The sequence below is a fragment of the Saccoglossus kowalevskii genome, chromosome 17, assembly GCF_978046115.1.
Source record: "Saccoglossus kowalevskii chromosome 17, keSacKowa6.1, whole genome shotgun sequence".
Taxonomy (NCBI): Eukaryota; Metazoa; Hemichordata; class Enteropneusta; family Harrimaniidae; genus Saccoglossus; species Saccoglossus kowalevskii.
This window is the reverse complement of record NC_140657.1, coordinates 7,951,246-8,239,603: the sequence shown is the minus strand read 5'-3', so window position 1 is coordinate 8,239,603 and position 288,358 is coordinate 7,951,246. Positions and strand designations below refer to the sequence as shown.

General features: G+C 35.2%; 10 protein-coding genes across 12 annotated transcripts; 7 read left to right on the top strand and 3 right to left on the bottom strand.

Moving 5' to 3' along the window:
- Nucleotides 1-17,287: 17,287 nt before the first annotated feature.
- On the top strand, nt 17,288-18,220 carry LOC146732615 (uncharacterized). The gene has a single exon (XM_085492389.1). It carries the CDS (start codon nt 17,288-17,290, stop codon nt 18,218-18,220), a length of 933 nt encoding a protein of 310 aa, XP_085348515.1.
- A 1,808-nt stretch (nt 18,221-20,028) lies between these two features.
- Nucleotides 20,029-35,589, bottom strand: LOC100372867 (uncharacterized). Of its 2 annotated transcripts, none has more exons than XM_002732704.4 (8): nt 35,375-35,589; nt 33,291-33,347; nt 31,346-31,508; nt 30,251-30,523; nt 29,912-30,087; nt 26,870-27,029; nt 22,218-22,310; nt 20,029-21,816 (listed from the first exon to the last, which is right to left on the bottom strand). In XM_002732704.4, exons 1-8 carry the CDS (start codon nt 35,492-35,494, stop codon nt 21,617-21,619), a joined length of 1,242 nt encoding a protein of 413 aa, XP_002732750.1. In that variant the 5' UTR covers nt 35,495-35,589; the 3' UTR covers nt 20,029-21,616. The 2 variants fall into 2 exon arrangements, with proteins under 2 accessions (XP_002732750.1, XP_085348289.1); XM_085492163.1 differs by having other exon boundaries at nt 29,912-30,084.
- Nucleotides 35,590-47,767: 12,178 nt separating this feature from the next.
- LOC144348064 (guanine nucleotide-binding protein G(i) subunit alpha-like) lies at nt 47,768-62,426 on the top strand. The gene is made up of 8 exons (XM_078007568.2): nt 47,768-47,888; nt 50,255-50,297; nt 50,786-50,927; nt 55,092-55,255; nt 59,740-59,868; nt 61,401-61,530; nt 61,733-61,886; nt 62,236-62,426. The coding sequence occupies exons 1-8, from the start codon at nt 47,768-47,770 to the stop codon at nt 62,424-62,426; spliced, it is 1,074 nt and encodes a 357-aa protein (XP_077863694.2).
- Nucleotides 62,427-104,352: 41,926 nt separating this feature from the next.
- LOC100370169 (ankyrin repeat domain-containing protein 45-like) lies at nt 104,353-110,239 on the bottom strand. Its single transcript, XM_002738078.4, has 5 exons — nt 109,687-110,239; nt 109,061-109,228; nt 108,497-108,591; nt 107,852-107,990; nt 104,353-104,969 (listed from the first exon to the last, which is right to left on the bottom strand). The coding sequence occupies exons 1-5, from the start codon at nt 110,087-110,089 to the stop codon at nt 104,944-104,946; spliced, it is 831 nt and encodes a 276-aa protein (XP_002738124.2). The 5' UTR covers nt 110,090-110,239; the 3' UTR covers nt 104,353-104,943.
- Nucleotides 110,240-110,399: 160 nt separating this feature from the next.
- On the top strand, nt 110,400-141,098 carry LOC100370024 (kelch-like protein 20). The gene is made up of 9 exons (XM_085492060.1): nt 110,400-110,504; nt 112,487-113,036; nt 123,258-123,416; nt 123,968-124,178; nt 125,611-125,794; nt 126,962-127,105; nt 127,360-127,493; nt 137,920-138,128; nt 139,123-141,098. Exons 2-9 carry the CDS (start codon nt 112,518-112,520, stop codon nt 139,312-139,314), a joined length of 1,752 nt encoding a protein of 583 aa, XP_085348186.1. The 5' UTR covers nt 110,400-110,504; nt 112,487-112,517; the 3' UTR covers nt 139,315-141,098.
- Nucleotides 141,099-149,009: 7,911 nt separating this feature from the next.
- LOC102809318 (tubulin polyglutamylase TTLL11-like) lies at nt 149,010-174,301 on the top strand. Its single transcript, XM_085492534.1, has 6 exons — nt 149,010-149,364; nt 155,609-155,714; nt 163,670-164,373; nt 165,138-165,346; nt 166,472-166,735; nt 168,547-174,301. Exons 1-6 carry the CDS (start codon nt 149,122-149,124, stop codon nt 168,881-168,883), a joined length of 1,863 nt encoding a protein of 620 aa, XP_085348660.1. The 5' UTR covers nt 149,010-149,121; the 3' UTR covers nt 168,884-174,301.
- An 818-nt stretch (nt 174,302-175,119) lies between these two features.
- On the bottom strand, nt 175,120-204,820 carry LOC102809192 (integrator complex subunit 5-like). Of its 2 annotated transcripts, XM_085492533.1 has the most exons (20): nt 204,755-204,820; nt 200,911-201,109; nt 199,588-199,691; nt 193,407-193,515; nt 191,032-191,170; nt 189,662-189,860; nt 188,637-188,751; nt 187,383-187,618; nt 186,589-186,731; nt 185,505-185,613; nt 184,975-185,094; nt 183,404-183,674; nt 181,978-182,090; nt 179,447-179,647; nt 179,027-179,226; nt 178,478-178,548; nt 177,537-177,685; nt 177,072-177,176; nt 175,902-175,974; nt 175,120-175,772 (listed from the first exon to the last, which is right to left on the bottom strand). In XM_085492533.1, the coding sequence occupies exons 1-20, from the start codon at nt 204,806-204,808 to the stop codon at nt 175,672-175,674; spliced, it is 2,811 nt and encodes a 936-aa protein (XP_085348659.1). In that variant the 5' UTR covers nt 204,809-204,820; the 3' UTR covers nt 175,120-175,671. The 2 variants fall into 2 exon arrangements, with proteins under 2 accessions (XP_085348659.1, XP_085348658.1); XM_085492532.1 differs by lacking the exons at nt 191,032-191,170; nt 193,407-193,515; nt 199,588-199,691; nt 200,911-201,109; nt 204,755-204,820 and adding an exon at nt 190,064-190,144.
- A 145-nt stretch (nt 204,821-204,965) lies between these two features.
- Nucleotides 204,966-243,011, top strand: LOC144363231 (mitoguardin 2-like). The gene is made up of 12 exons (XM_085492089.1): nt 204,966-205,189; nt 207,973-208,203; nt 210,036-210,179; nt 225,782-225,867; nt 226,060-226,266; nt 226,732-226,841; nt 227,453-227,612; nt 235,267-235,365; nt 235,957-236,091; nt 237,360-237,413; nt 237,832-237,948; nt 240,815-243,011. Exons 2-12 carry the CDS (start codon nt 207,996-207,998, stop codon nt 240,968-240,970), a joined length of 1,476 nt encoding a protein of 491 aa, XP_085348215.1. The 5' UTR covers nt 204,966-205,189; nt 207,973-207,995; the 3' UTR covers nt 240,971-243,011.
- Nucleotides 243,012-248,788: 5,777 nt separating this feature from the next.
- On the top strand, nt 248,789-259,726 carry LOC100371892 (uncharacterized). The gene is made up of 6 exons (XM_002739536.2): nt 248,789-249,264; nt 251,161-251,306; nt 252,766-252,883; nt 255,119-255,369; nt 256,085-256,252; nt 259,155-259,726. Exons 1-6 carry the CDS (start codon nt 248,789-248,791, stop codon nt 259,724-259,726), a joined length of 1,731 nt encoding a protein of 576 aa, XP_002739582.2.
- Nucleotides 259,727-262,603: 2,877 nt separating this feature from the next.
- LOC100371742 (BMP-binding endothelial regulator protein-like) lies at nt 262,604-277,880 on the top strand. Its single transcript, XM_006822493.3, has 11 exons — nt 262,604-262,721; nt 266,277-266,355; nt 267,240-267,303; nt 271,218-271,337; nt 271,604-271,744; nt 272,075-272,092; nt 272,512-272,634; nt 274,179-274,268; nt 274,984-275,243; nt 275,932-276,269; nt 277,601-277,880. Exons 2-11 carry the CDS (start codon nt 266,284-266,286, stop codon nt 277,626-277,628), a joined length of 1,254 nt encoding a protein of 417 aa, XP_006822556.2. The 5' UTR covers nt 262,604-262,721; nt 266,277-266,283; the 3' UTR covers nt 277,629-277,880.
- The last annotated feature ends 10,478 nt before the right edge of the window (nt 277,881-288,358 follow it).

The following is a 288,358-nucleotide window of genomic DNA, read 5'->3' as shown; positions in this document are numbered from 1 at the left end:
AATGTTCCCGCACACGTTTATATGATGGGTGTATTTATTGGGTAAATGTCATTATATTGTAAATGTCTTGGTTGTTACGCTGAAGTGACAGTTCCCACAAATCAGTGTGTTATAAGCACTACTATTTAGGTGATTAAGGTTTTAATGAGGATTGTTCCTATAGCAACTATGCTAAACTCCTGTCTAACACTTAACACTCACTAGCATAACTACCTTAAATCTAAACTAAATTCTATCCAACTGTATGAAATCGATGCAAGAAAGGCATATTGCTATTATTGTTATTATTATTGGTTTTCTTCTGTTACCAGTCATTTGTGTAGCCAAAAGTAAAAGAACATATCCAATTATTTGTCGCATTCGAGCTATCAATGTAAATTTGTGTTTGTCACATTGCGCGTTAAAATAAACATCTGCATACTCTCTAAACACATTTTGTGGCACATCAGTCTGATATGTTATATATATAAATGTAACTACACCTCTAAAATTCCTCTGATATTAAGCGTAGTGAGTTGAAATTGTACTTACACACCAGAACTACCATGTTGTGACCTGAACGTTTTCCTCATGTGTGACGTAAATAATTAATAGGAAAATTTGACATAAATACCAAGGTGGCGCCCTTCATGGACTAACCAAACTTATAATGAGTTAATGAGAATTGGACTGTATGGCTTATAAACGATTTTGTTTGAAGTTCGCGAATATTGCGGGCAAATAATCACATGTAGTTTCGATGTTCATGTTCATTTATTTCACCGGTTTTTACCTGTGACCCAGCGAATGGTTTATGTTTTATTTTGCAGTACGTGGATATCGTGAAACGTTTCCATTTTGCAGTTCTGACGATTTTGTGTATTTTGTAGACGTTCGCTTTGTTTGAAGTTCTCGAATATTTCGGGCAAATAAACACATGTAGTTTCCATGTTCATGTTGATTTAATTTAATTTTACCTGTGACCCAGGAAATTGGTTATGTTTTTGCAGTACGTGGACATTGTGAAACGTTTTAATTTTGCAGTTCTGACGACTTTGTGTTTCTGAAACACCATATCAAAAGTCTTACTCCTACTAGAAATATGGTACTGTAGGGTACGTTGCTAAAGAACGTCATATTGTGACGAATATGATAAAAGTCGGTCTATTCTTAGCCACTGCTGTCGACTGTTACACAGTCATCACATGCGGGGCAGACAACGTTTTCTTATGGAGTCAACTCCATCCCGTAATCACGTCACAAATTTAACATTTTTTTAAAATGAATGCGTGCTGCACGGATCTAGCAATTTAGCGTACAGTATAGAGCATAATACACCTTCCCTGTTAATTACGCCCGATTGTGACACTCTCACCACGCAGATCGTTGATATCGTTTTGATCTGTTAGTTGTGAAAACATTTTGAGAAATTTCACTGTTTTCCAGGTGACGCACGACGACGACGCAGTGAACAATTTCATACGCCGTTTTGACTTCATAGTAACGCTCCGTCACGACAAGGTGCGTTCTATAAGGATGGGATATGGGTGACCATATTTGGACATTTAGTGAGGTTATTGATGTTCATTATTATTAGACGATAAAATATTACTCTATTAAGTTTCATCTGCCCTGAATCAGCATTTTAATGTCAAATTTGGTAATGAAAAATATTGCTACAAAATAATTATAAACTCTCCATCTTCAAATATTGAATACGGAGTTGAGTCTACGTTGATATTACATGTACACTCAAAAGTGCACTTACACATACCTCGCATTGTAATATATACATGTTTATAATATCCGGACCTTCTTGAAAACAAAAATAGTATGTATGCGAGGAGGTTTCTCAAATGCACTAGAAAGTTCAATTGCATGTTAAACAACTATTTTGCAGTTATTCTAAGCAGTTATTCCACGGATTCAAGGATTTGGATTTGGATTTGTACGCGTTATGTTATTTTATGTTTATCTCACAATTCTCCACAAAAGCTTCATCGGATACACCGAGTGCTTTGCAAATTTATGTCTTCATGTACATCTTCAAATCACAAAACTTTCTAGCATCGGAAATTAATAAACGGTTTGTAGTATCCCACCCCATGTTAATTTGCATAAACAATAATTAAGATAAATCGGCCCTCGATTAATTTGTTGTAGAGATACTAACAAAACTGTATATGGAAAATCGAAAAGCTCTGTGAAACTTTGTGATAAAAAATGAATGTCCCCTTTGAAAACGGTAAAAACAAATTGCAGATTGGTATTCTCAGTTATTAAAAATAGACCTTGGAGTTGGTTATTAAAATAGGATTTTGTCTTTTTTACTTTTGATTCAAACATGGAGCTTCAAACTTTTAAGAAAATCGGTCAATGACCGTAAATTGGGAATCACTATATACTAGAGATTTCCTTAGTTATCCAAAATTAGATAGTATGATTTTAAAATATTTTTTTTTGTTTATTGGCGACAAATAACACTGACTACTACTCGAGCAAAAAATAAACTTGTCACGGGTTTGGAGAACAAACAAAATAAAAACATTGTTCAATGAAAACATGTGCGTTTTTCAGAATACATGAGACATATTCCGAGATGTTTGTGTACTTGTGATAATGTTTGGACTGTTTTATTCGATATATTGGTCTGAATTCTGGAACATTTGAAGACAATAGCCATATAGTAAGCGAGTTATTGGATATTATGTAAAACTTCATTAATTCTGTGAACCTACTGTAATGCTATGCATTCGTTTTACGTAGGTCCCATACTACGAATAGCAACACACACTCATGTGAGTCGAATGCTTCTTTTTTATTTTCACAGAATTAGAATACATTAATAACTTCTTTAACGAAAAATCCACCAACCGAAAATCGTGATTTTAAAAATTCTCAATAACGAAAATAAAGTAGATGTAGATAAAATCTATAATTCATAATGGCAAATCATATTATTAAGAGTGAAAAATCATTTCAGCTTGCACTATTACTCAAACAGATGTACTTGCATGCACTGTCATCACTGCTTTCTCATCAATGTCATCCGCCATTATTGATTACTATTACAACAACATGTGTATAAGTCAGGGTATAGTGCAGTCAATGAGGAAGACGGCAACTATTACACTATTAATCAAACAAGGAAACAAATCACATTTAAATCAATCTTATTAAATGTAATAGTCCGCAAACTACTACTTAAGATTCTTCATCTCACCTTCTCTGGATTCAGAGCAAAGCACTTTACAACTACACTCTCAAAAACATGTAAATAACAAACTGTCTATTGAACCGCAATGGCGGGATTCGAATTCACAACATCAGCAACAACCACAACCAGTAGAGAATCTAATGAATGAGCTATTTCGGATGCTGGCAGGTGTTTTGGGGGAAATATATAATAGATGCCTGAGATAATTGTCACTGTCATAAAGGCAGTTCACCAGTTAATGTCAACAAAGAATTGCACCACCATATGGCATTATGACTAATATATATATATATATATATATAGAGAGAGAGAGAGAGAGAGAGAATCTAATGAATATATATATATATATATAATAGCTGTAACTATCGACCTTTTTTATTTTCAATAAAACATTCTCTGTTTCATTAGTATTAATTTGTTATGACCATAAATAAAATGTGTACACTAAAGGCATAGTACATACGCCATCTACCGATGTTGTATATTAAGTCAATTGCAAGTAAATACAGATGGCAGATTTTAACAATGGTGACTACATTTTATGTGATATAGTCTATGTGTATGGTCATTTCTGTCCATGCAATTGTGTCTGAAACAATATTTAATAAAAATGTTCCAAATCACAGCTATTACGGCTTTAACACAAGTTTTAATGATATTATAATCTTACTCATATTGCCCTTGGTTTATGAAGTTACTGTATGGAATTTGACAATTAACTTGGGTTTTTTGCTTGTAACGTATTTATTTCAGTATTTACTTATTAAATTAAAACTCAGTAAGTATACAAAGTGAACCTTAGAATGTTAATCCTCTGTTTGTACGAAGACCGTAATTTGCACACTAGTTAATAATTGATATATTTTTTTATGTAACACAGAATATCACACACAGTTTTGCCTTTGATTTAAGATATGTGAAATTCCTTCCTAAACACACTATATAACCTCTAGCATCTGTAATACACATATATACTTGTATTACTTTACTTTCTATATTAGCTACAGTGAGCAGAAAATGGTCTATTAACCTCCTAAATGTATTCAAATGGAATTGTCAATAATGTACACTCACCTGAACAAATGTTGGTAACCACTCACATTACTACCCTTGTAGGATATTTTCGGATCTAATGCTCTTCTCTTTCTAATATATTTCAGGTCATTCCTGCGTTCTTCTGTCACCTTTCATATTGTGCATATTGATCTTCAATGTGAAATACATAACAAGCCGCCAAGCAATATTGCAGTGTTTGCTAGCTAAACTACTCAACACATTGCTATATTGATATACGTAGTTCATAAATGCCAAATCATAGTATTTGTTATAACAAAGTTAGTTCCTCAAGATACTGTGGCACCTTTATCTCGCTGAAATGTCATATCGTAGCACGAGTTCAGTCATCTCGAAACTAGCTTTGGAAATTTTGTCCAAAATGGAGTCGAGCATCGTGTGACATTTCTATTTATCATATTCGGATGTAAAACAGTAAATTTAACAGAAAACCCCTTTGTAAGAAACGATTGAACAAATTAAACATTTGTAAACAATACAAGAGAATTGCTGATATCTGGTTAAATAGGACTGAACACTCATTTATTCATGTCAACTGCAATACATATTATCATGCTGGATAAACAATTAATTCGATAATGTTAACATGAGTGTTTTGTGGTATCCTTGAAAACGGACATTTGATTACACAACATATCCACAGTGTTTTAAGCGGGATCTTCTCTTACAGCCATCTTAGTAGAAGGTATGACATAATGAGTTGAAGAGAGTTGAAATCTGATGAGTACGGTTGCTGCTAGCCTAATGATTTCTACATGCGTCCAACCTGTTTAATTATGAAAGTTGCAGTGGAAATCTGAGTTTTGGGAAGAAAAAGTGCAGATTTAGCAAGAATTAAAACATTCATTGAAACTTTTGACATTTTTTCAAAACTATAAGATTAACGTTTACATATCTAAACTGTAAAACTAGGGACTCAATTCATCATCATGTGTTTGTGAATTTTGTTTCCACCCTTTAGATATTTCTACTGTACCTTGACCATGCATAAATTTAATGTTGCATTATATTACTACAAGGCAATTATTGCTTTGACACTAAATAGAATATCATATAAATATAAATTTACCAGTTTTAATATGTCAATAATACTGTCTTCATTGAAATGAAAGTATCATTAAACAATTGTACCACTGTTCAATTAAACCACTGCATATCTCCATTAAGTAATTAGTAAACATGGTATATAATGTATACATAGCTTGGCCAGATTAAGTTCCCCTCCCTTCTTGTGGGTCTAGTTGCATTTTATAAATGAACTAAATGAAATATTTGTTTTCCTCAAAAATTACAGATTTGAGACTTAAGCTCTTATCACACAAATTTACTGATTTATATTTCCAAATTGTGATAAGCTATCATGTGCTAATGCTTGTGTATGGTCCATATTTCTGTCCATACATAGCATATTACAGGCAAGCTCACAGAGTTTTCTACTCCTTTGTAATTATGACCAAATTTAATATTTACATGAACTTTTTTGTGTTAGCAGGTAAATTGTTCTTTCACACATTAATTATTTTCATGTTCTAAGTTTTATTGGGATAAATTCCAAAATGTTTTTGACAGTGTGTGATGTTGTCAGAGGCTAGCCGTGGTTTCGCGGCGTTTTGGGTCCGGGAAGGTATTTTGCTTCGTCTGTCAGTTATATATACATCGTCGGTATACAGTGGGTCCGATTGTATACCGACGATGTATATATAACTGACAGACGAAGCTAAATACCTTCCCGGACCCAAAACGCCGCGAAACCACGGCTAGTCAGAGGCATGACTATCTACCTATAATCATTTGCTACATTTCAAGGTAACACGCATGGCTGTGGTAAGGGATGTTTCTTTTTTATTCCATTTAGAACTGTCTGTTGCCTATAGTTAAATTGATGAAATCAGTGTTAGATAGCCTGTTATCTTGTTGCCATGGGAACAAAACATTTATTATCTATTTTGGCAAATCGTATGCGAATATATTTTATGAGAATATATCGTATGAGAATATGAGTATGAGAATAATATATAACACCCATATATTTTGTTGCGAATGTGTGTCGGGGGGCGCTGAATTGTTTCAAAACATGTTAGGAAAATTAGCAATAAAATCCATCTCTTCAGACGCCCTAAACATTTTAATGTAAGCAGCCAAAAGACAGTATGCAGTATGCTCACGACAGTAAACATTTATTCAACGTCGGGTGTAGATTTCAATTGAGTCGATGGACGTTGTTTACGTGTAAATATCATCACCTCGAAACCAAAGGAAACTAATACATCGGCAACGTAACGATGAAATGAGCTTTGAGCATATGTATCAATTTCCGTGTTGCTTTTCACGCCAGTACTATTTTCGAATCGAGTGATGGCACTGAACCACTTGTTGAAACATTCCACCGTTGCAAATGCGGCATTCTCATTCATAGACACCCCATTGCGGTCGGCGGGTTTAACCCTGGATTCCACAAATGATGGCAATTTTAGATTATCACAATATTCAAATTCACAAATAAATACAAGCATATTAATATGATTGTTGTATTTCAACATTTCTGTTATGATGTCAGTATGAATGTGATGGAACTTGATAACAAAGATACGTACAGATGTGTTGAGTTTCATGGAGTTGATAATTGATGCATCGATATATTCGTTGGTGCCGGGGACTATAAAATACCATAAATATGAAGTTTGCTCAAGAGCTTTACACAATTGTTTACCAGCTCTCAAATCAAAATAAATTGGAATGCAGAGGAATAATTTGTTTATATAAGTGTTATGTGCAAGTATATTTGCCATCATATAACAAACACAATCGGATGGTCCCTCGTCTACCATTACACCAAGTGAGGTCAAGTGTGGACAATCAGTTCCACCTTGTATTTGTGTTAACAGCTTGTGTGGCAAACCAGGACACACCCATAAAAATAAGGAATGTAGGGAAGTTCTCAACCTAATATTATCTGGTATTCCATTCATGCTCTCGGTCATTACAAATAATAATAAAGATGGCGTGTTCACATCAGGGTTACTCAGTAAATCACAAATAGAATGTAAATCACCTTCAGATACAATATCTTCAGATATAACTCCTGCGTGTATCACAGAGTTATCTTTTAAAAATAAAACTACGTTAGGCATATCATATGCATAAACAAATAAGTCAATGGATTGCAATTGTTTGTATCCAGACAATACTTTAAGCAATTCTGAAACGTTAGTATCCGGAAATATTAGTTCAACTGACTCCAAGTTCATTGAACTCTTAATACAATATTTGATGACAGATGTTAAGCAAGATGAAAACGCCACATTGTAGCTTTTCTCAGCTGAGAAACATCTTAGACATGTACAACTGCATGTGCGACCTCAGCAACAAATTGATTTTCTCGTAATTCGTGGTACGAAATTAATACTAAGCACAACAATCTTGTATACAAGTCACTATATACATTGGTCACTGGTTTTATATTGTGGATTATTCTATGGAAAAATAATTCACCATCTATTCCTAGTAAGCCTACTAAAAATTCAAAAAGCTGTGTTCGTTAAAATAGAATCAATACATTCATTAGTACTCATTAGTACTCTAAATGTTTTATGTTGGAAAACATAAATTTGTTGACACTGAATCCTTGCAGTGCTGTATTCCTGATTCAATAACCCAACTGATAAATCAGAGTCAGATATATTGTGATGTTTCAAAATGTCTTTCTCAACACGAAATTTACCTTCTTTTATACCGTTGTATGCCATCTGTCCAAGTCTTGAAATTAAGTTTTTAAATTGTGAACAGTTTTCGGCGCTGATATCAGATGGATTACAGATGTTGTTTTTCAGACAATATCGTTTATATGCACACACAGTTAATAGGTAATACAACTCAGATATATTTGTTGGAAGTGTTTTGTTACAATCCTCGTATAGTACACAAATAAGACCTAGGTTTAAAGGATTTGATGCAAAAGATTCTATGTCTCGTTTTGTATGTTTTTCCATAGTTTATTTGCTTGTTTATCATCCTTTAAGAACTTCTTAATGTATAAATTTATGTTGTCAACATTGAACCCTTTGATAATATAGTGTTTGTGAACATGACGATCAAGTTTTCCTCTACCTATTGCCCGAGATGTAATTATCATAGTACATTCTCGGAGAACCTTTCCTTCGACTATTTTCATAATTTCAGGCTTAAATGTGATTTGTTTAATTCATCAGCTCCATCTAAAAGTATTATACACTGTTCTGATGTTTTTTAATGTAATTATGCAAATTTTGTTTACCAATGTTTGAATCCTCAGGTAGTAACTGATCAAATATCAAATCAATAATAGTGCTATGTTTTGTGATTTGTCTCAATTCAAGTAACACAACCAAATCGTATCTTAGCATTGGTTTTGTCCCATTAGTCCAATCTAAAGCTAATTTTATAAGAAGTGTACTCTTACCACCTCTTGGTTCCACTAAGATACGATGTGTTGGATTGTCTTGAGACAAACACTGCTGGAAATCAACACCTTCGAATTCAACGCCATGTTTATTTCTCTCAGTGAATTCTTACTGTGTATATACATCCTCCAATTGTAGCTGGTATACATCTTCACACCATGGTACTGGTTCCAACCAGTTCATTTTGTCCTTATATTGAATTCTCAACTCTTTTGCACATTTTTCACGTGCATCAATCTCATTTCGTTCATCTAGAATGAAAACATTTAAGAATTTTTGTAGTTTTTATTTCATTTATGGAGTAAAATACAGTAATATCAGTAACAGTTGCTTGCAGTCATAATTCAAGATCAATGAAATGAAAACATATTGAGAATACATATAACAAATTATGTTGTGTCTTTAATATTCACGTGTTATCGGCTATTCTAAACATATTCTTAATACATTTATGAATACTTTTCAAAATCAGTTTTCAGAGCCCCCCCCCCCCAATATTGCTGGAAAATGTTATAGATGAACAAATGGATTTAACAATTCTTTGCTGTTTTCTTTCTAAATTTAAATATAATAAGACAATATTTAACAATGCACAGAGACAAAATATATGCACACGTGTTTATTCTAGGTGTGTATTATACTATAGTTTACAGCTGAATGCATAATGACTGACCTTGGATCGTTGTGTTCTGATTGTGACTTGGTTCAGTTAGTTTAGCTTGTTGCAACCCTGTGAAATGATTAAATCAGTAGTGAATGTATTGTGTATCAATAAAGTACGAATATGATATACATGTGCGACACAAGGCAATCTCCTGTCAAATACACAGTTTGTATACTATCTTGATTATCTAATATTGAACATATGACAATACATTAATATTTATTAATTTACCTTCTGTTTGTTTTATTAAGATATTAGATGCACCAGTCTGCAGCACTCCTGGATCACCATGGACGACAGTTGTATAATTATACTGTACAGTTTTCGAAGGACGCAGGTGGCGCATTTCTAGAATTATAGCACAGATTGCCGTGAATGATCATTTGTGTGTGTGTATTTTACTGAAATATGGAAAGTCGGACGGCTGTCACGCTAACAATACCTGGACAATATAAACTAATATTGTATTGTAATTCGTGTCCCATATTATAACAAAACGTACTTGTTTATAAAATATAAAATAGAGCGCAATTAAACTAACTTTGAAAATATTTGCACTCGATGGCAACACGCTGCTTACCTTCTATTTTTGCAATTACTTTTTTTTCCATCTCTTCATATTTTTGAATAATTACGTCTTCGTAGAAATAACGGTCTTCTCTGCTGAGTTTTATGAGTTCAATCAACACTTCAACTCTGGCCATAGGATCTAGTGACTGTGTTTTGTATTTCTCAATATCGGATTGTTTACTACCAAGTCTAATCAATACGTCTGAAATATCACTCCAGTATTGGGTAAACTGCGTATCTGATATTTCAGTGGTAACAATATGACCATATAACTCATTGCGAAATTGTTTTAATCGAATCAAATCATCTACGAGTGATTTGTCTTTGGGTTGAGGGGGTTGATTCCACCCTGACCAATTAGGTGGCTTTAATCCAAAGAGGTTTCTAATTAGTACCATCAACAATGTAATGTCAAACCTTTCTGAAGATGGAATCTGACCAGTTTGTGGGTACAAAAGATCATATTGGCGTCAGTGATTAAGAACTTTGTTTTTATTTAGTAAATCGTTAATCGTTTTTTTTTGTTTGTTTTTTGTATTATTCAGTTCGTTCTGTAATGAACTTGGCGGAATTTCTCTGTCGAATTTACTCTTGAACACGTGTGTTCCTTTATTTATAAGAAGTGCACTAAGTCTTGCACCATTAAGTGTCTCATCACTGTAGATCCAGTCACTAGAAATTGGAGCTGTAGCCATCTTGTAAGGTAATATTCTGTTTGAAAAAAAACAAGCAAAGTAACATTAATTATTTTTACCCTGTCTTTATAATAATATATAATGTTCAAGGTATACGAGGAGGGCAATGTCTGTCTTTGAACGTTGGATAATTATAACATTGTTCAATTTTGGTTGGAATTTTCCCAGAAGAATTTTAGCGAGTATTTTCCTTGTAAAATAATGAGGTATATTGCATTGTTACAATATGTTCTATACAAATCGTGCATCGTTATTTTCTATCCATTCATTCATGTGTTATTTAATTTAGGGTTCAATTGGCAAGGTAGCAGTAACTGGTTTATCTATTTGTATGATCAATGGACTTTATGTTTAGTAATTTTAAAAGAATACTACTTTTACGATAAACTTACAAAATGAAAAAAAGTCACGTTAATACGCAAATTGTTTTTACCCTGTCTTTATAATAATAGATAATGTTCAAGGCATACGAGGAGGGCAATGTCTGTCTTTGAAACTTGCTTATTTTTTGTGCAATTATAACATTGTTCAATTTTGGTTAGAATTTTTCCCATGTTAATTTTAGCGAGTATTTACCTTGCAAAATTATGAGATATATTGCATTGTTACAAGAGTTTTTCCATACAGATCATGCATCGTTACTTGTATCCATTCATCCATGTGTTATTTGATTTAGGGTTTCAATCAGCAAGGTATTAATAATTGGTTTATCTATTTGTGTGATAAATGGACTTTATGTTTTGAAATTTTAAAATAATACTACATTTAAGATAAATTGAAGAACGTGTTAATAAAAGAAGTTTTTTTTAGTTCTGATTACATTCAGTGGATGGTCAGATTGGTTACAATCTTCTGTTCTAGCAAGTGTTTTGTTTATTTAATTATAACTAAAGTCGCCCATCTTTGGACAGGTAGAGTAACGCGTCTCTAATATGTAGACATTTACTTCTACCACGAGATTATAATTTGAAATCCCTGATATAAGTGGATTCTCTGACGAGTAAAGTGTAAACTAAAAGTCAAATTAACTAAATTGAATTCATATAAAATAATGTTTTAATTAGAGCCTTACCATTCCGCTAAATTATATTATAAATTATAGAGTCGGGCGCCCTCTAGAACAACAGTTCTCAGATCATTCGCTTTACTTTCATCCTACTCCCTGTCTGCCTTGATTGAATTGACATGACTGGATCTCATTTTCCAACTTTTATAGACTTACATAGATATTTATTATGCATTAGCATATCGTGGATGATTGTCATGTAGGGGTAAGGTCTTAACACTTGGGGTATATACAGGCGGCAAGTTTCTCTTGCCTCGGAGAAATTACATGCACAAACTCTAACCATACCCCGGGGTAGTTAATCATATATAACCTATGATTCTACATCACCCTTAAAATATTATGAAGTATGCACTCAAATAACTTAAGGTAGAGATGCAGTTTACCTGACAGGTATTTTAATTAGTTAATTAGGAAACCAAGTAGACCTCCCTTGTCCACAAAACTATATATTTTCGGAATGCTTATTGTATGAATTTTAAAATGTTGTTTGTATTTTTTTTTCATGGTTTGAAATATGCACAAAAATGTGTTTTTTTGGTCAAAAGTGAAAAAAAATAGCTTCCAAACCATGCTTCTGTTTCCTGTCAAAATTGGTTTATGGGTACATCTGTTTACTATGAACACGGTTACTAAAAAAGACGGTTAGGAAACGCTATTGTTAAAAGGTGTGAATCTGTCTAATTCCTCAAGGATGCGTGTCGCGCTGTGTACGCCCTCTATTGCTTGAGATTTCAAGGCCCACCATTTTGTTTCATTTTTGTGTCGATCACTTGATGTTCCGCGAATTTGAAATTTTAAGCTCGTTTTCGATAGAATATCCACGTTTAGTGCACAAGCTCTACGAAGAACTACACGTACATTTCGGATGAGTACTCTTTGTGACTGTGATAACATTCAGAATCGAGAATCGTCATTTATCGTTTTCACTGTTGTCATGAAAGTAAGCTTGGGTCCCGGAAGAAAAAGTGACGAAAATTCTAACCCCTAAGTCACTACTAGTATTTTAAAATACATTATATTATAAAAAATACTAACAAATGAATTTTTAGTATACTACTGTGCGTACTTATGAAGGTTGTGTGCGATTTGGGGGCTTATTAGAGTAAATTTTATCGTTTTGCTTTCGCGTCACTGTATCAGCCATTTTGTTTAAAGTCGTAACACTTTTTTTGTAGACGCCGTAGAAATCGTTGAAAATGTATTCAACATTTTCCGCCAGTTTTATAAAATGCCTGTTTAATTGTTCTTGTCTGTCCTTGTTTCAGTTTTTTGGAAAATTTTTCATGTTGCAACATTCAGCGTGCCGTTAAATGCGGTTTTAGTCCACGCTACAATTTTTGAACACATTGAACTGTCCAGCAGTCTCTTCGCCAAATCAATTTTTCGAACCCTTTTTAACCGTTCTTAATTTCATTGGAACTGCCTGTTGTTGCACATTTGGTCTGCTTACATACATTTTGTAGAGCATGGGTGGGTCATTTCAGTTATCTTATCGCATGTTTTGTTTATTTCCAATGAACTCTGGGAAAAATTACGTCATATTTGCGTGATTTCCTGTCTACATTTTATGTTAATGATTTATCACAGATTAGTACGTCTTTTGTTTCAAATGTTTGCCCGCGACACGCACCCAATGAAAAGAACATGGTTCGTTTCCTAACCGTCTTTTTTTAGTAACCGTGCTATGAAGAAAGTGCCGTCTTAAAAAATGTCTACCAGTTGTCACTTTTGCACGACAGCAGCTCAAATTTCACTACTTCAAGTTTATGCATAAATTAACACCTAGGCTAGGTGTCTGTACGATTGTTGTAACACTATTCAACCAAAAACAATGCCCCAACGACGTTTTGAGGATAAACACATTGTCAATCATTTGTGAAAATTTCAAAACTAAAGGTCAAAGCGTCTAGGAGCTTTTTTTAAAGTTCTGGGATGTGCACTAAAAAGAAGCTGAGGTAATTGCTAATTTACATAGCAATTCACTTAGTAAGAAGTTTGTTAATGCTCACAATTAATATGGCTGTAACATTTCCAAATTTAAATGTATTAGCATTTTGTTAAAAGTTAAATATAGTGCATAATATGGAAATCCCGTCATGTCTTTTTTCTCCATGTTTCTTTTTTATTATTTATGTACAGCCTTGCTAAGTCTTCCTAAACATTCAAAAGAGAGAATGTTTGCACCTGTTATCTATATTTTAAAATCGTTTTTTGAGTATGTTCCACTATTCACAATTCTACAAAATTTTAATAGTCTATAGCCAAGACTCTTTGGATAATAAAAAGCCCCCCAAAAAAATTCACTCCCAAGTGCCCACGAACTTGCATCTCTACCGTAACCAGTATTTTGAGCACCATAGTACCTACGACCCAATATATCCAAATGAAGACGTCTATATCAATTACAGGCTCGTCGCGAGCTCTCATCTTAACACATTTGATCGTAGGGCCGTGTGGGTGTGTATATTAATTCTAACAAAAAGGTAAACAAGAAAAATATGGAAATCCATCCAAGTACTAGCATATGAATGGTAACGCCAAAGGGAGTCCCTCCCCAACAGGTCTCTGCATATTGCATGTTGCCGAACCTTAAGACTTAGTTAAAATCCCTCCCACCCAGAGTACAACCCTATGGACAAATTTAACGTGTATTGACTTTGAGAATGTTGAAATGTTTGCATTAAAATGAAGTGTAAATCACTGACAGAAGAGCCGCGACCCTAAAGCTACAATTGATACCATCCGATATCATTATCACAGCTCACAATTTCGAATATTCATTAAATATTCAACAAGGCTAATCACGTTATTACTTACCACAAATTTGAACAAAAAAACTGTGCGTTTTCAGTTGTGATTACTTTCTGAGTTTTTGCAATATACCTTGCGCCCTCTATCGACATGTGGATGTTACGTTGCTGCACGTACCATTGTTATTGTTGCATTGTATGACAGAACCCCACACCCGCCCGTGGCTTTCGTTGCGTATGGAAGTTATTTTCATGAGTGATGCGGCGTATCCTGCGGCCGTACTTTTACGAGCAAATAACAATGAATTGCGCATGCGCCAGTCATAGGCGACAACTTTAAAAGCGTTAATTGAATATGTAAAATTGAGCATAGAACAAAATATCTAAATTATAAAAGGTTGAATTCAAAACTCACTGAAATTGCATTTCGTAAATGGTAAATCAGTCTGAGTGAAATTTAAACCCAGTGAAAATTTATCAGTATACAGTGGTTTGCAGTCGTGATGTGTGCCGGTGTCCACGTTCGGAATGTAGAATGATCGCCACAAAATCGATCGGTGTGCGCCTGGCCAAACACGTCACAGAAATACCTAAAGCTGAATTGTGATTTCGATGAACATGAGGTCACATCAAATATACAATTGAGTATTATTTACACAGTTAAGGTAGCAGGATAGTTTTTTTGCATGAAAAATGTAAACACCTATAATCGGAATAAATTTTACAAGAAACCATATAATCTATATATGTTTGGAAAGCTCTTGACTTGTATTTTCCTATTATTAATATTTTGTGAACATTGTGTTTGTTTTAGCGTCACGTGATTCTGAAAATCAGCGGGGCTGATAATTTAACTAACGTGAATACAATTTTAATTGTCATCTCTACAGTCATTCATGCGATCAAAAACTTTACACTGTTTTGAAGCAAAAGTCATGAAGTTTAAATGAGTATTTCTATTTTTTGCATTAAGTATATTTTTCCTTTCCGAAAATCACAAATTTCAAGCACGTTTTTTGGTGTTAAAGTTTGTGTATATCGATGGTTTGCGCGAGGTTTGTGAAAAAACGCAATAGAATTTCGCTAAAATGTAAATACGGATATGAAGCCAACATATCCAAGAGTAAGAAAAACCAAACGGCGACATCGTAGCGCTACTCACTGAAACGCTATTTAAAATTAGGTCAACGGTAATTGTCAGAAACCGAACACCGAGAAATCGGCACTTTTATGATTTCAAACTTCAATCAACGTTAACTCCCGTTTTAGCAGCAAAATTTACATGGGCTAATTGTAAATGAAATACTTTGAAAGTTGTTTTTGAGAAAAATCATGAACCGACATTTATATCTGTGAAAAACTTTGTTTTTTGGCCGTTTTCTTTCACGCTATGGAGTTTTGTGACGGTCTGTGCTGATAACGAACGGTGACGTCATTCATTAAAGCTTGGATTATGCAAAGTGGGCGGTTCTGTGTGCGAGTAACAAACAATACAGACACTACACTTGGCAGTTGAAGTGTTTGCAAATACAGTGTATTTATTTTTGGGCCGTTGTGTTTGTAAACTTATTAGTTAAAGCATGCCACGAGTTTCGAAGTCTCATGGAGGCAGAAGAACACCTTCCGACACCAACTTGCGCGGCATACGATAGCAAATGAAATGGCGGCTGTGAGGTAATCGCTCGCATTCCAATGGCAGCCTTTCTATTTATTTCGAAAACTGCTCCCTTCTTTCGGGATGATGGGAAGCTAGGCGGGCTCAGTTTCGATCGAATACAATCTCCTTGCGTGCAAAGGATTTCAAGCTGACTGCCCAGACCGTGACGCCTGCGCTCCACTATTGAGATATTGCCTACTTTGCAAAATTGACAAATCGCTTTTTCTAGGGCGCCATTCAACAGTGCCATGTCAACGAGTCGAATCTCTCCGTCTTCAAACGATCGGTCGTGACATTCACTCTCGTTTTCTTCTTCTACGTCGGAAGATAATATTTTCCTGCGAGATACAGACATCTCTCGAACGTTTTGAACAGGAGTATCACCCACCATATCGAAGTCTGATTCATGGTAAAACTTTCTTCGCCCACTGGTGACTGTGGGATAGTTAGCATGATGTGGTTGATTGACAGGTCAATTAGTTAGCATGATTTGGTTGATTGACAGGTCCTTAAGTAACATGCTGCCTTTGTTTTATTTTACACGCTGCTTTGAATCATTCTAGTTACGATTTAGGTTTAAAAATAAAGATCAGAGATAGGATATTTTACAGGCTGCAAATATCCTTAAATAAAGGATATTTTTTGGATGTTTTTCAAGACCAACGACGATTGCTGATTTTTTTTTATTTGGGGAAAAAATAACCGAAGTCTAAGGAAAGCAGTAGTGGCACACAAACACGTACATGTATCTGAAAAAAAAGTCAAGTTCCCAGGTTGACAGTAGTTGACGCAGACTTACAAAAAGTCCACCATTTTATGTTAATTACCAACGGCAAAGGATCACTTGCAGGTCACGAGACGCGGTCACTGACCTCTACCGGATGTCATCAATATGCAACACACAACCACAGTCCCTATAGGGACTGTGACACAACATAAGAAATGTCTTTTGACCACAGATAATGTAACAAAATATATTATTTAGTGTCAAATAAAATATACTATACTAAGAAATCATAACACGTATCAATCATAACACTTACCAAAGTACCTGAAATTCACTCATTCACATGTGCATTTTTAATTCGATTCCACTCGGCTTCAGATTTGCTGTTTAATCCAACTTTAAATTTTCCATTCCATTTGACTTATTTCCATTTCGTTTAGTTCAATATGGCCTTTTATCGACAGGCTAGCGCAATCCGTGGTATTGACGAAACCATATTATTCCTCAAGGAACATAGGCTTTTGGCAACGGAACAAAATTGTCTTTCTTGTGTTTTGGCAACCGCTAAAAAATGTACTGACGGATTTAATTGGCGATGTTTAAATAGGGATTGCGCAAAATTTCGAACCCGATTTTCAATTAGACATGGATCCTTTTTTTCCAAGTCACGTTTACGTTTAGACATTCTTTTAAAAATTATTCTAAAATGGGCTATGGACTACCCGACAAGGAAAATTAGTACTGAGACTGGAGTGTCTCGCCAGTCGCTAGTAGACTATTGCAACTTTTTGCGCGAAGTGTGCAGTACAAAGCTGATGGGCGAAGACATCGAGTTGGGCGGTCCAGGCACTGGGGTTGAAATTGACGAAAGTATATTTTGCCATAAGTGTAAGCATCATCGCGGAAGGGCCCCAGCTGAAGAAAGATGGGTGTTTGGTATGGTTGATAGGTTTTTAAAACCATCCATTGGATATATGCAGATAGTCGAACGCCGTGATGCCGCCACCCTTCTTCCAATAATTCAAGACAAGGTTGTTCCTGGGACCACCATTCATTCGGACCAGTGGGCAGCCTACCAACAACTAGCGAACGACGACCGTTACTTATATGCCGCCGTTAATCATAGCCGCCACTTCGTCGACCCAGTCACCGGAGTCCATACCCAGGCAATTGAGAGCTACTGGAATAGAGCCAAGGCAAAGCTGAAAAGAATGAACGGAGTATCGAAAAGCATGTTGCCTGGGTATTTGGATGAGTTTATGTGGAGGGAACGGTATGGAAGAACTGACGACGAGGCAGTCACTAACATTCTACGCCATATTTCGGAACATGGAACTATATTTATAGTTCCATGTTCGGAACAACACCCCCTAAATTGAACCAAACCATTTCGGTGCGGCAATCAAAACAAAAAAACGAAACCATTTCGACACTGCATTCTAAATTAAAACCAAAGCACATTATGGTGCGGCATACTAAATTAAAACCATTTCGGTACGGCAATCCAAAAAAAAAACTAAACCATTTCGACGCGGCACTCTAAATTAAAACCAAACCACAGTACGGCATACCATGGAACTATAAACCCCAGGAAGAACAACCACTTCGTTTCCTTTGAACTATGATAGTTGCCGCGATGTCGAATGTTTATTTTGACTGTTTATTTTGTCGCATTAAAAAATAAGCCGATTTACGTTTATAGTTCCATGGGCATACTAAATTAAAACCATTTTCGATACTAAATACACCATTTTGTTGCGGCGTTCTAAATTAAAACCAAACCACTTTCCGGTGCAGCATATTAAATTAAAACCAAATCATTTCGATACGGCATACTAAATTAAAACCAAACCATTTCGGTACGGCATTAAAAAAAAACCAAATCAAACAAAACGGCCCTTTTCAGGGCCAAAACATCCTCCAAGAAGGGATATACCGTAAAAAATACACAGAAAACATAATCACACACATTATTTGTCTCAATAAACATATTTTTGTTAGCAAATGCTTGACCTGAAAGAGAGATAAAAGTAAATGATTAGTACTTGAGTAAGTGTGAACAACAGTGATCAACGCACGCTAGCTCCTCCCTCTTTTTTGAACCACCCATACCCATAACCACCACCCCCACACCTAAATGGTATAGTCCGGCACGCAAGTTGTTGGCGCTTAAATTGACAACATCCACTTCATGGCTGACACTGGTTTCGACGGGGAAATCCGTTCTGTACGAACCCAGCATCGTCTCTTTCAACATTTTTTTGACGGGAGTGATCATTCTTTTGACGGTTTTCTTCTTTCTTCCTCGCTTTCTTTTTTTTTTTTTTTTTTTTTTGGAAATTTTCAAGTGCTTACTATCTCGTCCATAATTAGTGAACTAAACTAAAGAATACTGATGACCCTCTCCTTATTTGCATATTTTGCACATTAATGAAGGAAGCTGCCCTGCTTTTTAGTTGGTGTGAATGAAATAATTGTAAAATGTGACCCAGTGGTGTATGTCGGCATGTAGCATTTCCTGTTCTATTAACAATTAAATCCCGCAAAACAGAGTTTTACCGTCGCAGTAACCTCGGGTCTTATACTTGTAGATGAATCTCTTCAAAATTTAATTGTAACCGGACTCATTGTTATCATCTATAAAAACTACCTAGATTTTAGATGATACTTTTATTTTTTACCAAAGTCGTACGAAAAAGTCAAAACTTGCCTTGCGTGAAACACTGGCCCATATCCGATGTCAAGACGTCGGCCTGGGGGGGGGGGGGGACGCTACTATTTCGTTGCCGTGCATTTTGTTCGCCTGAGTCACAGTCTCTCTATGATAGAGGGACTGTGCCTGAGTACATTAGATAAAACAACCAAGTATTTATCAGACAGATCACAGTCCGGGACTGTGGACAGATTTATTACATGTAACATAATTTAGGAATTTAGAAAAACCAAAACATGCAAGTATGCTTACCTGGTGAAGGTCCTCTGACATGGGGATCATATAAACCAAGTCCAAGCATATTCTTATCATTGATCAACCTTTACATATAGCTTGTGGCTTGTTATCAGAATTTTCATGCAATGCAAAGGGAGCCCCCCCCCCAATGTAACTGCATTACTTCTGGACTGTAAGAAAGTAACCCCGTGGTCAGACACCTTTCAATGACAAAGCCAAGAAAAAATATTACAGAAATTTATTGTAAGTTTTTATTCTGTTAACACATAATTACATTGAAGTGGTACATTCATGTACTTTTTTGTTTATTCAAAATTTGTTGTGTTTCAAAAGCGATTGTTTTGTCTTTGCTGTACTTCCTCATCTAGAAAAGCAGCAGTGCACACATCTTATCAGCTGTGTGTAAACTACAAACAGATATCTTATCAGTTGTTTGTAAATAGCAAATAAAGAAAGTGGCCCAACTTAAAACTATTTACCCTCATGTTTGTAAACCATGCATATTAATGAGATAAACAAAACACTGGATAAACACTGGATAAACAAAAACTTGGCAACTTGTTTGCAAACAAGAAAAAAACCAGTTTACTTGTACAAGATATTTTTTTTCAATAAAATAAATACACCATTTTAAATGACCTATGAACAGCTGTAAACTTGGATACCATTTTTTCTTGAATCATGGTTCGACGCGAAATTACCACAACTGGTCTATTCCGGGGAGTATTCATTGTTATTAATTATTCATGACCTGCGGTGATGTTTTGAAAGCATGCATTTATAACTTAGTAGTACCTGCTAAGCAGTACTAAATGAGGCGAATATTGGTATGCATTTACTGCACAAGAAGGTCCACATGCTCCACAATGAATGATAATGTCAAAGATTGCAACAAACATCAGGCATCCATTCTGTCTAAAATATGCTTCAACTAAACCACAATTATATAAGCAATAATATGGAAACAAAAGCTTACTGAATTAGTACAAATGCAATTATTGAATTGGTCAATATTGTTTATTATTTCAGTTCATTCAGTCATGACAAAAAAATTAGTATTCAGATTATTATTAAAAACTGTAAAAAGAAATCTATTAATATCATTCCAATTTATTTTAAAATGTCATCTTAAAGATGCAATATGAATGAAAAAATAAATTTTGTTTTTTTGGTGGCATGTCGAGAACAAAATATAATTATAATTTTTGTATACTAACATTATCTAATATTTGGCAGAAGAATTTAGATTCAAATTGACGACAATGTAATCAATGGTTAGATGCTTTCATAGTCAATTAGTGTTCAATTTAGATACTTGATACTTGAAATGCCACAATTGTTCCTGCCAAAAAAGGTTATGCAAATCTTTATGCAAATTATTTAATATATTCGTCCACATGAAAAATCTATTAATATCATTCCAATTTATTTTAAAATGTCATCTTAAAGATGCAATATGAATGAAAAAATAAATTTTGTTTTTTTGGTGGCATGTCGAGAACAAAATATAATTATAATTTTTGTATACTAACATTATCTAATATTTGGCAGAAGAATTTAGATTCAAATTGACGACAATGTAATCAATGGTTAGATGCTTTCATAGTCAATTAGTGTTCAATTCAGATACTTGATACTTGAAATGCCACAATTGTTCCTGCCAAAAAAGGTTATGCAAATCTTTATGCAAATTATTTAATATATTCGTCCACATGAATGGGTACAGGTATTGATCACAATGTCAACAATATAAATTTTAAAATACAATTATGCAGGTTATTTTGCGAAAGTTGATTTTGGCATTTAAAGGATTAAGATGTGTTCTTCAGTCAGTTTCCAGTATAGAAGCCTCATCTGACATTCCATTGTCCACTAACAGGTCATAAAGAAAACCAACTGTTGCATTGGTGTCTGGCGCCCAGGTTTGTAGCACATTTTCCATTGGTGTTTTTTCATTTTGTTTCCACAAGGAAATTAGATTCTGTGGAATACCCAACTTTGATGCAACCAATCGCCAGTCACGACCTGTTTAGAGAAAGAGAAGCAACACTTAAACTTTTAATCTTGGGTGATGAGAGTCTGTCTAATGCTATATTTAACATAACTATAGCTGCCTTTAAATTGTGAAACGAAAGACTTTCAGATTGATCTGCACATTAATCAGTCTGTCTCTTTGTGTTGATGTATCCATCATGCACACAGGTTGATAAGATCCATATATACACACCATTTTGGTGGGAGATAGATGAAATAAGAATACAAATAAAAACAAAGCAGAAAAATATGATTGGTTTCATTAATGAAAGCAATGTTGTCTCTGAACTGAGTCTTCTCAGATCCCATTTATTTCTTGTATCAGGTTTCTCAGTTTTCAATTCCATATTATTCCTTTGATTATTTTTTGTTCTATTCTATTCTATTCTCACCGTTTTCTTTTTGGACGCTTAATTCTAAGACCAGTTTTTGCCACAAATCATATCCAATATCTTTAATTCTTGTTGATCTTTCCAATTTGGGCCCTGCAATGCAAATATGTAATATGTACAGTCAATACCTAACCATAATGTAATCAAGGTCAAGATGTGTCAGTATAGCAAATAGCAAACAGAGATGCAATCAGAACACTGTAAAGATGATTCAGTACAGTCAATAGCAAACAGAGATGCAATCAGAACACTGTAAAGATGATTCAGTATAGTCAATAGCAAACAGAGATGCAATCAGAACACTGTAAAGATGATTCAGTACAGTCAATAACAAACAGGGATGCAATCAGAACACTGTAAAGATGATTCAGTATAGTCAATAGCAAACAGGGATGCAATCAGAACACTGTAAAGATGATTCAGTACAGTCAATAGCAAACAGGGATGCAATCAGAACACTGTAAAGATGATTCAGTACAGTCAATAGCAAACAGGGATGCAATCAGAACACTGTAAAGATGATTCAGTACAGTCAATAGCAAACAGGGATGCAATCAGAACACTGTAAAGATGATTCAGTACAGTCAATAACAAACAGAGATGCAATCAGAACACTGTAAAGATGATTCAGTACAGTCAATAGCAAACAGGGATGCAATCATAACACTGTAAAGATGATTCAGTATAGTCAATAGCAAACAGGGATGCAATCAGAACACTGTAAAGATGATTCAGTACAGTCAATAGCAAACAGAGATGCAATCAGAACACTGTAAAGATGATTCAGTACAGTCAATAGCAAACAGAGATGCAATCAGAACACTGTAAAGATGATTCAGTACAGTCAATAGCAAACAGGGATGCAATCAGAACACTGTAAAGATGATTCAGTACAGTCAATTGCAAACAGGGATGCAATCAGAACACTGTAAAAATGATTCAGTATAGTCAATAGCAAACAGAGATGCAATCAGAACACTGTAAAGATGATTCAGTACAGTCAATAGCAAACAGAGATGCAATCAGAACACTGTAAAGATGATTCAGTACAGTCAATAGCAAACAGAGATGCAATCAGAACACTGTAAAGATGGTTCATTACAGTCAATAGCAAACAGAGATGCAATCAGAACATTGTAAAGATGATTCAGTACAGTCTATAGCAAACAGGGATGCAATCAGAACACTGTAAAGATGATTCAGTACAGTGAATAGCAAACAAGGATGCAATCAGAACACTGTAAAGATGATTCAGTACAGTCAATAACAAACAGGGATGCAATCAGAACACTGTAAAGATGATTCAGTACAGTCTATAGCAAACAGAGATGCAATCAGAACACTGTAAAGATGATTCAGTACAGTCAATAGCAAACAGGGATGCAATCAGAACACTGTAAAGATGATTCAGTATAGTCAATAGCAAACAGAGATGCAATCAGATCACTGTAAAGATGATTCAGTACAGTCAATAGCAAACAGGGATGCAATCAGAACACTGTAAAGATGATTCAGTACAGTGAATAGCAAACAGAGATGCAATCAGAACACTGTAAAGATGATTCAGTACAGTCAATAGCAAACAGGGATGCAATCAGAACACTGTAAAGATGATTCAGTACAGTCAATAGCAAACAGAGATGCAATCAGAACACTGTAAAGATGATTCAGTATAGTCAATAGCAAACAGGGATGCAATCAGAACACTGTAAAGATGATTGAGTACAGTCAATAGCAAACAGGGATGCAATCAGAACACTGTAAAGATGATTGAGTACAGTCAATAGCAAACAGAGATGCAATCAGAACACTGTAAAGATGATCCGTACAGTCAATAGCAAACAGGGATGCAATCAGAACACTGTAAAGATGATTCAGTACAGTCAATAGCAAACAGGGATGCAATCAGAACACTGTAAAGATGATTCAGTACAGTCAATAGCAAACAGGGATGCAATCAGAACACTGTAAAGATGATTCAGTACAGTCAATAACAAACAGAGATGCAATCAGAACACTGTAAAGATGATTCAGTACAGTCAATAGCAAACAGGGATGCAATCAGAACACTGTAAAGATGATTCAGTATAGTCAATAGCAAACAGGGATGCAATCAGAACACTGTAAAGATGATTCAGTACAGTCAATAGCAAACAGGGATGCAATCAGAACACTGTAAAGATGATTCAGTACAGTCAATAGCAAACAGGGATGCAATCAGAACACTGTAAAGATGATTCAGTACAGTCAATAGCAAACAGAGATGCAATCAGAACACTGTAAAGATGATTCAGTACAGTCAATAGCAAACAGAGATGCAATCAGAACACTGTAAAGATGATTCAGTACAGTCAATAGCAAACAGGGATGCAATCAGAACACTGTAAAGATGATTCAGTACAGTCAATAGCAAACAGAGATGCAATCAGAACACTGTAAAGATGATTCAGTATAGTCAATAGCAAACAGGGATGCAATCAGAACACTGTAAAGATGATTCAGAACAGTCTATAGCAAACAGGGATGCAATCAGAACACTGTAAAGATGATTCAGTACAGTGAATAGCAAACAGGGATGCAATCAGAACACTGTAAAGATGATTCAGTACAGTCAATAGCAAACAGAGATGCAATCAGAACACTGTAAAGATGATTCAGTACAGTCAATAGCAAACAGAGATGCAATCAGAACACTGTAAAGATGATTCAGTACAGTCAATAGCAAACAGAGATGCAATCAGAACACTGTAAAGATGGTTCATTACAGTCAATAGCAAACAGAGATGCAATCAGAACATTGTAAAGATGATTCAGTACAGTCTATAGCAAACAGGGATGCAATCAGAACACTGTAAAGATGATTCAGTACAGTGAATAGCAAACAGGGATGCAATCAGAACACTGTAAAGATGATTCAGTACAGTCAATAACAAACAGGGATGCAATCAGAACACTGTAAAGATGATTCAGTACAGTCAATAGCAAACAGAGATGCAATCAGAACACTGTAAAGATGATTCAGTACAGTCAATAGCAAACAGAGATGCAATCAGAACACTGTAAAGATGATTCAGTACAGTCAATAGCAAACAGGGATGCAATCAGAACACTGTAAAGATGATTCAGTACAGTGAATAGCAAACAGAGATGCAATCAGAACACTGTAAAGATGATTCAGTACAGTCAATAGCAAACAGGGATGCAATCAGAACACTGTAAAGATGATTCAGTACAGTCAATAGCAAACAGAGATGCAATCAGAACACTGTAAAGATGATTCAGTATAGTCAATAGCAAACAGGGATGCAATCAGAACACTGTAAAGATGATTGAGTACAGTCAATAGCAAACAGGGATGCAATCAGAACACTGTAAAGATGATTGAGTACAGTCAATAGCAAACAGAGATGCAATCAGAACACTGTAAAGATGATTGAGTACAGTCAATAGCAAACAGGGATGCAATCAGAACACTGTAAAGATGATTGAGTACAGTCAATAGCAAACAGAGATGCAATCAGAACACTGTAAAGATGATTCAGTACAGTCAATAGCAAACAGGGATGCAATCAGAACACTGTAAAGATGATTCAGTATAGTCAATAGCAAACAGGGATGCAATCAGAACACTGTAAAGATGATTCAGTACAGTCAATAGCAAACAGGGCTGCAATCAGAACACTGTAAAGATGATTCAGTATAGTCAATAGCAAACAGGGATGCAATCAGAACACTGTAAAGATGATTCAGTACAGTCAATAGCAAACAGGGATGCAATCAGAACACTGTAAAGATGATTCAGTACAGTCAATAGCAAACAGAGATGCAATCAGAACACTGTAAAGATGATTCAGTATAGTCAATAGCAAACAGGGATGCAATCAGAACACTGTAAAGATGATTCAGAACAGTCTATAGCAAACAGGGATGCAATCAGAACACTGTAAAGATGATTCAGTATAGTCAATAGCAAACAGAGATGCAATCAGAACAATGTAAAGATGATTCAGTACAGTCAATAGCAAACAGAGATGCAATCAGAACACTGTAAAGATGATTCAGTACAGTCAATAGCAAACAGGGATGCAATCAGAACACTGTAAAGATGATTCAGTACAGTGAATAGCAAACAGAGATGCAATCAGAACACTGTAAAGATGATTCAGTACAGTCAATAGCAAACAGGGATGCAATCAGAACACTGTAAAGATGATTCAGTACAGTCAATAGCAAACAGGGATGCAATCAGAACACTGTAAAGATGATTCAGTACAGTCAATAGCAAACAGAGATGCAATCAAAACACTGTAAAGATGATTCAGTACAGTCAATAGCAAACAGAGATGCAATCAGAACACTGTAAAGATGGTTCATTACAGTCAATAGCAAACAGAGATGCAATCAGAACACTGTAAAGATGATTCAGTACAGGCAATAACAAGCAGAGATACAATCAGAACACTGTAAAGATGGTTCATTACAGTCAATAGCAAACATAGATACAGTCAGAACACTTTAAAGATGGTTCAGTACAGTCAATAGCAAACATGGATGTCAATAGTCAATAGAAAACAACCTAATCATAAAATATATGGCAACTAGATTAGCTAAAATGAAATTTTTTTTCTGTTTTGAAGATATGGTTGTAATACCTGCAGTACGTATACCAGGAGGCAGATATCTTTGCAATAAATCACTGACATCTCTTCTATTCACACCATATTTTTCTCTCTCTAATACCTCCACCAAGTGGCACCATTGGCTTAGTGAATGTGGACACCATGATTGCAAGAAGTGTTGGAGTGATAAATTCTATATTGTACAAGAAAAAAGTTTACTTTATTAGACTCGTATTCACCAATAAAACAGGTATCTATATTAATATAAAAATTAAGTGCATCCTTTCATATACATTTTTAATGTTGCCTGCAGAAAAATGTACTGAACAAAAACAGTCATAATTGCTTAGCGCATGCTACTATAACAACACCTACATCATCTAAAAGCTTGAATATCGGCAAATACCGACATTCATGTGACATACACATGTTTGTTTAAAGAGATTACCTGATGGCCAGTATCATTACTTTTTTCACCATTAAAAATCCTGTTTTTTAACACTTTTGTCATGTTAATTGCCTGTGAATTACACAGAGCGTTGGTAATACTCGTATGCTAGAAAATTGCATCTGGGTTTTCCTTTATCTGCCTGTGTTTTCGAGTTATGTTACAAATAACTACAGACATGCTATTACAAATCTGTTGTCAGTAACATGTGCATTGTAGTTATTTTGTCATATCTAGAACACAAAGGCAGATAACCAGGAAGCAAGCCATGATTTCCTAGTTTACAGTATTGCCATCATTCTGTACAATTCATAGGTAATTAGCATAATGAAAAAAGTTAAATCAAAGGAAGCTTAGAAAGAAATTCTGTGTGCTGAGTGTATTGAGGCATGGAATACAAATAAGGAATACTGTATTTATTGTTAGAAACACTATTTTAGTGCACAAAGCAAACATTGCATTTATTGCATGCAAAATTATTGAAATATGTCAACATGGTCTTGCCTTTGTCAATTACATTTAAGCATATGTGCTTTTAATAGAGAAAATTAGCATTAAATAATGTAATGCACTGGTTAAGATGTTTATGGTATAAAAATCACTACCATATATCATCATCATAGTTTATTGGCTAAATATATTAAAATTAAACATAGAAATTAGATTGGCCTTGCGCACTAAAATACAATCTAAAATACAATCCTTGGCAAGATGTAACAATGACTACTAGGGGCCTTACATAAATTTGACGTCATGCGTCGGACGGCTATGGGGTAGAGGCCTTTGGCTGACCGGGACGATGTGGATGCCAGGGATCGATAGCGCCTGCCAGATCGTAGGAGTTCGAGCAAATCATGCGGAGGATGAGACGTGTCACCGATGATTTATTCAGCTCGCTTGTCCAGACGTTCCCAGTACACATCACATAGAGGAGGAAGTTATGATGAATTGATATGTTGGTTACATATTTTCCTGACAACAAAATTAATATAACTAGTTGCATGTCCTTATCTGCAACAGTACTTCATCTCCTAACACTACGTATTACAATTATGCATATCAGTAATGTCACATGACCATATATAGTCATCTGATATATTAGTCATATTTCTTGTATGATGCCTTCATTATAACACTAGTTGCATATCACTATCCACAGCAGTGCTTAGTAAATTACATTTATGCAAATTAATCAGGTCACATGATCATATATGTCATATGATGTGTTATAGTCATATTTCTTGTATGATGCCTTCATTATAACACTAGTTGTATGTCACTATCCACAGCAGTGCTTAGTAAATTATATTTATGCAATTAATCAGGTCACATGATCATATGTCATATGATGTGTTATAGTCATATTTCTTGTATGATGCCTTCATTATAACACTAGTTGTATGTCACTATCCACAGCAGTGCTTAGTAAATTATATTTATGCAATTAATCAGGTCACATGATCATATGTCATATGATGTGTTATAGTCATATTTCTTGTATGATGCCTTCATTATAACACTAGTTGTATGTCACTATCCACAGCAGTGCTTAGTAAATTATATTTATGCAATTAATCAGGTCACATGATCATATGTCATATGATGTGTTATAGTCATATTTCTTGTATGATGCCTTCATTATAACACTAGTTGTATGTCACTATCCACAGCAGTGCTTAGTAAATTATATTTATGCAATTAATCAGGTCACATGATCATATGTCATATGATGTGTTATAGTCATATTTCTTGTATGATGCCTTCATTATAACACTAGTTGTATGTCACTATCCACAGCAGTGCTTAGTAAATTATATTTATGCAATTAATCAGGTCACATGATCATATGTCATATGATGTGTTATAGTCATATTTCTTGTATGATGCCTACAATATAGCAGGTTATTGCCTTAGTTATTTCATTCATGCATATTAATGAGGTAACATGACTATATATGGTCATCTGATGTGTTAGTCATATGCCTTGTCAAGTGCCTCCATTATTGCACTGGTGGCACTCCATATCTGCAAGTGTTTGAGATATTACAATTATGCATATTAATTAGATCACATAACCTGAGTTATCCAAAGCAGGTAATTAATATGCATGAATTTCCACTATAAAGTAATCAGATCTGTGGACTATATCAAGTTTCATTGACCTTTGAAGAGTGGTACATCTATGAGTTGGTTAATTTATGCAAATTAGGTAATTAATAAGCAAATAATTTTACCCCAAACGAAACTGCATATGGCTTAGCCAAGATCACCTATGTACTAAGTGTAATTGAAATATGATGAGTGGTTTTTTCAGATATTGGTGGATTATTGAGTAATTATTATGCAAATTAAGTAATTAATAAGCATGGTTTAGGCCAAAACCTAATCAGGTCTGGGTGTTTTCCCAGGGTATCTATGTCCCTAGTAAACTAGTAGTTTTATTGAACTAAAAAAAAGAATAACATACTAGGACAAGGCGTGGTGGAAATAATTATGAACTCAAACAAAATACAATTGTCACACTCCATTCCAAATTTTGAATTTTACTGGAAAATAAAAATGCCTAAATTACAGACAAACAAACTGACAAAATGGAAAACATATTTGAGGATGTGAATTAAATGTACCTGTTCGAGTAGTTCTGTTTGTTCTGGTGTACACTGTAGATGGTTAACTATAACATTAAAATGTTCCATTGACAAATCAGGTACATTTGCTATGCATTGCATAAAATTAGTATCTCTAAGCAAACACTGATGAGAGTTCATTGGCTCTTCCACCTGCACCTCCATCTGCACCTCTGCTGTAAATAAAGTTGTACAATGGTTATTAAAACCCTTGTAATGAATTTACTGAGACTGGGTCCAGTGTCCATATCATTTATTGGGTAATTCGAAAAAGCATTTAAAAAAATAAATTGTAAAATTACTGGATACTAGTAAAACATTCACCCTCAATAGTCTTACCATTTTGGCTCATGTAAACTTGACAGCCTTCAGCCACTGCTTTTTGTCCATTATTCTCAAGTTTATGGTACAAAATATCCAAAGTGGCAGAACTTCCACAACGTGTATGCCATTTTTTCAACATCAAGTATTTCTGAGTTTCAGTATCGGCTGGATTGTCATGATAGATTGTGTCCATATCTACATGAGATACACCCAAGTCACGTGCTAAAATTTTACAGTCTGGCAATGTTAAGTTTTTTGAACAATAATCAAGTACCCGAAGTGTTACATCTGGAACAAAACAAGAAAAATATTTTAGTGTTACACAAGGTATTTTGCAGGGTGTTGCCATGACAATCATAAGATTTCATGATATTCGTTATTTCATGTTCTAATGCTATTATCATTGCAGGGTTAAAAAAGCATTCACAATACATAATTTGTCAAATTTGAAAAATACAGATTTTCTTAAAATATTCCAATACGCTAAACCTATTTTATGAACTTTGAAAAATGGCAATTCAACTCAACGCCAGTTCAATTCACATGACTCCCATTAATTATTAATTTACTGGCTATATTATTTGTCAATATAAAATTATAATGATAATTTATTTATTTGTTAAAGTTGTAGAGACTCTGCTGAACAATGTATTAAAAATAACCCTGCATGTTCAACATATATAAATTTGGTTAATCAGAATTACTTCAAAGTTAAGTTTGTGTCATCTTCTTGACTTTAGCAGTATTCGATCACTGGCTCTTCGACCAGTGTTTCGCAGCAGCTTGTGCAGACCCCATTGAAATACATGTTTGTTTGTTTTTTGTGTTAATAGCATGTACTTTTTATTTCGCAATAATGAAATACATGTTACAGTGGTACACATCTGAGCAACGTAGAATGTTCTGTGACGTAGCTATGCCCCTGACAATATGCAATCAACATCTCCAATTCTACTGTATATTGAATTGCATGGATATTTTCCAACAAAAAAAAAAGCGAAAAACAAAAACCTTATTGACTTAATATATGCTAAATCACTCTCTCTTCAAATTTTAACGTTTTTGAACCATGCATCAATATACACACACAGTAGCTTATAGAATACTAACCATGATGAGTCTGCCTGTTATCATGTGCTACTGTTGGTAGTTGAATGCCACTTTCTTTTATAAGATTCTGGGCAATGTTGGGATGGTGGATTAGACATGCTTTAACAAATGATTCAAAAGCATTTGGACCTTTTCTTATCAGTTGATCAATCAGTTCTCTTGCCTACACGAAAATATTACAGAAAGAAAGAAAGAAAGAAAAAAAAGAAAGAATAAATAAAAGAATGAATGAATGAACGAATGACTGCATGAATGAATGAATGAATGACCAAATGAATGAATGAATGAAAGAATAAATGCATGAATGAATGAAAAAACAACATGTAGACTTGAGATATGAAAAATCTCAAAACTTTGTAGCTGTGAAAATTCAACATGTTGTTGGTCATTGACTCCTGCAAAAATCAGATGTTTTTACACCAGCAAATTATATAAACAGTTTGCAGTATCTTAAGTTCAATGGTGATATTTACTATATTTGTTTTTTAGCTATCTGCAGAGAAAAACCCTGCTTCTGAACTTAGCATTGTATTGATAATAATGAGAACAAATATTAATATTAAGGTTGACAGTTTTAAACAAATTTTATCTAATACTTTGTGTAATGATTTTTATAAAAGAGAATATTCCGGTTAATGTAGTGTAAATTTTAATACAATATTTAACCTAACCAAGATTAACAACTCAATGGCCAAAATTTGACAAATTTGATTGAATAACAAAATAATAATTATAGTACTTGGATGCAAAATTTCAACTGATCAGACAATATATTAATTAGTCAATTAGACAATATATTAATTAGTCAATTAGGCAATATATTAATTAGTCAATTAGACAATACTATTAATTAGTCAATTAGACAATATATTAATTATTCAATTAGGCAATATATATCAATTAGTCAATTAGACAATAATATTAATTAGTCAATTAGACAATATATTAATTAGTCAATTAGACAATATATTAATTAGTCAATTAGACAATAAATTAATTAGTCAATTAGACAATATATTAATTAGTCAATCAGACAATATATTAATTAGTCAATTAGACAATATATTAATTAGTCAATTAGACAATATATTAGGAATCAGCATGGACATGAAAAAAAACAAAATGCCAGTAAGCCATTTTTGTTTAAATTTTGAAAAAAATATGACGTGCACTTGTAATCCAATATGCATAATCAGCTAAAAAAGTTTGAATGAAATCGCCCTGTTGATCACCGAAGAACGGCCCCAGAAATGTTCAAGTATCAGAATGTATCAATTTTGAGGATATAAATGGCCACCAGTCAGCCATACTGAAAATTGATGTGCATATGCAAGTCATCATACATGGTCTTTGTTTTCAGTTTAAATGTGATCAAAGAATGTCTGAGAAATGACTTTTGATGCACAAAGAGCAGAGAGAACCCAAATAAATAGACTTTGTTTGAAACAGAGACTAAAATGATATTAATAAACCCAAATAATGATTCAGGCACAATGAGCATGGTTAAGCTGATATGAATGATGCACAGAAATATTTTGAGATGCAATAATACAGTTATGTTCATTCCCTGGCACAATAAAACAGTAAATCATACATTGATATATTATTCTTGAAACACATCTTACTTATAGTTATAAAAATTTGTATGTAAAATAAAATTCACATTTTGATAAACAAAATGAAAGAAATCAGGTGTCAAAGCAGTTTAGGTTAGTGTCTTTAGAAGCTCTCTACAGCGGCATGAATCTATAATCTATACTTCTCTTCTGCAATCAACAAATTTACCCAACTTGATTAATGGCATGCTGTTTTGTCTCAGAATTTCTACAAAATCACTTCACTATGTATCATTTGCACATAAGCAGACGCTCATTTTCAGACGTGACACCTGAATATTTTATTTTATTAAAAAAATGGTACATCATATATTAAACATGTTTCTTACCTTATCCACCATTGTACTTTTACATTTGATATTTTGCACATCTTCTATATCGAAAATCTATAATCAAATGAAATTTGTTATAATTACAATAATAATAATACTGACATTGTACCATCAAGGTAGAATGTAATGTACAACACTTACACATGCAGTTGTTATTTATGTGATTGTTGATTGGATACATGGTCACATGGAATGACGTACTTTTACATCAACACACAAATGATAAAAAAAACAAAAAAAACAGTTTCAAACATTTCCTATAATGGCTTCACTAAAACAACACAATAATGTTTTCAAATCTGATAGCATAAGAGTCTTTAGTAGGATTTTGGCATCCAGTTCGGGTGACATCAACAATAAATAAATCCCACAAACCATTGCATCTTTACGGTAGAAATTAATTTGCCAAATACTGTAGAATTCTTTATTTTCGCTTGGAATTTATTTTTGCTATTTTCGCTGAAGAGATGATTCCGTGAAAATAAAATCCAGCGAATATACTTTTTTTCATATATTTCACATTAAACTCATCAAAAATCAGTGAAAATAGGTTGTAAGTAAAATGCCCAAAAAGCCTTTTCAGCGAAAATTTATTCCAGCGAAAATAAAGTATTCCACAGTAGTTTTATTTTATGATGTTGTTCACAAACCCAGATAAAAATATATAGTTTTTGCACATGATGGTTCGATTCAAACATCAATGAAAATGGTGATTTTTGATTTACCATTAGTTCATATTGTAAAAACCTATCTCAAAACTTTGAATAGTGACAAATGATAACAAATCTATGTGTTTATATGGTTGTCAAGAATTCTCATAAAAATTGTTTTAAAAAATTACTTTTTTAATGCAATTTTTAGGTAGTTTTTCACAAAACACATATTTCGTTCTGGAAAAATATGACTATTTGATTATGTGGCAAAATAAATAATTTTGATTAATTTTTAGTTTATATTTTATAGGCTAAATTGCCCTAATCTACCATAATTGTCCAACATTATTTCCAGTAATGTTTTCATAGCAAACCTTGCTTGAAGTCAAAGGTGTTATTTAATATGTAGAATATTACAATCATTTATGTACATGTCAAATAATTCCAAAATCATTAAATGGGCAGTGGTCATTGTCCAAATTTCATATAATCAAGTGAAGTATTTCACACATGTTGTGTACATGAGTCCCATATCAAATAGGATGTGAAGTGACGACAACGACCCTTTAATTAACATCCATTACATACTGCTCCAAGTCACACTCTGGGATCACTCATAAAGCTTTGACTATTTCGTATCAAATGCTTTATGGTATTAGTTTGTGTGAATACATAATAAATGCTGTAATTTGGAAGTTGAATATTTCAGCCTCTCTTTCACGTGTCCTTTACTGTCTCACAAAAATTACACATACACACATTCAGATCATCAAATAAAATCAATCAAATTGATTTCAGTGTGTGAGTGTAAAATAAATATGAAGGTTATGTATTAAACTCAGATGAATCCATGCATATTAATAAACAATTAATTTCTAATTAGACATAAAAATGTAATGAAGTTATACTGATTAACTAATCAATTATTTATTTATTTGTTTTTTGTTTATTTATTAGAATAGAATAGAATAGAATAGAATAGAATAGAATAAAATAGAATATTTGTTTATTAACTACAGACCAATGGCATGTAATGGCATCCGAGGTCAATGACCTACATTTATAAATAAGGCTCACCATATTAATTGTATTGAACTCTGTAACAGAGTCGCACAACTATTTCACGTTCATATTAATGTTACGACAGGTCCATTAAGCATGCGTATACATGTACATCACGTGTAATGAATCAGCCAATCGCAACACATAGTACATAGCCTAGTAAATTGTTCAGTTGGTGCCTTAGTCGTGGTGGCAAATAAACTTGTTAAAACTCATTCAGGTGGAGTTAGTGGTTATATATGCACGAACTACTTCACTGTGTTGGGGTAAGGGTCATAGCATAGGTGTCATACGGAAAGAGGATCTTCCAACACAGGGATCGCCGTATTTGTCTAAGTGGAGATAGCGGGGATTACAAACACTTACTTCATCAGCGACCATGATATCCAGTATTTTATCAACATGTAGAACACGAACTATGTCGGCCCGTAACCTTCTTAATAACTGTATGTGTTCCTCACGCATGCCAATGTTAGATGACATCATCGCAACTCACACAAATTTGCCTGATTTTGAAACATGATATAATTATAAAATTTATAAGTTTGTGCAAAGCCCTGCAGGCGAGCGAAATTTCGATGGGTTTTCCAAGAATCATAAATAACGATGTTTACATTAGCAGCTACTTGTTCGTTCAGCACAATACAAACAAGAATGTTTAAAAACTTAAATTAGAGTATCCTAAAACTCTTCAATTGTATTATAGTTGACTAACAATTAATATTAATATTTATGGACACATGCATTGTTTAAATAAATGTTTAATTTTCGAAAGACAGTCTATAAATATTTGTTATATTTGATAATTAAAAACAACAGTATTTGTTGTGTTCCCTCAGGTGGCGCTAGTTATCCACAACCTTGAGTGTTTTTACCTAAAATCACAGTGACCAACACTTCAAAGCCGGTAAATAAACAATAAATTAAAATTAAATGAAACATACTGAAGTCAGCAAATGCATTTTTATTTTTATAGATATGCTTATAAAAATTATAAACTGAACTTTTTTCAATTGAAATCAGTCTCATTCAAATCGAAACGAGAATTAAGTTAGAATTGACTGTGCTCTATTGTGGTCCTATTTAACTTGAAAGGGAGGGTCGTCACCTGCGCAGGTGACGAATCCCCTGCTTTAACGCCCCGTAAGCAGTGACTGTGCCAGTGAATTCTTGGGCCGGCTTTGTTCTAAATTTTAACGCCTTTTATTTTACAATCGGTAAGGTGCGTTTATTTAATTATTCCGATGATAATACTTTGCCGGCTATATGTAATAAGAAACAAGAGATAATTAATAGTCTTACCCTTGAATCAATCACAGCTATTAAGTGGTTTCGTGAAAACGACATGAAAGCAATTCCTATTAAATTTCAACTATCGTTTTGAAAGATTCAGATAATGGATTAAGTTTTGACATCGGTGGTAATATTATTGATACCGAAAATTGTATCAGATCACTAGGGGTGAATATAGGCAATAACCCAGATTAATGGAATCTGGTAATATGGTAATGACTGACCATATCAACGTATTCTGCAAACAAGCTAGTGCCTAGTTGAAGGAATTACAGAGAATGGTAGATATCTCGGTCAATTATCTGAAATTTTGTTTTCCATTGTTTCATTTTTTTTCACATTTTAATTATCGCTCCCTTGTTTGCAATTTCTATTGAATTGGTAATATAAAAAAGATGGAGCGTATCCAATATAGAGCTTTGAAATTTGAATAAAACGTCTTTAATTCCACTTATAGATTACTTAATGTCTGGAAAACGTTCTATTGTGATCAAGGTTTTCAAGTCTATACCACAATTGTTGAGGGAATGTGTCTATACATGAACTATCATCATCACCACAAGTAGGAGGCAGTTCTATCAACTCATAAGATCAATAAGGCACTAGACAGAGCTTTCTCTGCTACGCGGGGGACACTCGAGAAATGGACTCGTGTGGGTGGTCAAAAAAAATATGACTTAGATGCTGGTGGAGAATACCCTCACAGTATCAAACTCAGAACAGTTTTACATTTAACCTCAGTGAGCTATGGAATTTGGACAAATTCACGCAGAACAATGGCGAATTTACCAACAATCTAGCAAAACTGAATAAATTAGATGACACAATTAGCGCAGACTAAACTCAATAACACTGGAGATGAGGAATCCAGTTGCAAAATTGAAGGGAGTTTACTAAACTTCAAAGATGAGTGAGCCGCCCACCTTGGGGCAGCCTCGACAATAAGTGAAGCTCACAGGTTCCAAATAAGCCATGTCAGAGTGACAATTAGTTGGATCCTGGTTGAGTGTACACTCTTCTGAGAGCAAAGTATCAGAAATACAAGCATCCCCACGGGGGTTGGCCTCATGAGCGGACTTAGAGGGGGGCCGAGGGGGCTGTGGCCCCCTTACTTTTTAACAACCAACAGGGCTTCGCGCCATCGGCGCTCACGAACTTGGCCTTCGGCCAACTTATCCCCCCCCCTCCATTCTAGAATCGTAGATCCGCTCCTGGGCCTAGCCATCTCGATCTTGGTGTTTGCTACCACAGGTGAGACGGGTCTCCAGCCTCATCACCACCATTTCTGTCAGACAAAGAGTGGAGCAAAAATCACCTACACAGCCACGGAACCTCACAAGTTGCTAAGGCGACCAAGGCCCTACCTGGGATCATTGGTTCTATTTTCTCTTAACCTTTAAAAAACAGCAGGCTGGCTCACTGAAGACACATGGGCGTTGGTATGGCTAATGTATGAGGCGTGCTTCTAGGTGCTTTGTCGACAAGGCGGGTTAACCAACTATTATTATACAAAGCCTGTCTATGACCTTATGCACAATGATTGTTTTTTATGAATCTTGATGATCAACACTGACTGCTCCAAATCCTCGTCGCCTAATATAAGTGGAGTGGTGTTTATGGTTGACCCTATCACGTGTGACAGTGGCTTGATCAGTCCCCCCTTACCATGTGGGGTGGCATTGCTGTGGTGTTTATGGTTGTATTAACACCCAAGGTTAGATCTGTTGTAGCCGGTCACCAGGATCCATATATGAGGCAAGGCCGAACCCACTTTGAAGTCGGAATACTGTAGGACATCTTGGTATTGTTTGGTAGCTTTTGAAAGATCTACAGGACGTCCATGGCGTCTTCTACATTGACAAGGAACTTTTGATCATCAAAAGCGGTGTCAGGATAGATAGTACACATAAAAGATAAATAAAGATTGTGTTAAGTGATCTGTTGCCGAGATGGTGTCCTGGAAAGACACACCATAACCTGTTGTTGCACACAAAACAACAAAGTTCAGCTGGTTTTTGCCAGGAATGCATGAGACTATTGTTCCATGCCTTTTCCCACTTTGTTGAGTGGACTTTTGATATTTCTGACAAAATGTCCTGTGTTTTAGCTTGGAATGCAAGCTACACCGGGTTGATAGTTTGTTTCCTAATTTAAACTGTATGCCATTATTTAAAGCATACAATCGCTTTCCCGGTATGTTTAACACCAACACTCAAACATTGTTGTGAAAGCACATAGGCTTGTTTGGATTCACAATTGAAATTGTGTAAAAGAATCAACATGTCCTGAAAGCTAACCCGGGTAGTATGCTCAACTCTGAGGCTCAACATCCCCACCATCTGTTTAAAGGCATGAGTCAATTTCTTCTTTGAACAAGTTGAATTTGTTAAGGTATTCCTTTCAGCTGACCCCGAGACCAAACGATATTCTCTCAACGAGTATTGGGTCTACTTGCTGATGAGTAACATAAAAAAATAATGTGTTTGAAGTCTACCATGGCCCTTCACTCAGCCTTATTGTAAGTTTGTTTGGATGAGGCCACCTATAATAACTCCATAGAAAATGACACTCTAAAGTCATTGAAGTCTACTGGCTTATTCGCCTGGGCAGTTACCTATAATCTGTGTCAACCATTCAGTCTGTCTTAGAGGAATTGCAAGTGGGTTGATGATATTGTAGGTGACCCTTTCACTAATGTCCATAGTGCTTACGCAGGTAGGACGTACAACTAATATTTTGGCTGTCTATTAACATTTATCACATATATCAGATCACTATATAGTGACTGGGATGAAGACCACTTCTTTAGGGCTGGCCTTACCCTGGGTTACTTTGACACTATCAACACCGTTAAAGCTAGATGGTATATACTATCAGAGGTACATTACTTGGGGTTTGTAACTACGGTGACATCATACCAAGATCCCGTCACAATCTCGCTCTCGCATAAGCGTTCCAACTCAGAAAAATGCGAATGCGCATGCCCGAGGTAACTAGGATACTGGGATGTCCAGGTGGATCAAAATAGCTGCCCACGATATGACGGATTACGAGAACTATATTTTCTGTACATTTTCGATGTATTACATTTTTCACTATGATAGTGACAAGAAAAGTTTTATTTTTTCATTACAAACCTTGAACATTGATATGTGTCATGTCAGAAGGTCGTAGCCTCAGTCTCGCTATCTACGAGAAGAGACTTGAATGGGATCTTGACATGATGTCACCATACAGTACTATGCGAGTTGCAAACCCCAAGTAATGTACCTCTGATACTATATAATATACACTAAACAGTTAATCGGTCTTTTTGAAGTGTTATAGTGTCAATATTATAGGTTTCATGTTTTGGGTGATTTGACCGCTAAGCGGGACATATGGTTGGCCGCAGTAACTTTATACCATGAGTTGTACATGAAACTAATTGAATATCTGTACAAGATAATTTATCGATACTGTAATGAAATTCAACGACCTCTGAATCGAAAGCCCAGAGCGTCATTCTTATACAAATGGTAAGTATTTATGGGCTTGGGACAGTGTCACTCGGCTATGAATTGAACGACATACAAGACATCGTTGCCTCTCAGGATGTAAGAAAATATGGGGTACCCAGAAGACATATAGGACGTCTGTCTCTCCAGAAATACTGATATTACAGAGCATGACCAGAATGTATTTGTGCAAAAATACAGACAAGATGATGAGACAATCTAGATTATCATACCGAGGCTCCCATACTGGGGTAGTAGCCCCGAATGCACTCATCATCATCATCACTCACCATCATCTCTTCTTTCATAAATTTAATGGCTCGAAAGCAGAAAGCAACCCCTTTTGGACATGCTCGGGTAAATATACTATATAATATGTACTAAACTCTAAGTGTACCTTAACAGTTAGTCCTTTTTTAAAAGGTGACCGCCGAAGGGTCTAAGGCGGCAGTTAAAGTGTCAATATAATAGTTTCCATGTTTTGGGTGATTTGACCGCCAAGACTTGTTATCATAATAGCGGAACATATTGTTGGCCTCAGTAACTTTATACCATGGCTTGTACAAGTAACTAATTGAATATTTGAGTTAGATAATATATGGTACTGTGATGAGAATTATATGCTACTACCAGACATACCAATTCATAACACTGCCAGCAGGGATTGTATTCAGATTTTCAGACAGCTCACCTCTAATGAAACTGTTGTTCGCTGTAAGGGGCTTGATGAATTTAAATACAATGCTATAGATTTACCGTGTCCAATACAATCATTTACATAGACATAATTACTCTCAAACGTCTCATTCTAAATGTAAGTTTGTTGAACATTACAGACATCGAACAGATTGACAAGGCTAACATGATCAGATCCCTATTGCAGACTGAATATGTGAGCGGCAAGCATACCATGTTAAACATTATCAGCAGTTACATTTACTTGCATGGGAGATCATCTGAGCGACACAATTTTTAAAAGTTTTGTTACACACATAAAAATTACATATTTCAATTTAATAAGTGTTATTCGTAACTGTGATGATAACAGTTTAATAATAATAATAATAAGTACTTGCGTCACGTAGATACCACCTTTTACATTTCTAGCAATTTTTTTTTTGTAGGCTTTATATTCTTTCCGCAATATATCTATAATTTCACCCTTATCAACTACATTCTCGTACGAAGTGAGTTTGCGGGTTGATCCATATAGTATAATATGAGGTTATTGCGAGGATATCTCAAGGTATGCACGAAGACAGTACAGCGAGAGGATTGACCGACCTGCAGTGTATGTGTACAATTTTAAAAGGCTAGTGTTCCATGAATGGGACTGCGACTAAGAGTCCGGATGTATGTATCAAATGAAGGCGGAGTAAATAAGTGTAACATTGTGCGCATTTTTCTTTAGATCAAATGCAGATACATGCACGAGGTTGTGCTTCTACTCGTCAATCCGTTGTCAGCTGTACAACAGATACATTACACGCTCATGTAGAAATGTTCACGTTTAAGTTGGGGAGTCGTCACCTGCGCATGCGCCAGATGGCCACAGTGTGTCATAGTTTACATACAAGCGTCTACCCATATGCCTTTGCATTTTTAGCATGTGTTGTTATCGTCGCCTGGGACCCAATTCCCACGCGTGCGCAGGTGATGACGCTCCCACTTAAAATAATGTGCTATACTATTATATATTCGTCAGATTTAATGAAGTACGGGTGTCGAAGCGCCATAATTTCCCCCACTGAAAGATCGGCCTTTTGATATTGAGCTTCTGGATTGAACTATAACAAAATAGATTCAAGTTCAAAATCAGATAATTCGAGTTTGCCATAGACATTCGGTCCGCGCTGTTCACGCAATACGCGAGATATCACAGTGACCGGAAAACAATCAGTTTTACAATTGGGTTTACAATTCAAAAGCCGCACGTTTTAATATTTTACTGTAGGATGCTTCCATCCAATTAATGACAAAGTACAAATAAAAATAAGGCACCCGACTTGTTTTCCACAGAAACAATGAATTAATGATCTTATTTATCATTAAATAATATGTATCTATTGGTGAATATCATCAAGAGGCTAGACTTGAAATGAGGAAGAGAAAACGAAGGCATATTCGTGCTCGATACTGAGGAAACGATTTTGCCCACTAGCAATAAGTGCCATGCGAGCAAAATATAGCACACTCATACTTAACATAAAAATATATGAAACACACACTCATCAATGTAACCATTGATACATGCGAAAAAAATCCTGACTTTTATATGATGAAAAACTAAATTGCAAACTAAGATTTTTCCAATTGCGTTACTTATTAGCACTGCACAAAGCAGCTTTGCATAAAACTCATTTGCATATTAAACTACAAGTCCATGTCGGTTAACACAGCTATGCTTAATCACCAGGTTACTTTATTCAATTTAACAAAACGCTTTACGTCTTAAATATGGAAAAAAATGCTCGATTAAATAAAATAAAACATGCATGATTTAAGCTAGGAAAGTGCAGTCCTTTCAATATTATCAGGATAATAAATGACTTACTCTATTAACTTACTAGTCCCTTTGAGGGTGAACTGAATCCGTTCAAGTCAGAAACTGTATTGAAATATTCACCAGAAAGCAGAACAAACGAGAGAAATCTTTTTGAGTGAAATCATTGTATAATCTTTCTTCCCTAACTAATACAGAATGCTGCTTTAGTGTATCACCTGAGGCATCTCACAACAGTAACATTATTTTGCTCAACGTAATCAGTTTTAAAATTGTTCGTATTTACGTTTCCACCATCTTTGCCAGCCAAGGAACCGTTACATTTGTTTCGGGTCACCCCTCCAAGCTAAACCTTGGGCGATTAACGACAAGGAGAGGGAGATGCGTTTTGTAGTACGTTTTCAAGTGAAACAACTGCGGGGAAAAGGCCGTGCGTAGTAAGGTGATTGGCCACAAAATTGAAGGCTGCCTGTGGCAGAGGTACTATTTCGTAAAGCGCAAGGAGGCTGGTCGCACTGACCAGGAGTGTGGACGCGTCGTCGCCTTGAACCTGCTCAGTCCTAGTTCGGCTGCTATGTGCTATGTTACAACTGGTGCGGCTCTGGTAAATTTTTACCACCATAGCTCGCAGTGCGGGGAAGTTTGTGAAAAGATATCGAACGACAAAATCGATAGGTAAAAGGTGTTTAGGTGATTTTCTCAAACATAAAATGCAACTGGCTGTGTTTTCGGGGAACCCTGTCGTTGCCACGGGTTACTACTACCATGCTGCTTAGCTGTTCGGGCACCGAGGCAGCGACGCGAACGCGCTCCGGCGCTCACTGGCTACACGGTAAAAAAGAACACCGTCGTTAAATTTACGGTGGTGCTAGAATAATAAAATGAGTGCGATTATCGTGGCATTGAAAAATGCAAGATTACACATACAGCGCGAATAAGCAAGGATAATACCAATCAATGTTAAACTGTACATAGCTTCAATGTAAGCACAGAATATAAGCATTCAATGGTGTTTTATACAAAATATTCAAAAAATCAAACTCCATAGCAGTGTCATGAATTTGTTTTTGCATATGTGTTGATCGACTTAATTACTTGATTACGAGTGAATTGCTGTGTTATGTCTGTCATCGTTTAGGCCTATTTGAAGTTTTGGATGGAACTCGACTCAGTGATTTGGAACTAATTACGAGATAACCGTCACTATTCGGACTATTAATTCTGACAGTTAGTATTCGTAGTTATTAATGTAGTGAACGATTAATCAAAAGATATGACGTATTCAGTACTAAGTGTGATTGGCTTTATGATTGAAGGTTACGCCCTAGAGTCTTTTTACTGTTTTGTAATTGCTTAGAGTTTTGAAAATGAATAAAGAAAGTTTGAGTTGGTCTTGGGGAGTACAGCACGACAGACGCAGTCTAAGAGTCCAGTCCTGGAGAGTCTTGGGGCGAGTATTGACGCAGTCTTGGGCGAGTCTTGGGTCAGCCTTGCGATAGGCTTGGGGACTTTTCCCCAGGGCGCTGTGTCTTATAGAGTGCTCCACAGACCGACTAAGGCGAGAGTTGAAACATATTTCGTTGTGTGTGACTTATTTGACTGTAAAGCTTAAGTGACTTTCCTGATCCCGTACCTCAAGGGGACGAGATATAGAGACGAGACAAGATTCCCCCCCCCCCCTGGCACGTGTGGAGAACCCCGGAGAGAAGAATTCCCCCCTGATACATGGTGGAGAATCCGGGCATTGCTTCTTACACACATTGACATCCTGTGAAGAAAAGTGAAATGGCGAAGGTGTGTCTTTCTTGTGAACCGAACTAACTGGCTCCATGGCAGAGACGACTCAGAAACCGCGCTTGACGACTAACAGCTTTACCAGTATGGCACCGATGAACGACGCTGAAGACATGAAGACTTCGAAGCCCCTTCGGAAGGACGAGTATCGTATAGGACTGAATAATCAAGAATTGAGCGACATTAAAGACAAGTTGATGATAAAGAACGACCCGGACTAACACGACGACAAGAGAAGAGACGCTATATAGACTTTGATTAGAACTTTAGCTATCTGTGTATTGCTTAGAGAATCGCTCGTTGGACACTGTAACTGACACTGTGTAACTCAAGACGTTGAACTCTTTTTTTCAGAATCCTAACCCTATTGCTCAGTAATGTAATGTATTGCTTGCTTTTCCTATCGTTTTTTCTTAACGTTTTTTTTGTGATGTTGAATTGTATGTATGTAAGCACCCAGATCTTTGTTTTGAAGTGATATTTAGTGACGTGCGAGGTCCTTTATAACGATTTAAGCGCGCCTCAATGAACAAGTATTTTCAACACAGTGTTTTGAGTTTTGTGAAGTTTTATGGAGTTTTAAAGAGTTTATGAGTAAGGATTATTATGGGAGGAATGATGCCCCCAAGAGTTTTTAAGAGTTTTGAGATTTGTCGATGTACAGAGATATCGACGTTTTAAGAGTTGTTTTTGTTTACGTGTTGTTTTCCGGAATACTTCTGACGCTTTTTGAATTGATAGCACCTTTGTAACGTTTTTTAATGTTTTTTTGGAATAAGAGCGTGGTGCGCTTATATACGTATTGTTGATAACGTAAGCTTTTGTTCATGATTGACAGGATTATATGTAGCTTAGTGGTGTCTATCGTTTTAGCCTTTTTCCGTCTTTTTGCCAGAGGAGTAATGTGTTATGATAGCTTTGTCTTTGCATTCCGTTTCCACGCCCTATGACTTGTGTTTAGATTAACGACTTGTGAGGTCAGTTGAAGTTTATAAGCGTATGTGACAGTTACAGGAGTTTGATTAATAGGTTTTTATTCATTGTTTATTAGTTACCGCTTGCAATGCTTTAACCGAGAGATGCATTCCTGGTAATCACGTGATCATGCTGTCGACCGCAGCGATTGGCTGATCGCTTGGTTACACCACCACGCCTTAGTTTTTTTGACCTTTTGATATAGAGTTTGTAACCTTAGTAACGGAGACAGTGCAGCGAAGAGTTACCTCAGCGAACTGTTTGAGTAAAGCAAGTCGATTGGTAGCTTTTCCCTTGTTTTTTGATTTATAACCGTTGATATTTGTGACTTTATAATCATTGTATTTAGACTTATAATCAGTTAATTAATCAGTGTGTTTTACTCTTTTTGATTTATACCTTTTATTAGTATTGTATTTAACCCGTATGACGACGAGTAGAGGACGGAATCTTTGATTTATGAACGTGTTATGCCGGGAGGCATAATCTCAGTTTGGGTGAAGGGATGTGTCATGAATTTGTTTTTGCGTATCTGTTGATCGACTTAATTACTTGATTATGAGTGAATTGCTGTGTTATGTCTGTCATCGTTTAGGCCTATTTGAAGTTTTGGACGGAACTCAACTCAGTGATTTGGAACTAATTACGAGATAACCGTCGCTATCCAGACTATTAATTATGACAGTTAGTATTCGTAGTTATTAATGTAGTGAACGATTAATCAAAAGATATGACGTATTCAGTACTTAGTGTGATTGGCTTTATGATTGAAGGTTACGCCCTAGAGTCTTTTTACTGTTTTGTAATTGCTTAAGAGTTTTGAAAATGAATAAAGAGAGTTTGAGTTGGTCTTGGGGAGTACAGCACGACAGACGCAGTCTAAGAGTCCAGTCCTGGAGAGTCTTGGGCGAGTCTTGGGTCAGCCTTGCGATAGTCTTGGGGATTTTCCCCCAGGGTGCTGTGTCTTATAGAGTGCTCCACAGACCGACTAAGGCGAGAGTTGAAACGTATTTCGTTGTGTGTGTCTTATTTGACTGTAAAGCTTAAGTGACTTTCCTGATCCCGTACCTCAAGGGGACGAGATATAGAGACGAGACGAGATTTCCCCCCTGGCACGTGTGGAGAACCCCGGAGAGAAGAATTCCCCCCTGATAGCAGTCTGATAAGGTGACATTGATATTGGCCTACAACTACAATTTTCTGCAACATTATCTCGAGCTACCTAAGACCCAAATTTGATCAAAGTCCGCTCTAAATGTTTTGAGATTTTGCTCTCTGTTTCAGTATATTTCTTTTACTGTCTCAGCATGTTTCGCACACGCTATTCTCAATATGTTTCTCACGCACCACTTCGGAATATTTCTCACACATCACTGTTTCAGCATTTCTATTCATTTTGTACGAGAATGTACTTTTTTAAATAAGTAAATAAATTGACCACATGAGATGGAAATTCATCTTTATCACCTAGGCTCACCTAAGAAAGACTTTTTGTAGATATGAGTCGTGTTTCTTTTTTTTTCATGATTTTATTCCGGGGACATGCGGAAAAAAATGCAGACCACGTGAGTCACAAATGTTGTAAAAAAAATGATCTCGGAGTCACAATCTGAACAATGAAAATCCCATGATCATAATCTTCCACGACCTTCAGGTTATAAAATGATCCATCTCTGATATTGTTGGAACAATTGGGTATTTGAACATCCGTCCAAGACACATAACCTTACCCGGGCAAATGTAGCATGATAACCTATTACTAAGAAGGCCACCATGTAATATACATATATTACAACTGGAACCGATTGATATACACATTGGGCATTTGAACATCTGTCCAAGACACTTAACCTTACCCGGGCAAATGTAGCATGATAACCTCTCACAGTTGTTCTTATATATGTGGATTTTTCCGACTATACGTAACTCACAATTAGATTTCGACTAGTACTACGCGCGACTTTCATTCATGTAAGTGTTCTTGTAATATTGCGTTAATTTCGAAACAACAAAAGCTGCCGGTTTTGCCAATCTGTTTTTCAGAAAACAATATATTTGTGAAAAGAAATAGATACATATAGGATACTTGTAACGATGTGTGTGTACACACCACCTAGACAGATCGATAACTAATAACAACTTCAAATCATTGCAAGACATTTTACTAAAGTCTGAACCGCACTAATAATACATATAATTTATTCGAAAAATTGCCATTTATTATTTTATTCCTTCTTTTTAATTGTAAGAGGGTGTTCAACAGAGGGTGGAGTGCCGATTATACGTCATGGTATTGTTATTATGAGTATCGCAAAAAAATACAATTACACCAAACACCGATGTAAGGCTTTATTAGTCGCTTCAATTACAGCGAAATTTATTAATGGACGTACGAACGGGTGGAGAAGGATATAATGCATTTTGAAGTTGAGGTTTTAACAATGCCCGATGGTTACCATGGTAACGTTTTTGATTTCCTTTCCCGGCAGCACGAACGTAATCACCGCTGTCTTTTCTGCATAATACACGGCGATTACGCGTGTACACAAGTCATTCAGTTGTTATGTTTCCAATCCAGACAGTAGATCGGTGTACGGATAAATAACGCCATGTCAACAGGTTTGCAGTAGCGTGTGACATGCACGGGGTCTCGATGTGACGACGATAATTTTCGCTTTGCTGACACGAATGTCGAACATGGGGAGCGTGGCATCGACCATGACTAACAACGCAATGAAACAAAGGAACCGACGTATTGATACGATGATAAAAGAAGACCATCGGAAGACGATGCGAACAGCCAAATTATTATTGTTAGGTGCGGTAATAATTGATCATTTGGTACAGTACTGTGTTAGCAACATAAGATACTAGTAATGGGTTATTCGTGTCTACGGTTAAAGCGCCGCGGTCGTCACGCAACGCGCCCTTTGAATTTATGCATTTTGCGCGCGTATGTATGTCGTATGTGACCCTTATCGAACACGGCGCGATGCGACGACTGTGGCTCTTTAAGTGTATATTGTACAGCATTTTGTTACCTCGTGCTTGTCATCCTTTTCTGTATGTGTGCTCAGATCGTGTTGCTATGATATCTCAAGATGCATGACACACCCAGCGTTGGCACAAGTTCATGTGTATTAAATAATTAATTAGCACACTGGTTAATTATTCTTGATGTGGTTGAAATCGGTGATAAATGCTACATGATCGTGATTGATTGTCCGTTAATGCCACAACGCAACTTGAAAATGACCCTCTAAATTTGAAATTGAAAGTTGTGTGCCATCATATATTTTAGTCACTGATTTTGTATTGACATTGATTGATATGTGTTTTATGTACATTTCTACGACACGTAATACCTTGATCATTTTGATCATAGTAAATTCAAAGAACGATTCGTATATATGTATGGTTACCATAACCCGTCTCAATCATTCTGTTTGCCAAATATATTGACCTTTTAAACTATATTAACGCAAATATGACAATTTTACAAACATTTCAGTCAAACGTTTCACGTTTTCACATATATTAGCCAAATTGCCGTTTTATTATTATGGTTCCAATACTGAGTATATGTATAAATTAATTATTTACATAATTATGCCAACATACAGATTTTTTCCAATCTTTTCCAACGATTATTTCCATAATTATAAAAAATTACTCTTATTTATCTTACGCTAGCTAAAATACCAAGTTATTATGTAAGCCGTAATCGTTTAAGTGATTCTGTTTCCAGTCACGTGTCGCGCAATGCATTATGCTCATAATCGCCTTCTAAAGTTACAACATATTAGTGAATAATAAAGACTTGTGTGGGTTTCCAGTGTCATGTGTGTGATATTCAAGTCGATTGATACTTTAACTTCCGATTCATTAAAATGATATTTAACCTCACAATAAACAAAAAACACAGAAAAAAAGATAAAACTGCCATAGCGTTTAGATGTTTACAAACTAGCGTCTACCCATGAGCCTTTGCGTTTTAGCGTCTGTTGTTATCGTCGCTTGGGACTCAATTCCCGCGCGTGCGCACGTGCCGACCCGCCCGCTTTAAGCCTAAGCTTGTTATTAGGACCATTACAGGCACTATACCGGTCGTCTCGTGTATCATTTTTTAAGTATTCTTGATGCATATCTATCACACCCCAACTGTCACTTTGATAATATGTTTCATTAGGGAATCGAGGCACCATATAATTAACGTGAAACTAAATATGAATATACTATTGATTGATTATATAAATATGTTTTATACAGTATAGAACTAAAACAATAATATCACAGTTGCATTCGTACTGTGTAAATATGTGAGGTACCATCCTCCAACCAGCATACACCATAACATCTTGAGATTGTGTGCATGGGTAATGAGAAATTACCTGCACGATGTGAATTTGAGCATGAATCCTAAAAAGGGATAAGAAATTATGTCATTTCTGTTGATGCTATCGACAATAATGAGATCTCATTTGAATTGTAACTTGTGAACATTGTTGTTCAGTAAAACATACCATGGATCAACTAATCACATGGCATAAAGGATGACAAAAAAAAGGACATACATTGTGCGATTTTGCTACCAATTACAAATAATGAACCGCTCCAAGTACTCACACTCACAGAGTTAGGGGGTGTTGTTTTTCCTTGAAGCTCAATTACACTGTATGTATATTTGCCTAAAGGATAAGAACCCCTAATACACTCAAAATGAAATGTCTTGAAAGGTCATAGCATTATATCTACTTTTAAATTTCATCTTTTGTTCCAGCAAAATCAACATAATATTTACACATTCTATGTCTTTAGATAGTTCTGGAAGTGGTTTTTCACATATTTACAAAATGTGAATACAAGTATGGATCGGTTTAAGTGTTTGTATGATCGTATATGTGTCCCATATGTTATGTGTCTCTTCGTGAGTATGGGGGTCGGCTTAATAGTGTAATATTAGTATCATGAATGTGGGATCGTATCTGACTGACATATCGTGGCTACGGGGGTCGGCTAAACGCGGTAAGTGTAATGATATTATCATTAGTGTGGGTGGATTAATAAGGTTAATGGAATATCATTACAACTGGAATCGGGCTAATACGGTTAGTGGGAAACAAATGTAGGCACTGGTAAAAACATCGTTTAGTTCAAATCATTACATTTTGTTATTTCTATTAGGGGCAAGTGAATCTGGTAAAAGCACCTTCGTCAAGCAAATGAGGTACGTAATACATACGTTGTCATCATGATGTTGTTTTATTGTTTGTTTTTGTTGTAGTTTATATTTTGTTAATGTTATTCTGTGAACTTTCTCTGAAAACAAAAACTGTGAAAAAAATAATAGATTTTAAGTACACCAAAAATACATTGATTGTAGATTCATTGCTCTTGTTGTAATCACATAAGTAGAAGCTCTGGCTGTTTTCATTGAAGTACTTGCCTTGGCTAGTTACCGATTGTGTTTATATTTAAACTGGGAGAATTGTAGCAATCACAATCACCAATGTGCTCCAGGGTAACCTTGCCAATCGTTGCTTAGCAACGCCTATTATTAGTTATTCTAGAACATCTCGCTCGCAGCTAAAGCGTTACATTTTCGTGTATAACAAATAATATATTCACACTGCCTCGCATATGGCCCATATCGAACATGGCGCATCAACAATGCTTTGTAAATATAATTCGTGTCTATTTCGTTTATTTGCCTAGAATTGTTCACCAGGATGGTTTCTCCACGCTTGATCGGGAACGATTCAAGCACATCATACACTGCAATGTCGTGGAGAGCATAGAATCAATTTTGGCTGCCATGAAAAAACTTGATATTGTATATGAAGACAAAGACCGATCGGTAAGTCAAGAAAATTAAATTTATCCTGTCACAATTTGTCCGTATTGACGCCAGTGTGTCAATATCGGCAGAGTGTGGACCCGGGAGTGTGGATATCGCAGTGTGTCAATATCGGCAGAGTGTGGATATCGCAGTGTGTCAATATCGGCAGAGTGGATATCGCAGTGTGTCAATATCGGCAGTGTAGATATCGCAGTGTCTCAATATCGGCAGTGTGGATATCGCAGTGTGTCAATATCGGCAGTGTGGATATCGCAGTGTGTCAATATCGGCAGAGTGTGGATATCGCAGTGTGTCAATATCGGCAGAGTGTGGATATCGCAGTGTGTCAATATCGGCAGAGTGGATATCGCAGTGTGTCAATATCGGCAGAGTGTGGATATCGCAGTGTGTCAATATCGGCAGTGTGGATATCGCAGTGTCTCAATATCGGCAAAGTGTGGATATCGCAGTGTGTCAATATCGGCAGTGTAGATATCGCAGTGTGTCAATATCGGCAGTGTGGATATCGCAGTGTGTCAATATCGGCAGTGTGGATATCGCAGTGCGTGGAAATCACAACGTGTGGGTATCGACAGAATGTGGATATCGCAGTGTGTCAATTTCGGCAGTGTGTGAATATCGCAGTGCGTGGAAATTACAGCCTGTTGATATTGACAGAATGTGAATATCGCAGTGTGGAAAAATCACAGCGTGTGGTTATCGACAGAATGTGGTTATCGCATTGTGTGGGTATCGACAGTGTGTGGATTTCGCAGTGTGGGAAAATCACAGCGTGTGGTTATCGACATAATGTGGTTATCGCATTGTGTGTGTATCGACAGTGTGTGGATTTCGCAGTGTGGGAAATAACGGCGTGTGTATATCGACAGAATGTGGATATCGCATTGTGTGGGTATCGACAGTGTGTGGATATCGGCAAAATGTGGATAAAATTTAATAGCTCATTCAAGGGAAGAATAGGATAAATGAAACTTCGAAAGTTGAACGATACACATACATGAATTACCTTTTTCTTACTTGAAAATACAAAAGAAGAATACAATCTCGGGGACAATAAGAACTAGATATCGATGCTAGTGTCAAGGGGACTTACACAGGAATTTGGTTCACTAGGAACTAGTACACTATTACTCCAAGGTAAAACATTTCCAGTTTTCTGTGCGCATACACATAAACAGGAAGTATTTATACGTGAATTAGATGAAATCGTTGAGAAATCAACGAAATGAGGGTAATTAATTCGGAGAATAAAGACACGCTGCCTATTGCTTCGTGAAATATCTGATAACTGGTCAGCACGTGGGACCGATCGACCAATGAAAACGCGTCGTTAAAGCGCTATTATACAAACAATACTCAACCTGGTAATGACTAAGTAATACTGGCCTAAGGCGATAATTTCTCTCTGAATGTGTTTTTATTTTGCTCAAACGCGCGTAGTTGTTCTGTTCGTGTTTTAGTTACCTGTCATGAATTTGTTTTCGCGTATCTGTTGGTCGACTTAATTAACTGATTATTAGCGAATTGCTGTGTTATGTCTGTCATCGTTTAGGTCTATTTGAAGTTTTGGACGGAACTTGGCTCAGTGATTTGGAACTAATTACGAGATATCCGTCGCGATTCTGACAGTTGGTATTCCATAGTTATTAATGTAGTGAACGATTAATCAAAAGATATGACGTATTCAGTACTTAGTTTGATTGGCTTTATGATTGAAGTTTACGCCTTAGAGTCTTTTTACTGCTTTGTAATTGGTTAGAGTTTTGAAAATGAATAAAGAGAGTTTGAGTTGGTCTTGGCGAATACTCCACGACAGACGCAGCCCGAGAGAGTCCAGGGGCAAGCCTTGACGCAGTCCAGTCTTGGGCTAGTCTTGGGTCAGCCTTGCGAGAGTCTTGGGGATTTTTTCCCCAGGGCGCTGTGTCTTATAGAGTGCTCGATTGACCGACTAAGACGAGAGCTGAAACGTATTTCGTTGTGTGTGTCTTATTTGACTGTAAAGTATAAGTGACTTTCCCGATCCCGTACCTCAAGGGGACGAGATATAGAGACGAGACGAGTTCTCCCCCCGACAGTGTGGAGAACCCTGTGGAGAAGAATTTACCCCTGATATACCAATGCACAGCTCTATGATTATATTTGTGCATATTCATATTTTGGCTACAATATATTAACATTTGGGAGCTATACCAGTGGAACACATATAAGAAACGATTTAAAAAAACCAAAATATAAATGTACAGAAGTATTTCTGTTTTAAAATTATTACAATGTATCTCTATTTCGGTTCTCGGGTTGAGAGTGATTCAAATTTAAATAGCTCCTTGAGTTTAAATTATTTGATTTTATATTATCAAATTATCAAAGTAGTGAGTTTATCTAAAAAACGTCGTATAGTAGTAATTTTCCGTCGTTCTCAGGTAATAATGACAGAACTGTCACGTGACACACAATAATTGCCATGTGTTACAACAGCTACAGGAGAACGGAACACACTACCACACATACAAGTCGTGTTTGTGTAGGTATACAACCCGTCAACATTGTCTGAATGTTTCACATAAATCAAAGTAAAAGAACATGTGTGGTTTAACTTTGAACCTTCCTGAACTACAAAACATAAGTCGCGAGAATGACTAATTTGCATAATTCTCCGTCAAGTGCAAACGTGACATGCGCAATTAAATGAATATTATTTTCACATAAACAGGTCGGCTATTATTTTGTAAAATGATAATTGCAGTAATTAAAATGAAAATTTCTTTTTTTCAAGGCCAAATCATACGCTTAGTAGTTTTTGTACAGCCTTGAAAATTAGGCAGGGCGTTCTAAAATAAGCTTGTTTGCAGTGTCTGTTCCTTCTTGTGACAGAGCTTCAAAATGTTAGCAGTGTGAATATTAATGATATAAAAAAATGTAAAATTAAGTTTTAGGGCTTCGTTTTAAAAAATCGTTGAACATAACCAAACCATTAAACCATTGGCACATCCCAAATCCCCCGACAGGATGCCCTATTCCTGATGGTCTTCCGGGCAAATGGGAGAACCCAGCCCTTTCGGTCATTATATTATCAGGGGTAAATTCTCCTCTATGGGGTTCTCCACACGTGTCGGGGGGGTCTCGTCTCGTCTCTCTATCGCGTCCCCTCGATGTACGGGATCGGGAAAGTCACTTAAGCTTTACAGTCAAATAAGACACACACAACGAAATACGTTTCAACTCTCGTCTTAGCCGATCAGTCGAGAACTCTATAAGACACAGCTAGCGCCCTAGGGAAAAATCCCCAAGACTATCGCAAGGCTGACCCAAGACTCGCCCAAGACTCTCCAGGACTGGACTTAGACTCTCCAGGACTGCGTCTGTTCTGGTGTACTCGCCAAGACCATTTTCAAAACTCTAACCAATTACAAAACAGTAAAAAGACGCTAGGGCGTAACTTTCGTTCACTGCATTAATAACTACGGATACCAACTGTCAGAAATCGTAGTCAGAATAGCGACGGTTATCTCGTAATTAGTTCCAAATCACTGAGCCAAGTTCCGTCCAAAACTTCAAATAGGCCTAAACGATAACAGACATAACACAGCAATTCAGCTAATAATCAACTAATTAAGTCGATCAACAGATACGGGTAAACAAATTCATGACAATATACTGTTTTTGTAACGGGAAATGCACTAAAATCTGAAGTCATGTTACCGTTTGATAAAGTACCGAATTTGTAAATGATACTCTGCACAGTTGCGTGGCTTAAAACGTCACTGCGTTATTGTGATACCCGTACACTCCTTTAAATGTGTTTTGGTTTCTGTCGTCCTTATATTCCCTCGCCTGTTTTGGCACAGAAAATGGGTCTTCACTCGAATTGCATATTCCCTTTTTGATTCTATTTTTATTTTGTTCATTGTACCTTCCATGCTTAGTTGGCTTGCTACCTTGTGTTTATTTGTCCTCGACACATCGTATAGTCACTTTTGATTGGCAGTTGTTTTTATAATTATTCGGGTTGTCTCTCGGGATTATGACTGTGAAAGTTTAATTGAAACTATGTGTAACCATGGCAGATTTCCGTTTAGTTGAATGAAGAAACACGTGAAGATCTCATCACACACGTATTTAAACTCTGGATATTTTAATTTTTGTTTTCTATATCACATTTAGGCGGACGAGGACTTGGTTTTCAAGTACAGCAAAGCGATACAACTAGGGCAAATAGAATTGTCGTATGAGGTAGCACAGTCGATCAGCAGGTTATGGAGAGACGACGGTGTGCGACAATGTACGCTACGATCGTCGCAGTACAAACTATTGGATTCTGCGCAGTAGTAAGTATTCTGATAAACTTTTTGCGCATGTGGAATTTTGTCGTCACGTGTCGTGTGCGCAGGTGACGTCATTCAAGTTCGGCGCAGTCTTTGACTCATTCGAATGTTCTTGCGAGAATCGCTATGCAATATTTAATGTTGGTGGTCACTCGTCGACAATGAGTAGTATTTTATTGATTATAACAGAACAATTGTTTCAGCAACGTACCAAATATATTGAAGGGCGTAGTCGTCGCGCCACGCATGCGCGAGATATATGGGTCTCATATAAACAAAGATGGCGACTATTAATGTTGCGCAGATCAACGAGTACAAACTGAAACGTTACCAAGCTTACTTAGGTATTTTTAGGTGATTGGAAGGTATCTTGCAAGTCTCACCCACTCTACTTTAGATTGTGGGAAAATCTATGTTATCAACACAAATGTCGCACATGCGCAGCACGACGACTGTCTCCCTTTACCAATTAACTATTTGGAGGATAAATCATCATTTTGTCTTTGAAAGTCAGATTTTAAATTATTTCAAACAAGAAAAAGTTCCCTGTTAGTCACGATATATATTGCAACAATTTGACATATGGCGTCGTTTTGTTAGAAACCAAATTGACCGCCAACAGACCGCCATTACAGAAAATTCCATAACGATAAACTTTTTTTTTTTTCACATTGCAAATATGTAAAATATCACTCTTGGAACAAAGTTAAAAACAAAAAATGTGTTCAAATGATTCTGTAATAGCTAAAACAAATATGATATATTAACCTGACCAACACCAGACTTTACCGTCCATTTTTTTCTGCATTTTTTATATTTTTCAATATTTCTGGAAATGAACCCTAATTTTGGAGCTAACAGACACAATTTAAGTCAATTTGGCTATTTTTTGTCCAAATCTTCTGAAAAAAAGGGGCTATTTTGTAAATTTGTCATGAAAAGAGGGAACTGGTGATAAAAGATTAACAGTAAATATCCTGCCCTCATGTTACCAACCACTTCAGTATGAACGTACTGGGGCGTCTTATTTTGTTATACAACCATATCTACAATGTTACTGGCGTTAAAGCACAAACAAAGTCTCCTAACTCTCAGAATATATATTATTGACAAATCCATCCTAATTCAGAAGGCCAACTTAATTTGTTTTATTCTGCAGATAATTTCTCATGCTCATTCACAATTTTTAATTGAGAGATGTAAATCATGTTTTATATGAATGCTGCCTAATGTTTAATATGAGCGATACATCGTATTTGACGTGAGTGATACGACATGCTTAATGGTGGTACACCATGTGTCATACGAGTGATACTTCGTGTTTCATTACTAGTACGTCATGTTTCATACGAGTGGTACGTCATGTTTCATACGAATGGTACGTCATGTTTCATACGAGTGGTACGCCATGTTTCATACGAATGGTACGTCATGTTTCATACGAATGGTACGTCATGTTTCATACGAGTGGCACGTCATGTTTCATACGAATGGTACGTCATGTTTCATACGAGTGGTACGTCATGTTTCATACGAGTGGTGCGTCATGTTTCATACGAGTGGTACGCCATGTTTCATACGAATGGTACGTCATGTTTCATACGAGTGGTACGTCATGTTTTATACGAGTGGTACGTTATGTTTCATACGAGTGGTACGTCATGTTTCATACGAGTGGCACGTCATGTTCCATACGAGTAGTATGTCATGTTCCATACGAGTGGTACGTCATGTTTCATACGAATGGTACGTCATGTTTCATACGAGTGGTACGCCATGTTTCATACGAATGGTACGTCATGTTTCATACGAATGGTACGTCATGTTTCATACGAGTGGCACGTCATGTTTCATACGAATGGTACGTCATGTTTCATACGAGTGGTACGTCATGTTCCATACGAATGGTACGTCATGTTTCATACGAGTGGTACGCCATGTTTCATACGAGTGGTGCGTCATGTTTCATACCAATGGTACGTCATGTTTCATACGAGGTGTACGCCATGTCGTACGAATGGTACGTCATTTTCCATACGAGTGGTACGTCATGTTCCATACGAGTGGCACGTCATGTTCATGTGAGTGGTACGCCATGTTCCATACGAGTGGTACGCCATGTTCCATACGAGTGGTACGTCTTGTTCATACGAGTGGTACGTCATGTTCCATACGAGTGGTACGTCATGTTCCATACGAGTGATACGTCATGTTCCATACGAGTGGTACGTCATGTTTCATACGAGTGGTACGTCATGTTTTATACGAGTGGTACGTTATGTTTCATACGAGTGGTACGTCATGTTTCATACGAGTGGCACGCATGTTTCATACGAGTGGCACGCCATGTTTCATACGAATGGTACGTCATGTTTCATACGAGTGGTACGTCATGTTTCATACGAGTGGTACGCCATGTTTCATACGAATGGTACGTCATGTTTCATACGAGTGGTACGTCATGTTTTATACGAGTGGTACGTTATGTTTCATACGAGTGGTACGTCATGTTTCATACGAGTGGCACGTCATGTTCCATACGAGTAGTATGTCATGTTCCATACGAGTGGTACGTCATGTTTCATACGAGTGGTACGTTATGTTTCATACGGTGGTACGTTATGTTTCATACGAGTGGTACGTCATGTTTCATACGAGTGGTACGTCATCCACGAGTGGTACGTCATGTTTCATACGAGTGGTACGCCATGTTTTATACGTACCTTATGTTTCATACGAATGGTACGTCATGTTTCATACCGCCGTAAATTTAACGACTGTGCTCCTTTTACCGTGTGACCATGTTTCATACGAATGGTACGTCATGTTTCATACGAGTGGTACGCCATGTTTCATACGAATGGTACGTCATGTTTCATACAAATGGTACGTCATGTTTCATACGAGTGGCACGTCATGTTTCATACGAATGGTGCGTCATGTTTCATACGAGTGGTACGTCATGTTCCATACGAATGGTACGTCATGTTTCATACGAGTGGTACGCCATGTTTCATACGAATGGTACGTCATGTTTCATACGAATGGTACGTCATATTTCATACGAGTGGTACGCCATGTTTCGTACGAATGGTACGCCATGTTTCATGTTTCATACGAGTGGTACGTTATGTTCCATACGAATGGTACGTCATGTTTCATACGAGTGGTACGCCATGTTTCATACGAATGGTACGTCATGTTTCATACGAGTGGTACGTTATGTTCCATACGAATGGTACGTCATGTTTCATACGAGTGGTACGCCATGTTTCATACGAATGGTACGTCATGTTTCATACGAATGGTACGTCATGTTTCATGCGAGTGGCACGTCATGTTCCATACGAGTGGTACGTCATGTTTCATACGAATGGAACGTCATGTTTCATACGAATGGTACGTTATGTTTCATACGAGTGGTACGTTATGTTTCATATGAGTGGTACGTCATGTTTCATACGAGTGGTACGTCATGTTTCATACGAGTGGTACGTCATGTTTTATACGAGTGGTACCTTATGTTTCATACGAATGGTACGTCATGTTTCATACCGTCGTAAATTTAACGACTGTGCTCCTTTTACCGTGTGACCAGTTTACCTCGGTGTAAAAATGGCGGATTTTACACTGACGTAAACTGTTTTACCAAAATCCGCCCTCGGATCTAAATTCTAAACAAAAGTTCGTATGAACACACACAGTAACATAAACAGTGGCACAAACACCCTCTATCGGGAATCCGTGCCCACGTCCATAGCAACGACACGGCGTCGAGTTATACACGTACCACTCTGGTCAGTGGAACGAGTAGTCTCGGAAATAATTGGATAGAAATGAAGTCCTGCTACTGATTTCTATTTGGCAAGATGAAACTATTTTTAGATTGATACACGGAACCTCCCGTGACAGCTAGTCTTACAGGTTTGTTGCAGAAAATACAAGGAATCGGGGTGAGATAAACTCGCAGAACAGTGCCATCGAAAAGTAAAATCTTTGAAGTCGAAATTCAAGAAAGTAATTGACAATAATAACCGTAGTGGTAGGAGATATATTCAAACACAGTCATTACTGCGTAGGCGTGCTACACAGGCCTGATATAGATTTCACCGGCGTTTTTAATGCCGTGTGATCGCAAACGAAATACATCGTTGTAGAGCCAATGCGAACGCTGGTGTTCTCACTGGCCCCACAACGGCGTATTCTAAATCTGTGTGAACCAAGTAAACGTCTCTTATAAACGGAACGTCATGTTTTTTTTATATGATTGATACTCCGGGTTGGAACTTGATGATTCCTGTGAGTAGTACGTCAGGTTCTATATGAGTGGTACGTCATGCTTTATATGAGTTGTACGTCATGTTTTATATGCGTGAAACGTCACGATTCACAAATGTTTCTGGGTACTATGTCAGATCTGGAATTTCTAATTTCTGACACATGCAGTAAATCATGCCCCTGGTTTTAGCCGATGTCTTTCTTTGTAGTTTTCTAGATAAAGTTGAACAATTGGCGTATGACGACTATCGTCCCACAGACCAAGACATCCTTCATTCTAGGACGGCTACAACAGGAATTGTGGAAACATTCTTTGAAGTTCAGAAAATAATTCTCAAGTGAGTAGAACGATATTTATTTGAGTACCAATTAAACTGTACCCTTGCGACAATGACAAATTTGTGTTGGTCATTTATTCATTAAAGAAGATTAAAATGTGTAATATTTACCCTGGCCAAGGTCGATATTCAGATTTACCTAAATATAACCTAAATAAAACGCAATATAACAACATATTTTTGGTTAAATGAACAATTTAATGAAACCCACGTTTATGAACGATACGCAACGAGTAATGAAATTGTCTTAATGAAATAAATAGAAGTACTACACGTCGCTATACGACGTCAACAAATCCTGGAATGCCAGGCGAAATTTAAGTGATGGGCGCTAGCTTGTACGTACATGGACGACCGACCGATAATATCACGTTGTTCGATGATTATCTCCCGGTTACAAGCATTCGAATCGAACATAGCCTGGCTCTGGCATCATCAATATTATAGTCATGACAACGTTCCCTTGGGCAAGCAACAAATCGCGATATTACCCTCACAAACATGTGTTATTATTTTGTCATGAATTTGTTTTTGCGTATCTGTTAACCGACTTAATTAGCTGATTATTAGCTGAATTGCTGTGTTATGTCTGTCATCGTTTAGGCCTATTTGAAGTTTTGGACGGAACTTAGCTCAGTGATTTGAAACTAATTACCAGATAACCGTCGCCATTCTGACAGTTGGTATCCGTAGTTATTAATGTAGTGAACGATTAATCAAAAGATATGACGTATTCAGTACTTAGTGTGATTGGCTTTATGATTGAAGGTTACGCCCTAGAGTCTTTTACTGTTTTGTAATTGGTTAGAGTTTTGAAAATGAATAAAGAGAGTTTGAGTTGGTCTTGGGGAGCACAGCACGATAGACGCAGCAGAGAGAGTGCAGTCCTGGGCAGTCGAGAGTCCAGTCCAGGGGCGAGCCTTGAGGCAGTCCAGTCTTGGGCGAGTCTTGGTTCAGCCTTGTGAGAGTCTTGGGGACTTTTCCCCAGGGCGCTGTGTCTTATAGAGTGCTCCAAAAGATTCCTGACAAGTGTGGAGAACACCCGGAGAGAAGAATTTCCCCCTGATAATTTAATTATGCACAATATACGTAGTAATACGACAACTTCTATAAAATACCAATGTAAATGAGTGGTTGCTGGTAACTTTATGGCATGCATGTTACAGAATGGATTTGATGTTAAAAGGCGGCAGTCGTCGCGCTGCGCATATGCGACATTTGTGTTGATAAACATTGATTTACTGACAATCCAACGCACTTTTCTAATGGAAATCACAAGTATGAGGTTTGACCTGAGCGCGACTTGTAATAATTACCGCCGTTGATTCTCTCGATATCTTCCAATCACCTAAAAAATGCTTGATTAAAGCATGGTAACGTCTCAGTTTGTACTCGTTGATGTGCGCAATAGTCAAAGTCGCCATCTTTGTTCATATGAGACCCATATATCACGCGCATGCGTAACGCGACGACTACCGCCCTTTAAACAAATTATCTTAAGATGATACGTATTTCATTTGTTTTGTTTTTAGCCTGGTGGATGTTGGAGGCCAGAAGACAGAACGGCGAAAATGGATTCATTGTTTTGAAGATTGTACTTCGTTGATATTTTTAGTTGCACTGAGTTGTTATGACATGAACGTATGGGGAGACGAAAAACGGGTATTTAGTTGTTTTCGAATTTGTTAATATCATATGCGTTGGTAGCGGGTTAGTAGGTCTGAGTATCTCGCATCAAAGAGGATCTTTCCACATGTCTAGTGTTAGGTTCGCAAAACATCCCTGAGATGTAATGAATAACAATTCGTGTCTTTGTTTAACCAGACTCATGCAAACAATAACACATATTTCTTATTTCTCCTAGAATCAAATGTGCGATAATTTAGAATTATTTCACAGTACGTGCAATAATAAATGGTTACAAAATATCAGTGTCATTTTGTTTCTTAATAAATTGGACATATTTAAGAAGAAAGTTAAATATTCGCCTCTGAGTGTCTGTTTTCCAGCGTATAAAGGTAATAATAACTCTATATATCAGATTTCCAGTGTGTAAAAATAATATTTACCCCGAATATCTGCTTTTCATAGGATAAAAGTATTATTTCCGCCTGAGTATCTGCTTTCCGGTTATTCAGAGGGTCATTAAAGTAATCGAGGTCACTGGGTTTTCATAGTCAATCATGAATTTTTATCCTCCGGCACATGACTGCGTTCTGACTAATCGACGTGACGATCTTGAATGTGACGTGCAATGACGTGCATTATAATAGCGTGCGCTGCCCACAATTTGCCTACATCGATTCAATGAAAGTTAAACACTTTTTTGTTACGTAACGTTGCTTACGTTTTTTTTCACCCACACAGGAGCCAACACTTGCCGAGACGCTGGGCTGTACATAAAAGGAAGGTTTGAATCATTGAATGAATTCCCCACGGAGAGGACAGTCTACACTCATTTCACGGTGGCAACGAACACGGAGAACATACAAGCTGTTTTCAATGACGTCATTTATGACATACTTATGCGAAATCTTCAATCAAGTCGCTTGGTATGACAGAATATTCTAATACAGTTCCGTGCAAAACAGTATTCGTGTCTGTGCAGAACGTTTTGGTTCACGGAGCGATCAATATCCTAACAAGCAGGAGGTTCTCTTATGCAGTAACGCTACAACGAATGACTCACAGTAATTATTTTCTTAACATTGATAAATTGTCACGCCGGTGTCTCCAGCCGCAAACATTTGTAGTTCTGAATTAATGGTGCTATTAATGGAAAAATGTGCAATTTAACTTATTTTCATAAAGCAATGTGTACTGATTGCAGCTCATGTGAGTAAGTTGGTTGAATCTATTGAATACATAAATAATTCAACATGAAGTAGTATTCAGAACATAAACACTTCATTTGTTAAAACTTACGTCTTAAGTAAATATAGCCACATATGTAGGCGGGGGTTTTCCAAATAAATAATAATATGATTTTTTATCTGTAACTTACTGAACAGGCACCGATGGCTGAGTAAATATATTCAGGAAGCTGTAATACGGGGAAATCATAGTTGAGCTGATGGCATTTCAAGTCACAAATCCATTAAAAGATAGTAGTTACCCCTTGACCGTCTGTGTTATCCGAATTGTTCTATTGCAATACTTGTAAATGTAAACAACTGTCCCTTGTCAATTTCAACTGCGCATTGAAAGGAAACTCACGTTGTTTTTTGTAGAAAATAATCTATTTCTATGTTTCTATATATTTATTTTGATAGTTCATACGGTGTGGTTTGTGTGACACGTATATTAAAAACCCCCGTTGGACAGCTGCGGCGAACCTTTGACGAGCTTCATCAGTCTTTGTATCCTTTGGGCAAATAGGGGGTCTTAACATGGCTTCCGGCACACCATAAAAATCACTATCTTGTCAAGCCCATACAATTTGTGAACGTGAAAATACTCAATGTAAGCCTAAGTCGGGAGTAAATGTACCAGGCTGGCGTTCCAAACACGACAAAAAGCTTCCCCACTGGGCGTCCAAACTAAAATCTGCAACAAACACGCGGAACGTGAATCAAACCATGTATTTCCAAATGCCAAACCTGCAATACCTTTGGCACAGATTCAGTAATTCCGACGAAACAATGCGAAACGTGTATGTCTCAGACGCATTAAATGTCAAAGATGCATAACAACTAATTATCAAGGGGCATGATGTTAACATCTGAAAAAATACATTATAAAACGGCCTTGCTATCATTGTAATTTGCAATTTATAATTTGCATATTAAGGCACACATGTGCAATGTATTATGGGAGAAAAGGTCATATTGTATTGTTTTCTTTTTTGATAACCTAATAGCATTAACGCATAACAATAAAAGAAGATGAAATATAATATTCAATTCGAACCGATCATCTTTAAAATTTATATTCATAAGAAGTAACCGATATTCATCAGTAAAGTCAAGACAATATTTTGTTATTCTGTTGCGACTTAAATATAGATCACACTGTATGCCTTTAAAGTATTGTTTTGTTATTTAATGTGGCCTGATGGCATTAATTTCCATGCAAATTATTCAGATGATTTATTTTTAATATCCACGATTTTATATAATAAGAATTATTGTGACAGAATCAATGAATGAAACATATATTAAATTATAATCGATTTCATAGTTTTAATGTGAATTTATGGTTTCTCAATCGTCGTAGAACGTGTATTTGTGTGACTAGTTTCTATTAGAAAAGATCAACGGACTGTATTGATTTGTATAGCGTTTTATTTTATGTGGATGTTCATAAAATATAAAAAATTTTCAGTAAATAATGTTATTAACCTTTTTACCATCAGACTGTTTCACTCAAATTTTTCTGCACTTTTTTCTTTTATTTATTCGATATAAACCCTAATTTTGGAGTCAACAGACACAATGTGAATCAATTTTCAGTTTTTACTAGTTTTGTCCCAATCTTCTGAAGGGATTTGTTATGAAAAGGACACTGGTGGTGAAAAGACTAAAATAAAATAATATCACAACATTGTGTATGTAAAAAATATGTAGTTATGGCTATAACGAATTACTAGGAAATTCCTCCGAATAAGATTTATTTTATATAGAATAATGCTTTGACATTATGAATTTTGTTCCAAATTATCTAGACTGATTTCCTCTAACAGTATTTCGCAATGTGTGAATCAAACGAATATCTATTACTTTTTGAAAGAAATCATGAAAACCATTAGCACTGGGTTGGTCGAATGTCGGTGAACGAAGTTAAATTATCACCAATGTCGTTTATTGGCAAAGATATGGCCCAGCAGTGTTGTAGTATGGCCACTGTACTATTACAAAATAAATCTTGACAAAAAGGAAATACTGAATCTAGTATTATTACCAACGAATTATGGTTTGTAGGTTTTTTTTATTTGTTATTAACCTTTCAATTGTTTGTTAGAAGATTTCTCCTTTGTCAAATGTAGTCAGTATTTTGGAGATTCTACCATTTCTAGTACATTGTAGTTGATCAGTATTGTAGCGTTATTACACGAATTGTGTTTTGTTATTGTCAACCAAATCCATTTATTGTTTCGTACGAAGTTATTAACTCATCTAATAGTATATCGAATTTGACTTCTCTACGTTTTAATTTTGTATAAAGCGCTACAGTGGTCGCGCAGCGCGTGTTCGAATTTCATGTAAACAAACAGTGCACTTTCCACGCGTTGTGTACGTCGTTATGAGTCCCATATCGAACAGAACGCAGCACGACGACTATAGCGCTATAAGTTTATAGTACATTTTCTTCATTTATAAACATATTGTAAGTTGTCAATATTCATTTCTTTTTCGTTTCTTTTTTTTCAAGTTAAATGTATAACCAATCTTTGTTTTTATTTGCTATTGTGTAATAAAACAATTTGGTATTAATTATAATTATTGATTTGTCTTTTTGTAGACACATTTAAATGTTGTTTATTTCAGCCGTGTTATTCGTGATTTGTGTTCATCCTAGTATCATATTGTTACAGTAGCAGTATATAATTAAAAAGCCTGATTATGTTCAACGTGTTTGTTTTAGCATAAATCTTACGTCCAAATCACAGTACCGTACTTTCCCGAGTATAAGCCCCTCCCCGAGTATAAGCCAACCTCTCTGTTTTTGGACATTTAATGAGTTGAGGGCATCCCCGAGTATAGGCCCAGGGTGTTTTTTTTTTACCTGGCGTCGATGACATTTATTAAAATATGCATGTAAAAAGTGTATTTCATTGCATAATAATCATGATTGGTACGGTAGTTTGGTTCCAGCTTTTACGAAACTCGCATTAATTTCAGAGTGCATGGCGGGCGAACGTACATAGTTCGCAAGTTTTCTATTCTGTTATTTACTCGGGATGAACCCCGATGTTGCAATACTGAAATAATCCATACTCCTTTTGAGTAGTAGTTTTCCAAATAGCAAAACTATGAACGTCAAATCGTGAAACCTGATCACTATCATCGTTTTACTTTTCCGAATAACCTTGTCCATTGAGACTATCGTGAATAGGGTGTGAACGAGCAAACTATTTTTCGACGTGACTTGTTAGCGACCGTGAAAGGTTTAAATACTTCCCTCACCCTCAGTTTATCTTTCGAAAATTGCGAATCAACAGCTTTAAGGGGAAAAAGTCACCGTTTTTTTTGTCGAAATCAGTGTCAACAGAGCGCATTTTAACATTGCGGTAACACACTTCCGCATTGCGTTGATAAAAAATACTTCGTCGATAATCGGTAAACTTCGACTGTATGACAGAGCATTTTCATTGGTTAACGAAAGACGTAACCTGTTAGATCAAAGGAAGTTGTTCAGTTCAAATTATGATGAAACCATTGCGGGAATAGCTTTGTATCAAGAGTTTGCGTACGATATTGCCTTTGACCGTTTTCCCACAGACCCTACCCATTGTTGCACTGTAAATTCAGACGGTATGTGAACAGTATTGTAATAAAAGTTGTTTTTGTTCATATTTGTTTCTTCATTGTAAAAAGCGTCGTTATAATCAATGACGGGTCGTTTCGCATTGTTTTCTTAAAAAGACGTAATATTCCTCCAAGACCTGACCGGCACTGTGAACGAAAAATGTAATTTGAATAATGTTTCGAGGCTGGGAAGATGGTTACAGTTTTAAAGGCACCAACAAATTAAGCCCACCCCTTATTTTTTTCCGATTTTACATGTTCAGACCCCTAGGCTTATACTCGGGGAAGTACGGTACATGTACTCTCTTTTTACCATATCAAAGTGGGATGATAACAACAACAACAACAACATGTGTTTGCTTCATATATCCTCCTAGTTTTCAAAAAAGAAAAAAAATGTAAAAATATTATATACAAGCAAAATGTGTTAGGGGAATCCTGGTCAAAATTGGTCGACCAGCAAATTTTCAGTACACATTCGAAATATATCTAAACGTTACTGCACCACGTGTAGTGTGAATATCTAGTTTGTTAATACACAGACATGTGATCTTATGTTGGACCATTAAGGAATGTAAAATAATATACAATCCGTATCTGTATCCGTATGCACAATTCGCACCGAAATATGCATGAATAACAAAATGTTATTTACGTTTGAAGAAGGACGATGTGCACATTTTTTTTGAATTATTGGAAATCATAAATCATACTTATGAGCGGGATGAAATCAATACATTGTTGACTCATGTTCCGGGTATTTTCATCGCCTGGTAACCACAACCGTGAGAACAACTGTCGGGAAAAAAAGTGCAATAGGATAGTTGCTAGAATAGTGTAACAAGATTTTCCCTACATGTGCAACATATATAAATTTGGTTGTTCAGGAATGACTCATAGTTGAGTTTTCGCTGTTTTCTCGAAATTAGATGTTTTTTCACGTTTTGATAACATTTAACAGGTCCGTGAGTGTATAAATTTGAACAATATTGAACTATTTTGAGTGAATCGTGTGCATCTAGGCACGGAATTGTAAGAACGACGGTTTGTATAACGAATAAGGATTTTCTTTACCAGAGGTTATTTACTATCATGACGAAATCATAAAATGCATTCATGGTAAACACGGATTGCACCTCTACTCGGGGGTTATTCACACGCTCTAAAAACGGCGCATAAACTAAACACAACAATGTATATTTTTGATGTATTATTATTTGACGCGTTATTATAAAAGTAATTATGCATATAGACAGTGTAGACTCATCTTAAAACGCTAGTGATATTAATGGTTTCCTTGAAATGCTTCCGGATGCTTTTTCGCCGGATAATGGGACCCAATAATTGTAAAAGTCAGCGTTGTTTTCATCTCCATTAGTGGAGCTCATCATATACTTCTGATGCTGGTATGTCGATACGTCCATCCTATTACATTCACTTCCGTGTTTGGTTCCCTGTGATGTTATTAACGAGCGGTGGTCATCGCGCAACGCATGCGTGAGGTGAACAAAGATGGCGTCTTTGACTGGGCAGACGAACGGGTGGAAACTGATACATTTCTAACTACGTTTTTAACTACGTATTTTCTTTTGTGACCAGGTACCGAACAAGTCGCCGGTGGCAATTACTGCATATCATGCCCAGGTCAAAACTCGTACTCGTGATTTCCATTGGATTAGATTTTGGTAAAATCAGCGTTTATCAACTAAAATTTCGCACATGTGCGGCGCGACGACCACCGCCCTTTAAATTTATTTATATGATTTATTTTGCTTCTACTTGATTTGCAGTTGAAATTTGAGTCCAGTATTGTATTTATAGATTATCGATGGGGGTGGTGGATTGACGAACATCGTGCCAATTGAGGGCAGTATTGTATTAGCTAACTAACTAACATCTTGAATTTTCAAGGTGGAGGTTCCGGCGAAGCACTCCACTATGTTCGAACGGAACAACATCGTGCAGGCGGAAGATGACTAACTACGTAACATATGCATTATTCCATGTTCAAATATTTTAAGTGTGATCCCGATAGACACTCGTACAATAACCTGAGTTTAAAGAAAGACTAAATCATAACTGCATCAGGGTTATAGCCAGCACATTGGAAGCGCCTTTCTAAAAACTTTATCGAAATGATTAATAACGGACGCCAGCCTGGATTCAAGGTTTATAGTATATTTGTATTGATTATTTGTGGTTCTTTTGTAATTTACAGGTAATTTTCAAAGAAAATTGGACAGGTTGTAGAAATGTTTCCTTTAAAATGAAATTGTGTACAGGTAACAGGTACAAAAGCAAGCTGCCTGTCTGCCTAAACGTATGGTCTGCTTGTGATCGCTTTTTCAATTACATGTAATATTATACTCGATACACCGTGACTTACTTACATGCTGTAACGACTTGAAATACATGTCTAATTAAAGCAGGGGGAGTCGTCACCTGCGCATGCGCCAGATGGCCATAGCGTTTCATTGTTTACAAACAAGCGTCTACCCGTGAGCTTTTGCGTTTCAGCGTGTGTTGTTATCATCACTTGGAACTCAATTCTCGTGCGTGCCCAGGTGACGACCATCCCACTTTGAAAAAACAAAAAACAAAAACATATTTGGTATGACTCAAAATTGCTCGAATTACACCGTATTTCAGTGTGAAAGTGCAGAACAGTGAAATAGTGATGCAAAGTACAAAGTGTTTGAACAATGGTGTGAAGCGTGAAACTGCGATGTAAAATAATGGAATAGTGGTGCAAAGTGTGAAACTAGAAAGCAAACTGGTGCAATAGTGGTGTAAAGGGTCAAACTTGTGTGCAAAGCAGTGGAATAGTGCTGCAAAGTGCATAAATAGAGTGTAAAGTTTTGGAATAGTGATGTAAAATGTGAAACTAGAGTACAATGTAGTGGAAATGTAGGGCGAAATGCGAAACTACAGCGCAAAGTGGTTGAATAGTGCTACAAAGTGTGAACACAAAGGGCAAGTAGCGGGATGGTGGTGCAAAGTGTGAAACTCGGGTGCTAAGCAGTGGAATAGTGGTGCGAAGTGCAAAAATAGAGTGTAAAGTTTTAAAATAGTTATGTAAAGTGTGAAACTAGAGTACAATGTAGTGGAAATGCGAAACTACAGCGCAAAGTGGTTGAAAAATTATACAAAGTGTGAAACATGATTGCAAAGTAGTGGAATAGTGGTGCAAAGTGTGCAACTAGAGAGTAGTGTAGTGAAGAAGTTGTGCAAAATGCAAAACTAGAATACAGAGTAGTGGAAAGGTTGGGCAAAATGCGAAACTACAGTGCAAAGTGGTTGACTATTGTTCCAAAGTGAGAACACAGAGGGCAAGTAGCAGAATGGTGGCGCAAAGTGTGAAACTGGGGTGTTAAGCAGTGGAATGATGGTGCGAAGTGTGCAACTAGAGAGTAATGTAGTGAAGAAGTTGGGCAAAATGCAAAACTACAGTGCAAAATGGTTGAATAGTGGTACAAAGTGTGAAACCTTAAAGCAAAGTAGTGGAATAGTAGTGCAAAGTGCAAAAACAGAGTGTAAAGTTTTGGAATAGTGGTGTGAAGTGTGAAACTAGAGTGCAAGATCATGGAATAGTGGTGCAAAGTGTGAAACTGGGGTGCAAAGCAGTGGAATAGTGGTGCAAAATGTACAACTAGAGAGTGATGTAGTGAAGAAGTTGTAAGTGATGGAGTGAAGAAGTGGTGCGAAGTGTCAAACTTGATTGAAAAGTAGTGGAATAGTGGTGCAAAGTGTACAACTAGAGAGTAATTTGTGAAGAAGTTGGCAAAATGCAAAACTAGAGTTCAAAATTAAAGTAGTGGAATAGTGGTGCAAAATGTAAAACTGCATTGCAGAGCAGTGAAATAGTGGTGCAAATTGAATAACTAAAGTACAAAGTGCTTGAACAGTGGTGTGAAGCGTGAAACTAGAATTCAAAGTAAAAGAAGAGTGGCACAAAGTGTGAAACTAGAGTGCAAATCAGTAAACCGGTGGTGCAAAGTGTGAAACTCAAGCGCAAAGTAGTGGACATAGTGTAAAAACAATAGAGCAAAATAGTGGAATAGTGGTGCAAAATGTGAAACTAAGGCGTAAAATTTTGGAATAGTGTAAAGTGTGAAACTACAGTGCAAAGTAGTATAATATTGGAGCAAAGTTTGAAAGTGGAGTGCATAGCACTGTAATAGTGGTGCAAAGTGTGAAACTGGAGTGCAAGGGTTGGAACAGTAGCAAAGTGTGAAACTAGAATGCAAAGTAGTGTAATAGTGGTGCAAAGTTTGAAACTAGAATGCAAGTAAAGAAATAGTGGCGCAAAGTGTGAAACTAGAGTGCAAAGCAATGGAAAGGTGGTGCAACGTGGAAAAATAGAGTGCAAAGTATTGGAATAGTGGTGCAATGTGTACAACTAGAGTGCGAAGTACTTGAACAGTTGTGCAAAGTGTAAAACTAGAGAGCAAAATAGTTGAATAGTGAAATAGTGATAGTGAAAAACTTAGGTGTAAAACAGTGGAATTGTGGTGCAAGTGTGAAACTTCATTGCAAAGTAGAGGAATAGTGGAGCAAAGTGTGCAACTACAGAGTAACACAGTGGAAAAGTGGGGCAAAATGCGAAACTACAGTGCATAGTGGTTGAATATTGGTGCAAAGTGTGAATATAGAGTACAATCAGTGTAATAGAGGTGCAAAGTGTGAAACTAAAGTACAAATTCTTTGAAAAGTGGTGTGAAGCGTGAAACTAGAATGCAAAGTAATGGAATAGTGGTGCAAAGTGTGAAACTAGAAAGCAAAGTAGTGCAGTAGTGGCGTAAAGTTTGAAACTAGAGTGCAAGTAGTGGAATAGTGGTGCACAGTATGGAACTAGAAAGCAAAGTGGTAGAATAACGGTGTAAAGTGTGAAACTTGAATGCAAAGTAGTGGAATAGTGGTGTAAAATGTAAAACAAAAGTGTAAATTAGTGAAATAATGGTGCAAAGTGAGCAACAAAAGTGCAAAGCAGTGTAATAGTGGTGCAAAGTCGGTAATTAAAGTACCAAGGTTTGAATAGTGGAGTGAAGCGTGAAACTAGAATGCAAAGTGATGGAATACTGGTGCAAAGTGTGAAACTAGAGTGCGGAACAGTGGAGAAAAGTATGCAACTACAGAGTAACGTAGTGAAAAAGTTTGGGCAAAATGCAAAACTAGAGTAAAAAGTAGCGGTAAAGTGGGTCAAAATGCGAAACTACAGTGCAAAGTGGTTGAATAGTGGTGCAAAGTGCTAAAATAGAGTATAAAGTTTTTGGAATAGTGCTGTAAAGTGTAAAACATGATTGCAAAGTAGTGGAATAGTGGTGTAAAGTGTGAAACTAGAATGCAAAGCAGTGGAATGGTGGTGTAAAGTGTGAAACTAGAGTGTAAATTAGTGAAATAATGGTGCAAAGTGCGCAACAAGAGTGCAAAGTAGTGTAATAGTGGTGAAAAATGTGATACTGCAGTGCAGAGCAGTGAAATAGTGGAGCAAAGTGAGTAACTCAAGTACAAAATTGTTGTGCAAAGCAATGGAATAGTGGTGAAAGTGCAAAAACAGTGTAAAGTTTTAGAACAGTGCTCTAAAGTGTGAAAATAGAAAGCAAATGGTGGAATAGTTGGGACAGAGTGTGCAACTAGAGTGTAATGTAGTGAAGAAGTTGGGTAAAATGCAAAACTAGAGTACAAAGTAGTAGAAAAGTGGGGCAAAATGCGGAACTACAGTGCAAAGTGGTTGATGGTGGTGCAAAGTGTGAAACTAGGAAGCCAAGTAGTGCAATAGTGGTGTAAAGTGTGAAACTTGTGTGCAATTACTGGAATAGTGGTGCAAAGTGTGAAACTAGAAAGCAAAGTACTGGAATAGTGGTGCAAAGTGTGAAAATAGAGTGCAAGTAGTGTAATAGTGGTGTAAAGTTTGAAACTAGAGTACATAGTAGTGGAAAAGTGGGGCAAAATGCGAAACTACAGTGCAAAGTGGTTGACTAGTGGTGCAAATTGTGAACATACAGTGCAAGTAATGGAATAGTGGTGCAAAATGTGGAACTAGAAAGCAAAGTAGTACAACAGTGGGGAAACGTGTGAAACTTGTGTGCTAAGCAGTGGAATAGTGGTGCAAAGTGCAAACATAGAGTTTATAGTTTTGGAATAGTGCTGTAAAGTGTGAAAATACTGTGCAAAGTAATGGAATAGTGATGCAAAGTGTGAAACTGCAGTGCAAAGTAATAGAATAGGGATGCAAAGGTGCAAAGCAGTGGAATAATGGTGCACAGTGTGAAACTTGATTGCAAAGCAGTGGAATAATGGTGCACAGTTTGAAACGTGATTGCAAAGCAGCGTAATAGTCGTGCACAGAGTGGAACTAGAAAGTAATATGGTGAAAAAGTTGGGCAAAATGCAAACCTAATGTACAAAGAAGTGGAAAAGTGAGGGGAAATGCGAAATTACAGTGCAAAGTGGTTGAATATTGGTGCAAAGTGTGAAAATAGAGTACAAGCATGAAGTAGTGTAATAGTGGTGGGAAGTGTGAAACTAGATTGCAAAGTATTGGAATAGTGGTGCAAAGTGCAAAAAATAGAGTATAAAGTTTTGGAAAAGTTCTGCAAAGTACGAAAATAGAGTGCAAAGTATTGAATATTGGTGCAAAGTGTGAAAATAGAAAGCAAAGTAGTGGAATATTGGTGCAAAGTGTTAAACTATAGTGACAATTAGTGAAATATGGCGCAAAGTAATAGAATAGTGATGCAAAATGTGAAAAATCAGTGCAATGTAGTGGAATAGTGGTGCACAGTGTAAAGCCATAGTGCAAAATAGTGGAATCGTGGTGCAAAATGTGAAACTAAGGTGTAAAGTTTTGGAATAGTGCTGCAAAGTGTGAAACTAGAGTGCAAAGTAGTGGAATAGTGGTGCAAAATGTGAAACTAAGGTGTAAATTTTGGAATAGTGGTTTAAAGTGTGAAACTAACATGCAAAGTAGTGGAATAGTGATGCAAAATGTGAAACTAAGGTGTAAATTTTGGAATAGTGCTGTAAAGTGTGAAACTAACATGCAAAGTAGTGGAATAGTGATGCAAAATGTGAAACTAAGGTGTAAATTTTGGAATAGTGGTTTAAAGTGTAAAACTAACATGCAAAGTAGTGGAATAGTGATGCAAAATGTGAAACTAAGGTGTAAATTTTGGAATAGTGCTGTAAAGTGTGAAAGTACAGTGCAAAGAAGTGGAATAGTGATGCAAAATGTGAAACTAATGTGTAAATTTTGGAATAGTGTAAAGTGTGAAACTAAAGTGCAAAGTAGTGGAATAGTGATGCAATATGTGAAACTAATGTGTAAATTTTGAAATAGTGGTGGTGTGAAGTGTGGAACTAATGTGCAAAGTAGTGGAATAGTGATGCAAAATGTGAAACTAATGTGTACATTTTGGAATAGTGGTGTAAAGTGTGAAACTAACATGCAAAGTAGTGGAATAGTGATGCAATATGTGAAACTAATGTGTAAATTTTAAAATAGTGGTGGTGTGAAGTGTGGAACTAATGTGCAAATTAGTAGAATAGTGATGCAAAATGTGAAACTAATGTGTAAATTTTGGAATAGTGGTGTAAAGTGTGAAACTAACATGCAAAGTAGTAGAATAGTGATGCAAAATGTGAAATTAATGTGTAAATTTTGGAATAGTGTAAAGTGTGAAACTAAAGTGCAAAGTAGTGGAATAGTGATGCAAAATGTGAAACTAATGTGTACATTTTGGAATAGTGGTGTAAAGTGTGAAACGAACGTGCAAAGTACATGTAGTAGAATAGTGATGCAAAATGTGAAACTAATGTGTAAATTTTAGAATAGTGGTGTAAAGTGTGAAACTAACGTGCAAAGTAGTGGAATAGTGATGCAATATGTGAAACTAATGTGTAAATTTTGAAATAGTGGTGGTGTGAAGTGTGGAACTAATGTGCAAATTAGTAGAATAGCGATGCAAAATGTGAAACTAATGTGTAAATTTTGGAATAGTGGTGTAAATTGTGAAACTAACATGCAAAGTAGTAGAATAGTGATGCAATATGTGAAACTAATGTGTAAATTTTGGAATAGTGGTGTAAAGTGTGAAACTAATGTGCAAAGTAGTAGAATAGTGATGTAATATGTGAAACTAATGTGTAAATTTTAGAATAGTGGTGTAAAGTGTGAAACTAACATGCAAAGTAGTGGAATACTGATGCAAAATGTGAAACTAATGTGTAAATTTCAGAATAGTGGTGTAAAGTGTGAAACTAACATGCAAAGTAGTAGAAGAGTGATGCAATATGTGAAACTAATGTGTAAATTTTGGAATAGTGGTGGTGTGAAGTGTGGAACTAATGTGCAAAGTAGTGGAATAGTGATGCAAAATGTGAAACTAATGTGTACATTTTGGAATAGTGGTGTAAAGTTTGAAACTAACATGCAAAGTAGTGGAATAGTGATGCAAAGTGTGAAACTAATGTGTAAATTTTGGAATAGTGGTGGTGTGAAGTGTGGAACTAATGTGCAAAGTAGTGGAATAGTGATGCAAAATGTGAAATTAATGTGTACATTTTGGAATAGTGGTGTAAAGTGTGAAACTAACATGCAAAGTAGTGGAATAGTGATGCAAAATGTGAAACTAATGTGTACATTTTGGAATAGTGGTGTAAAGTGTGAAACGAACGTGCAAAGTACATGTAGTAGAATAGTGATGCAATACGTGAAACTAATGTGTAAATTTTGAAATAGTGGTGGTGTGAAGTGTGGAACTAATGTGCAAATTAGTAGAATAGCGATGCAAAATGTGAAACTAATGTGTAAATTTTGGAATAGTGGTGTAAATTGTGAAACTAACATGCAAAGTAGTAGAATAGTGATGCAATATGTGAAACTAATGTGTAAATTTTGGAATAGTGGTGTAAAGTGTGAAACTAATGTGCAAAGTAGTAGAATAGTGATGCAATATGTGAAACTAATGTGTAAATTTTAGAATAGTGGTGTAAAGTGTGAAACTAACATGCAAAGTAGTGGAATACTGATGCAAAATGTGAAACTAATGTGTAAATTTCAGAATAGTGGTGTAAAGTGTGAAACTAACATGCAAAGTAGTAGAATAGTGATGCAAAATGTGAAATTAATGTGTAAATTTTGGAATAGTGTAAAGTGTGAAACTAAAGTGCAAAGTAGTGGAATAGTGATGCAAAATGTGAAACTAATGTGTACATTTTGGAATAGTGGTGTAAAGTGTGAAACGAACGTGCAAAGTACATGTAGTAGAATAGTGATGCAAAATGTGAAACTAATGTGTAAATTTTAGAATAGTGGTGTAAAGTGTGAAACTAACGTGCAAAGTAGTGGAATAGTGATGCAATATGTGAAACTAATGTGTAAATTTTGAAATAGTAGTGGTGTGAAGTGTGGAACTAATGTGCAAATTAGTAGAATAGCGATGCAAAATGTGAAACTAATGTGTAAATTTTGGAATAGTGGTGTAAATTGTGAAACTAACATGCAAAGTAGTAGAATAGTGATGCAATATGTGAAACTAATGTGTAAATTTTGGAATAGTGGTGTAAAGTGTGAAACTAATGTGCAAAGTAGTAGAATAGTGATGTAATATGTGAAACTAATGTGTAAATTTCAGAATAGTGGTGTAAAGTGTGAAACTAACATGCAAAGTAGTAGAAGAGTGATGCAATATGTGAAACTAATGTGTAAATTTTGGAATAGTGGTGGTGTGAAGTGTGGAACTAATGTGCAAAGTAGTGGAATAGTGATGCAAAATGTGAAACTAATGTGTACATTTTGGAATAGTGGTGTAAAGTTTGAAACTAACATGCAAAGTAGTGGAATAGTGATGCAAAGTGTGAAACTAATGTGTAAATTTTGGAATAGTGGTGGTGTGAAGTGTGGGACTAATGTGCAAAGTAGTGGAATAGTGATGCAAAATGTGGAACTAATGTGTACATTTTGGAATAGTGGTATAAAGTTTGAAACTAACATGCAAAGTAGTGGAATAGTGATGCAAAGTGTGAAACTAATGTGTAAATTTTGGAATAATGGTGGTGTGAAGTGTGGAACTAATGTGCAAAGTAGTGGAATAGTGATGCAAAATGTGAAATTAATGTGTACATTTTGGAATAGTGGTGTAAAGTGTGAAACTAACATGCAAAGTAGTGGAATAGTGATGCAAAATGTGAAACTAATGTGTACATTTTGGAATAGTGGTGTAAAGTGTGAAACGAACGTGCAAAGTACATGTAGTAGAATAGTGATGCAATACGTGAAACTAATGTGTAAATTTTGAAATAGTGGTGGTGTGAAGTGTGGAACTAATGTGCAAATTAGTAGAATAGCGATGCAAAATGTGAAACTAATGTGTAAATTTTGGAATAGTGGTGTAAATTGTGAAACTAACATGCAAAGTAGTAGAATAGTGATGCAATATGTGAAACTAATGTGTAAATTTTGGAATAGTGGTGTAAAGTGTGAAACTAATGTGCAAATTAGTAGAATAGTGATGCAATATGTGAAACTAATGTGTAAATTTTAGAATAGTGGTGTAAAGTGTGAAACTAACATGCAAAGTAGTGGAATACTGATGCAAAATGTGAAACTAATGTGTAAATTTCAGAATAGAGGTGTAAAGTGTGAAACTAACATGCAAAGTAGTAGAAGAGTGATGCAATATGTGAAACTAATGTGTAAATTTTGGAATAGTGGTGGTGTGAAGTGTGGAACTAATGTGCAAAGTAGTGGAATAGTGATGCAAAATGTGAAACTAATGTGTACATTTTGGAATAGTGGTGTAAAGTTTGAAACTAACATGCAAAGTAGTGGAATAGTGATGCAAAGTGTGAAACTAATGTGTAAATTTTGGAATAGTGGTGGTGTGAAGTGTGGAACTAATGTGCAAAGTAGTGGAATAGTGATGCAAAATGTGAAACTAATGTGTACATTTTGGAATAGTGGTGTAAAGTTTGAAACTAACATGCAAAGTAGTGGAATAGTGATGCAAAGTGTGAGACTAATGTGTAAATTTTGGAATAGTGGTGTAAAGTGTGAAACTAACATGCAAAGTAGTAGAGTAGTGATGCAAAATGTGAAATTAATGTGTAAATTTTGGAATAGTGTAAAGTGTGAAACTAACATGCAAAGTAGTGGAATAGTGATGCAAAATGTGAAACTAATGTGTACATTTTGGAATAGTGGTGTAAAGTGTGACACGAACGTGCAAAGTACATGTAGTAGAATAGTGATGCAATACGTGAAACTAATGTGTAAATTTTGAAATAGTGGTGGTGTGAAGTGTGGAACTAATGTGCAAAGTAGTGGAATAGTGATGCAAAATGTGAAACTAATGTGTACATTTTGGAATAGTGGTGTAAAGTGTGAAACTAACATGCAAAGTAGTGGAATAGTGATGCAATATGTGAAACTAATGTGTAAATTTTGAAATAGTGGTGGTGTGAAGTGTGGAACTAATGTGAAAATTAGTAGAATAGTGATGCAAAATGTGAAACTAATGTGTAAATTTTGGAATAGTGGTGTAAAGTGTGAAACTAAAGTGCAAAGTAGTGGAATAGTGATGCAAAATGTGAAACTAATGTGTACATTTTGGAATGGTGGTGTAAAGTGTGAAACGAACGTGCAAAGTACATGTAGTAGAATAGTGATGCAAAATGTGAAACTAATGTGTAAATTTTAGAATAGTGGTGTAACGTGTGAAACTAACGTGCAAAGTAGTGGAATAGTGATGCAATATGTGAAACTACTAGTAATGTGTAAATTTTAGAATAGTGGTGTAAAGTGTGAAACTAACATGCAAAGTAGTGGAATAGTGATGCAATATGTGAAACTAATGTGTAAATTTTAGAATAGTGGTGTAAAGTGTGAAACTAACATGCAAATTAGTAGAATAGTGATGCAAAATGTGAAACTAATGTGTAAATTTTGGAATAGTGGTGGTGTGAAGTGTGGAACTAATGTGCAAATTAGTAGAATAGCGATGCAAAATGTGAAACTAATGTGTAAATTTTGGAATAGTGGTGTAAATTGTGAAACTAACATGCAAAGTAGTAGAATAGTGATGCAAAATGTGAAATTAATGTGTAAATTTTGGAATAGTGTAAAGTGTGAAACTAAAGTGCAAAGTAGTGGAATAGTGATGCAAAATGTGAAACTAATGTGTACATTTTGGAATGGTGGTGTAAAGTGTGAAACGAACGTGCAAAGTACATGTAGTAGAATAGTGATGCAAAATGTGAAACTAATGTGTAAATTTTAGAATAGTGGTGTAACGTGTGAAACTAACGTGCAAAGTAGTGGAATAGTGATGCAATATGTGAAACTACTAGTAATGTGTAAATTTTAGAATAGTGGTGTAAAGTGTGACACGAACGTGCAAAGTACATGTAGTAGAATAGTGATGCAATACGTGAAACTAATGTGTAAATTTTGAAATAGTGGTGGTGTGAAGTGTGGAACTAATGTGCAAAGTAGTGGAATAGTGATGCAAAATGTGAAACTAATGTGTACATTTTGGAATAGTGGTGTAAAGTGTGAAACTAACATGCAAAGTAGTGGAATAGTGATGCAATATGTGAAACTAATGTGTAAATTTTGAAATAGTGGTGGTGTGAAGTGTGGAACTAATGTGAAAATTAGTAGAATAGTGATGCAAAATGTGAAACTAATGTGTAAATTTTGGAATAGTGGTGTAAAGTGTGAAACTAAAGTGCAAAGTAGTGGAATAGTGATGCAAAATGTGAAACTAATGTGTACATTTTGGAATGGTGGTGTAAAGTGTGAAACGAAAGTGCAAAGTACATGTAGTAGAATAGTGATGCAAAATGTGAAACTAATGTGTAAATTTTAGAATAGTGGTGTAACGTGTGAAACTAACGTGCAAAGTAGTGGAATAGTGATGCAATATGTGAAACTACTAGTAATGTGTAAATTTTAGAATAGTGGTGTAAAGTGTGAAACTAACATGCAAAGTAGTGGAATAGTGATGCAATATGTGAAACTAATGTGTAAATTTTAGAATAGTGGTGTAAAGTGTGAAACTAACATGCAAATTAGTAGAATAGTGATGCAAAATGTGAAACTAATGTGTAAATTTTGGAATAGTGGTGGTGTGAAGTGTGGAACTAATGTGCAAATTAGTAGAATAGCGATGCAAAATGTGAAACTAATGTGTAAATTTTGGAATAGTGGTGTAAATTGTGAAACTAACATGCAAAGTAGTGGAATAGTGATGCAAAATGTGAAACTAATGTGTACATTTTGGAATGGTGGTGTAAAGTGTGAAACGAACGTGCAAAGTACATGCAGTAGAATAGTGATGCAAAATGTGAAACTAATGTGTAAATTTTAGAATAGTGGTGTAACGTGTGAAACTAACGTGCAAAGTAGTGGAATAGTGATGCAATATGTGAAACTACTAGTAATGTGTAAATTTTAGAATAGTGGTGTAAAGTGTGAAACTAACATGCAAAGTAGTGGAATAGTGATGCAATATGTGAAACTAATGTGTAAATTTTGAAATAGTGGTGGTGTGAAGTGTGGAACTAATGTGCAAATTAGTAGAATAGTGATGCAAAATGTGAAACTAATGTGTAAATTTTGGAATAGTGGTGTAAAGTGTGAAACTAACATGCAAAGTAATAGAATAGTGATGCAAAATGTGAAATTAATGTGTAAATTTTGGAATAGTGTAAAGTGTGAAACTAAAGTGCAAAGTAGTGGAATAGTGATGCAAAATGTGAAACTAATGTGTAAATTTTGAAATAGTGGTGGTGTGAAGTGTGGAACTAATGTGCAAATTAGTAGAATAGCGATGCAAAATGTGAAACTAATGTGTAAATTTTGGAATAGTGGTGTAAATTGTGAAACTAACATGCAAAGTAGTAGAATAGTGATGCAATATGTGAAACTAATGTGTAAATTTTGGAATAGTGCTGTAAAGTGTGAAACTAATGTGCAAAGTAGTAGAATAGTGATGCAATATGTGAAACTAATGTGTAAATTTTAGAATAGTGGTGTAAAGTGTGAAACTAACATGCAAAGTAGTGGAATAGTGATGCAAAATGTGAAACTAATGTGTAAATTTCAGAATAGTGGTGTAAAGTGTGAAACTAACATGCAAAGTAGTAGAAGAGTGATGCAATATGTGAAACTAATGTGTAAATTTTGGAATAGTGGTGGTGTGAAGTGTGGAACTAATGTGCAAAGTAGTGGAATAGTGATGCAAAATGTGAAACTAATGTGTACATTTTGGAATAGTGGTGTAAAGTGTGACACGAACGTGCAAAGTACATGTAGTAGAATAGTGATGCAATACGTGAAACTAATGTGTAAATTTTGAAATAGTGGTGGTGTGAAGTGTGGAACTAATGTGCAAAGTAGTGGAATAGTGATGCAAAATGTGAAACTAATGTGTACATTTTGGAATAGTGGTGTAAAGTGTGAAACTAACATGCAAAGTAGTGGAATAGTGATGCAATATGTGAAACTAATGTGTAAATTTTGAAATAGTGGTGGTGTGAAGTGTGGAACTAATGTGAAAATTAGTAGAATAGTGATGCAAAATGTGAAACTAATGTGTAAATTTTGGAATAGTGGTGTAAAGTGTGAAACTAAAGTGCAAAGTAGTGGAATAGTGATGCAAAATGTGAAACTAATGTGTACATTTTGGAATGGTGGTGTAAAGTGTGAAACGAACGTGCAAAGTACATGTAGTAGAATAGTGATGCAAAATGTGAAACTAATGTGTAAATTTTAGAATAGTGGTGTAACGTGTGAAACTAACGTGCAAAGTAGTGGAATAGTGATGCAATATGTGAAACTACTAGTAATGTGTACATTTTAGAATAGTGGTGTAAAGTGTGAAACTAACATGCAAAGTAGTGGAATAGTGATGCAATATGTGAAACTAATGTGTAAATTTTAGAATAGTGGTGTAAAGTGTGAAACTAACATGCAAATTAGTAGAATAGTGATGCAAAATGTGAAACTAATGTGTAAATTTTGGAATAGTGGTGGTGTGAAGTGTGGAACTAATGTGCAAATTAGTAGAATAGCGATGCAAAATGTGAAACTAATGTGTAAATTTTGGAATAGTGGTGTAAATTGTGAAACTAACATGCAAAGTAGTAGAATAGTGATGCAAAATGTGAAATTAATGTGTAAATTTTGGAATAGTGTAAAGTGTGAAACTAAAGTGCAAAGTAGTGGAATAGTGATGCAAAATGTGAAACTAATGTGTACATTTTGGAATGGTGGTGTAAAGTGTGAAACGAACGTGCAAAGTACATGTAGTAGAATAGTGATGCAAAATGTGAAACTAATGTGTAAATTTTAGAATAGTGGTGTAACGTGTGAAACTAACGTGCAAAGTAGTGGAATAGTGATGCAATATGTGAAACTACTAGTAATGTGTAAATTTTAGAATAGTGGTGTAAAGTGTGAAACTAACATGCAAAGTAGTGGAATAGTGATGCAATATGTGAAACTAATGTGTAAATTTTGAAATAGTGGTGGTGTGAAGTGTGGAACTAATGTGCAAATTAGTAGAATAGTGATGCAAAATGTGAAACTAATGTGTAAATTTTGGAATAGTGGTGTAAAGTGTGAAACTAACATGCAAAGTAATAGAATAGTGATGCAAAATGTGAAATTAATGTGTAAATTTTGGAATAGTGTAAAGTGTGAAACTAAAGTGCAAAGTAGTGGAATAGTGATGCAAAATGTGAAACTAATGTGTAAATTTTGAAATAGTGGTGGTGTGAAGTGTGGAACTAATGTGCAAATTAGTAGAATAGCGATGCAAAATGTGAAACTAATGTGTAAATTTTGGAATAGTGGTGTAAATTGTGAAACTAACATGCAAAGTAGTAGAATAGTGATGCAATATGTGAAACTAATGTGTAAATTTTGGAATAGTGCTGTAAAGTGTGAAACTAATGTGCAAAGTAGTAGAATAGTGATGCAATATGTGAAACTAATGTGTAAATTTTAGAATAGTGGTGTAAAGTGTGAAACTAACATGCAAAGTAGTGGAATAGTGATGCAAAATGTGAAACTAATGTGTAAATTTCAGAATAGTGGTGTAAAGTGTGAAACTAACATGCAAAGTAGTAGAAGAGTGATGCAATATGTGAAACTAATGTGTAAATTTTGGAATAGTGGTGGTGTGAAGTGTGGAACTAATGTGCAAAGTAGTGGAATAGTGATGCAAAATGTGAAACTAATGTGTACATTTTGGAATAGTGGTGTAAAGTTTGAAACTAACATGCAAAGTAGTGGAATAGTGATGCAAAGTGTGAAGCTAATGTGTAAATTTTGGAATAGTGGTGGTGTGAAGTGTGGAACTAATGTGCAAAGTAGTGGAATAGTGATGCAAAATGTGAAACTAATGTGTACATTTTGGAATAGTGGTGTAAAGTTTGAAACTAACATGCAAAGTAGTGGAATAGTGATGCAAAGTGTGAAACTAATGTGTAAATTTTGGAATAGTGGTGGTGTAAAATGTGAAAATAGCATGCAAAGTAGTGGAATAGTGATGCAAAATGTGAAATTAATGTGTAAATTTTAGAATAGTGGTGTAAAGTGTGAAACTAACATGCAAAGTAGTGGAATAGTGATGCAAAATGTGAAACTAATGTGTAAATTTTGGAATAATAGTGTAAAGTGTGAAACTAACATGCAAAGTAGTAGAATAGTGATGCAAAATGTGAAACTAATGTGTAAATTTCAGAATAGTGGTGTAAAGTGTGAAACTAACATGCAAAGTAGTAGAATAGTGATGCAATATGTGAAACTAATGTGTAAATTTTTGAATAGTGGTGGTGTGAAGTGTGGAACTAATGTGCAAAGTAGTGGAATAGTGATGCAAAATGTGAAACTAATGTGTACATTTTGGAATAGTGGTGTAAAGTTTGAAACTAACATGTAAAGTAGTGGAATAGTGATGCAAAGTGTGAAGCTAATGTGTAAATTTTGGAATAGTGGTGGTGTGAAGTGTGGAACTAATGTGCAAAGTAGTGGAATAGTGATGCAAAATGTGAAACTAATGTGTACATTTTGGAATAGTGGTGTAAAGTTTGAAACTAACATGCAAAGTAGTGGAATAGTGATGCAAAGTGTGAAACTAATGTGTAAATTTTGGAATAGTGGTGGTGTAAAGTGTGAAAATAGCATGCAAAGTAGTGGAATAGTGATGCAAAATGTGAAATTAATGTGTACATTTTGGAATAGTGGTGTAAAGTGTGAAACTAACATGCAAAGTAGTGGAATAGTGATGCAAAATGTGAAACTAATGTGTACATTTTGGAATAGTGGTGTAAAGTGTGAAACTAACATGCAAAGTAGTGGAATAGTGATGCAATATGTGAAACTAATGTGTAAATTTTGAAATAGTGGTGGTGTGAAGTGTGGAACTAATGTGCAAATTAGTAGAATAGCGATGCAAAATGTGAAACTAATGTGTAAATTTTGGAATAGTGGTATAAAGTTTGAAACTAACATGCAAAGTAGTGGAATAGTGATGCAAAGTGTGAAACTAATGTGTAAATTTTGGAATAGTGGTGGTGTGAAGTGTGGAACTAATGTGCAAAGTAGTGGAATAGTGATGCAAAATGTGAAACTAATGTGTACATTTTGGAATAGTGTTGTAAAGTGTGAAACTAACATGCAAAGTAGTAGAATAGTGATGCAAAATGTGAAATTAATGTGTAAATTTTGGAATAGTGTAAAGTGTGAAACTAAAGTGCAAAGTAGTGGAATAGTGATGCAAAATGTGAAATTAATGTGTACATTTTGGAATAGTGGTGTAAAGTGTGAAACTAACATGCAAAGTAGTAGAATAGTGATGCAATATGTGAAACTAATGTGTAAATTTTGAAATAGTGGTGGTGTGAAGTGTGGAACTAATGTGAAAATTAGTAGAATAGTGATGCAAAATGTGAAACTAATGTGTAAATTTTGGAATAGTGGTGTAAAGTGTGAAACTAACATGCAAAGTAGTAGAATAGTGATGCAAAATGTGAAATTAATGTGTAAATTTTGGAATAGTGTAAAGTGTGAAACTAAAGTGCAAAGTAGTGGAATAGTGATGCAAAATGTGAAACTAATGTGTAAATTTTGAAATAGTGATGGTGTGAAGTGTGGAACTAATGTGCAAAGTAGTAGAATAGTGATGCAAAATGTGAAACTAATGTGTACATTTTGGAATAATGGTGTAAAGTGTGAAACTAACATGCAAAGTAGTGGAATAGTGATGCAATATGTGAAACTAATGTGTAAATTTTGAAATAGTGGTGGTGTTAAGTGTGGAACTAATGTGAAAATTAGTATAATAGTGATGCAAAATGTGAAACTAATGTGTAAATTTTGGAATAGTGGTGTAAAGTGTGAAACTAACATGCAAAGTAGTAGAATAGTGATGCAAAATGTGAAATTAATGTGTAAATTTTGGAATAGTGTAAAGTGTGAAACTAAAGTGCAAAGTAGTGGAATAGTGATGCAAAATGTGAAACTAATGTATACATTTTGGAATGGTGGTGTAAAGTGTGAAACGAACGTGCAAAGTACATGTAGTAGAATAGTGATGCAAAATGTGAAACTAATGTGTAAATTTTAGAATAGTGGTGTAACGTGTGAAACTAACGTGCAAAGTAGTGGAATAGTGATGCAATATGTGAAACTACTAGTAATGTGTAAATTTTAGAATAGTGGTGTAAAGTGTGAAACTAACATGCAAAGTAGTGGAATAGTGATGCAATATGTGAAACTAATGTGTAAATTTTGAAATAGTGGTGGTGTGAAGTGTGGAACTAATGTGTAAATTTTGGAATAGTGTAAAGTGTGAAACTAAAGTGCAAAGTAGTGGAATAGTGATGCAAAATGTGAAATTAATGTGTAAATTTTGGAAAAATGTAAAGTGTGAAACTAAAGTGCAAAGTAGTGGAATAGTGATGCAAAATGTGAAACTAATGTGTAAATTTTGAAATAGTGGTGGTGTGAAGTGTGGAACTAATGTGCAAATTAGTAGAATAGCGATGCAAAATGTGAAACTAATGTGTAAATTTTGGAATAGTGGTGTAAATTGTGAAACTAACATGCAAAGTAGTAGAACAGTGATGCAATATGTGAAACTAATGTGTAAATTTTGGAATAGTGCTGTAAAGTGTGAAACTAATGTGCAAAGTAGTAGAATAGTGATGCAATATGTGAAACTAATGTGTAAATTTTAGAATAGTGGTGTAAAGTGTGAAACTAACATGCAAAGTAGTGGAATAGTGATGCAAAATGTGAAACTAATGTGTAAATTTCAGAATAGTGGTGTAAAGTGTGAAACTAACATGCAAAGTAGTAGAAGAGTGATGCAATATGTGAAACTAATGTGTAAATTTTGGAATAGTGGTGGTGTGAAGTGTGGAACTAATGTGCAAAGTAGTGGAATAGTGATGCAAAATGTGAAACTAATGTGTACATTTTGGAATAGTGGTGTAAAGTTTGAAACTAACATGCAAAGTAGTGGAATAGTGATGCAAAGTGTGAAGCTAATGTGTAAATTTTGGAATAGTGGTGGTGTGAAGTGTGGAACTAATGTGCAAAGTAGTGGAATAGTGATGCAAAATGTGAAACTAATGTGTACATTTTGGAATAGTGGTGTAAAGTTTGAAACTAACATGCAAAGTAGTGGAATAGTGATGCAAAGTGTGAAACTAATGTGTAAATTTTGGAATAGTGGTGGTGTAAAGTGTCAAAATAGCATGCAAAGTAGTGGAATAGTGATGCAAAATGTGAAATTAATGTGTAAATTTTAGAATAGTGGTGTAAAGTGTGAAACTAACATGCAAAGTAGTGGAATAGTGATGCAAAATGTGAAACTAATGTGTAAATTTTGGAATAGTAGTGTAAAGTGTGAAACTAACATGCAAAGTAGTAGAATAGTGATGCAATATGTGAAACTAATGTGTAAATTTTAAAATAGTGGTGTAAAGTGTGAAACTAACATGCAAAGTAGTAGAATAGTGATGCAATATGTGAAACTAATGTGTAAATTTTAGAATAGTGGTGTAAATTGTGAAACTAACATGCAAAGTAGTGGAATAGTGATGCAAAGTGTGAAACTAATGTGTAAATTTTGGAATAGTAGTGTAAAGTGTGAAACTAACATGCAAAGTAGTGGAATAGTGATGCAATATGTGAAACTAATGTGTAAATTTTAGAATAGTGGTGTAAAGTGTGAAACTAACATGCAAAGTAGTAGAATAGTGATGCAATATGTGAAACTAATGTGTAAATTTTAGAATAGTGGTGTAAAGTGTGAAACTAACATGCAAAGTAGTGGAATAGTGATGCAAAATGTGAAACTAATGTGTAAATTTCAGAATAGTGGTGTAAAGTGTGAAACTAACATGCAAAGTAGTAGAATAGTGATGCAATATGTGAAACTAATGTGTAATTTTTTGAATAGTGGTGGTGTGAAGTGTGGAACTAATGTGCAAAGTAGTGGAATAGTGATGCAAAATGTGAAACTAATGTGTACATTTTGGAATAGTGGTGTAAAGTTTGAAACTAACATGTAAAGTAGTGGAATAGTGATGCAAAGTGTGAAGCTAATGTGTAAATTTTGGAATAGTGGTGGTGTGAAGTGTGGAACTAATGTGCAAAGTAGTGGAATAGTGATGCAAAATGTGAAACTAATGTGTACATTTTGGAATAGTGGTGTAAAGTTTGAAACTAACATGCAAAGTAGTGGAATAGTGATGCAAAGTGTGAAACTAATGTGTAAATTTTGGAATAGTGGTGGTGTAAAGTGTGAAAATAGCATGCAAAGTAGTGGAATAGTGATGCAAAATGTGAAATTAATGTGTAAATTTTAGAATAGTGGTGTAAAGTGTGAAACTAACATGCAAAGTAGTGGAATAGTGATGCAAAATGTGAAACTAATGTGTAAATTTTGGAATAGTAGTGTAAAGTGTGAAACTAACATGCAAAGTAGTAGAATAGTGATGCAATATGTGAAACTAATGTGTAAATTTTGGAATAGTAGTGTAAAGTGTGAAACTAACATGCAAAGTAGTAGAATAGTGATGCAATATGTGAAACTAATGTGTAAAGTTTAGAATAGTGGTGTAAAGTGTGAAACTAACATGCAAAGTAGTAGAATAGTGATGCAATATGTGAAACTAATGTGTAAATTTTAGAATAGTGGTGTAAATTGTGAAACTAACATGCAAAGTAGTGGAATAGTGATGCAAAGTGTGAAACTAATGTGTAAATTTTGGAATAGTGGTGGTGTGAAGTGTGGAACTAATGTGCAAATTAGTAGAATAGTGATGCAAAATGTGAAACTAATGTGTAAATTTTGGAATAGTGGTGTAAAGTGTGAAACTAACATGCAAAGTAGTAGAATAGTGATGCAAAATGTGAAATTAATGTGTAAATTTTGGAATAGTGTAAAGTGTGAAACTAAAGTGCAAAGTAGTGGAATAGTGATGCAAAATGTGAAACTAATGTGTACATTTTGGAATAGTGGTGTAAAGTGTGAAACGAACGTGCAAAGTACATGTAGTAGAATAGTGATGCAAAATGTGAAACTAATGTGTAAATTTTAGAATAGTGGTGTAAAGTGTGAAACTAACGTGCAAAGTAGTGGAATAGTGATGCAATATGTGAAACTAATGTGTAAATTTTGAAATAGTGGTGGTGTGAAGTGTGGAACTAATGTGCAAATTAGTAGAATAGCGATGCAAAATGTGAAACTAATGTGTAAATTTTGGAATAGTGGTGTAAATTGTGAAACTAACATGCAAAGTAGTAGAATAGTGATGCAATATGTGAAACTAATGTGTAAATTTTGGAATAGTGGTGTAAAGTGTGAAACTAATGTGCAAAGTAGTAGAATAGTGATGTAATATGTGAAACTAATGTGTAAATTTTAGAATAGTGGTGTAAAGTGTGAAACTAACATGCAAAGTAGTGGAATAGTGATGCAATATGTGAAACTAATGTGTAAATTTTGAAATAGTGGTGGTGTGAAGTGTGGAACTAATGTGCACATTAGTAGAATAGTGATGCAATATGTGAAACTAATGTGTACATTTTGGAATAATGGTGTAAAGTGTGAAACTAACATGCAAAGTAGTGGAATAGTGATGCAATATGTGAAACTAATGTGTAAATTTTGAAATAGTGGTGGTGTGAAGTGTGGAACTAATGTGAAAATTAGTAGAATAGTGATGCAAAATGTGAAACTAATGTGTAAATTTTGGAATAGTGTAAAGTGTGAAACTAAAGTGCAAAGTAGTGGAATAGTGATGCAAAATGTGAAACTAATGTGTACATTTTGGAATAGTGGTGGTGTGAAGTGTGGAACTAATGTGTAAATTTTGGAATAGTGTAAAGTGTGAAACTAAAGTGCAAAGTAGTGGAATAGTGATGCAAAATGTGAAATTAATGTGTAAATTTTGGAAAAATGTAAAGTGTGAAACTAAAGTGCAAAGTAGTGGAATAGTGATGCAAAATGTGAAACTAATGTGTAAATTTTGAAATAGTGGTGGTGTGAAGTGTGGAACTAATGTGCAAATTAGTAGAATAGCGATGCAAAATGTGAAACTAATGTGTAAATTTTGGAATAGTGGTGTAAATTGTGAAACTAACATGCAAAGTAGTAGAATAGTGATGCAATATGTGAAACTAATGTGTAAATTTTGGAATAGTGCTGTAAAGTGTGAAACTAATGTGCAAAGTAGTAGAATAGTGATGCAATATGTGAAACTAATGTGTAAATTTTAGAATAGTGGTGTAAAGTGTGAAACTAACATGCAAAGTAGTGGAATAGTGATGCAAAATGTGAAACTAATGTGTAAATTTCAGAATAGTGGTGTAAAGTGTGAAACTAACATGCAAAGTAGTAGAAGAGTGATGCAATATGTGAAACTAATGTGTAAATTTTGGAATAGTGGTGGTGTGAAGTGTGGAACTAATGTGCAAAGTAGTGGAATAGTGATGCAAAATGTGAAACTAATGTGTACATTTTGGAATAGTGGTGTAAAGTTTGAAACTAACATGCAAAGTAGTGGAATAGTGATGCAAAGTGTGAAACTAATGTGTAAATTTTGGAATAGTGGTGGTGTAAAGTGTCAAAATAGCATGCAAAGTAGTGGAATAGTGATGCAAAATGTGAAATTAATGTGTAAATTTTAGAATAGTGGTGTAAAGTGTGAAACTAACATGCAAAGTAGTGGAATAGTGATGCAAAATGTGAAACTAATGTGTAAATTTTGGAATAGTAGTGTAAAGTGTGAAACTAACATGCAAAGTAGTAGAATAGTGATGCAATATGTGAAACTAATGTGTAAATTTTAAAATAGTGGTGTAAAGTGTGAAACTAACATGCAAAGTAGTAGAATAGTGATGCAATATGTGAAACTAATGTGTAAATTTTAGAATAGTGGTGTAAATTGTGAAACTAACATGCAAAGTAGTGGAATAGTGATGCAAAGTGTGAAACTAATGTGTAAATTTTGGAATAGTAGTGTAAAGTGTGAAACTAACATGCAAAGTAGTGGAATAGTGATGCAATATGTGAAACTAATGTGTAAATTTTAGAATAGTGGTGTAAAGTGTGAAACTAACATGCAAAGTAGTAGAATAGTGATGCAATATGTGAAACTAATGTGTAAATTTTAGAATAGTGGTGTAAAGTGTGAAACTAACATGCAAAGTAGTGGAATAGTGATGCAAAATGTGAAACTAATGTGTAAATTTCAGAATAGTGGTGTAAAGTGTGAAACTAACATGCAAAGTAGTAGAATAGTGATGCAATATGTGAAACTAATGTGTAATTTTTTGAATAGTGGTGGTGTGAAGTGTGGAACTAATGTGCAAAGTAGTGGAATAGTGATGCAAAATGTGAAACTAATGTGTACATTTTGGAATAGTGGTGTAAAGTTTGAAACTAACATGTAAAGTAGTGGAATAGTGATGCAAAGTGTGAAGCTAATGTGTAAATTTTGGAATAGTGGTGGTGTGAAGTGTGGAACTAATGTGCAAAGTAGTGGAATAGTGATGCAAAATGTGAAACTAATGTGTACATTTTGGAATAGTGGTGTAAAGTTTGAAACTAACATGCAAAGTAGTGGAATAGTGATGCAAAGTGTGAAACTAATGTGTAAATTTTGGAATAGTGGTGGTGTAAAGTGTGAAAATAGCATGCAAAGTAGTGGAATAGTGATGCAAAATGTGAAATTAATGTGTAAATTTTAGAATAGTGGTGTAAAGTGTGAAACTAACATGCAAAGTAGTGGAATAGTGATGCAAAATGTGAAACTAATGTGTAAATTTTGGAATAGTAGTGTAAAGTGTGAAACTAACATGCAAAGTAGTAGAATAGTGATGCAATATGTGAAACTAATGTGTAAATTTTGGAATAGTAGTGTAAACTGTGAAACTAACATGCAAAGTAGTAGAATAGTGATGCAATATGTGAAACTAATGTGTAAAGTTTAGAATAGTGGTGTAAAGTGTGAAACTAACATGCAAAGTAGTAGAATAGTGATGCAATATGTGAAACTAATGTGTAAATTTTAGAATAGTGGTGTAAATTGTGAAACTAACATGCAAAGTAGTGGAATAGTGATGCAAAGTGTGAAACTAATGTGTAAATTTTGGAATAGTGGTGGTGTGAAGTGTGGAACTAATGTGCAAATTAGTAGAATAGTGATGCAAAATGTGAAACTAATGTGTAAATTTTGGAATAGTGGTGTAAAGTGTGAAACTAACATGCAAAGTAGTAGAATAGTGATGCAAAATGTGAAATTAATGTGTAAATTTTGGAATAGTGTAAAGTGTGAAACTAAAGTGCAAAGTAGTGGAATAGTGATGCAAAATGTGAAACTAATGTGTACATTTTGGAATAGTGGTGTAAAGTGTGAAACGAACGTGCAAAGTACATGTAGTAGAATAGTGATGCAAAATGTGAAACTAATGTGTAAATTTTAGAATAGTGGTGTAAAGTGTGAAACTAACGTGCAAAGTAGTGGAATAGTGATGCAATATGTGAAACTAATGTGTAAATTTTGAAATAGTGGTGGTGTGAAGTGTGGAACTAATGTGCAAATTAGTAGAATAGCGATGCAAAATGTGAAACTAATGTGTAAATTTTGGAATAGTGGTGTAAATTGTGAAACTAACATGCAAAGTAGTAGAATAGTGATGCAATATGTGAAACTAATGTGTAAATTTTGGAATAGTGGTGTAAAGTGTGAAACTAATGTGCAAAGTAGTAGAATAGTGATGTAATATGTGAAACTAATGTGTAAATTTTAGAATAGTGGTGTAAAGTGTGAAACTAACATGCAAAGTAGTGGAATAGTGATGCAATATGTGAAACTAATGTGTAAATTTTGAAATAGTGGTGGTGTGAAGTGTGGAACTAATGTGCACATTAGTAGAATAGTGATGCAATATGTGAAACTAATGTGTACATTTTGGAATAATGGTGTAAAGTGTGAAACTAACATGCAAAGTAGTGGAATAGTGATGCAATATGTGAAACTAATGTGTAAATTTTGAAATAGTGGTGGTGTGAAGTGTGGAACTAATGTGAAAATTAGTAGAATAGTGATGCAAAATGTGAAACTAATGTGTAAATTTTGGAATAGTGTAAAGTGTGAAACTAAAGTGCAAAGTAGTGGAATAGTGATGCAAAATGTGAAACTAATGTGTACATTTTGGAATGGTGGTGTAAAGTGTGAAACGAACGTGCAAAGTACATGTAGTAGAATAGTGATGCAAAATGTGAAACTAATGTGTAAATTTTAGAATAGTGGTGTAAAGTGTGAAACTAACATGCAAAGTAGTAGAATAGTGATGCAAAATGTGAAATTAATGTGTAAATTTTGGAATAGTGTAAAGTGTGAAACTAAAGTGCAAAGTAGTGGAATAGTGATGCAAAATGTGAAACTAATGTGTACATTTTGGAATGGTGGTGTAAAGTGTGAAACGAACGTGCAAAGTACATGTAGTAGAATAGTGATGCAAAATGTGAAACTAATGTGTAAATTTTAGAATAGTGGTGTAACGTGTGAAACTAACGTGCAAAGTAGTGGAATAGTGATGCAATATGTGAAACTACTAGTAATGTGTAAATTTTAGAATAGTGGTGTAAAGTGTGAAACTAACATGCAAAGTAGTGGAATAGTGATGCAATATGTGAAACTAATGTGTAAATTTTGAAATAGTGGTGGTGTGAAGTGTGGAACTAATGTGCACATTAGTAGAATAGTGATGCAATATGTGAAACTAATGTGTAAATTTTGGAATAGTGGTGTAAAGTGTGAAACTAACATGCAAAGTAATAGAATAGTGATGCAAAATGTGAAATTAATGTGTAAATTTTGGAATAGTGGTGTAAAGTGTGAAACTAATGTGTAAATTTTGGAATAGTGTAAAGTGTGAAACTAAAGTGCAAAGTAGTGGAATAGTGATGCAAAATGTGAAATTAATGTGTAAATTTTGGAAAAATGTAAAGTGTGAAACTAAAGTGCAAAGTAGTGGAATAGTGATGCAAAATGTGAAACTAATGTGTAAATTTTGAAATAGTGGTGGTGTGAAGTGTGGAACTAATGTGCAAATTAGTAGAATAGCGATGCAAAATGTGAAACTAATGTGTAAATTTTGGAATAGTGGTGTAAATTGTGAAACTAACATGCAAAGTAGTAGAATAGTGATGCAATATGTGAAACTAATGTGTAAATTTTGGAATAGTGCTGTAAAGTGTGAAACTAATGTGCAAAGTAGTAGAATAGTGATGCAATATGTGAAACTAATGTGTAAATTTTAGAATAGTGGTGTAAAGTGTGAAACTAACATGCAAAGTAGTGGAATAGTGATGCAAAATGTGAAACTAATGTGTAAATTTCAGAATAGTGGTGTAAAGTGTGAAACTAACATGCAAAGTAGTAGAAGAGTGATGCAATATGTGAAACTAATGTGTAAATTTTGGAATAGTGGTGGTGTGAAGTGTGGAACTAATGTGCAAAGTAGTGGAATAGTGATGCAAAATGTGAAACTAATGTGTACATTTTGGAATAGTGGTGTAAAGTTTGAAACTAACATGCAAAGTAGTGGAATAGTGATGCAAAGTGTGAAGCTAATGTGTAAATTTTGGAATAGTGGTGGTGTGAAGTGTGGAACTAATGTGCAAAGTAGTGGAATAATGATGCAAAATGTGAAACTAATGTGTACATTTTGGAATAGTGGTGTAAAGTTTCAAACTAACATGCAAAGTAGTGGAATAGTGATGCAAAGTGTGAAACTAATGTGTAAATTTTGGAATAGTGGTGGTGTAAAGTGTGAAAATAGCATGCAAAGTAGTGGAATAGTGATGCAAAATGTGAAATTAATGTGTAAATTTTAGAATAGTGGTGTAAAGTGTGAAACTAACATGCAAAGTAGTGGAATAGTGATGCAAAATGTGAAACTAATGTGTAAATTTTGGAATAGTAGTGTAAAGTGTGAAACTAACATGCAAAGTAGTAGAATAGTGATGCAATATGTGAAACTAATGTGTAAATTTTAGAATAGTGGTGTAAAGTGTGAAACTAACATGCAAAGTAGTAGAATAGTGATGCAATATGTGAAACTAATGTGTAAATTTTAGAATAGTGGTGTAAATTGTGAAACTAACATGCAAAGTAGTGGAATAGTGATGCAAAGTGTGAAACTAATGTGTAAATTTTGGAATAGTAGTGTAAAGTGTGAAACTAACATGCAAAGTAGTAGAATAGTGATGCAATATGTGAAACTAATGTGTAAATTTTAGAATAGTGGTGTAAAGTGTGAAACTAACATGCAAAGTAGTAGAATAGTGATGCAATATGTGAAACTAATGTGTAAATTTTAGAATAGTGGTGTAAAGTGTGAAACTAACATGCAAAGTAGTGGAATAGTGATGCAAAATGTGAAACTAATGTGTAAATTTCAGAATAGTGGTGTAAAGTGTGAAACTAACATGCAAAGTAGTAGAATAGTGATGCAATATGTGAAACTAATGTGTAAATTTTTGAATAGTGGTGGTGTGAAGTGTGGAACTAATGTGCAAAGTAGTGGAATAGTGATGCAAAATGTGAAACTAATGTGTACATTTTGGAATAGTGGTGTAAAGTTTGAAACTAACATGTAAAGTAGTGGAATAGTGATGCAAAGTGTGAAGCTAATGTGTAAATTTTGGAATAGTGGTGGTGTGAAGTGTGGAACTAATGTGCAAAGTAGTGGAATAGTGATGCAAAATGTGAAACTAATGTGTACATTTTGGAATAGTGGTGTAAAGTTTGAAACTAACATGCAAAGTAGTGGAATAGTGATGCAAAATGTGAAACTAATGTGTAAATTTTGGAATAGTGGTGTAAAGTGTGAAACTAACATGCAAAGTAGTGGAATAGTGATGCAAAATGTGAAACTAATGTGTAAATTTTGGAATAGTAGTGTAAAGTGTGAAACTAACATGCAAAGTAGTAGAATAGTGATGCAATATGTGAAACTAATGTGTAAATTTTGGAATAGTAGTGTAAAGTGTGAAACTAACATGCAAAGTAGTAGAATAGTGATGCAATATGTGAAACTAATGTGTAAAGTTTAGAATAGTGGTGTAAAGTGTGAAACTAACATGCAAAGTAGTAGAATAGTGATGCAATATGTGAAACTAATGTGTAAATTTTAGAATAGTGGTGTAAATTGTGAAACTAACATGCAAAGTAGTGGAATAGTGATGCAAAGTGTGAAACTAATGTGTAAATTTTGGAATAGTGGTGTAAAGTGTGAAACTAACATGCAAAGTAGTAGAATAGTGATGCAAAATGTGAAATTAATGTGTAAATTTTGGAATAGTGTAAAGTGTGAAACTAAAGTGCAAAGTAGTGGAATAGTGATGCAAAATGTGAAACTAATGTGTAAATTTCAGAATAGTGGTGTAAAGTGTGAAACTAACATGCAAAGTAGTAGAAGAGTGATGCAATATGTGAAACTAATGTGTAAATTTTGGAATAGTGGTGGTGTGAAGTGTGGAACTAATGTGCAAAGTAGTGGAATAGTGATGCAAAATGTGAAACTAATGTGTACATTTTGGAATAGTGGTGTAAAGTTTGAAACTAACATGCAAAGTAGTGGAATAGTGATGCAAAGTGTGAAACTAATGTGTAAATTTTGGAATAGTGGTGGTGTGAAGTGTGGAACTAATGTGCAAAGTAGTGGAATAGTGATGCAAAATGTGGAACTAATGTGTACATTTTGGAATAGTGGTATAAAGTTTGAAACTAACATGCAAAGTAGTGGAATAGTGATGCAAAGTGTGAAACTAATGTGTAAATTTTGGAATAATGGTGGTGTGAAGTGTGGAACTAATGTGCAAAGTAGTGGAATAGTGATGCAAAATGTGAAATTAATGTGTACATTTTGGAATAGTGGTGTAAAGTGTGAAACTAACATGCAAAGTAGTGGAATAGTGATGCAATATGTGAAACTAATGTGTAAATTTTGGAATAGTGGTGGTGTGAAGTGTGGAACTAATGTGCAAAGTAGTGGAATAGTGATGCAAAATGTGGAACTAATGTGTACATTTTGGAATAGTGGTATAAAGTTTGAAACTAACATGCAAAGTAGTGGAATAGTGATGCAAAGTGTGAAACTAATGTGTAAATTTTGGAATAATGGTGGTGTGAAGTGTGGAACTAATGTGCAAAGTAGTGGAATAGTGATGCAAAATGTGAAATTAATGTGTACATTTTGGAATAGTGGTGTAAAGTGTGAAACTAACATGCAAAGTAGTGGAATAGTGATGCAAAATGTGAAACTAATGTGTACATTTTGGAATAGTGGTGTAAAGTGTGAAACTAACATGCAAAGTAGTGGAGTAGTGATGCAATATGTGAAACTAATGTGTAAATTTTGAAATAGTGGTGGTGTGAAGTGTGGAACTAATGTGCAAATTAGTAGAATAGCGATGCAAAATGTGAAACTAATGTGTAAATTTTGGAATAGTGGTGTAAAGTTTGAAACTAACATGCAAAGTAGTGGAATAGTGATGCAAAGTGTGAAACTAATGTGTAAATTTTGGAATAGTGGTGGTGTGAAGTGTGGAACTAATGTGCAAAGTAGTGGAATAGTGATGCAAAATGTGAAACTAATGTGTACATTTTGGAATAGTGGTGTAAAGTGTGAAACTAACATGCAAAGTAGTAGAATAGTGATGCAAAATGTGAAATTAATGTGTAAATTTTGGAATAGTGTAAAGTGTGAAACTAAAGTGCAAAGTAGTGGAATAGTGAGGCAAAATGTGAAACTAATGTGTACATTTTGGAATAGTGGTGTAAAGTGTGAAACTAACATGCAAAGTAGTAGAATAGTGATGCAATATGTGAAACTAATGTGTAAATTTAGAAATAGTGGTGGTGTGAAGTGTGGAACTAATGTGAAAATTAGTAGAATAGTGATGCAAAATGTGAAACTAATGTGTAAATTTTGGAATAGTGGTGTAAAGTGTGTAACTAACATGCAAAGTAGTAGAATAGTGATGCAAAATGTGAAATTAATGTGTAAATTTTGGAATAGTGTAAAGTGTGAAACTAAAGTGCAAAGTAGTGGAATAGTGATGCAAAATGTGAAACTAATGTGTAAATTTTGAAATAGTGGTGGTGTGAAGTGTGGAACTAATGTGCAAAGTAGTAGAATAGTGATGCAAAATGTGAAACTAATGTGTACATTTTGGAATAATGGTGTAAAGTGTGAAACTAGCATGCAAAGTAGTGGAATAGTGATGCAATATGTGAAACTAATGTGTAAATTTTGAAATAGTGGTGGTGTGAAGTGTGGAACTAATGTGAAAATTAGTAGAATAGTGATGCAAAATGTGAAACTAATGTGTAAATTTTGGAATAGTGGTGTAAAGTGTGAAACTAACATGCAAAGTAGTAGAATAGTGATGCAAAATGTGAAATTAATGTGTAAATTTTGGAATAGTGTAAAGTGTGAAACTAAAGTGCAAAGTAGTGGAATAGTGATGCAAAATGTGAAACTAATGTGTACATTTTGGAATGGTGGTGTAAAGTGTGAAACGAACGTGCAAAGTACATGTAGTAGAATAGTGATGCAAAATGTGAAACTAATGTGTAAATTTTAGAATAGTGGTGTAACGTGTGAAACTAACGTGCAAAGTAGTGGAATAGTGATGCAATATGTGAAACTACTAGTAATGTGTAAATTTTAGAATAGTGGTGTAAAGTGTGAAACTAACATGCAAAGTAGTGGAATAGTGATGCAATATGTGAAACTAATGTGTAAATTTTGAAATAGTGGTGGTGTGAAGTGTGGAACTAATGTGCACATTAGTAGAATAGTGATGCAAAATGTGAAACTAATGTGTAAATTTTGGAATAGTGGTGTAAAGTGTGAAACTAATGTGTAAATTTTGGAATAGTGTAAAGTGTGAAACTAAAGTGCAAAGTAGTGGAATAGTGATGCAAAATGTGAAATTAATGTGTAAATTTTGGAATAGTGTAAAGTGTGAAACTAAAGTGCAAAGTAGTGGAATAGTGATGCAAAATGTGAAACTAATGTGTAAATTTTGAAATAGTGGTGGTGTGAAGTGTGGAACTAATGTGCAAATTAGTAGAATAGCGATGCAAAATGTGAAACTAATGTGTAAATTTTGGAATAGTGGTGTAAATTGTGAAACTAACATGCAAAGTAGTAGAATAGTGATGCAATATGTGAAACTAATGTGTAAATTTTGGAATAGTGCTGTAAAGTGTGAAACTAATGTGCAAAGTAGTAGAATAGTGATGCAATATGTGAAACTAATGTGTAAATTTTAGAATAGTGGTGTAAAGTGTGAAACTAACATGCAAAGTAGTGGAATAGTGATGCAAAATGTGAAACTAATGTGTAAATTTCAGAATAGTGGTGTAAAGTGTGAAACTAACATGCAAAGTAGTAGAAGAGTGATGCAATATGTGAAACTAATGTGTAAATTTTGGAATAGTGGTGGTGTGAAGTGTGGAACTAATGTGCAAAGTAGTGGAATAGTGATGCAAAATGTGAAACTAATGTGTACATTTTGGAATAGTGGTGTAAAGTTTGAAACTAACATGCAAAGTAGTGGAATAGTGATGCAAAGTGTGAAGCTAATGTGTAAATTTTGGAATAGTGGTGGTGTGAAGTGTGGAACTAATGTGCAAAGTAGTGGAATAGTGATGCAAAATGTGAAACTAATGTGTACATTTTGGAATAGTGGTGTAAAGTTTCAAACTAACATGCAAAGTAGTGGAATAGTGATGCAAAGTGTGAAACTAAAGTGTAAATTTTGGAATAGTGGTGGTGTAAAGTGTGAAAATAGCATGCAAAGTAGTGGAATAGTGATGCAAAATGTGAAATTAATGTGCAAATTTTAGAATAGTGGTGTAAAGTGTGAAACTAACATGCAAAGTAGTGGAATAGTGATGCAAAATGTGAAACTAATGTGTAAATTTTGGAATAGTAGTGTAAAGTGTGAAACTAACATGCAAAGTAGTAGAATAGTGATGCAATATGTGAAACTAATGTGTAAATTTTAGAATAGTGGTGTAAAGTGTGAAACTAACATGCAAAGTAGTAGAATAGTGATGCAATATGTGAAACTAATGTGTAAATTTTAGAATAGTGGTGTAAATTGTGAAACTAACATGCAAAGTAGTGGAATAGTGATGCAAAGTGTGAAACTAATGTGTAAATTTTGGAATAGTAGTGTAAAGTGTGAAACTAACATGCAAAGTAGTAGAATAGTGATGCAATATGTGAAACTAATGTGTAAATTTTAGAATAGTGGTGTAAAGTTTGAAACTAACATGCAAAGTAGTGGAATAGTGATGCAAAATGTGAAACTAATGTGTAAATTTTGGAATAGTAGTGTAAAGTGTGAAACTAACATGCAAAGTAGTAGAATAGTGATGCAATATGTGAAACTAATGTGTAAATTTTAGAATAGTGGTGTAAAGTTTGAAACTAACGTGCAAAGTAGTGGAATAGTGATGCAAAATGTGAAACTAATGTGTAAATTTTGGAATAGTAGTGTAAAGTGTGAAACTAACATGCAAAGTAGTAGAATAGTGATGCAATATGTGAAACTAATGTGTAAATTTTAGAATAGTGGTGTAAAGTTTGAAACTAACATGCATAGTAGTGGAATAGTGATGCAAAGTGTGAAACTAATGTGTAAATTTTAGAATAGTAGTGTAAAGTGTGAAACTAACATGCAAAGTAGTAGAATAGTGATGCAATATATGAAACTAATGTGTAAATTTTGAAATAGTGGTGTAAAGTGTGAAACTAACATGCAAAGTAGTAGAATAGTGATGCAAAATGTGAAACTAATGTGTAAATTTTAGAATAGTGGTGTAAAGTGTGAAGCTAATGTGTAAATTTTAGAATAGTGATGCAAAATGTGAAACTAATGTGTACATTTTAGAATAGTGGTGTAAAGTGTGAAACTAGCATGCAAAGTAGTAGAATAGTGATGCAATATGTGGAACTAATGTGTAAATTTTAGAATAGTGGTGTAAAGTGTGAAACTAATGTGTAAATTTTAGAATAGTGGTGTAAAGTGTGAAACTAATGTGTAAATTTTAGAATAGTGGTGTAAAGTGTGAAACTAACATGCAAAGTAGTAGAATAGTGATGCAATATGTGAAACTAATGTGTAAATTTTAGAATAGTGGTGTAAAATGTGAAACTAATGTGTAAATTTTAGAATAGTGGTGTAAAATGTGAAACTAACATGCAAAGTAGTAGAATAGTGGTGTAAAATGTGAAACTAATGTGCAAATTAGTAGAATAGCGATGCAAAATGTGAAACTAATGTGTAAATTTTGGAATAGTGGTGTAAATTGTGAAACTAACATGCAAAGTAGTAGAATAGTGATGCAATATGTGAAACTAATGTGTAAATTTTGGAATAGTGCTGTAAAGTGTGAAACTAATGTGCAAAGTAGTAGAATAGTGATGCAATATGTGAAACTAATGTGTAAATTTTAGAATAGTGGTGTAAAGTGTGAAACTAACATGCAAAGTAGTGGAATAGTGATGCAAAATGTGAAACTAATGTGTAAATTTCAGAATAGTGGTGTAAAGTGTGAAACTAACATGCAAAGTAGTAGAAGAGTGATGCAATATGTGAAACTAATGTGTAAATTTTGGAATAGTGGTGGTGTGAAGTGTGGAACTAATGTGCAAAGTAGTGGAATAGTGATGCAAAATGTGAAACTAATGTGTACATTTTGGAATAGTGGTGTAAAGTTTGAAACTAACATGCAAAGTAGTGGAATAGTGATGCAAAGTGTGAAGCTAATGTGTAAATTTTGGAATAGTGGTGGTGTGAAGTGTGGAACTAATGTGCAAAGTAGTGGAATAGTGATGCAAAATGTGAAACTAATGTGTACATTTTGGAATAGTGGTGTAAAGTTTCAAACTAACATGCAAAGTAGTGGAATAGTGATGCAAAGTGTGAAACTAATGTGTAAATTTTGGAATAGTGGTGGTGTAAAGTGTGAAAATAGCATGCAAAGTAGTGGAATAGTGATGCAAAATGTGAAATTAATGTGCAAATTTTAGAATAGTGGTGTAAAGTGTGAAACTAACATGCAAAGTAGTGGAATAGTGATGCAAAATGTGAAACTAATGTGTAAATTTTGGAATAGTAGTGTAAAGTGTGAAACTAACATGCAAAGTAGTAGAATAGTGATGCAATATGTGAAACTAATGTGTAAATTTTAGAATAGTGGTGTAAAGTGTGAAACTAACATGCAAAATAGTAGAATAGTGATGCAATATGTGAAACTAATGTGTAAATTTTAGAATAGTGGTGTAAATTGTGAAACTAACATGCAAAGTAGTGGAATAGTGATGCAAAGTGTGAAACTAATGTGTAAATTTTGGAATAGTAGTGTAAAGTGTGAAACTAACATGCAAAGTAGTAGAATAGTGATGCAATATGTGAAACTAATGTGTAAATTTTAGAATAGTGGTGTAAAGTTTGAAACTAACATGCAAAGTAGTGGAATAGTGATGCAAAATGTGAAACTAATGTGTAAATTTTGGAATAGTAGTGTAAAGTGTGAAACTAACATGCAAAGTAGTGGAATAGTGGTGCAATATGTGAAACTAATGTGTAAATTTTAGAATAGTGGTGTAAAGTTTGAAACTAACATGCAAAGTAGTGGAATAGTGATGCAAAGTGTGAAACTAATGTGTAAATTTTAGAATAGTAGTGTAAAGTGTGAAACTAACATGCAAAGTAGTAGAATAGTGATGCAATATATGAAACTAATGTGTAAATTTTGAAATAGTGGTGTAAAGTGTGAAACTAACATGCAAAGTAGTAGAATAGTGATGCAAAATGTGAAACTAATGTGTAAATTTTAGAATAGTGGTGTAAAGTGTGAAGCTAATGTGTAAATTTTAGAATAGTGATGCAAAATGTGAAACTAATGTGTACATTTTAGAATAGTGGTGTAAAGTGTGAAACTAGCATGCAAAGTAGTAGAATAGTGATGCAATATGTGGAACTAATGTGTAAATTTTAGAATAGTGGTGTAAAGTGTGAAACTAATGTGTAAATTTTAGAATAGTGGTGTAAAGTGTGAAACTAATGTGTAAATTTTAGAATAGTGGTGTAAAGTGTGAAACTAACATGCAAAGTAGTAGAATAGTGATGCAATATGTGAAACTAATGTGTAAATTTTAGAATAGTGGTGTAAAATGTGAAACTAATGTGTAAATTTTAGAATAGTGGTGTAAAATGTGAAACTAACATGCAAAGTAGTAGAATAGTGGTGTAAAATGTGAAACTAATGTGTAAATTTTAGAATAGTGGTGTAAAGTGTGAAACTAACATGCAAAGTAGTAGAATAGTGGTGTAAAGTGTGAAACTACTGTAAAATCTGTATTAGAAACCGCGGCTTCTATTAAAATGGTACAATGCAATAGAGGGGATGAGGCTTATATTAGAGCATCTACACATATGAGAAATGATGAATTTTTGGTTCTCAATTATTCAAAAAGAATGGGTGCGACTTCTATTAGGGATGCGGCTTCTAATACAGATTTTACGGTACTAGTAATGTGTAAATTTTAGAATAGTGGTGTAAAGTGTGAAACTAACATGCAAAGTAGTTGAATAGTGATGCAATATGTGAAACTAATGTGTACATTTTAGAATAGTGGTGTAAAGTTTGAAACTAACATGCAAAGTAGAGAAATAGTGATGCAAAGTGTGAAACTAATGTGTAAATTTTGGAATAGTAGTGTAAAGTGTGAAACTAACATGCAAAGTAGTAGAATAGTGATGCAATATGTGAAACTAATGTGTAAATTTTGAAATAGTGGTGTAAAGTGTGAAACTAACATGCAAAGTAGTAGAATAGTGATGCAAAATGTGAAACTAATGTGTAAATTTTAGAATAGTGGTGTAAAGTGTGAAACTAATGTGTAAATTTTAGAATAGTGATGCAAAATGTGAAACTAATGTGTACATTTTAGAATAGTGGTGTAAAGTGTGAAACTAACATGCAAAGTAGTAGAATAGTGATGCAATATGTGGAACTAATGTGTAAATTTTAGAATAGTGGTGTAAAGTGTGAAACTGGAGTACAAAGTAGTGGAATAGTGTGAAACTAGAGTACAGAAGCACAGTAGAGGTGTACAGAAAATTCAGTTGGAAAACTGCTGACTGACCGACTGTTTTGCTACGATGCACACTCAGTGCAGAGAAAACAAAGAGTTAACATAAGGCAAGATAGTGCTGACCTCTTGACCTTGGTCAGTGTTGAAGTCATGGGGCTTCCCCTGACCTAGATTTCTCTCTCTGTCATTGGCTGAATTGCAGATTAATGCCTAGGGTACAGTTCAAAATAGTAATTTTGACTGACTGGAGTCTATGGTAGGTAATTTAACGTGGTGAATTGAACCGTATGAATTTGACGCAATGATAACTGTATGCATTTTCACATGTTTCTATAAAATGACTAAAGCACACATTTTTTTTGTAATAAAACTGATTATATTCTGTAATAACCAATATACAATACAAATACACAAAGGTAATTCATGTGATGCAATTAATCCAGTCAATACTGAATAGCCATGTCAACAAAACTATTTTACACAAACTTATTCACATGATTTTTCAGTTTCCTGCAAGCCCCTCCAAACCATCTTTAGAGTGGGAAACATAATTTAAAATTATGATATTAATTTAGCTTATTATGAAATGAATATTTCAAAGGATTTTAGCCTTAACCCTTTGATGAACTTCACTTTTTAACCTTTGAAACACCCAAGTTTAGTTTTGCCATTTACAAATTAAGTCTGCATATTAAATATAATTTTTTCAAAAATACCTATCACAACCTGTAGCCAATGAAAATTGCATCCATCAGGTCCAAAAATTAACAATGATCAAAATAAATAAAATTGTGAAAAACGTTGCAGCAAATTTTCAAAGGAAAACACTATAGTTATTAACCCTCATTAGAATAAATGTCCAAAATTCATTGCATATCATTCATTAAAACTTGTGATGTTCTGTGATAGAGTGTCGCCCAATTTGCATTATACTGTGACAAAATAAAATTCACATTTATCTATTTGGAAGATATGGATTCAAAATATAATCTTTTCAGTACATATTAATCAAAGTATGGTACATGACATCAGATTGGTGTGAATAAGATAAAACTGATAATCCAACTTTTGAATTAATTTGGTATCACATTTTGTGCATAATTCTATATTTTAGAACAAAAACAATTTCCCATTGGCCACAGTTGTTCATCAAATTTTCTGAAAACAAATATTAAAAAATTATTGGAGTTTATCATCTGAAAGGCAAATTCAACATTAAAAAGGATAAATAAGAGGCTAGAATTATTCACATTGCAGGGCCAAAGGTCAGAAGTATGAATAATAATTACAACTGATACCTTTTATCAGCTTTTATGAAGGATGACTTGAATACATTAGTTTACTTTTAAGAAGACATTAACATATTCATCAAAATTTACAAACAGTGTTTAATTTGGTCCAAACAAAATATTGAATATATGATCTGACATATTAGGAGTTATAAATCAATAAAAAGGCAGGTTCATTAAATATATCTAATACACAAATCTCAATTTTTGATAAAAAATCTCAAGATAAACAATATCAAAAAGTTCAATAACATATTTTGAACAATATATATATACATAAAAAATCAGGTCAGTTTATTTGAATCGCACATTTGATAAAAACTAGTGAAAATAGTTTTATATCTAACATATCACAATTCAGTAAAAAAACAATTTCTTCATTATTGAGAACAATCAATTCCACCGGGAATAAAGTGATGAGCGGTAGAGGTAGAATGAATGGAATGGAACCCCCAGACTTATCCAAAGAGCCTTCTATTAACAGGTTCAGTGGTTGGAACCAAGTGGTACTGATAAGAGATATCCTTAGTAGTTGAAGCAACAACAGCAACAGCAGCAGAGAAGAAAATTCAGTATATACACAACATGCGGAAACTCAAGTTTATCGTCGATGTGGTTTTTCAGGAGCTGTGAAAATCAGAATAACAGAAAAATTAAAAATGTTTCTCATTTCCCAAATTTACAAATCAATGATCATGCACAAAAACGTTTATCAATTTGATATGACCTATTTCTACAGCTAAATATTTGTGTCACACTGTGTAATTTTGAAAATACTGCAAAAGCATTAATTTCTACTGGGATATAAATTCTTTATTTTGAGCATACCCACTGTTTTTTAAAAATTCAATAATTTGCTAGTTTAAACAAGTTCTACAGTAATTTAACAGGTTCACATGATTCTAATTTAGCAGATTTCACTTATCAGTGAAAACAGCAAAATTTCAACCCAGTAATAAATTAATGCACTTACATTATATATATTTATTTGTTGTTCAGAATTTTGTAAAATGGAAACAAATTAAGAGGTTTATTTTGTCATGAAAATTCACTTCAGAATATAAAAATTGAGAGTTTTAGCAGTTTTATGTTCAGTCTACACCATTTTTATAGTTTTGTGAGTGGAGATGATTGGACTTTGTGTGTGGTTGAAAGCAACATAAAATATATTTGAATCTTGGGTAACATTTCAGCAGTTAAGAAAAGAGAAATAAAGAAAAAAAATGACAATTATGCTGAATGAACAATAAAACCATTCTTTTTCAACACTATAATTTTGTCCACCAAAATTTTTCCAACATTAAGGTAGAAGCCTATTCATAAATTTAAAAACCCAGAATTTATTCATTTTCCAATAAAATGTACTCCAAGGCAATATAAGGATATGTATTGACCTAAAAAAAAAGTTTGTGGTCACCAGCCTTTTTTTTTCAAGAAATTGATGGTTGTATTTTAGTGGAAAGTCACCATTTTGACACTATTATAACACTTTTACCATAGGTTCCTATGCCAGAGATATTATGCAATATCTCAAAATCTAGCCTGGTTACATAGGATGAAAAAAAACATAAATTGTTAATGATGGAGTACTTTTTGTTATTCTGAATTATTTAAAAAATCTGGGTTTTAAAAAGTGTCAAAAAATGCAATTTTTCTTTAACATCGTGTTCTAGAATTGTTCTAAAAATAGCAATTTTCAAAAAATATTACGGCACATTTCCCAAAAAGCTTAACTGTAACACAAAAAATAATGATATTTCATTGTACCGTAGGACATTAGCTTCATCATTGTACGTAATAAACTAATGAACATTGCCATGCGATTTATTACCAATTTTGTCAAAAATTATGACTAGGCTTCTTCTTTTTTTTTCAATAAATTGTTTGTGTTGGACCAAATTCACACATTGTGAGATATTTTTGACCAATTAGCTAATTAGCTTATCTGTGATTTCACTAATTACCGGTAAAGATGTTGTTGATTTAAAATATATGTAAATTCATGCATTGAGTCAAATTTGCTGAATTTCTTGTAGCTATACAGGGTTTGATCTTCAAAAATGAATTTGTATTTTTACATTTTTAGGGCCTTAAAAATGACTTTGCAGAGGTCTTAAAATGTCTCAAATGTGCGAGGAATTTCAAAATAGTGCAAAAGTTACATGCTATCTATCGACTATAGCATGGGGGCTCTACTTATCTGAACATGAGCGTCTTTTACTAAATGCATGAATTTTTATGAAAAGTTAGTCTTAAATTTCATATGCTAAAACCTCCACATTGCAAACGCTGAGCAAATCAGTGTTTAATTTGAAGTAAATAGAGGCTCTGGATAATTTTAATGAATGCCAGAGTACATTGTTCAGACACCTCTCCTCTGACAGGATTTGTCAATTAATAAGAAAGTGGCCACAAGAGAAAAGCCTGAAACATGAAAAGAAAATAATTTGGAACAAAAGGTCTGATTAACTGTTGAACATTTGAGACTTGTAAGGTCAAATCATAGTTAGAGATTGTGTATGTTAGTATAATCGAAAGTGACCAGAGCTGAGCCGTTTCCTACATCTCATTCTAATCAGATCAATACTTAAAAAGATCACTTAGTCCAATCAGCTACACACACAAGCTAATACAATAGGAGTGCTCACCCCCTGGATATCAAAACATTACAGAACTAAACACTATTATAGCGTGCATCAAAACTGTGATATAACAAAATCATGCCGAAGAAAACATTTAATCTATACTGTAAAAATGTTTACTCTATTAAACATATTTATAACTTAATATAATTGATTTTCAAATAACTTACCATGCATTATTTAGATATTAAAAATAAGAAACTATGAATAAATTAGTTTAATAACTTTTACTAGAGTTTTTAAATTTGATTATGTTCAAATTGGTGTTATACTTGGCTGTGTTATTAAACATACTGACCTTGAACACTATTCTAACAACTCTGAATATAGAGTCACAAATAAAATGAGAAATGAAAGAATCTACTAAAAGTGATTGTAAAACTGGTTGTGCATAAATTATGCCCTCATCTAAGCCGACTGACAAGCTGTAATGTTACTCCACTAATCATTGGTTGATTCTGAGCAAAAAATACACAAAAATTCATTATTAAAGAAATATGCAAGTGTTGTTATACTTCCTGAAAAATACCTAACTGTATATGGCATGCATCCTTGCATTTCAGAAAGGAATATATAATATTGGAAGAATATGTTCGGGGTATTGCATTTTGTAATGCAAGAGTGTGCTCTAACTAGTTTTCAATTCAAAATGGCTACCAGAGTAAGGTTCAATGATATCCAAAAATCATAATTGTTTCCATGGGAACATGTTGAAAATTTACTGCTAGGCAGCATTTATCTGTAATTCAAATCTTGAGTGTGTCTTGTTTATATCTCAGCTGCATTTACTAAATATGATGCATCTTTATAAACAAAGAATGAAGATGATGTAAATGACAAGCTATAAGCATGCTTCAAGATACTTACGTGGTTCTGATAGTTTGATTTGTATAGGTTGTAATATCTCCTCAAATTCCTTCTTCTGTTGTACAAAATCTTCAATAGTTGGATTTTCTGTCGTTTCCAGCCATTCTTGCTTCTCACTACATGCATTTAGAGCAGTAATCTAGAAGTACAGAAAGTGATATACCAATAATGCAACAGAGGGGTGCTTATTCTAGCTATTAGAGCATCTACACATATGAGAAATGATGAATTTCTGGTTCTCAATTGTTCAAAAAAAAATGTACTGGGAATGCAGCTTCTATTACAGATTTTACGATACTAATAATAATATTTTATTGGGTTTTGAAACGGCTTAAAAGTTAACATACATAACATAATTCAAAGGAAAAACTGTGAAAACACATGTACATGTTTCCAATTTCAGTGGTCATTTTGTAAATTACAGGTAATTTCCAATGAAAATTGAACAGGTTTGTATAAATTGTGCTTGTCAAATGAAATTTTGTACATTTCTAAAACGGGAAGTGGTAGCTAAAATGGCAGGTAGACATGTGGCTGGCAGAAAGCCTGGTCACACGTGATCTGTATATGTAAGAGCACGGTGAGATTAACGCTTTGATGCATAATGATCAAATCTCCAGAAAAACCCTGCAATGTTTAACTTACCTTATCGTCTTTAGTCAGTCTTCCCAAGACTTTCTGTGGATCTTCAATGGTTTCTTTTGTTTCCTTGCAAAGATGTTGTAATTCATACCTTGCCTCTGATGTCACACAAACAAAGAAATGCAGATACAATTAAGTGAATGTGATGAATTAATTACGACTTCACTGAGTAACCAAAACTTACAAATTATTTTCCATTTAGTGAAACTCAGTCAGTGGCAATGAAATTTCAGTACATTCGGCATTTGCATCTTCTACACAGAGATACATCAACTGCGTATACCGTACTTCTTTTACATTCAAACACTTTCTTTTGATACATTAGATGCAGAAGCACTGTAGCATGAGATGAAATAGAATCCCTTTATTAAAAGCAAATGCTTGTACAGCACATGATGTTTTTTGTTTGCATTTTTAGTCGTTATCTCTTAATAAATTATTACTACAAAAATCACAAGAAACTGGCAAAGTATACAATCAGGCAGTATGCTACTTGTTGGTCAATATGATTTCCATAATGCCTTCTTGCATATTTTGTGGTATTTTCATAATATCTATTTGTCTTACCTGCCCAGTCAAGGTAAAAGGCACACTCTGTCCTGTTGTATCTCAATGCTATTTCCTTGGCTCGTTCTCCGTGAGTTGTTTTCATTTTCATGTTAGCTCCAAACTCGACTAAACATTTAATACAATCTAATTTATCCCACGCTGCTGCTCTATGTAGTGCTGTATACCCTGCAAAACAACATCCACAATGACTTTTTAATATATCAGTGTACCGACAGACACCTTAAGTACATGTATCTTACGTACTATCGGTATACTACTTCAGTTAAGAACATCTAACTTAGTGTTTTGTGTCATGGTTTTGCTTTGATGAGAGTTTAATAAACAATATATATATTTTTGATGATGAAATACAAGAAATATTCTACTTTTGTAGACTTTTATTTGCGATGCCAAATTGATATTACTGTATTAAGATTACCTAAATTCAGCACCACAATAAGTTCATAAATCAATGAAGGTACATACAAACCCTTATTTAAAAAAAATAAGAACGAGGTCAAAACCCTTGTAGTTGTACTCTAAATCTAATCATGGGGTTTGATTACAGTACATATTTACTAAATTCACCTCCAGCTCTAAACTCTCCCTCCCCAACCTCCGTGATAAAATGCCCACATACTCACCTCTGGCAGTAGCTGTGTCGACCTCAGTTGAACCATTCTCCAAAAGTTCTCTCACTATCTCAGGTCTACCGAGGACGCAGGCAAAATCCAGTGGCGACTTTCCTTCATGGTCTCGTATATTTGTGTTAACACCTTTCTCTATCATAAACCTCAGAATTTCCAACCTGCCCATGGTGCATGCCAAATCCACCGGAGCTCTGTCATCATCGTCGTCTCGTTTGTTCAAAAGTTCATCGACTTTCCCGTAGTGCGGGTCTTCCTCGTTGTCATAACATTGCTGTAATCGTTCAACGTCGTCCTTTTTTATACATTCTATGAGAATATTTTCAATGCATGGAGGTTCAACAGACCCACTTTCTGAGCGCACGTCTTCTGCTGGTTGCTGGTCGTCCCCCGTAGTCATTTCAAAGAAAATGTTTAGTCCTCAACTCAAGCTCAAATGTAGGTTAGCAACTTCTGTGATTCCCCGGTAAAATGGTTTCCTACAACATATATGACGTCACGATCCCGACAAAATCTCGTGTTCAGAATTTCAAGGGAATGTCGGTTTAAACATTGAAATACTTTTTGAAATATGACATATTGTGACATGGTGTACAGTATAGCACATATGTTGTATAGAAATTGTGTTTACAATCAATACAGTTTTGTCGTAAGATGAAAATTAACAAAAATACGGTCTCGATCACGCGAGATGTCAGTGACAGTGACGCCATTTTGAGGGGATACGTAAAAAAGCCCGGAAGTAGAAGAAAGTGTTGTCTATATTTGACTGTTCTGTTGATCTGTGTGAGTAACGGCGACATTCAGTTCTACCGGTAAGGGTTCATTAACATTTTCGTGTTAGTTTGGTTAGCCTACATCTTCCAATAATATGCTAAGTAAATGTGTTATCTAACGCCAATCAATCTTGTTTTCGCCGTACAAGTCGTTTGGACCCCTCGCCGTTTGGACCCCAGGACGATTAGACCCCAGGACGTTTCGACCCCTCGACGGTATAACCGCTTGACGTCACACTTCTCAACATTTGCACCCAGCATTATTTGTCAAAAGTTGCAACATTTTACTGGATAAAACTAGATACCTGACTTTGGCAACAGAATCGCGAATTACGGCGTTCCCTCGACGGTTGAACCCCTTGTCGTCACAACCCCAAACGTTTGAACCCACTCTTATTACGAATATGAATACTGCCCGATCAAAAGCAACAACCACTTCACTGTATAAAATTAGTTGATAATAAAAAAAATTGGCAACAGAGTCGCAAATTACAGCGGATATCTTTTCTGATCGATGCCTGGGCGTTGGAGAGAGTTCAGTCCGCCATGTTGTTTACTATCGCAAGGCTATTGTTTAGCAATAGGACTATACCATTCGATTCTTAGGGACAGCAATATAGTCAATTAACACATTTCTTTTTTGTTTTGTTTTCAGGAAAAAGTCAATGTTCTTTTCCATGTAAAGCTGTGATTACCCCAATCAAAATACTAGTAGTTAGGTGAAAATACGAGAAACATATTTACAGCCGGTACATGGCTGTCATTATTTCATCAAACAGGAAAATGCGAATGTTCATTTGAATTATATTCTGTCGGGTTCATTTCCGGGGCCAAGACAACTTGTAGAAATTCGAATTCAAGTAGGGAATAGACTACAATGTTCAATAAACACACTAGCAAACATATACAAAGTTGCATATGCTAAGCTTATTTCGTATTTTTCATGATGCCGATCGAGTGGACGAACGTGAAACTTTAGACCACTGAAACAAAGCACGTCTTTTCAACATTGAACTTCCAATGATGCTTTGCTTTGTAAATGCTTTGTTCTATAAAAGACAGTATAGTACAATCGCAAAACACATGAGGGGTCTAATCGTCCAGGGGTCGAAAGGGCGAGGGGTCCAAACCACAGGCGCTCGGAACGTTTCCTGGATAATAAAAAATGACCTAAAGTGGGATCGGCATAGTTATAGTCAGTCGCCGGTAAATTTCCCTACTACTCATATAATAACATTATTACCAAACTTTGTAGGCATTCTATGTGTTTACAATCGGCAAGGTACGTGTGTTGTTGTTGTCCACAAAACGACTTCCCCAAATGGCCATTCTCGAAATAGCTGTGCTCATCAGCCGTGGGTTGGTTGTCAACTTCTGGGTTTGCACTTTTTATGAGATTTTGCGCTTAATAGCCGACGGTATGGCTTCCTACTGTGTTCAAGTAACTGGAAATTGGCGTTTTGCATGACTTTTCTCAAATTAGTGGTGAAAATATAACTTATTAATTAAGTTTTAGAAGTATTGGGGCTAGTAAAAACTTTGGTTTAGATAACACTGAATTTACTATCACAAACAATTTTGCATACTTTTCCGCTCTGTAAAACATCTTAAACTTATTTAAAATACTGGTTTTTTTTTTAGAGATGACTACCATTTGATGGTGACAGAATGAAGGGTATTTCTAATTGTACGTCTTCTGTATGAGTCAAAACAAAAGTTGTCAGCAAATTAGTGAACAAATACTCTACTTACAAGACTTGCTGTAAATTGTTTAAGCTGGAAAAATTAATTCAGATCAGTAATGTCTTCTGTTATGTGCAATCACTCTATTTACATTCATATTTAAATGTAATAAAGACAAATTTATTGACTGCTTCCACCTTGTACATGTAATGTGGCTGTAGGTAATAACATCCCAAGAAAGAATGCGAGTCGTCCAAAAAATAAAATTTAGTGACTCACTATCCTAATGGTTGTGTATATCTTGAATAATTTTTATACTCAATATATATTTTTTTCAGTTCCTCAGGAAAAAAAACTTTCCTTTAAACCATGATGGGGGAGCAAGGATGTTTAGACCCTCAAATGCAGCCTGCAAGACTGGTCTATAATTCAGATAAACATCCTCGACAGACCCTTGAAGCAACCAACAACTTACGAAAACACAGGGAACTTTGCGATGTTGTCATTATTGTTGGACAGAAACGGATATACGCACACAGGGTTATATTGTCAGCATGTAGTCTGTACTTCCATGCCATGTTTACTGGTGAACTTGCAGAGAGTAGACAAACTGAAGTGACAATAAGAGACATTGATGAGAATGCCATGGAATTGTTAATAGACTTTGCATACACATCCTCCATCACAGTCGAGGAAGGCAATGTTCAGACACTCTTACCAGCAGCTTGTTTATTACAGCTACAGGAAATACAAGATGCTTGTTGTGAATTTCTGAAAAGACAATTAGATCCTTCCAATTGTTTAGGAATACGTGCATTTGCCGATACCCACGCGTGCCGAGATTTGCTGAGAATTGCTGATAAATTTACACAACATAATTTTCAAGAGGTAAGTCAAATGCAGTATTTGCTCTATTAGTAGCTCATGCATTAACATTGATTACAAATGTGTGTAGTAGTCAAATAAGTCGTATATTAATGGTCCATCCAATTTTTGGTTTGTTATTAATAAAGTATAAATACAGGCAATTTTATGTGCACTTTAGAGATGTGGTTCTCGATTATAGTTAATAATTTTTTCATCTGCAAACTCAAACTGACTATGAGATAAACATTTATCTGTTTACTGTAGACAAAATGATGTTATTACTACACAATATACCTCAAATATGTTAGAGGCACTTATCATATTGCCTAAACAATCTTAAAATGTTCCTAATTTTAATGAAAAGCAAAAACACTATGATCCATATATCACTGGCAAAGTTTATTAAAAACAATTTTCTTCGAAGATAGCAGTACCTCCTTAATTGGGCCATTCCAGTTTATATCTGCACCCCCCCTGTTGATGAGGTCGGATTTCCAGCACTGTATGATGGGGAAAATACCCCGGAATTCCAACTGTATATGGAGAAACAGAATCTGGAAATCCAGACGTGTATGGAAATTTTTTTCCTGGAAATCCAGGCAGTTATGGCTACTAAATTAAATGTGGCCTTGTTTATCTCGCCACATACCGGTTGATGAGGTTGGATTTCCAACACTGTATGACTAAAAAAACTTGGAATTCTGATTGTATATGGTAACACAATTTGGCCAGTATGAAATATTTATTACTGAAATTAGATAAGGATGGCCACTCAACAGAATGGGTCTAATAATTATCTTTACATAGCAGTTGATGAGGTTAGCTTTCCAACATTGTATGGCAAAAAGGCAAGCTATTGCAGTATTTAAGCTATATCTTTGAACTCAAGTTTAGCTGCCACTATATCAAATGGGAATCTGTTTTTAAGTTTAAACTTAGGAAAACAATGAAGGAAAAGATGATTGAATCTGTCTGACAGGTACATTTTTTAATCCACCAATTTGTTACATGTATCATGAAATAAATTGCAAACTATCTCCTGCAGGAGCCACAGGGTAGCCACACATCAAATACTCCATGGTTATCGTAACTGTGTTTAATTAAGACTGTTATAAAACACATAAATGATACTACATTGTATTTGATGAAATATTTGTAACTAGTTAACACACTTAATTTGTGGCAAGCATGGGTAATAATATGCACCGCCTTTTGGTTTAAGAGTGGTATATGAAATAGTCTGTGCATATAATATTAATATCATTGTTATATTGCTTCGTTTGTGATGTTACTAATGTCATATAATGTTATAGTCTTCATAGTAAGACTTTTAAACATTTTATTGACATTGTAGACACTCTGAAATCATTATAACATCACAAAGACTAAGGAAGTAAACAATTTCATGACTTCAATACTAGTACGGTATATGCACCAGACCAGTGTTTTTTTAAGGGCAGTAAGCAGGTAAATGTTACCGCAGTTCTCCAGCCATTTCACCCCCCCCCCCGAAATAGATGTAAGGATAGGATATGAATATTTTACGTGTTTCCTCCAAATTGTTACTTATGTTTCCCTACCTTAGCAAAACCACTGCATGTTGTAAGACAGGTTGCTCAAATATTTAGAATATTATACCACTGCACATAAAATAAGAATTTTCTTGTGTGCTCACTGGCCAAAATAACACTTTTTACATACCATGTTTTATATATTAGCTTTAGGGGAGAGTAGGAAATCAAACGAATGGTGATCACATTTTATGCAAATGTATGCATAGATTCCATGATGCCAGTTGACCACAGTCGTCTTGTATGTTAGTTGCGCGTGGAAAAGGTGAGGCGCAGTTTTATATATGCCTCTCAGCGCGTACGCGCAAGTCAGACTTTCGCATGGCATTCTAATCATAATCATCGCGCAAACCAGACTTGCGTGCGGCAATAAAATACAAGTTAGAACAAAGGAAATGTACGCGAAAATGAAATGAAAGCACAAAGGATCCAGAAAGACATAGAAATCAACATAATATAAAATATGATCGCATGATTATGTGAATATACATCATGCATACTCTAAGAAAATGTTTACAAAGATTAATGTTTCGCGTAGACAATAATCACGCAAAGTATAAATTCAAAGTGTTTTAATACATTGGTGAGAGATCGCATTTTACGTGAACAAGAACATGCACTAAGAAGGAAAAGCAAGCCAAAGTCGAAACGGGGTGTATCATGGATTACAAAATATGCTGCGACATCATTTTGGAGCGCAAATGAACTTCAAGTACGTCTTAGCGAAACTTGCTTCAGGCGATGTTGACATCAAGTGTGTGTTGGCCGAAGTTTGACCTCCAAGTCACGCGCTGAACTGGCGCGTTACCTTAGCAACCTTTTTCTTTCGTGTTCCGCGCGTCGATCTATTGAAATTGTTATTATATCTCACAGCACTGTAATTACGCAACTCTGTACTGGCTTTGAATATTTCAAAATCGTTTTCTTAGTGCGCTGCTTTTCTATTTAGGCAAATTTGTTTACAATATTGTACCGGCTCTGAATAGTTCAACATTCTAATTGCTTTCATAATAATTACGCAAACTCAACGTATTGGGTCTGTGAATATTGATATATTACTGACTTGACAATGCGTTGCATTCGTAACAATTACGCAAACTTAAACATGGAGCATTTAATGCCAATAACATATAAAGATATAAAATATTATAATAAAATATATACAAGTGTTGTAATGTTCGGTGTAATAGCTAGATGTTGAGTTGAGTTTTAAATTTGAATGTGAACTATTCCAGTTCATGGGTGCCAATAAAAGTTGAGAAAAACTGAAAGGTACAAGTCAGACTCTTTGAAAGGAATGAATCAAGAGTATACACATGACTTATTTGCCCCAACACATTGGTTTATTCTTTATTCTAAGTTGCGTCCGTATAAATAAGTATCGGCAGTCGAACTTTTCGGAGTTGTCAACGTATTTGCCAACACCGAAAATCTGGGAAAAATCGCAAAGAGGTGCAAAATAGCTGCCTGCATCGTAAAAAAATAAATAAGTAAACAATCCCGAAAACATGCAGAGATGGCTGTTGATTCATTTGCCCAATGCACTGATGTTGCGTTCTCCCAGTGATAGTTCGCAAAGAACATTCAGTTTTCAGGAGTCACTTCTCTTATCAGCGCGTCCAGGGAGCGCGTCCTTCGTTAAAATTGTATTCACGCAACTTGACCTTTTGACATAGATTTGATAATGATTATTTTATTTCAGCAATCATCTGTTTGCATTGTTGAAAAGTTTTTATATTCGATATCGTGGAAGTCGTGGAATACTATTGTTGTTGCGATAAATATACATTCCTCTATTCGCCGAGTTTATCAAACAACGTTTTATTCATTGTTATCGTACACTTTATTATTTCATGGACGCATATACTCCACATTTTAATAAATTAATTTCATTTTGAACGTTTTATAAAAATAATAAACTCGTTTATTTTTAAGGAAGACATCTAAAATATAATGGAATCGCCAAGGCATTGTGCAACACTTCCGTCCTAGGCTGGTTTGGTTACGTCCCAGCAAGAGCAGCGGCCGACGTCAGCTAGCCTTATTATAAAATTTTCGAATTAACTGTATTTTGTTATGCATTCAAAATGTCGTTGTTGCAAAACGTGATATCGGAGGGTACATCGCGATGGTATAGAGGTGAAACTAAAAGTAAGATATTAATAGGAAAAATTGACTGGCAATGGGACATGCCATTAAACGGGAAACTGAGTACCTGACACTCGCAAACTAATATTACCATAGACCTTAATGATATTACTAATACAAAGTAAATGACAACATCAAATATCAACAAACTGCTAATTACTGTTGCTTTTTAATATCCATTTCAGTGTTAAAGCAATGTTTCGTATACCCATAAAAGCAATGGAATAGTCCAACTACGCCGTCTCAAACGACCTCACATCAAAGGCATACCGCGTCCGGTGTTTTGAAGTTCTCAGCGTTTGCAACTACAAGTGTTTTGCGCCAGCTTTCCCCACATGCTTGTTCGCGCTATACCAGCCCGGTTGCTATAGGACCGAAGTTGTTTATTTTAACAAGTCTTGTTTCGCCAACAAGCCTGAAACAAATCAGTTGTAAATAATTCACAGGCCACTCGAACTAGTAATGTTAATACTGGAAGGCAAAAAAGTGGCGCGGTGATAAATGTTTCTGCGAATGACAGGCATGAAACACTGTCAAATCAAACGAGTGGATGTGTATCATATTTGATACACATACATTTTACGTACAGCTGAAATTCATTCATCTCCACAATTAAGAATGAGTAAAGCGGACCACTGTGTTGTATTTCGTGATTGACTGAAATAATAATTGGAAGCTTACCAAAGCTTAGGGATTGGTCAGTTACTTCGGCCTAGGGGGGTCGGTGGATCAGTGGGGGGGGGGGGGGGGTTTACCCTGTTTTTGATTGTGCGAATAGGGGGTCACCGTGTTTTTGATATGTTTTCCAGAATTAACACGTGCTCATGCATATATTTATAAAAAAATTATTTCAGAACAAACGATAAAAAAGTTAGCCGTACAAATGTATTCTTAATAATAACTATTACCTATATTGCCTATAAATTTGTTGATGCAAAAAATTTTATAGACTAAATATTTTGAGGTTAAAGTTGCCAAATAACTAACAGATTATGCAATGCGGCTAGAACCCCAATTATACAGTTAAGTTTTAAACACATCCCAAGTCCATGTGCTGCTGATATCAGATTATTTTATTTAAAGTCTGTAGTCACTCACCATTGTATAAGATATTTACTGGATTTATCCAATTATAACAGGAGACGGAAAGACAACACAGCAATTAGTACAAAGAGCAGTGACAGTTTTTGTTCAGCAAGTCAAAAAAGTTAAATTTGTGAAAATGCTGATATATAAATTAAAATATAAGGGCGTATATCGAGTGAGTACTCCACAGCTTTGCTTTTATTTACTATCTTTAGCAACATAGATTTCCCTCCTTCCTGCAGCCTTTTCTGTAGTTGTTTTTTGGCTTTATGCTTCCCCTCCCCTACTAAGGTCTATTAAATGCAAACGCTAAAAATTATGTCAAAATTATGGCAAACCATGATATTTTCAATGCACATATAATACATTTTGTAATCATGTCAGAGTCAAAACTGTTAATGTTTCTTTGTTTTTTTTTAGGGGGGGTCAGCATGTTTTAAGTTTTAAAATATGTTTTGGCGGTGTCACCCACTTTTTTTTATTTGATAGGGGGTGGGTCAACTGAGATTTACAGCTGGCAAAATGGAATCTGCCGATCCCCCCTAGGCCGAAGTTACTGACCAATCTCTTATGTATAATATTGTATCAATAAGGATCTTTAACCAAATGGGTGGTGCATGTTAATCAATATGGAGTGAAGACTAGTGCAACTTCTTGCAATGATTTCGCTGTATTCTCAATATACTTAATACTTCCATATTTCATAGGCATTTATAATTAGATAGCCACATGCAAGCCCACACACCCACAAGTCTGATATTTGCGCGTACATTTCTTTTGTTCCAACTCAGCGAACTTCTGGTTTGCGCGCAAGTTATGATTAGAATGCCACGTGCTAGTCAAATTTGCACGTACATGCAGAGTGGCATATATACAACACTGCGCCTCACCTTTTCCACGCGCATCTACACTCTCAAGTCCCAAATAAACATACCCCACGGACAAATCTTCAAACCCAAATAAACATACCCCACGGAATAAACATATCCCCCGAAAAATTTCCAAAATGAATGTGCTCTTACTGGTGTATATGCAAACTTTTTACTGTTCCCTGTAATAGGAATACAAGTATATAACAAATGATGCATTTCTAGAAATATACAAATTTTTGTTTGTCAGGCCGCGAGATATAGTCAAACAGCAAACCAATCACTACAATGATGATGTATTTCACAAAATTTGATCAGTTGTAAGGACAAAAGTTTTCTCGATTTGCATGTCACTGTGTGTTGATAAAAATGCACGGGCTGGTCGGCTTCATCGATAAAGTTCCTCTAGTGTGACATTCGTGGCTGACGAAAAGCAAGATACCGTATAATCTTTTAAATAGGCGCACTCTAATTAAGACGTCACGGGAGTGAAAGGCCTTAATTAGGTTTTACAATAGGCGTCATGAAATTTTGAAAAATTACAGTCAATCAAAAAAACTTCACATTATAAAAAAAATATATAATATACATTAATTTTTTTAGTTTTGTTGGTAAAGTTTTGAATAAACAAGCAGCCTCTCGGCTGAGATAGCTCCGCTGTTAGCGATGCACATTTCAATTAAAGAACAGAAGATATCATTAGAAAATGAATAATATGGATAGTATCAATGCAATGGGACTTGCTGTTTTCAACAAGAATTCAAAAATATCATTTTTCACCATAAATGATTGTGGTTTTTAACAAGAAAAAAATATCACTTTTTACCAAAAATGACAAAAATATTCACCAAAATTAGAGAATTAAAGATATCATTACAAAATGAACAAATCTGAGAGTGGTCCGCATGTAGTACCTATATATGTAATATCAAAGCAATTGGACTTGCGGTTTTTAACAAGAAGTTGAAAATATCACTTTTTACCAAAAATGCCAAAAACATTCACCAAAATTAGAGAATTAAAGATATCATTACAAAATGAACAAATCTGAGAGAGGTCCACATGTAGTACATATATATGTAATATCAAAGCAATTGGACTTGCGATTTTTAACAAGAAGTCAAAAATATCACTTTTTACCAAAAATGACAAAAATATTCACCAAAATTAGAGAATTGAAGATATGATCATGAAATGAACAAATCTGAGAAAGGTCTACCCAAGGTACATAAACACCAAGTTTCAAAGCATTCAGGCTTGTAGTTTTCAAGAAGAAGTCGAAAAAGTAAAACATTGACACGGACGACAGACGACGACGGACAATCACTAAACATGAATGCATTGCTTAGTAGCAAATAATCATGGTACGCAAGCCGGTCATGAATTTCACAAGTGAATACCTTACTTATTAAGTGTTGCAATTGTTGATTATTACTCAGTAGTAATTGCGATACGATTTCCACAAATTGGCTTTGATGTCGATGGGGAAACTGCACGATTTTTTATTTAAAACAAATTTTTTTTTTTTTAATTTAAAAAAATAAATAAATATACAATCCAAAATAAGAAAGTACCGGTACGTTTATTTGAAACTTGGGTAGTGGCCGCAGATGAACGTGGTGAACCGCCCGTTTGATTTCCTTTCTGATTTCGATAGTCCTGTAGACAATTTTTAGCTCTATTGTCATCGAAGATGACTTAGCAGAGCTCATGGTATGACTGACCATCCACATCCAACTTTACTGTTCATCTTCTTTTCCAGAACCGCTTGACCAAATGCTTTCATATTTGCACCAAAGGTACTTGGGCTGATTCTTAATCAAAGTAAAATTTGTGTCAAAATGACATTGTATGCAAAACTCTATTTTTAGTGAATTTGTTTGTAAAATTCATCTTTTCGACTTCTTCTCCAAAAAGTCAGACATGTAGAAAAAATGTAGACACATGTACAAAGTTCTCTCAAAGTTGTTCATTTGGTGAAGCTATCTCTATTTTTTAATAAATCTGACAGAAGACTACTTCAAGTATATTTGCCGCAAATATGAAAGCGATTGGACTTGCAGGTTTGGACTAGATGTCAAAAATAACATTTTTCCCCAAAAATATTCACTAAAAATCCAGATTTGCATATTTTGACAAAATCTAACAGAGACCACCCCAAGTATCTTTGCTGTGAATATGAAAGAATTTATTAAATATTTCTTTTGAATACATTCATTAAAGGTTGTTTTGATTGATAAAACATCCTCTCAAACAAAAAACTTTTTTCAACAAAATTTAATGTGCAAAAATATTACGATTAATATATGTTTGACTCCCAGTCATATTGAAATTAAAGTTTGAGTCGTATCTGATGTTTAATTTTGCCTATCTGCGAGGATTATTTTTAAACATGAGGACAGCGTGATTACAAATGTTTCAGCAGTCATTGTTTATTAGGTTCAACAATCACAAATTTATGGAATATTTTGAATGGCAACCCTGTATATTGTATTTGTGTAACGTTATGTGATCAGGGGCGGATACAGGATTATTTTATGGGGCGGGGGGGGGGGGGGGGGTGTCCAAACTTTAAAATCGCCAGACTAAGTTAATGATTTTTTTATATTATAAAAACAAATTGAATAGATTTTTCAATGGGGGGGGGGGGTCCCCCGGACCCCAAGAACCTCCTTAGATCCGCCACTGGTGATGTACCCCTGGCCTTGTCAAGCTTGCCTAACTTACAGACAATCTGATAGTCCCCCGCGCACTCACGTTTTAATTTGTGGGTGATGTGAGTGGAGCTTATCATATGAGTGATTGTTCGTCAGTGTCGTTCGTGTCTTCTTGAAAACTACAAGCCTGAATGCATTGATACTTGGTGTATATGTATATGTAGTCTTGGGTAGACCTCTCTTAGATTATTCATTTCATGATGATATCTTTAATTTTCTTATTTTGGTGAATATTTTTGTCATTTTTGGTAAAAAGTAATATTTTCGACTTCTTGTTAAAATCCGCAAGCTCGATTTCTTTGATATTACATATATAGGTACTATATGTGAACCTCTCTCAGATTTGTTCATTTCATGATGATACCTTCAATTCTCTAATTTTGGTGAATATTTTTGTCATTTTTTGTAAAAAGTGATATTTTCGTCTTCTTGTCAAGTCCGATTGCTTTGATACTATACATATTGTTCATTTTCTAATGATACATGTATCTTCAGTTCTTCAATTGAAATGTGTATTGCTAACAGCAGAGCTATCTCAGCTGACAGGCCACTTGTTTTAAAATGCTAATTCTGTGACTAATATGATGTCCCTCCCCTTTACCGCAGTTGGAGTTTGAACTTGGAAAATTGGCATCATATGACGAGAGTTATATTTGGAAATCCTGCTCTGTATGGTGGCATGAATGAGCTCATCAACACCATGAATCAGGACTAGTTTGGATTTCCATTATCAAATATAAAATTTTGAACTTGGTAAATTAGCATATGATGAGAGTTATATTTGGAAATCATACTCTGTATGGTGGCACAAAGGAACTCATCAACACCATAAGTAGGAACTATAGTTTTGGATTTCCATTACTGTATGGTGAATGGTGATTTGGAAATACAACTTTGTATGACTTATACACCCATGGAAATTATACCCTGTATGAACTAAACACACAAACTCATCAACAGGGGGGTGCAGATATAAACTGGAATGGCCCATTGTCAATTCTGTATTTTATTTTTTGTAATTATTGTTCGTGTATTATTGTGACTTTTGTTAGTGTATGTGTTTTTCTTTGTTATGTTACCATTTTCATTCTTTCTGAGGAGCATTTTTTTATTTGAAATTGATGTGTAGCAGGTGTTGATACGATCTGCACTGAGATGCAATCTTGTATTGCCTGGGTGCATACTTTGGAGTATTCCCAAATAACCTTATTGTAACAACTTTTTCCTCTTTCATACCTTCATCTTATTTGTCTGCATAATTGGCAACAGTCATTGATCACATGTCGCGCTGTTGCTGTGACTGATGTAAACAAGACGGAAAATAAATATGCCGAAATTTGCCAAAAATGGAAATTTGTTCAAACTATGTCATGGCTGTTTTGTTTGTTTTTTCAATATTTTCAATTTGTAAGCATGACTAAACTGAATAACACAATGAATGATTATAAATTAATATTTTAAACTATAAAGATGAAAACATTATAAATGATATGGCAAAACACATCTATAACTGTTTTAATATACCAGTACAAGAAAATTCAATTAAATGGGAAATGCATAAACCATCTGCTTCAGAAAATACAAATTACCCCGGTAACCAGTTTTTCTATGTCTAGAAATTTTACTGTCTTGTTTTTTCCTGTATTGTTAGTGTTCGTTATTTTCTATGTTTTACTCTATTGTATATTTCATCAAAACCTCAAATATAGGATATAATAGCAATAAAGATTCTATTCCTAACAGAGGTACAAATGTATGTGTGGAGATTGAAATCAACACTCTGTGCCACCTGAATACGCACAAGTTTTTTTGTCCTTGCATGAAACATCTTTGATAACTTGTATGTTTCAGGTAATGGAAAGTGAGGAATTCATGCTGCTTCCTGTCAATCAACTCATAGAAATCATTGGCAGTGATGAATTGAACGTCCGAACTGAAGAACAAGTGTATAGTGCTGTAATGGCATGGGTCAAGTACATTATAGGAGACAGGCGATGTTTGTTACCACAGGTACCATCTTTAAAATCAAATTGCTAGCTCTGCTAGACCTCATCAACAGCGGAGCTGTTCATATTATTGATGGATCGTCTGCGGCAACTTTACATTTTCGACTTTCTTTTTAAAAATCATCAGGTGTATGGGATCCTTTAGACAAGATGTCACAGCGGTTATGAACAAATTTTGATTGACACATAGCATCGATGCTTTTAGTCGTAATTTTGTGATTTAAAACATGCAAATGCATTTTATAAGGATTTGCATTGGAGTGTATGCACCATCGGTTGTATTCTTATTTCCACCATACACTGCGTTGCTGCATCTGATTTGTAAACATACAATTATGCGTAAATATGATGCACATTTTGGAGGGAGACGTCTGTAACATATTTGAAATGTGTCTGTAACAATTCATATAACATTTTATAGACAGCTCAGTTACGTTGTTTACGCTGACAGATGACTAGTTTAATAGTGCTGTTGGTATATCTTTGCTTTTTCTAAGTTCTCAAGTGAGTTCAACCTTTGCAAAACAATGCGTAAAACACACTTTATCTTCATAGGTCCTTGAACATGTTCGACTGCCGCTACTAAATCCTAAATTTCTAGTTGGTACAGTTGGTTCGGATCTACTCATAAAGAGTGATGAATCATGCCGAGATCTTGTTGATGAAGCCAAGAACTATTTACTATTACCCCAAGAAAGACCGTTGATGCAAGGACCAAGAACACGACCCAGGAAACCTATCAGATGCGGTGAAGTTTTATTTGCTGGTAAGGGGTATATTTGTACTCGCCTTTTTATTTTATACAGCCAGGAAAAAACTTTTATGGCAGTCAAAATTCTGTAGTAGATATGAAATTTCAGTGACTATTATCCTTGTGGATGACTTCAAATGCATCGATTTTCACTTTGTAAGCATATAATGTTAATTATTAAAATTATACATTCATTTATCAATGGTTGAATTGGTGAAGGAAAATTTGGGTGACTCGATTAATAAGTACTTTATACTGCAAAAGTGCCCTCAGTGTTTGAAGAATCCACAGAGTTTGCAATTTGAAGTAATTTTGAATTAAAAAAGACAAATTTCACAATTCTACTCTCACATTCAGTCTTCTAAAATTCCTGTCAAGTATTTCAGTCAATGCAGTTGTATTCATGAAATTAGTAAAGGCTGCATAGACAGATATATATTATATACAGAAAATGGTCATGGTTAGTGCTAGTGTCTTGGCAAGTCCCACTTATAAAATTTTAAGAAATTGAAATTTGACCCTCGATAACTTTATCAGAGATTGGACACCAGCTTTCCCTCTTCAATAATTGGGGTGCGGGAAGCAAAATATGCAATCACTGAATGGTATTAGGTAATTGTAGTCCCTAGTAGTTATTCTATATATAACCAGACGTTCTTCAATGACAGATATGAATAGTTTGTCAAAAACATCTCATTATTATTATATACTAATTACCTAGGACTACTGTAAAACATGTCTTTTTCGCGAGCATGTCTTTTTAGCAAATTTAGCGAGAGAACTAATTCGCTAAGATGTCGCTGATGACATAATAAATTTAAAATGGCCGCCAAACAACGTCTTTTTCTCCACACACTTTGTAAACAACACAGGAAACGTAATAATCTGGAGCACTTCCTTAAAATAAACAAGACAAGAGGGATTCGCTAAATCAACATTTCGCTAATACGTCATTTAACCCAATTTGCTAAAATAGTATGTAGCTATTTCAACATGTTTTACAGTATGTTTACCTACTACCACTTTCAGTTGTACTTATGCATTGGTGTATTTTAACAGTTTTTTTTTATCTAAGTATAAAGCAGTTGTGTTAATAATTTGCTGTTCATCCATGTATTCATCATATACCGAGTACTCCTTAAGAAGCTGAGGAAATTAAAAAATGTGAAGATACTAGAATTCATTTCAACTGGAGCACGTATAGGATCAAAGCAATACTCTACTAAGCAGACCCTTCAATCGATCATTTCACACATCAAGGCCATTGTTTTGTTCGTTTATTCAGCAAGTTAGTTTTCTTGGTACATTGTACCGATATAGGTTGTCATGTCAACCATCTTTGCCACTGTCTGAAACTAAGATTCTTGTTTAATAATAAACTCTTGGTGTCTTTCTGAAGATTTTAATTTTACAATTATTGAATATTTATTTTAATTATTCTGAATAGTTGGGGGTTGGTGCAGTGGTGATGCTATCTCCAGCGTTGAAAGATTTGACCCGCAAACGCATGAATGGCGGATGGTTGCACCCATGAGTAAACGACGTTGTGGCGTGGGGGTTGCCGTTGTTGATGATCTCTTATATGCTGTCGGCGGACATGATGGTTCATCATATCTCAACAGTATTGAGAGGTAAGTTCGTAAGAGCAAAGGTTGCTTATAATAACATGTGATCTCATCTTTTCTTCACAGTAAGTACATTGTGATGTTCTTCATTTGTGTACAACTCTGTATTGAACTGTGGAATATGCTACAATATACTGCTTAAATTTTGGAAAGCTGAATTTTGGGTTTCTGGAAAACGTTTCCTTTCACACTTAAAATTTTATTTGGGTGTCTAGACAGTGAATTGTAGTGAAAAGTCTTCCCAGCAAATGTTGAATTATTCAATTGTACACATTTCTAGTAGCATAACTGAGCAGTTGGAATTAGACTTGAAAAAAATAATTCTGGTCAGTGTGCACACCAACAAAAAAATACAAGGCGATTGTTTTTTCACTTCTTTCAACACTGCATAACGATGAACTGATTAAATCTGCAGAATTTTTGCACTATCAAATATTTTTTGCAAACATTGTATCACGCCTAAGCTGCTTTTAGTGAGAATATAGATGGTAGGATAGTCATAGTGTTCTTCCAAGTAGACATTCGAACTTTGAGGCTAATGATTTCTTTTTAATCAAATTTCTCATTCTGTTTTTGGTTTCATTAGGCACATCAAGTACAAATTTATGCAATAAAGGTTTTTTAATAAAATTTATATTAAAAATAACAAATAGAGGCACACATTAGCCTGACAAGATCGCGTGAGTTGTGCCTTCCGCTGTGCCCCAAACCCAACACACGCCTGACAAAACAATGTTTTTCACTTCCCCTGACAATTCATTGTTGATACCAATCAAATTGCAGGAACGTCAGATAGTGACAGCCATCAAAGAGTAACCATTCACAGCAGAGTTCATTTGTAGACATGAGGAGCTGGCGTTCTCCGCGTGGTGTTACCATGACCACCAAAATAAATATAAGGCATGAACTTGGTGAATTCGCAGTATTGATCTTGCCAACGAGACATGCACTATTTTGTCTGGCATTAGTAGAGTCTGATGCCGTTCAGTCGACGAGAGCGCCACTCACGCCCACATGTCAGGCTCGACCACACATAAATTTTGAAAAAATCATTTAACCAGAAACTTTTTTCTTGGCCATTATTGCCAATCACTTATTCATACTTTCGCCTTGAATTTTAGTTTTATGTAATTCAATGTTTGTTGTAATTGTATATCATTGTTAACTGTACAGATATGACCCACAGACAAACCAGTGGAGTAGTGATGTAGCTCCCACCAGTACTTGTAGAACCAGTGTAGGTGTGGCGGTGTTAGACAATTACATGTATGCAGTAGGAGGACAAGATGGTGTATCATGTCTTAATATTGTTGAAAGGTAAGACGCAGTAACACTGTATTTGTTATTTATCACATAAACATGGAGCAATATATCATTCGCAGTTGTGACATTTAGTTTGACATTACCTCAGAAAAACAACTTTTGAAATGGATTATGGTTACAGGTTTTAAGACCACTGTCATCACTTGTTTCCATAGCAATAAAGAACTGATAATTGGTGCACATGATGTGTATGTAACAATCAGTCTGTATTTTGTGATCTTATGTACATTTTTTTCCTTGTTATTTAGGTATGAACCTCAGGCAAATAAATGGAGCAAAATAGCACCAATGAGTACAAGAAGATTGGGAGTCTCTGTAGCTGTTGTGGGTGGTTATCTTTATGCAGTTGGGGGTTCTGATGGGAGTTCTCCACTGAATACAGGTATGATAGCTTAGGTTCTGAGGGACTATTTTACCAATGAGTACAAGAAGATTGGGAGTCTCTGTAGCTGTTGTGGGTGGTTATCTTTATGCAGTTGGGGGTTCTGATGGGAGTTCTCCACTAAATACAGGTATGATAGCTTAGGTTCTGAGGGACTATTTTACCAATGAGTACAAGAAGATTGTGAGTTTCTGTAGCTGTTGTGGGTGGTTATCTTTATGCAGTTGGGGGTTCTGATGGGAGTTCTCCACTGAATACAGGTATGATAGCTTAGGTTCTGAGGGACTATTTTACCAATGAGTACAAGAATATTGGGAGTTTCTGTAGCTGTTGTGGGTGGTTATCTTTATGCAGTTGGGGGTTCTGATGGGAGTTCTCCACTGAATACAGGTATGATAGCTTAGGTTCTGAGGGACTATTTTACCAATGAGTACAAGAATATTGGGAGTCTCTGTAGCAGTTTTGGGTGGTTATCTTTATTTATTTATTTATTAACACTTACTCACTCCCCGGAGAGAGTGACAATGGTTACAGATAATAGTAAAAGAATACAGTATTAAGGATGCTGTACACGTTTTTGGTATTGATTTTCTAAACTGATATTTTCATATAAAATATTTACTGAACAACACAAAGCTATATATTGATGGAAAGCTTATTTCACACTGGATATGAAGTCGACAAGATAGTGTGTGTATGGACGTGTATAGTCACGTGATCTCTGTGTAAACACAGAAAGCCATTTTCGGTAAAAAATAATTGAACCAATAAATAAACAAATTTAGTGGAACATTGGCAACAAAACAGTTTTTCAGACAACGCTCACCACCATTCCGTGTTAATTGAGATATATATCTACATGATAGTTGGAGAAGAAATAATAATTTAGCTATCTTGAAAAAACAATGCGATCTGGTTCTTTCCGGTATTCAGAAATTAGAATGTAATTTCGAAACAAATAGGAAAATAGAAAAATCCCAGCGCGGCTTGAGAGGGAACATATCGAAGAGTGTCTGTGCGAAAAATTAGTATAATGTGTCCACTAAAACTCGAGATCAAAGGCCTGTAGTTGCCGTAAATCGCTGTTTTGTTTAACCGAGAAAATGGCAAAAAACAACTTAGCAGCAACGTATCGTCGGCTAATTCAAAATCCGTTTGTCCCATGGATCAAAACAAACTCATAATGAATAGTCATGGTATCTGTCTGTCATAATCAGGCAGATGTGTGGATATGCGTGGTCGCAATTGGTTATAAAGTACGAAATTATGCTCCCGAATTCAATAGGAAACACTTTTTCACGGCGTGACAAAGCCGCGCCAAAATGACGTCATGATTTACATATTCATTAATACGTTGTGGGAGGAGATACTCCTTTTCTGGAAGACTCATTACCATACATTGCCCTCCATGGAAGGTCATTCTCTTGCTCAGCTGCTGAACCAATAACCGTGGCTGAACGCACCACCAGAGTCAACTACATGTAGTTTTCTTTCCAAGATTTTTTTTTACTGCGCGAGATGTCTCGATGAAGATCTGTATTATCTGATTTGAATGGCAATGAGGGGGAGAGAAGTCACAGCGAGTGCTGAACTGAATCGGGAGATGCGATCGCTTAGGTTTAAAGTTGTCTGTCGATCGGGCGGTGAATTTTCAGTTTGTTTGCTCCGTTATTATTTTGTTGATTTGTAAAATAACCTGTTCGCCATAAATCGTGTTTTCCGTTTTTTAGTTCCCAAAACTGTTGTGACAAAATTAGTGTGATGATTCTTTTTCCATCTTCAATGCGTAATACATAGTAACGGAACAACTGCTGGCGGGGACTACTGCCGGTATCTTACATTCAGTTCACTTTCTATATCATGTATAACAAATCTAACTTCATTGAATCCATCAAATTATTTATTGAGAATGTGAAGATTAAGAAAAATAAAACAGGTAAAACAAGGATGCTCACACACACGCTTTTACTGCTACTTGACTCGTGCTTTACGTGTAGCCATGGTGTAGCCAAGTCCGGGCCCAAGTGTTTCACTTCTGACTCATTGTGGTCGGAGTCCATGACACGTAATTTGGTCACGAAAACTAAGTCTGCCATGTGCTCAAATTTTCTACCTTCTGTTTATACCTCCATGGTCTGATCAATTAAATTGTGGAAGGTACCTTCCATGATTAAATTTTCATAATAATCGCTTTACATACTGTCGACGTTCTTCTCCAAATTTCCTTGCATTCGTTTTCTTTCGTCACTGTCATAGTTGACTCCAAGACGGTTTCATAGTCGACTGCTTGAAGAGCGAGAAATTCAACGAAATTAAATTTGTGGACGATCGTAAATGGAATGCGTGTAACTTGTACCTCGGACTACAAATACTTGTATTACTAGTCTGAGCTTGTACTGATTGCAAGAGACTGTTTATATTTGCTATGGGTGGTGACTATTATGCAAATTATCTGTCTATTATGTCTTTGGCTGATTAATTAAAACATGGCTTTCAAAACAATGACATGTGCTTTTGTTTTTAATTAACAAAAATTGATTTTTACACCCTATAAAAACATCCAATTCACTTGTTTTCCTACTGAGTGTTTGCTCCTTGTAGTCCAGCATTGAAAAATACAAAAAAGTAGAATTTTGGGTTTCAAAACAAAAAAAGGTGTACAGCATCCTTAATACACTAATAAGGAAGTAATAAAAAATAAACTAATCTACAAAAACTGTGCTACCTTTGCTACCTGGATGACAATACTATCATTATTTAACAGTGCAGTGAACTGTTCTTCAGGAGGCAGGTTGTGAAAGGAGTCAATCACATCAGCCGCTGTATCAAACAAAACACTGCGTCTATTACTGTATTTGGGACACTCCACCATAAAATGAAATTCATTTTCAATGGTACCTTGGTTACACATGTCACAAACCCTGTTATTGAGTGGAGTACAGTTGTGTCTGCCAGTCTCAATCCTAAGGGCATGGTCACTCAGACGGAACTTAGCCAGACTAGTTCTCAAATCAATGTTTTTGATATTGATGAGATATGGTTTCATACTGATATTGAATTTAAATGTTCTGAGTTTGTTTTTTCCCGCAGACTTGTCACGAATATCACTATGAATTTCTTCTTTCCAATGGGATGTAAATTTATGTTTGAGGTTGGACTTGATGATATTTATGTCTGTTGAAGTTAATTTATCACTTTTATTCATTAAACATTTCTATTAAACATTAATCAGCAAGTCTGTAATTTCTAAATACCACTTAGTTTTTAGGCTTTTATTAACTGAAAAAGCTTCTTTAAGAAAAACATTTTTAGTATTCTTGATACGGTTTTAATATTTTATTTATTGATTTTTAATAAATATATACAAAAGGTATCTCCCTAACTCGCAGTTTATGCACTTAGGGGTTCTGAGGGTGGTTCTCCACTGAATACAGGTATGATAGCTTAGGTTCTGAGGGACTATTGTACCAATGATTATAAGAAGATTGGAAGTCTCTGTAGCAGTTGTGGGTGGTTATCTTTATGCAGTTGGGCGTTCTGATGGGAGTTCTCCACTAAATACAGGTATGATAGCTTAGGTTCTGAGGGACTATTGTACCAATGATTATAAGAAGATTGGGAGTCTCTGTAGCAGTTGTGGGTGGTTATCTTTATGCAGTTGGGCGTTCTGATGGGAGTTCTCCACTAAATACAGGTATGATAGCTTAGGTTCTGAGGGACTATTGTACCAATGATTATAAGAAGACGTAGCATTTGTGGGTGGATATCATGCAGTAGCTTTAGCACACTTTATAGACCCACTGTGTTGTCCCTGAGATACCCTGAAAGTGAACATTTTTATCTCACTGTTCATGAAGCTTGATTTAATATCTGTTTTTGCAAAGTTGGGTCTTCATCATTTGTCAGTGAACATTTTTACCTCACTGTTCATGAAGCTTGATTCAATATCTGTTTTTGCAAAGTTGGGTCTTCATCATTTGTCAAAGTGAACATTTTTACCTCACTGTTCATGAAGCTTGATTTAATATCTGTTTTTGCAAAGTTGGGCCTTCATCATTTGTCAAAGTGAACATTTTTACCTCACTGTTCATGAAGCTTAATTTAATATCTGTTTTTGCAAAGTTGGGTCTTCGTCATTTGTCAAAGTGAACATTTTTACCTCACTGTTCATGAAGCTTGATTTAATATCTGTTTTTGCAAAGTTGGGTCTTCATCATTTGTCAAAGTGAACATTTTTATCTCACTGTTCATGAAGCTTGATTTAGTATCTGTTTTTGCAAAGTTGGGTCTTCATCATTTGTCAAAGTGAACATTTTTACCTCACTGTTCATGAAGCTTGATTTAATATCTGTTTTTGCAAAGTTGGGTCTTCGTCATTTGTCAAAGTGAACATTTTTACCTCACTGTTCATGAAGCTTGATTTAATATCTGTTTTTGCAAAGTTGGGTCTTCATCATTTGTCAAAGTGAACATTTTTATCTCACTGTTCATGAAGCTTGATTTAATATCTGTTTTTGCAAAGTTGGGTCTTCATCATTTGTCAAAGTGAACATTTTTACCTCACTGTTCATGAAGCTTGATTTAATATCTGTTTTTGCAAAGTTGGGCCTTCATCATTTGTCAAAGTGAACATTTTTACCTCACTGTTCATGAAGCTTGATTTAATATCTGTTTTTGCAAAGTTGGGCCTTCATCATTTGTCAAAGTGAACATTTTTACCTCACTGTTCATGAAGCTTGATTTAATATCTGTTTTTGCAAAGTTGGGTCTTCATCATTTGTCAAAGTGAACATTTTTACCTCACTGTTCATGAAGCTTGATTTAATATCTGTTTTTGCAAAGTTGGGTCTTCATCATTTGTCAAAGTGAACATTTTTACCTCATTGTTCATGAAGCTTGATTTAATATCTGTTTTTGCAAAGTTGGGCCTTCATCATTTGTCAAAGTGAACATTTTTACCTCACTGTTCATGAAGCTTGATTTAATATCTGTTTTTGCAAAGTTGGGTCTTCATCATTTGTCAAAGTGAACATTTTTACCTCATTGTTCATGAAGCTTGATTTAATATCTGTTTTTGCAAAGTTGGGTCTTCATCATTTGTCAAAGTGAACATTTTTACCTCACTGTTCATGAAGCTTGATTTAATATCTGTTTTTGCAAAGTTGGGCCTTCATCATTTGTCAAAGTGAACATTTTTATCTCACTGTTCATGAAGCTTGATTTAATATCTGTTTTTGCAAAGTTGGGTCTTCATCATTTGTCAAAGTGAACATTTTTACCTCACTGTTCATGAAGCTTGATTTAATATCTGTTTTTGCAAAGTTGGGTCTTCATCATTTGTCAAAGTGAACATTTTTACCTCATTGTTCATGAAGCTTGATTTAATATCTGTTTTTGCAAAGTTGGGTCTTCATCATTTTTCAAAGTGAACATTTTTACCTCACTGTTCATGAAGCTTGATTTAATATCTGTTTTTGCAAAGTTGGGCCTTCATCATTTGTCAAAGTGAACATTTTTATCTCACTGTTCATGAAGCTTGATTTAATATCTGTTTTTGCAAAGTTGGGTCTTCATCATTTGTCAAAGTGAACATTTTTACCTCACTGTTCATGAAGCTTGATTTAATATCTGTTTTTGCAAAGTTGGGTCTTCATCATTTGTCAAAGTGAACATTTTTACCTCACTGTTCATGAAGCTTGATTTAATATCTGTTTTTGCAAAGTTGGGTCTTCGTCATTTGTCAAAGTGAACATTTTTACCTCACTGTTCATGAAGCTTGATTTAATATCTGTTTTTGCAAAGTTGGGTCTTCATCATTTGTCAAAGTGAACATTTTTATCTCACTGTTCATGATGCTTGATTTAGTATCTGTTTTTGCAAAGTTGGGTCTTCATCATTTGTCAAAGTGAACATTTTTACCTCACTGTTCATGAAGCTTGATTTAATATCTGTTTTTGCAAAGTTGGGTCTTCGTCATTTGTCAAAGTGAACATTTTTACCTCACTGTTCATGAAGCTTGATTTAATATCTGTTTTTGCAAAGTTGGGCCTTCATCATTTGTCAAAGTGAACATTTTTATCTCACTGTTCATGACGCTTGATTTAATATCTGTTTTTGCAAAGTTGGGCCTTCATCATTTGTCAAAGTGAACATTTTTACCTCACTGTTCATGATGCTTGATTTAATATCTGTTTTTGCAAACTTGGGTCTTCATCATTTGTCAAAGTGAACATTTTGACCTCACTGTTCATGATGCTTGATTTAATATCTGTTTTTGCAAAGTTGGGTCTTCATCATTTGTCAAAGTGAACATTTTTACCTCACTGTTCATGAAGCTTGATTAAATATCTGTTTTTGGAAAGTTGGGTCTTCATCATTTGTCAAAGTGAACATTTTTATCTCACTGTTCATGATGCTTGATTTAATATCTGTTTTTGCAAAGTTGGGCCTTCATCATTTGTCAAAGTGAACATTTTTACCTCACTGTTCATGAAGCTTGATTTAATATCTGTTTTTGCAAAGTTGGGTCTTCATCATTTGTCAAAGTGAACATTTTTATCTCACTGTTCATGATGCTTGATTTAATATCTGTTTTTGCAAAGTTGGGTCTTCATCATTTGTCAAAGTGAACATTTTTACCTCACTGTTCATGAAGCTTGATTTAATATCTGTTTTTGCAAAGTTGGGCCTTCATCATTTGTCAAAGTGAACATTTTTACCTCACTGTTCATGAAGCTTGATTTAATATCTGTTTTTGCAAAGTTGGGTCTTCATCATTTGTCAAAGTGAACATTTTTATCTCACTGTTCATGATGCTTGATTTAATATCTGTTTTTGCAAAGTTGGGTCTTCATCATTTGTCAAAGTGAACATTTTTATCTCACTGTTCATGATGCTTGATTTAGTATCTGTTTTTGCAAAGTTGGGTCTTCATCATTTGTCAAAGTGAACATTTTTACCTCACTGTTCATGAAGCTTGATTTAATATCTGTTTTTGCAAAGTTGGGTCTTCGTCATTTGTCAAAGTGAACATTTTTACCTCACTGTTCATGAAGCTTGATTTAATATCTGTTTTTGCAAAGTTGGGCCTTCATCATTTGTCAAAGTGAACATTTTTATCTCACTGTTCATGACGCTTGATTTAATATCTGTTTTTGCAAAGTTGGGCCTTCATCATTTGTCAAAGTGAACATTTTTACCTCACTGTTCATGATGCTTGATTTAATATCTGTTTTTGCAAAGTTGGGTCTTCATCATTTGTCAAAGTGAACATTTTGACCTCACTGTTCATGATGCTTGATTTAATATCTGTTTTTGCAAAGTTGGGTCTTCATCATTTGTCAAAGTGAACATTTTTACCTCACTGTTTATGAAGCTTGATTAAATATCTGTTTTTAGAAAGTTGGGTCTTCATCATTTGTCAAAGTGAACATTTTTATCTCACTGTTCATGAAGCTTGATTTAATATCTGTTTTTGCAAAGTTGGGCCTTCATCATTTGTCAAAGTGAACATTTTTACCTCACTGTTCATGAAGCTTGATTTAATATCTGTTTTTGCAAAGTTGGGCCTTCATCATTTGTCAAAGTGAACATTTTTATCTCACTGTTCATGATGCTTGATTTAATATCTGTTTTTGCAAAGTTGGGTCTTCATCATTTGTCAAAGTGAACATTTTTACCTCACTGTTCATGAAGCTTGATTTAATATCTGTTTTTGCAAAGTTGGGCCTTCATCATTTGTCAAAGTGAACATTTTTATCTCACTGTTCATGAAGCTTGATTTAATATCTGTTTTTGCAAAGTTGGGCCTTCATCATTTGTCAAAGTGAACATTTTTACCTCACTGTTCATGAAGCTTGATTTAATATCTGTTTTTGCAAAGTTGGGTCTTCATCATTTGTCAAAGTGAACATTTTTACCTCACTGTTCATGAAGCTTGATTTAATATCTGTTTTTGCAAAGTTGGGCCTTCATCATTTGTCAAAGTGAACATTTTGACCTCACTGTTCATGATGCTTGATTTAATATCTGTTTTTGCAAAGTTGGGTCTTCATCATTTGTCAAAGTGAACATTTTTACCTCACTGTTCATGATGCTTGATTTAATATCTGTTTTTGCAAAGTTGGGTCTTCATCATTTGTCAAAGTGAACATTTTTACCTCACTGTTCATGAAGCTTGATTTAATATCTGTTTTTGCAAAGTTGGGCCTTCATCATTTGTCAAAGTGAACATTTTTACCTCACTGTTCATGAAGCTTGATTTAATATCTGTTTTTGCAAAGTTGGGTCTTCATCATTTGTCAAAGTGAACATTTTTACCTCACTGTTCATGAAGCTTGATTTAATATCTGTTTTTGCAAAGTTGGGCCTTCATCATTTGTCAAAGTGAACATTTTTACCTCACTGTTCATGAAGCTTGATTTAATATCTGTTTTTGCAAAGTTGGGTCTTCATCATTTGTCAAAGTGAACATTTTTACCTCACTGTTCATGAAGCTTGATTTAATATCTGTTTTTGCAAAGTTGGGTCTTCATCATTTGTCAAAGTGAACATTTTTAACTCACTGTTGATGAAGCTTGATTTAATATCTGTTTTTGCAAAGTTGGGCCTTCATCATTTGTCAAAGTGAACATTTTTATCTCACTGTTCATGAAGCTTGATTTAATATCTGTTTTTGCAAAGTTGGGTCTTCATCATTTGTCAAAGTGAACATTTTTACCTCACTGTTCATGAAGCTTGATTTAATATCTGTTTTTGCAAAGTTGGGTCTTCATCATTTGTCAAAGTGAACATTTTTACCTCACTGTTCATGAAGCTTGATTTAATATCTGTTTTTGCAAAGTTGGGTCTTCATCATTTGTCAAAGTGAACATTTTTACCTCACTGTTCATGAAGCTTGATTTAATATCTGTTTTTGCAAAGTTGGGTCTTCGTCATTTGTCAAAGTGAACATTTTTACCTCACTGTTCATGATGCTTGATTTAATATCTGTTTTTGCAAAGTTGGGTCTTCATCATTTGTCAAAGTGAACATTTTGACCTCACTGTTCATGATGCTTGATTTAATATCTGTTTTTGCAAAGTTGGGTCTTCATCATTTGTCAAAGTGAACATTTTTACCTCACTGTTCATGATGCTTGATTTAATATCTGTTTTTGCAAAGTTGGGTCTTCATCATTTGTCAAAGTGAACATTTTTACCTCACTGTTCATGAAGCTTGATTTAATATCTGTTTTTGCAAAGTTGGGTCTTCATCATTTGTCAAAGTGAACATTTTTACCTCACTATTCATGAAGCTTGATTTAATATCTGTTTTTGCAAAGTTAGGTCTTCATCATTTGTCAAAGTGAACATTTTTACCTCACTGTTCATGATGCTTGATTTAATATCTGTTTTTGCAAAGTTAGGTCTTCATCATTTGTCAAAGTGAACATTTTTACCTCACTGTTCATGATGCTTGATTTAATATCTGTTTTTGCAAAGTTGGGTCTTCATCATTTGTCAAAGTGAACATTTTTACCTCACTGTTCATGATGCTTGATTTAATATCTGTTTTTGCAAAGTTGGGTCTTCATCATTTGTCAAAGTGAACATTTTTACCTCACTGTTCATGATGCTTGATTTAATATCTGTTTTTGCAAAGTTGGGTCTTCATCATTTGTTAAAGTGAACATTTTTACCTCACTGTTCATGATGCTTGATTTAATATCTGTTTTTGCAAAGTTGGGTCTTCATCATTTGTCAAAGTGAACATTTTTACCTCACTGTTCATGATGCTTGATTTAATATCTGTTTTTGCAAAGTTGGGTCTTCATCATTTGTCAAAGTGAACATTTTTACCTCACTGTTCATGATGCTTGATTTAATATCTGTTTTTGCAATGTTGGGTCTTCATCATTTGTCAAAGTGAACATTTTTACCTCACTTGATTTAATATCTGTTTTCGCAAAGTTGGGTCTTCATCATTTGTCAAAGCACAAAGCAGGACCCTATCGCCACATTACCATTCCAAGCCATGATATGATATTGTCTGATTTCATACAGACAATAATTAATATGTCTAAATTTAGAACAAATATCCACAATTTAGCAATTGGACAAGAAAGGCATACCCAGCCAGAAAGTAGAATTTGTATACAATGAGATTGAACATGAACTACAATTTTTTACCACTTTGCCATAATATATTATTTAGGCCGACAACAAACGCTGACAGATAATTCTCAGGTAAAATCACCAATTCGTTCCAAAAACTTATATCTACTTAAAAAGCAAAAGCATTGGAAGTTTTAAAAACAGGTGCTTCACAACACAAAATGAATATGCATAATTTTCTTTTAATTCTATTTGCACTTGAACTACTTTTTACTGATAGAAATGTTCTTTTTCTAAAGATACAATAAAATATTACTATTATTATCACATAGTCGAAAGATACGACCCAAGAACAAATCGCTGGGCATCAGTTGCTCCAATGGGAACAAGACGAAAACATCTTGGATGTGCCGTCTTTAATGATATGATTTATGCGGTTGGCGGGCGTGATGATCAAACTGAACTGAGCAGTGCTGAGAGATACAATCCTGCTACGAATACATGGCAACCTGTAGTAGCTATGAACTCAAGACGGAGTGGGGTAAGTACTGATCATAATTACTGTAAATTTCACTGAGAATTTTTTTTCACTATTATCTCTGAAGGAATGAATCAGTGAAAATAAAGTCCAAAGAAAATAGCCAACATGTCCCTTCAGCGGAAATTAATTGCAGCTAAAATAAAGTATTTTACAGTACTACGTTGTGAATGATAGTTTTTATTCATCATGAGTATTAGTTCAAAACATTTTATTAAGTTTATTATGTATGCAGTTGGAAAACTGAGACTTATTGACTGTGTTATCGTATTTAACTGTATCTCATGCATTAAGTTAAAACTTGAAACTTGCATCATTTTATTGGACATGTATACATGGATTGTTCCATGTTCCAATGGCATCCTTTTTAATGCCTCAAAATCACACATTTTCACCATTCCTGAAACTTATATCCATTGCGCGGATGGATTTTATTTAAACTTGATACATACTTGGGTGGACCAATCAACTTCACATATACATCAAAGAGGAGGTCATATTTTGAAGGGTTTGAACGTTTTTTTCACCGGTTGTGGTTGCCAGGTGGTGAACATGCCAAGGTGTTCACTCCTCAAAGATAGCATATAATTCTGACTTGTTATTCCACATATTATATCAAATTTACATTTTTTTTATGACACTAATGTAACACTGTTAAAAGCCAATTTCCTGTTGTCCATTTTAGTTCTAAAATACCAAATCTAGGGTTTCTGTTAATTTAATTCCGTAAAATTTTGACAATTTCAAGCAAATATCACAAGATGTACAATGTACAAATATGGACACATCTACTCAAATATACATTTAAAACGACAAGGACTGTGTCATGTAATATTTTTCATGTCATGTTTTTTTTTCTGTGCTTAAACTTGGCTTTCAAATTATAGCATGTCTTATAGCACGAAATATGTACTGTTTTGATAATGCTAGACTTGCCTGTAACAATATGTAAATATGGGTATAAACTAAAAATTATTTTCTTTCTTATTTCTTTTAGGTTGGCTTAGCGGTAGTGAATGGTCAGTTGATGGCTGTGGGTGGATTTGATGGTACCACTTACCTGAAAACTGTAGAAGTTTATGATTCTGACGGCAATTGTTGGAAAATGTATGGTGGTATGAACTACCGAAGATTAGGCGGTGGTGTGGGCGTTGTGAGGTTACCGCACTGTGAACCGCATTTATGGTGATGTCAAAAAGGCAACCTTATTTGACTTGACATGTTTGCGATTACAGAGCCATATTGTAGGCCTTCTATGAGATATTAATTATACAGAGCAGTACTCATCGCACCACGAATATTTTAATTTTATGTAAATGAACAAATTGAATGCATTTTTATCCTCGCATATATGAGTTGTATGGAATCACTCATGCACAGTGCAATCAACTGCCATTACTCTCTGAAGTACCGGTACATGTCTTTTAATAATGAGTGTCTATTGAAGGACTTACATGAAGTATCTGCATCATAACTTCAGGTCAGAAGTCAGTAAATTATCCTTACAAATCTGTGTCTGTGCTAAGTTGATGGGGTTATTGGAACATTGACTTGCCCAGGGAAGCTGCAAGTTACCTGTACAAATCTTCTTTGCGCTCGCTGTAATGGTGTGAATATGCACATATTTTATGAATCCTGTGTGTTATCAGCTTCCTTTGTTAGTATGGCCCATAAACTATTCCCAAATGAAATATTGAATATGAATAATTGGTTACATTAAGGACAAGTATCTGACAATTCAACTGATTCATACCATTAAATACATATAGAATTATCTGGATAATGGTTTCATGATAAATAAACACTAGTCTTAATTTCTTACTTGAAAATTTCAGCATGATGAAAGTGCTAAAATTGAACAATTCAGCAAGTAATTACCTTGCATACTAGTACTGTACAAAAGTAATTTATATATATACAAAGGTCTATTGTATACTGTGCTATATTCTCATTAAGAATTCAGTGCATATCATGTGACACTGAAAGGACTATTCAAACGCATGTATTTGCAGAGAACCTCCAACTTTTTCAATAGTTAAGGAAGAACACTTGACTAAAGTTGTACAGTCATCCAAGTTATGTACAGCTATCTGGCTAATACAGTGCTGGTTTACAGCTCACTGTGGTGATTTATACATATGAATATAACAGTAGTGGTTTACAATTTGCATAAAGATAGAACCTAGTGTGGGTTTACTTAAATAAACACTGCCATAATAATGGGTCACATGACCAAGAGTGGTATTCGACACATGGTAGTTGCAAAAGAACTATCTACCTGAAAATTATGATCTTAAGAGTACAACCAGTCGAGTAAACAACTTGTTTCCACTTAATAATAATAAACTTTATTAAAGAGGGTAATGTAGCAAGTTTTCACTTATCTTCCCCCATGGTTGTCAGGTACTATATTTAATCTAATAATGAATATTCTGTTGTAATTACCTGTTTTATATAGTATCAGTTTTTTAAACATGGTTGTAAAAACAAAAATATTAATTTGTGTATATTCATGATAAACGAAGTTTTCTTCATCACACAGTATTACACAAGATTATTAAAGAATACATGTTGTTATCCATGGATAGAGGGCGCTAGGTTGACTACCATATTTGCTCTATTAGAAGTGCATAAAATCTAATAATCAAATTTATTGTACACAGAATCAATAAAATATTACTTTGACCATGGAAACATCCCAGTAGTTATTGCAAGTGCAACCAGTAGAGTAAATAATGTGATTTTGCTAAATGGGAAACTTGTCCAATCTACCATTTAATTACAATTGTTTTAATCAGTTAGAATATATACCCGGGTACATTTATTTCAAGAATTACTTATTTGGAAGCAACTTGCTCTGTGAAATATTATGTATTAGACTTGTTGCCATGGTTAACCATTGTACATATATTTGACTGTAATACACATTTTATTTCAGAACAAATTACTCTTAATAAAAGCAATACATTGGAACCTCTTGTGATTGTGGTGGTTGTACATGTATTCAGTATAAAAGCTTGCGAAATCAATACTTTTATTTCGGATTGGATGTTAACTAGTTTTTTTTGTACATCTTTATTAACAATTTCACCACACAGAGATAGTGTGGGTTTACAGATTACACTGTTTTGGTCAGAGGTAAGTAAATTGCATAGGCATACCGCACATGATGGGTCCTTGATACAATTCATGTTATTATTTAGATAGGTCCTAAAATGATCAACTGAAATCCATATCTCCGAGTAGCTGGACGACGAAGTTCTAACTTCACACCTGCATCAGACATGTCCTACATGTACATGGCATTTTTGTCATTAATTTTCATACCCATTTCATAATGGCCGCAAGTGACTCTAGTTTGTATGTGGTCTGTAACACAAGTGTAACAGAATAAATAATACAGACATGATCATGTAAAGATTATTAATGGAATGAATTGTACAACTGACTCCAGTATGTATCGTGCCTGCATACAGGTGTCAATCAGAATAAATAATACAGACATGATCATGTAAAGATTATTAATGGAATGAATTGTACAACTGACTCCAGTATGTATCGTGCCTGCATACAGGTGTCAATCAGAATAAATAAATAATGTAACAATATCAAATCTTTATGGAACCATATTTCAGGTATTTATTGATGGATTTGGTTCATATCTGTTGCATAACAAAAAAAAACAAGCCATGCATGGCACAGTCCCCATTAGTTATCAAATTTAAGATATAAAGTTTTGTTTATAGTAATATAGCTGGAATATAAACATGTCAGGAATATGATTATGATGATTGTTTAACATTAAAATGATTGACATTTTTATCTGATCGTCAAACAAGTATTGAGAGATATTGCTCTGGAACAACATTAATTAAAACAAAATCAGCCATTTGGAATACATGTATAATGAATATATAAAATTTGAACATAGTCAGTCAAAGCATGTCAGAGATAGGCTCTGGAAGCCCATTCATTAAAACAAAATGGCCACTAGTCAGCCATTCTGAATCCGATCTAAAAAATAAAATAATGTGCATCAGGAACCCGTAATGTCTAATGTATGTACCAAGTTTGAACAAAATCCATCCAGAAATGCTTGATATTTGATGATTTGTTAACACAAAAATGTCCACCATTTAGCCATTTTTATAGGATCGTCAAACCTGTATATTTATGACATGATGTATAATGAATATTTCAAATTTGAACATAATCAGTCACAGCAAGTCAGAGTATGGCACTAGAACCACATTCATTAAAACAAAATGGCCGTCAGTCGGCCATTTTGAATCTTATCTGAAAACAAAATGATGTGCATCAAGGTCCTATAATGTCTAACGTACAAATGTATATACCAAGTTTGAACAAAATCCATCTGTAAACAGCCGAGAAATGCTTGATTTTGATGATTTTTTAGCACAAAAATGGCCACCATTCAGCCATTTTTTATAGGATCGTCAAACCAATATATCTGTATATCTATGACATGGTGTATAATGAATATTTAACATTTGAACATAATCAGTCACAGCAAGTCAGAGATATGGCACTAGAACCACATTTATTAAAACAAAATGACCGCCAGTCGGCCATTTTAAATCTTATCTGAAAACAAAATGATGTGCATCAAGGTTCTATAATTTCCAACTTATATACCAAGTTTGAACAAAAACCACCTGTAAACAGCCGAGAAATGTTTGATTTTGTTGATTTTTAGAACAAAAATGGCCGCCATTCGGCCATCTTGAATCAGACCGTGAAACAAATTGGGGTGCTTATGTATAATATCATGTATGATATGTGTGTGAAGTTTAATTGTGATTGGTCCAGGCATTTCTAAGATACAGGTCCGGACGCACGCACTCACGGAGGTCAAAACATAAGTCCCCGTTTTCGGACTGCGAAAACCCAATGCCCAAGCTGTTGAAATGTAATACATTTTGCGAGATTGCATGCACATATAATGAGATGTACATGTGCTCTCAAATTAAATACAACAGAGTCATCACTTGGACTTTTCCACTATCATTTATGGCATGCATTTTGTTTTGCTATATAGTGTAGAATTTAACAAATACCAAATTGCTCAGAAGTTTGGTAGCTTAATGCTCTAATGATACTGCTAATCCAGGAATAACTGTGTACAGAAATTGCTGAATCGCTGCATCACGTTTCAATCCCAACATTAGTAAGAAAACACTTTGGGAAATATTTGAAAATAAACGTGTGTTGTTTTAACCAGAGCTCAATTCACTAAGAAAGAAGTGTGTTAGTCCGTTCCGAGGATACACTTCTATTTTCAGATAAGAAATCCGGCAACTCCCTGTATCAGCTGGCATAATTTCATTTGTCACGTAACTTGGTAGACTTGTCACGTAACTTGGTAGACTTGTCACGTAACTTGGTAGACTTGTCACGTAACTTGGTAGACATGTCACGTAACTTGGTAGACTTGTCACGTAACTTGGTAGACTTGTCACGTAACTTGGTAGACATGTCACGTAACTTGGTAGACTTGTCACGTAACTTGGTAGACTTGTCACGCAACTTGGTAGACTTGTCACGTAACTTGGTAGACTTGTCACGCAACTTGGTAGACTTGTCACGCAACTTGGTAGACTTGTCACGCAACTTGGTAGACATGTCACGTAACTTGGTAGACTTGTCACGTAACTTGGTAGACATGTCACGAAACTTGGTAGACTTGTCACGTAACTTGGTAGACTTGTCACGTAACTTGGTATACATGTCACGCAACTTGGTAGACTTGTCACGTAACTTTGAAGACATTCCATGTAACTTTACCCACTTTGCTCACAACGTTGCAGATATTTAACGTAACATTATCAACTTTGAAAGCATTCCGCATTACAATTTTGTACACACGTTTGTAGACTTAGCACGTAACTTTAGTAAGTTTGTCAACTTTTTACGTAGATTTACTTTCTTTGCAAGGAACTTTGCAGACTTTCCACTTTTTCCACTACATCAAATTTGCACTCAATGTATTTCCCATAATTTACCAACTGTTCATGCAATTATACATGCTTTCCACGTAATTTTACCTTGCCCGTGTCAACAAAGATGGAAGGGAAAGGCATATCAAGGGGAAAATGTCTTTCCTGAAAACTGACAATTGGTCGAAATAAAATAAAATCTTAACAGAAAACAAGATGTCAGATAATAGATATAAGCACTGCTCTGAATTGAGTGCCAAACTTCGATCAAGATCTGAAGCCAATAGAAAATCTGTTTAGTCCAAACTTATCAAATCAAATACAATGCAAACATGCATAAAAAGCAAAACGTTGCATCCACATTTTGAAAGGAAAATTGTACTAAAAAATATGTATTCTGTATTTGACAAACAGTTCATTTGACAAAACATTTTTTGTTGAAGTATATAAATTTTGAAAATAATTCACACGAATTTGTTTCAGCTATTAGAACAGAATTATAGAGCTTTTATAATACTATTTAAAAACACACTTCAACAAAAATGATTGCAGTGTTTGAAGATGTAGAATCTCAAGGGGAGCAGTGCTATTGACTTGTCTCTCCACTGCACATCATCTAACTATTTGCATTCTTTGGCACTTCAACATCTTTCCATTGTCATCTGCTATGTCAACTTTGATTAGCTGTATGTATTACATGTATTCCAATCACTATAACTATTTGAGTTGATTTGCAGAAAAAACAGAGCTCGCAGCATGATAGCTATACCTAGAGGTTTTTTTTTTTTTTTTTTACTTTTCAAATCATACAGAAGTCACATAAGGTTATAATAATATCAGGGGTAAAAATCTCTTTCTCTCGGGGTCTCCACACTTGCAGGGGGAAACTCGTCTCGTCTCTATATCTCGTCCCCTTGAGGTACGGGATCGGGAAAGTCACTTTAACTTTACAGTCAAATAAGACACATACAACGAAATACGTTTCAACTCTCGTCTTAGTCGGTCAATCGGAGCACTCTATAAGACACAGCGCCCTGGGGAAAAGTTCCCAAGACTCTCACAAGGCTGAACCAAGACTCGCCCAAGACTGGACTGCCTCAAGGCTCGCCCCTGGACTCTCTCGGACTCTCGACTCGACTCGACTGCGTCTGTCGTGGAGTATTCGCCAAGACCAACTCAAACTCTCTTTATTCATTTTCAAAACTCTAACCAATTACAAAACAGTAAAAAGACTCTAGGGCGTAACCTTCAATCATAAAGCCAATCATACTAAGTACTGAATACGTTATATCTTTTGATTAATCGTTCACTACATTAATAACTATGAATATCAGAATAGCGACGGTATCTTGTAATTAGTTCCAAACCACTGAGCCAAGTTCCGTCCAAAACTTCAAATAGACCTAAACGATGACAGACGTAACACAGCAATTCAGCTAATAATCAGTTAATTAAGTCGGTCAACAGATACGCGAAAACAAATTCATGACAATAAGGCAGTTCATATTTTCCTCAGTGAATCATTTATTTTTGACAGACACCTGTATAAAATAATTGAACAAAAGCCAGCTAAGATTTTCGGTCTAAATGCAACACGTTGTTTTCTAAGATGAGGCATTTGTATTTATACTAAAATATCTAAATTAATTTGAATAAAGCTGGAAATTAGGCACCAATGTTTTGTAAGATATTTACATTCAGTAGACTGCTTTCCCACTGCTGTTTTAATCCTAAAACTTGTTTGTATTCAAAATTAATTATGACAATGCATATTTATATTGAAACAAACTATGATAAAGAAAATATTGAACGCAAATTTGCACATTTTCCACATAACGTTGCCATCTTTGCACGCAAATTTGTAGACTTTCGATGTAACTTTACCAACTTTTCACGGAACTGTCAAACTCCCCATGCAACTTCGTAGACTCGCCACGTAACTTTCGCAGGCTCGCACGCAATATTGAAGAATTTCCACGTAATTTTGCCAACTTTGTATGCAAATTAACTCTTCACATCACTTTATCAACTTCGCACCCATCTCAGGTTTTCACGTAAATTACAAATTTGCAGACGTTTTACGTAAGTTTGCCTACTTCCCATGTAACTAAAACAACTTTTCATGTAACTTCGAAGGAATTCCACGTCATTTTGCCAACTTTACACGAAACTTTGCAGGCATTAGTTCATCAATTTTTCTCGCAAACTTAAATTATCAACCTTCCATGCAATTTTACACGCTTTCCACGATCACGTGATTACTAGGGATGTGTATCACGGTTAAAGCCTTGCAAAGTTGCCACTACTAAATACAATAAGTAAACAATCTATTCATCAAATTCCTGCAATATATCCATGTTGTTACTTCCTCAGATTTTCATCTTTATTGTAATCATAATTTGTACGTGAAGTCGCTATCATAATACATGTCACATGAAACCTTCTACGCCATTTTACATGCTTTCCACATAAATTTATTAAATTTGCTAGCAACTTTGCGGACATTCCACATAACTTTAGTTACTTTGTACACAAATTTATAGTCTTTTAATGTCATGACTTAACTATCTCTGCACTCGTATTTGCAGACCTTCCACATAACTTTACCATTTTCCACGCAAGATTGCTGGTTCACCACAAAACTTTTACAGCTTTGCACGTTGCAGATATTACACGTAATTTTGCCAAAGTTGCAAGCAACTCTGCAAGCTTTCCACATCACTTTCTCAACTTTGCATGCAACGTAAATTATCAACTTTCTATGCCATTTTCAATGTTTATTAACTTTGTACTCACATGTGCAGACATTCCACGTAGCTTCACCAACTATGCACACAACTTGGCAGGCTTTTTTACACAACTTTTTTCAAATTTGCATGCAACTTCGCAAACTTTCCTAGTAACATTACCAATTTTGAAAAGACGTTTGTAGACTTTCTTTGTTATATTACCAACTTCACACGCAACGTTGCAAGCTTTACAACCTTACAGACTAGTAATGTAACTTTAGCAGACTTTGCACTATATTTTGTAAACTTAACGTTACCGCAAATTTTCATGTAAATTTCCATTTTTTGTACGAAACTTTACAGATATTCCACGTAAGTTTGTAGACTTTTCTTTGCCATCTTTGCACGTATTTTTGCAGACTTTGTACTGGACATAACCAACTTTTTGTAGACAAATTTGTCGACTCTTCACATCACTTAATCAACTTTCCGCAAATCAGACTTTCCACATAAATTATCAACCTTCCGCTATACCTTTTAATGTGCCAGAGTGATTTGGTATCATGTGGCACTGTCGTGTTGGAAATAGGGATGGGAATTGAAGAGGGAAAAGTAGAGCCTTTCACCGGACCCCGGGACAATGAAAACAAAACCTCGACTTTGCTCGGCCTCCATTGCTATTGCCTTTCAGAGAAAGCCACAAGGAATAGTTTTTCTACTTAGCCGACATCGACGCACTCGCATAAATTACACGGAAATACATAGTTTTTATGGAAAAACATCTGAAATACTTGCACATGTTTGATAAGTTTCGTCCTCAATGAATTCCCAGCTGTTTTCATGTCAAACGTAAAAGTAGTGCTGGCCAAAGTGTGAAAATATCATAAAATAACGCCAATCACATGACTGGCATTTTCATTTGGAACTCTGCAATAACGCGTGATATTTTCACTCCTATAACAATAATAATCAGTTGAAAACATTTTCACACATATATGATAAATTGCAATATTGCTGGCTGGGATGCCTTTTCGTTCTTATACATTTCATTTCATGATAGGCAAAGCAATAGCATGAATGTTCCAAGGCGCTCTGATTAAAAACAAAATATCACATGTGTTCAGACTATGGAGGCGCTCTATGACACATTGCGCCGTCGGAGTCCCGAGTACGAGAACTAAACACGAGAAGAAATAAAGACGTGCTTTCTCGTCTGACATAACTGACCTGCAAATTGGGCTACTTTGCGGTCCTGTGTTGTTGTCCTGTGGATTATACCGACGACAAATGACTTTCTCTTCAATACGACGTATTCTTGAATAACAACTCGATATCAATGAAATTTTGTCAGCATATTTTGTAGTGGTGCAAGTTAAAATAAAATTACTGAATTTGTGGTGGATTTTGTAGTTTTGTCAATTGACAATGTCACCATGCCCCGTATTATCATTGATCAATGGTCTCAGTTGACGACACTCCGAGTATTTTAATCGGGATATCCCCATGGCAACGGTTACATCCAGATTGGCTATAGGGCGGAATAACCACGACACTCCAGATAGGTAGGTGAAGGTCAATTCGGGACATTTTATTTAATGAATGTGTTACGCGTCACTAATTTATAGTAAATATGGTGTTGTAAGGTGCCATAATTAACCAGTACAATGTTGCCCTCAGGGGAAAACCAAACAAACAAACACTGACCGACTGAACTGCACTAATTACATTGTCAACAATTCCACTTTCTCCCTCCATTCATGGCGGGCAAATATTTATTGTTACCACTCAGCTCCGAACAGATATTTGATCTTCTGACTCACCAGAAGTCAATCTGTTCAGAAATAACCTGTTGTTTTGTTTAGTTTTTTTGTCGCCGGGATATGGAACGGACGAAACGATTTGCCTACTCTTGCAGGGTTACCTGGGCTCATGAGCGATGCGCGTTTTACAGTGATTTTACACATTACTTATTTCACTTTGTGAGAGAAACGAAAATTAAATCTTATGTAAAATGTTCTGCGTCGGTAATATAAATGTCAATAACGTCAAATTATTGTAATTTTGGACAAGTTTAATACACAATAATTAAAAAAATTGGTCAATTAACGCGTAAATTTAGAAAAATCTTGTATTTTATGGCGGTTATCCCTCCCCTCCCCTTGACAGAGTGGACAAGTCTAAACACTGTTGACAAAACAACATGGCGGTTTCTCGTCTGCAGCACCACGGTTAATGGAAATTGGTGCTATTAATCTTCAAAAATCAAAGAAATGACACGCGGATCAGCGAGTCAACATCGAAGGAAGAAAGATGAACGCCACGTTTGCTATGAAAGCTGGTGGGAAACTAGAACCGATCATTCCACGGCGGTCGAAAACTCCGAAATCACACACACCCGACGACGGCGGCGGCGACCGGTGTATGCATAGCCCGCATAGATCGAGAAGACGACGGAGGCCAAAGAATCCGATCACTGTCGATACGTGTAAAGCCAAATCGTCACTGGAAGTCGTACGTCTTGCTTTGAAAGAGTTAGGATGGAGCTGGAAAGAGGTGCGTACTACAAATCAATCGCCAAAGGCATTTATTTCCTCTGATTTCCGGTTTAATTCGTTTGATTTCCACTAATAATCGCAGTTTATATTCTTACGGATACAAATGACAAATGCCGTTTATTTAATCGGTTTATACATTGGCGCCAACAAAAAAAATTAACTTAGCGTGATTAATGTCATTAATATTTTAAAGTGATATGTTGAAAGTGCATTTGATATAGCCTTATAGTTTGAATGATTAAACTATTGATATTAATCAAAATAAATGTTCGTTTAATCAGTGGATTTCCAAAGTAGGGCCCAGTTAGCAACATATCTTCAATTACTGTAACAAATTAATTATTCACTAGTTTTTAATTGCACTATGTTCGTTAGTAAGTGAAATTCGCTAAAAAAAAATCCTGTGAGCATGTAAAATAACAATAGAAATCATTTGTTCTCTGCCAAATTAACTTAAAACCCAGTGAATATGCTAAAATCATCAAAATAATAAAAATGCCAGTGAAAATAAATGGTGTTACAGTATATTATATATGTAACTCTGAATATGTTCGTTGGTTGGACATATCCTTGCTAACTCCAGTAAATACATGTAGCTTTATTTAAGTTCTAGATAACAAAATGGCTTATAGTAATTTACAAAGCCTTTTTCTTAATCATGCCAGACAGATAAAGAATGTAATCAGAAATATTTTCCGGCATAGGAGGGAAAATTTATGCAATTCTGTGCAATACAGTGGAGAATGAGTTTAAGGTTTGTTATTATGCAAATTTTAGGTTACTTGATGAGACTGCATAAATATACATGTGTGGCACAACGAGTACCGCTCTTTAAATACAACATCAGGCCTTCATGAACTGAAATTGCTACATGTCCAAATTCCTCATGGACATTGAAATAGAATTTATTGCTATTTATAAGCAGGAAACCAGAATATGAGGTTTTCACACAAAGACAGCATGAAAAAAACTGACATTTGGCAATGTGGTACATTGTATATTGATTAACATATAATACATCAAACCAGCTTAACTAGGTTTAGAATTTCAGCTCATTCACTTCCAATTGAAAAGTTGAGATATCAAGGAATACCTCCAGAAGAAAGAATTTGTACACTATGTGATCTAGGGGCAGTGAAACTCATGCATTCATGGACTGTGAAAATATTGAAATTAAGAATAGTCGTATACAATTTCTAAATATGGTTTCAGTTTATGATGAAAAAATTCAAGAATTATCCAAGGATAACTTACTTAAAAAATTATTTACCTCAAATGATAGTTTCATTGTTAACAGTCTCGAAAAATTTGTTCATCAAATTATAATGTCTAACAATATCTAAATTTTATTTTTGTTTCTTATTACATGTACTACTGATATTTTATATTTCTTTGCTTACTTATTATTTTATTTGTTATTGATGTTTGTTACTTGTTGTTGTATGTTTATTGACCATAGATAATGTAATTCAATGCATTATTTCGTGCCAAATAAAATATACTATACTATACTATACTATAATGGAGGGCCCTGCAAACACATAGTGCCTGACTGCGTACTTTGCAGTATTTGTGTGATAACCTTTTTATTATACATCTTTTCACCACTTATAGTATTAGATAAATGAGAGGTAACTGCCAAAAAAAAAATGCTGATGCAGTAGCAAGGTTTCCATCACATGCTAAGGTACTGATGCAACTAATGAAAACAAAGCAAAGTTTTTGAATGTGACGTCAAAAACTTAGAATGCATTCAGTGTAGTTTACCAAAGGGAAATTCAAACATTAGAACAAGTTGGAACGATATATTTGATTTTTGTGCTAGATGTAAATTATTGTATTGTTTTTTGTGGCTGTTCTATTCCTGCGAAGTCTTGAGGATTGTGTGGCTGTTTTATTTCCGCAATGTCTTGAGCAGGGAAAGGAGGGGATTGCAAATGACTCCTACATAGTACTGAATTAGTTCAAGTCAGTGAGAGCGAAAATAGGAAAACAGCATTTTGCTAAATGGAATATTTTTCAGTGAAATTTATTCAGGGGAATCACTCTGACATAGTTTTGCAAATTTTTTTCTTTGCAACCGCTCACCGATTATGGAATATTGAACATCTGTATTGGCAACAAATGAGTGTTTAGTGGTCTTCAAAATGTCCTCCCACAAATAATTTGTCAAGTGTTTGGCCAAGTTACTAGCTTTGTTTTAATAGCAAACACTACACCTAACAACCATAGTTTGAATATTGTGAAGGGTATCTGTGAGATAACTGAATTGATTGCATTCAATGGAGACTGAGTTGCTTAAAGGTTGCTTTCTACATAACCCACAGTTAAATGTACACCCTCCTGAAATTTTGGACATTTTTTTTCAACGCAAAATAAAAGTTTCTTTTGTCTCCCAACAATGGTGACTTTTTGTCCATAGGCATTGTGGCATTTTGACCTTATGCTACAATGACCTTTTATCCTAAAGCAATAGAGATGTGACTGTCAATGCAAGTGGTATCATATCAGATTGGACAAGTGTATTGCAAGCAATTTAGGGTCTTAGAAGTAAAACTGAACAAAAGAACATATTCAACTGATCAAAATAGATTCTTGGCTCACCAGCATTGATGTCTGCGTCCTTGATACACCAGCAGTTTGTATCATATACCTTACAGAAGTTATTATCGAAGTAATGGTTCAAAAATGTGTTTATGTTGACTGAAATAGCAAAGAGGAAAAAAAATAGTCATTCTCACAAAATATGCATCTTGTAATTTCTCTGAGATTCAAGATTCAAATTTAAAAAAAAAAAATTGAGTAACTTTTGGTATACTTTTAATGCATTTCTGGCTCATTTAATTTGACTTAAGTGGAAATCAATGTGCTGCAGAATTCACTTGACAAACACAGCAACTGTAACTATGGTGACAAAGCCAGCCTGGTATTTTAGAAGTGGAGTGACCCCCCCCCCCCCCAAAAAAAAAAAGATGCAGAAGGTCAGAATAGAGACTTTTCTTTGGTGTGATTTAATGAACAAAATTGAAGGGGTTGTCATATTTGGTTAGAGAGATGCATAATCTGTTCCTCTTCACCATGGATGTACTAAGAACACCAACCTAACACACCCCCCCACCGCCAATCTACATTCCTGTCACCAATCATTATCCCCCCCTCCCCTTTACGCCCTTTAAATTTTCACTCCCCTATGTCTGTCTCCCAATGTAATTTGTTCACGTTGATCTGTATAAAGTCATCTGAAAAATAATAGTTTTTTTTAGCTTGGTAACCGTGCAGGTCAAAGTTCAATCTATAGTTAATGAAGCATCTTAAGCACACATAAACCACTCAGAACATTACAATCTGTTTACAGTCTACTACATTTACACCTGTTAGTTTAACCTTGTAACAACCTGTAAGGTCAATATCTTACTATTCCATATCAAATATTCATATTTGAGGTATATATTTGTGCAAAATATTTTGCCAGGATTATAACTACAAATATAATTTGGTACATATACAAAAAGTGTATGTGTCCAATATTTTACCTGGGATCATAGTAATAATGTAGGTTTATATGTATTATTACACACACTATGTGCTCAGTTGTTTACCCAGGAAAATGGTATTTATTGTAAAACTATTTATTTTCACTGATGTTTTGAGCGTGTATTCACTAGGTTTTAATTTCATGAATTTGTTCCAAAAAAAAAGCTTAATTGTTATTTTACCTATCAATTTTCAAGAATTCCCTTATCAGCAAAAATAAAACGCACTGAATAATTAAATGTATTTACAGTATGTACCTTCATATTTCAATTTTATTTGGTGAGTTGGGGGTTTGTACGTCTCTAAGTGCCCAAATATACCCATTATTTCATAGGGGAGGGGTTATATGTACCCATTATATTTCACCTAGTGGAAATAGTATGTTTATATGTACCCATTATATTTCACCTAGTGGAAATAGTAGGTTTATATGTACCCATTATATTTCACCTAGTTGAAATAGTAGGTTCATATGTACCCATTATATTTCACCTAGTGGAAATAGTAGGTTTATATGTACCCATTATATTTCACCTAGTGGAAATAGTAGGTTTATATGTACCCATTATATTTCACCTAGTTGAAATAGTAGGTTCATATGTACCCATTATATTTCACCTAGTGGAAATAGTAGGTTTATATGTACCCATTATATTTCACCTAGTGGAAATAGTAGGTTTATATGTACCCATTATATTTCACCTAGTTGAAATAGTAGGTTCATATGTACCCATTATATTTCACCTAGGGGGAAATAGTAGGTTTATATGTACTCATTATATTTCACCTAGTGGAAATAGTAGGTTTATATGTACCCATTATATTTCACCTAGTGGAAATAGTAGGTTTACATGTACCCATTATATTTCACCTAGTGGAAATAGTATGTTTATATGTACCCATTATATTTCACCTAGTGGAAATAGTAGGTTTATATGTACCCATTATATTTCACCTAGTGGAGATAGTAGGTTTATATGTACCCATTATATTTCACCTAGTGGAAATAGTAGGTTTACATGTACCCATTATATTTCACCTAGTGGAAATAGTAGGTTTATATGTACCCATTATTTTTCACCTAGTGGAAATAGTAGGTTTATATGTACCCATTATATTTCACCTAGTGGAAATAGTAGGTTTATATGTACCCATTATTTTTCACCTAGTGGAAATAGTAGGTTTATATGTACCCATTATATTTCACCTAGTGGAAATAGTAGGTTTACATGTACCCATTATATTTCACCTAGTGGAAATAGTAGGTTTACATGTACCCATTATATTTCACCTAGTGGAAATAGTAGGATTATATGTACCCATTATATTTCACCTAGTGGAAATAGTAGGTTTACATGTACCCATTATATTTCACCTAGTGGAAATAGTAGGTTTACATGTACCCATTATATTTCACCTAGTGGAAATAGTAGATTTATATGTACCCATTATTTTTCACCTAGTGGAAATAGTAGGTTTATATGTACCCATTATATTTCACCTAGTGGAAATAGTAGATTTATATGTACCCATTATTTTTCACCTAGTGGAGATAGTAGGTTTATATGTACCCATTATATTTCACCCAGTGGAAATAGTAGGTCTATATGTACCCATTATATTTCACCTAGTGGAAATAGTAGGTTTATATGTACCCATTATATTTCACCTAGTGGAAATAGTAGGTTTATATGTACCCATTATATTTCACCTAGTGGAAATAGTAGGATTATATGTACCCATTATATTTCACCTAGTGGAAATAGTAGGTTATATCCACTAACCATCGATACCCACTAACCATTCATCCTGGAAACCCTTGTGCTTCATTTGAATCCAAAGATTATTTCATAACGTCTATTACCCATGAGTCATTGCAGTTTTCTTTCAATCACCTACCAATGCATTCCTCAATTATTTTTTATTGATCATCATTTGAAGTTCATAAAACATTCAATATTTGATCTAAAATATACTTATTCTACATGTAAGCCATAAATGAGTTTTAAAAGCAAGTGACACTATAGGCATTATCAAAAATAGTGACCATAGACTGTATACTATTTGTTGTAAATCACAACGACAGAGGAATGAAGCAAGGCTGAGATGTCATGATCTTTAAGGCAAGCTGACATTAATAGCCATTGGTATCACTGCATAGGTGAAATAGTAGGCAGTATATTTTGATTGTTGCTGTGAAGGTACATATCTGACAAACTATGTGACTAGAAAACAATTCTTGCACTCAATTTGAGACCGACGGTCAGGGATTATTCACATGAACAAATAATACAGTTTTCATCCCTTTGAATACCAAAGTCAATCTTCATATTTTACAATGTCAGTTAGTTATGCTAGAATCTTGGTTCCAACAACTTCTCAAAAAAATGGAGAAATTGTATTTTTAGGATTTTTTCAGCAAAAATGTAATTGTACTGTGATAATATTTGTCAAATTGTAATTTTTGTGCTTATGTTCATAGTTATCGTAGTTGTCAATCAGTTTTTATATTTGGTTGCCCAAATGACAAAAGTGGTTGTCCAAGACAGTCACCAATTTTGATCACTGCTAAGACACCATGCATTGCTCGTTTGCCGACTCAGCAATAGATTTTAAACTAACTCTCCTAGTAACATACTTAGTCTTCCAAAAACATAATATTCTTTATATTATTACTTGTATGAAACTTTACTACTTATGATTTGCAGGTTCCATATGGACGCAAGTCTGGTTGTGATATCTATTGGCATTCAGCATATTTCCATGATTCAGATGAACCTGGATTATATAATGCCAAAGTTAATAAATTCCCAGGTAAGAATATATTTTAAAAAAAGTTGGAGGTCAATTTGATTTTTGAAATCAATGTGAGCATATATTTTATTTATTAATCTGAAAAATGAGATTTTAACTGATATGCAAATTAACATGTATATGTTTTTCTGGGTCTTACTATATACACATAACATTACCAGAGTTAGACCCCAGTGAGAACACTGCAACACTTGGATGCATCTGATCATAACATTACCAGAGTTAGACCCCAGTGAGAACACTGCAATACTTGGATGCATCTGATCATAACATTACCAGAGTTAGACCCCAGTGAGAACACTGCAACACTTGGATGCATCTGATCATAACATTACCAGAGTTAGACCCCGGTGAGAACACTGCAATACTTGGATGCATCTGATCATAACATTACCAGAGTTAGACCCCAGTGAGAACACTGCAACACTTGGATGCATCTGATCATAACATTACCAGAGTTAGACCCCAGTGAGAACACTGCAATACTTGGATGCATCTGATCATAACATTACCAGAGTTAGACCCCAGTGAGAACACTGCAATACTTGGATGCATCTGATCATAACATTACCAGAGTTAGACCCCAGTGAGAACACTGCAACACTTGGATGCATCTGATCATAACATTACCAGAGTTAGACCCCAGTGAGAACACTGCAACACTTGGATGCATCTGATCATAACATTACCAGAGTTAGACCCCAGTGAGAACACTGCAACACTTGGATGCATCTGATCATAACATTACCAGAGTTAGACCCCAGTGAGAACACTGCAACACTTGGATGCATCTGATCATAACATTATCAGAGTTAGACCCCGGTGAGAACACTGCAATACTTGGATGCATCTGATCTTAACAATACCAGAGTTAGACCCCGGTGAGAACACTGCAATACTTGGATGCATCTGATCATAACATTACCAGAGTTAGACCCCGGTGAGAACACTGCAATACTTGGATGCATCTGATCATAACATTACCAGAGTTAGACCCCGGTGAGAACGCTGCAATACTTGGATGCAGTTGATCATAACATTACCAGAGTTAGACCCCAGTGAGAACACTGCAACACTTGGATGCATCTGATCATAACATTACCAGAGTTAGACCCCGGTGAGAACACTGCAATACTTGGATGCATCTGATCATAACATTACCAGAGTTAGACCCCGGTGAGAACACTGCAATACTTGGATGCATCTGATCATAACATTACCAGAGTTAGACCCTGGTGAGAACACTGCAATAATTGGATGCATCTGATCATAACATTACCAGAGTTAGACCCCGGTGAGAACACTGCAATACTTGGATGCATCTGATCATAACATTACCAGAGTTAGACCCCGGTGAGAACACTGCAACACTTGGATGCATCTGATCATAACATTACCAGAGTTAGACCCCAGTGAGAACACTGCAACACTTGAATGCATCTGATCATAACATTACCAGAGTTAGACCCCGGTGAGAACACTGCAACACTTGGATGCATCTGATCATAACATTATCTGAGTTAGACCCCGGTGAGAACACTGCAATACTTGGATGCATCTGATCATAACATTACCAGAGTTAGACCCCGGTGAGAACACTGCAATACTTGGATGCATCTGATCATAACATTACCAGAGTTAGACCCCGGTGAGAACACTGCAATACTTGGATGCATCTGATCATAACATTACCAGAGTTAGACCCCGGTGAGAACGCTGCAATACTTGGATGCAGTTGATCATAACATTACCAGAGTTAGACCCCAGTGAGAACACTGCAACACTTGGATGCATCTGATCATAACATTACCAGAGTTAGACCCCGGTGAGAACACTGCAATACTTGGATGCATCTGATCATAACATTACCTGAGTTAGACCCCGGTGAGAACACTGCAATACTTGGATGCATCTGATCATAACATTACCAGAGTTAGACCCTGGTGAGAACACTGCAATAATTGGATGCATCTGATCATAACATTACCAGAGTTAGACCCCGGTGAGAACACTGCAATACTTGGATGCATCTGATCATAACATTACCAGAGTTAGACCCCGGTGAGAACACTGCAACACTTGGATGCATCTGATCATAACATTACCAGAGTTAGACCCCAGTGAGAACACTGCAACACTTGAATGCATCTGATCATAACATTACCAGAGTTAGACCCCGGTGAGAACACTGCAACACTTGAATGCATCTGATCATAACATTACCAGAGTTAGACCCCGGTGAGAACACTGCAATACTTGGATGCATCTGATCATAACATTACCAGAGTTAGACCCCGGTGAGAACACTGCAACACTTGAATGCATCTGATCATAACATTACAAGAGTTAGACCCCGGTGAGAACACTGCAACACTTGGATGCATCTGATAATAACATTACCAAAAAGTTATAGTGATGATTTTTCAAAGTTTTAAAGATTGGTATCACATTTGGTGTGTATACCAGTAACTATATTTTCAAAAGACCTGAAGAAAAATGGATGCCATTGATATATTTATTCAACTTAAAATGCGGTGATCCTCACACAGCGCGTGTTCGAATTTCATGTAAATAAACAATGTATTGTACACGTGTTGTATACGTCGCTATAAGTCCCATATCGAACAGGACGCGGCGTGTCGACTACCGCCTTATAATCTTTGCAAAATGCCAGAAATTACCAGTTAAAATTTTGAAATGGTTGCCAATGTGTAGTACAACACTACATTTAAGGAGTTAACATCAAAATTGATTTACCATAAAAATAATCTCTTCAAACCAATTATTGTTTTGCTCAATGTCTTGCTCATAATGTTAAAATTAAAGGTGAGATATGAGGGATCTTTGTCTGTCAGTGATGATTACTGATACATGTGCAATAATTTGAGTAATTTTAATTCCAAGACTATCAAACTTGAGTATATTATTGTACAGTTTGGTCGTAACCTAGCTCCCAAGCTGACTTTTCATAAAAACTTATAATATTTTAAGTCAGTAACATTGCCATAAATAATTTTCTTATTTTGTTTATTGCATCTTTGGAAATTGATATTTCTTTCAGTATATAGCATATCAATGCAAATATAATATATCAAGTTAGTAAGAAGATTTTTAAAAGAAGTTAAAATCAAGTGTTTTTTTTGTGTTGTTGGAATGCCATGAAGATGAAATGTGCGACATGCTTAATTGTTTTTTTGTGTTATTTTCATTAAAAATTGAAATTTGTCAATATTTGTTTTAATTTCTTTTGGGAGTATCATATGTGAGAACAAATCTTGTCATAATGTCATGTATTTTGAACAAACTTTGAGTAAATCTTCTTCATTTTCTACTTTATGCGTATTACAATGTAGACAAATTAGATCTTGTAATGTTGTTTTGGGGCCTCTGTATCTGCCTGTTTCTTATACCAATCATCCTGAATTTGGTTAAACTTATTTTTTATTTAGTATTTATGCCAGTCGATAAATATTGTTCATAACAATCATCTTGCTTAAACTTGGAATATGTAATTCAGATTGATGGTTCAACGTTAATTTCAGCTTTAATTATGACAAATACTTTACCTTGAGGAATGAAAGAAACACTACAACACTTGCAAAGAATCATCTAGCAAGATTTCAACTTTTTTTTGACCCAATTATTCAAATCAATGTGACAAATAGAAAGACTTTTACTGGAATCAAGTTCACCAAGAAATACAGTTCGATTTATTTCACTGTAAGGCAAGGACTGTTGTTCAACTCCTTGGCACCAATCCAAATATATTAAGATACAAGCCGAAAGCATTTTGAAATGAAATATGTTAGAAACCAGGTTACGCCCTACAGCAATAATAATTTGACTACCGGTATTTGTCAGGCAAGTCAATGTATTGTTAACAAAACATGAAATTTTTGAATAGGGTGTGCTGAACGAGAAAGCATTGTGGTTAGTTCTATCAGGAATAAAAACAACTATAGGTGTGAACTGCATATGCAGACAGGTACAGACACCATTAAAAATAACACAAAGGCACTCGGCCGTAAATAATGCATTGTTCAGTAGCAATGCAGACATCTTGGTTGAAAAGGAATTTAAGACAACGAACAGAATTGACACCAAAATAAAATATTGGTGGTCATGTAGTCAATTAATTTTGAGTCCATTATTATAACAGCTATTCACTGTGATGTTTATGTATTGGCAATTAATTAAACTTATTTTATGGATAATTAATACAATACCAATATTGACACCAAAATCAAATATTGGTGGTCATGTGGTCAATTAATTTTGAGTCCATTATTATAACAGCTATTCACTGTGATGTTTATGTATTGGCAATTAATTAAACTTATTTTATGGATAATTAATACAATACCAATATTGACACCAAATCAAATATTGTTGGTCATGTGGTCAATTGATTTTGAGTTCATTACTCTAACGACTATTCATCATAATGTTTATGTTTCTGAAATAAATTAAAGCATGAGGTTAACTTTGTTTGATAGATAATTATCGTGACAGCTTGTATGTCACGTCATGTAGTTTATTGAGCATGCACATACCCTCACCCTCGAACATAAAAAACTGCCTCGAGACATGTCTCTCGGTTGCTATGGTAAACACAAAGGTTCTTATTATGGACACTCTGTTGTATCAGAACGTAAGTGAGGTTATTGATTGGAATTACTACTTTAGGGGATAAGTTGCATTGTTATATATCAACAATAGCAGTGATTGCTGGGAATTACTCCTGAATACTAGTAATACACATTGTATGTAGTCATGACTGATTGTTGTCATGTATTATCTCTTAATTTGCTACAAGGTATAAGTACCAGCACAGCACAGTGTACATTGTTACAAATCTACTAAATAGTTGCCATTATCATGCAAGTCCAATTCTTGTGGATGTTTACTTAATGAACTTCAAATTCATGTGAACTCTTCAGTATTTATTACACCTACTTGGGACATGCAGTCTACGTTTAATAACAATTCTTCCGAAAATTTGGCTGCTATGCTTATATGTACATCCACACGTGTATCTCAGACATGCGTGCATTTAGCTTGTTTAAAACTATGAATAGTAATAGACAGACTAGCAATGTGGCATTGACTTTCATATAATGCATGCCACGTTTGTTTTTAGTTATTAACTTTTTAATCACATGAATAATTCAATGAAGTTGCACACTTATGGAAGATCTTGAGATATACAATATACTTTAACATATTCTTGTGGGATGCATGCTGCAAAAGATTCCTCTGAGACATTACTAGTGATGCATGAGAGGTCACAGTTGTCTAGGCATCAACTTGTGTATATTTTCAATATATTTGCCTTATATACCAATCATCATCTGGCAATCAGAACCAGAAATAGAAATGAACGTTTTCTTTCATGTGGGTATCCGATGTTCATTCAAAACTACCACAGAAACAACAAAGTTGCCAAACAAGTAAACATTGTCGGTGTACAAACCTTCAAGGAAAAAGTTGGAAAATGCATCTGGCAAAAGTCAAAATCTCTAGAAATATTAACTTATTATATATATATTATATATTATATATCGTGGCTGATTTTCATAGCAATCGCATCGTGGCTGTTTTCATAGCGATCGCATCGCGGCTGATTTAAGCTGGACATATGGCAGTACCTTTTAATCATAACAAATCTGTCATGTACGTATTCACAATGGCACATGGAATCTTGATGATCTTTATTTTGCATATTGGATTCAAAATGGCCTAGTGATGGTTGTTTTATTTTACTGAATGCTATTTCGGAGCCTGTCCCTTGAATGCCTTGAACTTTCACACAAACTTCATACATCATGTCACATGTATGCACATGCCTTTGTTTTATTATCCAATTAAAGATACTGTAGAATACTTTATTTTCTATTGGAATTAATTTTCACTGCGGGAATGATCCAGTGAAAATAGAATCCAGCGGATATACAGTTGTTCCTATATTTGATCAGTGAAATCAGTGAAAATAAATTCCATACAAAACAACCAGAAAGTCTTTTCAGTGAAAATTAATTCCACCTAAAATAAAGTATTTTACAGTAGCCAGATGCCATTCATTTTAAACCTTAAAAATGATCTTGGTATGACAATGACAACGTAGTATTCAATCCTGGTGTATACATTTGTGAATGACATTTTGGTTTTTTATTAGGATTCAAAATCATGCATTTCCACCATTCAGTGAAACAAAGTTTACTGATTCACACTATCTTCTCAATTTTACATTATGTTCATGAATAGGCATCAGCGATTTTGGAAAACTTAATTTGATTCAGGTGACTGGTAAGACTGAAACATTCCGAAAATGAATTTTAAATCAGATCAAAGAAAGCTTAGAAAGAACTCCTGTGTCCTGAGAGTATTGAAGACACATTAAAAATGAATTCAAAATTACTTGTACTTGAGATATTGATGGAATAGCTGAAAACCAATTATGTAAATCAGGTAACTGATATGAACAGATTTAAGTGTAAAACTAATAAGGTCTGCACAATGTACCAAGTTTCATTGAAATGTGATTAGAACCCAAAAAATATTAATTATTATGCTAATTAGAGAGTTAATATGAACAGATTTTTACCCAAAATTAATCAGACTGTCTATTGTCCTAGAGCATTTATGTACCAAGTTTTATTCAAATGTGATGATCAATACTTGAGATATCAGTATTAATTATGTTAATTAATTGATTAAAAATATACATATTTACCAAAAACTAATATGGTGTATAGTCCTAGGTTCATTGAAATGTGATGGGTACTCTTTAAAAGTTTCATTGAAATCCAATGAGTGGTTTGTAGACATCAGTGCAACAGCCATAGAACAGCAAAAAATTAACTAATTATGCAAATTAGGTAATTAATAGGCACAATTATTTATCCCAAAATTAATCAGGTCTCTGCATAGTCCTAGAAAATGTAGCAAGTCTCATTGAAATGTGATGATTAGATGATTAGTACTTGAGATATCAGGTGAAAAGCTGAAAATTAACTAATTATGCTAATAAGGTGATTAATATGCACAAATATTTACCCAAAAACTAATTAGGTCTCTGCACAGTCCTCAAGTAACTATGTACCAAGTTTCATTGAAATGTGATCATTACTACTCGAAATATCAAAAGCTGAAATTTAATTAATTATGCAAATTAGGTAATTAATATGTACTGATATTACCCTAAACACTACCAGGTCTGTGCAGTGTCATATGACATCTATGTACCAAGTTTTATTGAAATGTTATGACTAGTACTTGAGATATCAGTGGAAAAGCCGAAAATTGATTAATCATTATGTAAATTAGGTTATTAATAATATTAACAGATTTTTACCCAAAACTAATCAAATCTGCACATTAGTTCAGAGCATCCATGTGCCAAGTTTCATTGAAATCCAGTGAGTGGTTCTTCAAATATCAGTGGAACAGTCATGGAACAGCTTGAAAACAGTTAATTATCATTCAAATTAGATAATTAATATTCATAGATTTTTACCCAAAACTAATCAAATCTGCGCACTAGTTCAGAGCATCTATGTACCAGGTTTCACCAAAATTTGATTAGTGGTTCTTGAGATAACGGTGGAACAAAATAAGTTACATACATACATACAGACATACAGACAGGGTAACTGCAAGGACTCCCTTTTGTGCTTTGCACACGGGAGTCGAAAACTTATGAAACATAACATTGATATGCACTAGGTATTTTCTGTGACTCAAATAAATTGACAACATTTTTCGCAACTACAAGATTGCCCGTATGCCGATTCATCGTATGTGGACGAAGCTTTGGATCAGTGATGTATTGTACAAATATATGCTGTACTTCAATGGTACACAAAATCTCCCAAAAAGTCATGAGTTGAAATGACTTTGCATCTTATTACTTATCACAAGATAATGTACGTTTTTCAATTTTTTTTCAATCTTAGGAATGGTGGAAATTGTTCGAAAAGTATCATTAACGAGAATCATGGGTCAAATGAGAAATCTGTTTCCTGATGAGTATGATTTTTATCCTCGATCATGGATTCTACCCGACCAGTACCACCACTTTGCAGCAGAAGTTGCGAGCATGGCCAAAGAAACCCCGAAACAGAAACGTTTTTTCATCGTCAAACCAGATGACGGGGCACAAGGAGAAGGAATCTATTTACTAAACAATCCTCAGTCGATTACATCAATTGGGATGGTTCGTTCGGCAGTCGTACAGGAATATATCTCAAATCCATTGCTAGTGGAGCGCAAGAAATTTGATTTGAGAATCTATGTGGTGCTGACGAGTCTAGATCCATTGAAATTCTACCTATGCAAAGAGGGAATGGCCAGGTTCTGTACTGAACAATACCAAGCTCCGTCCATGAAGAATTTACATCATACGTATATGCATTTAACGAACTATAGTTTGAACAAACATAGCGATAATTTCATTCATGCTGATAACGTTGCCAAAGGTAGCAAACGAACCATGACCAGTATGTGGGCTTTGCTCCAGGAGAAAGGAGTCGATATTTCCCAGTTATGTAAAGATATTGAGAAGGTCATCTGTAAAACAATCCTTGCGTTAATACCAGAGTTGAAGGTACAAATGCATGCAGAGCTGTCGTCAGGAAAGTCAATGCCATCGTGTTTTCAGGTATTAAAATTCAAATTTACTACCTTTTATTTCTTTATTTAAAGACAAAACTTAATGACATATTTTGTCTTTATTTGTTTTGTTTTTTTCAAGGGTTCATTCATAAATTACTAATTGTAAGGGGGAAAACTTTTTCACAAATCTTATTCACATTAATTAAATTGTAATATTAAACCAGTGAGTTGACACTTTTTTTTGCCCATCATTTCGGCTATCTGTCGTTAAATAATTAAATTGCTAAATATTGCATTTCAACTAATTATTTAATCGTTTCACCACCAGTTCCCCCTTTTCATCACAAATTCACAAAATAGTCCTGTTTATAGTCTGCATTTTCATTCAGAAGATTGGGGCAAAAATAGCCAAATTTTTTAGTAAAAACTGAAAATTTACTTAAATTTTGTCTGTTGGCTCAAAAATTAGGGTTCATTTCCAGAAACTGTCGGTCCATGCTACATATAGTATGTGTAAACAACAATTGCTTGTTCTCACAAAATCCGAACATGTGTTTGCATGTGGATACATGTATCATAACATTTTAACATAAAATAAAAACATATTATGTAAACACAAGAATGCTTTTATTATTAATATTATAAGCTTTTCATATTGAAAACTGTTATTGGTTTCTCAAATGAACCAGATAGAAATTAGCTGAAATTAGGATCTCTCAGCTTGATTAAGTTTTCAAATCAAATCGAATTTTAAAATAAAAATTTAAAAAAACATATTTATAATAATATCATATCATTTCTGTTATTCAGATTTTAGGTTTAGATATATTATTAAGCTCAGATTTAAAGCCATATCTACTGGAGATCAATGCTAATCCGAGCTACAGATTAGACTACGATCACGAAGTTGCTCCCGGTGTATACGAGAACTTGATCAGTCCAGTAGATGAAGAGATCAAGATACCACTCGTCAAAGATACTTTGCGACTAGTTAAACCAGTGAGAAGAATTACTACAAAGTAAGTGCAGAAACTCTTTGTTAATAATATCATACACTGTTGGAAAATATTTATTTTATTTATTTATTAAACTGTAAAATACTTTTGCTTGGAATTTATTTTTCGCTAATTTCATTGATTCAGTTAAAATGAAGTGTTTTAACAGTATTCAAAACAAGAACAGCACATTCTGGCCAGGTCTGATTTCACAGTGGGTCCTAACATAGTCCAATGACTTCACAATACAGAACAAATAATAATAATAAAAAAAACATTGAAATATGTATGTAAACAAAATTCAGTAATAGAAAAACAGCAAAAATACATCAAATAGTCAATATTATTTTTTATATATTCACATATTTTTTATGAAATCTTGATGATCTATATCTTTGGGTTTACCTTGATTGAATTTGGTGTTGAAACCACAATGTTCAATAATTCACTCATTGAGATTCACTGGTAGTTTATTTCATTCAATCATTAGCTATAATTATTACTTCTGTACTGACTAAGTCTAAGATTAACAAGTCCATGTCCCGGTAACTACTCTAAACTGCTTTAATTATTGAAGAAACAAATTTTCACAAATCTGAGAAAATCATAAAATTTGGCAGCGCTGAAAATTTCTATGGGTTCCTACATACAACACGGAGTGTCATCAACTAAAGCACGGAGTGTCATCAACTAAAGCACGGAGTGTCATCAACTAAAGCACGGAGTGTCATCAAACTAATTTGAAAAAGTAAACTCTTTTAGTAGCAGACTTCCTATGTTTTTACAATTATTTTGTTTAAATATCAGTTATCCAAATTACAAATTCTAATATTTCTATATTAAAGGGTGGTGGTCGTCGCACAGTGCGTCTTCAAATTTCCCATATTGACTTAATTTAATTAATTGATTAATTAATATTTAATTAATGTAATTAATTAATGACTTCCTACCAGGTTAATAGCATAGTTTTGTGCGTCACAACAAATCTCTGCAGTGATGCATCATATATCGACTAAGAGGACACTATATTTGTGGATATTAAAATCGAAAAAAGAAAAATTCATTTACCATCGTTGGTTGTTGTTTCATTGATTCAAACTTTTTGTTTTGTAAATACTATATTTTGTTTTGTTGTCTCTGATTATTTAGGAGTGCCTCTATATCAGCAAGACCAAACAGTACTGACCCCGATGAAATCACAGTTGAAGTGTCACAACTGGATTTAGATGAAAATAAATCACCGAGGCATCGGAAACAAAAGGAATCCTGTCTGGAAGAGTTATTCCCTGCCAAATATGGAGAACAATACGAATTTGTGAGGATCCTGGAGAGGATCGCGTTTCTTTTTAATCACTTCTTGGGAGTACGAGGAGGATTGAGAATGGGAGCGACAGGTTTCAGAACATTTACAAGGTTTGTAATTTGAGGTTACCTTTGTGAGTGCCATTGTCAACTTTTGGCACTATCAACAAAACGATTTTGTAAAGTCTGCTCCTTCCACAAAATATGTTGATGAAAAGAACTTTTTGATCACAAAATGTGAAAAAAAATTCTCTGAGTTTTGGACAGGGAAAATATCTTAAAGGGTTAATATGAGAATATCAGGAATTCTGATACGAGGGGTCTATTTTCTCGCTATGTTTATCGTGTGTGAGTTATATCATTATAAAAGTATGTATTCTGGCACACAAAATAAAAAATCCTCCAAACTTCATAACGTGGCAGATCTGAAAGTATCAAAAGCACTTACACTTACATGATGCATACATTTCAAGTGAAGCGTAGATCCAGCGAGAAAAAGTTTTCTAGGAACCAGGAGTACTCTGATGTGCTTGTACATTTTGTAATTTTCGCTGATAAGTAAAATATGCTAAATATGTAAAATAACAATAAAACTCATTAAATGGTTCATTTATGAAAAGTTGAATATGTAAAATAACAATAAAACTCATTGTTTTTCTAACAAATTTGTCAAATTAAAACACGGTGAATATGCTCAAGATAACAAAATAGTGAAAATAAATGGTTTTACAGTACTCATACTGAGTCTGGACCACTCTTCACTATGATGTATCAAGAAGGTGCACACAAAACTTTTAAAATGGTTCATTTATGAAAAGTTGAGTTACTGGAATAGCTATGAATTCAAGCATTTCGGAACCGGATCTCGGCTGTTTACAGATGGATTTTGTTCAAACTTGGTACATACATTTGACATTATAGGACGATGATGCGCCTGTCATTTTGTTTTTCAAATCGCATCAAATTGACTGACTGGCAGCCATTTTGTTTTAATGAATGCGTTTCTAGTGCTATCTCTGCAATGTTTTGACTGATTATGTTTAAATTTTATATAGTCATTATACATCATGACATAGATATACAGATGTATTGATTTAATGATCCAATTAAAAATGGCCGAATGGTAGGCATTTTTGTGCTAAAAAATCATCAAAAAATTAAGCATTTCTGGCATTCTAGAACCATATCTTGGTCTTTTATGGATGGATTTTGTTCAAATTTGGTACATACATCAGGCATTATGGGTTCCTGATACACTTGATTTTGTTTTTCAAATCAGATTCAAAATAGCTGATTGGTGGCCATTTTGTTTTAATGAATGCGGTTCTTACATGCATTGACTGATTATGTTCAAATTTTATATATTCATTATAAATTATGTCATTAGTTGTATTGGTTTGACTATCCGATAAAAAAAATGGTTGCCCGATGGCCATTTTGTTTTAATTAATTATTTTCCGGAGCAATATCTCTCAATATGGACAAGTACTATCAGATAGAAGATGACTGAATGTCAGTCATTTTGTTTAACAAGTTTTAAATAAGATAATTTATTAATTTTATTTATATTTATATTTATAGAATTCATCTCAAACAATGTATTGCGCAGCTAGATGCAAAACTAATTACTAAGTCTCAAACTTTCTCTAGCTTTGAGGATTTTTACTTGTCACGTAGCCTGACACTAGTATGAGTCACGATGTAAGCGATTGCAAATCTGTATGCTGTCAGGACAGGGGTGTGGGGGATCAGAAAGTGATAAACTCAGGTGTGTGTTTTTAATCTGAAGAGGAAACTCAAATGGTTGTCTAGTTTTCAAACCTCAAAGTTTCAATAAACTTCATAGAGCTTAAATTTATATCTCCTCATTGTTAATTAAATAAAAGTTATTTTTACAACCATGATTGCACTTTTATTTGCAGGAGATGTAAACTGTGTACGTTTGGATTAAGCACTGCTTCTGTAGACATTCTATTTATAGACATGGTTAGGAAATGGAATGCCATGAACCCTGATGGAATATCAGGACTCTGCTTTGATGGATTTGTTGAAGCCTTCTCTGTTATCGCCTACCGCAAATTTCGCGGCATCACTCTGCAGGAAAAGGTGGTATCTCTGCTCGATCTGTGCGAGTGTCACCTTAATGCCGGCATTGTCTGGCCACCGCAACGTAGACCGCGTGTACGCAGACTGCCTCGTGTACAAGACAGCAATGAATACTTGAAAGTACGTAAGCAGATGCAAGGTCTGGAGAATTAATAGTAGCTGGGAATAAAAACATTCCATGTATTCATTGATATTATTGAGCATCATTTTGTGGTTTCAGGTTTGTTTTTCACAATCTACATTTATATAGGTCCAAGCAATGTCTCCTTCAATAACCCAGAAAAATGAATTCTTATCAGAATATTGTAAACCACTTTTTGTTAAGAAATATTTTGTTTCATGAATGTTTAATATGGGAAATATTTATATATTTCAAATGACAATTGAAAAAAAATTGACCAATCACGATTTAGCAGATACATATCATCTCTATATAATATCTTACGCTTACATGGCAGTAAATTGTCCAATGATTGAACCGAAAACCACAAGGAATCATGGGTAATTATAGCCATCGCCAGTGAAGCCTTGAAATATTTTATAAATTTTCATAAAAGCTATTTATGCCTTCATGAAATTGAGTGTATCGGTCATATCTCATTATAGATTCACTGAATATTTACAATTATTTAAATTTGATCATTGCCAGAATTTTCCTGCCTATTTTTTCAGTGAAATTTCATGTGACGTAACGCGAAGGTTTATTGGATCGGCAATGGTCTAGAGTCACGTTCCATGGTAAAATAACACGGTAGAGGATTGAAAACGGCAAAAAGTGTCATCACCTCATTTCTGACACTTACGACAATGTCACATAGCAACTAATCAAAATACTAAACACCACTAATACAAACCAATATTACTAATTTGTATTATTCTTTTAAACGAGTTTAAACTTATCAGTTGGTCAGCCATGTACGTGCTATCCTTTCATTTTTTCTACTTTGAGTGGAAATTTGTATGCACAAAGTTTTCAGGTATAATAAGTAGCCCATGCAGCAGAGAGAGAGATGCCATCAAAATAGTTAATTTTACGATGTGCGTACTAATAACAATAGTTAAGACCTAGCATAGACTCAGGGTCTATGGACCTAGAATGAAAGTATAATCCATATTTTTTTTATATCTTAACTGTAAAAAATGCAAATTCAAACATTCCATCTCCGATACATTTTACGAGAATGGCACTTATTTGCTCCTGAAATTAGAAGCTTGTTCGGTTTGGTTTTTATTAAATCTGACAATCACACAATTGTGTGCATATGCTTGGATCTACCGCTGGAATCCTCATATTGGCTAAAATAGTAAAAACAACATCCTTTGTACAATTATAATAAATAGTAAACACATTTTGCATCTGTTATGCAACTAAACATACTATACTAACATTTCTGAATGTAATTTCTATACAAATATGAAAATAAACGCATATATTGATATAAGTAGATAGAGTTTGAAATTAAAACAATAATGACCCATTTTTAAATTGAAACATTAATAAGGTGGTTACTTATTAATAGTGTATATATTAGCTTTTAAACAAAGATTTTTGTATATTGGCTGTTAGTAATATTAAAACATACTGTAGACAGTGAAGGAGTCAATATCAGCTACAGTTTTGATATTTTCTTTGTACCGACCCAAAATGACCTTTGTGATACCAAAATAATATACAAAAGGGAAATATGCACATATGTACATGTAAACAACACCTAGACAGCTAGATATGTACATGTAAACAACACCTAGACAACTGGATACATGTATGTACATGTAAACAACACCTAGACAACTAAATATGTACATGCAAACAACACCTAGACAACTGGATACATGTATGTACATGCAAACAACAGCTAGATATGTACATGTAAACAACACCTAGACAGCTAGATATGTACATGCAAACAACACCTAGACAGCTAGATATGTACATGTAAACAACACCTAGACAGCTAGATATGTACATGCAAACAACACCTAGACAGCTAGATGTGTACATGCAAACAACACCTAGACAGCTAGATATGTACATGTAAACAACACCTAGACAGCTAGATATGTACATGCAAACAACACCTAGACAGCTAGATATGTACATGTAAACAACACCTAGACAACTGGATACACACATGTAAACAGGACCTAGACAACTGGATATGCACATGTAAACAGGACCTAGACAACTGGATACATGTATGTACATGTAAACAACACCTAGACAGCTAGATATGTACATGCAAACAACACCTAGACAACTGGATACATGTATGTACATGCAAACAGCACCTAGACAGCTAAATATGTACATGCAAACAACACCTAGACAACTGGATACATGTATGTACATGCAAACAACAGCTAGATATGTACATGTAAACAACACCTAGACAACTGGATACATGTATGTACATGTAAACAACACCTAGACAGCTAAATATGTACATGCAAACAACACCTAGACAACTGGATACATGTATGTACATGTAAACAACACCTAGACAGCTAGATATGTACATGCAAACAACACCTAGACAGCTAGATATGTACATGCAAACAACACCTAGACAGCTAGATATGTACATGCAAACAACACCTAAACAACTGGATACATGTATGTACATGCAAACAACAGCTAGATATGTACATGTAAACAACACCTAGACAACTGGATACATGTATGTACATGTAAACAACACCTAGACAGCTAGATATGTACATGCAAATAACACCTAGACAGCTAGATATGTACATGTAAACAACACCTAGACAGCTAAATATGTACATGCAAATAACAGCTAGATATGTACATGTAAACAACACCTAGACAGCTAAATATGTACATGCAAACAACACCTAGACAACTGGATACATGCAAACAACAGCTAGATATGTACATGTAAACAACACCTAGACAACTGGATACATGTATGTACATGTAAACAACACCTAGACAACTAAATATGTACATGCAAACAACACCTAGACAACTGGATACATGTATGTACATGCAAACAACAGCTAGATATGTACATGTAAACAACACCTAGACAGCTAGATATGTACATGCAAACAACACCTAGACAACTGCATACATGTATGTACATGCAAATAACACCTAGACAGCTAGATATGTACATGCAAACAACACCTAGACAGCTAAATATGTACATGCAAACAACACCTAGACAGCTAGATATGTACATGCAAACAACACCTAGACAACTGGAACTGGATACATGTATGTATGTACATGCAAACAACACCTAGACAGCTAGATATGTACATGTAAACAGGACCTAGACAACTTAAATCAATAGATTTAAAACATCACTTAATGTTTAATACAAAAATATTCACTGCTACAACATTCTGCAATTTTCTCTTTCAAAATTGTGATTGCCATTCATATTATTCCATTAGTTAACACGATTGTGTTTTTTTATATATTATGTTTCTGAAAACAATTTTTGAAGCGTTCAGTTTCTGGTGACTATTTGGATGTCAAAAAATTGTTTAATTTTTGTTTTCTTTTGAGTTACTCCATTCAAAATTACACACATTACAGGGCCAGATATGCAAATACAAGCCAGGAAAAACTCAGAATAGAGCTGATAGGTTGCAGTGATATACTATAGGATGGATCACATAAACCACACTACCGTTACAGCGAGCCAGCAAACACAGATTTAATTCTAATTGGCCTTTGTGACTTCCTTTTGAAAGGAGCAGGAAACTAATAAATAATTTAGACTTCTCATGCATGTAAAAAAATGTGACCCATTAATGTTAATGATTGTAAAAGTCAGACAAGGTCATCACTAAGGAACTACTTTATATTGAGTGAATAGGCTAGAAATCACTAGCAAGTGAATGTGAAACATGCACTTAAATTTTGTTTGCATGTCAGAAACATTTTACAGAGTCATCACTACTTGGGGGCGGGGGGGCATATTCGATATGGGTCCCAAACATTGTGCTGTCAATTACATTGTATTTATAGTAGAAATTAAACCGGGGGAGTCATCACCTGCGCATGTTTCAGATGGCCATTGCGTGTCATTGTTTACAAACAAGCCTCTACCTGTGAGCCTTTGCGTTTTTAGCGTGTGTTATCATCGCTTGGAACTCAATTCCCATATGTGCACAGGTGACGACCCTCTCGCTTTAAGTGTGAGCTGTTTGACAACTACCACCGACTCTAAGTTGAGCATTTTGATTAAAAGCTTTCATTTTAATTAGAAAATAAGGCTGTTACTTTAATGCATGCCTGTGTCGCTCCTACGTTGTTGTATTAAAAACTTTATACTTTAGAAATTTTTTTAAAAACCTGTAATTACACATTAATACTATTCACACTTATATTTTACCTATCAGGAACATACTAATTAATCAGGTGACAAAATATGCAAATTTTAAGGAATTACATTTATTCAGTGATTGTCTTTGATATCAATGTGGTGGTGTTCCACTTGTTTATATGCTGCTTCCAATGCCTAGCTATGATGCTAGTAATATCTTAATATCAATTGCAAGTTTTCATTTAGCTACAAACAATAGCTGACTGTCACGATATATTACTAGTACTGTGCCTAGTACCATGGTGTGGTGCGCAAGGTGTTGAAAACCCACATAGAATCTAGAATAGTTTATAATTTCTAGTTACATTATTCCATTTTACCTCGTTCGGCAAGTATCAGGGAAAGAAATTCAAAATTTTGTAGCCATGAAATCTTACTGTAGTACTTTAGGCAGAAGTTTTACAGTAACTTTTCTATAGTTCTTAAGAAAAAATCATGAACAATTCTGGCAATGAAACATATCACACAGTGTAAGTGCGCCATCTATAGTTGTATGCTGTTCATTACTTTGTTTTTTTGTCAATAGAGGTCACACTTACTTCAGTTTTGTAAATCTGCCAAAATTTAATTAAGTCTTATTTTTACATATTAACAATGTTAACGGATGTAATACTATATATGGTTTGTTTTGTTTTATTTTATCTCACTACTGAGATGGTTATATCGGTGTGGTTTGTGCAATATATTTTTATTATAGATACTTCACAAAATTTGTAAATTTCAACAAATAATTTATCTATTTTTCAACTGCATGTACAAGGTGTTCACTATCCAGATAATTCAATTTTTTCTGAGGAAACAAATTCTACAAGTCTGCTAGCCAGGATAATTTGTTTTTTTCTACTGAAACATTTTTGTTTTTCAATCCAGGTCTGCCAGAATTGAATAACATTTTTTTTTCCAGAAATTATTTATGTATTCATGTTGTGCAGGTATTAATACAAATGTTTTGTGATGTAAAAATTATATCAAAAATATGATTCAAAACATGTTGTTGTAGCAACTGTTTGTGTTATATTAATTCTATTTTTAATTCTCGTCTACGCTAAAACTGTAAGGAAACTCTGAGGAAATAATGAGGAATAAAATATTTTCAGAAAAGATAAAATATATATTTAGATAAAGCTTTATTATTCATATTTATGAAGCTGTGTTGGTGGTTATGAATGGGTGAAGGGATCGTTATGAATAAAACATTGTATGCAAATTGGTTTTTGTTTGGTCATTTATAGCAGTGGGACCCTTTGATTGTGTCTTCATCCTGCAAGCCCTATTTTAACATTGACTTGACCAGATAAGGGTTAAACTGAAATTACTCTTGTCTCACAGATGTATCTAAACCCTGATACCCGACTACATTGGTCAGGTTAAACTAGCATGATTGGTAGAGTGTGCATTTTTCAAATGAAGAGAAATTGAATCTGCACATCTTTGTGTTTACAGCACATACTGCTACACCCCTAATGTATGTGTTGCCTGGTTTGGAGACTTTTTGACTTTTGTGTATTGGTAGTCTTGATGGTTATCGTGTGTGTGTGTCTGTTCGACTGATACCTCAAGAAAACTTGGTACATAGATGTTCCAGGAAGTATGTACTTCATGTCTCCAATACCCCCTAGCACATGGGAGTTCTTTCTAAGCTTTATTTGTTTTCTTTTATTTATTGTAGTACATTTTTTTTCATATTTCTTTTTACCACCTCTTTTCATCATAAAATAGTCCCATTCATAGTTTGAACTTTCCTTCAGAAGATTGGGACAAAAATAGCCAAATTTTTGGAGTAAAAACTGAAAATTAACTCAAATTTGTTCTGTTAGCTCCAAAATTAGGATTCATTTCCAGAAATATTGAAGAATATAAGAAAAAAAGTGCAGAAAAATTTGGACAAAAAGTCTATACATGCCATGTCACATTGCTACAAATTTACAGTAATCCTATTTGATTTCACAAGGAAATTAAGTCCAATTTTACGTGAAAAACACAGCTTGTGCCCTTTTTTTGGAGAGACAACAGTGAATAGTAAAAGTATTTGGAAACTATTGTGGCATAAGAATTTTATTGATTTCAAAGTTCAGCATAATTATTTCTTTATTCCACATTACAAGCTACTAGGTGGGAATTTGATACTGTTGATGGGAATATTAGTACATCATGATAGCATTATGTTGTGGCACAAAATTGTAGCTCCATGGATGTGATGTTGGTACTGCTTAGTACATGTCAAACAACGCTATGTCCATTTCAATTGATGTACACTTGCTGAGTAATGTCAAAGAAAATTACGTCACTTAAGTTCACAGAATGTGTCATCACCACTGATGTCACAAAAAACAGCATTATCTTGGAGGGTCATAGAAAATCATCTGATCCTTAGGGGGTCACAGGAAATTACATCATCATGTGTGAAGTAACAGGAATTTACATCACATTTAGTTCATTGAATGTGACATCACCATTGATAGCATCATCATCTCCATGTCACAAGAAATGACATCATCTTGGAGGATCATAGAAAATGACCTGATCCTTAGGGGGGCACAGGAAATTACATCATTATGTGTGAGGAAACAGGAAATGACATCATGTTTGGCTTACTGGAAATATCCTTGAGTAAAAATGTCCACACATTTCAATATTGTGATGCAGCACTGAGTGTAATAATTTGGTGTACTTCGCATCAACTGAAATAAAACAAAAATTCACTCAATAAAAAATTTGGATTGACAACATAAGATGATGGTATCCCATAATTCCTTGGTGCAGTCCCAGGGATTGGTAGCCATTCCTTTAAAAACAGTAAAAGTACTCACCAGCTTCAAACACTCTTGATCTTCTACCATATTTGTCCTTTGTGAGGTAACAATCCTCTGCTGGAGGATTTTCCTAAAAAAAAAATCAAATATCGCACTATTTATGTTTCTGTTCAATTTTTTGATCATAATTTTTTTTAATCATTAAATTTGAACCAACTGGACATCATTTTTTATTACAATTCTTGAACAAGAAATTTAACGAGATGATGTGGGTTTATTTGGTTGGAAAGTTGACTTTGACTTTCAATGATTGAAAAGATTTTGATTGTTCCCTTCAAGCATAGCTGTCACTAACAAGTATACAATATTGAAATTTTAAAAGCAGTACCAATTTATATCTTAACTGTCAACTTTGTCAAGCAGAGTTTATCATATGAGTGATTGTTTGTCTTCGTCCACATCAACTTTTTACTAAAAAGTGATATTTTCAACTCCTTGTTGAAAACTGTAATTCTGATCACTTTAATATTATACATATAGGTACTACATGTAGACCTCTCTCTGATTTATTCATTTTGTGATGATATATCAATTCTCTAATTGGAAACGTGCATTGCTATCTCAGCCGAGAAACTGCTTGTTATATTTTGCTGAGCGAATCAAATTAATGAAAAAGAGCAAATACCCCCGGTAATAACTGAAGTACCAAAACTTGCTTCCATGGAAACATTGACTGTGATTTTCCCACAGCATTAAAGCGGGGGAGTCGCATGCGTCAGATGGCCATAGCGTGTCATTGTTTACAAACAAGCGTCTACCCATGAGCCTTTGCGTTTCTAGCGTGTGTTGTTATCGTCGCTTGGGATTAAATTCCTGCGTGTGCAAAGGTGACGACACTCCAGCTTTAAGCACTAGATTCATTCATAACACTAGGTTTGCTTAGCCCAAATTTTAGCTTCGGATTTTCAAATAGTCAGTCACGGCAATAACTTGAAATTCTTGCATCAAAAGTGTGTGTGTTTTCACTGGTAAACATAAATGAAGAAAAGTACAGTAGGGGGCAAGCATTATTACTAGGTTTAGCATCTACCATACAAACTCATTCATTGACAAGTAATTCTAATTCAATGGTGGTAGCAAAAATAATTGTTGTTTTTCAAGCACACAAATTATTAGCACACAAATGAAAATTGTTTCTTTTTTTCTTGTTCAACAGTAAATACTCACTTTCATAAATGTCCATATGTTCATAAGTAATAGAAACACTTCATATGGAGTGAGCATGTAAAACAATTCACATACTAAGCCAAGTGACGGCGGTAAAAAATCAGCCTGAAACAAATAATAGTTAGTAATTAAAAATAACCATGAAATGCACAAACTCACTAAGGGTTACTCAGAAGTTGTAAAGGAGAAGTCTGGGAAAACAACATAATGCTGCCGGATGAAAGATTTTCCGATTTGTAGGAGAATGCAAATTCATGCAGTATTTTTATAACAATTTTTATTCTCTAAGTATTCAACTTTCCACCATCTTGAATCTCCAGCAAAGAATTATGAGAAAAGTATGACATCAAAGTCACTGTGTTGTAAAAAATTGATGAAAATGATTGCAACAACAACTTGTGAATGAGTAATATTGTTGCAAATTAGTTCAACTCGGTATGTGTAGTATTTCTTTAAGTAACTCACCAATGCCATACAATGCACAAGTTCACTTGATATGTGCAGTTTTTTTGGTGACAGACTGGATTTTTTCTCTCGATTTGCTTCCCAGTAATTTATTAAAGTAGCTAATAAACCATAGACTAACACTGTACATTTACATAGTATTGGTTTAGCTGAAAAGAAATAAAAACAAAACAAGATTTAACAAGTTCACCATTCTACAATGATAACTGTTTTTTTTTTCCAATGGAAAACTTTGCACTTCAATATATATCGCATTAGTTGGGCTAACACAATTATTTATAGTATGTAATATTTGTTCATACGCAAAACACAATAAACCCACATGCAAGACACATGGCACCCACATGCAAGACACGTATGGTACCCACATGCAAGACACATGACACTCATATATAAGACATATGACACCCACGTGTAAGACACATAGCACCCACATGCAAGACACATGGTACCCACATGCAAGACACATGGCACCCACATGCAAGACACATGGCACCCACATGCAAGACACATGGCACCCACATGCAAGACACGTATGGTACCCACATGCAAGACACATGGCACCTACATGCAAGACACATAGCACCCACATGCAAGACACATGGCACCCACGTGCAAGACACATGACATATGACACCCATGTGTAAGACACATAGCACCCACATGCAAGACACATGGCACCCACATGCAAGACACATAGCACCCACATGCAAGACACATAGCACCCACATGCAAGACACATGGCACCCACATGCAAGACACATGGCACCCACATGCAAGACACATGCAAGACACAGCAATATTTATTCATTTTTTATTTCATGCATACCTGACTGTGTTTTAGGAATGAAAAAACAAATAGTCTCAGTGTAGAGGGAATACTGCCCACAAGCTAGTCTTGTGTCTAGATACATATCAAATAAATAGAAATTGTTATTTACCTTTAGCAATAATTTTCAAAATATGCATTAAAATTGGATTATCCTCAAAACTTCTCTTGATATGTAAATCTCTGTCATGAAATAAACATAGATTAAATAAACAATAGACATTGATTGCAACTATAGAGATCAATATACAATGTATGTCTGAGGAGTACGTCCATTAAAATGCAAATTCACTGCAAACTTGGCAATTGGATTTTTAAAAATGCAGAGAAGGGGCATTGATATTGTGTCTGTGGGTCTCCGTTAGTAATGTTTGCTGTTGGACCTTGGTGTATTTTGCATCACAATACTGGGTACAATTTGGAGTTATAAACTAGAGATTAAAGAAAATGAGAGAGTAAAAAATATCAAAATTGTTGAGAATTGGCAAGTACATATGTATGTAGAGAAGCAGCACATGACAGTTTCATATAGAACAGACTTAATGCTACTATTTTGACAATCTGGTTTGTGAACACACTCTATGTTGATTTTTGCAGCACATCTTTGCCCCACCCTTCTGTGTCAGTTAGTTGAAGGTATAAATGGCAATATTGATGTTACCTTTCTACTGTATATTTCATGAATTCTTCGTCTGGCCATATTACACCAGCATGCGTTACATCAGGACAGATTGAATCAACTAATAACTCAGCCATGGTTGTAGCAGATGACTCTGATATTTCTCCATCTACACATCTGTCATCACAACCACACAAATATAAAACATCTAACACAGACTGGATATTCTGCATCAATCTTGGCTGTTTTGAGAGAGAAGCAATAAACACAATAATGCTTATATGGAAATGATTTAAAAATATATGCAAGGCAACCACATGCAAGACACATGTCACCCACATGCAAGACACATGACACCCACATGCAAGACACATGCAAGACACAAGTCACCCACATGCAAGACACAAGTCACCCACATGCAAGACACAAGTCAAGTCACAATAATTGCTTTTCATATCTCACCTGTGGTGGGATTTTATTCACTACTTTGGGTTTCAATCCTTGACCAATGATGCCAGCATGGAATACAGTGGAAGCTGTAGCAGGCAATGTCACAGACAATGCATGCTTTTCATTCTCTTTCTGCAATGATACCTTGGGTTCAGGTACCTTCATGGTCAGCTCATTCGCATCTAACTTTCCTCCAAACAGGAAACCATTCCCCTACAAGGCATGCAAATAAAAGTATCATCAATAATAAAAAAATGAATGAATGTGTTGAACATAAATGTTCAAATCTGCTAGGCATGATTTATAAGCATCAGATAACTAATCAACCGTGGTCTATACTGTACCTTGTTCATGATGCTCTGTATTATAAATTGGATAACTAATCCATCGTGGTCTATACTGTACCTTGTTCATGATGCTCTGTATTATAAATTGGATAACTAATCCATCGTGGTCTATACTGTACCTTGTTCATGATGCACTGTATTATAAATTGGATAACTAATCCACTGTGGTCTATACTGTACCTTGTTCATGATGCACTGTATTAAACATTGGATAACTAATCCACCATGGTCTATACTGTACCTTGTTCATGATGCACTGTATTAAACATTGGATAACTAATCCACCGTGGTCTATACTGTACCTTGTTCATGATGCTCTGTATTATAAATTGGATAACTAATCCATCGTGGTCTATACTGTACCTTGTTCATGATGCATTGTATTATAAATGGGATAACTAATCCACCGTGGTCTATACTGTACCTTGTTCATGATGCACTGTATTATAAATTGGATAACTAATCCATCCACTGTGGTCTATACTGTACCTTGTTCATGATGCACTGTATTAAACATTGGATAACTAATCCACCGTGGTCTATACTGTACCTTGTTCATGATACTCTGTATTATAAATGGGATAACTAATTCACTGTTGTCAATACTGTACCTTGTTCATGATACTCTGTATTATAAATTGGATAACTAATTCACTGTGGTCTATACTGTACCTTGTTCATGATACTCTGTATTATAAATTGGATAACTAATCCACTGTGGCCAATACTGTACCTTGTTCATGATGCTCTGTATTATAAATTGGATAACTAATCCACCGTGGGCTATACTGTGCCTTGTTCACGATGCCCTGTATTATAAATTGGATAACTAATTCACTGTGGTCTATACTGTACCTTGTTCATGATACTCTGTATTATAAATGGGATAACTAATCCACTGTTGTCTATACTGTACCTTGTTCATGATGCTCTGTATTATAAACGGGATAACTAATTCACTGTTGTCTATACTGTACCTTGTTCATGATGCACTGTAATATAAATGGGATAACTAATTCACTGTGGTTTATACTGTACCTTGTTCATGATGCACTGTATTATAAATGGGATAACTAATTTACTGTGGTCTATACTGTACCTTGTTCATGATACTCTGTATTATAAATGGGATAACTAATTCACTGTTGTCAATACTGTACCTTGTTCATGATGCCCTGTATTATAAATTGGATAACTAATCCACTGTGGTCTATACTGTACCTTGTTCATGATGCACTGTAATATAAATGGGATAACTAATCCACTGTTGTCTATACTGTACCTTGTTCATGATGCTCTGTATTATAAATGGGATAACTAATCCACTGTTGTCAATACTGTACCTTGTTCATGATACTCTGTATTATAAATTGGATACCTAATCCACTGTTGTCAATACTGTACCTTGTTCATGATGCTCTGTATCATAAACGGAATAACTAATTCACTGTTGTCTATACTGTACCTTGTTCATGATGCACTGTAATATAAATGGGATAACTAATTCACTGTGGTTTATACTGTACCTTGTTCATGATGCACTGTATTATAAATGGGATAACTAATTTACTGTGGTCTATACTGTACCTTGTTCATGATACTCTGTATTATAAATGGGATAACTAATTCACTGTTGTCAATACTGTACCTTGTTCATGATGCTCTGTATTATAAATTGGATAACTAATCCACTGTTGTCTATACTGTACCTTGTTCATGATGCACTGTATTATAAATGGGATAACTAATCCACTGTGGTCTATACTGTACCTTGTTCATGATGCCCTGTATTATAAATGGGATAACTAATCCACTGTTGTCTATACTGTACCTTGTCCATGATGCACTGTATTATAAATGGGATAACTAATCCACTGTTGTCAATACTGTACCTTGTTCATGATGCACTGTAATATAAATGGGATAACTAATTCACTATGGTCTATACTGTACCTTGTTCATGATGCACTGTATTATAAATGGGATAACTAATCCACTGTGGTCTATACTGTACCTTGTTCATAATGCTCTGTATTATAAATGGGATAACTAATCCACTGTTGTCAATACTGTACCTTGTTCATGATGCACTGTATTATAAATTGGATAACTAATCCACCGTGGTCTATACTGTACCTTGTTCATGATGCTCTGTATTATAAATGGGATAACTAATTCACTATGGTCTATACTTACCTTGTTCATGATGCCCTGTATTATAAATCGGATAACCATTGTCTGACCAGGATCACTCCGAGATAAAGATTTTAAATAATTTTTCGTAGTCACAATTTGATCAGTCATGGAATCTAGTAAAATAAAACCAAACAAATACTGAAAACCATTTTAAGCAAGCAAGGGTCAGGTTCAAAATCACAAAGTCTGATAGCAGTGACAATTTCACAGAGTTCTTTTAGATATTATTACATGCCTTTATTTTCATGGCTTAAAATATGACAATATGAGGTTATTATGAGGATACCGATAAGTATGCACGAAGACAAAACAATGAAAGTAACGACCGACATGCAGCAGAGATCGATGCAAGGACGTACTGTCTGAGTGCATACTTTGCGGTATCCTCGTAATAACCTTATTATACATCTTTTCCTCCCAATGATACATCATGGGAATGTCGAAAGGTTTAGAACAGATTTAGCGAACTTCTTTGTGTTGAATCTGGTCAAACCCTGGGGGCTGCCATGTTTGTTTTTATTATTAGAGAATGCTCACGTGCTTGAACACTCCATATTTGGAATTCGCATTTTCTATTATGGTAGGATGAAAATACCCAGTGCAACACTGCAAAATTATGGCACGCTGTAACTTATGGCGTTACGGTGACAGATGTATAATAATGGGTATTCTGTGGCCAAGTGAAGAAAGTATTGAAAACAAGGTCCCATAATGTCTAATGTATATATCAAGTTTGAACAAAATCCATCTGTAAACAGCCGAGAAATGCTTGATTTTTATGATTTTTTAGCACAAAAATGGCCGCCATTCGCCCATCTTGAATCAGATCATGAAACAAATTGACGTGCATATGTATGATATCATGTATGATGTATGTGTGAAGTTTGATTGTGATTGGTTCAGGCATTTCTAAGATACAGGTTCGGACGCACACACGCACACACACATGCATGCACGCACGGACGTCAAAACATAAGTCCCCGTTTTCGGACTGCGTCCGAACGGGGACTAATTAGCACTTGTATCGCATGGGTTGCTATTCAGAGGACACTTATTCAGGATCGTATTGCTCACAAATGTTCAGCTGCGAGAGTGAAAATTAAGTATATCATCTCGGAATAAAAATATTACATTGCACCTTCTGAATAGACCATACTGCGTATGGGCAATTAACCCCACTGCACAAGACTAATCAGCTGTATTACACTTGAGAAATAGGCCATACTGTGCATATTATGATTATGGGCTTTTGAGAAGTTGCACAAGGAGAACATTTTTCTTTCCAGGGTTGATAAAATCACCTACTAGGTCATAAAAACCCGTATTTGGCATGTGAGTAAATTCTAGCAGTGACTTTCGTGATGTTTCGTCGTCAAGAGCGCCCTTAAACTAATATATCATCCATAAATAATTGCGCCTCACGTACCTGGCATATGAAGAAGATTAAAAAAATAACTGACTGTACTCTGTAAAACATTCATCAATGTATTTGCCTGGATATTATGGGACAGGCCAACTAGGTACAACAACTGTACTGCTTGGTATGCTATGATTGGACAATCATGATGTAATAACGATGACAATATCTGAACAGATTTCTGTAACGTGGATTTCAAGGTTGTTCTTGCAGTGTTGGTGCCAGAGCTACTACTCTCCCATTTGATGAGCAAAGTAAAGTTGTTCAGTAGTTGTAAAGTCTGAAATAAATTCAATATATGACTTATAAATACTAGTCGAATAACCCCTCTATTATATGCTTTAATTTCCTGTTAGATACACAAGACAGAAAATCATGAAATTCACTATATATAAAAGTGAAACATTCACAGAAGTTCATCAGGCAAGGATTGAGTCATACCTTTTTGAAATATCATTTCTGGTGGTGCTAATTCAAAATGCCACATGTGTGCACAGTTTCTTGCATTTTACAGCTTGTAACAAGGGAGGAATTTCAAATATATGCATAGGGTCACAAAGACAATGTGTGTACCAACCATTATTATGCAGTGGGATGCAATATTGCATCAGGATAAGATAAAACATAGATATTGAAATGAGTGGTATCAGGATGGGTTTGACAGGATATCAGGATGGGTTTGGCAGGATATCAGGATGGGTTTGACAGGATATCAGGATGGGTTTGACAGGATATCAGGATGGGTTGAAGGATATCAGGATGGGTTAGACAGGATATCGGGAAAGGTTGAATAGGATATCAGAATGGGTTTAATAGGATATCAGGATGGGTTTAATAGGATATCAGGATGGGTTAGACAGGATATCAGGATGGGTTGAAGGATATCAGGATGGGTTAGACAGGATATTGGGAAAGGTTGAATAGGATATCAGAATGGGTTGAATAGGATATCAGGATGGGTTTAATAGGATATCAAGATGGGTTAGACAGGATATCAGGATGGGTTGAAGGATATCAGGATGGGTTAGACAGGATATCAGGATGGGTTGAAGGATATCAGGATGGGTTAGACAGGATACCGGGAAAGGTTGAATAGGATATCAGAATGGGTTGAATAGGATATCAGGATGGGTTTAATAGGATATCAGGATGGGTTTAATAGGATATCAGGATGGGTTTAATAGGATATCAGGATGGGTTAGACAGGATATCAGGATGGGTTAGACAGGATATCAGGATGGGTTAGACAGGATATCAGGATGGGTTTAATAGGATATCAGGATGGGTTAGACAGGATATCAGGATGGGTTTAATAGGATATCAGGATGGGTTAGACAGGATATCAGGAAAGGTTGAATAGGATATCAGAATGGGTTGAATAGGATATCAGGATGGGTTTAATAGGATATCAAGATGGGTTGATTAGGATATCAGGATGCTTGGGATAGGGTATCATGACGGGTTGGATAGGATATCAGGAAAAGTTGAATAGGATATCAGGATGGGTTAGATATATAGGGTATAAATTATTGTAAATCAGGTGACATGTCTAGATATACTTAATCTAGAAACTGAGTTACCTGTTTATCTGTTATGTGTTGTAATGAATAAAGTGAATTCTGTACAGCAGTTTGCATCACATCTGGCAAACAACTTTCAAAGTCTGCTTGAAGATTTAAAAATAATTTTACTTGGCTGGCCTGAAAGAAAAAAACAAAAATAATGCACACTTGAAACACATGTATTGTTATCACATAGTTGCAATTTATGTAAATGGTGATTCCTTAGAATTGCAACAAAAGTGGCACATATAACAATAAATGGTGGAGGATTCCCAGAATCTGGAATTAATTAGCTATATATGCATCCTGGAATGATACTGGTATTGTCATCATAGCTAAATATCACTGAGAACTGGTTTTGACAACGTTATTAAAACAATTATTAGGATTTAGAAAAATTATAAGTCAAAATTGGCCACCAGTCAGCCATTTAAATTGAATTCAAATAGTAAATTGATAGAAAAATTGTTGGCTTCCTGGCCACCAGAGGGCACTGTATTATTAATCATTTTCAGGAAGAGCATAATGTGGTTGCCATGGCTGCTCACCTTGTCTTGTGAGGAAGCATTAATGAGTAGATAACAGAGTATATCTGAAGCACAACTTTCACCGCAATGAACACCAATAACTGACAGTAATCTTTCAATCCAGTATAACCTGAAATATAGAAAACTATTAATATAATATAAAATGATATAAAATTACAAATACCAACTTCACAATGTTGACTTCAAATGCGCATAAAATACATGTCGTGTCAGGATCCATTGCAACTACTGGTAATAATAAATAAGTTTATTCTCCTTATTATAACCAATACAATAATAGAATCAAAAACTAAAGACAATGCAAGAACATAAGTGAGAATAGGATTGGAAAATAGCAGTCAAGTGACTGCTAATCTAGTCCGTTCCCATCTTAAATAAATATTCATAATAATTAAGTATTAGGGCTAGTTAAAGAAATAGCGAAAACAAATATATATATATATATATATATAGATATGTATATACATTTTATGTACAAGAAAACACTAAGTTCACTAAGTATACAAAAGATATTTTTTGTATTCTTTTTTGAATATGTTTCTCGACTGTATGGATCTAATATGAGTCGGAATTGTGTTCCATATTTTCAGGCCAATATATTTTATAGAAAATTGACCACATCTTTTCTTAACTTTGGGGAGAGAAAGATTACATTTGTAGTTTTGTCTTGTGTTATAATTATGTTCAATCTGAGGGAAGTAGTTGTGGAAAATTGGTGGTAATCTATCATAAATTGCATCATGCACTAAGGTTCCAATTTGTTGAGAATGTTGTTTATAAATATCTAAAATGCATAATTGTTTAAACAAAAGTGCTGAGGGTGTAGTGTAATTTTTAAAGGCGATAATGCGAACAATGCGTTTTTGTATACGTAAAATGTTTTGCACATTGTGACATTGATATGTATTTCCCCAAACCTCTAATAAATTGAAGATTTAGTTATGGTTTTGGATAATGTCAAACACTATTAAAATGACATTTATTTTTTGATACCATGCTATATGCAGACCCATACACTCACATAGAACAACTGTGTACAGAATAAAGACAAGACAATGATTAAGGAATGGGAACCAAACATTACCGTTTATTTGTGGCAGTTAATATGAATCTACATAAATCATTAGAATGCCTTTGTAATTCCATCAAAAATGGTATCTCTGTCACTTCTGTCTTTCCAAATGACTTGGAATACACGTTTCTTTGTAGATCTAGTAGCAATAAATCCTAGAAATAATTCACACAAGTTATATTATGTGACAGTTATATGGTGGACATGTGAGAGTTATATGGTTGACATGTGAGAGTTATATGGTGGACATGTGAAAGTTATATGGTGGACATGTGACAGTTATATGGTGGAATGTGACAGTTATGTGGTGGAATGTGACAGTTATATAGTTGACATGTGAGAGTTTTATTGTGGACATGTGACAGTTACATACATATGGTGAACATGTGAGAGTTATATGGTTGACATGTGAGTTATATGGTTGACATGTGAGTTATATGGTGGAATGTGAGAGTTATATGGTGGAATGTGACAGTTATATGGTTGACATGTGAGAGTTTTATTGTGGACATGTGACAGTTACATACATATGGTGAACATGTGACAGTTATATGGTGAACGGAATAGTTACAAACTTAAATGATGGACATGTGATAGTTATATAGGGGACACGTGGTGGTTATGTGGTGGACATGTGACAGTTATATGGTTGACATGTGAGTTACATGGCTGACATGTGACAGTTACATGGTGGACATGTGACAGTTACATGGTGGACATGTGACAGTTACATGGTGGACATGTGACAGTTACATGTGAAAGTACACATAACATTTATAAGATTCATGGATGACCTCTTATCTTACCAATATAAGTGCTGCACATTGTTGTACATGAGGCAGTGTAACAACATAGCTCTGTGAATCCCTTTCTTCTAAATTTGGTGCTGCTGTCTCCAGAACAAACTGAAACAATTTGAATGCACCGCTACCAGATTTACATATCAGGTGAACAACCAAAGTGATCAGACCATCGGCTTCTTGTAAAATTGTGGAACTTCTCGCAAACTGGCAGGACAGTCTATTCAGAATGTCAGGAGTTACTGAAAACAGAGAACAACAAATCAGCTGACAAGGACACACTGTATATACTGTAAACCAGCCATTTTGGAAATGATCGCCATTCAGCCATCCTGATCCAGGTGGCAAAAACAAATGCACACACATGTGAGACATTATGTTTATGAGGATTGAATGTGACTAGTCCACAGACTTGCAATCTTCACTCCAGCAAAATGTTGTGTTCTAACTCACAAAACACAATCCCTGGTCACATGGGATTCATTTTCAGGGTTGTTAGCATTAATATTGAATGATATTTTATTTTTAGAAACTAACATGTATACAACACTAACAAAAGTCTTAGTTATGTCAACACTGGCTAACAGGGTAAACTATATGCATGGACAATCAGTCAGTGACCTCAATGTGTTCAATTATTAAATTCTTGTGCAAGGTGACAGTGCAGTGGCTTTTGCCTCCCCATTGAATCTGTGACATACATTGTACTTATCCAAAGTACAGTGGTCTTTGGCCTCCTCATTGAGTATGTAGCATACTTACCCATGGTACAGTGGCTTTAATCTTCCCATTAAGTATGTGGCACACTCACACAGGAGACAGTGGATTCACCTTTCCCAATGAGTCAGTGGCACACTCACACAGGAGACAGTGGATCCACCCTTCCCAATGACTCAGTGGCACACTCACACAGGAGACAGTGGATTCACCTTTCCCAATGAGTCAGTGGCACACTCACACAGGAGACAGTGGATTCACCTTTCCCAATGAGTCAGTGGCACACTCACACATGGTACAGTGGGCTTTGGCCTCCTCATTGAGTCTGCAGTACACTTACATAGGGGACATTGGATTTGGCCTCCCCATTGAGTCTGTAACACCCTCATTGAGCATACATTGGCTTTGTCATTACCAGTAGGTCTGTGACACACTCACCTAGGGTTGAGGGTCGACCCATTTCTGTATTCAACCCAGTGCAGTTAGGATTTGAACAAAACTTACTACGCTACCAGTAATAGGATTGTTAACTTATTTACTTACAGCAATCTACCAGGTCCGTTGTGATGACTTTTAATAACATTGGTGACATAGAAGCCAGCTGTAGTAGGAATGGAACTGTGGATAACTGCTGCTCATCATTACTCTCTAAACTCACCTGCAATAATTAAGGTTACATGAAAGATAAATAGGATAAGTAATCATGACTGCCTACTTTATGTACAGCAAGACCAGATGAGGAAAGTTATATATTTAACAGGTGGTCATGTTTGCAGAATTTCTCAAAAACAATTCTCTCAGTATATTGCTGTATGAGTTTTGGAAAGTTACATATAATATACATCATTAAATTTTATTGTTCTTTCACATCAATATTCCAAAGTGGATTTGATTTCAATAAAGATATTATTATTAATTATATTATCACTCACTGTATTTATTTGTTTATTTGTAACATGACACATAATTGGTTTTTCAAAACAAATGTTCTAGATGGATATTTGTAATATATTGACATGCCATAATATCAAATTCAGATTTACACAAACGCCGGTGCATGTGTTAATCAAATTGAAAGTAGATTGGTCATGTTTTGTGCATGGGAACATCATCAATCTCCAGAACTGCCCTCAATATGGTAAAATGCATTTAAAGATTAGATTTATAATTTGACTAAAATGACAACAACTCCATAATAAGAATTCATGGTCTAGTGAAAATACAGCGTGGCTAAATAGCCTGTTAGCAAAGTAAGACATGTTTTACAGAAGGTTGAATAAATCCCAACTTACCAGGAATACATTATAACTCAACAGGAATACATCACAACTCACTAGGAATACATCACAACTCACTAGGAATACATCACAACTCACCTGAACACATTACAACTCAACAGAAATACAACACAACTCAGTAGGAATACATCACAACTCACTAGGAATACATCACAACTCACTAGGAATACATCACAACTCACTAGGAATACATCACAACTCACTAGGAATACATCACAACTCACTAGGAATACATCACAACTCACCTGGAATACATAACAACTCACTTACCTGGAACAGCTCCAATAATGCTTTTCTAATATCCTTTGAATGTTGTGATGCTAAATGTCCCAAAATGCCAACCACAGATGCCATCTTTGGAACCTTCTTCTCACTTCTGCTCATACTATCACTCTGGTTTCCATGGCTACAGAAATCTTTCAAACCACATGAGAGAACTCTAGTGATAATAGTTTCTGGAAAACATGATCTGGAGGAAAGAAAAAGTTTTTTATAAAAACAACAACAATTGTTTGCTTATTGGAAATGTGTTTTAAAGAGTAAATACAGTAATGGTATCATTAGGGTTTAATGAAATGTGTGGTGAGTGCAACACGGATGTATCCAACAAGACATCTTCACAGTAATCTGGACAGCTATTACATACCTACACTTATCAACCATACCACTTACCCAATATGTGCTACAACCCAATCAAAGTGTGGTGAGTGCAACACAGATGTATCCAACAAGGCATCTTCACAGTTATCTGGACAGCTATTACATACCTACACTTATCAACCATACCACTTACCCAATATGTGCTACAACCCAATCAAAGTGTGGTGAGTGCAACACAGATGTATCCAACAAGACATCTTCACAGTGATCTGGACAGCTATTACATACCTACACTTATCAACCATACCACTTACCCAATATGTGCTACAACCCAATCAAAGTGTGGTGAGTGCAACACAGATGTATCCAACAAGGCATCTTCACAGTGATCTGGACAGCTATTACATACCTACACTTATCAACCATACCACTTACCCAATATGTGCTACAACCCAATCAAAGTGTGGTGAGTGCAACACGGATGTATCCAACAAGGCATCTACACAGTGATCTGGACAGCTATCACATACCTACACTTGTCAACCATACCACTTACTCAATAAGTGCTACAACCCAATCAAAGTGTGGTGAGTGCAACACAGATATATCCAACAAGGCATCTTCACAGTGATCTGGACAGCTATTACATACCTACACTTATCAACCATACCACTTACCCAATATGTGCTACAACCCAATCAAAGTGTGGTGAGTGCAACACGGATGTATCCAACAAGACATCTTCACAGTGATCTGGACAGCTATCACATACCTACACTTATCAACCATACCACTTACCCAATATGTGCTACAACCCAATCAAAGTGTGGTGAGTGCAACACAGATGTATCCAACAAGGCATCTACACAGTGATCTGGACAGCTATCACATACCTACACTTGTCAACCATACCACTTACCCAATATGTGCTACAACCCAATCAAAGTGTGGTGAGTGCAACACAGATGTATCCAACAAGGCATCTTCACAGTGATCTGGACAGCTATTACATACCTACACTTATCAACCATATCACTTACCCAATATGTGCTACAACCCAATCAAAGTGTGGTGAGTGCAACACAGATGTATCCAACAAGGCATCTACACAGTGATCTGGACAGCTACTTATCAACATTGCAATACATTGCGTGGATATCTCCATTAAGCATCTCGTAGCTGAAATTAAAAAAATAGGCATACTGTATTTATATATTAGACACATAAAGATACCGTACTTCCCCGATCATAAGCCCCTCCCTGAGTATAAGCCCACCCCTCTGTTTTTAGACATTTAATGAATTGGGGGCATCCATGAGTATAAGCCCAGGGTGACATTTATTAAAATGTGCATGTAAAAAGTGTATTTCATTCCATAAAAATCATGATTAGTACTCGCATTAATTTCAGAGTGCATGGCGGACGAACGTACGGAAAATGGTTCAGACCTTTTCTATTCTGTTATTTATTCAGGATAAACCCCAATGTTGCAATACTGAAGTTATCCATATTTCTTTTGAGCAGTATCGGTAGTTTTGGAAAATGTGATCGTTAAGTCGTAAAACCTGGTCACTGAACATCATTTTACTTTTCCGAATAATCGTGTCCATTGAGACTATCATGAATGGGATGTAATTGAGCAAACTATTCTTCGACAGTGAAAGGTTTAATACTTCCTCTACTTTCAATTTACTTTTCGAAAATTGCAAATCAACAGGTTTTAGGGAAAAAAATCTATGTTTTTTCGTTGAAATCAGTGTTAACAGATCGCATATTAACATCGCGGTAACACACTTCCGCATTGCGTTGAAAAAATTATTTCGTCAATAATCAGTAAACTTTGTCTGTACAACACAGCATTTTTATTGGCTAACGAAAAAACGTGACCTATATTAGGTCAAAGGAAGTTGTTTCAGATCAAATTATGATGAAAAACATCATGGCAGAAATTGATTTGTGTCCACAACGAAAACAATGATAAAGGCTCATGATCGGTAGACCCAAGTTCAAATCCTACCTTAGGTTGAACATCAAAGGGTCGATCCCTACCCTGGGTGAGTGTGCCACAGACTCAATGGGAAGGCCAATTCCACTGGCCGAGATTCATTCACTAACGAATGCAACTTTGGGGGAACCTTAGTTAAGGTCCGCAGGTGCTTGTGTTCGACCAGGCCTGATTGACGCCAGGATAGCGCATTACAAATTGCCATTTGACAGAGAGATGGCCACACAGCCCTGTCATGTAGTCCCAAACATGATTATGACTTCTGTGACAAAATGCACTATGTGTCGTCACTAGCACTTGCAATTTGCACATACAAAAAAAAAGTCAGGAGAGACAACAGTGATATCCAAAAATATTTAAAAAAAAAAAAAAAAAAAAAAAATGATAAAGATCTTGCCTTCGACTGTTTTCCCCGCTGTGAACGAAAGATGTAATTTGGATAATTTTTCGTGGGTGGGAAGGTGGTTACAATTTTAAACCCCCCTTAAAATACAGTAAAGAGTACCGGGTAATATTATTCAATATTAATAATTTGTTACAATTATTAAAAAGGTAAGTTTTTGCATATATGCTATTAATTTCCATACCACATGTCAACAGTAAAAAAAAACATGGCAGCCATAGGAACATTCCATTTCAGTCCAAGTCTGTTTATGATTTATTCTCCTCCCTTAAAACGCAAGTTTATTGAGCTTGGTAGACATTTCAACTGTATTCTAGTCATAATCAGGAAGTAAATAAACAGCTGATTATGAAAATGTGTCTCTGGTGACAGAGTTTAAATTTGGCAATGAACTTCCTTTGTTGTGTCTAGTCATTAAGATCACAGTTAATGATGGATGTCAGTCACGCATGCAGTCATCTAATAAGTGTACATCATAACAATCACAGGAGTGTACATTTGGTGCATGTGTTTTTAATGAACATAATAAAATGATCAACGTCAAACACAAAAATAAAGCAAAAAACTAAGCAACAATGGCCACCAGGTGGCCATACTGGTTTGCAATACAAAGTGGTATCAGTTACCCAAGGTTGTCATCATCAAACATTTAATAAATAAAATCTGAGTTTTCATCACACAAATCAGGTACAAAACAACAGCTTGAGCAAAAATTATTAACTCCCATGCTGGCTCTTATAGCTTGCTTAGTCTTTTTATAAAAAAATACAATTTTTAATGTGATTAGATTAGTTAGATAATGACAACAAGCTATGATAGCTTTGAGACAGATGAAGTTATGCTCGGACTGTACTGTATACAACAACTGGTGAACTCTCAAACGACTTGCAAGGTGGATAATTTTTTTTCAGAACTGTTATAAATGCACAAATCACTGCTTTTCTATGAGTGATAGCCAATTTTAATTAAAGTGGTGTAGACTTCACAGAGTAGAAAGAATATCTTACCTTTACATGTCATCCATAGTTGTAATAATTCGTTAAGACTTGACGAATGTGGAACTCCTCGTCTACCAGCATATTTGCTGCTTATTTGACCCAATAAATCAATTGACCACTAGAAAAAAAATTGACACTATAAATCAGATCACAGAATAAATTAGAGTAGTTGAAATTCACCAAAAACAAGTCTTGCAAACATCTTTTCATGTAAAAAAAACATAAAATTCTGACATTAGTCTCTCTATGTACAATGCTATAGTACTGTTATCTGTAGAGAATAGCGAGTCATATTTCACTCAACCATTTTCCACTCATTGCGAGATCTGTGTTATGAAATCAAATGCAAAAACAGAGCAAACAAAGGTTATAGCATGGTAGTGACATCAACAAATCGTGTAGAATTCAACAAATGCAAAAATACTCTTTTTTGGTATTTCCAGCTATGTACATGTACACAATATGATCATCTTACACAAAATGTTGACATTATTCCCTCTAGGTACAATGCCATAGTTATGTTTTCCTCTATCAGAAGCAGAATACATGCATAATTAATACTAGAGAATAGGAAGTCCTAATATTCGCTAAAAATTGAGAATTCAAGATGTCAAAGATCACAAAGGAATTGAGATGGTAATTTTCAAAAAGAAGTCGAAAATGCAATTGTTGATGGATGACGGGCCGCGACATACAATCACTTTATTGAACAGCTCTGCTCTGTCGTCTACAATAACAGCAGAATTAAAAATTAAATGTCTTTTGCATAATGCTTTCAATCAAAAAGCGACCAGTTAGACAGAATAGCTCCGCTGTTTCAGCAGAGTCTTAAGTTTTTCCCTAATATCACAGAGGAAACTAATCTAATGTGGTCAATTCAAGGTACACATATATACATACATTTTTTCTCAGGATAACCATGAAATCATCCAAATTATTGCAAGATTTGTATACACAGCTTTTCAGATTAGAAATAATTTGTTAGTGTGAGTTCTCCAATAGATGAGTTGTATATGTGTGTGTATGTGTATATATACACATATAATTAGAAGACAATAACATCGATTACGACATCAAATGGAGAGTGTTATCGCGTGCTGCACCATACAATACTTCAAGCAAACGTTGCAACTTATGTATTAGAGAGAAATATATTATAATTTTCCAACCACATTACTGTAGTTTAAATAAAAGAAATGAGCTTTTTTCTTCCTGTAGACACAGAGCCAAATCGTTGCTATGCAACAACTAGTTTTAATATCGTAAACACACTCCATTGTTATGCAAATCTGTAGCACTTATAACGTAGTCTATTTCGGTAGTTTATATAATAAAGTCTTAACTCCTGATGAGTGAGGTACTCCATGTACCTTACAAAACAGTACTGTAGAGTGAACTTTACTCATGTAGTCGTGTTTTAATTTCTCTGTCCACATATGTAAATCTGCTCTACAAACTCATCGTTTAGTATCGAGCACTCTCACCTGGAATAATCGACTACCTTCCTAAGTACGCTCCTTGTAGATAGATAGATAGATATTTTATTTGACACAAAATTTAGCATGAATGAAAAAAACATACAATAAATCAATGGTCAAGAAAAACACAAATAAAACAATAGACTAAACTAAAGCTTAGAAATAAAATCAATAAATTTTCCCAAGCAATTGACAATGAAGCTATCTTTAGTGCCTAGCAAGCACTTGAATTTCTCATGAGTTGATAACTTGCAAATGTTATCATCATAAATTGCTAATTCAGCTTCAAATTTAGTACGAGCTTGTACAATCTGACTATTTTTACATGTGAGTAATACATGAATTTCATCCCCAATAGCCTGTTCATTACATAGAAAACAAAACCTTTGCTCTGGAGGTGTTTTATTATATCTAAGTTTTTCAATTGGCAACGCGTGAGAAGAAATGCGAAACTTAGTGAAGCTGACCCTGTGTTGCACATTTTTGATTTGTTCTATTTAAAATATGGTTCAAATTCAAAATTTTGTTTAAACTTGTTAAAAGTACGTAGCTTATTCTTTTCTGGTTTAAATACCGTTGGCAACCAGACTTTATTATAGTAAACTTGTTTGAATTTGGTTTTGAATTCTATAGTGTTAGATTCATCGCTAATTTTAGTTAATGTGAATAATCTTTTAACAAATGCTGTCCATGAATTACCATTCATTTTATTGTCAGTATTAAAAGCACAGTCCAGAAGATGATTATGTTTAATTGATTTTAGCCTTTCATAATACTTCAATGTTTGTGAACTAATGTCAATAATGAGAGGATAGCTACCAAGTTCAGCTCTAGTTGCTGCATTGCTAGCCTTATTATTAACACCTAAAATCTGTTTGCAAAGTTTAATGTGGAGTTGTTCAAAGTATGTTTTGTCATTAAACAGACTTTGTATAAAATTGTCTTCAGTTATTTCGTTATTTTTTGTTTTAACAAGTTTGAAAGTAAAAGCCCCCCATATCTCAGATCCATATAATAAAATGGGTAGGATTGTACTGCGATATAACTGAATAGCATTTTTTGGCGAAACTATATAATTGTGTAGGCTAATTGTTTGTTTTAATGCACCTATTGCACGCATTGCTTTTTTGACTAGATTATCGATAGCAATTGTAAAATTACCACTACTTTGAAAAGTGATACCTAAGTAGGTATATGTTGGGACAACTTTTACCTGTTGGTCTCCTAAGTAAAATTTGCCATCTATCTTTCTTCCCCTGTTATTAAAAATAATAATTTTAGTTTTGTTAATATTAACTCCAAGTCTCCATTTGATACAGTAGCTTTTAAACAAATTAAGATTATCTTGTAGTCCTGTACTTGTGTTTGAAAAAATGACAATGTCATCTGCAAAAAGTAGGCAATTAATATTGGTGCCATTAAGACTGACAGACTCAGATTTTTTAAGACTGTCAGATAGGTCATTGATGTATATGTTAAATAATAATGGGCTTAAGTTGCATCCTTGTTTAACACCACTAGATGATACAAATGGTTTGGTGCACCCCTGACCAGTCTTAATAGCATAGCTAGTATTTGAATACATTGATTGAATCAAATTTATACATTTTCCTGTCACTCCTGCTTTCCCTAATTTAAATAATAGCCCTTCACGCCAAACACTATCAAAAGCTTTGCGTAAGTCATTGTATATACTCGTCGAGCACTCTACGATCATCCGACATGGAGGAATTAAATCTTGGCTACTCCACGAAGAACATACCAATACCTACCCAGAAAGATTATCTACACCGCCTTACAGAGAAAACAGCACACTTCATACGAAGAATGCGATGGAAAGCTTACTTCTTCCTACACCTGAACAAGGCCTCAACCACCAAGCAGAACTACGGCTTCAATTCAACAAAAAACCCTCCACCCATAGACGAACTAAAAGAATTCAAGGATGGCATGATTAACATTATCAGATTAAACCAGTGAGAAGTAATTTTCTCAATGATCTCAACAGCGACGTCAAACGCATAATCAAAGAAAGCTTAGAAAGAACTCCCGTGTGCTGAAAGTATTGAAGACACAGTAAAAATTAATTCAAAATTACTTGTACTTGAGATATTGATGGAATAGCTGAAAACTAATTATGTAAATCAGGTAACTGATATGAACAGATTTAAGTGTAAAACTAATAAGGTCTGCACAATGTACCTAATTTCATTGAAATGTGATTAGAACCCAAAAAATATTAATTATTATGCTAATTAGAGAGTTAATATGAACAGATTTTAACCCAAAATTAATCAGGCTGTCTATTGTCCTAGAGCATTTATGTACCAAGTTTTATTCAAATGTGATGATCAATACTTGAGATATCAGTATTAATTAATTATATTAATTAAGTGATTAAGAAGCATACATATTTACCAAAAACTAATATGGTGTATAGTTCTAGGTTCATTGAAATGTGATGGGTACTCTTTAAAAGTTTCATTGAAATTCAATGAGTGGTTTGTAGACATCAGTGCAACAGCCATAGAACAGCAAAAAATTAACTAATTATGCAAATTAGGTAATTAATAGGCACAATTATTTATTCCAAAATTAATCAGGTCTCTGCATAGTCCTAGAAAATGTTGCAAGTCTCATTGAAATGTGATGATTAGTACTTGAGATATCAGGTGAAAAGCTGAAAATTAACTAATTATGCTAATAAGGTGATTAATATGCACAAATATTTACCCAAAAACTAATTAGGTCTCTGCACAGTCCTCAAGTAACTATGTACCAAGTTTCATTGAAATGTGATCATTACTACTCAAAATATCAAAAGCTGAAAATTAATTAATTATGCAAATTAGGTAATTAATATGTACTGATATTACCCTAAACACTACCAGGTCTGTGCAGTGTCATATGACATCTATGTACCAAGTTTTATTGAAATGTTATGATTAGTACTTGAGATATCAGTGGAAAAGCAGAAAATTGATTAATCATTATGTAAATTAGGTAATTAATAATATTAACAGATTTTTACCCAAAACTAATCTCGCGAGATGCATGAAAGACGCGCGTCGAACGTCTGCCGCAAAAATCGAACGATTTGATTTTGAACTCGAATTTTTTTATTTCGTAGCTCACATCGACCGGCCAATCTTCGACAGAGGAATATTGCTTCCAAATACCCTTATTTTATTGAAATTGCCTTTCATCAAATGTGGACAGCACATTATTAAGCATGGAAATGTCCCCCAAAATACTTTTGCGTTTGTCGAATCCCACGCGATGTTTGACGCCACTACGACGCTATGACCTTTGTTTGTCCTGTTTTTACGTTCGATTTCACGCATAACGCGTGATTCTCGCAGTGAACGGAAAATGGTCTCTTGAGCTAGTAGTTTTCAAGAAAAGGTCGAAAATAACAATTTTACCAAAAATAGACAATTAACGAAGACAGACAATCATCTATATGAACAGCTACGCTCTGTCATGTTCAACAAGTCATTGTCAATGACACGTCCCTGTTCCGTTCATATTTGAGTGACATATACATTCAAAGCAGATCATGACCGAAATGCACCTGCATATGTACAACACATTGTGCTAAATCTGAACAAAATCCATCCATGCATGACTGAGATCTGGTTCTGGAATTGTGAAAATACGTGATTTTGATGCATTTTCGGCCTTAAAATGGCCATCATTCCGCTATTGTTAAGCAGATCATGAAACAAATGCACATATCTATTTGTGACATGATGTACCATGTGTGTGTGAAGTTTGAACTTGATCAATCCAGACATGTCTTGGATACGGATCCAGAACTGAATTCTTTAACAAAATGGCCGCCAGTCGGCCATTTCGAACTTGATCCGAAAAAAAAAAAGACGTGCATCAAGGTCCTATTATGTTTAATGTATGTACCAAATTTGAATGAAATCCGTCCATGCATAACTGAGATCCGGGTCCGGAATGGTGAAAATGTGCGATTTCAATGCATTTTCGGCCTTAAAGCGGCCGCCATTTGGCTATCGTTAATGAGATCATGAAACAAATGCACGTACATATTTGTGACATGATGTACCTTGTGTGTGTGAAGTTTGAACTCGATCAATCCAAGCATGTCTCAGATACGGATCCAGAACTGAATTCTTTAAAACAAAATGGCCGCCAGTCGGCCATTTCGAACCCGATCCAAAAAAAAAAATGACGTGCATCAAGGTCCTATTATGTTTAATGTATGTACCAAATTTGAACAAAATCCGTCCATGCATAACTGAGATCCGGGTCCGGAATGGTGAAAATGTGCGATTTTGATGCATTTTCGGCCTTAAAATGGCTGCTATTCGGCTATCGTTAATCGGATCATGAAAAAAATGCATGTGCATATGTCCCATATAATGTGTGATGTATGAGTGAAGTTTGAACTTAATCGGTCCATGCATGTTCGAGATACAGGTGATCACGGACGCACGGACGCACGGACGCACGGACGCACGGACGGACGGACGCACACAGGGCAAAACATAAGTCCCCGTTTTCGGACTGCGTCCGAACGGGGACTAATAAAAGTGTCATTGACATACAAGAATTCAATTAAAATGTGGAGACATCTTATCTAGTCATCTTTTCTGCATCAGTTTCTACAATTTTTTTTTGCATAAATAGTGCATATTTATAAGACCATTAATATTTTTTAGTAGTCAGCATACACTCACAGTAAAAATTAGCGGAGCCCAAGCCTCTGAATTACTTTTAACAAAACCAAGCAGCACCATGTTAATATCTTCAATCATATTGTTGAGATCTGGGCCTAGACTTCCTGTAAAATAAAACAAATCGCTATCTGAGTTTTTTTTGTTTTTGTTTTTTTTCAAGGGTCGAGGATGGGGGTGGAGAAGGTACATAATATATAGAATTTGCCCAGTTTGTGACAACCAGAAAATTGAAAACAAAAAACATTTTTTTTTTCAATTGTAATCTATACAAAGAAAAACGAGAAACCATGATTAAAAATATTAAATACAATAAAAGCAACTTTATGACGAATGATGAACACCTAACAGAAATACTAAAAAGTAAAAATGACAAAATAATTAATGCCTTTACACTATTCAGGTCAAGTTAAGTAGAGTACAGTGATCATGTACATTCTACACTGTTAATTGACAGGATGGTTCAGGACTGAGTTTGAGTAAAGATGCTAGAAAAATTACAGAGAACATCAAAGAAAATAGAACGATTTTCAATGCGAGGCGAGGCCTCTAGGTGCATTACATTCTATTGCGTGATCATCCCTGTGCAGGTAACACATACACTACTGCCATATCATTCCTCCAGCCAGTTCACGTAACTTGTTTTTGAAAACATGCGGTATTAATTAAGTTCACAATAGAATAGTTTAGATACTGCTGTTCATATACTGTGGGACATAGACTTGTTTTTGTTTGAAATATAAAGCATAAGTATTTTTTCAGTTTATGTTTCATCCAGGGTTCTGCCCAGCCTGATTTGAGTGCCAGTCGCTATTTAATATTCATGAGATCATTAATATTCATGAGATCATTAATATTCATGAGATAATTAATATTCATTTTTCTATTCTCCTAGCTACGATTTAACTACTTTAATTATTTTAACTTTTATTTTAAATTTTTGACTGTAAAATTAATCTGCTTTGATAAAGGCGAAAAAATATATACACTTTATTTTCGTAGTGACCGGCACCGACCAGCGTGGGCAGATCCCTGGTTTCATCATACAGTTGTACAATCATAGACCATATATGAAATAAACTGCTACCCTGTTTAAATGTTGGATGAGGTTTTGTAAAGTGCATAATTTCTAGAGAAGGGTAAAATAAAATTAGAAATTTAATTAAAGTCAAAATAGTTATATAGTTAAATTCCTGTGGCCTGGTGATTTTCAGGTGTGTATACCATTTTTCAAAAAACTGGCATCTTTCATCACATGATTATATGAGATAAGGTCAAGACACTCCTTGTACTTATTGGCTGTTTAAGCTATAATAACTGACTTACCTTGTCCTTCTAACTCTACTACATGTGAATTCACACTCTCATCAAATACATGGCAAAGATGTTCCAATACTGCGGACCTCGCTGATGGTAATGTACGTAACAGAAATATGGCTGACTTGGCATGTTCCTCACTTGTCAATTTGTGCCCATGTATTGGGTGTGATCCATGAACAAAGGAACGAACTTCATTGAGAATTTCCTTACAAAATAAAAAAAAATTGTCAAATTTCAGAAAGATCCATGCATTAACCTTTTTCACCACCAGACTTTCTCGTCCAAATTTGTCTGTACTTTTTTTCTATATTTTTAGAACCAACAGACTAAATTTGGGTAAATTTTTATTTTTTAGTCAAAAAAGAGTTTGTTTTTTTTTTGTCGCAACCCTCTGCGAAGAAAAGTGCAGACTATAATCGGGACTATTTTGTGAATTTGAGGGAACTGGGGATGAAAAAGTTAATAAGTTTGAGTGGGTATTCAGCAACCAAAATAAATATAACCAAATCTCACAATGTAATAGTCACAGAACTATACCGGGTAGTTCAGATTTGTATAATTTTATACAGTTCAACTAAGACTGTATATTGTACAGTACAGTGACTGTACATTGTGTGGCAGAAACCTGTGTCTTATATTATAAATAAGTTTCTATATATTTATAGACACTAGCCCCCAGCATTCATTCAAACTCAAATATGTAACTTTGATTGGCTCAGCATTCATTCAAACTCAAATATGTAACTTTGATTGGCTCAGCATTCATTCAAACTCAAATATGTAACTTTGATTGGCTCAGCATTCATTCAAACTCAAATACGTAACTTTGATTGGCTCAGCATTCATTCAAACTCAAATATGTAACTTTGATTGGCTCAACATTCATTCAAACTCAAATACGTAACTTTGATTGGCTCAGCATTCATTCAAACTCAAATATGTAACTTTGATTGGCTCAGCATTCATTCAAACTCAAATATGTAACTTTGATTGGCTCAGCATTCATTCAAACTCAAATATGTAACTTTGATTGGCTCAGCATTCATTCAAACTCAAATACGTAACTTTGATTGGCTCAGCATTCATTCAAACTCAAATATGTAACATTGATTGGCTCAGCATTCATTCAAACTTAAAGTGCCTGTGCAATGCCCACCCTCACGTTTCCCATTTTAGATCTGTATCCCACTGAAATGGGCAGTTATTGATTTTTTTGCTGAAAATGATTACTCGTATCCATATTTCTCGTGTTGTAGCCACGCCCACCTATCCTGAAACGGTCGACTGTTTCCGGATTTCCGACTCTCGCCGAAAGTGCACCACCAAATGCCAAAATGTGAGAGGAAGTCATACCCCTGAACCGTAATAACACAGGTCATTCAGTATACCGGTACTTTTAAACGATATACATTTTTCAGTCGGCGTTTTTTTTCTTTTTTTTTTGTCTATTTTCTTCTTTTTTTTGAGAGAGAGAGAGAGTTTTTAGCTGTTGTGTTGTGGGCAGTTGCAATGAAACGTATAGTCATAGTGTAAGTATTCACACGTTTCTAATCGATCCGAAGGTGCGACATCAGTGGACGAAAGATTCATTTTTTGGAAAGACTGTCCTCGTCCATGAAAAAAACAACTAGGTTTAAAGAGAAACGCCGACAACATAAACCTGGCGCAACACTTTTGAAAGAAATAGATTCCGGACCATGATCACCGAGGCGGATTTCAGAAGAGAGAGAGACGTCCGACAAGTGTTTCAAATGAGTTGACTTTTTTGCGATCCTGATTATCGTTTTATAGAGACCATTTAGTTCCTGTTAAGTAAAAGGTAGCAATAATTTTGACAGTGACACGAAAACGAAGCGTCGGACAAACAGGAAATTACACAGCCCTTACACGGCTGATCTGCACTGGCTCGGAAGATGAATTCTGATTGGCTAAAAAAACAAAAAAACTTGTGGCGTTGAATGCACGTTCATTGTCAGTATTGTTATGCAAATTCAAACTAGCTAATCATTTACAACCTTCCGAGCCAGTGCAGATTAGCCCCCCTTACACACTGCTAACTGTTTTCATTTTCGAAGGCTAAAAGTTTCTGAATTGTTTGGTGATTGGTGTTGAATGTCGAATTCACACCTCTGTTCTTTTTTTACCTCTATGCTTACAGCTTGATCTGCGTAATAATTTATGAAATAAGAATCCGGGCTTGGTCAATGTGTTTCCACCAAATAAAGTTTTAATATGATGTTATAATTATGACAATCACGCCATGGATCACGCTAACTCGAATCCACTCTGAATTTATCTGTATGTGTGTCGTTCTCGATTATTTTTGTTATCCAATTAAACACCGCTTTTAACGCACTTGCCCTCGTCGTGACCCGATGCGTTCACCTATTTTCAACAAAATTTCAATTTATTTCCACGCGACTGTCATTTATTTAGTAACTGTGATTTGTTTGTTTTTAAATTATTTTATAGTGATCACTATGGTCTAATGTTTAGAATGTCAAAATATGTTCTCTTTTATTTTAATTTTGAAAGTTTTACTCAGACTATCGATGAATTAAAACAGTGTAGTGACGTGCCTAGTAACCTGCTAAATAACGAGATAATTCCGACATCAAATTCTATTTTGTCCAGCGACAGTGTACAAACGTGCGCCGCTGACGATCACGGTGACCAGCTACACCAGAACGAACATATTTCGCATCTAACTTGATTGGCTCAGCATTCATTCAAACTTAAATATGTAACTTTGATTGGCTCAGCATTCATTCAAACTCAAATATGTAACTTTGATTGGCTCAGCATTCATTCAAACTTAAATATGTAACTTTGATTGGCTCAGCATTCATTCAAACTCAAATATGTAACTTTGATTGGCTCAGCATTCATTCAAACTCAAATATGTAACTTTGATTGTCTCAGCATTCATTCAAACTTAAATATATAACTTAGATTGATTTCGGAATTCATTCAAACTCACTATTTTGATGTTTTGATTTCACAAATTTGTCAAGAAACCAATGAGTTTTATTGTTATCTTTATGTAATTTTAATTCAGCAGATTTTTAAACGCAGTGAATAATTACTGTATTTACAGTATATTAAACTGTACATAACGTACACCTATGCATTTTAGTCATGCAAAGTCAAAATAGTTACTTGTATATAGCCTAGAATCGATGCACGATCATTATAGTGACCTATATTGACCATCAATTTAATTTGTTAAATCAAGAGGGTCATCACCTGCGTACATGCTGGAATTGAGTCCCAAGTGATGATAACAACACATGCTAAAAACGCAAAGGTCACAGGTAGACGCTTGTTTGTAAACAATGACACGCTATGGCCATCTGATGCATGCATGCGCATATTAAGACTCCCCTGCTTTAATCCAATATGCTGTAGATGATCCTGTGATGGGGGGGGGGGGGGTCTGCGTAGCAATTAAACTGGCCAATGAAAAATTAGTTCCCATGGTTCAGCTTGTTGAAGCCAACACATAGTTTGGTGAGGTTTCAATAAATGGGATTGGAGTTGGATGAGATTTTGTTGAGACTTTGTAAAGTGCACAATTTTCTCGAGAAAGGGTAAAATAAGAAAAAGGAAAAAAGATTTTTTTTTGTAAACGATGATTGCAAACATATAGTGGTGGTTTTTATTATGAGACCGGTTGTTGTTGCTGTTGTTGTTGTTGTTGTTGTTGTTTTTATAATGTTGAAGTTGACACGCAAGTTCCGAGGCGCTTTATCTACGAAGAGAATAATTAGGCTGTTGATCTAACTCATGATATGATTTAAATATACAATGCATAATACAAACAAGCTCAAAGTGAAATGTTTGACACTACCTCTGACGTGTGAACAGGACCGTGGAAGCTAAAATCCATGCTCCCGCTCGCCATCTTTCTTTTTTCCGGAAGTTGCAGATGTCCTTCTTTGACCTCAGAAACAATAAACAACGAATATTGTGATTGGCTTATTGCTTGACAACGCCGTGATATTAGCCAATAGCGTAAAGGGTTGTATCAGAAGTCGGTAGCCCGGTGTTTGTCTGTTCGTCGTTAAAGAACAGTCACATGCGTAGACTCCTATTTCAGAAGCTATGGAAACGTGATTGTTACGTAATGGAATAATCAACACTTGTACAGCGTTAAAGATCATTTCGCGATTTATCCTTCTTGCGATGGCGTCGATGATATTTTTCGATACCTAGAAGTCCAAATAGTCAAATTCAAACAGCGGCAATATTGACAGAGACTTTCGTCATAGGTGACAACTTGCAGGTAAGACTAGCAGAACTATTATTTGTCAACTTATTTTACCATGAGTGAATGTTTATTCAAATTTTTGTATCGATTTAGAAAATTCATATCTAATAGAAACAAATTGTCTCACTAAAATAATAATTATGTATTAAATAAAGGAGAGTGTATTTTCTAATGACTTTGATCTAATTCACGCCATTTATTAATATTGAATTTATTGCATCCTTAGAAATAGTGTTAGTTAGTTATATGAAGTACAAAACATATAAAACTAAAGTAGAAGTAAAATGTCAGTTATTGTTATTTCTGATTTCAAATATTTTGTATAAGTATTCACCAACTTGTCTTATTAGTACGTCTTATCTTGAACTCATAATATATTTAAATATCTGGACATCACTTTTCAATTCTTCTGGAATAATGATATCAAAAATAACTTTTGTCTTTCTGTTACCGAAGACACGTAATTTGAAGGTGTCTGTCTACATCATGGTGATTATTCTTTAAAATTTCATATTTGCAATAAATAAAATTATCTCAATATAAAATACATGTATACGTATAACCTTACCTGAATATAGATTCAGAACAAGCTTACTTCAGTATATAATATACTTGTCTACTCAATTGAGTAATCATTGTCATTGTATTGTTTATGTGCTTACAGCTTTGAGTATGATACTCAAACACAGAAGAATGGAGATATATAATAATAAAATAATAATAATATAACTTTATTGCACCCTATAATGTTTCTACTCTTAGCTCTTAAAGCGGAGAGTCATCACATGCGCATGCATCAGATGGCCATAGCGTGTCATTGTTTACAAACAAACGTTTACCCTTGAGCCTTTGTGTTTTCAGCGTGTGTTGGGACTCAATTCCTGTGCATTTGACAACCCTCTCGCTTTAACTACAGTTAACAAAAAATTGCTTCCACTTTTTAAATATTTATAAATTTCAATAGCAGTTGAATCAAATCAGCCAATCAATGAGCATAGTGCACAATAGCAGTTGAATCAAACCAGCCAATCAATGAGCATAGTGCACAATAGCAGTTGAATCAAACCAGCCAATCAATGAGCATAGTGCACAATAGCAGTTGAATCAAACCAGCCAATCAATGAGCATAGTGTTGATTAGCCTGACAAGTTGGCATAGGTGGCGCCCTGGACTGCTGCGAACCCCACCCATTAATACATACATTAATACATAATACACAATGAATATTAATACATACATTAATAAATATATTGATACATAATGAATAATAATATTATCAAATACATTAATACATATCAATTTAATGGGTGGGGTTCGCAGCAGTCCAGACCTATGCCAATTTGTCAAGCACAGTGCACAACGTCATTTGAAAGTGTTTCAGCGTTATTCAATCGAACAATAGAAACATCTAATTTCAGTTTTATTTATAAATATTTATAAAGATGAAGGGAATGCCTTTGTTGCACTTATCCTAGTGGCCATTGGCAAACAAGTTGATGGCCAACAAATAGTTAGTAGCGAAGTTCAAATTGCCAGAAACTACACAAAAACACCAATTATGTTATAAAATACAGATATTTCAGATTTAAGTGTCTTGTATTATTATCAACTGATTCACTGACAGAATGATATCCACTTTCAATCACATTATTCTGCTGCAAACTGTATGGTTTATCACTCAAACAAAATATGCACAATTCTTGTACATAATTTCATAACAATAATTGAATATGGCCAATAATGACATGCATATGTGCAAAGTGTTTAATTGTGGATACAGTAAAATCTGTATTAGAAGCCGCATCCCTAATAGAAACCGAACCAAAAATTCACCATTTCTCATATGTGTAGATGCTCTAATAGAAGCCGCATCCCTTCTGTTGCATTGTACCATTTTAATAGAAGCCGCGGTTTCTAATACAGATTTTACAGTAGTAGTGTGCCACCAAGAGTTGACGAGCTATATAATCAAATTTTGTTCAAGGCCGGCAATTGGGGACACCAGTGATTAAATTTAAGCTCCATGGCGACCAAAATGGTTGCCACTAGTTCAAAACTTTTTTAATTCAATACATTTTTGGGTCAAACATGGCAGGCATTATGCATATTATAATAATAATGATTCCTTTATTGAGATTATTGAATGTATATTAAAATGATCATATCTTGGAAATATTATAATTATTAAAACTTGCCGTAGTTAATGCTGAGTGTTGATTAATTTTGAAATTTTAACAGCAACAAAAACTGAAGGCAATTTATTACAATTCCTTGTTGCTGCCAATATGTAAAATACCGGTAACAATTATTTTGGCCAAATTAGCTATGGGCATTCCACCAATGTATTTTTGGATTTTATGTACTGTAGAATACTTTATTTTCGCATGGAATTTATTTTCGCTATTTTCGCTGAAAGGATGGTTCCGTGAAAATAAAATCCAGCGAATATACATTTTTCCCTATATTTCACATTCAACTCGTCAAAAATCAGTGAAAATAAATTCCATACAAAACACCCAAAATGCCTTTTCAGCGAAAATTTATTCCAGCTAAAACAAAGTATTCCACAGTATCTCCTTCTATGTAGTATAACAACAGTCACAGCTATAAAATTTTGTCATTTTCGCTAACTTGCGAAAATAGTCTGCAAAATTAAAGAAGTTGGCATGGTGTGCATACATTACTGATACCATGTCTATTAGTGTTCGAATAAAAGTAGAGTGCAGAGATTTGAAAACAAAATCTGCAAATGTTACAAAATATACCTGTTGGTTATTTTTCTCCTACAATTTTCACAGGTGCTGGTAGCGACTTGATAATCATGATGTTATCAAAAACCAGACTGGCAGTTGCTATTGCTCTTAGTGGTGTCGCCATCTTCTTTGTTGCTGCCAATTATTTTAGACGAAGACGGAAACACTCTGCGAATAAGAGGCAGAAACCTTTGAAAGAGGTTATACCCCGTCAGGCTTTACCGCCTGGTACTGATCCATCAACTTTGAGAACTCATCGACGAGTTCCAAATCCTCGTAAGTTACTTTTTTAATTCTGAAAGTTAGTTTTTATAAAATAAGTGTTATGACTGGACTAGCCATTTTGCCTGAGTAAATTTTTTTTTTCTTATGCCATAATTCTTCCACGATATGTCTATAATCCAAACATCTTTGTATAATCATTTTCTCAGTCCTTCCCTCCAGTGTTCAGTTTAGCATTTTCACCACTAGAGTTTCTCGCCCAAATTTGTCTGCATTTTTTTCTTATATTCTTCAATATTTCTGGAAATGAACTCTAATTTTAGAGCCAACAGACAAAATTTGAGTCAATTTTAAGTTTTTGCTCAAAAAAATATGGCTGTTTTTGTCCCAATCTTCTCTGAAGGAAAGTGCAGATTATAAACAGGATTATTTTGTGAATTTGTGATGAAAAGAGGGACCTGGTGGTGAAAAGGTTAGACAGAGTTGTACAGTGTAATTTAACCATCTTTTTTTTTTACAGTTGAACTTTTGTTCTGCTCAAAATTTTAAATCTGAATTGGCATTAGATCACGAATTGGTTTCCCATTGAGGGCAATACTAATGTATGGATAAATGTCACAAATCCAGAACATTCATTGAGACTATAACAGCTGTCAGGTTACCGTAGTCTAGTATCTATTCATCAATAGTTTATAACATATTGGTTAATTGCATGAAGTGTGTCCTCTATGTTGATTTGATGTGTCACAGATGCACAGAGATTTACTTAATGCAACTAATTAATATGTTAATTAACCAACACATTACACCATCTCACTATAGTTATAGAATTTGAAAAGCCATGGTTGATATATAAGTGTAAAAAAGAAAATCAAGAGCCGCAAAATTTCAGTCAGAAGCTACAATATACCCACAGCCACATTTTTTTTTATACTTCTTTTTTTAGCAATCAGCTGACCCAAAAGTTGATTTCAGTCTTGTTAGAGAACACACCGATACACATTCAAAGAATAACACACTGTATAATTTGGCATACCAGAAAGATTGCCATAGCCACATTACACAGTCACATCACATGTGTATCACAGCTCTCAATATAAAAATATTTCAATCTGATCTGAATTCTATTTATCCCAAGAAAAATTGGAGATGATATATTATTTCTAACGATGTTTTTTGTGTGCAAGATTTGCAAGAACATCTTTATCACATGCTCCTCGATTAATAATGTGGAAAGTTTATTTTTTGATATGCTGAGTGAAAGATTGCATAAAATAAATGACAAAAAGTAAATAAAATTGAGAGTTTCCATGGAAACAATACTTGCCATATTCCCTATAGCGTTAAACCATCTTTTGGTGGGGAAATGGTGGCCAATTTGGATTGGAAAACAGTGTCCATTTTGGATTGGAAAACAGTGTCCATTTTGGATTGGAAAACAGTGTCTATTTTGGATTGGAAAACAGTGTCCATTTTGGATTGGAAAACTGTCCATTTTGGATTGGAAAATTGACAAAATACATACAATTGAATTTTTTCTTTGGAATTTAAAACAGCCAATCTAAGATTAATTTATCAAAATTTCAGGAAATTCCTGCCTAAAATTATGTTAGACAAGATTATCTTTAAACCCCACCTGTCTTTGTGCAAATGCAAATGAACAATGTATATCACCCACATAGGTGAATATGGCAACCATGACAACCATCCGTTGCTCCTTAAGTATCCCATCGTGTATTCACATCTTTTTATTTAACTTCCATCTTTGTATTTTTCTTAAGGACATCATCAATTAAACTCCTGCATTCCAGTAGTTGCTGCAATTTCTACAAGAACAGAAATCTATTTTTTTCTTTTTGTCTAACTAATAAAGTTTGTTTTTTAAGGAAACAAACCATCAGATAGGCGAGTACATGTTCCCGGAAGTGCCAGACGGAGCCTGACTGGGTCATTTGGACTAGGGTCACCAGTGGGTCAAATGTCACCAAAGAGTCACGAAAACCTTACAGCACAGCAGCTATTGGAACTAGGTATTTGTTTACCTCGTTATTGTAGTTTAGCAGCAGCTCACATCCACACACTTGTTTAGTGAATGCTGCTGTACATGATCAGCCACTATAATCGAAGGATCAAGCTTATTAATGGTGATCCTGACTGACTGGCTTTGTCACAGCAGCATGAACAACAAGAACATGCTAGACTGTGCCTTGTGTACTTTATAGCATGAAATATTTGTCTGCTGGCTCCACATTGTGTTCTTGTTTAGAATTTGTGGTAAATGGACATCTTTATGCAGATTAAAAACAGTAATGTGTCAACAATAATCTATCTATCATGAATTCCAGTCTTTTGATGCATTCAATAGGCAGCCTCACTGTGATGATGTATGATACTCACCAGCAGTGCGCTAACGAATGTTACTTGCTCATCAACACAGGCTCATGACCTGCTGCGCTAACATTGCCCATAAGTTGTTTTATTAACAGAAACACATACGTGTATATAATTTAATAACAACAACAGCAAACACTGTTATTTTATTTCTGAATGTGAACAACTGTGGTTCAATACACATGAGCAGAATGTAAGCATAGACTATCCAGAAAAAAAATTGGTGACTATCAGTTTTATTTCACATTTTTGACTGAAAATGAAATAGCACTGAGTGACAGAACAACTCTCAGAGAAGCAAATAACTGCTACCTGGTAATGTCAATCTGATGTTGGTAGTTGCTATGAGAATTTTTACTGTAATTGACATCACGACTGTTTCCACAAGTTTCACATCTGTACAGCCAGACCTGAGTGTCTTTGTTACGTCTGGCTACACTATGGGACATATAGATCGCCGTGGTTACACAGTATCTGCTCATATTAATAAGCTTGGTTATTAAGCATCCATTTTTAGGAATGCTCGGTGGTTCAGGGAAAAATGTGACATGATGCGTAGCTTCTTTGTAGACGATTTGTAGCAGTACACAAATACTGGTTTCAGTCACCCTTACAGTACTTACATGTGTACTGTGAATTAACATAACCCTGCTGTGTATTTGCTGTCTCATCCATTGCTACAATGTATGTCCTACATCTATTGCTGACTGACTATGGAGTCCCACAGAATTTGAATGAAATCAATTCAGACATGCCATGACATGTCAAAATGATAATTTTGTACAACTTCAAACTTCAATAAAAAGTAATTTAACCAATAAAACCATTTCTTATTCTTATCTAATTTAATTGAAATTGGTGAATTATCTTGCTTGGGATAATTTATTCCATCAAAATTTGATCAGTTTCTACATTTTTATGCATTTTCCTTAACCCTTCAACTACCAGATATTTTTCTTACCCAAAGTTCATTGCGAATATTTTCACATTTTGTAAAATTTTCACTAAATTTAATCATAATTTTGGAACATACAGACAGTTTCAGATATTGCATTTAGGTTTTATCCAAAAGGTTTGTCAATTTTTATCAACATTCCATGTGGGGAGGAGCAGACTGTACAAAGGTTAATGTCTTTGTTAATTTTAGACCAACTCAACATAATAGATCTAAATCAATTTATTTTGTGAAAGGTGACAAAAGTTAACTTTGGTGCTCAAATGGTTAATGATATGCAAATTACCTAATTAATATGCATAGATGGTATAGAACTATTTTGTGAATGGTGACAAAAGTTGACTTTGGTGCTCAAATGGTTAAGGATATGCAAATTACCTAATTAATATGCATAGATGGTATAGAACTATTTTGTGAATGGTGACAAAAGTTGAGTTTGGTACTCAAAGGGTTAATGATATGCAAATTACGTAATTAATATGCATAGATGGTATAGAACTATTTTGTGAATGGTAACAAAAGTTGACTTTGATACTCAAAGGGTTAATGATATGCAAATTACCTAATTAATATGCACAGATGGTATATAGAACTATTTTGTGAATGGTGACAAAATTGACTTTGGTGCTCAAATAGTTAATGATATGCAAATTACCTAATTAATATGCACAGTCGGTATCTAGAACTATTTTGTGAAAGGTGACAAAAGCAGACTGTTGTACAATCGTGCTATTAAGATTGTGGTTGTTGTGACAAGCACTTCAACAATTTATCAGCATTTTAATGACATTCCTCACTTTTTTCTATTATTTTGTTTTTATTCTCTTACTGTTCTGTTACTTTTATTTTACATTTTTCTTTGCTGCATATGGCACGAGAATGACTTCAGATTTTCAAGTTATATTTTTTTTTAGCTAAACAATATATGTATTAGGGCAGAATTTATTTATTTATTTATTTATTTATTTATTTATTTATTTATTTATTTATTTATTCATTTATTTATTTATTCATTTATTCATTTATTCATTTATTTATTCATAGGATTTTACAGGAGAGCCAATTATAGTAATTCTTGTTTGTAAAATTCATTATTTATTTCATTTTATTGTATTATATTTTTAAATTACTGTTTTAGCCCAAGATTAAACAAATTGGCAACTGCTATTCATATTTTTATGATTTCTTTTTAATTGTATGTTACATTACTTTTTAATTATTATTTTTTTTAATTTCATTTTCATTTATTTTGTTTTTAGTAAATGAAATTTGTGAATTGAAGAAAGCGACTGCAGATTATAGACTAGATAGATTAGCATATGCTCTCTTCGAAGGTAGACATATGATAGATTCATTGAAGTATTTGTACGACACTGATTTGAACGACGATGAAGTCATGATGGGACTCTATACTAACTATCATCGGCAACCAGCAATATGCATCTGGACAGCCGGGCATCAGTATGTGCAGTTCCAGCATGGTGGGAAAGAAAGCAATCTGATGTTAGTGTTTGACGATTACCGATTCTCACCAGAGCCTCTTTGTCAAAATGATCTTCTCAAATCTTTGGAATTTTATAAAGATACTGGTTACGGCTTCAAGAAAACAAAAGCAACTGGTCTTGGTATACCCATCTACGTCAGTAAGGTCCTGCTCTCACATATGTGTTGTGGCTTAGCGAAAAATAGTTCAAATGTTTTGATGTTCAATGAGTGTGAAAATAACGTAGCTAATCTCAAGGTGTTGGAAGATGAGGAAAGAGTGGCAGATGCTGATCAAGAACCGCTCTATGTTACCATAGAAACAATATCTGTTCCAGATCTACAGCAAGTTGATGGTGAAGTCTTTCAATATGGTAAAGAATGTTCTACAAAACTACGTGAAAAGAAAAGTTCATCTGAATCATTTCAAGATGTTCAAAAAATTATGACCAATGCTCAAAGAACCCAAAGTGAAAACGAGACCAATGCTAAAGAAACCCAAAATAACAATGTAAACGAGAATGTTGCTGTTATGACCAATTATCAAAGAACACAAAGTGAAAACAATACAGAGAGTAATGCGGCCAAAACCAATGCTAAAGACACCAAAAATAACAATGTAAACGAGGATGTCGCTGTTTTGATTAACACTCAAGAAACCATTGTTACGACCAATGCTGAACAAATCAAAAATAAAAACAAAACAGATATCACTGTTACTAGCAATGCTCAAGGAACCAAAAGTGAGAACAAAACAGATATCACTGTTACAAGCAAAGCGCAAGGAACCAAAAGTGAAAACCAAACAGATATTATCACAGTTATGATTAACGCTCAAGGAACCAAAAGTGAAAACCAAACAGATATTATCACAGTTATGATTAACGCTCAAGGAACCAAAAGTGAAAACCAAACAGATATTATCACAGTTATGATTAACGCTCAAGGAACCAAAAGTGAAAACCAAACAGATATTATCACAGTTATGATTAACGCTCAAGGAACCAAAAGTGAAAACCAAACAGATATTATCACAGTTATGATTAACGCTCAAGGAACCAAAAGTGAAAACAAAACAGATATTATCACAGTTATGATTAACGCTCAAGGAACCAAAAGTGAAAACCAAACAGATATTATCACAGTTATGATTAACGCTCAAGGAACCAAAAGTGAAAACCAAACAGATATTATCACAGTTATGATTAACGCTCAAGGAACCAAAAGTGAAAACCAAACAGATATTATCACAGTTATGATTAACGCTCAAGGAACCAAAAGTGAAAACCAAACAGATATTATCACAGTTATGATTAACGCTCAAGGAACCAAAAGTGAAAACAAAACAGATATTATCACAGTTATGATTAACGCTCAAGGAACCAAAAGTGAAAACAAAACAGATATTATCACAGTTATGAATAATACTCAAGGAACCAAAAGTGAAAATGACACTCTGAGTATTGCTGGCAATCATAATTTCAGAAATACTTTGAGACAACTCTCAACTGAAAAAGGAGCGAATATTATCAACGGCGCTCATGGTGATGAAAACTTAACAAATGAATTAGCAGAAGTCAGCAAAACAAATAGTCTACACAAATGTATCATTCCCACCATTACAATAAAATCTGAAGTTGACTGTCCTTGTCCTGCGAGTCAGGCAAAGTTTTCTCCTAGTACTCAATCTTCCAGAAGACCATCAATGTATGATTGGCATATCAGTACACCACATATAGAAAACTCAGCCAAAACTGACACCAGGTCAGTGAAAAGTAAGTCTGCTGAATCAAAGAAGGGAAAAGATATTACATCCTCAGTATCCGGATCTATTCAACCAATTGGCTCCTCTCAAATACTTACCCACAAATCTGATAGCTCTCAAACAAAAATCAATCATGCAACTGACAGTGTATCGAGATCAAGTAAAATTGGTGGGCCAAACTGCTCACCCTCAAAGGAGACAGCTGTACATGAACAACCAATCAGCTCACCCTCAAAGAAGGCATCTGCACATGAACAACCAATCAGCTCTCACTCAAAGATGAAAGCTGTACATGATCCACCAATCAGCTCACACTCAAAAGAGACAGCTGTACCAGATGGACCAATCAGCTTACGAGCTGAAATGACAAAAAATGCCTTATCCCATACAACAAGCTTGATAGAAGCCATACCACCTTGCCGTCAGAACAAGCAACGAAACGTCAGTTGTGACGGACACATAGGAATAAAACTTGAACCAGATCTAAATAACAATTTACATCCTGTCATTGACTATGAAAAGTCATTTATATGGAAAACCTTTCCATGGACTGGAGAGGATGGTAAACCTATTCCACGAGAATATAAATGCTACATGTACCGAGATGTTGCGATACAAGCTGATAAAAAATCTATAAACACTGATCTATCATACTGTCCCCCAGTGGAAAGTAACTTCGGAACCACTGGAATTATTAAAACTAGATGTGAAAAACAAACTGTGGAAACGCAAACTGATGAAATAGAAGATGACTGCAGTTTTCAATATGTTGATGCACTGGAATACCAACCCACGTTAGAAGGAACTTTGCAGTGGGCTAGAGATAAAAGTGTCAACATGTTCTACAGTTGTTTGAATATTCTGGATGCAGCTATTTAATGATGTCTAAAAATCCGGCAGCCTCTGTGATACCTGTAAACTGCCATTTTAAAAAGCCACTACATTTTTTCTGCAACCCTGTGATACCCATTGTGAACCCATGAGAGCCATAGATGGTACATTTATTTCTACTACAGCTACTATGCACCCAGTCCTGCAGTATTTATTCTACTGCCACTACATTTTATTAATTTTATTAATTTAATACTACTTTGGTATTATTAAGGTTCTGATTGTAATTACAAATAAACTAAAATGTTAACGCATTTTTTTGTTCTAGTTTATGTTATGCCCAGAAAATTTTTTTAAGCTTCTTGTCATCATGTGCATCAGTTCAAAATATGTACAATTTTTTTTATCAAATTAACAAACAAAAAAAATTAAAGAAAAATTAAATTGTTATCAAATATTCATCAATTTTAATGACAATTTGAAAAAAAAATTGCTCAAGCATTGATTGTTCTGTGGTCCACTCTTTGGGTTGCTGTGCCAAAGTTCTATGATGTCACAAAAATGCATTACAATATTGATGCTGTGCCCATCAAAGGACGATGTTCTTCGTAACAAGCGTACTCGAGATATGGGTCCCATATAAGCAAAGAAGATGACTTTGCTTCTTGTACAGATCAACAAGAACAAAAAACAACAAACAAACGCTACTAGCAGATATTTCTTGGGTGTTTGGAGCGCATTAAAAAACTCTAAGCAGTCAAAGTCACATGGTTTTCTATTTACTTTTGATTTTGGATCGCATTTTCAACTTGGGAATGGTATAAAATGATGCAATTCTTTCTTACAGAATATTTCACGTTCTAGGTGCACATAATTCAACACCATTTCTGTCTGCACCAGCCAAATGTATTGTGTCGGAGTTTTAGATGAGCTTCTGCCTTGCTATCAATCAGAATATAAATGTTCGAATGACGCAGACTGGTCTCTGTAAAAAATAAACGACTCATACTAACACTGACAGCACTAATGAAAGATATCAGGATATAAACATCTGATAGACGAGTTTGGGTTGATTGGTTGCTTAGCTACCGTGTGTAGGAGGGGGAATATCTAAGGTAATATTAAATTCAGCCATCTTGAATATACAATTTTAGGCAGATACTTAATTTTCGCTGAAGGAATAATTCAGTGAAAATAAAATCCAGCAAATATACATATTTTCTATATTTTACATTCGTCAAAAATCAGTGAAAATAAATTCCATACAAAACACGCACAAAGTTATTCAGCGAAACTTAATTCCAGCTAAAATAAAGTATTTTACAGTACATTAAAAAAGGCAGAAAAAAGTACTTTACATTCGCGCACACACAAACACAATAAAGCTCAACGTGATACAATTTATAACATGGGTATCCATACGTACTTTAATAGTAAGATATATCTGTGAGATAATGACCGGATTTATATTCAAATTGCATGCAAATGAATTCAGGAATGACCTCCTATTTCTGTCAGGCTGTGCAATTTGATACTCATGTTATTAGGAAGACCATAACAACTACTTTGACAAGATATCGTTAAAACAACTGTTTCACTGTTAAGAGATCAACAACTTTTTTTTTTAAATTGACAGCTACAAATATCTCAAAGCTCTGATCATACACAAAATTGTTAATACTTATTTGTGTACGGTACATGGTATGTTCAAGTAATCTGTGAAATCTACTCAAACTGGAGGGCTTAAACTCCGGCTTCGCTATCCACAGATTGCACCAGTACTTCATTTATCAAGCATGATTTGCATACAAGACTGTAATTTTGGTTTCGTAGTTTGTCCAGGTTTCTTTGTATACATCCAGTGCCATGGTTTAAGGACGCCACTAAATCTTTCCTGCAACAATATTTTGCTAAAAATTGAAGCGGTTTATAATTGGAGCAAATTATGCAAGATCCCACAGTAAACAAATAAATTTATTTCTGTGGAAACATAAAATTTTGGGGAAAATCTGTTTAAAAATGTCTTCAATCTGCTTCAGTCTGTACTATGACACAGGCACCACAGCAGGAATAGCATAGTTTGGTCATAGATTATTATAAAGTATTTTATCGGAAAGGAAATTGCAAAAGAAATCGGTGTTTGTAATGTGCCAGGCGAAAATCATCAAAAACAAAAACTAAACGTTGTAGATTAGATTCAAAAAAACTATAACACAAGTATCGTACTTATCGTTTCTTCAATAAATCTTAAAAATTTAAAGATGTCAAAGTCAAAGTCGCTAATCAATGTAGATGCTAAAATTGGTTCTCTTTGTATTGCAAAGCGGATGGAAAAGTTTTTATCAAAACTTATTCACTATAACGCAATCAGCTTTCGTTAAGGGGAGGGACGTCACGGATTTAATTAGGTTAATTGAGGAGGTACTCCTTAGTACTGATGAGAATAATATCCCAGGTATATTAGTTGCCATTGATTTTGAGAAGGCTTTTGATTCTTTAGAGTGGCCTTTTTTGTTTGATTGCCTGAAAACTTTTAATTTTGGTCCATCATTGATTCGTTGGGTGAAATCGTATTACTGTAACGTGGAAAGTTCGATTATCAATAATGGTTTTACCACGGGTTATTTTAAAGTTCAGAAGGGGGTCAGACAGGGGGACCCTTTGTCCCCTACATTGTTTATTCTGGCGCTGGAAGTGTTTTTAGCCCCCGCCGGATCTGCGTTCCGGGCGGGGGGTTTAATTTGGGTCGTGTCTGTGCAATGTGTGTGCACATTTTCATGTTACCAGCTTTTTCTCACACATGTGTGATCCAATTCAGTTCAGAGTTGGTACAGAGACAGAAATTGATGGTGCTATGGTGCACATCAAGTTATTTTTTCGAGTCTTCAAAGTTTCACTGTGTTTTTCCTTGATTTTTAACATTTTTCCTTCAAAATCCGACTTTTCCCAAAATTACCCGAGTTTAATCCGAGTTTTGATGACGCTTACGCAGTTCTCGTCTCGGTGGAAATCAGTCAATTTTGTGAGGATATTGTATCCCGGAATTGTATCTTTATTTGCGCAACGCTTCTATGGACAAAATTGTGTCTCGTCAATTTCAAAGGTAAGGAACTGTGCTTGTTATGGTATTTATACACTTTGTATTATCGTTTGTGTCTCGGGTTTGGTGATCGTGAGAAACTATTGCTAACCTGTTGAGAGTTTCGCCAGAAAAACTGCCTTTTTATTATGGTTGTAGGAACTGATTATGTATTGTGTAAATTGAAAGTTTACCTCGTGACTTAAGAGGTTTGCAGTGCTCTCACCGGGATTCAAACGTCGTGGTGGTGACCGTGTCGGCGCAATGCTGCTCTGAGATGCTTGCCAGACTCTGCCTCGCTCAAAATCATTATCGCCATGCTTGATTTTTGCAACATTTACATTTGTTTATGATTTCCACAGCTATTGTTCTATGAGATGCGTCCTCGCTGTTCATAAACAGCCATAAACAAGTTTAGTTGGGTTGGCATGTACTCATTGAAAGTGTTGGTTTATTTACGTAATCCACTGATCACGCAATAGGCGAAGTTAAAAATATGTCGCTACTCAGGAGAGCTTGCCCACAAAGCTAAATGTCCCAATATAAACGTACCGGTACGTTTATTTTTTCCACAGAAAAATTCCACCCGGCACATTTTTATTTGGGACGGTACGTTTATTTATTTTTCTAAATCCGATTAAAAAAATCATGCCTTTTTCCCCATGAGAAACGAAGCCAAAAGATCGCACTAAAACATCGGTAAATCTGGTCTTTCGTGTTGCTTTCACCATGAGGTCGCTGAACTGTCATATTTAAATGCTTTATGGTAACTTGAGCACATGGGAACCATCCAGCATTTTGATTGGTTGATTAGCGACTTGACCTATCTGGTCAAAAAACACGCGTCGTGGGCATGGATAACATGGCGGATATTGTCTCATCGAGCGTTAACATGTAACCGAAAACATTTGCTTACGATAAAACTAAGTTGAATTTTACTTGCATTTCATAACAATTCAACGAATTTATTTTTTGTACGTTAATATAATCACTACTGAGTACTAATCAACAATTACAACACTTCGAAAACAAGTAAGCTACCGTACCGTGATCATTTGCTACCAACAAAAAAATAATGCATAATAAATATAGTGAATATTTTTTGTTGTCATGTGAACAGTTTTTTTGATTGACTGTAATTTTCCAACATTTCATGACGTCTATTGTAGCACCAAATTATGGCCTTTCACTCCTCCTTGACGTCTATTTAAACGATTATACGGCATCTTGTCGCCAGCCACGAATGTCACACTAGACGAACTTGATCGATACTGCCGACCATTCCATGCATTTTTTATCAACGCACGACGACACGCAAATCGAGAAAAGTATTGTCCTTGCAACAATTTCGTGCAATACGTCACCACTATACAGTGACTGATTTAATTTTTATTCAACATTAAAACAAACTACAGTGAGTTGTTCTATGGTCGTATAAAAATAAAATAAACTACATTAAGATACAGTAAAGTTAACCAACTAAACAGAATGCTAAATAAAGCTAAATAATATTACAAACACATATAGATTCACAATAAACTTGTACGATCACATTAGAGTCATAACTATGGAAAGAATATTTTTATATTTGGTGGAGCTGCTCATATATCATCTGCATACATTTTTGTATGTATTGTGCAGTTTCCCAGCCAGTCAGACTCGAGTAGTGATTGGTTTGCTACTTCATTACATCTTGCAGCCTTTCAAACAGTATATTGCTACACATGCATCAATTGTTGTCCATGTATATTCCTAATTGCTCAGTGAAAACTTGCAATTTCTTTCTGGCTGGTATAAATATATTAAGTAATATGTTTTCGTACTGAAAAGACAGTACACAAATATCTTTTTTAATTAAATTTAACAGCTAATGGGAGCATATATGCTACAACCTCTGCTTACTTTTGACTAAATGTTTTTTTGTTTTTTTCAGGTGCAGAGCCAGATTTTTTTTCTTGGAAAGCAAAGCCACTGAAACTGCATATATTACAAAAGCCTACTATTCGCTGCATGTCTGACAATTGTATAAAGTTTTGCAGGTCGTCTTTTTTTTTTTTGAGAAGTGCTGTCAACCAAAGCATAAATATGTGTTTCTCTGTACATAAAAGTTCAATTTCACACGATTTGTTAATATTAATGTATGATAATAAAAACTTGATAATATTTTTCTGGATTCTTGCACTTTATTTGTATCATTGTCATATGAGAAGTACTCTTGTCCTTATTTAGAGATATTGAAACTAATTCAGGGCCACAAACTACATGTAGATCTGTACATGAAGTACATGGGAAGTAAAGTTGTTGACACAGGTAATGTACACCAAGGATTGTCATTCATGACCTGTTTGATTGGATAAAGTTTTACGACTTGGAGGTCATTTTTTCCCTCAAAAATCTAAAAAAAACAAGCTTTTTCTAGCTGTTAACAGCTTTTTCTCAGATATGTGTCATCCAGTTTTGTTCAAAGTTGGTACAGGGACAGGTAATAATTGTTTACAAGTGCACATCGCATTATATGTTTAACAAGTTATAAATTGTCTCAGAAAAGCCAAATGAATAAATTTTTACCCCACCCCCTAAAATTGTAACACATCAATTCTGAACATTTAATAACTGAATTTTAATACAGCTCATAATGAATTAATTCACTCTGACACAAACTAAGTTCAATATAAGTTTTTAAATTTTTTTCTGAGCGGGGGCTATGACATGACATGTCATGTCTTGTTAATCTCCATGCGGGCAAATCCAAATATTCAAGGTATTAAGTTGGGTGATGAACTTGTAACAGATGTAACATTTGCTGATGACCTATCATGTTTCTTGCAAGATGAATGTTCTGTATTACATTTTTTTAAGCTTTTGAGTTGCTTCCAAAAAGTATCAGGGTTAAAAGTAAACACAGAAAAAACTGAAGCCCTTTGGCTTGGGCCCTGGAAAAGTCGAAAAGACTCACCTTTTGGTATTAAATGGCCTAAGGAGCCAATCAAGATTGTTGGTGTTTATGTTTTACTTGAGGTAAATAGAAAGTGTTTCAATTTTATTTGGCAAGGTCATCATGACCGGGTGGCCCGCAATGTTATGATTGCAGACATAGGAGAAGGTGGTCTGAAAGCCCCTGATATCTTTACAGTGTATGGTACATTTCGCATAATGTGGTTGAAAAGGTACTTTGACCCTTCAGTGACCCATGCATGGAAAAACTTATTCTTAAAAAGGTTAAAGCCTGTTGGAGGCAACTTAATATTTAGTTGTAACTACGGACTTGAATATTTGAAAATCAACCTGTCCGAATTTTATCGTGAAGTCTTGGTAGCTTGGTCTACTCTTAAAAATTTAGATATTAAAAATAAAATATCACATCATATAATTTGGAACAACAAGGATATCCTAATTGATAACAAATCTGTGTTTTTCCCTACAATAGCCAATAAGGGTATCAGTTGCATTGGTGATTTATTTCCAAATAATACACCCATTAGTATTGCTGTCTTATCTGCTAAACATAACCTAGCCAGACTTGAAATATATCTTGTGAGTTGTGTTTTTAATGCAATTACAAAAAACAAGAGGGAAGCTTGGTCACATGTTTTTTATCCTATCCGAAGGTTTTCGTACGATTCAGTGCCAAATATTTGTATTGATGGTAATATACTGGCATCTGTGCTTAGTAAAAATTGTATAAAAAATAACTTTCTTCGTGCAAAGACTATTCAGCCAAATAGTTCAGAGTATTTTATAAAAGATTTTAAACTCAACTTTGCTACAATGTCTAAATATTACGTTTTACCATTTAGGACATGAAATCAAGAGAATTTCAATTTTAGTTACTACATAAAATTTTGTTTACTAATTATGATCTTTTTAAAATGAAATCATCAAAGGTTAGTAGTCCGAATTGTTCGTTCTGTCATCAGGAAACGGAAACTACTTACCATCTTTTTTATTATTGTAAATATACAAAAAAATTTTGGTTTGCCTTTAGTGATGTATTTAAAAACATCTTTGGTCCAGATGCTCTTTCCCTCAGGCAGATAATTTTAGGCTGTACTGATTTTTCAGTGTTGGCAAATTATTTGGTACTTTTAGGGAAGCAATATATTTATAATTGTAAAATGAGTAAGAGTATACCGAGTGATGTATATTTTCATAAAGTGGTAACTGAAGCATGCGAGATTGAAAAGCATATAGCTATATCTAAAAACAAATTGGAATTACATTTACGGAGGTGGTCTATTATCTCTGATAGTGTGTAATTTTTTTTGATTTCAGTGAATTAGCAATTATCTTGTTTTGTTTTATTTCTGTTACTCTTGTTTGCTTGTCTTTGTCGTTTTGTATTATGTAATTAATGTTTACTGTAATGTATGTAATTAAATGAAATAAAATTGTGTAAAGAGAAAAAAAAGATGTCAAAGTCCAAAAACAAATTCCTGTCAAGATTTTGAATATTCAATCACAGTTACTGAATATTTATGAAATGTTGACAAAACATTTGTAAGAATCCTTCTTGGGGAAAATTCTGTTTTTAAAGCTATAGTATAGCATAGTTTATATCTAACACATTAACTACTGAAAGTCTCCATGGGTAGTCACAGATATCTTTTGTATAAAAAACTCCACCTTGCAATAATAGCAATGTTTCACAACCATGACCATAGTAACCAGTTAAAAAACAACATGGTTGACAATATATTATACCATATATTGTTTACCCCTAGCAACCATGACCATGGCCATAGTAACCAGTTTAAAACAACTTAATTGACAGTATATTTAAACCATATATTGTTGCCCCAGCAACCATGGCTATAGTAACCAGTTTAAAACAAAATACTAGTAATTGACACCATATGTGAACTATATATTGTTGCTCCTAGCAACCACGCCAATGTCCACAGCATCCAGTTTAAAACAACATAATTGACAGTATATGTGAACTATATATTGTTGCCCCTAGCAACCATGACAATGTCTATAGTAACCAGTTTGTTTAGTATATGTGAACTATATATTGTTGCTCCTAGCAACCATGCCATAGTAACCAATTTAAAACAACTTAATTGACAGTATATATAAACCATATATTGTTGCCCCTAACAACCATGACCATGGTCATAGTAACCAGTTTAAAACAACATAATTGACAGTATAATCCATATATTGTTATCTCTAGCAACCATGGCCATAGTAACTAGTTTAAAACAACATAATTGACAGCATATTTAAACCTTATATTGTTGCCCCAAGTGACCATGACCATGGCCATAGTAACCAATTTAAAACAACATAATTGACAGTATATTTAAACCATATATTGTTGCCCCTAGCGACCATGGCCATAGTAACCAATTTAAAACAACATAATTGACAGCATATTTAAACCATATATTGTTATCTCTAGCAACCATGGCCATAGTAACCAATTTAAAACAACATAATTGACAGTATATGTAATCCATATATTGTTATCTCTAGCAACCATGGCCATAGTAACCAATTTAAAACAACATAATTGACAGCATATTTAAACCACATATTGTTGCCCCTAGTGACCATGACCATGTTATAGTAACCAATTTAAAACAACATAATTGACAGTATATGTAATCCATATATTGTTACCTCAAGCAACCATAGCCATAGTAACCAGTTTAAAACAACATAATTGACAGTAAATTTGAACCATATATTGTTGCCCCTAGCAACCATAACCATGGCCAAAGAAACCAGTTTAAAACAACATAATTGAAAGCATATTTAAACCATATATAATTATATTGTTGCCCCTAGCGACCATGACCATGGCCGTAGTAACAAGTTTAAAACAACATAATTGACAGTATATTTAAACCATATATTGTTACCCTCAGCAACGATGACCATGGCCATAGTGACCAGTTTAAAACAACATAATTGACAGTAAATTTGAACCATATATTGTTGCCCCTAGCAACCATAACCATGGCCATAGAAACCAGTTTAAAACAACATAATTGAAAGCATATTTAAACCATATATAATTATATTGTTGCCCCTAGCGACCATGACCATGGCCATAGTAACCAGTTTAAAACAACATTGACAGTATATGTAAACCATATATTGTTGCCCCTAGCAACCATGACCATGAGCATATCCATAGTAACCAATTTAAAACAACATAATTGACAGTATATGTAAACCATATATTGTTACCCCTAGCAACCATGACTATGGCTATAGTAACCAGTTTAAAACAACATAATTGTAATATATTTAAACTGTATATTGTTGCCCCCAGCAACCATGACCGTGTCCATAGTAACCAGTATAAAACAACGTAATTGACAATATATTTAAACCGTATATTGTTTGCCTCTAGCGACTATGTCCACAGTAACCAGTTTAGAACAACATAATTGACAATATATTTAAACCGTGTATTGTTGCCCTAGCAATTATGACCATGTCCATAGTAACCAGTTCAAAACCACATGGTTGACAGTATAATAAATCTGTACGTTGTTTTTTGTGAGCATAAATGTTCCGAGCAACTAGATTCCCATATCAACATGGAAAATATCATTTTGCCAGAAACATCATCATATCTGTAAAAGGGATACTTTTGGATACTTTTCATTTCAATCAGTTTACAACTTGATAATTCTCTAACCATGTGAATATACAGGTAGCCCAGTCATACTGAGAATAAACATTTATATTGGGCATGTACCTTGCAACATTTTCAGCGTGCTTAGTATATTACTGTAGAATACTTAGAGTAATGTATGGAGTATGGAGATACTGTAGAATACTTTATTTTCGCTTTTAATTTATTTTCGCTATTTTCGCTGAAGGGATGATTCCGTGAAAATAAAATCCAGCGAATATACTTTTTTTCCCTATATTTCATATTAAACTCATCAAAAATCAGTGAAAATAAATTCCAAGCAAAACGCCCAAAAAGCCTTTTCAGCGAAAATTAATTCCAGCGAAAATAAAGTATTCCACAGTATGTATCAAAAGGATCATGTCCATAGCAGCTTTTTATTGATGAGATGGACAGAAAGTACAAAATCTTGCTTTTCCTATTTCGTTGAAGTGATTGACTTATAGATTAACTTTTTTTTAACTATGATCTCTGCAGGTATGGATTCTTTGGGAGATGCCGTTCAACACTGGCAGGAAGCTATTCATCTGACACCACAAGGAAACAACACAGAAACAGATGATGTAAGTTTTGGTGCTATACTGTTGTACATATAATGCTATGTTTTATCTGTACCGTATAACACAAGTAGTACTGGTACATAAGTTCCATGCACAAGTTAATATGCTGTCAGATATTGCCTCACAATATTCTGTAAATCTTTTCTGGTCATCATGAAAACCAAATGCTAACTTTTATTTCTTGAAATATTACAGGCTGTTCAGCGCTCTAATGCAGAGTTGACGTTCAGACTGGAGAGACTGTTACATAGTGCTTATGGTGTGCAGTCAGAATGTGAGAGAACACTCTCAATGCAGTCTCTAGCATCATCATCAGAGACGGTTACCATAACGCTAAGTGGGAGTGAGAGAACACTAACTGGGGACTTCAGTGATGATGACTCTTTTGTTTCTGCATCAGAGGTAAGTGGGAGACGGTTTCCATAACACTGAGTGGGAGTGAGAGAACACTAACTGGGACTTCAGTGATGATGATGAATCTTTTGTTTCTGCATCAGAGGTAAGTGAGAGACAGTTTCCAAAACACTAAGTGGGAGTGAGAGAACACTAACTGGGACTTCAGTGATGATGATGAATCTTTTGTTTCTGCATCAGGGGTAAGTGGGAGACGGTTTCCATAACACTAAGTGGGAGTGAGAGAACACTAACTGGGACTTCAGTGATGATGACGACTCTTTTGTTTCTGCATCAGAGGTAAGTGGGAGACGGTTTCCATAACACTAAGTGGGAGTGAGAGAAGACTAACGGGAGACTAATGATGATAATTCAATATACAATCATCTACAATATCATAATCACTCAACCATTTCATCTACAATACGTGTATTTTTATAGTAATTATGTTATCTGTACTCTTACATCACACAGTTAGCTGAGCTTGATGACATCACAGAGTTGAAATTACCGCAGAGTAGAGCTTTGTACATTGATGCTATGAATGCTGTATCTGAAGACTTAGTGCATTGTCGCAAATACAGGTTAGAAGCTACTGTATTCTTTATGCATCACCCCAAGACTTTTTATCCATCCTGGCTTTATCACACACACACATACATACACATACATGCACTTACATTGCGATAACATATCATTAACAACACCTTAAATTTCATTAATGATTTAATTTTATGTTATATTAAACCTTAACTCTTTATAGGGTTGCTATTTAATTGGAGTTTAATTAAACCCAATTACATTGCAATTCTATATAGGATTGCGTTTCTATTGAAATTTAATATAATAAATAAAAATGCAAAAAAGTAGAAATAACATCATACATCGCTGTTTGCGAAGCTTAGGGGTAGTAAAGAGTAGGTATATGGTACAGTTATATTAAATTTAATTTAAACATTACCATACCTTACCCCTTTATTAACCCTAAGCTACACAAAATTAAGTTAAAATTGATTGAATATTAATATAAATTATCAAAAACAGTGAAGGTCGTCACTTGGTCAAGTTGTCATCACTTGGTAGGTCTGAAATTGAATGAAAGTCATTCATTAGACACACATACACACTCTATCACATCCTTGTCAATCAACGCCTTCAAACTTATATTAAGAATTTTTTTGTATTTTTTTTCTAGGACAAATTTACTACATTGTAAAAATGATATTGATTTCCTAGCAAAGTTACACTGTGTACGGCAAGCCTTTGATGTGCTTTTTGAACAAGATGATAAAGTAGACTGGTTTATTGATTTAGGGAAGAATACAATGGGAGACCTTGTGTTTGCCATAACACAGGTAAGTCTTGTGTGTTGATGATTGCATCATGGAACTATATTGTATATTTATTACATTACATACACACATTGTGTATTTATTTTCACAGTGAAATCACAGTGTTGAAAGTGAAACAGTTACTAAAGTAACACCAAATTTATTGATGTTTGTGCAGAGTATGCAAAATTTGTTGATGTTGTTTTATTGCACAAAAACATTGTGCATACTTAGTGTGACAATTCATGCTTATTCATGATATCTTTCTAATTCGCTAGGACTTTTAATAATTACAACCATTTTTTTTTAATTTATGATATTACTGATAATAGTCCTATGTGTAGTCACCAATTATTGCTATGTTCCCGATTGTTTTCTTGTTCATTTCCACATTGTCCTATGTGTAGTCACCAATTATTGCTATGTTCCCGATTGTTTTCTTGTTCATTTCCACATTGTCCTATGTGTAGTCACCAATTATTGCTATGTTCCCCATTGTTTTCTTGTTCATTTCCACATAGTCATATGAGTACTCACCAATTATTGCTATGTTCCCCATTGTTTTCTTGTTCATTTCCACATAGTCATATGAGTACTCACCAATTATTGCTATGTTCCCCATTGTTTTCTTGTTAATTTCCACATAGTCCTATGTGTAGTCACCAATTATTGCTATGTTCCCCATTGTTTTCTTGTTCATTTCCACATAGTCCTATGTGTTGTCACCAATTATTGCTATGTTCCCCATTGTTTTTTTGTTCATTTCCACATAGTCCTATGTGTAGTCACCAATTATTGCTATGTTCCCTATTGTTTTCTTGTTCATTTCCACATAGTCATATGAGTACTCACCAATTATTGCTATGTTCCCCATTGTTTTCTTGTTCATTTCCACATAGTCATATGAGTACTCACCAATTATTGCTATGTTCCCCATTGTTTTCTTGTTAATTTCCACATAGTCCTATGTGTAGTCACCAATTATTGCTATGTTCCCCATTGTTTTCTTGTTCATTTCCACATACAGTCTAGTCCTATGTGTAGTCACCAATTATTGCTATGTTCCCCATTGTTTTCTTGTTCATTTCCACATAGTCATATGAGTACTCACCAATTATTGCTATGTTCCCCATTGTTTTCTTGTTCATTTCCACATAGTCCTATGTGTAGTCACCAATTATTGCTATGTTCCCCATTGTTTTCTTGTTCATTTCCACATTGTCCTATGTGTAGTCACCAATTATTGCTATGTTCCCCATTGTTTTCTTGTTCATTTCCACATAGTCATATGAGTACTCACCAATTATTGCTATGTTCCCCATTGTTTTCTTGTTCATTTCCACATAGTCATATGAGTACTCACCAATTATTGCTATGTTCCCCATTGTTTTCTTGTTAATTTCCACATAGTCCTATGTGTAGTCACCAATTATTGCTATGTTCCCCATTGTTTTCTTGTTCATTTCCACATAGTCCTATGTGTTGTCACCAATTATTGCTATGTTCCCCATTGTTTTTTTGTTCATTTCCACATAGTCCTATGTGTAGTCACCAATTATTGCTATGTTCCCTATTGTTTTCTTGTTCATTTCCACATAGTCATATGAGTACTCACCAATTATTGCTATGTTCCCCATTGTTTTCTTGTTCATTTCCACATAGTCATATGAGTACTCACCAATTATTGCTATGTTCCCCATTGTTTTCTTGTTAATTTCCACATAGTCCTATGTGTAGTCACCAATTATTGCTATGTTCCCCATTGTTTTCTTGTTCATTTCCACATACAGTCTAGTCCTATGTGTAGTCACCAATTATTGCTATGTTCCCCATTGTTTTCTTGTTCATTTCCACATAGTCATATGAGTACTCACCAATTATTGCTATGTTCCCCATTGTTTTCTTGTTCATTTCCACATAGTCCTATGTGTAGTCACCAATTATTGCTATGTTCCCCATTGTTTTCTTGTTCATTTCCACATAGTCCTATGTGTTGTCACCAATTATTGCTATGTTCCCCATTGTTTTCTTGTTCATTTCCACATAGTCCTATGTGTAGTCACCAATTATTGCTATGTTCCCCATTGTTTTCTTGTTCATTTCCACATTGTCCTATGTGTAGTCACCAATTATTGCTATGTTCCCCATTGTTTTCTTGTTCATTTCCACATAGTCATATGTGTAGTCACCAATTATTGCTATGTTCCCCATTGTTTTCTTGTTCATTTCCACATAGTCCTATGTGTTGTCACCAATTATTGCTATGTTCCCCATTGTTTTCTTGTTCATTTCCACATAGTCCTATGTGTAGTCACCAATTATTGCTATGTTCCCCATTGTTTTCTTGTTCATTTCCACATTGTCCTATGTGTAGTCACCAATTATTGCTATGTTCCCCATTGTTTTCTTGTTCATTTCCACATTGTCATATGTGTAGTCACCAATTATTGCTATGTTCCCCATTGTTTTCTTGTTCATTTCCACATAATCATATGAGTACTCACCAATTATTGCTATGTTCCCCATTGTTTTCTTGTTCATTTCCACATAGTCCTATGTGTACTCACCAATTATTGCTATGTTCCCCATTGTTTTCTTGTTCATTTCCACATAGTCCAATGAGTACTCACCAATTATTGCTATGTTCCCCATTGTTTTCTTGTTCATTTCCACATAGTCATATGTGTAGTCACCAATTATTGCTATGTTCCCCATTGTTTTCTTGTTCATTTCCACATAGTCCTATGTGTACTCATCAATTATTGCTGTTCCCCATTGTTTTCTTGTTCATTTCCACATAGTCCTATGTGTACTCACCAATTATTGCTATGTACCCCATTGTTTTCTTGTTCATTTCCACATAGTCCTATGTGTAGTCACCAATTATTGCTATGTTCCCCATTGTTTTCTTGTTCATTTCCACATTGTCCTATGTGTAGTCACCAATTATTGCTATGTTCCCCATTGTTTTCTTGTTCATTTCCACATAGTCATATGTGTAGTCACCAATTATTGCTATGTTCCCCATTGTTTTCTTGTTCATTTCCACATAGTCCTATGTGTTGTCACCAATTATTGCTATGTTCCCCATTGTTTTCTTGTTCATTTCCACATAGTCCTATGTGTAGTCACCAATTATTGCTATGTTCCCCATTGTTTTCTTGTTCATTTCCACATTGTCCTATGTGTAGTCACCAATTATTGCTATGTTCCCCATTGTTTTCTTGTTCATTTCCACATTGTCATATGTGTAGTCACCAATTATTGCTATGTTCCCCATTGTTTTCTTGTTCATTTCCACATAATCATATGAGTACTCACCAATTATTGTTATGTTCCCCATTGTTTTCTTGTTCATTTCCACATAGTCATATGTGTACTCACCAATTATTGCTATGTTCCCCATTGTTTTCTTGTTCATTTCCACATAGTCCAATGAGTACTCACCAATTATTGCTATGTTCCCCATTGTTTTCTTGTTCATTTCCACATAGTCATATGTGTAGTCACCAATTATTGCTATGTTCCCCATTGTTTTCTTGTTCATTTCCACATAGTCCTATGTGTACTCATCAATTATTGCTGTTCCCCATTGTTTTCTTGTTCATTTCCACATAGTCCTATGTGTACTCACCAATTATTGCTATGTTCCCCATTGTTTTCTTGTTAATTTCCACATAGTCATATGTGTACTCACCAATTATTGCTATGTTCCCCATTGTTTTCTTGTTCATTTCCACATAGTCCTATGTGTACTCATCAATTATTGCTGTTCCCCATTGTTTTCTTGTTCATTTCCACATAGTCCTATGTGTAGTCACCAATTATTGCTATGTTCCCCATTGTTTTCTTGTTAATTTCCACATAGTCATATGAGTACTCACCAATTATTGCTATGTTCCCCATTGTTTTCTTGTTCATTTCCACATAGTCCTATGTGTTGTCACCAATTGTTGCTATGTTCCCCATTGTTTTTTTGTTCATTTCCACATAGTCCTATGTGTAGTCACCAATTATTGCTATGTTCCCTATTGTTTTCTTGTTCATTTCCACATAGTCATATGAGTACTCACCAATTATTGCTATGTTCCCCATTGTTTTCTTGTTCATTTCCACATAGTCATATGAGTACTCACCAATTATTGCTATGTTCCCCATTGTTTTCTTGTTAATTTCCACATAGTCCTATGTGTAGTCACCAATTATTGCTATGTTCCCCATTGTTTTCTTGTTCATTTCCACATACAGTCTAGTCCTATGTGTAGTCACCAATTATTGCTATGTTCCCCATTGTTTTCTTGTTCATTTCCACATAGTCATATGAGTACTCACCAATTATTGCTATGTTCCCCATTGTTTTCTTGTTCATTTCCACATAGTCATATGAGTACTCACCAATTATTGCTATGTTCCCCATTGTTTTCTTGTTAATTTCCACATAGTCCTATGTGTAGTCACCAATTATTGGTATGTTCCCCATTGTTTTCTTGTTCATTTCCACATAGTCCTATGTGTTGTCACCAATTATTGCTATGTTCCCCATTGTTTTCTTGTTCATTTCCACATAGTCCTATGTGTAGTCACCAATTATTGCTATGTTCCCCATTGTTTTCTTGTTCATTTCCACATTGTCCTATGTGTAGTCACCAATTATTGCTATGTTCCCCATTGTTTTCTTGTTCATTTCCACATTGTCATATGTGTAGTCACCAATTATTGCTATGTTCCCCATTGTTTTCTTGTTCATTTCCACATAGTCATATGAGTACTCACCAATTATTGCTATGTTCCCCATTGTTTTCTTGTTCATTTCCACATAGTCCTATGTGTACTCACCAATTATTGCTATGTTCCCCATTGTTTTCTTGTTCATTTCCACATAGTCCAATGAGTACTCACCAATTATTGCTATGTTCCCCATTGTTTTCTTGTTCATTTCCACATAGTCATATGTGTAGTCACCAATTATTGCTATGTTCCCCATTGTTTTCTTGTTCATTTCCACATAGTCCTATGTGTACTCATCAATTATTGCTGTTCCCCATTGTTTTCTTGTTCATTTCCACATAGTCCTATGTGTACTCACCAATTATTGCTATGTTCCCCATTGTTTTCTTGTTAATTTCCACATAGTCATATGTGTACTCACCAATTATTGCTATGTTCCCCATTGTTTTCTTGTTCATTTCCACATAGTCCTATGTGTACTCATCAATTATTGCTGTTCCCCATTGTTTTCTTGTTCATTTCCACATAGTCCTATGTGTAGTCACCAATTATTGCTATGTTCCCCATTGTTTTCTTGTTAATTTCCACATAGTCATATGAGTACTCACCAATTATTGCTATGTTCCCCATTGTTTTCTTGTTCATTTCCACATAGTCCTATGTGTACTCACCAATTATTGCTATGTTCCCCATTGTTTTCTTGTTCATTTCCACATAGTCCTATGTATTGTCACCAATTATTGCTATGTTCCCCATTGTTTTCTTGTTCATTTCCACATAGTCCTATGTGTACTCATCAATTATTGCTATGTTCCCCATTGTTTTCTTGTTCATTTCCACATAGTCCTATGTGTACTCACCAATTATTGCTATGTTCCCCATTGTTTTCTTGTTCATTTCCACATAGTCCTATGTGTACTCAGCAATTATTGCTATTCCCCGTTGTTTTCTTGTTAATTTCCACATAGTCCTATGTGTACTCACCAATTATTGCTATGTTCCCCATTGTTTTCTTGTTCATTTCCACATAGTCCTATGTGTACTCATCAATTATTGCTGTTCCCCATTGTTTTCTTGTTCATTTCCACATAGTCCTATGTGTAGTCACCAATTATTGCTATGTTCCCCATTGTTTTCTTGTTAATTTCCACATAGTCATATGAGTACTCACCAATTATTGCTATGTTCCCCATTGTTTTCTTGTTCATTTCCACATAGTCCTATGTGTACTCACCAATTATTGCTATGTTCCCCATTGTTTTCTTGTTCATTTCCACATAGTCCTATGAGTACTCACCAATTATTGCTATGTTCCCCATTGTTTTCTTGTTCAATTCCACATAGTCCTATGTGTACTCATCAATTATTGCTATGTTCCCCATTGTTTTCTTGTTCATTTCCACATAGTCCTATGTGTAGTCACCAATTATTGCTATGTTCCCCATTGTTTTCTTGTTCATTTCCACATAGTCCAATGAGTACTCACCAATTATTGCTATGTTCCCCATTGTTTTCTTGTTCATTTCCACATAGTCCTATGTGTACTCACCAATTATTGCTATGTTCCCCATTGTTTTATTGTTCATTTCCACATAGTCCTATGTGTACTCATCAATTATTGCTATGTTCCCCATTGTTTTCTTGTTCATTTCCACATAGTCCTATGTGTACTCATTAATTATTGCTATGTTCCCCATTGTTTTCTTGTTCATTTCCACATAGTCAAATGTGTAGTCACCAATTATTGCTATGTTCCCCATTGTTTTATTGTTCCTTTCCACATAGTCCTATGTGTAGTCACCAATTATTGCTATGTTCCCTATTGTTTTCTTGTTCATTTCCACATAGTCATATGAGTACTCACCAATTATTGCTATGTTCCCCATTGTTTTCTTGTTAATTTCCACATAGTCATATGAGTACTCACCAATTATTGCTATGTTCCCCATTGTTTTCTTGTTCATTTCCACATAGTCCTATGTGTACTCACCAATTATTGCTATGTTCCCCATTGTTTTCTTGTTCATTTCCACATAGTCCTATGTGTTGTCACCAATTATTGCTATGTTCCCCATTGTTTTCTTGTTCATTTCCACATAGTCCAATGAGTACTCACCAATTATTGCTATGTTCCCCAATGTTTTCTTGTTCATTTCCACATAGTCCAATGAGTACTCACCATTTATTGCTATGTTCCCCATTGTTTTCTTGTTCATTTCCACATAGTCCTATGTGTACTCACCAATTATTGCTATGTTCCCCATTGTTTTCTTGTTCATTTCCACATAGTCCAATGAGTACTCACCAATTATTGCTATGTTCCCCATTGTTTTCTTGTTCATTTCCACATAGTCCTGTGTGTACTCACCAATTATTGCTGTTCCCCATTGTTTTCTTGTTCATTTCCACATAGTTCTATGTGTACTCATCAATTATTGCTATGTTCCCCATTGTTTTCTTGTTCATTTCCACATAGTCCTATGTGTACTCATCAATTATTGTTGTTCCCCATTGTTTTCTTGTTCATTTCCACATAGTCCTATGTGTACTCACCAATTATTGCTATGTTCCCCATTGTTTTCTTGTTCATTTCCACATAGTCCTATGTGTACTCACCAATTATTGCTGTTCCCCATTGTTTTCTTGTTCATTTCCACATAGTCCTATGTGTAGTCACCAATTATTGCTATGTTCCCCATTGTTTTCTTGTTCATTTCCACATAGTCCTATGTGTACTCACCAATTATTGCTGTTCCCCATTGTTTTCTTGTTCATTTCCACATAGTCATATGAGTACTCACCAATTATTGCTATGTTCCCCATTGTTTTCTTGTTCATTTCCACATAGTCCTATGTGTACTCACCAATTATTGCTATGTTCCCCATTGTTTTCTTGTTCATTTCCACATAGTCATATGTGTGTACTCACCAATTATTGTGATTTATCTAGGATACAGAGGAATACTGCAGCGCATATTTTAATGTGATTGATTATGTGAGAGACGAGGACAATTGGGGTGTCGTAATGGAAGAGCTGACCAGTCGTAAGGTATGTTAGCTATTTCAAGTTTTTGACAGTGAATTGGGAAACTACACATGTACGTGCACTGCTTTATGAATACCTGCTTCAGTAACAACTGGTATCATGTATTAAATCAGATATGTTGTGTTTAATGATGGTCCCATGGCACATATACAAAATTTGTGTAAATACATTGTTTACACAAAATTAGACAATTGCTGTGAAGACTGTACCAATTCAGAAAAGATTTCATCAAATGCTTAGTGTTTCATGTATTTAACGCCTAAATCCTACCAAAGAAGTTAAAATTGTTGACATAATTGGTTATCATTAACTTTACTTTCTAAGGTGAATGAATGAAGACTCCACTCAGCTATTTATCACCCAAATAAAGACCCATCTAATTATCACTCCCTCAAACTTAAAATCTTGAAATAATCTCTATAGCACAGATCCCCTAATCACTCACTCTTCAGTAGAGCCACTTTAAACTCCTTTTACAAAGTAACACCTACATGTTATTTTCAAAATAACTGGGTGAATTTGCATCTTACAAATCAAAGATTGAAGTTGATGTTAATGGATTGAATCACAAATTGTTGTAATTTTCACTTGCAGGTGCAGTGTCTGAATTTTTATGACGTTGTTCTTGACTTTACGTTGATGGATGCATTTGATGACATGGATAAACTGCCGGCATCTGTGGCGGCCATTGCCCAGAACAGATGGTTGAGTAATTCAGTTAAACATACAGTAAGTGATGTAAACAGATTTAAGTTTGTAAATTTTGTCATGAAATTCAGTGAAAAAACTTCTATTCTTGGGACAAAGCTATGTCACAGAACAGTCTCTGTTGCTTGGCTATGTGTGAGCTGCTGCGGAACACCGGTCGAAAGAGTCGGTGAAAACAGCTTGAGTCAAAAAACAGCACAAAATAACTCTAATTTGGGGCAATCCTGAATTAAATTAATATAAACTAAATTTATATAATTGTGCTCAGGAGAGTGAAAAAGTACCCAAAGTACCGTTTCAAGTGAGTTTTTGGCTTTTAGTTTCACTGACTATGGTCTATTTTCATTATTGCACATCAATTTATAAGAGATGCGCTTTTAATAGAACAAATACGGTATCTTCCTGAACTGTTTCCTGCTAATTCTGCCCTCAGTCATTCTCTGTAACTAATTCTCAAAATTGAGTTTTTAATTCTATTGATCACAACCATTGAATATTTTGTGATATGAATGTAGGGATTGGAACATAAAAGTACAATACAAAGTTAACACAATGAAGGCAATTCTAATTGTACTCAATTGTACTAATTGCTTATAGCTGTGAGGGTGTCAACTGAACTTAGTCCTAGTATTTTTTCTCATACAAAAACTGATATATAGTATATAATATTTGGTAATCGTTTCCTAGGGAACTATTCAAAATAGAAAAAATTTAAATGTATAGGTTGAACATAAAAATGTAAGAACACAACAACTGTAAAATGGAATGACTAAAATATTCCACAATAGGACAAAAATTATGAAATATTATCTTATTATTATATTGTATTTATTGGTCTGAGCAGCGTTTATATATTTACTACTTTTCTGAATTTCTTTGCATGTTTTCCTAGCTCATTATGTATTGAAGTTGTACTCAGAAATCATTCATTAATTCCCTTTTTTGGCTTGGCTGATTTTGTTCATACTTGACAGGTGGCTTGTACCATCACTATTTGGAAAAAAAATCCTGGCTGCCATGCCAACAGCCAAAAACTGATCTTGAATACAACTTTTTGCCCATTTTTATGTATTTTTCTATAATTTTTTGATAATTGTGGACAAAATGGACATAATTTCCTATACACTGTGCCATAGGGTATCTATTTATCACAGTGTTGCAACAGTGAGTAGAATTAATATCATCCGCACATCAATCCTGTACTCATACACTAGTAATTCTGCAATGAATAAGTACCATCTCTTACTGTTTTGTTACTTTTAGTGATTATGTTTCTTTATTTTATACAGGCAATGTCTAATGCCATCTGGTCATTAATTGCACTGAAAAGAAAAATGTTATCTGTAAGTATACAACATCACAATCAATGACTACAGATTGCTGACCATTCAAATGAATTGTGTTGAGCTCATTCATATAGCAATGTACATTACATTCGTTGTTTGTGTTGTAAAATTTGATCAAAATCACTTATTATTAGGTAGATTATTCTACACAAAGATGATAATTGTTTTGAAAGCAAGCTAGGCTACCTATAAACCAGCTTAAGGATGTCTAAGTGTTGAGTTAAGACTGTGCTGTACATTTATACACTTACATAGGGGGTCTTTATACACTGTATTCTACATCCGCATAAGGGGTCTTCATATCTTGTAATCTCCATTCACATAAGAGGTCTTTGTACTTTGTGTTCTTTTTATAACTCATACTATATGTACATTGCATAAATGAGAATTTGTTTGTTTGTTTTTTTGTTTTTAGAATTCTGATGGATTTCTCTCCCGATTCTACACTTTATCTGCTTCCATGAGTCCAGCTTTGTGTTGGGGATTTTTGGGACCAAATGAAGAACTTCGTAATGTGTGCTACTATTTTAAGGTATGAGGAGATATTTATCCCATAGGGTGATATTTCAAGGAATGCAGGAATATTTATCCCATAGGGTGATATTTCAAGGAATGCAGGAATATTTATCCCATAGGGTGATATTTCAAAGAATGGGGGAATATTTATTCCATAGGGTGATATTTCAAAGAATGGGGGAATATTTATTCCATAGGGGAATATTTTTAGGTGGGGGGTGATATTTATCTGATAGCGTAATATTTCAAGGAATGGGGGAATATTTATTCCATAGGAGAATATTTCAAGGAATGGGGGAATATTTATCCCATGGGGGAATATTTATCCCATAGGGGAATATTTTATTTTAAAATGGGGGGAATAGTTATGACATACATTCATTTTAATTCTGATTCAAAATATATTTTTCAGTTTTGTTTACTCGTGCATTTTTGTTTTTTTAACTTGGACCATAATTTTAATATAGAAATAATTCTGCTGTTTTTTTGTTTTTTTTGTGAAAATGACAAAAAATACTTGACATTTGTTAGGATTAATAGCCGGTAACTAAAATGTTGAAATATAGTTATATCAAGCATTGCATTTTCCTTTATCACACATTTTTTTATCTATTCATATAAATGTATGCAAATGTTTATGGGAAAAGTTGTAATTTCTGTTTCTGAAATCCAATAATATATATCCTATAATAATAATATAGCTAGTTATTACATTGGAGAAAAGTATTGTTACAGCATGGTAAGTACACTAGAGGATACAGCTGTGTAATCTTTGGTAATTCAACTCAAAAAAACTAAATAAGATGATCAAAATACTTCTTCTAAACCTAATCTTGAAATAATATCATGATATCAAATATATAGCAGTGTATCAGCTGTAGTATTTTGTTATTTCAGTATGAGATCTATTGTTGCTGTAATATTTTCTGTAGTACATTGCATACAATGTGGTTTAATCAGGCAGTCATTGTTGTGACACATCGTGTACACTGTACAAAGTGTGTACAGTACATTATTTGCTTTCACTGTCCCTTTTACACAATTATTTGTCTACCAAAATTTTAATTGGGGCACCATTTTGTACATTTTCGTGTTTTTTTCTAAAATGTCCTTGTCCTTCCTTAGACCATTTGAATATATTTGTCCTGCACAAAATGTATGAACGAATATGGGAAAAATATTTAATTTTATTAAAGATGACAAAAGTTGACTTATAAATGAATCCGAATATTTACATGTTTAATTGGTTACTCGGTGTGTGTTCCTATATGTTGGTGAGGTGTGACAAGATTCCTTTATCTGCTCCCATACATAAAGTGCTACATGACGGAGCTGTTTCTATTTTTACATTTTTCTGTCTGTGTGTTTCTACTGTGACCGTATCTTCAAGTTTTGCTCATAATAATCAGCTTATTTATATACATTTGAGTTATGTTTTGACATCTGTAAAACTACTGACTAAAATAAATCATAGTTTGTGCAAGAATGTAATTAACCAGTTTGCCCTCAAATCCTTGTGACTGTTCCAACACCACCTTCTGACTGCATTCTGATCCAACTCCACATGACTGCCCACCATTCCAACTCTACATGACTACCAACCATTCCAACTCTACATGACTACCAACCATTCCAACTCTACATGACTACCAACCATTCCAACTCCACATGACTGCCCGCCATTCCAACTCCACATAACTACCAACCATTTCAACTCCACATGATTGCCCGCCATTCCAACTCCACATGACTGCCCGCCATTCCAACTCCACATAACTACCAACCATTTCAACTCCACATGACTGCCCACCATTTCAACTCTACATGACTGCCCACCATTTCAACTCCACACGACTGCCCACCATTCAAACTCCACACGACTGCCCACCATTCAAACTCCACACGACTGCCCACCATTCCAACTCCACATGACTGCCCACCATTTCAACTCCACATGACTGCCCACCATTCAAACTCCACATGACTGCCCAACATTCCAACGCTACATGACTGCCCACCATTCCAACTCCACATGACTGCCCACCATTCCAACTCTACATAACTACCAACCATTTCAACTCCACATGACTACCAACCATTCCAACTTCATACTACTGCCCACCACTCCAACTCCACATGACTGCCCACCATTCCAACGCTACATGACTGCCCACCATTTCAACTCCACATGACTGCCCACCATTCCAACTCCACATGACTGCCCAACATTCCAACGCTACATGACTGCCCACCATTCCAACTCCACATGACTGCCCACCATTTCAACTCCACATGACTGCCCACCATTTCAACTCCACATGATTGCCCACCATTCCAACTCCACATGATTACCAACCATTCCAACTTCATACTACTGCCCACCACTCCAACTCCACATGACTGCCCACCATTTCAACTCCACATGACTGCCCACCATTTCAACTCCACATGACTACCAACCATTCCAACTTCATACTACTGCCCACCACTCCAACTCCGCATGACTGCCCACCATTTCAACTCCACATGACTGCCCGCCATTCCAACTCCACGTGACTGCCCACCATTTCAACTCCACGTGACTGCCCACCATTCTAACTCAACGTGACTGCCCACCATTCCAACTTCATACTACTGCCCACCACTTCAACTCCACTCATTTACTCAATTTTATTTACTCATTTGTTTTTATATATCAAATTAATTTATTTTTCATTTGTATATCATTATCTGTATAATGTTTTATAGTGAAAATAATTAACTTCAACTTCACATGACGACCCACCGTTCCAACTCCACATTACAGCCAACCTCACATTAATTCCTACATTTTCAACTTCATGTGACTTCTACTGCTTTACAGTGTTTTTTTTTCTCTGTAGGATCAAGTGATAAAGGTGCTACGTAATATGTTTGATTTATCAGTATGTCGTTACAGTACTAAAGAAGAATTAGCAGAAGATATACTTGCTACTATCAGAGATAATGCCATGCATGTGGAAGCTGAACTTAGCAAAGCCATGCAAACCCTAAATTAGATGGTCTACCCTGATACTACATAGAGATAATGCCATGCATGTGGAAGCTGAACTTAGCAAAGCCATGCAAACCCTAAATTAGATGGTCTACCCTGATACTACATAGAGATAATGCCATGCATGTGGAAGCTGAACTTAGCAAAGCCATGCAAACTCTAAATTAGATGGTCTACCCTGACACTACATAGAGATAATGCCATACATGTGGAAGCTGAACTTAGCAAAGCCATGCAAACTCTAAATTAGATGGTCTACCCTAATACTACATAGAGATAATGCCATGCATGTGGAAGCTGAACTTAGCAAAGCCATGCAAACGCTAAATTAGATGGTCTACCCTGTTACTACATAGAGATAATGCCATACATGTGGAAGCTGAACTTAGCAAAGCCATGCAAACTCTAAATTAGATGGTCTACACTGATACTACATAGAGATAATGCCATGCATGTGGAAGCTGAACTTAGCAAAGCCATGCAAACCCTTAATTAGATGGTCTACCTTGACATTACATAGAGATAATGCCATGCATGTGGAAGCTGAACTTAGCAATGCCATGCAAACCCTAAATTAGATGGTCTACCATGATACTACATAGAGATAGTGTGTGTGAATGCTCAATTCAGAAAAGTTACTTTATCAAGATATAATTTGATTAAACTATTATTAAATAGCAATCCTGATTTGGGATTACATTTAAATGAATTGAATTTCATTAAATAGTAATTGAATAGCATTTCTGTATATGGTTGCAAATGAACTGTAATTTAACTGATTTTTAAGATAATGGCATCACTTTTCATAGGAGACTGTACGTGTGCGTGTGTGGAATCAACATTGTGATGAATTTCATTTAATACCACACACATCAAGTGACGACAGCTCATCCAAATGACGACGCTCACTATTTTTCATAATTTACATTAATATGTACTGGTACTCAAATTAAACTTAGATTTATAGAAATAGGTAAAGTATAGCACACATTATAATTTAATATTTATTAACTGTACTATACTTTCCCTTTTTCTACACCCTTAAGCTACCCAATAAGTTATATGTGATATTTAGTTTAGCATTTTACCAACAGAAGACACTAGCTGGTAATTTAGGTGCTGCCAAAGCCAGTTTGTAGCTCATCTGTGTAGCTGTGTTGATGTTTGTCATTTTGCACCTTTAATGTATGTTTTCAAATGTTGCACATACTGGTATATATTGTTCTGGTATTAAATAATCTCAATACAAAAAAATTAAAATTGTGTCAATCCAATTCTCAAGACCAGAGGAAATTTTTTTTTTTTTTAATACCTGTAATATTATTAATGTTGTTCACTACCATTAAAAGAAATGCACAGAATTTTTAAAAATTGAGCATCATATCTTGAAATTTTGTTTGGTGACCTATACAAAAAAAATAATATGTAGTGTTAGGTAAGGCTGTCTTGATAAATTTAAAAATTTTGAATATACCGGTAAGTTATCCATGGAATAATCCATTTACATGGAATCCTATAGAAAATGTTCCAAAATGGCCGCTTTTTTTATTGTTCTGCATTTGCTTTCTTGGAAACATTTCCACCATTCTTTGTAAAAACTTTAAATATGAATGACGTAATGACGTACATGTATTTGAATCATCACATAACAATTTTTGAATGATTTATTGTGATAATTTTGTACATGTTTTATTTGTAGTGAACTACCTTAACATAATTGACAATGGCAGAGCAGATGCTGTGACTTCTGTCCTTTTGTTTCATTGTTTCACTTGACTAGTGGATTATGTAACATCTGTCAGGTTCCTCTGCTCTAAATAACATTGAATATTCAATAATAATATTAAATCCATCATGAATGCATTACATGCTTTGTGTATGGTGAAAACAGCATTGCACTCTATGTGTGATATACACTCATACACTTTGTCTGCTCAGTGTAAAACTATGTTTAATTTGTGATATTTATAAAAGTGGGTGCTTTTTTATTTATTATTTTATGTTTATTAGTAAAGCCATGGCAACAAAGCTATGTTTTTACCTGGTGTTGTATTGTATAAGGGTTATCTGTTACCATGACATCTTTTTACCTTGCTAGTAATGATGCTGAGATGGATAGGTAGGCCACCACTGTACAGCAATTCATGATTTTAGATTTGTAATCAATTAATATTTAATCCAAGCTTGGTACATTTGGCTCATAGAAAAAGGTAAGGTATGGTATCCCCTTTCCTTAACCTGATGTTACACAAGTCAATATAAATCACATGACAATTTGTATGATGTTATATTTATACTACATTCAATTCAGTTTTATAGAGTTGCAATTTGAGTTTAATTAGTTTGAATTAAATTGCAAGATTGCAATTCAATTTAGATTGCTGTTTAATTTAAAATTGTGAATTGTAAATTCTAAATCATGGTTTAGTGGTGGCTGGAGAGGGAGTGTTTTCATGATCATTGTTGTCGTTAACATTTTTTTGTGGGCAGGATTTGCAAATTTCCAGCAGGTCCAACCATGCCAGACAGGTAGGAAGTGAAAAACCAGGCTCGGGGGGGTGGGAGGGTTGTTGCGCGTGAGGCTAGCAACCTCACCCTGTAAAACACAAAATTGCCACAAAAACTGAAGCTAGGAAAATCTAAAACAACAACAGGTTTAGGAGAGGAGACAACCAGAAAACTGGTGATATGACGGATGGAAGTGGAAGCCTTCATCCTGACATCTGATCTTCTAATGCCAAAACTAACAACGAAAGAAGGATTTTGGAATGTCCAAACATTGTTCCAGACAGGGAAGCTTGCTCAGACGATGAACACATGGAATACAGGTTCTAGCAATACCGGAAGCCCGGTGGACAGGCTCTGTGGAAAGAACAGATTCAAGAAATGTCCATCTTGGATTTCAACAAGACCATCGGGGAAACTGGAAAAGAGATGCTCGGTTACAAAAAAAGCCAAGAAGGGAGAATGGATACAACCAGAAACATGGAGGTTGAATGCATGCATCTCTGTGGGGAATACTCATTAAAAGACAGGGAAGTCAAGAGAAGCTGCCAATGAAGCTGAGATTGCCGCCCGGAGAAACAACTTGAGGACCTTGTATAAGGTAGCAAAAAAGATGAAAGGTAACTTGGCAGTCAAGAGCCAGGGGTGAAAGCCAAAGATGGGACCATCATCTCGGGCGAGAAGGAAAAGATGGAGAGTGGAAGGAACCCTTCCAAGAGACCCTGAATAGACCAGCGCCTGTAGAAGCAGTAGACATCCCAGAAGCCATAGAAACTCTCGACATCAACACCAACCACATCACAGTTGAAGATGTTAGAGGATCCATAAAGAAGCTCAACAATAGAAAAACTCCTGGACAGGATGACTGTGTGTGCAGAAATGCTGAAAGCCGATGAGCAGGACACACCTAGACACCTTTGCCGTATCCTCCAAAGAATCTTGAATCGAGAAGAGCAACCAGAGGAGTGAAAAACAGGCCTCATAGTGTCGGGTGATCTGTGGAGCCTGTGACAGAAGATTTCCCTGTGGAAACTGGTGTCAAGCAAGGCTACATCCTGTCACCATTCCTGTTTATACTGGCGATGGATTGGCTAATGAAGGTAACAACAGATGGGCAGAGAACTGGAATCAAATTGACGCCAACATCAACGCTAGAGGACCTTAACTTAGCTGATGATGTGGGACTTCTCGCCTGCCGACACATCGACCAGCAGGAGAAGGCAAACAGGCACACACCAATTGCAGGCAAGTTGGGACTCTGCATCAACATCTCAAAGACGAAACTAATGGAGCTAAATCCAAAAAACACCCAGCCACTCACTGTCAACAACCAGCCAGTGGAAGAGGTATGTGAGTTCATCTACTGATGGAGACAGTGAGGTCAACGCCAAGGTGACCAAGGCCAACCAAGTATTTGGAATGCTCTTGAGTGTCTGAAGGTCCAGAAAGCTGAGCCACATTACTATGCTATGGATCTTCAGAAGCAATTACCTGAGTGTGCTGCTTTATGGGTGTGAGTCTTGGAAGATGACCCAGAGGATCTCCAAAAAATTGGACACTTTCCAAACAAAGTGTCTGAGGAGGATTAAAGGTGTATATAGGTGTACACCATCAGCAATATGGACTTGCTGGAATTGGCTGAGCAGACAAGACCTTTAGAAGTTGTTAGGGAGAGGAGATGGCGCTGGTTAGGACATGTCCTAAGAATGCCCCGATGCCCAGAATGGCCCTTACCTGGAGGCCTCGCCTGGGCGACTGCAAGACGGAAGGCAGCATACCAGAACTCCTGGAGTACCCTAGTGACCCCATGTGCTAAGGATCCTAAGTAAGTAAGTACAGGTATAAGTAAGAATAAGACCCTCTCTTAAAGTACTGAGTTTCATTGAAATGTTTCTACCCTGAACCAACAATTATCAATATGATTAGGGTTGGTCCACTATGGGTTGGCCTCTGTTTGCCTTTCTTCTGTGATAGTAGTAGCAATTTAAGCATATTGAATAATTTTTTCACTGCATATCTCCGAGGGATAGATCAATGTAGCAATGTGTCTAATTCCATCCAAAATAGACATGTTGATTAGTTGGAACTTCTCCAAGTTGACCAGGAAACACAGCAAGTGATGGAACGCTAGTCAACAATCAAAATAATGAGCCAACTCTTCCTCTGATTGATGAAAAGAAACTAGCAATATCAATAAACGAAAATGTAGACTTGTTTGTGAGTACCGACAGTACAATGGACAGTATCTTCTTGACCTCAAACCTCAACAGGAATTGACTAACTGTGTACGATGAAAAGTGCAGGTAAATATCCTTCAAATCTAGGGCAATCATGATATTTCTGAATCACCTTTTGTCGATGGTCTGTTTGGTGACAATAAGAAAGCTGTGCAATGAATTCTGGTAATGACATAGCAGTGCCAGTCACTCTGGAAAGTCTGTTGTCTCAGGGGGATCGGTCAGCAGAATGTGACAGCAGCAGGGGCGGATCTAGGATTCTGGATTAGGGGGGCGATAAGTTTGCCAAAGGCCAAGTTCGCGAGCGCCGATGGCCTAAAGCCCTGTTGGTTGTTAAAAATATGGGGGGCCGCGGCCCCCTCGGCCACCCTCTAAATCCGCCAATGAGTAAGATATGTTTGCTACATTCAGGGCTACATCAAACCATATCTAATAAGGAACCGAAATGTGTTGCACAACATATATTTAAATTAAATTCAGTAGTCCTAATTGGATTTGTTACATGTAGATTCTTATGGTATCATCTCCGATACATAGTCTAATAACGTATCATTGAGTGTACATGTTTGACAGTGAGTGGAGCATCAATTATCTCGCTCCCACATTGGTGAGAGGGGGGATGCTCCACTTTCATTATTTATAGTTGCTTCTTTGTGGACCTGAATTAGTATGCTATCGTGCATTTCAAGCTGTATTTATATCATTTATACATTGTGCATATTGTTCATGTCCAAATGCCAATTTGTAGATCTTTTATTTTTTTGTTTCTTGGGATGTATTGAGTAGGGGGGCTGCACGCCTGGCGTATAACAATGCAGTTATTTGCACCGCTCAGTATTTCGTGATAACGGGGCAAGTATGTGGTTGTGCTCAATAACATCCCATCCAAGTCTGATTATTTAAACAATAATGAATTTCCCACAGTGCTATATTGGATAAAGAAAATGTTCTACGGCAAAGAGAATGCGTGAGTGACAGCCAAATACAGTATCGCATCTATACTTTTCACCGAACTCCAATATAGCGCTGTGGGAATTTGTTTTGAATCGCAACATTCAGAATTGAACAAATATCGTTCATTTAGACAATGTAATGATAATGTCAAGCTATGATGTCATAAACACCTCCGATTCTGTAAGTGGTGATTTATAAAACGCAGTAATGGTGCAACAGAAACACATTAAACATTTGGTATTGCAGGTCACAGTGCTTTGTTGCAGGTATGCATAGACAATCCACGAGTGAAGACATAGCTTTAAAGTAAATGTCCAGGTGAAATCATTAGAATCTTGTATGTAGAACCAATTGGCCAATGAAAAGGAGACGTTTCAATAACGGGTGGGCGGGATATCATCAGGAGGGTATTTGATTATGTAGTTTTGACACAGACTCGGTTTGACCTATGCCAACTGTGTTAACATAACATATGATTAATGTGCCTCAGACTAAATAAAAAATATTGATTTTAATCATTATCATTTTGAATATTGTTTTATGTTGAGATAATGTGATGATATAGTGCAAATAGGTTGTGTGAGTCATGCAGTTTGTGATACCGGAAGTGACGACAATAATTCATGATGTTCTTGTACGATCCAATTCATCCTTTTCAAAAGCACAGCAAAAATCCGCAAGAAGATCTCTCGGTTACAAAGTAAAATTGATGCTATCATGCAATACTACAACTTATACAGATCTTATTAAAAATGTTGCTTTTATTAATTTTATCTTTATTGGTTCCCGTCATACTTTTATAATAAAAAAACTGCAATTGCAGCAGACAAAGAATATGCAAATTTATTTTTGTGATTGTGATAATTATATTTTTGCCATCTAGATACGCTCAATGTGACCAATTATTTTGTCTAGTTCGTACTTTCTGTAAGAGGAGGGTCAGAGCATCCATCATTATGGAGAATATGTGTTAATTTAAAACCAAATTATTGTTTTTCTATTAAAAAGAAAACCTTGTACTACCCAGAATTTTTAGAACGTTGTTTAATAGTTTGTAATTTGCTATATGATGTTTTAGAATATGCAATGCACTTTGGTTTGTGTCTGAGATTGTGTTTTTTGTGTTTCATTTAGTGTGTTTTTTTTAGATGTTTGTCTATGATCCAAATATTTCCATTTTTTACAATGATGAAACCTGACGTTTGAGAACTGTCATTTATTTCATGTATTCATGTGGTTAGTTTATAGTGTTATAGTGTAATACATGTCATTTACGCTTGTTTATTCCATTCCCCGCCAGACTTTCTCGCGTAAATCTTTCTGCATTTGTTTCCTATAATCTTCAATATTTCTGGAAACAAACCCTAATTTTTGAGCCAACAGACAAAATTCGAGTCAAATTTTCAGTTTTACTCAGAAAATTTTGCTATGGGACTATTTTATGAATTTGAGATGAAAAGAGGGGAACTAGAAGTGAGGTTATATTGACCAAAATAACACCAACCTTTGACAAAGGGATAATAAATTTAACTTACTTTACGTAACTTCGCATTAGCGGATTCAGTTCCACCCCAAACACACACATACAAACTCACAGGACATCTTTTCTGATATTTTTTTCTTTTTATTTCAAAGATGGTAGTAACATAGATATTAGATTAGATTAGATTAGATTAGATTAGATTAGATTAGATTAGATTAGATTAGATTAGATTAGATTAATTATATCTTCGTTATCTCACAAAACAAGTGATTTTAAATATTTTTTTTAAATGTTCACACAATAGCCGTGAATTTGGATATAACGTTATGGAGCACGCACAATTGGAGTTGTCATGGCAACGAGTATGGTAACCCTCCATAACATATGCCAACAGAGGGACATTACTTGAGGTTTGACGTACATTCAGAAAACATTAAGTAAATGTTCTTGTGTATTAATTTAAAATATTTGGTCACTTATTAATCACTTGTCACAATCATTATTAGTGTGTTTGTAATCGTGAAATATTGACCCTAAACTGTCCAACATATCAATGTAGTGACCATGCATGTCATGTCGTATCAGTTAATCACGATATAGTGGCCATATAACCCATACAATGTTGATTAAGGTACACATAACAATGTCGTCCGTGGGTATAATCGCGTTGTTATACTGTTTATTGTCGAGCACATTCTGCCAACCTCTGACGGAACAGACTGTGGAATCTTTGAATGAATTCATCAAAACCACTATGAATTGTAAGAACGTAACAGGCCTGACGGTATCTTTGGTACGGGGTGACGATACCGTATTTGCCGAGGGTTTTGGATCTGTTCGCTTGGATGGTTTAGACGCAGTCACTAACACCACTTTGTTCAACATTGGCTCTGTCAGTAAGACGTTCACGTCGACTGTTGCGGCGGACGCGATTGGAAGAAAGCTAAGTACTTGGGATACTCCTTTGAGGTCGATTTTAGGTGATAGCTTTTGGATGCAGGGGCTGTTCCGAACTGAATTGGTGAATCTACGTGATGTTTTAGCCCATAAATCTGGCATAGCGAATTACTGGGGTGTTAGTACCGCTGCCCTTGGTCTCAACAGAGAAGAGTTAGTGAGGTAAATAAGAAAATCGGTTCTCATTTTGTGGCCATGTTATTCTCGGCACAGCAAAGGCATTCCCTTCCTCTGTATAAATATTTATAAATGTCAATTGTAGTTGACTCCAACCAGCCGATCGACCAATAAACATTGACGTCACTTAGAGACGTCCAATGTTATATTTCATCAGCCAAACAACTCTTGTTTTTGTTTGAACTGTGAAATTTATGAATATATATATTCAAAGATAATAAGAATGCTTTTATTATAGTGTCTTGCATTAACACATATGTACTTATGATGTTGATTAGTGTACATAGATAGACGGACTGTGATTTGTGTCAGTACTTGACAAGTTTGCTCCCTGTGTCTCAAGAAAACCCCATTTTAAACAACTTGAATAACATTCTAGGCTATTTTGACTTAATCATTTTGACGTTTATAGCACATATGTAAAATTAATGAATTTGCAAAAAAATGAAAGATCCCCTCTGCTAGTAGCTTAATTTAAATGCTCACCCGTCATTGAAGCTCGGATCGCCGGGTGACCCAGTTATTATACAGAAGTCTACAGAATTTATTAACAAAGGGCGATTTAAAGTAGTGCAGACTAGTGGGAAATGAAACTAATTTTCAACACAGTTTACGTTACATAACGCACATTTTTCATTTGGTCTGAATATGTTATTCCAGGGACCGATTCTGATATTAAAGCGCGGTGGTCGTCACGCAGCGCGTGTTAAATTTCATGTAAATAAACAATGTAATTTACACGCGTTGTATACGTCGCGTTGTATACGAGTCCCATATCGAACAGGACGCGGCACGACGACCAACGCCCTTTTATTATATTGTTTCGAGATTACCCTGAAGTTCTAAATACTGAGAGGCTGTCCGAGCAGGCGATTGTCCACAGGCACATTAAATATAGATTGAAATACAAGTTCTTTCTTGAACGGGGCATATGTTTCAAGGGCTACCTGGAACGTGTGTGATACTATCAGGGGGGTAGTTCTTCTCTCTGGGTTCTCCACACGTGTCCGGGGGGAATCTCGTCTCGGCTCTATGTCACGTCCCCTTGAGGTATGGGATCGGGGAAGTCACTTAAGCCTTACAGTCGGACAGTCGAGTACTCTATAAGACACAGCGCCCTGGGGAAAAGCCCCCAAGACTATCGCAAGACTGACCCAAGACTAGCCCAAGACTGGACTGCCTCAAGGCTCTCTAGGACTGGACTGCGTCTGTCGTGCTGTACTAGCCAAGACCAACTAAAACAACTTTATTCATTTTCAAAACTCTAACCAATTACAAAGCAGTAAAAAGACTCTAGGGCGTGACCTTTATTCATAAAGCCAATGACACTAAGTACTGAATATGTCACATCTTTTGATTAATCGTTCACTACATTAATAACTACGAATACCAACTGTCAGAAATAGTAGTCCGAATAGCGACGGTTATCTCGTAATTAGTTCCAAACCACTGAGTCGAGTTCCGTCCAGGACCTCGCCTGCCTAAACGATAACAGACATAACACAGCCATTCGCTAATAATCAATTAAATAAGTCGGTCAACAGATACGCGTAAACAAATTCATGACAATACCACCGAACAACGTTTTGCGTATATACAAAGAAACACCATTTCATCGCCGTGTCACGTTAGTCATAAATACTGAAGATAATTTGATTATGGAGACTTCCGCGCTCGGCGGTTAAACCGGCCAACGGATAAAAAGACGCATTTGACATTCCATGACGTTTGCATAAATCCTAGCAGTATTAGGGTCGTATCTGGGCGTTAGAGGTATCGGGGAGTGGAACGCCACAAAGGATCTATTGGTAACCGACAATGTAAACATTTAGTCGCATATTTTAAAATGATGTTTATGAATAAAACACTGATTCTTTTCAGGAGAATGCGATTTTTCGAGGATTCCCGCGAGTTTCGATCACGCTGGTTGTACAGTAATTATATGTATACTTTGGCTGGTTACGTCACTGAAGTATTAACTGGAGAATCATGGGAAACATCAGTGAGTAAATTATTTGATTCACTGGGTAAGTTCACGAAATAAGTTAATTTAAAGCGGAGGGGTCGTTACCTGCGCACGCGCGGGAATTGAGTCATTATCGACGATAACAACGCGTTTGACGCATGCGCGGGTGACGACACACCCGCTTTAACCTCGCCCTGTATACCCACACGCTATAAAATACGCAGGACGATCAAACAACCAGTGAAAGCACCGACTTGTTATACAGCCAGTATCAGTGATTGGGGCTAAAGCCAAAACATAACCAATGCTCACATTTCGTAATAAAATCATAGTTCTTAGAAAACATTTTTAATGTCTATGATAGAATAAGAAATCGATTTCTCGTGGGCTAAAAATGGTGTGTCAAATGACTTGATAGGTATCCACATTAGAATCACTGTAACAAACATACGAGTGTATTTCATTGTTAGTACCACGGCTGTCTTCATTGAACCAATGAGCATTCCAGAGCTCCGTGGTTGTATACCGTAACTTGATCATGACATAGTACATGCGATCAAAGTACCCACATCTCCGAATGTACAACCAAACAGCTACGTGTATTCACAACAGCAATTTAAATGGTCGTTACAGCCTGTGGTTAAACCGATGTCTATCTGTGTGGTTTTATGTACCGTAACCATTCAGTGACAACGATTTAAAGGGCGATGGTCGTCACACAGCGCGTGTTCGAATTTCAAGTAAACAAACAATTTATTTTACGCGCGTTGTGTACGTCGCTATGAGTTCCATATCGAACAAGACGCGGTGCGACGACCACCCCCCCCCCCTTTAAATCGTTGTCATTGAATGGTTACGACACATAAAACCACACAGATAGACATCGGTATAACATTACCTTCCTGTTTTGTGATGTGCGTTTTGCCGACGTCAGGGCACATAAACCAAAGAAGACGCACATGTTTTAGTATACTTTCTAATATGGTTGTTGCGCTGCGCATGTACGACATTTGTGTTGATAAACATTGATTTTCCCACAATCCAATGCGCTCTTCAAATGGAAATCACGTGTATGAGGTTTTACCTGGGCGCGACTTTCACTGATTACCGCCGGTGACTCCTTCGATACCTTCCAATCACCTAAACATATCTGATTAAAGCTTAGGTAGCGTCTCGGCTTGTACTCGTTTATCTGCGCAACAGTCAAAGTCACCATCTTCGTGTATATGAGGCCTATATATTACGCGCATGGGTGGCGCAACGACCACCGCCCTTTAAAATCGTAGCATATCAATATTTTAACAATGTGAGCATGGTTCCAATACACAATTTGATGGGCGAGTACATTATGCAATTCGTCATTTTATTCACATTTTGGGCGAGTCAGCGACAGTGCGCGTCATGAACGAGGATCCAATGAGTCTGCAATATATGATATGCGTCAGATATGTGGCCCAATCAGAAACGTATTCATGAAATGTACACACCGGTTTTGATATAATTTCTGACGTCGTCATTAGGTATGGTGTCGTCGCGGGTCAGTGCTGATATGTCGTCTTCTGATTGGTCAAAGACATGCTACTCTAGAATCGATTCACTGGGTGATTGGATAGAGGTTGATGAAGCAGCGCAGGTCAGGTAACTCCACGTTTATATTGCTGTATCTTCACATTTCAAGTGTATTTTATAAAAGAAGTATTTCACACGTGAAACACATTTTAACATAGTAATACATACAAAATAGAATCACACTGTGAAAATAAACTTTACTTAAAGCAGGAGAGTCGTCATCTGCGCATGCGTCAGACGGCCTGAACGTATCGTTGTTTACAAACAAACAGCCTTTGCGTTTTGAGCGTGCGTTGATATCGTCGCTTGGGAGTGAATTCTCGCTCGTGCGCAGATGACGACCTCACCGCTTTAACTGTTAGGTGTTGTGTTACTTTTTTGAGACCCAGGAATCCTAACTGCTTGTGACGAGAACCAATCTGATTGGCCTACAAGGCTCCCATAGACTTCAAGTTACGTTGATGTTTCCTTGTATTCTTTTTCCCCAGTCCAACTGCGAAATCATTTTTAAATGTAAAGTATGATTTGGCGTGTATTGTTTTGGTAACAAATGACGACGCCAAGCCCATTCTTGTGTGTTAACCACCACTATCAGAATTAGAAGTTTTTATGTCGTCTGTGGTGTTGTCATGAATTAGTTTTCGCGTATCTGTTGACCGACTTAATTAGCTGATTATTAGCGAATTGCTGTGTTATGTCTGTCATCGTTTAGGCCTATTTGAAGTTTTGGACGGAACTTGGCTCAGTGATTTGGAACTAATTACGAGATAACCGTCGCTATTCTGACTACGATTTCTGACAGTTGGTATCCGTAGTTATTAATGTAGTGAACGATTAATCAAAAGATATGACGTATTCAGTACTTAGTGTGATTGGCTTTATGATTGAAGGTTACGCCCTAGAGTCTTTTTACTGTTTTGTAATTGGTTAGAGTTTTGAAAATGAATAAAGAGAGTTTGAGTTGGTCTTGGGGAGCACAGCACGATAGATGCAGTCGAGTCCAGTCCTGGAGAGCCTTGGGACGAGTGTTGACGCAGTCTAAGAGAGTCTTGGGTCAGTCTTGCGATAGTCTTGGGGATTTTCCCCCAGGGCGCCGTGTCTTATAGAGTGCTCGAAAGACCGACTAAGACGAGAGTTGAAACGTGTTTCGTTGTGTGCGTCTTATTTGACTGTAAAGTATAAGTGACTTTCCCGATCCCGTACCTCAAGGGGACGCGATAGAGAGACGAGACGAGATTCCCCCCTGGCAAGTGTGGAGAACCCCGAGGAGAAGAATTTCCCCTGATAGTGTTACGTTATCACATGATACACTTCTCATCGCAAGTAAATTCATTTAAACAAAAAAGCCCACAAATTTAAATAAACCTGTCCAATTCTGGTGGAAGTGATTTATAACAGCAATAATGTATTCCCTACGGTGTCACACTGGATTCGAAATAGTTTTAGACGCGATAATGTGCAATTGCCATCGACCCCGGCCTTCTCCTCACCCAATATGGCGCTGTTTGGGATTCATTATTGTTTAATGAAGGGATACAGGTGGTACCGATTGACCAATGAGAATGTGGCGTTTCAATAACGGGCAGCGCACGGTAATATAACTTTACCACATATTGGTTATGTTTTGTTTTTTCAGTTCCAGATTGTAATTTTCACAAAATATGATTAAGAGCAGTTCCCTTGCATTGCGCATATATACATTATGATTCGAACCAACGAACACCTCCTAAAGCTTGTCGGCATACGCCTATATATGCATAATACAAATATACTAATAAATAAAGCGGCTTAACTGCGTTTTATATTTTCATAACTTTTAAGTCTTGTCAAGGTTACCGATATAGTACTAAAACGTAAACACATCGTGATATGCCGTGTAACCTTGGACATCATAGGCGTAATGCAAATAGCACTTTATATTAGTGTTTTCCACTATTGTGTCCGCTATTGTTCCCACTGTATTGCTATAGTTTCCACTGTATTACATATAAAGTACAGTAGCCTTTTTACATAATGATCAAATAAACATAGTAATATTATTTTCAACTGATTCAATGATTTGTGTTTATGAGAAGCATGAACCCGGTGTGTGTTCATTTAGTGTTACAATTGTTATTAAGGCAGCAGCGTTATACATGAATTTAGAGTTCTGAACAAATACAGAAAAAGTTGCATGTGCCCCACTAGTAATGATTGCGTAATATGTAAGACACTTATACATTTTACTTAAATACTGAATCTCATATCATAAGTTCTGTTGCATGCTGACACGCACCATAATCTGATATCCTCTGTAATGTATAGAATCCTTGATGAGATTGCACCTGCGGCGGGCATCTTTTCTAATGCAGTCGACATGGCAGAATTTATGAAGTTTCATTTAAGATATGGAAAAAACAAAGATGGTGATCAGATTGTAGATGAGGGCGCTTTACGTGATACTTACACGCCGACATTCACACAGAGCAGCACGTGTTGTTTGTATAAACCGACCTATCCAATTGACGATACAAGAACTATGTATGGGATGGGGTGGTACAAAGGATCCTACCGAGGTAAGTTAACAAGACATTATTGTCGTAATTGCGCATGTGCAGTACCACCAAACAGGAGTGATTACGCAGCAATCAATATTAAACGCTGGTTGAATTCCGGTGTTCTTTTACAAGCATAACAAACAAAACACAAATGTTTCTGACGTTGGTTATATTTGAAGGTGTGTCGTCAAGATAATTATACTAATTATTAATATGAGCTCTCACGTGTTGTCTTACTGTATTTTGATGAACGTCTAGGGTACGTTAATCCAGTCAGTAAAAGGACGGGTGAGATCCCCGCCAAAGATTATTTTTTTCACCATTTGTTTTCACTCATTATATGACATTATCTAACACTTTAAGAGCATTTCCTGATCTGTTTTCCCATAATTTCTGACCTTTTTGGCTCGGAACGTGAATGCGCGCATCGTTCTACACTAAAACACGCGAACGACACACTTGCCTGAGAATGACACATGCTCCCTGTGGTTCTTGAGTTTAGTTAGTTATTATTATGCTTTCATTTTTACGTCACAAACCCCACAACACCGAATAGTTGCATGATTTATTGTTACCGAATTCAACGTGAAAATGTAATACAGATTCATGGCAAATGAAACACAATAGAGCAATTCTTTATTTCTGATAATGTATAGCCGTGACGTAACACAATGTCCAAATATGGTAAGGGGTTTTATCATATATATCATTTGTATGTTGTTTATCTGTATAGGATACGAGAAGAATTATCATACTGGTTCTTACAGTGCCTATTATTGCCGAATTTCATTGTTTCATTCCATGAACGCGGGAGTATTTGTCTGTGTCAACAGTCCAGGCGACGATCGGGGGTATGATACTGTGCACGAAGTCAGTATGCAGGCTTATGATTACTTGCTCGGTAAGGAGTGGGTCATTATATATGTAGGGGTGGCAATAATGAAGGGATAGGCCATTAAATAAGTAGTGTGGGCCATGTGTAAGGGATAGCCATTATATGTATAAAGGGTGGGTAATTATATATGTAGGAGTGGCAACGTTGAAGGGATGGGCCATTAAATAAATAGGGTGGGCCATGTTTATATATATATATACATATGGCAATGTTTAAGAGGTGGCCCATTATATATGTGGAGGTGACATGGTCCACTACATATGACAATGTTTAAGGGGTAGGTCATTATATATGTAGGATGACAAATGATTATGTAGAGGTGATATGGACCACTACATATGGCAATGTTTAAGGGGTGTACCATTATATATGTAGAGGTGATATGGGCCACTACATGTGGCAATGTTTAAGGGGTGGACCATTATATATGTAGAGGTGATATGGGCCAATACATATGGCAATGTTTAAAAGGTGGGCGATTATATATGTAGAGGTGATATGGGCCTCTACATATGGCAATGTTTAAGGGGTGGGCCATTATATATGTAGAGGTGATATGGGCCTCTACACGTGGCAATGTTTAAGGGGTGGACCATTATATATGTAGAGGTGATATGGGCCACCACATATGGCAATGTTTAAGGGGTGTACCATTATATATGTAGAGGTGATATGGGCCTCTACATGTGGCAATGTTTAAGGGGTGGACCATTATATATGTAGATGTGATATGGGCCACCACATATGGCAATGTTTAAGGGATGTACCATTATATATGTAGAGGTGATATGGGCCACTACATATGGCAATGTTTAAGGGGTGTACCATTATATATGTAGAGGTGATATGGGCCACTACATATGACAATGTTTAAGGGGTGTACCATTATATATGTAGAGGTGATATGGGCCACTACATATGGCAATGTTTAAGGAATGTACCATTATATATGTAGAGGTGATATGGGCCACTATATATGGAATGTTTAAGGGGTGGACCATTATATATGTAGAAGTGATATGGACCACTACATATGGCAATGTTTCAGGGGTGTACCATTATATATGTAGAGGTGATATGGGCCTCTACACGTGGCAATGTTTAAGGGGTGGACCATTATATATGTAGAGGTGATATGGGCCTCTACATGTGGCAATGTTTAAGGGGTGGACCATTATATATGTAGTGGTGATATGGGCCAATACATATGGCAATGTTTAAAAGGTGGGCCATTATATATGTAGAGGTGATATGGGCCACTGCATATGGCAATGTTTAAGGGGTGGGCCATTATATATGTAGAGGTGATATGGGACACTATATATGGCAATGTTTAAGGGGTGTACCAATATATATGTAGAGGTGATATGAGCCACTACATATGGCAATGTTTAAGGGGTGGACCATTATATATGTAGAGGTGATATGGGCCAATACATATGGCAATGTTTAAAAGGTGGGCCATTATATATGTAGAAGTGATATGGTCCACTGCATATGGCAATGTTTAAGGGGTGGGCCATTATATATGTAGAGGTGACACGGGTCACTATATATGGCAATGTTTAAGGGGTGTACCAATATATATGTAGAGGTGATATGGGCCACTACATATGGCAATGTTTAAGGGGTGTACCATTATATATGTGGAGATGATACGGGCCACTACATATGGCAATGTTTAAGGGGTGGGCCATTATATATGTGGAGGTGACACGGGCCACTACATATGGCAATGTTTAAGGGGTGGACCATTATATATGTAGAGGTGATATGGGCCACTACATATGCAATGTTTAAGGGGTGGGCCATTATATATGTGGAGGTGACACGGGCCACTATATATGGCAATGTTTAAGGGGTGGACTATTATATATGTAGAGGTGATATGGGCCACTACATATGGCAATGTTTAAGAGGTGGCCCATTATATATGTGGAGGTGACATGGTCCACTACATATGACAATGTTTAAGGGGTGGGCCATTATATATGTAGAGGTGACATTAACCACTACATATGACAATGTTTAAGGGGTGGACCATTATATATGTAGAGGTGACATTGGCCGCTATATATGGCAATGTTCAAGAGCTGGCCATTATATATGTAGAGGTGACAGTGTTGAAGAGATGGCAATTGTATGTGTGAGCTGACAGTGGGTGAGGGATAGTCATTATATATGTAGGGGTGGAAATTATATATGCATACGTGTCAATTTTGATGGACCAATACATTTGAAGGGGAGAAATTTTTAAGGGGTAAGTCATTACCCATATTGGGATAATGTTTAAGGAATGAACCATTGTATATATTGGGGTGGCAATGTTGAAAGATGGCAATAATTAAAGAGTTGGTCAATATATATATGTAGGGGTAGCAATATTGAATTAATTGCGTATTAGTTATGTAGGGTGGCAATATTCAAGGGGTGATCCATTGTACATGTTGGGGTTGCAATGTTTAAAGAATGGGCTAAGTATTAAATGTATAGGGGTGATAGTATATGGATGGGTGGTAGTTGTAAAATTATTTATTAGAAGTGACAATGTTGAGGGGCTGGGCCATTATATATTGGTGGTGATTAGGTTAGAATATTTTGGTACATATTGTTTTGGCTTCAAATTGGCAATGGGCAATATAAGTTGTTGTTTTTTACGAATAGACTCATGTCTCACCGATATTCACTCCCTACATACCACAATGCGTGATCTACAGAGCAGGTAACAATTAGCTGAAAAGAGGTTGTACCATTCATTCTGTCATCCGATATTGTCATTAATGGAAACCAAACAAACTAATATAGTCAACCATACATGCATAGTATCGACTCAAATGAACAATGAGTTCTCCACCGGATTACAGTTATAAATGCTAAACGCCTTTCCCATGTATTATTACCACTACAGGCTATGAGCCGTGGTTGAACACAAGTACCGGCTGCACTTTTCCTAGTCCTTGGACAGATGCATCCTACGCACCGATGCCACCAATGACGAATTCACCTCATCCTCTATTACGACCTTTCGATGACTACGTGGGTCAGTATGGGCACTACGCTTTCGGCAACTTCACTGTGCTATACGATGAAATGAATAACCAGCTGCGGTACGAGTTTGGGTTCCAGTTACAAGGCACGTTGTCCGCTTCGGAGGATTCCGACTTAACTCTGTATATGAGAGTTGATGACCCCGTAGCGTATAGGGAATACTTCTATTCCACGTCTTTTCCTTATGGATGGCCCGTCTATTTTAAGGCTGATGATAACAATAATATAATTAACGTCTCTGTGCCATATCTTGAAAACGATTGGCCTTTCATGTTTATGCGTGATATTAAGATGAGTGATGCCCCAATGTCTCCACCTATACACGATAACTGTGAGGTCAATAACGCAGGGCGCATCGAACTATTCTCAGTTGCGTTTGTTTATTTCCACGTGGTGTTTATGGGAGAATGGCGTACATTGAGTTTGGCTTGATATCAACATGTGACGCAGACAATAAACATATATCCCTTACAACTGATAGTTAATTTATCCGACAAATTATCCATTTCCTGCGATTTTTCGTAAATTTGACACAGCACTAAATGTAATTCTTCATAGAGACAACGATAAATCATAATCAAAAATATTAATTATCTATGTATATGATAAATCATAATCAAAATTATTAATTATCTATGTATATGATAAATCATAATCAAATTTATTTATCGTAATACAGCAACAATTTTAAAAATTACCTATTATCATCCATATTGAAAATATGTCTTTATTACACTAAAATATGAACTATTAGTTGTTTCCGGCAAGTGTATCTACTGTATTATATTAATTGTTGTATTCTATTTTTATCGGGTAATAAAGATGTTTGAACTATGTTCAGCTCAAATTATACATTTATCGCGGGGATCGGAGTAATTTGGTTCAAAATGTACCTACGCAGCTTCCTGCACACGAGCCCAGTTAACTATGTCAGTGTCATGTGTGTTTTTTGACCGAGTATGTTATCAAATCTCCCATTTTATTCAGCCTCGTTCGCAGCTTGTCGTGTACAAATCTCTATGGAATGGAGTTTTGGTGATAAATCATATTCAAACAAGTCTCTAAATTGTTTGTAAGAAAAGCCTGATTATTTCAGGACATGTATGGTTCAAGGCGGAAATAACCAGGCGATATACCAAAATAATAACCTCTGGTAATTTCTCCTTATACAAAAATGTAAAAAAACTAATATAAGAGTAATGAACTCATATAGAATGTTCTCATAATAAAATATAGTCGATGTTGTATTTGTTCGTTCATCCGACATTGTTTCTGACTCTTGACACAGAGCATTTGTTTTGTAATTTAAGTTGTCTGAGATTGAGACGAATTTAATGTGGTTGGAACTACAGCCATATTATTACATGCATATTATCACCTGTTATTTCGCCACCATTCTTTTTCATCCGCCTGTATAATTATTAAACAATAAACTTACGCACGTTTATCGCAAATTGCTGTAATTAATTACGCATGTTGCAGTAAAGAAGATTTGCATGGTAAGGTTAATATTTTTCAGTTTCATTTGGTCAGACACAATCTGACCGTGTGAACAGCAAACTCTGACGTATTATCATTCTGACGTCACGATGTTATCAGCACGTCTGTTCCCAATATTATATATCCGCATGGCTGGTTGTCATGTTGTCGCTGTGTGCTCCGGTAGTTATTTTCAATTTGTATGAAGCGAGGGTGGAAAGGTCAAACTACTGACATACAGACAGTCACACATTTTATTTATGGAATCGTGTCAGGTGACGTAATAATTTAGTCCAAAATGTCACTTAGTTCGCCGTATTGTGAATAGTTAATCGTGGTATGAGCAATACGACTGTCTGATATACATACCTACCAAAAAGCAATTTTGCTAAATTTAAAGTACCATGGCATCTAGAAAAAAACGATATCGCTGTTTTTGGTAAATCTGAGTATGCACGGACTGGTGACATTACACCATGCCTAGACATTTCTTACGGAATACAACAAAAATCGCATTTACCAAGCAAGCATACATTTTATAGTTTTGTTTCACGTCACTACACGTGTATTCAAATTACATGGTTATTGAATGAATCATTTTTACTGAAACCTTGTGAATATATTAGTGCTAGGGTTTTATGAAAGCAAAATTACTAGAAAATCAACAAATAACACATCATAGCGTTGAGCAGGTATAAATAATTAAATACCCATTTATGTTAGTATTTTTAATACCTAAAATAGCAAAATAAAAGCTTGGCTTTGTATATATATGATCTTGCTACACGTTTGTACTTCAAGGAAACGTTCTATGTGTTTGTATTTATACGGCTCTCGCCGGGTTCATGTGTTTGTTGCTCGGGCTCTGCCCTCACAGAAACCGTCGGAGATAACAAATTTATTACAATTTATCGATAAGCTTCTAGTTGTAATGAATAGATTTTGAACAGGCGTTGTAAATGAGGACATTTACGTTGTAATCCCATTATGAAAATTAATGATATTCGCATACAACTATTCGTTCTATAGAGAAAAAAGACTGGGTTCGGTCGCCAGAGAAAACGATCATCTGTAAAAACCACCTGGATTTTAACAATTTTAAGTACGGGCAGGAACGTGCACTCGAAACTCAGGGGAGGTGGGAGAGGGGATGTTTTTTATTTTTGTCGTTCATGCCGATTGACATTGACGTTGAAGACTAATCTCTCTATTTGAAGTCACGACTGACCTCATCGTCCCATTGTCACGTGACTGTCATGCTTAGTAAAATGAGTCCCACAGTTAAACCATGTTATTGACAAAATTATTTATCATATATATGTATATAAGATTTATTATTAACTGCATCGTAATTTCTTTGCGTGCTCTTGAATATAACTGCGTGTACTTTACGTCACTTTCAGACAACGTAATTAGACATTTCAACTTTATAAACGTAAACATTACAATCGCGCCTATCATTATTTCGATCATGAACGACGATTCGGTATTAAAACTAATTCTGTTATGAGACATTTAGGCAAATTTATCAAACTAGAAGATACAATTAAAATTCATGCAAATAATATTCATAATTCAATTTCCACAAATGAAATACGATTTTAAATGAAATAAAAATAGCTATACAAATTCATGTATATTCCCAGTGCAAACCTTACCCCGCACTAAGTTAATTGTTCCCAGTTTCTTCTAATTTATCTTGTCGGGACTGGTTATACTAGATTGAACTACCGTCACACTGTCATAAAATGTGGCACCATATGTAGTCATATGACTTCACACAACTGATGGGCTGGGTGTGGACACAGCTGTTTTGGATTTAAATCCTTCAGAAAACATCAGCGGACGGCCAAATGCAATTGTTTTTATAAGACTCCCACAAACGCATATATCAGTTCACAGAGTGCTCATCAGTAGGCAGCATTATATCTGCTGAATCAAGACATTGGTGAGTTTGACATTATTTTATCTCGTCTCTTCTTTTTCTGTGTTCGTCTCAGCATCTAGAAGGTATATAGTTTTACTTGCGTGATATTTTATAGACGGGTTTTATTGGGTGTTGGTTGGTCTTCGATACACATTTGTTAACGCTGACGTGGTGTGCTGGAAATATTGCGTAGATTGTAGTCACTGGATTTGTTTCAACCGTGAAACTTTATATTTCTATGTAGACTGACTGCTTCTTTAATGTTATACGTTTGAATGGTTCGTTGGATGGTCGTTATTACACCAAGCCATGGATAAACATATTTGTCTTTTAAACGGTAGCAAAGTATTAGCGATCCCTTGCATGCACACGATCTGATTCTTTTAAAATACTAAGAACTCAAACATAAATCATGAAATCAGACAAAATATGTTCAAAATTTACAGTCATCTCCATCTTTCCACGATTGTCATTAGACCAATAATACATCTTCATACTCAACTGTCAAATGTCTGTCATTTATACACCTACACCCCAATTGTTTAGACTGCTTTCCTCTGATTACATAGAACACCAACACCCTAACAATCTCACTATCTATATCTTTAAGTAGATATGTAGATTTCCTCGGAGCCATCAAACTATGTTCCTTTATATATTTAGACAGTGTTGTGAACATACACACAGTAATAAGTTTGGAGCTCTACCACAAGTAGACCATATTACAAAAAAACGATTTAATAATATAAAAACACTACCGTATACATAATTGTTTATGTGAGGCGAGGGGGTCAAACCTGAAGAGCTCCCGAAACCTGTATCACTTGACGTTGAAATTACACTATAAGTACGAGTGTCCATGAAGTTACATCTATATCATAACCCCTCTCCCCATCCCACCAATATTATCCCCCTACAGAGACCCTCCATGGCCAGTGTATCCTACACAGACCCAGATCATTTCACAATCATCCTAATTCTCCAGGACCAATAGCATCAAGAGACGTTTACCCTGCCCAATAATCCGGTACTAATAGTATCTTCTTACATAGACCCAATCATCCCCAATTCTCCAGGACCAATACCATCTTCCTACACATACACAGATATTCCCAAAATCCTCTTGCACCAATGAAATATCCTTATCCATTCATCAATTCCTTATTCCCACTATCACTATCTACACATACATCGATTCCCGTGTCCCCATAACCAATATTATCGCACAATCTAGACCCTAACTCCCCAACACCTAAATACCAATATTATAATATAGCCATGCCCCATGATTTCATAACCCAACAAAAGTACCCTTAATTGTTTGAGACCATACTCATTATATATGTATTTATTCATGTCCAGTTGTGTTATTTCTAGAATGTTCGATATATATCAGATGAATTACATTAAATGCGTCATTTATTTATCCAATTTATCATTACTCTGTGTATCCTGGGTTATGACGTGGTGTCTAATCTACCACATACCATTTATTAGACTGTCCCAGTTGTGGAAATATTATTGCTTTATATGATAATTAAACAAAACGAGCTTGTGTAATCTATCGCGCTGACGCGAAATTTCTACGACGGGACTGTTCTGCCGCGCCCTCCATAGTTGTCACCACGTTAGCATTAATTGAAAGCTTCCAACCAATAAGAAAGGCTGCTTTTGGTCTGACCTGTTCTACGGAAATATAACGCACGTGTGGCCTGACACAAGCCTGGCGCAAACGCACGCTTACTTACCTTTTTTGTAAGTTTTCGACTCCCGGGTTCCATAATACCACTGGAATAATTAATAGCAATGTACACGCCACTGAATATACCAGTCGTGGTATAGTCTACGATTTAAAAAAGAATTATAAATTTTCCACAAAATAAAATGTAATTAACAGTGTTTAAACATTACCGGTCGCCAGAGTCCGTCAAGTTTTCTGCCGGGCCGGGTAACGTTTCCGCCCTCTTTTTGGAGCAGTAAATTATATAATGACCGTCAGTAAAGTAATAAGCTATCTAGTGTCCATCTTTTTTTGGTACATAAAATCCAAATTAATGTTTTATATATTATATATATATTGTTTTTCTTTATATAATTGTTATATTTTTAACACTGTTAAACGGTTGGCACATTCCTATGTACTTTAAATAAATAATAAATCACACAGTCAAGTATGAACAAGTTCTAGAACAACTTTAGATGCTTACCTGTTATATATATGTTTTTCATGTTTTTCTACAGTTTAAAAAAATACGCATAAGGGCTACATGAAAGTTGCATCTAATATAATATGGATTTCTAATAGTGTGAATTATGAACTCTCGCGAAGTATATGGTGTGAATATTACTTCACGAAAACCTCTACTACATCCTTAGTACATCAAATATTATCACTGACAGTGTTATATACATATACTGCTTATACTGGTTTTAATAGCGCTGGCAACTTGGTCCCCCAATTTTTCATCAGGGACACTAACTTTTAAGAGTTGGTAGCCCATGTGTCAACCACACTATTTGTAGGGATTTATAATACTGTAATTAATGTGATGTGCATTCGTGGTATCACAATTCTGGACGAAAAGTATCGAAATTATAGTAAATATTCAAATATACCAATTTGCAAACATTGGTAATCAAAAAACAACATGTTCTGTCTCGGGACGTTGATTTCGTTTATGCTCGTGTCGAAATATGTCGATCTTGGTAAAGTCACCATTCATTTAGAATGGAAATATTAGAGTTGATATATAAACAATGGACATTAACCACTGACAGGTGGGACTCACAGAACTGACCCTGTAATATAGCACGTACTACGATATACCTGCACAATACAACAACCACTCACTGTACTGTTACCAATGTGTCACTGTACAATAAAACATTTCTCTACAATACACCAACGGGATACGTTACAATACATTATACAATGAATTATACAATACACCAATGAGTAACATTGCATTACACCAGTGAGGTGACTTACTGTACATCAATGACTTACTGTACAATACTCAAATGAGTCACTGTATAATACACCAATGACACGCTGTGTAGTTTACTAATTAGTTATTGTGAAATACAAAAGTGGGTTATTGTACACTAACGTACAACACGCAAATGATTTACGGTATGTTATACTAATGATTTACGTTACTGAGTTACGTACTGCACAATACACAAATGACGTACTGCACAATACACAAATGACGTACTGCACAATACACAAATGTCGTTCTGCACAATACACAAATGACGTACTGCACAGTACACAAATGACGCACTGCACAATACACAAATGACGTACTGCACGATACACAAATGACGTACTGCACAATACACAAATGTCGTACTGCACAATACACAAATGACGTACTGCACAGTACACCAATGACGTACAGTACAATACACCAATTAGTGACCGCACAAGTTCATCAGACTACCAGAAGAACACTATGTTATATTTATAACCCACTATTAATATTTAGATGTGTAACTATAATATAGTATTTAAATATTTTAAACATAAATAAACCATTGTGTAATGTGATAACCTGCATGTTTGTTTTTCAGTACAAAGATGAAGACCACGCAGTTTATGTGTGTCTTGTTTTTGGCCGTGACCGTTCAATCGATCGAAATATCACATTTCGTAAGTTATAAATGTAATTGTTTTAAAACTTATAACTTATACTCAATACTACACATTCAGCAAGTCGTACCGTGGCGCAATGTACCAATTCCTATACAAAATAAAGAAGTCGGCTATAAGTAATGTTTTTCAAATCAATTCATCTCTTTGTAGCGTACTTGTCAATTATAATATATGGAATTCATTACTAAGTAGTGTTGTTAATAATAAACGATTACTAATACAAATAGCTGCGATGATGTGAGCGGCCTTCTTTTCTATCATTTACGTCATAGACGCACTTTGTCGCTAGAGGGCGGGTAGAACCTATTATTAAGAACTTAAATGTTTCTAATTTTCGAATGTGAATAACGACGGAATAAAATGTACACATGTGTGGAACACTCCGACGATCCAATGCCATGTGACACACATAATTATCCAATGAACAGCAAACTTCTCAATTAATCAGATTTCATCATCAAAGGCAAACTTAATTTGATTGCGTGTATTTCGAATGGCCGCTTTATGTCTTTTTTTTTTATAAGAGCTCGCTTGACAAATTAGAATTTCAGACTGATAACTGTAATGTTATTAAGTAAAGAGATTAAATTATACCATCCCGAGTTTCAATAAAATGGGGTAAAAACATCCCTTGCCTAATAACTGAAGTAGTGTAAAACCATTCATTTACATCAGTATTTAATTATTTTGATTCTTCAAACCATTTTACTGGGTTCACAAACTTGGCAGAAAAACAAAGAATTCAATGTCATTGACATGTTCACGTGGGTTTCACTTATCGGTCAAAATAGAGAAATTGGAAATCAGCGAATATTTAATGTGTTTACAGTAACCGTAAATGTAAGCTATTCATAATGTATCTATCTCTGATGTATTTCCAGATGAAACGAGCATATAAAGGTCTAGATGCCCCGGACAAACGACAGGATGACTTGCCAAGTACATGTGAGTTAACCTAACCCTTTTTTGAAAATTATTTGTAAATTTCCCTATAGTTTAACATGGGTTAATGAAGTAGAATATAGCAAATGAACAACACTATGTGGAAATGGGGAATTTATACTTTTTCGTTATTTTTGTTGAAACAGTAAATTATTTTGCTGAACAACATGGGCTGAATTGTGAGTTCGCCCCTATTGCGATGGTAGGAATTACTTTTAACGTATGTTGAAGATGTGTTAATAGCAAGATGTTCTACATTCGTGAAATGCGACATAACAGGAGTATAACACTTTCAAAATAACGTTCACGTGAATGTTATTAATAGCTTACTGGGACTAATTTAAAATTGTATGTGTGACATAGTTAATTGGCGAGAATATTCGAAAGTTTGGATTTTTCGCCCCATAATTTGAAATAATTGTTGTATTTGAAGGTTTTGCGATACATAAGTTGTGTTTGGCAAGGTTATTGTGTTATTCGAGTACATATTCACAGCTACCATTTTGTTCATATGGGTACTGCCAACCACAAGCAAATCGGTAGACAGGGAGTTAAAATAACTAATCAAAAGTCGTTCAAGAACTGCAACTAAGAAAAAAATTGTCACATACTTGCAAATTATTTTTTTAGTTTGTAGAACTACATATGATTGGAAACTTTCATTTTCGTTTTATAACAATTTGAACTAAAAACACAAAATATCATATTTTCGTATGTTTTTTTTTATCATTTTTAAATGTATGTTATAATTACTTCTAGAAACATTTATACCCGGGCACAATTTGATTAAAAAATGTCGACTTATGGTATCCCCAAATGTCTACAATAACTTATTCTCACAAAACATTGTTTCAAATCTTTGTGCTGCTCGGGTTTGAATGATTTCACCTATTTGAGCCGTCGTGAGAAATGCAGGCTGTATGTCCACGTTCATTGTCTTACAAAAGTTCACGTGTAGGACAATTTGTAACTGATCATAGACAGGCATACAAACTTTGAACATTGGTAAGTCGTGACTGGTAAGATACTGTCACTTGTTGCTCTGTAGCAATTACGCGTTGTGAATTTCACCCAAAAAAACACGCATAAAAGGTGGTGTATTAACGATGACAGCGGTTTCACGTTCTCTTTTTACCCCATAAACACATCTGATACCGGTTAATCCCATGGTGAAAAGAATAGAATCGAGAAGATTCGTAATACCGTAAAAGGAATAAATGTACGTGCCGATATGAACAGTTTATTGTTCCATACGTCCCATATGGTAACACATTAGTTACGGTGTCCGATTCTGTAATTGTATACTATTTTCACGCAGTGACACCGAGCTTTTCATTACCTATGACATGCAATGTTCATCCGCTGTTCATAGCAATCTGTGCAGGCTGCCACTCTATACAGTATTTATAACGAATGTGAATAAAATATGCTTTACTTTATAAAAAAAACAATTTTTTTTGCAAGGGTTACTACTGCGAGCTGGTTCGTTCAATATAAAACCAGAATAGCAAAACGCGTAAACATGTCGGTTCAATATCAACGAACACCAACCGTGTTTCAAATGGCATTTAGAGGGAGTACTGCAGTGGCGGATCTAGGGGAGAGTTCTTGGGGCCCGGACCCCCTTGAACAATTTATTCAATTTGTTTTTGTATAATATAAAAAAAAATACTAACTTAGTCTGGCGATTTTAAAGTTTGGACCCCCTATAAAAAAAATCCTGTATCCGTCCCTGTACTGAGCTAAGTCAACTTAAGTGATATCAAATACATAATGTGACCACAAATTTGGAATCGAACTCGGAGCTCACATAGTGGTCGATGAGACAGACACACTGGTCCATCTTGAACTCAGTATCATTAGCTTTTGCAGTATTTTATTCTATGATTTTTCGTGTTTAGATGAAGAATATTTAAAAGTTAGTCTTTATGCAGATTGTGTGTATACAGCCAACCTGCTTTAATTTCAGTATGTAAAAACATGAGAACAATAACCACAATTTCCGAAATGTCAACACTCACAAATACGATTCACGCATTGAGTAGTAAATGTTCGATTCAAAAATAGAAATATGTCCATTTCCCGTTATGAAATTCGTACAAATTAGTGCATATTAAGACTCAATGGAGGCCTTCAAAAGTATGAGAATTTCTACAAAATATACATATATTGGGCGAAGGGTGTTAAGTCAGGTACAACCCACCTACTCGCACTCTCCTTGCATATAAAACCCTTCCCACGTAGCAATCTGCATATTTGTTGGGCTTTATCAAGATAGCAACATACTTTTGGATTCAGGGGCTGGACAGACATTACAAAGGGGGTGGCCCCTGTTTCTGCGTGATAGGTTCATTGGTTTTGATCAAAGCTTCGCTGAGCCTATACTATGTTGTTTATGCAGGCGAATTTGAGTTGTGATTTTAAACAATATCAACAATCTGTTCTATCTTATAAAAAATACAGATGACACGTTCACGTTTATTATTAGTTTTATGTCCTGTTTATGTACGAAAATATGTAAATTGTAAGACATACGTCACAAACTATTTTCAGTATTTAGTTTGAATTTAATGTTCTAATGCCCTTTAACCATGTTAGTTATTCATTTAATTTACATAAGCTTGGTCATTCATTTTTTTCAAATGGGGTTCTATCATTTCCAATGGAGTCCTGCATTTTCAGAGTAAATTCCAAATATCCCGCAGCAATCCGCTGCTCGCTACATGATGATTTATTTATGTGCACTGAGAACAGGAACTGAACACAGAACCGACAGTTTTACAAACGCCCCGACTTTGCACCATGATTCCAAACCTGACCACCGCGAGCCTGGCACGTGGCAGCATGTTCTCCTTTAATTTAACTGCTGAATGGGCAGTCGACCATGAGAGTTGAACCTATAATTTTCCCGATTTGAGGCGGACACACTAACTAACAGCTGCTGTCATATGTGTGCATCCGCTCTGGTTTCTGACCACCATCAATAAACACACCAATAAAGTATCAGATTGCACCTTTAAAGTAATTTAAATTTCAGAAGGGCGAGCGCTGGTTGCATGTCACAATTTTCACTACTGCCTGAGATATTATGTTATCATGAGGTCGCATGACCATATATGGTTATCTAATATGTTAATCACATTTCTTGCTCGGTGACTTCATTATAGCAATGACTGCATGTGCTTGAGATATTACAGTCTTGCATAATCATGAGGTCGCATGACCATATATGGTTATCTAATATGTTAATCACATTTCTTGCCCGGTGACTTCATTATAGCAATGACTGCATGTGCTTTTCTACAACAGTAATTGAGATATTACAGTCCTGCATAATAATGAGGTTGCATTAACATAAATGGTCATTCGTTATGTTAGTCGTTATGACGCCTTCATTATAGCAATGTGAAAACATGTGAAAAAAACATTCACAAATTCTCTACTCTGGAACAGTTGTTGCTGTGATGTGAAACGTGGAGAATACGTATAGTCCCTGTGCGATGGCCGACGAAATGATTTTTCTTAAATTGTTTTAATAACAATTATGCAAATGAAATGCAAAAGAAAATGTTAATCCAAGATGGTGGCTAGATCATGTGACCTTTGTTCCTCATTTGAGGACATGTACTACAACTTTTGCTAACATTTCAAATATGGAGTCAATCGGTGCAACGGTTATCAAATGAAAAATACTAAACAAAGTAATCACAATAAGGTTTCGTCTTCAACAGACGGAAGAAATAACGGGAAATAAAGGCGGGCCTAGAGTAAATACGTAGATAGAAGGAAGATGCAGTGATATGATCAGTATTAACTTGTAACACGTAAATAAGCCCTTAACATGTGTAAATTGTCGATTCTTAATAATGGCGCCAATACAATCTGAGTATTGAAGTAAATACATGTTATATTTATAGTTGATTGCAAAGACCATGGCGGAAATTGTCGCCAAATCAAACCTAGTGGAGACAACTGTATGCAGTACGAGATGGAGGATTCCACAGGTGTATGTAATACGGGTGCATCATGCTGTGTTCGTAAGTTTGTTTTTTGACTTGTATTAAATACATATTCGGGAATACAAATACAAATTAGTAGAAAACAATGACTTTGTGTTTTCTCCATAGCGTTTAAATCCAACCGTGGTGGCCATTTTTATTTGAAAATGGTGAAACCACAACAATTCTGGTTTGTAAGTTCAAAAACTAGTTCAAGACCCTCATTACATATTCAATAGGTTTTGAAATATATTGCAATTGTATAAAGTTTAACCAATTTCTTTAAATAATATCATTGTCCTTAGACGATTGTAATGATGACCTGAGTGGTTGTGGATCGTGTGAGACTCCTTACAGCCATGGCGACCATCTCTGCCCACCCGGAAAAATCGTTTACCCCGGTAAAAACTGTAAATGTTCAGATGCAGGGAAGATTTGTTGTACAGGTAAAATCAAACATTTTATGTCATATTTTATTTCCTTTTCTTCAAAAAAAAATCAGGTCATTGTCATTGTTTGAAGATGTGATATTGATATTGCATGAATATCATCTACAAATATTGGTTATCAGTGACACTATGGATCAGAAAGTAAAACTATAAATCAGTGTTCTGTCTCATTAATATTTTATTTACTGACACTGTAATGCGTAGTCCATGTCAATGTCAATATTCATTGAAATATGGTACCACAAACGTACCAACTGTTTCCAAATCAAAAATGTGTTGTTTTTTTAATACATTAATTGCTACAATTGATTTCTTTCTTTTTTTCAGTTGACTGTGAAACTGCCTGTAAGTAACATTAAGTGTGCACTTTGGCGGATAAATGGACTGGGTCTGGAAACGCGCGCAATTGTTTCGAATGACGTCACATTAGGCGATTGTATCTTGATTTTGATGTTACGTGATGAATATGACTCAATATTTTCTCAAATGAAACATTTAACTAACAAATCGTTGGTTAAAAGATGAGTAAAGACACGTTTAGTGGTCATAACCGGCTATGAACTAGCATGAACAAAATGGCGCATTTAATGAGGTGCTTCGACAAAAAATGTCACATGATACTGAAATCAACTACCTCGGGATATTAACGAAGTATAAATTTGATTATAGAAGTTTTACTTCGTGACTAATTAAGCTACATCTATTTATAAATATAAATACGTATACAGGTTTAAAAATTGTACGTTTTCTATTTTTGCTAACAGTGAACGATACATGTCGCTTGGTGTTTCAAGGACTATGCAAACCAGTTACGTGTCCAGCCGGTTACGTTGCGAGAGAAGATCCGGAATGTTGCGGGGGTCTAAAACACTGTAAATGTTGTAAAGGTAAATATGTACAAGATAAATTACACATTATATCAAACACAAAATATACTTAAACATTGCACATAGATTACACATCATTTCGTATTGAACTTGACATAACGAACATAAATCGAATAATAATTACATGTCGAACATAAATTAGACATTATTAATATTAAACACAAATCGATTAATAATTACATGTCGAACATAAATTATACATTATTAATATTAAACACAAATCGATTAATAATTACATGTCGAACATAAATTACACATCTTTATGTCGAATATAGCTTACACATTCATTGCAAAACATAACACACATCATGTCTAACCAAACATACCCAATCATAGTTTACCCAGTATAACACACCCCATGCACTGAGCTACGCCCTGTGGGTGAATGTTTGACAAATGTTTGACAAACTGTATTGTAGAGTGAAATCATATGATCAACTGTCCAATTTTCAGTTGAGGTTCTGTTTCGCATGAATGGTACTTGTGGAATACAATCAAATGTATTTCTATTGTCATAATACATCTATAGTGTCGTATTATGCTTTTGATTGACTCGTTATTTGATTGACATAAAACTCGAACAAGCGCTGCGCGATGACCACCGCCCTTTAAACTGTGTGCATTATACCAACCCACAGACTGCTTCTTGGTTGGCTTCATGTAACCACAGGGAGCCCAGGAACTATAATCAACTGTAATACGCAGTCTCTATGAGCGGGGGGGGGGGTATCGGCTGGTATCCAGTGTAAGAAATAGACAAGGGATGAAGGCTCCAGCCAGCTCACATTTTTTAAACTCGAAAAAACAGACGAAAAGAACGAAAAATAAAATATAAAAAAAATATCAGGTTGAAGAATATTAGTTGCTTCTTCAAATTTCGCCAAAGCCCTATCTACATTTTACCGATATCTGCAGAATAAATCAAGAAAACTACACAAATTGACTCCATTTAGGAATTCCTAACGGTTTGCCCGAACGCACGGCACAGTTGGGGGCGTGGCCTGTTCAGCATTTGTCAACAACCAACGAACCACATCGAGGTCACGACTCGGTTAGTCTTGCTCAACTGGTTCGTAACCAATCTTGTGATTGGTTGTTGATAAATGCTGAACAGGCCACGCCTCCAACGGTGTCGTGCGTTCGGACTAACCGTTAGGAATTCCTAAATGGAGTCAATTTGTGTACTAGTAGTTTTCTTGATTTATTCTGCAGATATCGGTAAAATGTAGGCAAGGCTTTGGCGAAATTCGAAGGAGCAACTAATATTCTTCAACCTGGTATTTTTTTTAGATTTTATTTTTTATTTTTTTCGTCTGTTTTTTCGAGTTTAAAAAATGTGAGCTGGCTGGAGCCTTCATCCCTTGTCTATTTCTTACACAAGATACCAGCCGATACCCCCCCCCCCCCCCGCGCGCTCATAGAGACTGCGTATTACAGTTGATTATAGTTCCTGGGCTCCCTGTGATGTAACAAGTTAAATGATTCGATGAAATGAATGTAGGTGTAAAATGACAACCATATATCGCATACCATTATTATTTTAGGTATGACAAAATTGAATGGCACTGACATTCCAACTGGCAGTATGGTTAACACGATTACGGGAACTGGAACGGGCGAAGGAGCAAAACCAGGTATGACACCAAAATGTAGATTAGAACCGTGTAAATCAGTGGCGGTGCCCCCCCCCCCCCAATCAAGCTGAAATCCTGTGTGTCGATGCGACACAGTTGAAAAGAAATGCCTGTCTTGCACCTCAAAATGCAGAAAATAGCGTCTCAGAGGGTCTAGATTTCAAAGCAGATCCCGCCTCCAAAATTTCGTTCTGCCGTCTCGGTAATGCGTTGAGCGCCATTATCATCTGTTGGCACCATCTGTAAAATGGTTTTGTACAGACTATTTCTGTCCGTATAAAATGTTGATAACAATTGACATTTTTTTATAAAATTTATTAAATTTAGTGACAATTTTACAAAATGTGAAAATATTCGCATTAATAAAGAAGTGCGCGGCGGAAAAAAATGGGGAGGCTACAGGACCTTGTTGTTTTCCGTTGCTCTATCATATTATCTTAGTAGTGGCGGTGTTCTAGTAGCATGTGGCCAAGAGAGGCATTATTGATTCAAGCTCTCTCCATGGCTGATTTTGATTTACTCTAAGAACATATTCCAGCGGTAGGCACCCCCACCATAATCAGTGCAGCCGCCTTGGCTCTGATTAGCATATTAATTCCGGCTGCCATCTTCCAGCTATAATGCATTGTTTGTTTGTTTGTTTCTTTGAATTGCGGGACCTGTTTCTGTTGCTATGCCAATCTTACAGTGGTATGTCATTCAATTCTCATTGCAGGTGCGGGTGTAAGAGGGGACCCTGTACTAGAAACATTGGATCACTTGATTTATAGGTTTGATGGTCAATGTTCGTACGTTTTGGTTAGAGAGTGCAGTAACCCGAATGGCCATGCAGCGTTCAAAGTGATATCCCAGCATATTGCTGCCAAGGACCGAACTGGAGCATTTACAACAATGGTGCATGCCTTATCTATCTTCGCAGATAAAATAGGAGGAGGGGAACACGAAATTGAACTGTTTATTGGCAAAGAAATTTCGGTAAGAATATTATCATTACCATGTTTTCTGGATGAATTTATTACAGTTTGTTCCAAATAATTTTCTGAAATTCCTGAAACAGTGATCAAGGCGTCAACTCTGTCAAAAGTTGTTTTCCCCTTTTTATGCCATCACTTTATGAGATGCTGTATTGTTCGAGTTACGGACATCGAGATATAAAAGTGACCACGCCCATATTTTTGAAACCACGCCCACTTTTGTGGAACCACGCCCAAATTGCAACTTGATGTTCAGTTAGCAGTCAACAGAACTTTGAGTTTTTGTTAAATGTCCATTTCAATAATTCGAACATTGAATAACAGTAACGGACAACATATATTTTTTTGTTTTGTTTAACTTTCAAATTTTGTAACCCGAACGTTAATTAGCAGTTATTCAAACTTCTGGTTAATAACTCGAAACAGTTAACCTAAATTCGAGTTACAGCAACGTAGATTGTCGTTCGAACATCCACATAGCGTCTTTCATTTTTGACCGCGCAATAAGATTGCTTGTTTGAAAGGTAAACAAAACAAAATATATATATTGTCAACAAAAACCAAAATGTATGTTGCCAGTAACTCAAAGTTTTATTAACTGTTAATTGAACATCGAGTTACGTAACGTTATTGTTATTCAGATGATATGGTCAATAGTGTCCACTGACACATACATACATTTTAAACAGATAAACAAAAAACCGAGAGAATCTTTTGAAAACTTCACGACATTTGAAGACTACGATAACGATATAAGGGTGTATAGAGATGGAACCAAGGTGTGCGTTTCGAAGAAGAATGTATTTGATGTGTGGTATAATGGAATTGGGCGTGTTGATGTCAATATTAACCCTGATTCCATTAAAGTTTGCGGACTACTGGGAAATGGAAATGGTGACCCATACGATGACTTCCAAAAATGGACACCATGGGGCCTGGAGCTCATTCCTCTGTTCGACTTAACGGAGATACCAAGGGAAGTTATTGCAGAATTCGGGTACACCTGGAAATTGACTGGCGACCCTGAGTAAGTTTACCTATGGACTCAAACCACTGAACTACACATATCAATTGTCTTGCTTTATGCATTTAGGCGTGCGTCACTTCCTGCTTTCTTCTGGTTCTTGTTACCAGAGATGGTCAAATCTCTTTTGCGACACTCTGGGTATTGGAGAATGCTTAGCTTGTTTGGCTACAAAACTTTAACACCCAAATGTCAGAAAAAAAACTGGCTAATGTAATATCTTGAAACGTCCGTATAGCATTTGGCAGGGCGATACAAGAGATGAGACACGACACACACTGAGTGCTGATAATACTGACACGTGTTTATTCAAGTCCAGGCTTTATATACTTGCACCATTGTTACATAATAATGACACCTGGTCTAACAGACCATTCATGTTGAGATCACTACAGCTACCCAACTCTAACACCCAAATGTCAGAAACAAACCTATCTACCCAACTCTAACACCCAAATGTCAGAAAAAAAATGGCCACCCAACTCTAACACGCAAATGTCAGCAAAAAAATCGGCTACCCAACTCCAACACCCAGATGTCAGACAAAAAACCTGGCTACTCAACTCTAACACCCAAATGTCAGAAGAAAATGGCCACCCAACTCTAACACGCAAATGTCAGCAAAAAACTGGCTACCCAACTCGAACACCCAAGTGTCAGAAAACAACCTATCTAGTCAAATCTCTTAATTAAAAAAGCGAGATTTGGCTGGGAACCTCTGAGTCTGGTTGCCTGACATACAACTAACAAACTGCATAGATGTGTATCAGGTAATGTTCACTCCCAACGCCAAACAACTAAAAACACCCAGCTCTAATCTTTTGTTGCAACTCATCTATTAACCGTGAAAATTGAGGCTGTAAATCTTCTTTCTTCTATAGCCTGATTCCTGCACATACAACAATTTCCTACCATTAAAACAGATGATCATACTTCCTCGACTTTTGCAAAATGTTTCCATTTACAAATTATAATTATAAGTTTGGTATTTATAGTCACACATTATTAAACATTATTTTGGATTGTTCAGTCATTTTTATCCTTTACTTTTTAGGCCTTGCCAATGAAGGGCCTTAATAAGATAGACACACCACTTAACACTGTTACATATCTGGTGTCGACAAAGATAAATTAGTCACAGAAATATTTTGGGAATTGTCCAGAAATCACTAAATGTGTAACAAAAAACTATGATATATGATAAAGAAATAATTGAGATTAAAATGCTTACATCGAGATCCCGCACAAAACATCAATATGTGTCGGTACACATTATTTGTTCTGATTTTGATTTATTGGACGCTGACACGTATTTCTTTTTCTTTTCCTTTTAGCTGCAATGAAGCACTATTAGAGTATTAATTGGAATGGTGCAGGGAATCTACCGAACACATTTACAGATTAATTGTAATAGAAGCATGCCAATGAATGTCGATTTTCGTTATTGAGCCATTGTACCAAGAGAATCCCTCGTCTCTAGTTTATATTATTTAATTAAATATGTTGACAATGTTGTGTATTGTTCATTAGTAAATTATGTTTTCGGAATTAAGAAATACTTATCAGGGTTAGGCTTAATTGGGTTATCAATAAAGTTTAGGTTAGAATGGGGAATCATTTGTCTTCGTGGTTATTTGTCATTGTATGGTTCAGCATAGATTCATTGCCCATGTCAATTTCCTAGATGCTAAATACTCAGTGTGAGCGTGCTTCCCGTTCTTTGTGCTTCAATTTTGAAAAATATCTATATTCACATGTAACTATAATTCACCAATAAGCCTGACTCTCATTACTGATACTAAAGTTATTAATATGTGAACACTGAAATTCAGTTTAACTCTATAAAAATACTCTTTTGTCTCAACGCCGATATTTTATAGAGGGCGGTGTTGTAAACAATCAGTTGCCGGGTCCCATCACAGTGGCACGCATTCTCGATTACAACAATATAATTTAATAATATGTAATTATTTCGAAAAAGTCTTTGTCCATTATCGAAAACATCGTTTAACCATGCTGAATGTCTTAGCAACAGCTCATTTAAGTTGATGTAAATTCCTAAAATGTTTGGTCACACCAACAACGTCTAGATCTGTTTAAAACCGCCCTCTGCGACCATGCTATAAACAAAATCTATATGACCAATACCTAATGTGATATTTAAGCTGTTTTGAGTTGTGTTCATTTCTCCAGATTACTGATTACACATTTATTACAAATGGATCAGAAGAGTTTAGTGTTACCACTTTAACATAACTACTGATAACCTCGGCTCAATCTTTAATTTACGCCAAAAACAAAATATAGCCCACCACAATGCCTTGTGGGACGGCACTATTTAAATTTGACCAATCAGAAAAAAAACATTGAACACAACCTTTTGTTGAGATACACTCATATAAGCAGTAATCCAATAAAGTGCCAATATATCATATATTATTTATTGTTTAATCACAGGACGTATGTAAGAAGCAGATTCAATAGCATTCTGAAAGTCAAAATATATGGTGTCAATGCAATGACTACTTCCTGAATGTCTGTCCACATTTCTTGTGGTTAGAAGTTGTCTATGGTACAACATGTGATAACCAATAGCCTGAAAAACAAAAGAGATTGTCTTACAGCACATACATACTGGTGTAACCTTAGTTGTGAAGCCACACATTGAATTAACATTTAATATAGTTGAATTAACTTTTAATATAGTTGAACTATCTTTTAATATAGTTACGATATGAACTCGATTAAAACGCGTTCCTATATAGGGTTGCGTTTTAATTTGAGTTTAATTAAACTCAATTAGAATGCAATACAATGTAGAATTGCGTTTTAATTAAGTTTAATTAAACAAAACTTGAATATCCCGTGACTGGACATAGAAATATTTGCGAAGCTTAGGTTTAGTATCGGGGTAAGGTATGGTACAATTGTATTAATATTAATATAAACTGAACCATACCTTCCCCCTTTACTAAACCTAAGCTTCGCAAACTTGACTCAAGTTCTATTTTTATAGAAGAACCTTCCCAAATAAAAGAAATTCTAAAATAATTGAACAACCAAGAAAGCAACAAATATCAGGCTGCATCCTGAAAACATCGAGATAGCGCATCACAACCAGTTCATTGCAAAGATGAAATCCTCCACCCCTCCCAGTACATTCTACAGCATTAATGGTTCCTATACTCATTTGCATCTATGTGCAACAAGCTTAACCAATAGATGCAATTGACTCATCAAACTTTTAACCAACCACTCATTCTAAATATTGTTGATTGAGGGCGCTGTTTACTAATGAGAAGAATCTTTTAAAAAAATTAAACAGATATAAATAAATTAAATAGATAACATATATATATGTATTCTATGAGTGTTTAAACATTGTGTTCTCTAATAATTGTTATATTATTAAGTACCGCAGATAAACACAATGGGTATAATCATGTCTCCAACAGTAAACACTAACACTATCACTAACAAAAAACTTTGCCCGGCGAGGTAGGCTTGGGATTTAACTAGTGATATTTATCTAACAAAGTTATAAGAAATGGTGTTAGCTTTTTTAGCTAATAAATTCTCATAATGCTTAATTGTTTTTCTAGTAGTAAGGTACTTTTGAATTCAAGATATGGAAAGACGTTTTGTATTGGTCCATAATGAATGTATTATGCACCTGCAACGTATTATTGCTCTTGTAAATAATTTCTGCAAAGATTTTCTAGACAAACTGTCATTCACTGATCTGTTTGATAATATATCATTTCAATCCAAGTATATACTTACAGAACAAAGCAATATTGATGCTTTGAGCGGCATCCATCTCATCCATGTCATAGAAGCAACAAGAGGGCGCGATTTATAGCTAAATTGTAATAAATCCAACAAAATCACCTTCATCAACAAGGAAACGAATCTGGTAATCGTAGCTTTGGTGGTACAAACTAAAAGCTCTTGAATAATCCAGTATGGCATTCACTTTTTCCATAATAACTAGATGGACCGGACCACAATCATAATTTTTTATATGTTTCCAGTCATTATTACTAGTTTGCATTCAAATTGTTTGACTGTACAGTAAACTTCTGCAACTTTATAACTATTTCTTCGACATTATACCCATATAATTTTACTTTCCATCTAACTTTCCAGCTTAGCAGGCTCTGTCGAATGGCTGCTGCTGCCATTGTTTCACCTTTGCGTTTCATTTTTAATTGGCCGATGAAAAACAGCATTATGACGGATCAGTATGAAGAAGGTGAAACAATTGACTCATCAAACTACCATCCTAGCACAGTATTGTCAGTAATTATGAATGTTTTTGAAAAGTTATTCATAGGCAGTTATATGTGTGCGCTTTCAGGAAGAATGGACTTTCTGAATCTGGTTCCACACCTTCCCACTGTATGCGCATTGAATTATTGGAATTTTTTTGTACATAATATGAATATAGGTCACACCATATGTCAAAATAATGTTTTATAATGTGATGGTGTTACAACTATTTGACTATGCTGATGTTGACTGGTATAACTGTGGATCAACACTTTCTGGTCGGTTACAACATTTGCAAATAGATCAGCCAGGATTAATCTCCAGAGTGCATATAAGTATATATCTTTTTTATATATAAGGTCCTGCCCTTGCGGAAATCAACAGCTCTACTTTCAGGACAATTCTGTTTTGATAATAAAATTGTACAAACAGACTTCTGCAATTTTTCAAACAATTTTGACTACCCAACTAACTTAAAAACCAATTTTTCAACCTTTCACACACTTTTTCAGATAGCTTTTGACACTTTGCAATATCACAGTAATGTTTGACTCTCCATCCAACATTTTTGACTTCCCAGCTAACTTCTGCAACTTTGAAACCATCTCTTACTATTTTTCGATCTTCCACCCAATGTTTTCAATTTGTCTAACTTCTAATCAGTTAACTTCTGTAACTTTGCAAGCATTTTTCGACATTCCATTCTATTTTTCAACATAATTTTGCAACCAATATTCTAACTCTCCAGCTAACATCTACAACAGAAAAACTTTACACACCTTCTTTGACTAAATTCTTTTACATTGCATCCCATTTGTGCGACTATTTCGTCAACCTTTTATAGCTAACTTCTACAACTTTGAAACCAATTGAAATCTTTTGCCCAACTTTTTTTGAAATAAATCCTGCAATCTTGAACCAACCAATTTGTGATGTTTCAGATAATTTTTCAACCAATTATTGATTTATCGCAGAACTTTTGCAAATTTGCACGGTATTATTAGACTTTCCACCAATTTTCGACTTTTGTCACTTTGCACACAACTGTTTTACAGCTTTTCAAATAATTACAGACAAACAAACATTCACAACATTCAACACTCAGCAAGCGATTTCAATGTTTTAACTAAGATGTGCGCCCAGGCGGACCAACCACACTGGGTCTAGCTACACGAGGTTACAAACTGGAGAACTCAATGATGACATGAAAGTAAGTAATAATGGCACAAGTGTTCAGTGGTTTTTGGGGTGCTTTGTTGTGAATATACCCTTTTTATAATGTTTATATTTACAATGGCATTATGCATAGATTTTGAAAGGGGAAGCTAAACCAATCGCAATAAAATATGGCATAGGTGTTACACAGGTATAATTGGCGTTTTTGTAGAGTGCATTTATATGACATCAGTTGGTTAGAGTTATATTTGTCATTTATGCACTCTTCTCGGCGCCAGATGTCTGCCATTTATTCCCTGTGCTTGCATGTGGGGTGGTCTGAGAGTAAGATCTATCTACCTGGGTAGGATGTGACAAAGATTGAGAATTATTTTGTGTTAGTACAATGACACTGAAATCACTGACCTCAAGACCCCCAAAGGTGCTTGTGATGGTCACACAGCTCTGTCACGTAGTGCCAAATTCACTATATGTCAGCACTCGCACCTGCAAATTGCACATTAAAAGGCCAGGTAAGACAATATTGACATTCAATCCCAGAAACTGTCGGGCATAAAGATAAAGGATGAAAAAGAACCTGGTCTGAATTACTCGGCACATCACTTGGGAGAAAGAATTGAGAGACAAGTGGATTTTCTTTATTTGGGGGAGGGGTGCTCAATGTTGATACAATATGAATAAGACGCTGGGATAAGGGTTGGTATTGAGCTGCTATTACAGGTCTTGTGGGAAGAAACTTACGTAAGGATGATGGTACTGTATTTGCATTTGGAGGACATGAAATTGACCTGTGGCATAATTATATAGTGAACAGTATCGTGTATTAATTTGAGATGCGACCATAGGATCATCATTTACATATTCCCTGGCATCTATTGGACGATTTTCTTGACCCTCATAATGACATGTGCCTCAAATAGAAATTGAGAAGTAGGAATATTTGAATACTGTATTAAATACTTTGGACGCAAAGTGATTAGTTAGGCCAGAACCTCACCTTATTGACTACATATATAACCTCATAGTCATTATTTTCAATGAAGACAGTAACAACTATATACGATTTTACTCACAATTAAACATGCCATTATGTTCTGTCCACATTCAATACGCTTACTTGTGTTGACGAAAGTAATGTTATACATTTTACCAGGAAGAGATTGAATAGAGCAAAGATCGTCAACATCATTATCTGTGAGCTTTTTTAACAGGTATGATTGAATCATTTAACATGATCGAGTCACACCTCATTCTCATCTCAGAAAAACAAAGAGTTTATATGGACAGTTCAGGAACACATAAGCCTCCCCAGCAACGGACACAGAGAACACACTCCCATGGACTTGTGACTCGCAAGCAGGAATCCCAGCGGACAAGCAATGGAACACAGCAGGATTCTCAGACACAGGAAGCGGCAACACAACAGATTCGTTATAACCATATTTTGTTTTGTTTGTGCGAATTCAAAAACACGGGGTGTATCGACGGTGAGCCATCAAACAGTCCATGGTTTGCATATTATACATATTCATTTTTTGAATATTATATTAGTCTAATTATTGTAAAACATGGTATAAACATATATATTTTGTATTTAAAACAATCTATAAATTTATGTACCTGCTTTGTACAATAAATGAATTTATCAAAAAAAAAAACCCAAAGAAGAGACAGAGCTAGACAATTAGTTACTTAAATTCATTAATTTTGATATTATTGATATGCACAATCGCGTCATTCTTCTAACATTTACTAGTCTTTGTTACTTTCCAAGTAGTTTTTATGACATGTAGCCAATTTTAACGCATGTAATATGCAGAAAATATACACAGAATGCAACGCGTTGCAAATTTACAGGGGCGTCGATCATGGGGGGACAGGGGGGACACGTCCCCCCCCCCCACTTTCTGAAGGGTGGGGGACACAATATCAACTGTCCCCTCCACTTTCCAGACTTACCCAAATATCAATAATAGGCTTATATCAAAGCCTGCGTTTGTGTAAGGCCTTTGGTTCTGTGTACATGTACTGTATTCTTAATGATCAAGAATGAAAATCCCCAAGTATGCACCAAATGACTTCATTTTGGTTGCATTTTTAAAAGATTTCTACCTTCTGAGGGGGGCACATCCCTCCTCGGGGTTACACACCTATATTCCGACACCCCTATGTTCCGACATCCATATATTCCGACACCCCTATGTTCCGACATTCCTATATTCCGACAACCCTATGTTGAGATGCTAATAGGTTCTGACACCTACGAAATTTTAGAAACGTTTTTGACATTTCACTGCGTTTTTATCTCTTTACTATAAGAAAAAATATCATTATTCTTCTTCAAATATTATTCTACGCTCACCTTTTGTAACACAATGTTACATTTCTTTACATTATAAAATAACTATGCCGGATTATAATACTTGCCACTCTTCTGGCCATGGGCTTTCATGGAGGTGTTTTTGTGATCATCGTCGGCAATATTCTCAGATGCGATGTATCCTATCAAGCTTCAGACGCAAAATATTTTTTTTTTTAATTATTGCCAAACGTTCAGATCAACAATAAACTATGTACCTGACAGTCTTCATGTGGGCCCCTGACAACTTGTACTCGGGAAGACCTAAATTACATTGTTTAGTACTTTTATGTTCGACGATCATCCAATAAATTCTGAGCCGGCCAGAATGTGCCATATTTTCAATGTAAATATGTACGTTAGTGGTCGGAAGCCAAAATTGGATAAATACCCCTTCCCATGGTAGAACAAAGCAACATGTTTTTTCTCTGTTCAGCGTGATCAGTCTAGTTACAGAATATTGACTGTACAATTAAAATTAAGACAAGGCTGTCAAATTTACATGCCATAAAATAGACAGAAACATGGGAATTAATTTGGTCAATTTTGGCTGTAGAATCTGAGCCGTTTTGCCCCCGAAAATCAGGGTAAATATGTTAGCTTTACAAAATTATACACAGCGTCAAATAAAAAGGGAATTTTATGGGGTCAACCTTATACATATACAAAGATATAATCACGTAATAGCCTGTCATATGTTAAATAGGAATACCTCAGACAAACACCATCATGTTATATATCAAATTAAAGCTATATTTGAGTAGCGTACAAGTATTACGTTGGATATTACATCGTATAATCCATTACTTATTGACATTATAAATTCATTAACTTTATTATACGTTATTCAAAATCATCAAATGGCATTTTCTGGGCAAATCCTGTCTATGATAAAATGAATTAGTCATGACATATTCATGTATTTGAAAATAAGTCTTTTTATGCTTTCTCAATATTTTATTTACTTATTTATATATTTATTTATTTAAGAGAACGCTATTACACTGCCAAGAAATTACATATAGATAAAAATGGAATTCAAATAGATGGCGAGACGTTGCCTGACCTAAGATTTACATAAGTAAATTAAACATATGTAGCAAAGAAGTTTGGGTAATTTACACAAACGTAAAATACAAAATCGACGACTGCACAATTGAGCGAATAGGCAGTTTCAAATACATCTGCAGAACACGAAGGATATTGAAGAAATAATGTAAAGTATAAATACGGGATGTACATGTTTTGGCAGATATAAGGATAAGTATTTAAATTGTGTATTATACCAACTGTAATTTATAAGTGTAACATATGGGAATATTTTCAGAATAAAGAGGAATATCAGAACAATGCAATGGAACAACGAAGAATGGAATATAATAGTGCTTTCTGACTTCCTTAAGGAAATCTGTCTAATATGGACCTTAACCTTAAACGATGAATTATGCATCAAATTTGCAGGTAGTATAAACTTGTGCAATATCCTCGCGTTAGAGGAAACCGGCCTATTGTACATTTGAATTATCGGATAAATATCTGATAATTTTCGATGTTTTAGATTGATATTAGACAGGGTGGGTGGTGGTTTAATTTTTTTAAACATGGAATTCTCTGAGACCTATCAATGTCTTAGATTGATAGGAAAACGTATAACGTGTGGAGGTAAACAAGGAATGTTGGCCGAAAACACACAATATAGGAATGGAAAGAGATAGTGTGAAACCTTTGTATTTTTTGGCAATCTCAAAAACTTATGCAAACACTACGGAATGCTAAATGCAGTGCCTATTCATCTCTCGCATAATAAATAAATATATAAATGATTTTAATTAATATGTAGATAAACTTGGAAAGGTGCTACCGGATGTAAACGGCAACATTGCAATTCCGCGACTGATGAATATCGAAGTACAACTTTCATAAAAAAGGTAAAATAATTCTCCGATAATTATCGATCTAAAACTTCGATAGTTAAGCAATCGGAGGATTTAAGGTTGGAACCACATCCAACTGACACGGATATTGTCAAATAATTGTCGAACTATTAGAATGATACAATGGGCAACATTGTTTGATAATTCTCTGATAATTATCCGATAACAGTATGCAAGATCCCGCCTTCACGGACTTTCGAGCATCATGGCCGGACTACACTACAGTTGGATTTCCAGTATTAACCCACAGGACATCCTGGTTATATCAAGGTAGTAAAAGGTCACGCACGGCTAAATGCGTCAGATTAAGTTTGACACAAGTATACTGTGTGTCGGAACATAGGGGTGTCGGAACATAGAGATGTCGGAACGTAGGGCAGTCCCCCCCTTCTCAGACACCCCCTGTTCGCGCAAGCGCGGACATTGGCCGCTTACGCGGACACAAAAGTGTCCCCCTCACTTTTCAGAATGGATCGACGCCCCTGCAAATTTATTAAAAGTTCGATCGTTTTTTGCTTTACTAGCAAGATAATCGATGTTGTAAGTTTTATTATCAAACCATGTGCTTACGAGTAAACACTGGACACTGAGGAAATTACCGAATTGTGGTGTATTTAAAAAACACAATTTCCGAATTTCTTATATAATATAATATAATATAATATTGTAAAAAGATATAAAAATACTTTTTGTTGAGTTTTTCTTTATTTCTTTGAACAAAAATTCAATAATATTTTCGTATTCGGTTCGTTCTTCACCTGAGTGTAAGTATTTCCCATTGAAACACATGTAAAATGCCAAAAGTAAATACAGATATACAGACACACCCAATTTAACAAGGTCCGAATCCCCTAGCGCCTCAACAGAACAGTATTCAACGTTTTTAAATTTAATTCACTTGTTTATCTGGTGCGACCTGGTACTGGGATGGACGAAGTAAGATAACATCACAAAGTTCAGTCAAATGACCACTGATCAGATAAACGCCAACGGTGTAAGAGGGCGCCCAACTATAACAATTACTGATACCGCACGTAAAGAAGTAAGACGATGTACCAAAAATTGGACTTTATTCCAAGAATTAGACATTGGCAAAAGAAAAAAAATTAAATGAAACTTATACAAAAAATGATGTCAAACATTCGTTACAACAAGAACAATAAAATATATGATAAAAACAACTTTCTATTAGACATACAAAGTAATATCAAACTAACCTGAAATACTGTCCTGTCATGTTAGAAATGAAACAAAAACAATCTAATTACCCTTCTGTGACACCAGAGGGCGCATGTCCCTCGTGTCGCACGGATCTCTTCTATGAAAACTGAATTTTAACTTTGGCTAAAATTCATCGGGACACAGTATATATATTGGAGAAGCTGTGTAACTTCTGTCAATCCATCTTTCGGTCGTAATTATTGGTGATTTCATCCTTAGGCGACTATGTAAACCTTAGTTATCCCAGCTTTATCTATTGTATATGCTTGCAAGTATAAGTCTCACTCTAATGTTCATAAGAAAAAAAAACGCAATCAAGCATCATTCAACATTAAAGGACGACAGTCGTCGTGTCGCGTCCTGTTCGATATGGGACTCATAGCGACGTATACAACGCGTGTAAAATACATTGTTTATTTACATGAAATTCGAGCACGCGCTGCGCGACGACCATCGCGCTTTAAGCATCTAGTTTTGTGCATTGTTGCTGTAACTTTGTTACATATTGTCTTTCAAAATTCAATATAGGAAGCCATAAGAGCAAAAGGTAAATCCATTTTTTTTTAACCAATAAAATCTTCCAGCCGTATTTATTGGACTGGATAGCTTTTAAACTAATTAAAATCTACACAAAGAATGAATGCACAAACCCCAAACAGATGTACAAGTGTTTTCATAAATACCGTTTCAGTGCTTCTGCGTACAGAAATCGTTAGACTAGACATTTTGGTGTGAAAAGTTACAAAATGAAAACGCCATTTCCCGGGCGAGAGAAACAAGCCTTTGGTGAAATTGCAATCATTTCAAGAAATATTTGTCCAAATTTGGTCTAAATAAGATTTTCAAAATTTTTGACATCTGCAACATATTTAGCGATTTTTCCCCGAAAAAGTAGTCTCATATCTAAGAATTTTTGGGAGAAAAGTAACCCACGTTGGGGGCAAATCATATGTACCTTCATATGTGAGTACCCCCCTTCCTGTCCTATACCTTATCTATTTCATAAACGATTATTAATAAAACAAACAAAAAACAAAGCTCTTTTTGCTGGTGACTAATACGATAAATACTTATTTGTTGGGTCATAGCGCGTCAGTTAAAAATATGCGAAAAACTGAGCGAAGTAATTA

Bases quoted from the DNA above. Each gene is read 5' to 3' on its own strand.
- LOC146732615 (XM_085492389.1), top strand. From the start codon at position 17,288: ATGGCCTTTTATCGACAGGCTAGCGCAATCCGTGGTATTGACGAAACC.
- LOC100371892 (XM_002739536.2), top strand. From the start codon at position 248,789: ATGTCGTCCGTGGGTATAATCGCGTTGTTATACTGTTTATTGTCGAGC. The intron at 251,307-252,765 runs GTAAGTTCACGA...CGTCGTCATTAG, and splicing joins TAAATTATTTGATTCACTGG to GTATGGTGTCGTCGCGGGTC. The intron at 256,253-259,154 runs GTAAGGAGTGGG...TTACCACTACAG, and splicing joins GGCTTATGATTACTTGCTCG to GCTATGAGCCGTGGTTGAAC.
- LOC102809192 (XM_085492533.1), bottom strand. From the start codon at position 204,808: ATGGCGAGCGGGAGCATGGATTTTAGCTTCCACGGTCCTGTTCACACG. The intron at 193,516-199,587 runs GTGAGTGTATGC...TTTTTTTTCTAG, and splicing joins GGGCTCCGCTAATTTTTACT to TGGTCAATTGATTTATTGGG. The intron at 175,975-177,071 runs GTGAGTATTTAC...TTTTTTTTTTAG, and splicing joins ACATATGGACATTTATGAAA to GAAAATCCTCCAGCAGAGGA.
- LOC100371742 (XM_006822493.3), top strand. From the start codon at position 266,284: ATGAAGACCACGCAGTTTATGTGTGTCTTGTTTTTGGCCGTGACCGTT. The intron at 266,356-267,239 runs GTAAGTTATAAA...ATGTATTTCCAG, and splicing joins CGATCGAAATATCACATTTC to ATGAAACGAGCATATAAAGG. The intron at 276,270-277,600 runs GTAAGTTTACCT...TTTTCCTTTTAG, and splicing joins AAATTGACTGGCGACCCTGA to CTGCAATGAAGCACTATTAG.
- LOC144348064 (XM_078007568.2), top strand. From the start codon at position 47,768: ATGGGGAGCGTGGCATCGACCATGACTAACAACGCAATGAAACAAAGG. The intron at 55,256-59,739 runs GTAAGTATTCTG...CTTTCTTTGTAG, and splicing joins CTATTGGATTCTGCGCAGTA to TTTTCTAGATAAAGTTGAAC. The intron at 61,887-62,235 runs GTAATAATAACT...TCACCCACACAG, and splicing joins CTGTTTTCCAGCGTATAAAG to GAGCCAACACTTGCCGAGAC.
- LOC100372867 (XM_002732704.4), bottom strand. From the start codon at position 35,494: ATGATGTCATCTAACATTGGCATGCGTGAGGAACACATACAGTTATTA. The intron at 33,348-35,374 runs GTAAGTGTTTGT...ATTTGATTATAG, and splicing joins ATATCATGGTCGCTGATGAA to ATTTTCGATATAGAAGATGT. The intron at 21,817-22,217 runs GTGAGAATAGAA...TTCTCTAAACAG, and splicing joins AAGCGTCCAAAAAGAAAACG to GTCGTGACTGGCGATTGGTT.
- LOC144363231 (XM_085492089.1), top strand. From the start codon at position 207,996: ATGATGTTATCAAAAACCAGACTGGCAGTTGCTATTGCTCTTAGTGGT. The intron at 226,267-226,731 runs GTAAGTGGGAGA...TACATCACACAG, and splicing joins CTTTTGTTTCTGCATCAGAG to TTAGCTGAGCTTGATGACAT. The intron at 236,092-237,359 runs GTAAGTGATGTA...TATTTTATACAG, and splicing joins GTAATTCAGTTAAACATACA to GCAATGTCTAATGCCATCTG.
- LOC100370169 (XM_002738078.4), bottom strand. From the start codon at position 110,089: ATGACTACGGGGGACGACCAGCAACCAGCAGAAGACGTGCGCTCAGAA. The intron at 108,592-109,060 runs GTAAGACAAATA...GTGTGACATCAG, and splicing joins CTTTTACCTTGACTGGGCAG to AGGCAAGGTATGAATTACAA. The intron at 104,970-107,851 runs GTAAGTATCTTG...TGATTTTCACAG, and splicing joins AATCAAACTATCAGAACCAC to CTCCTGAAAAACCACATCGA.
- LOC100370024 (XM_085492060.1), top strand. From the start codon at position 112,518: ATGATGGGGGAGCAAGGATGTTTAGACCCTCAAATGCAGCCTGCAAGA. The intron at 113,037-123,257 runs GTAAGTCAAATG...TGTATGTTTCAG, and splicing joins CACAACATAATTTTCAAGAG to GTAATGGAAAGTGAGGAATT. The intron at 125,795-126,961 runs GTAAGTTCGTAA...TTAACTGTACAG, and splicing joins TATCTCAACAGTATTGAGAG to ATATGACCCACAGACAAACC.
- LOC102809318 (XM_085492534.1), top strand. From the start codon at position 149,122: ATGAACGCCACGTTTGCTATGAAAGCTGGTGGGAAACTAGAACCGATC. The intron at 149,365-155,608 runs GTGCGTACTACA...TATGATTTGCAG, and splicing joins TAGGATGGAGCTGGAAAGAG to GTTCCATATGGACGCAAGTC. The intron at 165,347-166,471 runs GTAAGTGCAGAA...CTGATTATTTAG, and splicing joins GTGAGAAGAATTACTACAAA to GAGTGCCTCTATATCAGCAA.